Raw genomic sequence first — 248176 nt, 5'->3', positions numbered from 1 at the left:
TCTTTTTGAAGTGTAATTGTTTTAACGTTCACATAGTGATGGGCCACATTAATTCTTGTGAATGGTGTGGAAAGGGGTTAGAGCTCATGTATTTTCCATGTGTGTATCCAGTTAACCCAGCATCATTTATTGAGAAGACCATTTTCCCCACTGAATTGGGAAAGAGTCCCCATAATAAACAAGTGATATATATGTAAAGATCTGTTTTGGACTCTTCTATCCCACTATTTGTTTCTCTATCCTTGAACCAACACAGCCCAGTTCAAAGAACAGGATTGACCAACTTGCCCCAATTCACACCTATACAGCCAATAGAATACATGTTCTTTCCCTGTGCATATAGGATATTAACCAAAATAAACCAAATCCTAGGCTATAAAGTTGCAACAAATTTCAAAGGATTGAAATCATACAATTGTGTTCTCTCGGCATTAATTTAAAACTCAATAATAGTAAAACTACTAGAAAGCCTCCAAGTGCTTGGAAATTAAACATTATACTTGTAAATAATCAATGGGTCAAATAGTAAATCACAAGGGAAGTTGCAAAATATTTTGAAGTGAACGATAGTGAAAATGTGGGATGCAGGTAAAGTAATGCTTAAAGGAAAATTTATAGCTTTAGAAGAAAGACTAAAAATTAATGCTCTAAGTTCCAACTCAAGAAGCTAGAAAAAAAAATAACAAATTCAACCCAAAGGTGAAAAAAATAAGATCAGAAATTAAGAAAAGCAAAAATTAGAGAAAATATAACAAAGCTAAAAATTGTTATTTGAAGAGATCAATAGAAATGATAAACCCCTGGAAATGTTGGATAAGAACTCCCCCTCCCCAACACACACACACACAAATTCTAATATCAAGAATGAAAAAGAGGACATCACCACAGGTATTACAAACATTATAAACATAGCAAAAGGATAGTATGAGCAACTTGGACAGTAAATTTGAAATTTAAATGAAATGCAATTTATCAAACTGATATTAGAAGAAGCAGAAAGTCTGGATAGTCCCCTACTAATTAAACAAATTTAATCCATAATTTAAAATTTTCTTACAAAGAAAATTCTATCTAGGTTCAGATGGTTTCATTGACAAATTCTTCTAAACAGTTGAAGAAATATCACCAACTGTATACAATCTGTCCGAAGAATCGGAAACGATGAGCCTTTCCCAGCTTGTTTTGTAAGGCCAACCTAACATTGATCCCCAAACCTGTCACGAACATTAGAAGATATCAGGCCGAAACCGGTTTGGCTCAGTGGATAGAGCGTCGGCCTGTGGACTGAGGGGTCCCGGGTTCGATTCCGGTCAAGGGCATGTACCTTGGTTGCGGGCACATCCCCAGTAGGGGGTGTGCAGGAGGCAGCTGATCGATGTTTCTCTCTCATCGATGTTTCTAATTCTCTGTCCCTCTCCCTTCCTCTCTGTAAAAAATCAATAAAATATATTTTTTTTTTAAAAAAGAAGATATTAGGAAAGCTACCAAACCTCTATCTGCCTTGGTATCCCCCACCCATAGAACAGAAAATAACAACATCTATCTCCTATGGTTATTGAGAAGTCTGAATCAGTTAACATGTATAAAAAAATTGTCATATAGTTAAGTGCTCAGTAATTTTCAGCTGTTTTTGCAGAACAGCCACAGAACTCTAAAATACGAGCGTGCACTCTCCTGTTCTCCTTAATGCGTAGAGCACCAGGACAGAGTCTCCCTCTGGTGTTTCTGAAGAGCACTCAGGCTTGGGGGTCCTTGTGTTTTATAGATGGAAATATGGGACTTGCCCAAAGAATGGCTGCAGGACGGGGCATAGCCAGATTGTGAACTTGAGTCTGAGGTCAGGGCCCCTGGAAGGCACCTCTGGCAGGAGAAGAATATGCCTGTGGATGGATCCCTGATAACACCCCCCTCCCCGCCCACCACCCCACCTCATACGTGGGAAGTGAGGCCTCAGGGAACTTCCGGTCCCATTCACAGCCTCAGTTTCCTCCCAGACAAAATGAGATCTGGCTCTCTGTTTCCTTTGTCCCAGGGTGTGGATGGGTGTACAAAGACTTCTTGGGCTCTGACCTGCAAGTGACAAATCACTGGGAGTAACCCATAGTGACAGGGCCCCTTCAGTCCAGGAACTGTGGGCTTGAGACCAGCCATGCCTGAAACCAGTGGATGTCTTCCTGGACATTCCAGATCAGATAAAGCCGCGTCCCAGTATATTCAATACTGAATATTGACAGCAGTAAGGAACTGAACAGGGCTCAAGTATTTATCAAGAGGCAGGCAGTTAAACCCATCTGTAGTACCAGGACCACAGCCTTATACAGACCTTTAAAAGCTCAGGCCCTGATAGAATCAGTTGAGGTCTAACTGTCCCTTGAGGCTGGAGGAGGCTGGCCTGACCCACCCAGCCCAATCCCAGCCCCCAAGTCCCCCTAGGGTACTTGGACATTCTTCCAATTACCTTGGCCCTGATTTTCTGCCTCTTAGAATTCTTGCTCTCCACTCTTATCTTGCATCTGACCCTTCTGTCTGCTCTGGGGTTGACTCAGTGTAGATCTTGGTCCCTGGTTGGTGAGGAGCCTTTTAAGTGCTCGCAGCCCAAATTGACTTATGCATAAGGAGGTTTGTGGAATTGTGTGACTGAAATGTCCAGGGAGCCAAAACCGGTTTGGCTCAGTGGATAGAGCGTCGGCCTGCGGACTCAAGGGTCCCAGGTTCGATTCCGGTCAAGGGCATGTACCTTGGTTGCGGGCACATCCCCAGTAGGGGGCGTGCAAGAGGCAGCTGATCGATGTTTCTCTCTCATCGATGTTTCTAACTCTCTATCCCTCTCCCTTCCTCTCTTCCTCTCTGTAAAAAATCAATAAAATATATTTAAAAAAAAAAAGAAATGTCCAGGGAGAAGTGCCCTGGTTTCAGGCATGGCTGGATCCAGGAGTCTCTCTTTCCATCTGGGGGTCTGTCTGTGCTCCTTCCTGATGGCTTTGCTCTCAGGCAACTTGTCCCCAAGTGATTGCAGACTAATGCCTCTGGCTCCCTGTCTTCACGCCCCGCCCCGCCCCCCCCCCCCACACACACACACCACCACCACAGCTTTCAGCCTTTCCCAGTGGAAAAAAAAGCCACTCTTTCTAGGTAGCTCCTGAGGGTGCCCTGCAACCGACCGGAGCTTTGTCCTTTACCTATCACTGAATCAGCTGTAACTGGAAGCAGGATAGGTGCCCCATTGTCAGGCCTGGTCACAAACCTGGACCTGGAACAGGGACAGGGGCCCTTCAGTGCCCCCATCAGCACGGATGAGGGTGGGGCTACCGTGGGAGGTGACAGGAGAAGGATCCTGGCTTTCTGTAGAGACCTGCTCAAGGCTATTGTATGGCTCCCAATTTGGGAAGCAGGTCTATAACTCACTGATGCCAGATTTGTAAAGTGAGTGGCAATACCTACCTCAGATGTAGTCGGGATCCCTGCCTGGTCCCCCTACGGCCATTCAAGAGGACGGACACACGCAGGATGGTGTCCCCTGCCCCAGAGCAAACGCTCGGGCCCCCAGGACACCCTGTCTACACCACTGCTGCCTCTTCCTGGCCTGGCCCTAGAGGGAAATGAGTGGCCAGAGTTTGTAGAGGTGTGGACGAGAGTGAAGGGGTGCGGATAGGTGTGGACATGTGGGGTTCACGTGAGAAAGCTGAATGCAGGGCTTGCTGTGGGTGGAGGGGAAGGTTTGGGCCATATTCTTGGTGAGTATCTGGGTCTCTGGATCAGGTCCCAGCCTTTCAGGCTGTTATGCAGCCTGCTTGTGTAGGGCAAGTCCACATGCTTCATGGAGCACTTATGGGTCTCCGAGGACCCATAGCTGGGTGAGCCTTTACCATAGCATCTTCACTCTCCTTCAAAATCTATTCCGAGAGCTGCTAGCACCCGGTGCAGGCCACCACCCCTCTACTCTGGATGGCCTCCCTCTGCCCCCACCCCTCCAGTTCACCCTGTGTTCTTTCAAAACCAACCAGATACCTCAGTGCCCCGCCCCCCTGCACCTGGTTTCACCTTCCAAGGGAAACTGGAGCCACCCCACCTTGGGAGCCTCCTCTCCCCTCCCGACCCCTTGCTCTCAGGGCTCTAGCCAAGTACCTCAGAGGTGCCTCAGGGCCTTCGAACTTGCTGTTCCTTCTTCCCTCCCTTTGCTCAGAGAGGCCCCTCCTGCCCACTGCGGCCCCCACCTGCTAAAGTGTCCCACCCACACATCATCTCCAGGTAAAGCAGGTACCTACAGGGGGAGCACAGGACTAGATGGGCTAAGAGACAGGAGTTGGAGCCCCCAGGTCTGCCCTCGGGAGTTCAGACCTCACTGCTGCTGGACATTCTTAGTTCACATCGGTTTTCCCTTTCCTCTGGGCAGATGTCCACCTCGGGTCTCCTCTCTTTTCCTCGGTGTGTCCCCTGAACCCCAGAGCAGAGCCTGTGCTGAGCACCCCTGTGGGCTGAGCCCAGAGTGGGGGCTGTTGTGACTGTGGCCCCCACCCCTTTCAGTGGCCCCCCCCCCCAAGGTATCTACTTTATTCTAAACCCACGTCCTTCTTGCCCCTTTTCTCTTGAGGTCCTGGTCGTCCACCAGTACCGATCACAGCAGCAATGGGGTGCTTGGCCAGAAGTGACAGAAAACCAGCTCCCACATCCTCTCCCCTACCAGAGGGCCTTCCCGGCAGAGAACCCAGGGAGGGTGGCCTCACAGCACCAGCCTCTCCACAGCGAGGGAGATGGGGATTCTGACCTAAAATTTATGGTGTCCTTGCTCTCTGGAGACCATTAGAGTCCCAGAAACGAAGCTAATCAAGTGCTCAAGCGGACATTGATCTGCATCCCTGTGGCTCACTGACCTCAGATAAGGTCATTGCGCTACCTGGGCAGACTGCCCCAGGAGGGAACCTCAGAGGCTGCGGGGGAGCTGGCTCCCGGGTGTTGCCCCTTGGGTAACCCCCACCCACCCTGGGGACAAAGGGCAGAACTATGCATAGCCCACACAGGTCAGAGCTTCACCCCAATTTCCCACAGGGGCTACCGCAGGGACAGGGAACCCTCACTGCTCCCTCATGAGAGCTGTGTGGGGCAGAGGCTGAGGGACAGGGGCCCCTGGAGTGGTGGCTCTGCTCTTGAAGGTGGGTGTCCCCTCCCAGCTCTTCCTGCAGTAACAGGACATGATCAGGTGGGGTTGGGTGACATGGCAGCACCTGGAAGCTTTCTGGGGCTGAGGCCTGGGGGACTGTCAACCCCATTTGCCCAGACCGCGCCCTGGGCCAGCCCCTCCCGTGTATTTTTTGCCAGAAGCTCATTCTTCCTCAGGACGGATCCGAGCTCAGACCAGAAGGATTTTGTATAATCTTGGTTGAGTCCTTGGCAAGCTGGGAGCCCACAGACCCAGAGGGCAGTGCAGCAGGCAGGGGGACCCCCCCATGCATCTGGCCCACTCCCACTCACCCCATAGGCGTCTGGAAGGGTGGGCTCCTGCCAGGGAGGTCTCCCCATTGCTGTTGTTCCACAGTCTGGAGGAATCGGTCTTCATCTCATGAGTTTTCTCCTCATCTTTGGTCGTTTTGCTACTTGGTCTATTTACTGTGTTATTTTATTTCAGTTCACGTTTTAATGCCCACGTCTCTGCCTGGAGACACAGCGTTGCCTCTCTGAGACATGAGCCACACATTCCAGGCCTCCAGCTGGCCGCTCACCTGTGAGTTCCTCCTTCAGCTGGGCTGGTGTTTCCTGCTGATTAGGCGGTGTGCTAGCTGAACGACCACCCCAAAGTGCTCTTGTCCTATTCCCTGTGGATGTGCCACCTCATGTAGCAAAAGGGACTTTGCAGGTGTGACCCAATCACGGATCTCAGGATGAAGAGATCAACCTGGGCCTAAGGCCACAGAAGTAACAGGACGGAATGAGGGGTAGCTCAGAGAGAAGCAGGGTCAGAGATCCACCAGGCTGGCTGTGAAGACGGAGGAGGAGCCACAAATCAAGGGATGCAGGCAGCTTCTAGAAGCTGCAAAAGGCCAGGAAACAGACTCTCTCTGGAGGAACCATGTCAGCCTTCTGCCCTCCAGAACACTGGATAAGTGTGTGTTGTCTGCAGCCGTTCGGTGGTTGTCATCTGTGGCAGCAGCCACAGGAACTCACAGGCATGGCCCTCCTGTGTGAGTTCACCTGGGTTCAGGTTCCTCAGCCTGCTTGGAAGGCAGGGACAGTGTGCTGGGGTGCTTCAGGGGCTGGTCCTCTGGGCCCTCCGGTGGGACCTAGTCATGAAGTAATACATGCTTATGTGATAAATTCTGGAAAATATAGAAAAAAACATAAAGAATTTGCACAAAAGATTCATAATTGGGCTCACAGGCAACCATTGTAAATGGTTGATATATTTTTATCCACCCACAGGAGGGAAAAGATAAAGAGAAGGGGAGCTGGGCTGTAGCTGTTTTTGTTTTTCCCACTGTATTGTCGCCTGTGAGAACTTTCCCAGCTCATTACGATTCTGCACAAATGGTAGTCTGATGACTGCACTCTGCTGCTCTGTGGCTGTGTCACTCAGTTATTTATACCACTGGGTATGCTTAACTTGTTTGTACTTTTCCACTATTGAACTAAATCATGTGCCTCTGATAACTTTCTTAGCATTGCTGCCCAGAAGTGGTTTCCACGTTAGTGGGAAGGGGTGTTTAAAAAATATATCTATTTATTGATTTCAGAGAAGAAGGGAGAGGGAGAGATATATAGAAACATCAATGATGAGAGAGAATCATTGATCAGCTGACTCCTGCACGTCCCACACTAGAGATCAAGCCCACAACTCAGGCATGTACCCTGACTGGGAATCAAACCGTGACTTCCTGTTTCATAGGTTGACACGCAACCATTGAGCCATGCCGGCCAGCATGGGAAGGGGCATTTTCAAAACTCCGCATCATGATGTTTGGGCCCTGGTGGGGTAGCTCAGTTGGTTAGATGCAGCGGACGCCTACCTTTTGGACCTCACGGGCCACTGGTTGGTGACCGCTGCTCCAAAGGTTTCCTTAAGCCAGCGGTCACCAACCTTTCGGACCTCACGTATCACCGGTTGGCGACCACTGGGTTAGAGCATTGTCCCAATACACCAAGATTGCGGGTTCAATCTCCAATCAGGGCACATACAAGAAGCAACTAATGAATGCATGCATGAATGGGTGGATCGATAAATCGATGTTTCTCTCTCTCTCTCCCCCAAATTACTAAAGAAATTTTTAAGAAAGTGTTTGGGGGACAGCGTGGTCCCTGTGGAACCCCATTGCAAGGGTTTGAACACCAGAACAGGGCAAGGACTTTGAGCTCCATGGGGTGGGCATGCGGAGAAGCAAGGGAGATATTACTGGCAGCCTGTTGGGGGGCTGGGGCCGGGCGGCACCTGAAAGCACCCACTCTTCACTAACCTGGGTTTGAATGTTTCCAAAACTTATATTCAGTCGTAGAAGGTGAAGATTTGCTGTCTATGAGGATAGAGGAGAATGTGACCGAGGCCTTGAGGTGTGTGATGTATGACAGAGTGTGACGATGGAGTGGCTTACCTCTTGACCACCTGGATGTGGGTGGGTCTGCCTGGGGCCAGTGCTCCCCTGGTTCTGTGAAGGACACACGAGCGAATCCTTGAGCACACACTTGGCAAACACTGTGTCACCCAGCATGTGCTGCCCTCAATGTGCCAGAATGGCACCCCAGCCTGGGCTGTGAGGACCCTGGCTCGGCCATCCCCGTGGTAGGTGACCTCCCCATGCACCCAGGGAGGCCTAGGCAGCCACACTGTCCCCTTCCTTGGGTCATTCATTCATCTATTTGCTGAACGTTCATGAGGTGCCCACTCTGCAGGGCCTCACGGAACACTGGAGGCATGGTGGCCGGCACACTGGCAGGGGCACAGTGCCCTTGGGCGAGGCTAACACTTCTCCCAGGCTTACACAGCTCTCTAGGAAAGGGGCTGTGGGCTGCTGGGGGAAGGCAACAGAGCCTGGCTCTCCCGTGCAGGGCAGGGCCTGAGGCTCTGAGGACCCGAGGGTGGGCACTGGGCACCATCCCCCAAAGCTACCAGAGCAGCGCTGTCTCCTCAGCACCTGCGCTTAAGGCAGCAAAGTCTGTGCTGGAGGGAGACACTGAGGCTAGGATCAGAGAGGGGGGCAGGCAAGCAGGGAGGGGGGATTCGGGGAGCAGGAGGAGGAGACATGGGCAGCAGGTGGGCCGGGAATGCAGGGCCTGACCTGAGAGAGGGCAGCACTGACCCCTCTGGGGCTGGAGACCTCTGGGCACCCACCTGCCCTCCTGCACTGGCTGCAGTGTGGAAAGGCCCCTGGTCTTGGCCCCGCGACCTCAGGCTCCCCCTTTACAAGGCCCTAAAAACCCTATAGGATTTTCCTCTTGGCTGCAATCACAGATCCCAGTTAACCAGCTCTCTCCAGTCTGTCACAAGTACCCGAAGAGAGAGACACAGATTGGGGGCAGCTGTATATTCTGTGTCCCAAACCCACAAAGCAGTGGTTCCTGTAGTGGAAGCCTGACGATCCCCCTAAGGCTGAACTGGGGACCCAAGGCTCCCCTTCCCAGGGGGCCTGCAGCCTGCAGCCTGCATGTGTGTGAGGGACAGGAGCAGGCCCTGTTCAGACACCGGCAGGGACAATGGCCAGTGGGCCCTTTTCCTCCTGTCGGATGCTTGTTTTTCCCCTGACGAGCTCTTTTTCTGTTGCCTTTTCCCCCTTCCTGAGATCTGGAGGCCTTTCTGCACAAATATGTTGTTTTGAAACACTCTGTATTGTTCTGAGATTTCAAAGTCATGGCCAGCAGCCAAAGACAACATATTTTTGTGACTATAACAGTAAAACCTGGTCACTAAAGTATACTTGCAAAATCAGAAAAGCATATAAGAAGAAAAATTTTAAAGTCATAGTGCTGTGTAGAGATAAGGAATGTGAATATTTTGGCCTGTTTCCTCTCAGTTCAAAATAATGTACACACATTTATACAGAATTCCGGTGCAGCCCTGAAACCTGGTTTTTACCTAACACTGGGTCCTGGGCGTGTTTCCATGGCGCCCTGAAACTCTCAATGACTGTGCGGTGATCTGTCCCATAATGAGACCACACACCCCCATCCTTGTCCACAGACACACATGCATGGGATGCTCCTGACCTCCTGACACACCCCACGCACCCCTGCCTGGTTCAGGGTCTTAGGGTCCTGGTTCAGGGATGTCCCTTGGGGACCCACTCCCAGGGGGAAGGGGAAGTCCGAGGACTAGCCTGCCTCCTAGCCTGTCTCCCCCCACAGGTTGTGTTCCTGACTCCCAAGGTGAGACAGTTCAACCCCAGTGTTGGTGGGAAGAGCCTTCTTCTGGGCAGAAACTTCCAGGATGCCTCATCCCAACCGCAGACCCCAAACCGGGGTTCCCAGCAGAGTTCTGACTCCAGGGTCACTGAGCGATTGGGATCATTAAAAGCCACAGAGACCTGGAGGGAGTGGCAGGGAGAGAAAACACTGTTTTACCTGGGGCCATTGGGACTGGAGAGGCCCAGGAGAATCTGAACTCTGGTGGCAGAGAAGCCCTCCAAGGGGGTCAGCAGTAAGCCTCCACCTCCTGGCCCCTCCCCCACAAGCACGGCTCCCGCTCGGCTCCAGTGGTGGAGATGGGCCTGGGGGGTGCCCAGCCTCTGAAGTTCAGAAGGCGCCCCAGGTCCACCTCAGGCATCTTTTCTTTCCCACCCAGGTGTTGAGAACCTGGTACCCTTGGCTCTTCCCACCCCTCACCCTGCACCGAGGCGGCCTCCTCCAAGCTGCAGCCCCACCCCCAACCTGGGCCTGCTGCCAGCCCCTCATGAGGACCTGTGTCCCCCAACCCCTGGGTGCCACCTTGCCCGACTTTCTCCCCACCATTCTCTTCCCTGCAGGTGTTCCAGACTAAAGGGGCCTGTTACCCTGTGCACATCAAAGCCCAAGCAAGCAAGCACAGGAGTCTGTGGCCTAGGAAGTAAAGGTGCCACGCCCGGATCACGGGGGAGCTCATGCTCCAGGACTCGGCTCCCCCATGACTTCCAGGGGGAGGATATCATTAATCATGGTGACGAAGGGAGTTAGGGTCGTGGTCAGGATCGTGGTCTCCGTCTTCTGCACAACCGCAGGGCAGCGCCACTCAGCCATGGAGCCAGGCTCACCCTGGGCGCCTGCTGGGCAACCTCGCATACCCTGGTTTCCAGGACTTTCCAGGAAGACATGCTGCTGTGCCCCCACTTGGAGGTGTGTGAGCAGTCTGAGAAAGGTCACCTGGGCCCCCTCACGGAAACAATAGAGCCTCAAGTCTGACTGTGATGTCACAGGACAGGGGTCTGAGAGGTGAACTAGCGTGGGGAGGGGGGAGAGGGTTTGTGGTTGTGGGGGTCTATCTACAAAGTTCAGCCTGGGGTCCTCCACAGGACAGGGGAGGGATTTTTTAGCACCTAAATAGCAAGGGGAGAAAAGAAACAAGCCAACCAGTGGTGACACATGGACCTTATTGGGATCTTGACAATCATAGACATGAAATCATATGTCTATGTACAGGCACCCATGTATGAAAGTGGAACACTGACTCCATCTGTGATATGGAGGAATTATTTTAATTTTTGTTTTAAAAATACGTACTGTGAAATTGCCCCTTTTAGTGTTCAGTTCTGAGTTCAACATACAGATAGCTTGTGGGACCCAGGAAGCAGAGCAGTTCGGCCACCCGGAAAGCCCCTCATGCCACTCTGCTATAGGCTGCTCCTTAACCCCTGGGAACCACTGGTCAGTTCTCCCTCGCAGCTTTTGTCCTCTTGACAATGTCTCCTCTATGGAACCGCATACTGCGTGACCTTTCGGACTGGCCTCTTTCTCTCACACGTGTCTCTCAGGTTACCCGAAGTGGCTGCACCAGTGGCCGATTTCAGGTACGGAACCTCAGGTTGCCCACTTGTGGCTGAAGGACCTCGGGGAAGTCCCTCCTGGCTTGGGGCTCTGGGATAGACATGCTGTGGACATCTATGTACAGGCTTTTGTGTGAAGACCAGTTTTCTCTTCTCTGGGAATACCCAAGAGTGGGAACACTGGCTCATGTGTCAAGTATCTCGTCGATTTTTTAAAAAAATGCCAAGCTGGATATAAAAGGATCTCTTACCCTTTTCAATAGCATGGATGGACCTGGAGATTATTATTTTTTTTTTTTAAATATATTTTATTGATATTTTACAGAGAGGAAGGGAGAGGACAGAGAGCTAGAAACATCGATGAGAGAGAAACATCGATCAGCTGCCTCCTGCACACCTCCCACTGGAGATGTGCCCGCAACCAAGGTACATGCCCTTGACCGGAATCGAACCCGGGACCCCTCAGTCCGCAGGCCGACGCTCTATCCACTGAGCCAAACCGGTTTTGGCCGGAGATTATTATACAAAGCGAAATAAGCCAGAGAAAGACACATATCACGTGATCTCACTTATATGTGGAATCTTAATGAACAAAATAAACTGATGAACAAAATAGGTCCAGAGGGCATGGATGCGTGGAACCGACTGACAGATCTCAGGGGGGAGGACGGGAAGAGATTAACCAAAGAATGTATATTCATGTATGCATAACCCATGGACACAGACAATAATGTGGTGAAGGCCTGGGGTGGGATGGAGACTGGGTGAAGGGGGGCAAAGGGGAAAAATGGGGGACATCTGCAACGCTGTCAACAATAAATAAATAAAAACACAATAAATCCCCTGGAGTTTAGAGGGGCTGCACTACTTAGCATTTGCACAATTTACAATGCACGAGAGTCCTGGGCTCTGCCTCCTCACTGGAGTGACCTAGTGACCCACCACCTACTTAGCCCAGGACTGAGGCGGGTAGGGGGCTTCCTGGGATGTGGAACTTTCAGTGTTAAAATAGGAAACTCCTGGGAAAACTAGAATGATTGGTCACCCTATCCTTGTCAACACTTGCTAGTGTCAGTTTTTTTTTAAAAAAATGTGCTTTTATTGATTTTAGAGAGAGAGAGGAAGGGAGGAGAGAAACTTTGATGAGAGAGAAGCATTAATCGGCTGCCTCCCGCATGCCCCCCCTCCACCCCCGCCACCGCTGGGGATTGAGCCCACAGCCTGGGTATGTGCCCTGGTTCATGGGTCGATGCTCACCCACTGAGCCACACTACTGGGCATTATTATTTTATTTTTTTAATATATTTTATTGATATTTTACAGAGAGGAAGGGAGAGGGACAGAGAATTAGAAACATCGATGAGAGAGAAACATCGATCAGCTGCCTCCTGCACAACTCCCACTGGGGATTTGCCTGCAACCAAGGTACATGCCCTTGACCGGAATCGAACCTGGGACGTTTCAGTCCGCAGGCTGACGCTCTATCCACTGAGCCAAACCGGTTTTGGCTGGGCATTATTTTTTACTTTAGCTATTCTAATGTGTGTAGTTAGTATCTCATCATTTTAATTTGCATTTCCCTGAGAGTTGATGATGTTGAGCATCTGTTCATGCACTGTTTGCCATCCATATACTGGTATCCTCTTTGGTGAACTATCTCTTTAAATCTAGTCTCAACTTTTGCTTGTTGAATTGTCTTCTAACTGTTGAGTTTTGAGAGCTTTCTATATATCCTCTCTCTATATATAGTTGGATATGTGATTTCCACATTTTGTCTCCCAGTCTGTTGCTTGTGTTTTCATTCTGGTAACAATCGTTTTGAAAGCAAAAATTTTAAAATGTTGATGAAACTCCAGTTATCTTTGGTTTTCTTTATTTGTGGTAAAATTTATATAACATAAAGTTTACCATTTGAAACATTTTAAGTGTACAATTCAGTGGCATTATATATTCAGCGTTGTGTAACCATCACCATTATCTATATCCAGGGCTTTTTATCACCCAAACAGAAACTCTGCACCCACTAAGTAATAGCTCACCATTTCCCTCACCCCCAAGGCCCAGGAAACCTCTATTCTACTTTCTATCTCTTGAATGGGACTATTGTTGACACCTTATATGAGTGGAATCATACAGTATTTGTCTTGTTGTGACTGGCTTATTTCTCTTAGCAAAATGTTTTCAAGGTTCTTCCATGTTGTAGCATGTGTCCGAATTTAATTCCTTTAAAAATTTTTTTTGTTAATCCTCACCTGAGGATATTTTTCCCATTGATTTTTTTTTTCCTGAGAGAGAGGGAGGGAGGGAGGGAGAGATCATGTAAGAGAGACACTTCCTTTGGTTGCTTCCTCCACATGCCCTGAGGGGGCAGAGGATGGAACCAGCAACCTGGTATTGTGCCCTTGACCGTGCCCTTGACCCTTGATGGGGAATGGAAGCCCATGACCCTTCCCTGCGCGCAAGTGTGTGTGTGTGTGCGCGCGCACGTGCACACTGAGTACACTGGACAGGGCTTAAAATTTTTTAAAAAATTGTATTGATTTTTAGAGCGAGGAAGGAAGAGAGGGAGAGAGAGAAAGAGAGGGATGTGAGAGAGAAACATCCATTGGTTGCCTCCTGCACGAGGCCCAACCAGGGATTGAACCTGAAACCGGGGTATGTCCCCTGACGTGGATTGAACCCACCACCTTTTGGTGTGCACGACATTCCAACAAAGGAGCCAACACTCCAGAGCAGAATTTAATTCCTTTTTCAATCTCATTTAATTTATTTATAACTGTGGTAAAGTACACATAACCCTAAATTTACCATGTTAATAGTGTTCATTTATGTTTACCATGTTAATAGTGTTCATTTGTGTTAAGCACATTCACATGGTTGTGCAGCCATCACTACTATCCATCCCCATAACTCTTTGGATTTTGCAAAACTGACACTCTGTCCCCATTAAACACTAATTCTCCCCCTCTTCCCACCCCTGTTCCCCACCGTCTACTCCTTTGTCTTTGTGAACCTGACTCCTCCAGGAACCTCAGATCAGTGGAGTCACCCAGCATTTGTCCTTCCTTCTGGCTTATTTCACTGAGTGTCAGTCCTCAAGGTCCCTTCATGTCGGAGCAGGTGTCAGACTGTGCTTCCTTTTCAGGCCCAATTCGTCGGTCCTTTCATCATTCCATGGACAGTGGGTCTGTTGCCACTGCAGGGCCCACGGCCTCCAGGGTGGGGGGTGGGGGGTCGGGACGCGGTGGGGAGAATGAAAGAAGAGGAGGGGCCCTAACCGGTTTGGCTCAGTGGATAGAGCGTTGGCCTGCAACTGAAGGGTCCCAGGTTCGATTCCGGTCAAGGGCATGTACCTGGGTTGCGGGCACATCCCCAGTAGGGGGCGTGCAGGAGGCAGATGATGGATGTCTCTCTCTCATCGATGTTTCTAACTCTCTATCCCTCTCTCTTCCTCTCTGTAAAAAAATCAATAAAATATATTAAAAAAAAAAAAAAAAAGAAGAGGAGGGGAAGAAGAGAAGGAGGAGCGAGGGCGTGCCCTACCCCACCAGCCCCCGGCCTGGCCCCACCTCCAGGATCCGGCTCCGCCTCCAGAACCTGGCACCACCCCTGCCCCGCGGCCTGCCGGGAGACGTAGTTCAGAGCCTCTTAGGAAGCCGGACTCGGAGTCCCAGCGAGCCCCGCGGCGCGCCTGCGGGCCGCGACACCGTCCCGCCCCATGGCCTGCCGGGACTTGTAGTCCAACTCCGGCGGACGCCCGGGCCCGGAGCGAGCGGCGGGACTCGGTGTCCCAGAGAGCCCCGCGCTGGGCTACAATGCCGCGCTCCGCCCTCGCTGTCGCCGCCGCCGCCGGCCTTTCTTCGGCCGTCGCCGCCACTGCCGCTGCTTTGCGGGCTCGAGGGCCCGGCGTCCGGGGCGAGCGAAGGCAGCGGGTGGGAGCCTGCGCGGGCACTGCGGAACGGGCCGGGGGAGGCCGGGATGGAGCCCCCCGGAGGTGGGCGCGCTGCCGGGCGAGCCCGCGCCTGGGGCAGTTGGGGAGGGGGCCGAACGGTGCGGGGAGTGGGACTGGGGAGGAGGGCACCGGGGGCGGGGTCCGGTGCGGAGAAGCGGGCCTGAAGGCTACGCTGGGATCGGGAGCTGAGGTGGGAAGGGCCTCAGGGATGCCCAGGGTTGACAATGCCCGAGCTGCAGTGGGTTTTTTCCCCAGAGTCTCTCTTCCCTCCACCCCCTCTCCAGCTTGTTCCCAGATGGTCGGAGGGGGAGGCGGCCGCCTGGCCTGGGGGAGCCCGTGTGTCCTGAGTGGGATACTGAGCTGGCCTGCTCTCTCTCCAGTTGACTGAAGCGAGCGAGCCGGGTTCCAGAACCTCAGGCGGAATCCAGGGGCCTCCTGGGGCTGCCGCGGATGGTCTGAGGGCCGCGCAGACATGGCTCACCTCAGGGGATTTGCCAACCAGGTGAGGGTTGGTTTCTGGGTTGTGAGCGCGCGTTCGCTGGGTCCCCTGGGACAAGAGCACTGACTGCAGCGTCCGAGGTCCCGAAGGGACATCTTATTGCACCATTAAGTATCTCTCATACATCTGGGGTTTCAGAGGAGCCCTCCCCTCCAGCGCGTGTGGGATGAAAAGAGCAGCCTTCAAGGGGAACCTTGTGATGCACGTGTGTGGGCAGAGTGGGGAGCAGTCCTCAGGTGCTGCTCTGGGTGGGAACAGTGCTGACTCGGGGTGGAGGCAGAAGCCCACAGGCCTCTCACAGGGAACCACTTGAGGTCAGTGGCAGGTGTGCAGAGACCTGTCTCAGGAACAGGGCGGGGCAGGGCGGGAACCTGGATCTGCAGGGACAGCGAAGGTCAGAGTCCACACTGGAGGCTGGGCCTGGGCTGGGGTCATTCTGTCCATGTTGGGCTGGAGGAGGGGCTCTGGGGGATTCCTCCCTGATGGGCAATGAGAGAGGCTGTGAATGTGATTAAGCAGCTATTGTGTACCAGTTGGCATGTAGAGAAAGCGGAGGACACCTGTGTGAGCATTTTCATTGAGGGGAGGTGGAGAAGGCTGGTCTGCAGAACCTGATTTGCCCAGGCTAGGAGTGCTTACCTGGGCGATGCCTTCTATCTGCTGTCTTTCTTCTTTGGTTGATTGGTTCTTGTATTTTGTGGCACCAGCTGACTTTGAGGGACCCTCTGTAGTGTGCCCTGAGTTTGCCTCGAATGAGGACCTGCTGCTGGTGCCAGGAAGGGGCGTGCACATGGGGACTCGTGGTCTGTACCTCCTCCCTTTTTGTTATTTCAACACAAGTGTGATGTGATGCTGATTTGAAGTGGAGTGAACCACCTGGTGGCAGGTGTTCCTCTTGACGTGCTGGCTTGGGCTAATGCAGGCCAACCGCTGTAGTGTTGGGAGGACCTCTGAGAAAGAGAGTGGTTCTGCTTGCACCGTGTGGGAATCAATGGGAACAGCATGCAGGAGGAGCAGGAGGCGTGTGTCCATGTGCGGCCAGGAGGAGCAGGAGCCAGGGTTCAGCTCCAGACACAGGCTCCTTTGAGAAACCTGGAAGGCCACATGCAGCTGTTGGGCAGGGTATCTGGGTCCAGCAGTGGTTACAGATGGGAACCAGGGCTTGCTGACTGATGCTAACAGATTTTTCATTCATATCTGACATTGTGTATTCGGTAAATTACATGACTAATGCTGGGAGAAAAGTCTGCCTCCAGCTTATTTTTAAGAGCTATAGGAATAGCTCCTGTGGGTTCCAAATTGAGAAAGTGGAGCTGTGAGCTGCAACTGTACCCATGAGCTGATGGTACTTGGTGCTCAGCCTGGTGTCCAGTCAGATCCGGGAGGGAGGGCGGGTGCAGAGGAGCTGAGGAAGGGACCCCAAAGGAAGGAAGCCCCCTTTGTCCTTTCAGGGGCAGAGAGACTCAGCCTTTGTCAGTGGCAGGAAGCCTGACAAGACAGTGTTTTCTCTTGAGGTGGTTGTCACTGGCCCTGTGGGGAGGTCCCCCACAGCCTGTGCTCCTACCCTGCCATTTCTCTTCACCTAGCTAATGCCCACCTGCCTGCAGGGCCTGAATGGCTGCGGGTGGTTACTGGGGACAGCTTGGCTCCTCTTATTTTGTGGGGTGACACTAATGGCAGGCACACTGCCACATCGTGTACCCAGATCTGACAGCACCAGGGCTGACTCGGAGAACAAGGGTCTTGACCGCCAGTTGAGTGACCTGAGTGATTGTCCAGACCATGTACATTGCCTAGAAGGACAGCCTGGGCCCCAGATGGGGGAGCTGCTTGCCTTTCCTTCACCATGGAGTGGGAATGGTTGTCCCTGTGATTGCTTGTAGGGTCAGTACCATAGTCTGGACTATTCCTGTCACACCCTATCAGCTCAGTTGACTGACCTGTAGAGGTGGGGACCCAAAGAGTGTGAGAGTTGAGGGTTGGGGTCCCCCTTCCTTATTGAGCTGGAACCCTGGCTTAGGAGTGCTCTGAATTCTGCTCGAGGCTGCCTGGGGTTTCCTTTGGGTGGCTGCGTGGACCAGATTCAGCTCTGGCTGGGTGTGCAGAGTGACACTGTTCTCAGTGGAGCGGAGGGTGTGTTATCAGCAGAGGCCTGAGAGTGGTTTGGGGGGGGGGGGCTGAGAGCTAGAAGGGCAGTGGTGACGAGGGTGCTGCCAGGCCTCAGTCCCACCTCTGGGTCTTAGGCCACCTTAGAAGGAGAGGACTGTCCTTGCAGTGACAGAGGTCGCAAGGTCAGGGCACCAACTGGACTGCAATCACTGGGCAGCTGGGTGTCTTACAGGGCTGCCCCAACATGAGCTGGGGCTGGGGGCAAGCCTTCAGGACACCATTAAGCACTGTAGGAAGGCACTGTTTGGGTCAGTGGGGGAGGAGTGGGCAGAGAGGGCCCTTTCTGGACTACATTCCACACGTGGCCAAGGCTGAGCAGGGTGCATCGAGGTTCCCCACCCAGGTCGGAGCCAGCTTTTTCTCCAGCGGGAAGGTGTGTCATGGTGATTGTCAAGTGGTCAGCGGTGTGGGCAATGCATTGATGAGAGGCTGTTCTCTCCAGCTGGGGTTGGTTCTAATCTTGTGATCCATGACCCCATCTCCCACCCTGAAGATGGCTGAGCAGCTGTGATTTGAAGCCACACACCTGTTAGAACATGTGAAGCAGGAGAAAGAGGCTGGGGCAGCCTGGCGTGAGGGACCTGTGCTGCCCTCTGCTTTCACTGTCCTGCCCTTGACCTTGACTTTGGGGATTTCTGGCAGCAGTTGGCTGCACACATCTGCGGCTGTCTCTTCCTCCACATGCACTGGACCGCCATTTCCTGTGAGGGAGTGAGAAGGGCCTCTTTCCTTAACTGGCTGAGTCAAGGTGCCAGTGGACACCCATAGGCCTGCTTGAGGCACCTGCCTGTGGCTGCATCCCATGGCTTTGTCTGGCCTGCCTTACTGGGGAGGGTTCTGAATTGAGACCCTGCTTCTGGCCCCAGCCTCTGCAGTGCCTGCTTACCCATCACCTGCAGCTCTCTTCTGGCTTGCCTGGTACCCAGAATCATCCAAGGTGTGGGCCTTCGTATTATGTCCCCTTCCTTCCTACTGGTTAGGAACCCCAGGAAGGCAAGTAACTGGTAGTTTCTGATTGACATGTGGTCTCAGTCTGGAGCAGGTTGGGCCAGGCTGAAGCTCTGCCTGGGGGTGAGCCCAGGGTGAGCATGGGCTCTGAGAGGAGCACTCCCTCCCTGGGCTGGTGTCAGCACCTAGTGCAGCAGTCTGATTTTTGTCACTTTACATTGGCCCTGGTGTAGGTGCTTTGGTGGGGTGGGGTGGCCTCTTCAGAGGGAGGTGTGCCCTGGGGGATTTGAGGTCTATGGGGCTTGGAAACCTTTCTGCCTCTGTCCAGACAAGGCCGCAAAAGGACATGTGGGTCCTGGGCACCTGGCTCCCTCGTCACTGGGTCTGCAGGGCTGACCCTGGCTTTCTTTTTTTTTTTTTTAAATATATTTTATTGATATTTCACAGAGAGGAAGGGAGAGGGATAGAGAGCTAGAAACATCGATGAGAGAGAAACATCGACCAGCTGCCTCCTGCACACCTCCCACTGGGGATGTGCCCGCAACCAAGGTACATGCCCTTGACCGGAATCGAACCCGGGACCTTTCAGTCCGCAGGCCGACGCTCTATCCACTGAGCCAAACCGGTTTCGGCTGACCCTGGCTTTCTGAGAACATGGTCTGTGGTGGTGAGTGGATTGTAATATTCTCAGGAGCCCAGGAAGCCACATGGGCAGGAGCTGGGGGATGCCCAGGGTGGTCCTGGCCAGCTCTCTGGTGTTGCTGTCCTCCACGCAGCCCCCACACTGAGCCCTCTGAGCCCCTCTGCCAACCCTGTCCTGGGCACCATCTGCACTAGCAGCTCTGTACCTTTCAGGCCTTGTTTGTGTTTAAATCCGAGGGCCATGTGGGGCAGTTTGCTGTGATACTTGAGTGTCCAGGGTCAAGCTCTGTGCTGGTGTGAGGGTGCAGCTTCCTGAGGACTGCGTGGGGGTGGTGAAGGGAAGCCCTTTCTAAGGGGGTGTGGCTGCCAGGTGAGTTCATGCACACTGGTGTTTTGTTTAAGAGAATTTTTTAGAGTAGTTTTAGGTTTACAGGAAAATGAGCAAGAGGTCTGGTTACTCCCCGGGTGTTAGTATATTATTAATATCTTGCATTTGTATGTTAACGTTTGTTAAAATTGATGAGTCAACAAGGATGCATTAACTATGCCATGGTTTTCATGTGGTATTGTATCCTCCAGGATGGTCTCACTGCCTAAAATCTTTATGCTCCACCTACTTTTAACCCATCACTGTACCTCACTTGGTCCTCCCCACCGTGGGGGTGGGCAGCGGGTGTGACCTTTGTGGCCCCTCCACCTGCTCCACACCTCCACCCCTTGGCTGGAGCCAGGCCTCTGTGCTCTCTGAGGATCTCCCTGTGGAGGGTGCATTTTGGTTTCCTGAAACAGAAGGGATGAAAGAGGAAACTCAAAAAGACCTTGGGTGAGCTCCTGTCTGCTGCTGGCACATGGGCTCCCCATGTCCCTGCAGGGCTGCCCTGCGCTGACGGGGCTGCCCGCCCTGTGTTCCTGCAGCACTCGCGTGTGGACCCCGAGGAGCTCTTTACCAAGCTGGACCGCATTGGCAAGGGCTCCTTCGGGGAGGTGTTCAAGGGCATCGACAACCGCACCAAGGAGGTGGTGGCCATCAAGATCATTGACCTGGAGGAGGCCGAGGACGAGATCGAGGACATCCAGCAGGAGATCACCGTGCTCAGCCAGTGTGACAGCCCCTACATCACCCGATACTTCGGCTCCTACCTGAAGGTGTCTGGGGGCGGGGCTCATGCTCAGGTGGATGCCCAGGGTTCCCTGGGGCCAGGGCTAAACCCAACAGTCTCTGCACCTGCCCCTATATTGGAACAATGGAGAGGAGAGGCATGGCCTGACAGTGAGGATGGACACAGCTTCACAGTTGAGCAGGCCCCCAAACAACAACCCAGAGGGCCAGGCAGGCATTCGGAGGCTCCTATCTCATCCTGAGGGGGAGCCCTGGGAGAGGCAGGGCTTAAGTGGAGTCTGCAGAGTCTGAATGGGTTGTATGACTCCCTGGCTGGGGTAGCCCCTATGGGATGTCATTTATGAGGCCCTGTAGCAGAGCCCAGTGCTAGCGCGGGGGCCTGCCCAGAGCACACAGTGTGTGGATACATCAAGGTCAAGTGCTAGCTGGGCAGCCGTCTTCCCAGCCTAGTTTTTGATGGGCTGTTTCAGTGTAGACTTGGCTACTTGTCTGAGCACATGTTCCATCTGCAAAGCTGCTGTCATAGGAGTGTGATGGGAGGGAGCCGGGTAAGGCTGCTGGATCCCTTTCTTGGAGGGTTCCCCACAGGCTGGAGCCCTGCCTAGGAGTGTGTCATGGGGCCTGGGGAACCCCCTGCTGACTACCATGTACTGACAGGCATTTCTCTGGTCCCAGAGCACAAAGCTGTGGATTATCATGGAGTACCTGGGCGGCGGCTCCGCGCTGGACCTGGTGAGGTGTAGGCCGAAACAGTGGGCAGCTTGCCAGGGGCAGGACCAGACCAAAGGGTGCTATGGGGTTGTCCCACCTGTGTCCCTAGACTCCTTTCTTATGCTATCTTGGTGTATTAAGTGTCAGTCAGGAGCCGACTAAGCCCAAATGAAGTGCTATTTTTAGACCCCACTGGTTGGTGCTGAGGGTCCTGGGCATCTTCTGGCCTGGGGAGGGGGCAGGAGGGTTAGTGTCCCCAGTCATACAGGCTTAGAGTGTGGCTGGGACCCCATTTTCATCTGTTACCTTTACAGTGAAGGTGAAGGTATTGTATGTTCTCTAAAAACAGCCTCTTGACCCACACCTGAAACTTTATTTTATTTCCAAAGTGGTTAATGGAGTAGGGAGCCCTACTATGCACAGGGTCACCCTCCCCTGGTGGTGAGGCGGTTGAGCCGGGGCCTTGGTGACTGTCTGGGGTGGTGTGGAAGGAAGGGCAGATTGGCCTTGGTGGAGGGAGTCTGAGGTCCTGCTGTCCGGTCTGTGCACAGTTGAAACCGGGCCCCCTGGAGGAGACCTACATCGCCACGATCCTGCGGGAGATTCTGAAGGGCCTGGACTACCTGCATTCAGAGCGCAAGATCCACAGAGACATCAAAGGTCCCTCAGGGCATGGCTCCTGCCTGGGCCCCTGAGCTCCGTGACCCTAGAAAGACCAGGGCATGAGGTGGCAGGTTGATATGGGCACATGGATGGTGGTGCTAGGCATATGGGATGTGGGGACTCTTGTAGCCCAGTGCCCACTGGAACCTGAGCACGGCCATCAGCTCAGTTGCCAGGAAACACAGCCAATAACTGGTAGAACTTAGCACCATATTTCTGTATGGCAAAAACACCTACTGTGTGCCTAGTGTAAGAAGGGACCCTATTTAAGCCAAAAGTGTACATTCTTTGTGTCAGGTGTGGGCTGTCCCTGCTAAGTGTCCCTAGGAGGGATGTGGCTGAGAGGCTGACTAGAGACACTGGTGGAGTGAGGGAATCTGCATGTTGGGTGGTGGAGTGAGGGGAAAGCTCTGCCTGTTGGGCGGTTTGGGAGAAAAGGGCAATTGCTGTGTTTTTGGAATCTGTCATAAAAGGCAAACTATGGCAGGGTCCTGGAGCTTGGGCTGGGGGCTGCACAGGGTGGGCCCCTGGCTTGCTGGCACTGCCTGTGACCTTGGGTCTGAGGGTGGACAGATCTGGCCCCATCTCTAGCCTGCTGGATGGAGGAGAGACAAGATGAGGTCCCAGGGACAGCTCTGCTGGTGTCCCAGGAGGCCAAGTGGCTGCCAGCAGGCACGACTTTTGCAGCTGCACATAGGGTGGGGGGTCCGTGTGGCTCAAAGGGTGACGCCCTGCCGTCCTGTGTTGAGCAGCTGCCAACGTGCTGCTCTCAGAGCAAGGTGATGTGAAGCTGGCAGACTTCGGGGTGGCGGGGCAGCTCACGGACACCCAGATCAAGAGGAACACATTTGTGGGCACCCCCTTCTGGATGGCACCCGAAGTCATCAAGCAGTCAGCCTATGACTTCAAGGTGGGCACGGCAGGCATGAGGGTGGCTGCAGCAGGGCTCAGGGTGCCTCTGGTGGCAACTGTTCTTTGTGGCTCTGTCCAGGCCGACATTTGGTCGCTGGGGATCACAGCCATCGAGCTGGCCAAGGGTGAGCCTCCGAACTCTGACCTCCACCCCATGCGTGTCCTGTTCCTGATCCCCAAGAACAGCCCGCCCACGCTGGAGGGCCACCACAGCAAGCCTTTCAAGGAGTTTGTGGAGGCCTGCCTTAACAAGGATCCCCGCTTCGTAAGCCTTCAGGCCCCTGGCTACGTGGGGTGGGCTAGGACAGTTCCAGTCCTCTGGGAAGGTCTGTGGTGGGAAATGGGAGGTGACAGGGCCCTAGGCCCCTCCTAGTTCAGGGTCTAGGGAAGCTCTTGGAGGGTTTTGGCCCCGGGGCAGATAGTGGAGCCCAGCCCCAGCTTCCTGGTTGCCCTCCCCCGGAACCCCTCACTGGGTCCTGTCAGAGAGCTTGATGGCCAGGCCCATTCCCAGCCTGGCTGTCTGGAGTCTAAGCTCCAGGAGTTTGAAGGACGAGCCCAGCCATCCCTCACCCAGTGATACCTGCCCCTTCCCCTGCAGCGGCCCACTGCCAAAGAGCTCCTGAAGCACAAGTTCATCACACGATATACCAGGAAGACCTCCTTCCTGACCGAGCTCATTGACCGCTACAAGCGCTGGAAGTCCGAGGGGCACGGCGAGGAGTCCAGCTCTGAGGACTCGGACATGTAGGTCTGCTTGTCGTGCAGGGCTTCTGCTCTGGGCTGTGACATGCAAGGGGTCCCTGCTTCAGGGCAGGAACTTGGGTGCTGGTTTCTGAGGACCTTTGTGGTCACCTGGCTCCTGCAGCCTGAGCAAGTGCCCTACCCAGCATTTAGGGCCGTGAGGATGTCTCAGAAAGTAGTGGGGTGGGGGTGCTTGGGATCCCCAAATCCTGGCCCTCAGGGCCCTCCTGACTCTTCATTCTCCTCTGCAGCGATGGAGATGCTGAGGATGGAGAACAGGGCCCCATCTGGACGTTCCCTCCAACCATCCGGCCGAGCCCACACAGCAAGCTGCACAAGGGGACGGCCCTGCATGGCCCCCAGAAGGTGCGGGCCCCCAGGCCCCGGAACTGCATGTGCTGGGAGGGTACCTTGTGCTTCTCACATTCTGCGACTCTCAAAGAGGCTAGAAATGGGGCCAGGGTGGAGCACACCTGCCCTGGGCACCCACTTGCCTCTCCGCCCTATTCACCTTGCTGTGGCCTTGCTTTTGCAGTCTGTGGAGCCTGTCAAGAGGCAGCCGCGGTCCCAGTGCCTGTCCACGCTGGTCCGGCCTGTCTTTGGAGAGGTGAGGGCTAGGCTGGGGGTTGTGTGGGGCTTGGGGCTGCAGTGCCCAATATATAGGGTTCCAGGTCCCTTGGAGTTCACAGTGGTTTAACTGTTGGCCAGGCTTTGTAGCAGCAGGACTAGGAACAGCTGAGACTGACTGCCCTAACATGGTCCTCTCAAGTTCCCTCGCCTGCCCTTGTCCTGCCTGGGGCCCCAGAATGGCTTTGAACTGCAAACACACGGGATGACCAGAAGCATCCTGAGGTCTAGTTCTTGGTTCATGGCAATTGACCCTGTATCTGTGTCACCTGCTGATGGGAGTACGATGCAGCCAAGAGCCCCCAGAGTGACCACTTTCTACCCCAGAGTGAAGGCAGCACCTGGAATCCAGGGAGGGGGACAGGATACAGGAGAGTCTTCCTGAGGAAGGTGGGGGCGTCTGGGCAGGGCAGGCACGCTTTAGCCCCCGAAGCCTGGAATTCGAGGGAAGGAGGTTGGATGGAGCTGGTTGTCATGGACCCTGTGGGAAATTATGAGCTCAGCTTAAATACTTGGATTAGAGGCTGGGCCCCACGTGGGGCAGGGCCTGGGGAGTTGACAGGTGTTGGAGAGGAGGGCAGGACTACCATATCCCAAGCTGCTTGGAGCACGTGTGTATGTTTGTTTATGGGCGGAGCGGTGGGGGGGGGGATCTGTAGGCTGCTGCAGCCTCCACAGTGAGCCCAGTGGAGAGGCAGAGCCCCACCCAGGCTGGCAGGAGCATCCCTTAGGGGTCCTGATCCTGTAAGCTGGGCCTGAGGTCTGGGCTGCCTGGTGGGATGAACTGGGAGACATGCAGGCTCTTCCTTATTTATGTCAGGTGTCAGGGTGTGGCAGGGAGGGCCATGCTGACCTGTCCCTAACTGCTCCTGCCAGGTCAGTGGTTCCCACAGCTTGGGGCAGCGTGGAGGCTGAGGGGGGTCAGAGCAGGCGGTCTGGCTGTGCAGTGCACTCTGGGAGTTAGTTCCTGGGCTGTTTTCTCAAGTCTGTTGGACCTGAGCCCTGAGCTGTCACTTAAAATTGGAAGGTAGTCCTGTGGTTAGCTGGGCCTACCACAGCATGGGAGGCTGGCAGAGACACCCCTGTTGAGAACCAAGATCTGAGACTCTGAGGGGGCAACCCCTGGTTGGACCCAGCCATCCTGGCTTTATGGTGGAAGAACCATGAGTGGGGCCCCCAAATGCAAGTCACAGGAGAGGGCCTGAGAAGCCTTCAGCATGAGCCTCTGACCAGGCGCATGGTGGTCTGTCCACAGCTCAAAGAGAAGCACAGGCAGAGCGGCGGGGGTGTGGGGGCTCTGGAGGAGCTGGAGAACGCCTTCAGCCTGGCCGAGGAGTCCTGCCCTGGCATCTCTGACAAGCTGATGGCTCACCTGGTGGAGCGGGTGCAGAGGTGAGGGGGAGCTGGGGTGGGACCCCAGGATGGGCTATAGGGGTCACTCTGGAAGAGGCTCTCTGCCTCTCCTCCTTTCTGTTTTGTAGCTTCAGGGCTGGAGAGAGGAGGGTGGCCTTTCCTGCCAATAGTGGGCTACAATGGGAGGTGCCCCCATCCCCTCCCAGCCTGCTCTGTGTTGCTGACCTCAGCCCACGCCACCTGGTGGCTTCCTCTGGGCCTGCACTGGAGCCTGGGGTAGTGACAGGGCCTCTCTCCTCTAGGTTTTCACACAACAGAAACCACCTGCCGTCCACCCGCTAAAGCTGCTGTTTGTGCAGAGGGGAGAGAAGGGTCTTGTTTTGAGCTCTGTACAGACTGCTGACTTGGAACCTCTTGTGGGACAAGGCCCCCCCCACCCTGTGCTGAGGGCTGTCCGCTTCCATTTCCTCCCGGCCTGGCTGAGGTTACCTGGCAGCAAAGACTCATGGAGAACTGTGCAGCCCTGGAGGCGGCAGGTGCAGCCTCCTCAGCTCCCCTTGGCATAGCCATCCCCTCCTTGGGCTCACAGGATGGTAGCCACTGGAACTGAGGTGGGGAAGCTGTTGGGCAGATCAGCCTTCAGCCTTCTCCCCCACTCACCCAGGCCCCCCACCCCCACCCAGGGCCCACGTTGGCCCACAGTGGTTGTAGATTTGCCTTGTGGTGTTGGATCGGGTACTGTGTCTTCTCAAAGTACGAGTGTCAGCCAGGATGTTTCTTCTGTTTAAGAAAACCGAACTTCCTTGTTTCCCCTTACACTCTGAGGTTAAGGTGTTAGTTTTCATAGGACATTGAGAGGCTTCTGCCACTTTCAATAAAGACCTTAAATGAAGACCGACTGGTGGTGGGTGGGGATCCAGGCCAGGCAGGGTCTCGACAGCCCTGTCTCCCCCTTGGAGTGACCCGAGACTGAGCAGGCAGGTGCAGAAAGATGCCTTTTATTTTCAGCCACACACACAAGCAGGGGTACGTCTACTTCCACTTGTTAAGAAATACTGGGTACTAATAAATTAGAGGCCCTCGCCCTACCAGGGCCGTACGGAACTTTGGTTTCCCCTTCTCCAGAGGTATGTGGGGTGGGCACCAGAGTGGCTTATGCTGGACTTTTGTGCAGCTGTGACCTGAGGCCTGTGCCTCACCCCTGGTTGACCCAGACTGAAGGACAGGGCAGCCAGGCCTGTGTACAGCAGTGGGTGATTTGGGGCCACCCTAGTTCCTGCTCAAAGCCATTTCTCAGCAGGGCCCTGTTCTAGAAGAGGAGAGGGCAGGTGAGCACCAGCTTGGTTGCCACCCTGGAGTTGGGCCTGCATTTCCACTTTGGTGTTCTTGCCAGGGCCCCTCAGGGCCAAGGGACTGCACTGGGTCTTCAAGGGGACAGTGTCCTTCCCAGATGTCACGGTGAGGCCCACCCATACAGCTGGTCCATTGTTGGGAAGACTCAGGATGAGCAGTCGTGGGGCCTGCGCTGACGGTGCTTTGCTTCCTGGGCTCTGTCCTCAACTAGGCAGAATGGGCTTCATGCCTCAGGGCCCCCAGCCTTCCCGGGCGAGCTGCTGGCTCTCTCAATCACCTCCATCCACCTGCAGAAGGGGTTGTCCCATCAGAAAGCCCAGGATGCCCGCTTGGGAAGCAGGGCACTTTTTGGCCATCTGACAGTGGGCTTGTGCTCAAATACCTTCCCAAGATGTGGAGTTAATGGGACAAGACAAGGGCCAGTGAAAACCCAGGAAGCCGTGTGCAGCCCTTTCTTCCCAGCACCAGGAACTTGCCTCCAGCCCCCAGTGGGAGCAGGAGAACCAGGCAGTCCACCGCAGTTACCTCCCAAACGTGTACTTGCTCTCGGCCCGGAAGAAGTAAACGTGAGATTTGAACTGCAGCTTGAAGACATGCTCCTTGTGGATGCCATCAGCCTCCCTGGGGACACTCACACTGTAGCCCAGCAGCGGGAGGCTGGCCAGGGGATAGTCATCCTAGAAGGCAGCATGGTTCCATGGGCATTCCCCAGCCACCTCTCCTCTCCACCCACCTCCCCTCCTGTGGCAGTAGGCTCACACAGACCCACAGGCCGAGAGGCCCTGGGGGAGGGTAAGGAGATTCTGAAGTGAGAGACAAGGGCATGGTGGGCCCTCCTCTAGCACCATGGGCAGGCTACCCTGGGCCCTGGTAAGCACCCTTACCTGATGTGTTTTGTAGAAGAACAAGCAGAAATTGGTGAAGACCACCCAGAGCTTCTGCCAGCCATTACTGTTTTTGAACTTTCTTAGCAGATACCCTGAAAGCTGGTTCTAAAAGGAAAAAGCAAAAGTGCTTTAGTTAAGGTCCCAAGACCACAGCCCATCAGAGCAATCACCCTCCTGGCTCCATCCTCTTGGGATCTCCTGGGAGCAGGTGTGCTCCCCAAGAATACAGCCAGTTCCCCCCCACACACACACACCTACAATCCTCACAAATGCCCTGGCACCAAGGGAGGATGCTGTAATAGACCATGTGCAGCCAAGTCTAGAAGGTTCTTTCACATGCTGGGTGAGGGCAGGGATGTAACCCTAGCCCAAGCAGGTGTCCACTGGGCAGCTTTAGGACTGAGCCGCTCTTGTGCTGAGATAAGTTGGGAGCCCTGGCCTAGGGCAGACCCCTCTCTGCAGTGCCCCCTCCTTTTGCACCTCCCACCCTCCTGCTGGTACCACACTTCTTTCCTGTAACCTCACCATGAGGGACACAGGTTCTGAGCACATCTGTGGCCTTTACCACCCAAGCAGGCACCCACAGGATAGCACAGATGGCTGAGCTGCTCAAGCTCAGGGGACACTTCTGTTCACAGGTGCCCCTTGAGAGGTGTGTGTGTGGGGGTGCTCCTGATGGAGGTGGAAGCAGCGACTCCTAGTGACAGGCCCTTTTGAGAGCACTCTGGAGACACCAGTTTCCCTGTTCTTCCCAGCACACGGGGCTCTGAGTTTTTTCCTCACTGGGTTGGTCAAGTCCTGAGGATGACTCTGAGGGTGACTGTCACTCCACAGCTCTGGCAAAAACCCTGGGCTGCTGTGCCTGAGGGGACTTTTCCAAGCCAATTTCTTGCCCAAAGAGAGAGCAGGAGGCAGCTCACCATGGCCTGGCCCAGTCCTGCCGCCTGGGATCCCCAGGGTCCCTTACCCCCAGCAAGCACAAGCTGAGAGGGTGCTTGTGCCAGTTATACCTCATACCTCAACGGCTGCGCTGTGGTCGGCTCTGGAGACACTGGTGTTCCGGTACCAGCACACGTGCACCGTGGTGTTGGCCCGGTGCTGGCCCTGCCCCTCCGAGGAGCTGTGGGTACCATGTGCATCATCTTCTGACTCCTGCTCCAGAGAGGCTTCATCGGAGGGTCCTGGGGGAGAAATCGGCATCTGCTCAGAGGGGATAGGACCACCCTGGCGAATGGAGCCCTGAGAGCAAGGGAGCTATCCCTTTGTGCCCAGGCCAAGAGCAAAGCCCACCCTTCTACCTGGAACTTGAGCACGTGGGCTTAGTGGGCAGAACATGAACGAGGAAACAATTTATAGGAAAGCTTCCTCCGTGAGGGGTTCTCAGAACTCACTGCGGGGAGGAATGCACACTGCGCTGCCCGGCAGAGCCAGGGTCGTGTTGCCACTGCTCTTTGCCGCTTCAATGGCATTGTTCAGGTCATGCATCCACTTCTCCTTTTCCAGCCGAGTGCTGTGGGGAGAGGGAGGAGCGGGAGGGAGGGCTGAGGCTCAGAGCCGGCCCTCAGGGCCTGCACAATCTCTCAGAGGGGACAGGAGGTCGGGATGCCTGTGTCAAGGGTTCAAAGGATGGTCGGGAATGCTGCTGGTGGCCTAGCCTGCATCCCTCTGTGGGCTGCCAGGGGCAGGAGGAGGGAGGGCAGCACCTTTGTGTGGACTGGAGTTCTCTACAGTGTAGTTTGTTCCTAAAATAAGCTTTTTAAAGTCTCAGATACAAGATTGGTTGCTTCCTGGATCATTTCCTGGTGGGAGCTAGTGGATGCCTGCCCGAGAGAAGGATAAACTGTCAGGAGTCACTTGGCTCCTCCATGGGAGGGACAGCACAGCTTGGTGTTGACAGAGGTCCGGCTGCCCCTCCTTTGTTGATCTGATGTGGAATAGGGGAAAGTGGCCCATCAGCCTCGCTGCACAGCTAGGGGCTAGGATGCAGGTGAGGAGGGGCCCCAGCCTGGCCGCCCTGTCCTCCCACTAACCCGCTGGCACTGTGCTTTAACTTTAGTGTGCCAAAGAGCTTGTGCCCCTGGAGACCGATAGTCTTCGCAGGCCTATTCTTGTCAAGGGCTATGAACCTGAGGTGCGGGAAGCAGCTTGGCAGTGCCATGGCCAGTCTGTGGGGATGTTCTCTGGCTCCCCACCACTGGATAAGCAGTGCTCAAGGGGCACACATCACTCCTAACCGTGGGAATGACTGTCATCACTCATGGCAGGAAAGCCCCTACTCCTGGGATCTCAGGGCCCACTGGGATACAGATGTGAAAGGCTCTTACCTGGCTGCCACCACGATTGTTTTTTGAGCTGCATAAATAGTAAAACAGTGTGGAACAGACCACTCACTCTTGCTTTCTTCTACCTGTGGGTGGGAGAAGGGGTAGAAGTCTGGGCCAGGAGCAGGGCTGGCTGACACAAGCTTGAAGCATAACACAGGCGATGTGAAAATTCTGTGCTGTCCAAGTCTACGCTGACTCTACAAGGGGCTATGGGAGGCATAAGGGGTCCCCACACCATGGCACCTGCCACCCAGGTGGGTAAGCTGTGGGCCACAGGGCACCCAACTACTCACCGGTGGGTCCAGTACTATTAGCTGAAAATCAAGCACAGGAGAAAGTGTTGAGCATTATCATTATTAAATAGGGAGTTGGACAATTCATTTTATAAACTTGGTACCAAAACCTAACAAAGTTAGATTAAAAAAACCTATACAGAGTAATCTCAGTTATAAATGACTAAATGAAATAACTTAAAAATAAAATATTCCTAGTCAAGCCTAAAAGCAGACAAATTATCCTGTGGCCAAGTAAGGTTGTTCTAGGAATGCAAGGATGGTTTGGCATTAGGAGGTGATAATAGCAATAACTTTGTCACAACATCAAAGGGAAAATAGTGATCATTTCTCTAAATGCTCAAAAGAACTTTGCTAAAGTCCATCATGTTATTTCTGATATTTCTTAGAATCAGAAAGAAACTTAACATGATAAAGGTTCTCTTTCTCAAGCCAAGAGTTATCATCCTTCCCTAGGTTCAGCCAAGTTACAGATCACCCCATAGAACAGACAGCTTCCCTGTGCAGGGCCTCAGGATGCCAACCACGGAGCCTTACATTGGACATAAAAAAATCTAAAATTAACATGAGCAATGACCAGTAGCAGAAGGTTGTCAAGATGTTAGTATTCCCCCAAATTAATATGTAATTTTAAAGTTAATTGCCATATATCACTTCCATCAACAACAGACCGTATATATGACAGTGGTCCTATGAGATTATAATAGAACTGAAAAATTCTTATCACCTAGCGGTTATAATGTCCTAGCACAGTGGTTGGCAAACTCATTAGTCAACAGAGTGGCAAACTGCGGCTCACGAGCTGCATGTGGCTCGTGAGCCGCAGTTTGCCGACCACTGTCCTAGCACAACACATTACTCATGAGTTTGTGGTGATACTGGTGTAAACAAACCTGCCACCAGTCATATAAAAGTATAGTAATATAGTTATGTATAGTATGTAATACTTAATAAACTACTATGTCACTGGTTTATGTATTTAATATACCATAATTTTCATCATTGTTTTACAGTGTACTCTATGATTAAAAAGCAGTTTATTATAAAACAGCTGTGTTACATCGGCGGCACTCTCTTATATCTTGTGTTTACCGTGTCTCTTGATGTCATCATTTTCTCTTGTGCTTGATTTAAAATCGTGTTTTATAAATTGAGGGTAGCCTCAGTGTACAGGGTTTATAAAGTCTACTGTTGTGTGCAGTGATGTCCCAGACCCTCACGTTCACTCACTACCCACTGACTCCCCCAGAGCAACTTGCAGTCCTATAATCTCCATTCATGGTAAGTGCTCTATTCAGGTATACCATTTTTTATATTTTTTTCCACTTTTATTTTTTATACCATATTTTTATAGTATCTTTTCTATGTTTAGATACACAAATAACATGGTGTTACAGTTGCCTACAGTATTCAATACAGTAACATGCTGTGTAGGCTATAGCCCAAGAGCAATAGCCGTATCACACAGCCGACATGTGTAGTGGGCTGTACCACTTAAGTTTGTGCAGGTGTGCTCTGATATTCACATGACAAAATCACAGCATGACACATTTCCGAAACATATATCCCCATCATTATGTGGCATATGACGGCAAAACAATTTCAAGAGAAATCTCAATGGTGTTTTTTGAATGAATCTGTCTAAATTATTAAAAAATTTACTGGAAGAATTAAATATGTAAGAATAGCAAAAAATTTTTTTAAAAAGGAGGACAAATGAGGGATGAAGACAGTAACTGTAACATATAACACCACAAATTAGAAGAGTGTGGACTGATGAGAAACACACAAAATGCCCAGAAAGAGCCCAAGTGTGAAAACAAGGGCTGTTTATATGGTCAAGGCAGCCTTTGAAATCAGAATATGAAGGGTCCAATGAGTAAGGGGAAAACTGATTATATGGGCAGAAAATGAGTCCCAATCTAATAACAGCCAATGAAATATTTTAGGAAGATTAATTGAATGAGAAAAATGAAACCATAAATGTACCAGGAAACAAGAGGTCCCCACACCATGGCACAAGGTGCCAATATAATCTTGGCATGGGAGGGACTTTTTGAGCCCACACCAAGGACAGAAACCCTAAAGGAAAAGATGGCAGATCTGACTACAGAGTCTTAAGTTCACTCCCTCAGCAAGAATGTGCCACAGACTGTTCTAGGAATAAGACAAACACAATCCCTGTCCAGATGGCTTTCAATTCTACAAGGTAAAACCAAACTGCAGGCAAAATAAAAAGGAGTTACTAGCTGGGGAAAGCTTTTCTGACGTGAGGGTTGGCTGGCCTCTTTATAACTGTCACAAAAGTGCATGAGAAGCTAACATCATGGAGACCAGAGTGATAGACATGAATGCCTCCTAACGGGAGTGCCAGGAGACAAGGACCCAGCCAGCCTCGCTGACGTCTCAGGGCTGCTCCACTCACCAAACGGGAAAAGATGAGGGTGAACCCCCAGTGCTCCCCAGGGCCGTGCAGATGGTGAAGCCTCAGATGTGCTCAGCGGGATGGTCCACGGGTGCAAGTGCTCCGACAGCCACGGAGCAGCAACACTCACACTGGAAATGGCACACGGCGTCCAAACCACGCCTTTTGGGATTTATCTCAAGGATGTGGTTGAGGTGTAGAGAGGCACACAATGGTGCTATTTCTAATTCTGAAATGCTAGATGTAGCTGGAATGTGCAGTATAGCTAATCAGTCAAGTCAACAGGCCGGCTCCCCACTGTGCATTCATCTCTCATCTCCACTTGACGAGGTGGTGGAAGCAGAGAGGACACAAGAGCACGTTCATGATGCATTGCTAAGCAAAACCAGTGCAGGCCACAAAACAGCTTGTAAAAGTGAGTCCACTGTGGCAGCAAAATGCCTCGATCTACATGTGAAGCTGGAAGGGCCTTTTGCAAAAGGCCAACTTCTTTTTTTTTTTTTTATTTTATTTTATTTTTTTTATTTTTATTTTTTCAAATTTTTATTAAGGTATTATATGTGTACATATCTTACCATTGCCCCCCACCCCCACCCCACTCCCATACATGCCCTCACCCCCCAATGTTTTGCATCCGTTGGTTACTCTTATATACATGCATATAAGTCCTTCAGTTGATCTCTTATTTCCCCCACCTCTCCCTAACCTTACCACTGTAATTTGACAGTCTGTTTGATGCTTTACTGCCTCTGTAACTATCTTTTTGTTCATCAGTTTATAATGTTTTTCATTATCCCCAAATGAGTGGGATCATGTGGTATTTTTCTTTCATTGACTGGCTTATTTCACTTAGCATAATGTTCTCTAATTCCATCCAAGTGCCTACAAATGGTAGTAATTCCTTCTTTTTTACGGCAGCATAGTATTCCATTGTGTAGATGTACCATAGTTTTCTGATCCAGTCATCTGCTGATGGGCACCTAGGCTGTTTCCAAATCTTAGCTATTGTAAATTGTGCTGCTATGAACATAGGGGTGCATATATCCTTTCTGATTGGTGTTTCTGGTTTCTTAGGATATATTCCTAGGAGTGGGATTACTGGGTCAAATGGGAGTTCCATTTTCAGTTTTTTGAGGAAACTCCATACTGTTCTCCACAGTGGCTGCACCAGTCTGCATTCCCACCAGCAGTGCACGAGGGTTCCTTTTTCTCCGCATCCTCGCCAACACTTGTCGTTTGTTGATTTGTTGATGATAGCCATTCTGACAGGTGTGAGATGGTATCGCATTGTTGTTTTGATTTGCATCTCTCGGATAATTAGTGACTTTGAGCATGTTTTCATGTGTCTCTTGGCCTTCCTTCTGTCTTCTTTCGAAAAGCTTCTATTTAGGTCCGTTGCCCATTTTTTTATTGGATCATTTATCTTCCTTTTATTAAGTTGTATAAGCTGCCTGTAGATGTTGGAAATTAAACCTTTATCAGTGATACCATTTGCAAATATGTTCTCCCATACAGTGGGGTTTCTTGTTGTTTTGTTGATGGTTTCTTTTGCTGTGCAAAAGCTTTTTATTTTGATGTAGTCCCATTTGTTTATTTTCTGTTTGGCTTCCATTGCCCTAGGGGCAGTATCACTGAAAAAGTTCTTTTGGCAAATGTCTGAGATTTTGCTGCCTGTGGATTCCTCTAGTATTTTTATGGTTTCCCGTCTTATATTTAAGTCCTGTACCCATTTTGAGTTTATTTTTGTGTATGGTGTAAGTTGGTGATCTAGTTTCATTTTTTTGCATGTATCTGTCCAATTTTCCCAACACCATTTATTAAAGAGACTGTCTTGACTCCATTGTATGCTCATGCCTCCTTTGTCAAATATTAAGTGCGCATATTGGTTTGGGTCGATATCTGGATTCTCTATTCTGTTCCATTGATCTATATGTCTGTTCTTGTGCCAGTACCAGGCTGTTTTGATGACAGTGGCTTTGTAATACAGCTTGAAATCTGGTATTGAGATCCCTCCTACTTTATTCTTCTTTCTCAGGATTGCTGTGGCTATTCGGGGTCTTTTTTTATTCCAGATGAATTTTTGGAGAGTTCTTTCTAGGTCTGTGAAATACGCCGTTGGTATTTTAATGGGGAGTGCATTGAATCTATAGATTGCTTTGGGTAGTATGGACATTTTAATGATGTTGATTCTCCCAATCCATGAACATGGTATGTTCTTCCATCTGTTTACATCTTCCTCTATCTCTTTTTTCAGTGTCCTGTAGTTTTCCGCATATAGGTCTTTTACCTCCTTGGTTAGGTTTATTCCTAAGTATCTTAATTTTTTTGGTGCGATGGAAAATGGGATTGCTTTTTTAGTCTCTCTTTCTGTAAGTTCATTGTTGGTGTATAGAAATGCCATAGATTTCTTGGTGTTAATTTTGTATCCTGCTACATTGCCGAATTCATTTATTAAGTCTGTTAGTTTTTTGATGGAGTCTTTCGGGTTTTTTATGTACAATATCATGTCATCTGCAAATAAGGACAGCTTTACTTCTTCTTTTCCAATTTGGATGCCTTTTATTTCTTCTTCTTGTCTAATTGCAGTGGCTAATACTTCCAGTACTATGTCAAACAGGAGTGGTGAGAGTGGGCATCCCTGTCTTGTTCCTGTTCTTAGGGGAAATGGTTTTAGTTTTTGCCCATTGAGTATGATGTTAGCTGTGGGTTTATCATATATAGCTTTTATGATGTTGAGGTATGATCCTTCTATTCCCACCTTGTTGAGAGTTTTTATCAAGAAAGGGTGTTGGGCCAAAACCGGTTTGGCTCAGTGGATAGAGCGTCAGCCTGCGGACTGAAGGGTCCCGGGTTCGATTCCGGTCAAGGGCATGTAACTTGGTTGCGGGCACATCCCCAGTGGGAGGTGTGCAAGAGGCAGCTGATCGATGTTTCTCTCTCATCGATGTTTCTGACTATCTATCCCTCTTCCTTCCTCTCTGTAAAAAACCAATAAAATATATTTAAAAAAAAAAAAAAAAAAAAAAAAAAAAAAAAAAAAGAAAGGGTGTTGGATTTTGTCAAATGCTTTTTCTGCATCAATTGATATGACTATGTGATTTTTATCTCTCAATTTGTTTATGTGATGTATCACATTTATTGATTTGCGGATATTGAACCATCCTTGCATTCCTGGGATAAACCCTACTTGGTCATGGTGTATGATCTTTCTGATGTACTGCTGGATCCTATTTGCTAGATTAGACTTGCCAAATTGCAATAGCCTCTGTGCTCAGCTTGGATGGGGTGGAGTCTCAGTCTTGGCTTCCCATCAGCCTTGCCCTTGCTAGCACGTGTGTGCCTTCAGTCCTCTGCCTTCCCGGCTCCCGATTCTCCGCCCGAGAGTCCAGACTCCCCCCACAAGAGCGTGGGTCTCCAGGGGCTCGCCTGGAACTGGGGTTCACTGCAGTCAGAACTGGGGCTCACTTCAGTCAGAACTGGTGTTCGGTGCCGTCAGGAGCCTCTCACTCCCTTCCGCTAGGGAAAGCCTGTGGCAGCCCCCGCAGCCTTTGTGCGCACTGGCGCGAGCGGACTTTCAGTCTTCCGCCTTCCCCGGCTCCCGAGTCTCCGCCCGAGAGTCCAGACTCCCCCCACAAGAGCGTGGGTCTCCAGGGGCTCGCCTGGAACTGGGGTTCACTGCAGTCAGAACTGGGGCTCACTTCAGTCAGAACTGGTGTTCGGTGCCGTCAGGAGCCTCTCACTCCCTTCCGCTAGGGAAAGCCTGTGGCAGCCCCCGCAGCCTTTGTGCGCACTGGCGCGAGCGGACTTTCAGTCTTCCGCCTTCCCCGGCTCCCGAGTCTCCGCCCGAGAGTCCAGACTCCCCCCACAAGAGCGTGGGTCCCCGGGGGCTCGCCTGGAACTGGGGTTCACTGCAGTCAGAACTGGGGCTCACTTCAGTCAGAACTGGGGTTTTGTGCCGTCAGGAGCCTCTCACTCCCTTCCGCTAGGGAAAGCCTGCGGCAGCCCCTGCAGCCTTTGTGCGCACTGGCGCGAGCGGACTTTCAGTCTTCCGCCTTCCCCGGCTCCCGAGTCTCCGCCCAAGAGTCCAGACTCCCCCCACAAGAGCGTGGGTCCCCGGGGGCTCGCCTGGAACTGGGGTTCACTGCAGTCAGAACTGGGGTTCAATGCGGTCGGGGGGCTCTCTTCCCCCTTCCGCCAGAGAAAGCCAGCCAGGCACTCTGCCGCCCTTCCTCTCTGTGCGCACAAAGACCCTTTGCCGTACCTCCAATTCTCTGTGAGCTTTTCTCCTTCCTTCTAGTTGTAGAATTTTCACTCAGTCAGCTTTCCTGCGGTTCTGGATGGTGTCCGTTCTGTCTTTTAGTTGTAGTTTTGAAATTGTTGTGCGAGGCAGCAGTTTAGGTGTTTACCTATGCCGCCATCTTGGTTTCTCCCAAAAGGCCAACTTCTTATTGCTGGGTGGGAAAATTGTGACTGATTTTCATTTTATATTTTCAGTTATTTTTTTCTATAATGAAAGTATAATTATGAAAACAGAGGGGGTCTGCTTCCAGTAATGGCAGGTGAGCGCTTTCAAACTGATCCTCCTTGCTGAGAGTGGAGAAGCTTGGAGGACCCTGAGGGCCGGGAAAGGCAAGACACCCTAGAAGAAGACGGGGTGCGTGCAGGACTGCTCTGAGCTGCAGAAATCGAGACAGCAGGCCAGGCACGACAGAGCAAGGCATGATCGGATCCACCCACGGACACCTGGAGGGGAGGCCTGGCTGGGGGGCCTCAGGGAGAGATACTCGCTGTAGTCAGATGCTCTGGATCCATGGCACCTCTGAATGTGGCCTCCTATCTTTACCATTCCTAAACGTGGGTTCCAGGCTGAGTGCACACTTACACGGAGGGCAAATGAAGGTCTCTCATCAGGCCATAGAAAGCACTGACCACAAAGGAGGCGGCTAACAACTGGATTACATTAAAATGAAGAATTTCTGTTCATCAGAATTACAAGTGTCATGTTGCAGCTGTGACAGTGGGGATGGGGACATGCTGGACAGAGTGCTCCCAGACCAGCAGGATCCCTAACAAAAGAGTGGAAACAGAGGTGAAAGGGCAAAGGGCAAGCTGGATGCCACACAAGAGACTACTGCAGGGACCTCACACGGGACTCAGAGGAAAGAAGCCAGGCGCCAGCTCACTGGGAGCTTCTCCAGCCCATAGCTTCCCCATCAGTGGTAGCGTGTTTTTTATTTTTAACTAGAGGCCCGGTGCACTGGGTGGGTGGGGGGGGCGTGTCCCTCAGCCTGGCCTGCATTCTCTCCAATCAGGGACATCCCTCTCACAATCCGGGACCTCTGGCTCCTAACTGCTCGCCTGCCTGCCGGCCTGGCTGCCCCCCAACTGCTCCCGTGCTGGCCTGGTTGCCCCCTAACTGTCCGGAAGGAAGTCAGACATCCAGAAGATATCCAGTCATCCAGTCACCCAGTCTAATTAGCATATTACCATTTTATTAGTATAGATCAGTGGTCGGCAAACTGCGGCTCGGGAGCCACATGCGGCTTGCGAGCCGTGGTTTGCCGCTCTGTTGACTAATGAGTTTGCCGACCACTGGTATAGATAATCCTCACCCAAGGATACCAAGGATATATTTTAGAGAGAGGAAGAGGTGTGTGGGGGAGAGAGATACATCAACTGGTTGCCTCCTATACACACCCTGATCGGGGATTGAACGCGCAACCTAGGTATGTGTCCTGACTGAGAATTGAACCCACAACCTTCTGGTGTATGGGACAACGCTCCAACCAACTGAGCCACCTGGCCAGGGCATATATGACTGTATTAAAGCAGTGTGTGTGTGTGTGAGAGAGAGAGAGAGAGAGAGAGAGAGAGAGAGAGAGAGAGAGAGGTAACTAATGATGCCATGCAGGACCAAAATTGTCAATATAAAAGAGATACAAATCGAAAAAGTAGAAACGCTACAGTCTTAAGATGTGGTGGTTTGGTTTTGTCTTTCAAAACCTATGTCAGCTCCCACCCCTCTAGCAGCAAAGTGGCCCCAGCGTCTGCCTGGGGTCTTTCATTGCACCTCCCACTCTGGGGGTGGCAGGTGGACAAGGTGAGTTGGGGGCTTGTCCTGCAGGTGCTGGTGGTGGTCCCAGGGTTGAGTCTGGAGGGGCTGCAGGGGCAGCTGTTTGAGCACCAAAAACAATAACCACAACAGATAGAAACAGACCAACAGGTGCTTTAAGGTAGCCAGTTGAATCCCAAATACCACAACCGGTTCCTCAGCACTCACCAGCATGCCATGAAGCGGAAGGAGGCCCCGGATCCGGAAGTGGCTGCTTCCCGAGACACCTCTGCTTGTGTACAGCAACATATCTGAGAACTGAGCCAGGCAGCTTTAGATAAATCATTTAAAAAACAAGTAACAGGGTTTTAACTGTCATATAAACTTCAACTCTAAGAGCTCTGTGGTGTTATTAAGTCTATTCAGCTTGCTGGAGATTTCTGGTGCAAAAGCGATTTTTATTTCATTCATACAATTGTTTTTGACTAGAAGTAACTAGTAACCACACAAACCAGCAGACGTCCTTGGCCCAGTCACCCCTCATACAGGATGCTGAGGTCTGGATCTAACTGGATGTGAGGAAGAAGCGGATGACAGGAAAGCTGGTGGCAGCAGGGACTGGCTGGGAGGGCCTCAGCTCCCAGAGTCAAAGCCGGAGAGCAAGACCCTGCGAGCTGGCAGCTCAGCAGGACAGACACCCCTGCAGCCACAGGCATGTGAATTTTCTATGCGCTGGCTTTGCTCATCCACAGAATCAGGACGGCAGCTGGCCTGGAGTATATTCTGTGACCCTCACTTGGCTCCCGACTTTGAGGCTGCCCATCTGGCCCAACGCACTGGCATAGTCCCCTAACACAACTGCTGCCCATCCACCTACCAGAAAGAACATTCTCTGCTGCAGGCCCTTCCTGGTGAGCTTGTGAAGGCAGCCCTCACGGATGAACTCCTGAAAGACAGCAATGAGGTCTGCATTGTGTGGGCCCACAGCTGCCTCAGCAGACAGCACGCTGGCGGGGCCGGGGCCTGGCTGATGTCACCATGTGTGCTTCTCTGAGCCCTTGGATGAGTCCCTCACAGCCCCATCTAGCCCTTCACCGGTGCCCTCCTGCCCAGATGTTCAAGGACCTTCCGCACCTTTCTGCCTTCCTCCTTCCTCTCTGCTCCTCATGGTCACCCGGGGCCTGTCTGGGTGCCAATTAACTCAGTCTCCAAACCACCTTACAGCAGGCTGGCTACACTAGGCTGTCATATAAAGCAAAGAGTATTGCTCTTATTAAGAACTGGAAAGTTCAGCCACAGAGATGAAGCCATGAGTTCCACATTGAGGAAAACTGAGTTGCACACGTTGAAAGGGTGAATTCTGTGGTATGTGAATTATATCTCAACCAAAACAATGAAGTAACCAACTCAAAAACCTTTTTGAGTCACTGACCCTGCCTGGAGCGATGAGGTTCTCTATGCCAACCAAGTCCCGCTGCAGCTCTGTCAGCTTCTGGAGGTTCTCCAGTCGGACGAGGCTGTGTTGTAGTATGGAGGTCACTTCCGTGATGACATTGAGGGCATCTGTGTGAAGAGACCCCTCAATACAGGCACCCAGGCAGGTGGGCCAGGGGTGGCACAGACACCCTGTTCCCCCGCTAACACCACTTTGTGACAGGAACTGGAATTTTATTTTTTTAAATCCTCACCCAAGGACATGCTTCTATCAATTTCAGATGAGAGAGGAAGGGAGAAGGAGAGAAACACGGATGTGAGAGTGAAACATCCATCAATTGCTCCCATACTTACCCTGACTGGGGATTGAACTTGAAACCTGGGTATGTACCCTGACTGGTAATCAAACCAGTGACCTTTTGGTGTATGGGAAGATGCTCCAACCAGCTGAGATACAGTGGCCAGGGTAGAACTAGCATTTTATTTATTTTTTATTAAAAATATTTTTATTGATTTCAGAGAGGAAGGAAAGAGAGAGAGAGATAGAAACATCAATGCTGAGAGAGAATCATTGGTCAGCTTCTTTCTACACGCCCCCTACTAGGGATCGAGCTTGCAACCCAGACATGTGCCCTGACCAGAATCGAACTGCAACCTCCTGGTCATAGGTCAACGCTCAACCACTGAGCCATGCCAGCTGGGCCAGAACTGGCATTTTAAAAAGCAGTTTTAATTCAAGGAACATTCTACTCAAACTCCACCCATAGCCAAGGCATAAGTGCACGTCCCTGCAGATGAATCAAAACTTGAATTTGTTCAGCCCAAACTACTGACTAGCCAACACTCAGATGTGGTCAAGAGAAAGAACAGTCTTTCCTTGTAAATAACTAATGTTATAGGCAAAGCAGTATTTGTTCTTTAGGGAAAATCATTTACTGTAGTTTAAAGTCTAAATAATTTGTACCTTCAAAGTATTTGTAATTTTCTCCTTGAAGGGAGGTGCAGATGCTAATCTTATAGTTTAAGCCAAGTTATGAAAATTTAGAATCAGGAAGGAAAACATATTCAGACGAAACGCAAACTCAGATACTGAGAGTGGTCTTAAGAGACCTGACCAGGACACACTGGGAGCAGCTGCTTGGCCAGACTGGCCCCACCCCCCACATGCAGGGACCACATCTTCCTTGACTCCTTGTTTCAACCACTGATGGGGGCCTGCTATCTTCTCATGAGGACCCCGCTGACTGCCTGCCCACTGCCCCTCGAGGTCCCAAGAAGCACAGGTGACATCCACCCCAAACAACTCTGCGCCTTCTCAGCTCCAGCTCCATGAGTCTTGTAAGTGGAGGTCTGTGAGTGCTGGCTCCCCAATACCTGCCCCAAAGCTTTAGGAGGATGAAGTCAGATAAGGAAGCACCTGGGGAGATGAATTACTCATTCATAAATGAGCCATTTTCAGAGCCCTGGTGATGCTAACACAGGGCGGACACCTGAAGTTGCTCTGTGCAGACTCCTGAGCTCTGGCCCCTCTCTTACCTCGCAGGCCCCCGGGGCCCAGCTCAGGTCTGAGTGACACACTGTTGGCAGAGACTCTTCCCTCTGCTTGTTCACTGCAGGCTGCCTGGCCCCACGTGTCTGCCCTGGACGGCACCCAGTGCCACCTTGCCCTTGGACACTGTGTGTGCATGGAGTGTAGGGCTGGAAGGTTTGACTGCCATGTGGGCGCCACATTGCCCTTGGGCTGGAACTAGAAGCTGCCAGATGCTGGGGATGTGCTTCGGACACAGTACCATTCCGTGCCTGGGTCTCCACGGAACCAGCGCGATGTTGACAAACCATCAATACACACTTAGCACCTGGTCAGTCCAGGCACAGCCCTTGGGAAACCCTTATTGAATGAAGGATAAAATTAAGATGCAAGGCCATCTTCTCTGAGCCCCAACCTAGAGGTACCTCCTTTTGTCCAACAGGCTCAAGCTCAACTCTCGGGAAGACCAAAAGGTAACATCTACACCCCAGGGGGCCTTCTTCCTTGGCCCTGTGGGTGGGTCGTGGTGGGAAGGGACTCCATCAGCTGAGCCCTCCAGAGACGGCTGAAACAAACCCATCCAGGTGCCAGGTGTTGGCACCATGTTGGGTCAACAATTTACAAAGCACTTCCAGAAGTGCAGCCTCATTTAGCTTTTGTATCAGCCCACGAGATGGTTTTACCGATGAGGAACCTGAGTAGTGAGGGCGCCCAGCCCTCTCCATGGGCATGGCCTCCCCGATGACTGGAGAGGGGCCCCCCTCTCCTCCCACCCCCGCTGCAGGAAAAGGCTGGCAGAGGCCAGCATGGCAGCATTTTAAATGTGCTGCACGTTTTATTTCCCTGAAAATATTTTTGACAATTTTGTCTTTTCCTTTGTAGCAAACACGAAACACTGGCTTTTAGAATGAAGAAGAGAGTAGATCCATTTTGTTTCTCATTCATCAGAAAGCATCTTATTTATACCCATTTATGACTACGGGAGACCAGCTAGAAGTAGTGCTAGTATTTTATCTTACTTGTAATGATGATGGTGAATTTATTTGTAAAAACCTTCCTATAGAGAGTAACTTCCTGCACTAAATTTATCCTGCAACTAGAGGTGATATTGTAGGTTAAAAAGGTCAGGGTTTATCCTTTTGTTCCTTTAACACACAAAAATGATAAAGTCTGTCTATGACAGAAACTTCTAATAGGCCACCCTGGACCAAATGTTTGAGTTTTATTTTTTTAAAAATATATTTTATTGATTTTTTACAGAGAGGAAGGGAGAGAGGGATAGAGAGCTAGAAACATCGATGAGAGAGAAACATCGATCAGCTGCCTCCTGCACACTCCCCACTGGGTATGTGCCCGCAACCAAGGTACATGCCCTTGACCAGAATCAAACCCGGGACCCCTGAGTTCGCAGGCCGACGCTCTATCCACTGAGCCAAACCAGTCAGGGCCAAATGTTTGAGTTTTAGCATCAAGGCTTGCAGAACAGAAATACCTCCAGGTAGCTGGTCCCTCTGGGGGTCATTCCACCCCCATTGCACTCGTGGGGGCTCCTCCCGGACAATCGGAGCCCTTCACTCGTGGTTCCGATCTGGAGCAGGGAAAGGCAGTGGGCCTGGAGGGCAGCACTGGCCTGTGCAGACCCAGGGCCTGCTGGCCTCCGTCAGCTGGGGAGGAGGGTGGGCAGTGCCAGCTCTGCCCCTGCAGACTTGGCCCTCCTGGGGGGACCGCACACCCTGAGCTTCCCAAATAAGGGAGTCGAAGCCTGCAGGTTTGCCAATGCGGCTCCTCCCTCAGCACGGCAGCCCCACTCACCACAGCAGTCGGCGTAGTCGCGGTGCCCAGGCGCGTAGTGCCCGCACAGCCGCCGCAGCAGCAGGCGGTAGTGCACCAGTCGCTGGATGGGCTTCAGCAAGAACGTGTTGAGAGGCAAGTAGCAGACTTTCTGGAGCTCGAACTCTTTGTACACGGTCTCCAGCTTCCTGGAGCGTTTGGTGGCCTTTTCCAGTTCTGTCAGCACCTCGTCGTGCCTGTGGAAGTAGCCGGTGAACTGCTGTGGAGGCACAACAGGGCTCGTTAGGTCAGGGCCCTGGAGAGGGCGCCCAGCTGGGAGTGGCCTGTCTGGATGGCTCTCCAGTGTGGACATCACACACTGGCTGGGAACCCCACTGGGGCAGAACAGAGGACAATGGCCAGGGCATGTCAGCTGGGTTTCCAGTCTCCCTGGGGTTCCTCCGGCCCCATCAGAGACTCCACCCCAACCCGGCCTCACGCCAGCAGGAGGGCAGCAGCTTGTCCACAGCGAAACCACCCCCTCGCTGCTGACTGCCCTCAAACCTCAAGTGGGGGGAGGACCACCGATGAAGCGCTGAGGCTGAGAGGGCTGTACCCGCCTCAGGTGACAGCAGGGAGCTCCCCGCCTAGGAGAGGCTGTGCCAGCCACACTCCAGAGCGGGCAAAGCGTGTTCAACCCACTTACCAGAGAGGGAGGGTCGCTCCTGACACTGTCACAGCACCAAGTGCATACATGTACGGGCTGGCAGTGTTTCAGTCATATTAAACTCAACTAGTCCCTACCTTCTAGAAGTTTCTAATATTCAATCAGTTTATTTTAATGAACATTACATGTGACTTGTGTGGTATAAGCTCAATCAAACAGATTTATATATATTTTGATTTAACATTTTTGTAAGGGCTTTTGGGATAGGTGGTAACGTTTATTCATGAGCCTGGCTCAGAAAACCAAAAATGTGTGGGGTACAAAAGGGGGCTCTGGGCAGAATGGAGCTGTTCACGCAGGGCTCTCTGAAGACAGCGTAAGCGATCCTGTGGCCTCTCAGGTGTCTAGGAGCGGAACGGGTGGAAGGACCTCAGGAGTCTGGGCGGACTGGGTGGAGGTGGTACAGGCCTGGGACGGAGGTGCCGCCTCCCAGTGAATGTGCACGACAGAGAAGTCTCGGGGACTTGGAGTGATGCGAGCGGGTAGGAGACGGCGGTGGGAGGGACCCCAGTCTCAGGCTGGATGCGAGAGCTCCAGGACAGATGTGTGGGTGGGAGTGGCCCATCCCAGACTGTTCAGCAAGAGCAGGACCCTGTGCAGTGAAAGCACAGCCGCTGGGTCCAACGCCTGTGGTAGCCGGCCCTCCCGAGAGGGATTCCCGCTTCCGCCGCGCTGCTGACCAGGTTACCTACAGCCAATCCGTCCGGGCTTTCCTTGGCACATTTCCTTCACGAACCTCTAATGCCTCTGAAGAAAAACCCCTGAACTCTGAGCCCAGAAGGAGAGTGGACACAAACCCTAACAACCCCTGGACAGGCTCTGCGCGCCCTGTCTGGCGGGAGCTCAGCAAGCTCAGCAATAACAGCACCTGGGCCGGGCCTCATGTCCCGGGTGAATCCAGTGCAGCCGGGAGGCAGCTCCCAGCACACGTCCCCTGAGGCTGCTCTGAGGTGAGAGGGTTTCTGAGGGGTCTGGTTCCCAGAGGAAGGACCTCTGAATGGAGCTGTCCTGACGGAGTGCTGCTCGGAGGGAAGGGCTGCCTGGAGGGAAGGCTGGGCACCTGCAATGATGATGCTCCCAGGAGACGGTTGCTCCGAGGGAATTCCATCCTGACTTGATGGAAGAGGGGGCGCTGCAGTGAAGGGGTGTTGTTGGGGGAGGACACTGTCCTTAGGGGAAGCAGCTCTGAGGTGAGTGCTACTCCCAGGGTATGCAGTCCTGAGGGTACACTGTGCTGCACGGCAGGTGCTCGCCCGGAGTCACTACCTTTAACTGGTGCATGTTCCGGAGCAGGACGTCCCCGATTCGCTGATGGCTGCCTGGGGCCTGGGCACCAGAAGGTCCTTCCCTGGAGCAGAGATGGACAAATACAATCAAACCTCAGGACAGCTTGTGAGATCCACGCGGATCGATCTCGTGGGCCCGCTGTCGCATCACGGCCAGGACAGCAGTGAGCTCCTTCAAGGTGGAAGGCCTGTGCTTGACAGAAGCGATCTTTACTTGTGGGCCATTCTCTAAAAGACAGTAATTAGGAAAAAAATAGAATCATCTACTTTTAACCAACTTTGTTCATTCTTCTGAAGTAGGATGAATAAAAGTGATTACTGTCTACTCCTCCGCACACGTTTTAAAAACAGACTTCAATGAAGTAATGACTCTGGTGAATTAGTGTCTGAAGCTGCGACGTTCCCGAAAGCAGTGGTGGTGATGAGGGGCGGCCGTGTGTGCGGGGTGGGGGCGGCCGCGTGTGCGGGGTGGGGGCGGCCGCGTGTGCGGGAGGGGGTGGCCGCGTGTGCGGGGTGGGGGCGGGCGTTACCAGAGTGCCAGCCTCTGCTCCACCTCACACAGGAAGCCCCTGTGGAACTCGTAGATGGGGTCGATGTTGGAGAAGAGCAGCGTCATCAGGTCTGCAGGCATGGCGTCCTCCTTGACCACGGCGCTGCGGAACCACTGCGGGAAGAGCGGAGCGCGGGTGCCTGAGGGATCACCCTGGGGCCTGTGGCCATGGGACAGCTGTGCTGACCCAGAGTGCCCCTGAGGACAGCTCACATGCCATGGCGGTCCTCTTGACTGGCCACCAAATTTCCCCAATATTACAAGAGAACCATTCTGGATGAAAAGCTTCAAGTGGCTACAATCCCGGTTTTATAAAAAAAATGGACCCAATATTCTGACCCGACTTAGACATTCTTTAGATGTATTTCACAGAACATGTACATGTAGATCTCATGATGGCTGAGAAGTATTTCTTAGGAGGGCTCTTCTGTCTCTGGTTTAGAATTAAGAAATATTAAGAAAATCAAAGGAATAAAAGACTTAGTTTTCATACCACAGTGATAACTTCTAAATCCTTCAGGTATGTGCGCTCTGTAGCGAGAATCTCCTTCGCTATGAAGTAGGCCTCGTCGGCACCTGTGCCCTGCAAGAGGCGCAGACGGTGAACATGTGGCCGTCAGACATGCCACATGCGCAACGCTCGCTTTCTTCTGCTCAGATTAATGTTCCCACACAGTTTTTGTCCACAATTCCTGAAGACATTCCCTTCTGAGTAAAAATATAAGCCCGGTTGTTTCTCCTTCACATGTTTTTCTCATGGTATGTTATTCTTTTTGAGAAAATAATTGCTGTTCAAACATCAACATATTGAAGCTAATTATTGGTTTTGCGATAAAATTATTGTTCAGATACCACTGCCAGGAGTGTAGCTGCTTAACACACAGACATGAGAGTGTGTATATGTATATATGTAATTATAACGATTAAGCCTAACTCACAAAAAAGTCATTAATATTGCCAACGGTATACATCCTAACGGTGCCCTGTGTGAGAGCACCAGGCGGCCAGCACATATTGAGTGCAGGGCCCGAGATGGCCCAGCGCTGGAGCTCTAAACCCCATTAGGGCCTCTGCCCGACGTGCAGGTGTTGGCAGGCCTGTCAGCAATGATGGGACCCTCAGGAGCGGAAAGGGTGGCACTGCCCCCCTGGGAACCTAGGCCCCCCATGCCTGGCTTGCGGCAAAGCATAGGCCTCACGCTTGGGCTCAATGACCCCTTCTCCATCCTTCCTGGCTGGACGACACCTGGTCCCGCTCTAACCCTGCACCCTTGTGCTGTCCTCCACCAGGCTGAGATCTTTAAGAGGCCAACTGTCCCCATGTCTGCCATGCAAGCACATGCCAGCCCCAAAGAGGCACCTGAGACGGGCCCAGGAACAGAGTGGACAGCATCTCAGCAGGAAAGAGACAAGCAGCCTGGCCCTGGCTAGTGGGGAAATTCCCAGCACAGGAGAGAAGTCCTCTGGACCCAAAGCAGAGCAGGAGGTGAGGCAGCCTCAGCCTCCAGGGAGAGGGTGGGGCTGGCAGCTGGGTGTGGGAGACAGGTCAGAGGTCAAGGGGGAGAGGGAAGAGGTACAGCAAGCTGGTTACTGGCAGGGAAAGCAGGGAGGGATTTTGGGGTGGTGCAGGCTGGGAGGGGTTGGGGCTCTTCAGGAGGCCTATTCCCACCCTGGGAAGGGGAAGGGCAAGAGGAGGGGTGGGACCCTGGATACACTGAGGGTCCAGTTCTGGTGTGGGTGGAGGTGTGAAGGACAAAGGAGGCAAGGGTGACTGTAGTTTTGGGCCTAAGCCAAAGGAAAAAGCCTCTGAACCATGCAGGTGACAGGTTTGAGGAGGAAGGTCAGGGGTCAGGTTGGCCCCCATTTCCATTGCTGACCCCCATTTCTAGGGCAAAGAAACATCTCAGGAAACCCTCAGTGGAGAGAAGGTAAAGCAGCCACCCACACCTCTGCCGCACGCTGGGTGTTGGGAGGGGATGCCCGGGAGGGGATGTGCTTTCTGCCACGCTCTGCCACCTGCCCCGCAGAAAGCAGCGAGATCCCGAGCGTGGTGCTGTGGCCACTTCTCTCAGCCCCACACAATCCCCTGTAAGAGGCACCAGCAACCTTCAGCTTTCGTACCTTTCGAATATTGTTGGTCCTCACCAATTTCTATTAGAAAGGAGGAGAAACAGTGCGTTAAGTGGGAGACGCTGGTGAGAACAAGCCACACGGATGCTCCTGAGGGACAGGTGGTCCTGAGGGAGGCTCACAGCCTCTGCCTCTCTGCACAGCCAGACGTGAACGCCCTGGCCACGCCCAGATTCCCAACCCCTGCATTTGTGTGGTTGTGAAGCTGAGGAACCCAAGACTGCCCAGGTCCCACTGGGGAGTCATCAGTGAACCTGGGGGCCGGGGCCTTGTTGGGGACGCTGGTTCACAAAACCAGCACAGGACACAGCTAGTCACTCCCTGGGGTGGCCCAGGGGGCAGAGGTGAAGAAAGTGCTGTCCTGCCACCCCGGGAACCCCCTGTGCTTGATGCTGCTTTTACATGTAGCCTGGGACACACAGCATCCCGTGGCCACATGGCCAGGAATTAGGAGGCAGTGTGAGGGGAGAGAATGGTCCCACTGTGTGAGGTGGCTGCACTGTGACCTCCATGTCCCTTCTCTCAGAGGCCTGCTTAGATAACGATGGCCATAGACACCTGTTAGCCCAATTAACCTCAAGTGTCAGGTGTCAGAGGTCATCACCCTACAGATCACCACCTCAAGATCAACTATTTTATTAATACAGAAAGTGACAAATTAAAATTTACTTTTTAAAACAGCTTTCCTCCAAGCCATTTTTGTTACCGGCCAAAACAACATGGCCAAGATGGAGGCCTGAGGGCTGGGGGCTGGCTGCGAAGCCCCAACCACCAGAGGGGGCGTCCTAGGCTGGAAGCCAACTGGCACCCACACCTCATACAACAGCAAGCCTTCCCTTCCAGGGCTGCTGTCACTGAAGAGGGCCCGGGGACCTGGCACAAGGACAGATGTCTGCAGAGGCCTCCCCATCCCTGGAAGAGTTGCAGCCCCCCCTGCTGAGGAATCTCATGGGTCCAGCTCAGGTGGCTCTGGATGTCACATGCTTTTTTGGCCAATTTAGGAGGAAATACACGGAGTGCTAAGGTGTTCTCGATGACAGCTGCGCACATGACAGGCACCTGTGAGGCAGGGTCCCACCACTTGGGGACCAGTTCAACACGGCTTCCTTTAGGTGTGCACCTTGGGGGCCTCCACTCGGTGCAGGGGAACAGATAGATGGTTTCTGGCTTCTCCCTCTCCATGGCCCCCAGGGCCCACACAATCCACAGCCCATTATTTTAACCACTCTCTTCCCCAAATGTCAAATTCCCTGGACCCTTTGCCCTTCCTCATGTGCTCACACGCAGAGCCACCTTGCCATGACTGCCTTGACCAGGACATGGCCCACGCTGCAGGCCAGGGCCACAAGAGTGGAAGTGGCCATGAGGCCAGGGGTGCCAATGCCTCTGGCCATCGCCTTGTCCTTGAACCATGAGCTCTCTACCCTATCTTTCCGCACCTGCCCCACTCCTATCCCTGGGGATCACCTCCACTTTCTACCCTAAATCCACCCTATCCCTTCCCTCCCCTTGCAATGACACTCCAGGACCCACTCATACATCAGCCCGACTCCCTTGATCCTAGACAAGACTGGTCCCCAGCAAACCCTTCCTGTGCATTAGACCTCCTCCCCGTTACTGGGCTGAGGGCTCCTCCAGGGCCTGCCCCTTTCTGCCACATCCCCAGGACCCAGCCCAACACTCGGAGCCCATAGGTGCCAGGTACTGTTACAAAGGTCCCAAGAGAGTCCCCAAAAGTGACAGGAGGACCTCAAGACGAGATTTCTCTAGGGAAGCCAGCTCACCATCGTTCCCTCAGCAGGCCTGGGGTGGGAGGGCTGTGTGGGCATAGAGGCCAGTCCTGCTCCGCCCACAGGCTTCCCAGCCCAGAGAGAAGTTTGCAAACCCAGGCCCACCAGCACCCAGCCCTCTGCTTGGGGCGGTGCCCACCTTGTGTTTTGGCTCCTCCTCATCGTCCATCCTGGTTCCGCCAGCGTCGCTAAGGACAGGGCTCAGGAGTGGGGACGAGCCCCGCTCAGCTGGGCCCAGCGTCACCTGAAACACAGGGCTCAGGCTCAGTGGGCTCTTCCGGGCGGAGGGAGAAGGCTGAGGACTGTCCTTGGTAAGGCCTGGAATTGAACAGGGCGGGGGATGGAGTGAGAAATGAGAAAGGGCCAGGATGCGGCCAGACACCACATTTCTTACCAGGCGTTAGCCGACACTAGCCTTACACTGCTGCTCGGCACTTACTGGAAACTGGGTAAGTAAAGACGCTACCACAAGTAGTTCTCAACATGACATAAAGTGAACATGAGAAAAGATTGATGGCTGACCAATCCGATTTCACAGACACCAACCACAGGCGCCGGCACCCCTGGAGCCGTGTAGCTCCAGGGCTTTCTCTTTGCTCTAAAGATAAAATCAGCAGCACAAGCATGTGAAGCAGGACAGACAGGGAGGAGCAGCTTCTGTGTACATTAGAGACATATCAAACTGATGCTAGCATATCTGAAGAAAATGTCTATTTTACGGCCAAACTCATTAATCATTCATTTAAAAAACTGATCATATAAAATTACAACTCATTATATTGTTTTCTACTTAATTGAATTTTCCATTAACAAATATTTTATTTTGGTTTTCTAGAATTATACCACAAAAGTAATTAATAAATTTCCCCCCTTTTTAAAACAATGTTTGCTTTTGACTAGACAGAAACCAAAATTTTGGCCTAGTTCTAAAAAGTCTAATGATAAGGTATATTCTATCCTACATTTTGTAATAAAGACATTCTCTTATCCATTATTTTTTAAGAATTCTTAAAGGTTTATTTCTAATGATTTTTTCCCCCTGTGAAAAAACAATTACTATTAAATGCCGAATTTTAAAGATACCATTAAAGCAGAGTTTTAATAAAAAATGTAACTGCTGTTTAAAAGCTCCTTAAGATAGACATTTACTTTAAGTTTCCAAAAGTATAGAGTTTTAACACTCAAACTACCATTATTTCTAACTATGATTAAGTCCGCTTACAAAATGCTGGGGTAGAAATAACTCAGTTCGAGCCCGTGGTGGCTGCTCACTCCCTATACAATGGCTTAAAGCAAGATCCTCCAACACTGAAGACTTCGGATGCAGTCACCTACAGTGACCAGCTTATAAAACCAAAGCTTGGTTTATTTATCTCAAAGCATGGAAGTGTGTAGGCAGGTGTAGAGGAGTTTTGTGAACACCCGACACACCTGTTTCCTGTTCCCTGGACAGTCATAAGCAACTGAACTAGAGTTAGTTAGCCGTCCCAGGCAGCTGAGGGCTGGCCAGGGCCCTATTTTCACATTGACAAATCTGGAGCTTGGATGCCACCGAGGAGCTTCCAGAGATGAATTACTAAAGCCAAGACGGCAGTTACCTCTGGAATTTCTCACAACTGACAGAGTTAAAACACGACGAAACACTCATTCACATTAGAAAACCTGGACAAAATAAGATATGTAATTAAGAACCAGTTTATTAGAATTTGCTTTTATTACACATTTAAAATATGCTAAGCCACCTTAAAATAACATAAAATTCCTATACCCCTTCTCCCACACCAGGCCGGGTAGACTCTGTAAGTTCTGAAGGGCCCAAACCGGAATGGATGGCTCCCGGCTAGTCCCCAGCACGGTTACTTTTCACACGAAGAGGCATGTGTCCAAAGATGAGCTACTTAGGATTTGCACTCCAAAATCCTTTTGTCCCTAATAAGCCCAAAGTTGCATTATGAGATACCTTCACACATTGAACTTTTAGAAGAAGTCTAGAAGTGACTAATAACTGATCTATTTATTCTTCACAATTGTGTTGTTCAAGGTGTGAGAGCCAAGATGTTTTATGCTCACTGGCTGTGAAAGGAAGTACAAGGTCATTGTTTACTCTCCTGTCTACCAGCACCGCACACGGCACCTCCCTTGGAGATGGGCAGTCCCATAGCAAATTACTAGTTGGCAATTCACCAAAAAGTTGCTGCAAAACTTGACTTCATTTTTCAATAGCAGGAGAAAGCTGAGGAGATGGGGTGACCAGCTCTCTGCTCTGTTGGCCAGTGTGGGCTAGTAAAGCTGTCAGATTAGAGAATGCAGCCCAGTAAACAGCCCCTCTGTGAAGAACTCGTAAAAGAGAGGGAACCCTTTCAGGACGGACTGCTCATTTGGAAGGTTAAAAGTCATCATTTGATGTTAGCATTGTAGATACTTATTATTTCACCAAAATTGTCAACTCACAATTTAGTGAACAGATTAAAAAGTATCACAAACTGCCATTAAATACTTGTTTTTATTAAATCTGTCAGCTACAGCACAATGTGATAAGTCATACCTCCTTCCAATTACGTAAACACAGATCCTACAAGATAAAGTCAACAAATCTGTGGGAAGATATCTTTCAAGCAAATGACTCATCTACACCCAGGTTGTCTGAGTGTACACATGCCCTATCCTATGTGGCCAATCTTTCTACTGTGTGTGTTGCTAACACACACTCCACACCAAGAAACAAGCGTGGACCGTGGCTTGGCAGGCGTCTCTCCAGAAGTGATGTTGGGATGATGTGAGGGATGTAAGAGGAGCACTCCCTTGCCTCGGAATATCCTGCCCATGTTCACTATGCACATTAGAGCGCCTGGATAAGAGGCAGATGCCTTCAGAATTTTAGGTGTCACAGAATATGTTTAGCCTTAACTGACATGGTGAAGAATTAACCTGAGATTTTTGTAAAAACAGACCTGTGTCCAAGATCCTCTGCTGAACAACAGGCAGGAAGAGTGGATGTTGTTCTGCGTTACAAAAGTCCCTACGATAGCATCCACTTAGACACAGAGCGTGCTTCCAGACCACTAGGGTATCAAGGAATGGTAGACAAAGAATTTTTGGAAATTCTTCAATTTTCAAAATCTGGTTACTTGAAAGTGACAGACACAAGCGGTAGTTGTCTCACTGAACTTTGAGTTTCTGCTGGAGTGGATCAGACTGTCTACTGTGTTCACAGACAGGCTCCGTTCTCAAGGCTGCAAGTTACAAAAAATGCTTAAATTTAAAACTATTTCAAACTCGGCAGTGAGTACGTCTGGCAGTTCGTTTTCTTTGCTTTGTGGCATTCGTTATTTCCAAAAATTTCAAAATATTTATCTTATAATTTTTGAAATGTCACTTTAAAAAGCACAGTATTATACGTTGTGCTTACCTTCATTTTATTCATCTAACTAGGTGATGAAAGACAAATATCACATTTAGAGGAAAGTTAACATTACTTTTATTTCATACCTTTAAATCCTCTTCATCAAATCTCTGTAATAAATAATCTTGAACATTTTTGCCTAATAGTGGAGAAAGAATCAGCTCCAGTTTGGAAGACTCAAGGTTAAGTTTGAAGGTTAACGTGACAGTAGGAGGCATAAGATCTAGAAATTCCTTCTTTAGCTTGAACAATGGCTCAGTAATCCCATGAGAGTAGGGAAGGCTGACTTGTCCAAAGAATCCAGGTGAATGTGAGCTTGCTGCTGAGTTAGCAGAATACTATCTCTGGCTCCCATTTTTGGACCAGAATGTCATGAGTCACTTTACACAAAATTTGGCTTAAAAAAAGTAAGTGGGCAGTAGAAAAATGGCCCAATTATCAGTTCATCTTATACCGTGTTCCCGCAAAGGTCACCTCCCTGCTCTTCTTCTTCATCTACAAAACAGCAGGTGAGAACCTGACACATGGTATGTCCTCTCCATGGGGCCGAGAAGCCTACACAAGGAAGGTTGGAGTGGGTGCCTGGCCCACGACCCACGTGGTGACCTGAAGTTCAGAGGGTGACATCAACACGTGCAGTGCTCCCAAGAAGCATTTTTTAGTTTTTTTCTTTTGTTTGTTCTAAATAATCAAGACTCTTTCCTTGTTGAGAAAAACAGGCGCATTAACCGGTAACATAGTGACACTGTGGGTCATTTGCCCGGCTTGGTGCCTGCTGGGCGTGGGGTCTCCACTGTGCGTGCACACATATGGGTGTCCCAGGGAGCTCTGTCTTTGTTCTAATAAACGACACCTTTTGTCTCAGACTTTGAGAAGTTGTGATGACAGATCCTCTAAACTATTGGATCAATGACAGCAAGGTCCCCAAAGCAAACTATTCAATAAATGAAAATGTCTGTAGGTGACTTTCATTAGAAAAGAAATGTAATCTGAAATAACACACTTCAAATATAAAGGCCATAGAGTGGTACTCTCCTAACAGGCAACCTACAGAGCCAATAGAGAAATGCTTTTGAGCAGTTTCTTAAAATATGGATTTGTCACAGAGGTGTCTCTCTGAGGATCCACTCGCTTCCATCACCACTTCATTCCCAAACTGGGGCACTGGGCAGTGGTGGCCTCGGTCAGAGAGCAGGGTCGGCCTGACGTGGGAGGGAACTGACGCTCGCTTGGTGACCCACCACCCTCTTCTCTCAGTGGGGAGTGACTGCCCATTCAGGGTCTTAGGGAGTTTGTGCAGACAGGGTCTTTTCTAGAAGGCCACTGGCATGTGCCAGACACCTTAAAAGCCAGGGAGGAGACCACCCCCCCACTCCCCGGCAGCACAGAACAGAGCTGCCCAGGAGGCGGGAGGTAGGGTATCATCAATCCCATGACCCAAGTGTGGCCGGAGCGCAGGGACGGCTCTGGGGAGGCAGCAGAAAGCATGTTAGCCGAGTGGGAAACAAGTTCAGAGCTGGAGTAAAGACTGTCCAGAATCTGAGCTGAGGCTACACCATGGGCCAGGGATTTTATAGGGTGGGTTCTAGCCAACTGGGTGGGAAAGGCAATAATGTTCTCTTTTTCAGAATTAAGAAGCCAACAGCACGTGCTCTGTGCACAGGACCAGCCCAGGGACCACATGGTTCAACCCAAGGCTGCACACAGTGCTGCCCTCAGCCAGAGCCTCAAGCTTAGAGCAGGCGACTGCCATCCACCTGTGCACCCGACCACGCAGCTTTCTGGCCGACAGAAAGCACTGAAAGTTGGCTAAGGCTGAGAAAAGCAAGCCCTCTCCTTGCCCCCACTGGCCTTCAGGGGATGTTGTCCACATCTGAAACAGACAATGGCTGTTTGCTGCTCAGAAGCCTATAAAGTGAAGAGCTGTTTCAGGGATTCATTTAACATGAGAAATAATCTTTAATTATGTAAATCAAAACTATAACCAAGTAGAGGGAAAGAAAGCTAAAAAGCCCATTTAAAAATTCATAGTAAATATGTCCTTATTTTATTGAATAAACAATTAAAAAATTCTGAATTAGTACATATCTGCACATTTATAAATGGCAATTTCAATGGAAAACAAGCTTTATAAGTACCACAAACCAGGCAACATAATGTTTCTTTAAAGAATGAACAAGTTCAAATGCATAATGAAACGCCAGTTCCTTCTCTCTCCATTTTCTAGAGGAATGTAGATGCTTTCATGCAAAAAAACAGCACCTGGGAACACTGAAGGCACAGCTACTGTGTGACTAGAGGGGCCAACAGTGGCCACCACAGCGAGCTGTGACAAGGGCCAAGCAAAACCCCGGCAAAATAAGACTCCACGGCTTTGGGAACAGATACTAAAGTCCTCAATTTTAAGTGCCTGAGAAAACACTAACATTTCGTCTATGAAGTAATTGTTCTAGTAGCAATTTAAGTTCCATGAACGAGGCGGGAATAACCGTACCGTGAAGACATAGGACTTGGCATCACATGTCACCTACACATAACACATAGGGGAATGGTTCATGTGCTGTGTGTGTACAGCAAAGGTTGTCACCGTGGCACGGGACATTTCCAGTCACCTGCTGGGCAGCAGGAGCCGCGAGCCTGCACTGGGAGCAGAATGTTCCTGCACACCAAAGCCATTCAAAAGGCCTTTGCAAGATGACAATGACGGGCGTGACATAACAGGCTTAAACGTCTTTCATAGCAAACTTCTTTGGTGTGCTCTTTTTACTGCCCATCTCTCTGTCATTACTATTTTTTAAATGTGTGTTCAGTGGAAAAGGGAACCCTAAGCTGATTCGTACTTAGAGAGGAAAAAGAGGTGCTCCCACCGCACATCATACTCCCATGCATCACTCCTCCTAACATGAAGCTATGCTGCTGTTAGACTTTAACATTCATAGATTGGTAGAATACCTGGATTTGGAAGCTTGAATACAAAAATAGATTTGGTAACTAATAAAAATAAATATTCTACCTAAAGCAGGGTGCATTAGAGGTGGACTCCGTAGGGACAACAGGCACAGCCTGCTGGGGGCCTGGCAGTGTGGGGACAGCACAGGCCTGCGGTCAGCTGGCCATACCAGCACACAAGGCCGTCCTGTCAGGTGTAAGGCGCTGGGTCGAGTAAAGGATATCAACAGATGAAAAGGGAAAACTGAACAATTATCCTGTCATTCAGGTAAATGGGTCCACCCTCCCCAGGTGGTGTCACTGCATAACACAAGGGCTTCTCATGATCAGTAGCCATCAGCAGGCTTGGCCTCGTGGCCCTCACTCTGGGCTGTTCTGGATGTCTTGAGTATTTGCTAAAATCACCTCTCACTAAGGTCAAATACAACAAGGTCACTGCTTACACGACCTGCCTTGAGTGGAAAGCTACAATGTGAGCAGGAAATGTGGTCCTTTCTAAAGAAGTTCCTCTGGGTCGGGGGTGGGGGGATGTTTACAAACCCTCAAAAATGAAAGGAGGAGCTATGAGCAATAACCAAAGAAAGCCACAAGTTATTTTAAAGTAAATCATTTCATTATAAAGGAAAAGCTGTGAACTCAAAAATATTATGAACACGCTGGAAAGTAAAATTTAGTAATTTCTGCCAAAAATCTAAACTTGGACCTGAAAATGACGCCTTCACCAGCAATGTCCACAAAGCATCTTTCCTGTGTTGTGGGCCCCCCAGGCCGGTGGGAGGGAGGGTAATGGTCGATGAGCTCCAGATCCAGCCCAAGGTGAGTAGCCCCAGGGGCGGGGGGCGGGGCAGCTGTGGGCATGAGGAAGGACCACTTCTTCCACAAGCCACTGGCACAAAAGTGGGGTCTTCTACTGACAGGGGAGCTAAGAGCTACCAGCCACATGTGGCAAGCACTTGAACAAATCAAATAGCAACAAGTGCTTTAGACCAGTGGGCAAACCTAGCCTGTGCGCAGTATTAGATGATGCCGAGGGCTCTCTGGTCTGTATGACTGTGTGGTGTGCGTAAGACGGCATCCTTATGTCTCAGACATGTGCAGAAATTCAGAGGGAAGTTGCCAGCATGCAAGGGACCCACTTCAAGTACTGCAGCCTTGAAAGAGGAGAAAAGGGGGGTGTGGTCAAACTTTAGGAACACTGAGTGGTGGGGGACAAGGGTTCATTCGTTCCTTATACTACCGTTCTTGTTTCTGTAAATTTTGAAAACTTCATAAACAAAGAGTTAAAAAATAATCTCTAGAAAATAAAGTTTCATTGAAGAAACCAAACCAAATCCTTTTATGGGAAGGCCTGGGCAGAGGTCTACACAACGTGTCTTTAGAATCTCAAGAGCGTGACCCACCACCTGCAGCCTGGCTGCACTCAGGAGTGGCCACCAGGCCTGCCGTAGGGCTGGCTCAAACCCATGTCTGACCTGCTACTCAGACACCAGTGTGGGTGCCCTAAAAAAAAAAAAAAAAAAGGAAACATTGATCAGCTGCCTCCCGCATGCACACCGGCCAGTGATCGAACCTAAAACCCAGGTTGACATGTCTAAACAAGGGCTCTACCAGGAGCTCAAAGATGCGATGATCTTCCCTGGTTAAGCTTCTAGAAAGGATAGGGAACTACTTAACAAACGGCTGAACCTACAGGATATGGGACCTTGGGTGAAGTTGACTAAGAAATAGACCAACCATACCTTTACTGCTTACTCCAACATGTTGAATGCTGAGTTACAAAGAAGGGAACATCTGAGCTGATCTCCTTGGCTCAGATAGGTGACATAAGGGGGCACATCTGGCCTCTGCACCTCACTTAGTGACTTTAGGCTTAGCAAGAGGAGCTGGTGGCTATCAGCTAAGCAAGGTGGGAGCTATCGGGCACCCGCTTCCAGCTCGGGTAAGGCTGTGTGACTGACGCCATTTGCAGATGGAACATCTGGAGCAAATGATACCTACTGTGTACAGGGCCTGCTATTCTCTAGAGACTGCCAACTGGAGGAACCACCAGGAGACTCAAGTACCAGTCTGATGCCTTCTACAGAGAGAGGCATTCTCAGCAGGACACCTATGCTGGATCGGTACAGCCCATCTAAGGCACATGCTGGAAGGGCAGAGTGCCTGTGCTGCTGGCCTATGGGCCACAGTGGTAGGGAAGGCACACACAACGCTGGGCAGCCCAGAACAACCTGGATGATTCCCCAGCTCTCATGGAATTCCTACAGCTCACACAGGAGGAGGGTGCCGGCCACTTAGAGACCTACCAGGAAAAGGTGTTAGATCTCTTGAACCCTGTCTCTGGAGACCTGGTGATCCGAGAAGACTGTTGAGGAAACATACTTATTTTGGGCCTCATACTGAAGCTCATCACTAGTTTTGCTGATTTTGAGCAGTACTTCCTGCCAGCGCTCCTCCCATAGTCATGTTGTGTTTCTGGTTAAGGTGGATCAGCGAGAATGCTTGGCCCCATTTCACCACTGGGAGGGGAAACTACCTGATTGAATTGCTGGCTCAGAGGACAACCAGTGCAGAGGCAACAAGGGCCTGAGGTTGAAGGAGAGCAGAACCATCAACTCCTCCCTCTCTGTACTGGGCAAGATGGTGGATATGCTGAACCAGGGCCTCCCTCTTGTGCCTTACCAGGACAGCAAGCTCGCTCTCTTATGGCATCCTCATTGCCAACACTGCCCCCGAGAGATGCTTCTACCTAGACATAGCCTCTGCACTCAACTCTGCTGTCAGGTCCAAGGAGGTGATCAACTGACCTTTTACCATTGAGAGCCTACTTCCTGTCTTGGCACCTGTTACACTGTTTCAGAAAGAACTGGTAGACCCTTCAGAGGCAAAGAGAGCCCAAGGCCCTGAGGAAGGAGCGATTGGGAATCCTGAGCCCCCGGTATATCCAGCCTCTGTTTCCCAGAAATTCAGCCCCTACAGAAGCTAAGTAGCATGGATTGGCTATGCTGTAGTGCCTCCTGAGCTTGGGGCGTCTGCTGGGCTGCCAGGGGACCCAGGGGACCCTGCTGCTGAGCACCCCAAAGCGAGAGCGAATGGTGATCACGGAGACAGTGGAGAAGGATTTGGCAGCCCTAGCTGGTTTGGTTCAGTGGATAGAGTGTCGGCCTGTAGACTGAAGGGTCCCAGGTTTGATTACGGTCAAGGGCACATGCCTGGGTTGTGGGCTCCATCCTCAGTAAGGGGCATGCAAGAAGCAGCTGCTCAATGATTCTCTCTCATCATTGATGTTTCTCTCTCTCCCTTCCTCTCTGAAATCAATAAAAATACATTAATTAAAAAAAGAGAAGGATTTGGCAATTGAAAGGCTTAATTAAGATGAAAACAAAAAACAAAAGTGGAAGCCAAGGTGCGGGCCCAGGAAACGGTGGACCCGAAAGAGAATTGCTCTCCCACAATGCTCTGACCCCTTTGCCCGCTGCACGGTCGGCAGAGGCTAAGCCTCTCAAAGGCTGTGATGATTCCCCTACAACAGATTCAGGAGCAGGCAGCATCCCCAAATGCCAATGTCCATATCCTGAAGAAGAAAAGCCACAAGAAAAAGTTGTAGTGCCTGGATGCCAGAAAGAAAAGGCTGAGGACCCTGGGAGCTACAGATCAGCCCGGAACTACTAGCCCATGGGTACAAAAAAATACTGGATATGCTGAATGAAGGCCAGCCTGGGATCTGCACTGCCTGCAATGCATTGGCCAAAAGAAGGCCCAGCTCATCGTGGTCTGGAGGGAGCTCCATGGCCCCTTAAGCCAGATGGAGGACTTGGAATGTGTGAAGGTCATGTCAGGCAAACAGCTGGAGTCTTTCCTGAAGGTGAATATTTTGGGTCTTGCTGGCCCCTCCTGACTGCCAGCTCTTCTTTCCCCTTGGCCTTTCCCCACCCTTTTCAGTCCTTGTATAACCACTTCTTGTATAAATAGTTTAACTCCATTAAAAAAAAGAAAAATAGGGCAACTTGCTAGTTGAAAGCATAATTGGGCAATCGCAGGTGGAGGACTGGGCAGCCCTCATAGGACCGAGACCCAGGAAAAGCATTCTAGAGGTATATGCTCATTGTCTTCACCATACAAGTCCAAGCTTTGCTTTCTGCGTGACACAAAGAGAAAAAATGTTCTGAATAGGCTACTCTAATGAGCAATTCTGACATCGCCTTTCTCATCAGAGTCATACAGTCTCTTCTCAGAGGTTAGCCAGCCCCCTCGGAATAGACCCTGTGCCCTGAGGTGGGTCTGGAGCTGAAGGGAATGGGCAGAAGCCGCACACCCGAGACACCAGTCCAGAGACCTGGACGAGAGTTAGACTGCAGCTATAAAAACCAGGAAATTTCTCAATACATTGAGCTAAAAACCCACCAGTATTGGACCAGCACTGATGAGAAGAGAAAGAGTGAGCCTCACAAGAGGCCCAGGGCAGCTCTGAGTCCCTGAGAGCACGTGCTGTCACACAGCAAACTCACCCAGGCACAGAGTTACAGACTCATACAGGAGTAGAGGCCGTAGGCTTAAGGTCACCACAGGACTTGGAAGCAAATAAACCTTTAGACATGGTATTGCTCTTCTAGGTAAGAGCAGGAAGGATAAACAACAAAAACCAAAGCCTAATCTGTGGACTTGACAAATTGAACAGTATGTGCCCAGGGCTGGCGTGCAGTCACCTGAGGTACTGGCTGCACTGCAGGGGTTTCCTCCTGACATCCACAGAGGATGCGTACAGTGCGGGCCGTGAGCATCTGCCCAGCTTCCACAGTGGTGTAGATGGGGCACTGTAGGGGCCTGTACGGCCACCTCAACCTGCCTTTCCCACTGCCTGGGGACAAGCCCATTTCCACTATGGGGGCTATGAGAGACGGCTAGTGACTGTGTATTATACAGCCCTGGCCAAGAAGAAACAACACTCCTAAGGAAAGCGGGAGCCCCTCGATGTTCAGGAGGTCCTGGGATGTTTGTTTGTTTTAGCGAATAACTCACTCTATTAGTCCAAAGGAAATAGTTCTTGGATGCGAGCTTACACTACAACTCTCAAGCCGACCGGTGTGTCTGGTTCTGTTTTTCTGCAACCAAATACCTGTTATACCCCCAATTAAGCTAAACAGAAAGAGTTCAATTGCATTTTAAACCAATGCCTCTCCAAGCCAACTATCTAAACATAGCCCTCTTTCTGGGTCTCAAGTCATTAATGGGACAATGCCTTTGGCACTGAGACACCAGGATTTGGCTCACTCAGGACTTTGTGCAGTGGCTGGACAAATCAGGCAAAGCCTCCATCCCAATGACCAATCTTACAAAGCAACCTCAAAAGGCAGACTACACACATTCTATTAAAGATCAACATGAGTCAGACTGTGTGACATTGAAAGTGGACAGCATCAGCTTTCAGCTGAATCAAAAAACAGCCAGAACAGCTGCAAGACTAATTCACTAGCTCCCAGGGAGACTAGCTGCAAACACTTTAACTATTTTAAACTTGATGCATAGTTTTAAACATCACTCCAAGTGAAAGTTTTAATTCTGTGACATTCAAAACAGAATACTGGACCAGAGAATTGGGAGAAGAAAGAATCCCTAGCCATGGATAAAAGCCAACAGTCTGAGCAGGTGCAGGGCAGCCTGTGAAGGCTGGAGTGTCAACATGGGCTTTGATTTACCTGTTCTCCTGGACTCACATTCTTTAAATTATTCTGCAAATCGAAAATGACTCTCTCTCCACTCGTCTGTGCAAAAGAGTTGCCAAAAAAAAGGCTCACGTCCAGGGGGGACTCGGCCTCGGAGCCCCAGGAGTCTGTGTCTGTGCTGCTAGAGTCCTCAGCCGTCGTGGGCGGGTAACTGAGCTGCTCTAACTGGTCGAGGATGTCGGAGAACTGAAAGGCCGAGCTGGTCTCAGAGCGCACAGAGCAGGCGGGGAAGTTGGCCATAGAGCTGGCCTCGGACTGGTTGGTGGAGCTAGGTGTGTGCACGGACAGGCCGAGCAGCGGGAGGTGGCTGAGGGAGCTGCTCTGGGAGGGGCTCAGCAGGCTCTGCATCAGGCTGGCCTGGGCCTTCACCTCCAACAGCTCCGATGTGTCTGAGGGGTGCACGCTGCCAAAACCACTCTCTCCCCCAAACTCAAAGCCATGCTCTACGCTCATGGGCGCTGCCTCAGTGGAGTACCTGTCTGGGCTGAACTGGGAAGAGTCTGGGTGACCACACAAAGGGGTCTGCAGGGCCAAACTGCCATATGGGCAAGAAAATGCCTCAGAGCCTCCAGCAAAGAAAGAAATGTCTGCTGGGTCATCATCTATGAACTCCTCGGACACCTGCAGCTGGGTGTTTGTCAATGTGAAAACAGGGCTCCCCCCAATGCCCTGCTGACCACATGGGTACTCCCCCAAGGAGGGGAATGAACCCATGGTCAAGTCTCCCTTGCTGTGGTCATTTTTACCAGCAGCTCTGCACTCCCTGCTGCCCCCCCCGGAACCCAGGGCTAAGGCACTGTGACTCTGCCCCCCAGGACTGCTGGGGCTGCAACTCCTCACAACACGACAAACCCCAACACCTTGACAAGGCTGGAGCGCAGAGGGCCCTGGGGGCTGGGCCTGTCTCATGTCGGGTCCTTCCATGGCTTCGCAGCCCCTCTCTGCAGCCGGCCTCTTGGTGTGGGGAGCCTGGGGCTCCATCAGGGAGATGATGCTGTCCTTGATATTGGGCCGGCCAGGAAGGGCAACTGGGGAGGTAGGGACTGAATAGAAGGAGGCATGTGTTGATGGGGATGCAGGAGTCCTCATGCCTTCAGTGAAGGAGATGCTCTGGGGATCAAAATTAAGAAAAGAAAAATAGGAACATAATTTTATAAATCACCATTAGAAAGTTGCAAAACAAACTGGGCCCAAATTAGTAAGTCCACACATTTCTATCACAACTTCCACAAAGAAGGGCAGTGGGTCAGACTTTCCTTTTGATCAAAGACTTGTCATGCAGACAGGTGTTCAAAAGGACCAGAATCATCTGTGTACACCCTTTAATCCTGCCATTTTTTCCTCTATGGAAGTAAATGTTCACAACACAGAAAATTCCCATCCCTGAAAATAAAGACTGCCGAGAGAACTGAAAAAATTGGCCTCGGAATCCTATCACTTGGAGATGACACACAGATGATATGGTGAGGTTTGCTCCCCAGCCTTTTGTCTCCATGCATCTAATTGTCTTTTTTAATCAAATGAGGGTCATGTGACATGGGCTTCTTTGTGATTTGCTAGTTTTATTTAGTGACATGTTTTGAATGTGTCCCTGGTCACACTATTCTTCTAGAACAAGACTTTTAATGGTTCCTGAGTAGTGCATCAAAGGGACACAAGTAACACTGTGACACCTGTCTCCACGAACGAAGCCTTCTCTTCACTTAGGACTCCTTTCTGCAGACAGAGTCCCAGGACTGGAATTGCTGTGTAAACGATACAACTAGTTTTAAGACTCTTGTTACAACATTGCCAGATTATTTCCCAAAAGAGTGCAGGGGATTGACATGGTGTCCATTTTAACCAGAAGGACTCACCTGCTTTGGCAATTCTGTAGTCAGAGCGCGGCCCGACATCCGCGTCCTGCTGTGTCTTCTGCAAAGAGAGAACAAGCTGTGAGCTGCCCTCTGGATTCCTGTTTGTGCTTTGCCCACAAGGAAGAGCTCACACAGAAATGTGGCTAAGACTCTGATTATATGCCAAAAGACATCTAACTAGAAATGGGCAGGAAAACAGAAAACAAGAACAGGAAATAAAAAATAGATGTCTCAGAGAGGCAAAACTGTCCTCCCACACTGAAGGAACAAGGTGAATGTTCAGATTCAAAGTTTATTATACTATGTAAAAACATATGTAAGCTAAGCTATGCAGACTAGAAACTAAAAGTAATATCTGTATCTGTATATAATAACTGTATATAGATATTACAAATAAACAACTCAAGTTTCAAAATACATGTTTATGTATTTGAAGTGACTTTTATTCAAATAAAGGTTAAAACTTAAAATAATATTAATTTTAAAAGCATACACTTAACATTCTCAAGACCACAGAGCTTACCTTTCATATGAAGTTCTCGTCATCACACCGTCTTTGACATAATCTACTAGTTGTTTCTGAGTTCTTCCACTGTGAACAAAGGTTCAGACATTAAAGAAAAGAATCAATGGTAATTTGCAGCATTCATTTTTTCACAAAGGCAAGACTTGCCCATCCTTCCTCATAAATCTATATACACATTTTAAAGTTGTGCTGTGTAATAAGCATCACCAATTTTCTAAACAAAGTTTTTATTACATCTACTTTTTCCACTATCTTATTTGATATTAGAGGTCTGGTGCATGACATTCATACACTGGGGCGGGGAGGGGGGGCAGGGGTAGTCCCTCAGTCTGGCCTGCACCCTATCACAGTCTGGGACCTCGGGGGATGTCCATCTGCAGCAGAGGTGAGAGAGGCTCCTGCCACCGCTGCTGCGCTCGCCAGCCGTGAGCCCAGCGGCAGCTTCTCCTGCCTCCGAGGCAGCGCTAAGGAGCAGCGAGCCTGCATTGAGCATCTGCCCCCTGGTGGTCAGTGCACGTCATAGTGACTGGTCTTCCGCCATTTGGTCAATTTGCATATTAGCCTTTTATTATATAGGAGGATGCTTTCTCCAGTGTGACAGTAGCTGCCTTCTGTATGTAATTCTCTGAAACGTCTTATGACATTTTCCTGAACTAGGGATATTTATGTTCTCAGCTCTACAAAGCAGCCCAGTCCCGCCTGGCCTGTGCTGCCCCCACCTGTATCTGAAGGAGGAGCCCCTGCTGAAGAGGACGGCCTTAGCCTTTGGCTTCGGTTGATCAAAGAGTCTAAAGAAGGTGTGATACTCCACACAGATCTTCCAGAAGTTCTTACATTCATCTCTGCTACCCAACAAGAACTCCAGTGTGTCCTGGTAAGGTCCCTAGAAACAAATACAAAGGTTCAAGTAACTAATTCAACCAGGGAGCAGTTCAGATAACAGGCTATTTCCAAGTTAAAAATTAGGAAAATGTTTTTCTGAAAATTGTACATAAAGATTTTTGGTTCCCTTTACATTTAAGAGAAGAAAAACACAATACACACACACACACACACACACACACACACACACACACACACACACTCTCTCTCTCTCTCTCTCACTGTTTAACTATCAGAACATGTAGCCACCCATAATCACCCCACTGTGAATATCCTGGAGTGTGTCCTTGTCAGATTTCCCAGAGGGATGAGGGCACTTCCTGTGCTGGTAGACATGCTTGTCTGTTATGACTGAACCATTTTCAGTGGGGCCCTGGGGGATGATGTCCGGGCTCACAAACATCGCCATGAAGAAACTACTGCTTTACCTCTCAGGGTTATTCCTGGAAATGTTATACTGAGCTCACAGAGAATGCAGTTTTAACCTTCTGATATATATTATTAAACTACATTCCAGAAAGACTCTAATACTTTGATTCCTAGAGTTACTCTTAGGCAAGCATGAGGGCCGCGTGCAGCCCACGATGAATATTTTTGCAGCCCAGCCAATGTAACGGTATGTAAGAAACATTTTAATAAAAATTTTGTAACTTTATTGACAATATCCTGTTATACATAATTATTAATAACAAACTACAACGTTCACTAATGACTACTATAATCGCGTTGCATTCATTTCCCTTACGTGCAGGCGCACCATTTCTCTCCACTAATACTAACAGTGAATATTTTAGCAGCCAATTGCCACGTCATTAGTCTTATACTAACTTGTTTGGGGTGCGCAACAGGAAATATTTCGCTTTCAAAGAACAAGAAAAATAGATTTATTTGCATTATGCTTATTAATTTGTGCAGTTATTCAGTATCTGGTAAGTTAATGTTCAAGAAAAAATATTAATTTTTATTAAAATGTTCTATTATTTTATGTTAACGATTACTCATTTATTTCAGCCCTTGGTATTCAGCATGTCTCTATTAAAATAAACTTACGTTTCTATGAAAATTGAAGCTTTTGTTTTTTTGCGGCCCACATAAACTTAAATGTTGTTTATTTGGCATGTGTTAGCCTTTGAGTTTGACATGCTTGCTCTTAGGAATCTAAGTGCTTGGGGACGAAAAAGGCAACTTTACCAAGTGCAGCAACAGAAACGGTTCTGAACTTTGATTATGCTATTCTAATTAATAGCTGCTGTGCTATCTTGAGCCATAATTCTCTTCTTTCCCTGTCTTTTCAGAGTAACTGTTGGAAACATTTTTTTAACCTACAGAGAAAACAAGCAGTCTTTTGCTTGCGTTTTGTCTGTTTTTGGCATTCCTTGTATTTCCTTTCAACCAAGGAAGAGAGATCTGAATAATAAACAATTAGGCACCCTCTCACAGACAGCCTGTGGCTTTACCTTGACAAAAGCCCTTGATAATGAAGTGCCTGTGAATTCTCAGGGCAGCCCCTCCTCTGGACCAGCCCAGGCTCTGAATCCCCACCACCAAAGCTGTGTAAACCCTCCCGGACTCTTAAGCTTCCACCCAGCAGGTGGCTCAGCTAATCTTTCATCCTCTAACTTCCTTTTACATTGTTAATGTAACAAGTTGAACATATTTGAAGAGTTTGAAGTACTGGATTTTTGCTATCAGATTGTATATACACTTTTTCCATTTTTATGCCTTTCTGTAAATTCCTAGGCAATTATTACTTTACTGATTAATAATCTCAATAGAAAGGAGTATTTATTTTCTGAAAAATCAAGCTCCTTAATTTAGAGTTATTAAAAGGGTCAATTTCTGAGCCACAGATACATGAGAAAGTCGGGAACGCCCCTCAATTAACTCAGAACATTACTCGGTTTTGTTATAGGGCTCCGATCATAGCTCACACTTTGTATCTCAACTCTATTACTTTGAGCACAAAAGGCTGTAACATCCAGTAGTCTCAGCAGCCTCGGGTATAGTCAGACAGGCACATTCTCAGGGTCACCCAGTCCTGCAGAACCTGCTCCTCCCTCCCCCACCCCATGTCACACTTTCACCAGAGAACTGCTGGGCAGACCAAGGGGAGCCCCACCAGACCCCAACCCGAACACTGTCCTTAAATTCCAGTGTGCATTATGCTGAAATGATTTATGGAGCAACTAATAACTCGCTATTCTAGCAGAATACATTCTCTGACAATTTAACAACTGCTCAAAATATAATCCTTACATGGACCTCTGGGTGGAGTTTGATAAGGAATCTTTTCCTCTTGAAGCTGAGTTTCCGGACCCGGGACCAGTTGAAGGTGTTGATTTTGGTGGTGCACTGAAACCCAAGAGCGGACACTTAGCAATATGGATACAGACTCAGGAACTAGAGAATGTGTAAATGACATCCTTGCCAGACAGCACAGCAACGCACATGGTCTTTAACAATCACATTGGGAATGACTCTGAATTAAAATATCAATACTACCTACTAATTTATCTGTTTTAGAAAAATAACTTGATTTCTTGGATAAGTCTTTATTATAACAAGTTCTTTTTTATTACTGTTAATATTAAGCATTTAAAAAATTTATTTTTATTGATTTCAGAGAGGAAGGGAGAGGGAGAGCAATAGAAACCTGAATGATGAGAGAGAGTCATTGATTGGCTGCCTCCTGCATACCCCCTATTGAGGATCGAGCCCGCAACCCGGGCATGTGCCCTGACTGGGAATTGAACCATGACCTCCTGGTTCATAGGTCAATGCTCAACCACTGAGCCACGCTGGCTGGGCAATATTAAGCATTTTCAAAGCTCACCCTGCAAGAAGGCGTGACGGTCAGGAAAGGGGAAGGGGTAACAGTGGAGGTCGGGCAGGGCTGCTTTTTCAGAGCCACGTTTCTCAGAAGGAAAGGGAGATCAGAGTGGGTCCTGGGTGCTGAACTGAAACTAATGACATGAGCTCTTGACATTCAGCTCACCTAGTGCATGTACCTGGGTTTCTAGCTACTCTCTACTAAGAAGAGCAGGGTTCTATCATCTTCCAGGGTGAAGCAGGCAAAGTAGAAAATGAACCTAGAATAGTTTGTTGTGTAAGAAAGTGAACAAGTGCTCAAAAAATGATAGGGACCTAACACAAGGACACAGGAACCAGCTCGAAGGGCCAAATGTGGGACATTTTAAAAATCACAACAATGATAAAAACATAGTAAAATATCAGATTATAACCCAGGTCATTACAATTTGAACTTAATGCAATTATAATACAAATCCATAAATCCACAGTAACATAAAGAAACTAAACAAATGTGGAGAAAACCCTTGTAGGAGCACAAAAAAGGGAATTTCCAGAGTTGTCATTCAGCAACCATCATAATAATCCAACTAGGAGGTAGTGGGATGAGGTCTCAAAGTATCTCCACAAAATACTTATTAATTACAAAGGATGAATATTAACTTTCAGTAGAGAAGCCTGGGGACACCATCTGACCAAGCGATCTATGTTGATTACCACCAGCAATGGGAGAGGTGGGCTATATCACAGACTGTACTAGGTATATCCTCATGTCTGTGATTTCCTGCCCAAGAAGATGAGCCTCGAGCTAATCACTAGCAAGTACTGGACGAGCTCATATTATGGTCATTCTACAGCCTATAATCTTCCAAAACCTCAAGGTCAAGAGGAAGGAAGTTCGTCACTGAAGAGACTATGGAGACATAATGACTGAACAATGTTGGATCTTAGATGGGATCTTTTGCAATGAACAAGATTGGGGCAACTGTTGAAATCTGGATGGGTGAGGGTCGTGTCGGATGAAGGAGGTCTTGTATTGCGTTTATAACTTTTTTGTAAGCTTGAAATTGTTTCAAAATAAAAAATCTAAATGTATGAATACTTTTCTGGCATTTGCTACTCTTGATCATCATGACCATTTACTCTTTACTGCAAACTTGAGATGGGGGACAGCAAGATAAAGAATGTTTTCCCTTTAGAGAGACTAAAAAAAATCTCCGCCATAAAAGGGAGGCGGCCCTGATACGTGGCACAATGTGGACCGACTGTGAGAACAAGGGGAGAGGCCAGGCAAGGCCAAACACTGAATGATCCCATTTCTGTGAACTGTCCAGAAGGAAATGCAGACAGAAAGCAGATTAGAGGTGGTCAGGGGCTGCTGCCAATGACTTGTGTGGGGTGATAAATGCTCTGGAATTAGGTAGTGGGGATGGTTGCACAATGATGTGCAACTGTTTACACTAAAAGAACTGAATGTACACTTTAAAGTGGTGAATTTTATGGCATGTGAATTATATCATAATGAAAAAGATTCCTGATTTATGAGATGTCCTCAAAGCCAAGACATACATGTCTGGGTCCAAATGAGACAGGAAGCTTCCTAGCCCCCCAACTATGGCCCAAATATTAAATTACCCTCATTTCTACTCCAGGTAAAATATTGGAGGATTTTCGAAGATGTTCTAAAAAAAAAAACACCATCACAGCCAACAAAACAGCCCAGACACAAAGCAGCAGCAGTAGAGAACTGTTCCAGCTGCTTGCCTGCCTTCCCAGCTCCCTCCTGCTGAAATTAGAAAGCTGCAAAAGCACTTTCAGTCTGGAAGTTCCTGCCTCAGGTTCTGCGTGTTTTCTCTGGTAGCCACGACTTCCTCAGCCTCTAGGATTCCTGGGTGCTGGACCTGGGTTCCTGCTGGAATCTCCTTCACCTCTCCCATCTGTCATCCTTTAGCTTTTATTCTGCTGTGTGGAGATTCCCTCAACTTTGTTTTTCCAACTGTCTGGCTCTGCTAATGCTGTCACTTCTGCTCTCACATGTGGAAATCTGCAGGCCATCTGTCCTCCCTGAGCCTGCATCCCACTCCTGTTTCAGAGATACAAGGTTTCTCTGACTTCTGTGAGGATTTCTGGAAAATGTAATACAGTAAGTACATTAACAAGGTTCAAATCCCAAAGGTACTGAAAGTGAGTCCATCATGAAGTATGCCTCTCATCCCTTTCCAAAGTCTGCCACCTGCCACACATCGCTAGAGGCGACCAGTGCCACCTGCTTATTCTGTGTGGAATAAATATAGAGTGTGTGGATAATTTCCTTTTCCCCCACAAGCAACCTGCAGTTTTGAGTCTTTTCTCCATGTAACGATCCATCTCGAAGTCTGTCTCCTGTGTCAGGACAGAGAGCTTCCGCATCTTTGTACAGCTGCCCACATTCCAATACTTCACTAATGCAAACAAGGCCAGAACAAAAAATTACAAAATGAGAATTTTACACGTGTGATAAAGGAGTGATCCGGGTCCTCACGAGGTGACACAATGTGGAGCCTTCTGTTTTGCTGATCTGACAGGTGATATGCAATCATGTCCTATGAGGACGGTGCAGGGTTTTTTTTCTTTCTTCCATCATTGGCGCTGCTTCTGTTTTTTCTGAGTTTCTTTGTCCCAACAATTTGGTTCTGGTTCTTCAAGAGAGAGGCCATGTGGGTTATCCATCTATGTTTGGAAGGGAGACCGAGGAGGGCTGGAGTTGTGAGTGTGTGGAGAATATAGGTTGGCATCACCCTGTATGCTGGTCTGGGGAAGTGGACAAGGGACAGGACACCCCAATGGTTCCAAACGTCTCATGGCAGATTGCTTATTAGAGAAAAACTAGTAACTACACAATGGAAAAACCAGAAAGCACTGGGAGCAGGGTTCACACATTAGCAAGGCTAGACGGTGTCTCAGGTGTGGCCCCTGAGAAAGATATAAGGTGAATAGTGGTCGAGCTGGGAACATGTCACCTGAATTTGATCACAGAAAAACAGCTAACAAACCAAATATGACGAACAGTCTTTTAAAAATAAAATGGGACTGCCCTGGTTGGTGTGGCTCAATTGATTGGGCATCATCCTATACACTGAAAGGTGGTGGTTTGCTTCCAGTCAGGGCACATGCCTAGATTGCAGGCTCAATCCCTGGTAGGGGGTTTGCAGGAGGCAGTTGATCCATGTTTCTCTTGCATCATTTCTTTTTTTTGTTATTTTTTAAAATTTAATAAATCTTTATTGTTCAGATTATTACAATTGTTTCTCCTTTTCCCCCCCATAGCTCCCCTCCACCCGGTTTCCACCCCACCCTCTGCCCTTACCTCCCCTGCACTGTCCTCATCCATAGGTGTATGATTTTTGTCCAGTCTCTTCCTGCACCCCTCATACCCCTTTCCCCTGAGAATTATCAGTCCACTCCCTTTCTATGCCCCTGATTCTATTATATTCACCAGTTTATTCTGTTCCTCAGATTTTTAATTCACTTGATTTTTAGGTTTTGTTGATAGATATGTATTTGTTGTTCATAATTTTTATCTTTACTTTTTTCTTCTTCCTCTTCTTAAAGAATACCTTTCAGCATTTTATATAATACTGGTTTGGTGGTGATGAACTCCTTTAGCTTTTTCTTATCTGTGAAGCTCTTTATCTGACCTTAAATTCTGAATGATAATTTTGCTTGGTAGAGTAGTCTTGGTTGTAGGTTCTTGCTATTCATCACTTTGAATATTTCTTGCCACTCCCGTCTGGCCTGCATAGTTTCTGTTGAGAAATCAGCTGACAATTGTATGGGTGGTCCCTTGTAGGTAACTTTTTCTCTTGCTGCTTTTAATATTCTCTCTTTGTCTTTTGCTCTTGGCATTTTAATTATGATGTGTCTTGGTGTGGTCCTCTTTGGATTACTTTTGTTTGGGGTTCTGTGCGCTTCCTGGACTTGTAAGTCTATTTCTTTCACCAGGTGGGGGAAGTTTTCAGTCATTATTTTTTCAAATAGGTTTTCAGTATCTTGCTCTCTCTCTTCTTCTGGCACCTCCATAATTCGGATGTTGGTATGCTTGAAGTTGTCCCAGAGGGTTCTTACACTATCTTCAACTTTTTGGATTCTTTTTTCTTTTTGCTTTTCCGGTTGAGTGTTTTTTTGCTTCTTTGTATTTCAAATCTTTGACTTGATTCTTGCGATTCTCTAGTCTGCTGCTGGGTCTCTGTATAATATTTTTTATTTCAGTCAGTGTATGTTTAATTTCTAGTTGGTCCTTTTTCATACCTTTGAGGGTCTCGCTAAATTTATCGGCCTTTTCTAGGATATTCTTTTTTTTTTTTTTTTTTAAATATATTTTATTGATATTTTACAGAGAGGAAGGGAGAGGGATAGAGAGCCAGAAACATCGATGAGAGAGAAACATCGATCAGCTGCCTCCTGCACACCTCCCACCGGGGATGTGCCCGCAACCAATGCACGTGCCCCTGACCGGAATCGAACCTGGGACCCCTGAGTCCGCAGGCCGACGCTCTATCCACTGAGCCAAACCGGTTTTGGCTCTAGGATATTCTTGAAGAGCCTTATACCCGTGGTTTTGAATTCTATATCCAGTCGTTTGTTTTCCTCCATTTCTTTCGTTTGTGATCTGTTTCTTTCTTGCCGCATTTTCACTGCTTCCCTGAGTTGGTAGGGTAGCTTTGTGTGCTAGGTTTCCTCTATGGCCCAGTTGGTCGGCCTCCCCAGTTAACCTGAGGTGGACACTCTTGGTGCACCCCTTTTTGGACTGTGTGTACAGCCTTGTTGTAGTTAAGTCTTGATAGTTGTTGGTATCACTGGGAGGAATTGACCTCCAGGCCAGTTGGCTGTGAGGATCAGCTGTGTCTATGCTGGGAGAAGTTTGGTGCTGGAGACAGCCTTATATAGGATTAGACTTGCAAAATTGCAAAAGCCTCTGTGCTCAGCTTGGATGGGGTGGAGTCTCAGGGCAGAGCAGACAGTCTTGGCTTCCTGTCAGCCCTGCCCTTGCGCGTGCGCCTCCAGACCTCTGCCTTCCACAGCTCCGAGTTTCCACCTGACAGTCCAGATTTCCCCCCGTAAGAGCGTGGGTCTCCAGGGGCTTGCCCGGAACAGGGGTTCAATGCAGTTGGAACTAGGATTCAGTGCAGTCAGGAGCTTCCGACTCCCTTCCGCTAGGGAATGCCTGCAGCAACCTCCGCATTCAGTCTTCTCTGTGAGCACTCGCACGCGCGCCTCCAGACCCTTGCCCGCCGCGGCTCCCCGAGTCTCCGTGTGCCTTTCTCTCTACCTGACAGTCCAGACTCCCCCTGTATGAGCCTAGGTCCATGGGGTTTCACCCGGAACTGGGGTTCAGTGCAGTCGGGGGCTTCCTTACCCCTCCCGCCAGAGAAAGTCAGCCAGGCACTCAGCCGCCCTTCCTCTCTGCGCGCGTGTCTCCGTACCTCAGCCCTTTGCCGCTCCTCTGATTCTCTGTGAGCTTTTCTCTTTCCTTCTAGTTGTAGAATTTCCACTCAGCCAGCCTTCCTGTGGTTCTGGATGATGTCCGTTCTGTCTTTTAGTTGTAGTTTTGAAATTGTTGTGCGAGGCAGCAGTTTAGGTGCTAACCTATGCCGCCATCTTGGTTTCTCCTTCTCTCTCGCATCATTTTTACCTCTCTTTCTCCCTCTCCTTTTCCCTCTCTCTAAAAATCAAAAAACATATTCTTAAAAACACACACACACACACACACACACAAAAACACCCCACATGTGGTATGTCAATATAGAGGCTGCATAACAGTATACAACTCTCTGTCACCAGCTATAGCAGTAGTTTAATGACTAGACTTAAAAAGCAGTGATTTAAGCATTTTACATCTTAACATGATAGTTACATATGTGCATTTTACTATTTCATTTATATTTTAATAATTTGGTTTGGGTACCTGCAGTCACTTTTAATATGAAACATTTATTTTTTGACATACCACGTTTTTTAAAAAATATGTTTTTATTGATTTTTAGAGAGAGGGAAAAGGAGAGGAAGAGAGATGTAGAAATGATGTGGGAGGAACATCGACTGGTTGCCTCCTGCACAGTCCCTACTAGAGATGGAGTCTGCAACTCGGGTATGTACTCTGACTGGAATCAACTGGTGACCTCTTGGTGCATGGGTTGATGATGAATCCACTGAGCCACACTGGCTGGGCAATACTGCGTGTGTGTGTGTGTGTGTGTACATATAATTTTTAAAAAATATATATTTTTATTTATTTCCGAGAGGAAGGGAGAGGGAGAGAGAGAGATAGAAACAGCAATGATGAGAGCGAATAGTTGATCAGCTGCCTCCTGTATGCCCCACACTGGGAATCAAGCCCACAACCCAGGCATGTGCCCTGTTTGGGAATCGAACAGTGACCTCCTGGTTCATAGGTTGACATTCAACCACTGAGCCATGCTGGCCAGGCAATACCGCATGTTTATGTGACACTGTTGTTCCACTAATTGTGTCTGGAATACAATTAATAGTATTTCCACACATGGTTTTGCTATAAATTCTGTATTTTAGGGATATAAATATACATTTTTCCTATATAAAATAAATAAAAATTAAGGGGGACTACAAGCCTGGCAACTACACGCTCTGTCTGGTCTTAGGCCAGATCCTGTCCTGGAGGAAACGAAGCTCTGAGCACACTCCTGGCCAGTTGACGAGCCTGGCTAATAAATGGTGTATTAAGATGTATTTGAGGCCTCCATGGTAACTGCATTGTGATTTTGTAAGGGAAAATTCTATTAGGAAATACACACTACAGTTCTTAGGGGTAAAGATCCATGATAAATATCAAATGCTTCAGAAATAATTGTGTTCAGGTGTGCATGGGAGTGTGTGCACATTTGTGTGTAAGGCGGGAAGAACATGCCTGTAACAGCTGGATATGGGTAAAGGGTACATGGGATCTGAGCTATTCTAATTCTTACAGCTTTTCTGCCAGTTTGAAAGTGTTACCAAATAAAAGTCTTTTTAAGAGTAGGCTCTAAAATGTGGGCGCAGGCCACATTTGTGGAATATCCCAGGGTCAACACCTGTGGGGCTCCTGCAAGGCTGGTCGGACTTTCTGGAGAGCAGAGTGTCCTTCCTCCAAGTGTGTGCCCGGCCACACTGCAGAGGGGCTGAGATGGGAGGCCTGCAGCCTGATGCACTTAGAGCACAGGCTCCCCCACCTTATGCGACTCGGTATCTCTACCTCTGAGCTGCACATGGAGAGGGACAGGCTGTTCTGGCTTGGATCTGAGGCTGCAAGTCTCCTCGCAGACGATGAACAGATGAAACCAAGTTTCCGTTTCCAGCCCCAGGCTCCCCCTGGCTGTCAAGGGGTGCCCTTGTCCACTCCTGGACACAGTGGTCTGCTCACAGCTTTCCCTCTGCAGGCCATCGAATTCCAGTCTTTTCCACCCATCTGATCATTTCCCAACTTCCAAAATTTTGCTGATACCCCTCATCTTCTGGGTTCCCTTGTTCTCACTGATTTAAATTTAAAAAGAAAAAAAAAATTCCTTCACTCTCATTCTGTGGGGTTTACGGGAACAGAAGTAAATTCAATCTAGAAGTCTCTACTTTCTGCTTTTCCAACTTCCTCTGGTTATAAATGGTGAAAAGTGACAACAGCTGGATTTGGATGGACATGCGATTAGAATCTGTGTGGTGTAGGGACGACCAGAGTGAGCAGGTTTGGGGCCTGGAACCACCTACTCAAAGGGGCGTGGCGGCTAAAGTCTCTACCTAGAATTTTATTGTTCCTGTCACATCTAGTGCGTGATATAACACAATTAACATTCTAAATTCAAAATTACTTTTTTTTCTTCTGAGAAAACACTGAAATTTGATGGCTAGGTAAAGAAAAAGAAAGCAAGCCTGAGCAGGGAGCCTGAACAAACCAGCCACTGCAGGTGATCACAGGCTAAAAGGCCTACAGAGAAAAGAGCTGCCAGTCAGGTTCCAGAAACGAGTGCCAACTGCCACCATGTGCCTTGAAGTCACTGTATCAACCAGAGGTGCACAGCTGTGTAAGGCCCAGTGACAAGAGAGCTCCTGATAGGGGTCAGAGCCGATGGTGGGCAGGACTGGGGAACCCACCCACAGTTTTCGACACTCGAAGGCCTGCGTATACAGTTGTCAGACCCATGACACCACAGACCCTAGGGCACATATACTTAACTACAAATAAAACTCAGTAGTCATTTATGTAACTATCCAAACACAAATGATAAAAAAATGCCATAAGGCCCTACTGTTACTCCATGTGGCACCTTCTGGTATTTTCTAGTGTGTTCTACCTCATTAATCTAAATGATGACTGCATCCACTCAGAGACCCACACCTGGAGGACCGAATGGAGCCATGGAGACTGCTCCAGGGAAGGGCCAGAGTCTCAGTACAAGGTCCTAAGGGGCAAACTTTCCTTCAATATTAGAAGGAACAGCGGGAATGTGATTGGATGCCCTGAGGGGCAATGGGCTCTGTGACAGTGAGGACAAAGACTAGATAACAATTTCTCTACTGGGTGAGAGGCCAGATCAGATGACATGCAAAGCTCTCCTCCAAGTCCAAGATCTTATTCATCGGAGCAAAGATTTACTAATGTATGTAAACCCTCCTCCCCATCACATTGAGAAGTTCCCACCCCCTACCTGGAACACGAGGACGCCCATGTGGGACACAGCCAGGTTAATCTTGGCTCCCTCCCTGTCGGAAGCCTTGTGAAACCTGATGCCATACATTTCCAACTTCCGGGCGACCTCGAGCACCTGGAAATCTGACTCAGCTGGCGTCTGGCCCCTGTGATAAAAGATAGCAGGATCACAGCACTAAAAACAACCAGGTTCTAAGAGAGCCTAGCACCTCTCAGAAGTGATCAGGTCAGCAGAGTAAAACAAATCAGCACAGGAAGCTTTGTATCACGGTCATCTTCACCTCACACACAGTGACTGCTCTGGCTCTGCCTTCTCCTGCTCATCCCACATCGCTCTTCAGTCCCTACTGCTCCAGTATGCTCCCTCCAGGCATCCTTCACTACAGTCCAGAAAACTTGCCAGGGGCCAGTGTGGAGAACCCAGAACCTCAGGACTGGGCCGAGCTCACTGCAGGGCCGTCTCTACCTGCAATGGATAAGAAAGCCCACGCCGGCCACCCAGGGCTCCTGTCCTCACTCCTCCCTGGCCCTGATGTCTCTTCCAGCCTTTTCTAAAGCAGTAGGCTGTGTCCCCAGAGAGCCGTGGTCAGCTGTGGCTTTAGTCCAAGCCTTAATGCAGGCTTCCTGATGCACTAGCCACGACCGACCATAGTGACAGCAGTCCAGTGGCTGATTCTCACTGACTTACGTGTGCTTCCGATGGAATTCTAGTATCTTCTCTAGAGAACACTCCTGATGGGGCAGGTACTTGTTGACTTTGAGGTGCTCGCGATCCAGGGTTTCATCATAATCTCCTATTTCCGCTGAGATGAGATAATAATAGTCAGTAATTTTAATTTTTAAATAAAGAAAAATATAAACTTGCCCAGCCAGTGTGGCTCAGAGGTTGAGTGTTGACCCATGAACCAGGAGGTCCTGGTTTGATTCCAGGTCAGGGCATATGCCTGGATTGTGGGTTTGAGCCCCCTTAGGGGGCATGTGTGGCAGCTGATCGATGATTCTCTCTCATCATTCATGTTTCTATTTCTCTCTTCCTCTCCTTTCCTGTCTGAAATAAATAAAAAACATTAAAAAAAAAAAAAAGAAAAATATAAACTCGTATTATTTTACTACAGACTTAGGATAATTTTTTTCTACTTTTAGTTTATGCATTTGGTGTACAATGCCTTCTCCGGCCCATACTAAAAGTAGAAAAAATTATCCTAAATATGTAGTATGGGGGGAGCAGGGGCAGGCTGGAGGGGGTAAATGGAGAATAAAGGGATTATCTGTAATACTTTCAACAGTAAAGATAAATTTAAAAAAAGAGTAATATAAACAAGAGTTTCTATTTGTATTCCAAATATTTTATGCTATGAAGGCAAATATAAAAACAGGTGAAGAGAATTTCTTCTGTGTTTTGAAGAACTAAGACACAGGTGAGTGGCTCCAGGGAGGCAAATGCTGGGCTTGCAAGCTTGATGTGTTTGTTAAGTTTTACACCACACTTTATCCCAAAGTTGTTTCAAGACTACTGTGACCAGGATAAGATATTTTACTTGTTTCAAGATAATGTATTTTAAATCATTTTTTTCCTTCAGGGCCTCTCAAATTCTTTAGGAACAATGTTTCTAATTTCATGTACTTCCAGGCGACACAAATGTTTTAAAAATAGTAAAGCCCAATAATTTTAAGCAATATACTTCTTGTTTTGTCTTAAGACCATTTCAAATCCACAGTAAAGTTACATGCATAGAATCACACTTTAGAATGGGTTTTCTATAAACCAGGCGTTCTCGCTCACAACCACAGTACCGCACCCACAGCAGTATGGGACCAGGACCTGCTGTGACACTGAGCCTCAGCCCCTATTCATATTTTACCAGCTACCCAACTGTGTCCTTTACAGTTAAAGCCCAGTTCAGAATCATGCACTGAATGTGGCTGTCAAATCGCTTTAGTGGCCTTCAATCTCAGCAGCACACTTCTAAGGTGGACAAGTTATTACGACATCTCTAAGCTGTACACAGAGCCCTCCAGCAAGTGGCCAAATGAGTTTACAGTGAAAAGCCGTCTGCCTGAGAAGACTTCAGGTCAAATAAAAAACAACTAAGTCACTTTGAAAACGTATGTTAATGAGAATCAACAAGTACTATCCCGCAGGAGAAAAACCATAGATAAAATGTGCTATTTGGCCTCGGCGGGTGGCTCAGTTGGTTGGAGTGTTGTCCCATACACAGAAAGGGTTCAATTCCGGTAAGGGCACAACCCCCGGTCCGGATGCATACAGGAGGCAACCGATGTTTCTCTCTCACAGAGATGTTTCTCTCTCTCTCCCTTCTTCTCGCTCTAAAAAATCAATAAAAACATATCCTCAGGTAAGGATTAAGAAAAAATGCTATTTGGAGGTGTGCCAGGGAAAGAACCAAGTAAATGATAAACTAACCCACATACGTATTAGTAAAATTTCTGAAACTTTCTACAGCATGCTTCTTGCTTTCCAGCTTTCAGAAGCACTAGTTTACTACCACAAAGATGTGCCTCCACCTCTAGTCCAGAAGCAACGTGGGTATTTCCTTCCTTCTGTCCCACCAGCTGGGGGCTTGGAAAAGCCCTGGCAAAGACCACTCCGGCTTGCCAGAACTTCTTCTTACATTTCTCCTAGTTCAGTGGTCGGCAAACTGTGGCTCGCAAGCCACATGTGGCTTGCGAGCCGCAGTTTGCCGCTCTGTTGACTAATGAGTTTGCCGACCACTGCTGTAAGGCATTACCCTTACCCAGAAGTTCTGACTTCAGGTTAAAGACATTAGTACATTATTAAAATGTTTTTTAAGTGTTTTTCCCTAAGGCAGTGGTTGACAAACTCATTAGTCAACAGAGCGGCAAACCGTGGATTGCGAGCAGCGGTTTGCCGACCACTGTCCCAGTTTGTTTTTGAAGTAACTACAGTTCTTCACATACTGCTGAACCTTCTCTTGTGCGAGATACTGAGAAAATATTTTTTTTTTCCTTCAGGGTTTAATGCCTAACCCATCACCAGGGGAGCTGTGACATTCACCTCAAGGAGACCTGTTTCTGGGGGTGCCATGTCAGGGTTACTGTCTGGCTTTTAGAATGAAGAGGTTTTTGGTAAAATGTGTGAAGGCACAAATGAGGGACAATCTGAAAGAATGTGTGTGGGACTGACTTTGGCCTTGAGCCTTTGTTTCTTAGCCGTGGGCTGTTTGCCTTATGGAATTCCACTTTGTAGAAGTTAGTCTTCAGTTTATTACAAAATGTGCAAACTGAAAGGCCCATTCTTTGTCACGTTCAGGAGCCCTACGACACCTGCTGTCGCCACACTGGCAGATACTAACACTGCAGAAGATGGGACGTGAGGAGGGCCGCTGTGGTGTCTGTGCAGGTCAGACGCTCTTCCAACAGGTCTCTCTTAAGTTGCAAGGCAAACAAGTATCTACAAAGGAATTCAAAACATCAGAGAGATCAGCTCCAAGTGTTCTAGAACACACTCCCCATGTCTCCATTGCAGGAGAACACAGCCATTGATGCCATCAGAGCAAAGTCACGAGTGACCTTTCATATCCCACAGCACCGCACACTTCAAGGAGCTCACAAATTTCTCTTACGTCTGTTACACACCAACAGTACCCATGATTTTGAGTGAAAAAGGAGAAATATCCAATTAAGATACAGCTTAAAACGTGGCTATGAAACCTGTAAGCAGATTGATATTTCTTGCCTGGAATTTGAAGAACAGGGACTCCTAATACCACTGGTGAGAATGTAACCAGAAAAAGCGATTTGGAAATATTTATGTATTTATTTATTCCATCAACTAGAGGCCCAGTGCACAACATTTGTTTAAAATTTACATGTGTGTACCCCCTGCGGTGGGGGGAGGTGGAGGAGGGTATAGGGGGGATAAATGGTGATGGAAGGAGTTTTGATTGGGGGTGATGAACACACAATACAGTGTATAGATGATCTGTTGTGGAATCATGTACCTGAAACCTATATGATTTCATTAACTTGTGTCACCCCAATACAGTCAATAAAAAGGAAAAAAAATGTGTATACCCCTTAACCCAACAATTCCAACGGAAATATTTCCAAAGTTCACAAAGATATGTGGAGAAGGATGTTTATTTGTAGCATTATAAGAGAGAAAAATTGGAAATAACCTAAATATGAACTAATATATAAGAATGGTTACATAAATTAGATAGCAGCCATATATATACAGTATATACTAATAGGGAAAGATGTCCATGCAGGGTATGGATGTGCAGGTAACAATATCCACCCGAGTTTCATATGCACAGACTGCCACTGCCCCAGGTGGCTGTGTATTGCTGGAACATGCTGGGGTCAGAGCTTTTGGGCAGAATGTGGTGCAAGGAGTGAGGGGCTACTTTCACTCTACATAGCTTCATTTCAATGTTTTTCTTCTCTTGTCCCAAGTGAGTACTTTTTTTTTATGAATAAATCAAGGACCTTCTGCATAAACATGGCTTGGACCCATGATGCTGAATTAGGTAACACTTTCTGTTATTCACCATTTTCAAGGTCTAAATATATTTAGAAGCTATTACCTTAAAAGGGATTTTTTTTGTGTGTGTCAGGTATTTAATATGTCATTGAGATACATTCTGTACCATAAAAACTCTTTGCCATCCTTGGGGTCATTTCCTCACTTATATAGCAAGAGGTGAACAAATGTGATCTTGGACATTTCCTCACACTGACAGTCTACTTTTCTGATGGTAAATTACCTGTGAAAACTGCAGAGAGAGGTTCCTAAGACATCTGGGACAAGTCCATGTTTTGTCTGAGGGCTAAACAGTTGTCCTATTCAGCTCACACCTGACCTTGGGCTGTGAGTTGTTTTAGGTTGTTGCTTTATTCTCATTACAAAATTGGTACATAAAACATAAGGAAAAAATCTTCCATAATCCTATTGCCCAGATAAAACAACTTTTAATGTTTTCTTTCAATTATTTCTGCAAAGACTAGAGCATGAATCCAGGAGTTGCAAAAAAGAAGTCACCAGAAGTGTCTGCCCTACCTATTCATGAGGTCTCACATATACTAGGTACTTCTCCTAATTAAGTGTATTTTATTGTTAAAGAAGTTCTAGTAAATATATGGGCAAAATTCCCAAGAACTTTATGCACATGTATAAATTTATGCCCATTTGAGTTTGTGCAAGGGTTAACTTCCAGAATGCTTCTTTTCACTACTACGTATGGATCACAGTTTTTATGTGTATACTGGGATCATTCATTCTTTGAATAAATATGCCCTGAACATCTGATAAGCCAGGTGCTGTGGGAAACACAGGTGAATTCGAGGCCCTGCTGACAGTGGCCTCAGTTCAGAACAGGCTCTTTACCGTGTGTATTCCTCCTGCAACTGACCCGGATCGGGTGGAAAAAATTTTACTGCTAGGCGAAGCATTGCGTTCTTTGGCCCTATAAAAAAAAAAATTTAAACGTCACATATAAGGCCATCTCTCTGTATTGTAGTTGCTATCTTTCCATGTATTATGATATAGTTGAGCTAGTACTTTCAAATGGACTGTTAAAGCAAATCTTTCCAAATGAGATGATATTAAGAAATTTCCTATGCATGAAATTATGAGTCCTAAGTACCAGTCATATATAGTAAAGAAAAAATTTAAAACTCTTGTGTTAAATGGAGATTACACAAGAAAACTTGAAGAAATTGCACATTAAAAAATTTAAATATATTTTTAATGTTAAAAAGTTAAGGTGTTTACACAATTTAGTAATAATAAAAAATTATTTTTGAATTCCTTATATACTTTACTGAAAGAAAAATGTTATCACTCACTATACTGAATTGGAACAACCTGATTATTGTTTAGCTCATCTAAGATCTCAGCTTTATTGAAATGTTATAATAACATAACCATGTAATTTTCACCAAAAAAAGAGGAACTGTTTGTTAAAATGTTATGGCAACCAAAATGGCCTTAGCTCATCCATCAGTGAATAACAAAGTTACTCCTCACGTCCTTTCTTCCTCAGTTTAGTACTAAGGAAGTTTAAAAAACTTAATTAAGAGACTAACAAAAATAATCATGTTTACAATTAAAATTATGTTTATACTTATATAACAGTATTAACTATTTTATTAAAATGCCAATTAAAGGAAGAACCTCAGTGTCATTTCATAACTTAAAGAGAAACTGCATACCTATTTTTGCATATTGCTTCCAAATGCGAGGCAAGCAACCTAGAACCAGAGTGAAAGCACTGCCCCTTGCCCCCGCATTAAACAGCACCTTGACCTCCAGGTCCATCTGCTGCTGGAGCACCCCTCATGGTTATCCAGAATGGTGACAGGGAACATCTCATCATGCCTCAGATTTGAACAGTCAAGAACAAAAACAAAGCACTTTGAGTGAACAGAATTTTAAGGAGTTAAAAAAAAAAGGGACTTACTTCGTACTTGCCTACTGATGGGTTTCATAGGTTCAAGCCAAATCTAAAGAGGATTTAAAAAGAGAGCAAATCCATGAAATAACTTCTCTATTTAGTAAGTATGCTACAAACAAGAAAATAACTATAGTCATACTCAAAGGCTCTCAGTGACCCGTGGATGTGGGGAGGGGCCTACAACACACCCAGAGCTATTTCCAAACGAATGAGAAGCACCTACCCAGTAGGATGGGATGTTTTGAAACTCCAACCCGAAGTAGTCACATTCTATCAGATTCAAACGCCTCCACACTTGTGTCAGTAAAACCTGGCCGTCACATTTAGGCTGTGGTGCAACAGGTGAGAAAAAGCATGTAGAGGATTATATGACTTTAAACAACAAAGACTTTAAACACGGTGTAGCATAAGGCTATTTCCTGCACACGAACTTTATTACAGTTAATTTCTTGTTTCACGGTTCTTCTAGGAGGGCTTCAGAACTGTCACAGAGTAGCCCTAACCGGTTTGGTTCAGTGGCTAGAGCATTGGCCTGAAGGATCTCAGGTTGGATTGCAATGAAGGGCACATGCCTGGGTTGCAAGTTGGATCCCTGGTCCTGGGTTCCTGGTTGGGACGCATGTAGGAGGCAACCAAATGATGTGTCTCTCTCACATGGATGTTTCTCTCTCTGTGCCTGTCTTTCCCTCTCCATTCCACTCTAAAAAATCAATGGAAAAAAAATAACCTCAGGTGGAGATTAACAAAAAAATAAAAAGTAAAATAAAATAAGAACTGTCACAAAGCAAATAAAATGAGTCTTGGGCTCTTTGTGCTCAGAAACTGACACCATTTAAATAAAGCTAAAAAATTCCTTCAATTTTACATTCTCAGTGTCTTTAGTCATAGGGGTCTTTAGTCACTTAGGGCTACAGAAACCATTTTTAGTCTTGGTAAATATTTTATCAAATTATGATATTTACTAAAAAGGCAGATCTCAGAGTCCATGTTTGCATAAAATCCCAGTGAATAAGTTATTTGGCAGCATTTCATGCTTATGAGAAGAGCATGGGCCATTCTCAAATGAGGTGGGGCAATCAGCTCTAAATTCCAGTGGACTGAAGATTAGAACAAAACTAAGAGGGATATTTCTATAATCTTGGGGTAAATAAAGTCTTCCTAAGATTAGCACAAAGGAAAGAATGACAAATTTGATTTGCTCTGTGAATAGAAAGACATTCTAGAACCAAACTGAAAAAAACAACCATTTATCTCATATTGCTTTTATGAATCGAGTGAGAAAATACAAAGGGCACTCAAGCCCTCTAATAACTAATGAAGTAAAACAGCAGGAACACAGCCATGTCCACACCCACTGCCGGGACCACCATTCACATGACCTTCTGGGCTCGTTTGAAAACACCTCAAAATTTAAAGTGTATAAAGTATATTTGCCTCAGCAATTCTACTTTTAGAACTTTCGCCTACAGATATTCTTTTGTTTTGTTTTGTTAATCTTCACCCAAGAATAGTTTTTCCATTGATTTTTAGAGAGTGGAAGGGATGGGGAGAGACAGAGAGAAAAATCGGTATCAGAGACACACATTGATTGGTTGCCTCCTGCATGGGTCCCGACCGGGGCTGGGATTGAGCCTGCAACTGAGGTATGTGCCCTTGACCAGAATCAAATCTGTGACTCTTCAGTCCATGGGCCAATGCTCTATCTACTGAGCAATCAGCCAGGGCTCTCCTATAGATATTCTCACTCAAATATACAGAGCTAAATATCAGGACAAACTCAGTAATGAACTGGTAAACTAAACAATGGTACAACCATAATTGAAAATTGTGCAACCCTTAAAAAGAACACAGAACCCTGCATATACCATCATGGAATGAAGTCCAGGGCTACAGTTTAGTCAAGAAAAAATGTTTCCATGTCTATACAGTGTAGGAAATATGATTCCATTTCCCAGAACCCACACACCCTGTTTCTTACAATAGAAACAAGTCTGGAAGGCTGGACCGGGCATCTTTACAGGTAGCCACAGTTAAAGGACTGAACGGAGATGGGGAATGGTCAAGGGCTTTTACTTTTACCTTATTTATGAACTTCTGTAATGTCTGCATTTTTTTCAATAGACATGTCATTTCTGTGATTAAAAAATACTATATGCAAGGGTGTGTGTATTGTTTCAAAGGACACTCTGTTTCTTTAGGCTTAACCACCATATTTTCTAACTGTGTACCCAAGAATTGCTTACTCTCCTAAAATGAGAATTCTTATTTGAAAGAATAAAACCTGCATCTGTTGTAACAAAGAAGCACAGAGAGACACAGGACAGTGAGCATCTCAGCAGAATGAGAAGTGAGCTGCAAGGTGGTCTCATATGGAAAATACAACATAAAGACCAAAGAGCAAATCACCTGGGCTCAGGATCCTCTAACATCACCTCTTACAAGTGTCAGGTAGGAGCCCCTGTGACATGCTGGGGGATGGGAAGAGGTGAGCCCACGCTCCACATAGGCTCCATGTCACTGGGATAACCATGCAGTCCCTCTCTATTCTCCCTGCTGACAGAGCTGAGCAAGTCGCTGTAGGACTAGAGTTGGGGACACGGGGGACTCCACAAGGAACACCCCAAGTCCCTCAGTTTGAGTGCACAGCCCCACACTATGAGGCATCACCCACCAGGGGTGACCTGCAAACCCAGGCTATTCCTGCACAGGAAAATTCCCTCACTTTCTTTCTGCTGGCCTCCAGCATGTCCTCTGAGAACCTGGCAAGTCACTCATCTTTCAAGTCCCTGTAATTTCAGTCAGTTCCACCTAACTACCACATCACCTGGTACTGACCTCCAGTATTGCACTTCTGGCATTGCTGTTTATACCTCCATGGGTACATTTCTCCCACTAGATGATAAATTTGAAGGACAGAGACTATGTCTCATTCACCTTGAATCTCCAGGCCCAGCACATGGGAGATGTGCCATCAACAACCTAATACCCTAACCAGCTGCCACTGCTCCACTAGCTTCAGCTCATCCCTCTCCTTAAGCTTCCTGGCCACCCTTGTCTGCTGCTGGGGTTAACAGCCCTACCCAAGCCCTCCACTCCTGGTGAGGATAGCTGGGCTTGCTCCAGGAAACCTGCCGACTGGGCTAAGGGACGCCAATGCACATTACGTGTGCAGACACACACAGGCAAATTCATGATGCATCCTTACCCTGCAATGTCCAACACCCAGGATAAGTCTGGGTATAAAAATACATTTAATGACACATGCATTTGTATTTATACACACACACACGCACACACACACAATACATACATGGGCACGTATACATACATGTATAACACACACATATGTATAACACACAACACACACATGCAAACACTCGCACGCATACGTATGACACATACACACAAACACACATATGTATATCACACACAAATGTATAATATATGCATGTGAACACAAATATGAATACATATGTATAATACACACATATGCACAACATGGATGGATACACATATGGACATATGTATGTTATGTAGGTGGGTTTAACCTCCTGAATTGGAGTAAATTTTATTAAACTAAAAAAGTTTTCGCAAGTCAATTAGCCTATGTTCAGGTAAGAAAAGGAATTTTGAATTCTCTGTGTCACCTGAAATATATATTCAACTCCTACAAAACCATCAGAATCTGGTGTTTTTACAAACCCATATAGAAACAGACAGCCCAATGTTATTTAAATTGATCCAAGCAGTGGGGAATCCTTTATAAATATTTTTTTTCTGAAAAAGAACCCCCAATCTCCAAACAAATCCACACACACACCCTACCTATAGAAACATCTCCATTTATGGGTATCAATAAAAATATCCCCACTAAAATATCAACAAACATAATCCAGCAATAACTAAAAGAGTAATAAGCCATAACCAAGTAAAATTATTCAAAAGATAGAGGCTAATTTAACATATAGTATTAGAAGATTTATTACTACATCATATTAATAGACCTGTAGGAAAAAAAACAATTCTATGATGAGCCCCAGTGTCTGAGATGCTGAGAAGGCATCTGATAAAATTCCATTTCCACTCTTGGTATAAATTCTTAATAAAATAGGAAAGAGATGTGATTGTTTACCATCTAACAAGACGGGTCACTCCAAAGCACACTCCACCACTACTGAATTACCACTGACATCAACACAGAGAAGAAATGAGGGGTAAAAATTAGAAAAGGGGAAGCAAGACCATCATTTGCAGATACAATAATTAACTTTGAAAATCCAAGAACATTAACTAGAAAACTGCCATGGAAAAGAAGGAATTCCATTAGGTAGAGAGAAAAACTTATACAGATATCAACAGCCTTCACATATACAATTAACCACCATTTTCAGGACAGAAAGGAAGAAATAACCACATTGTAACAACAACAAAAAGTTGAAGTACCTTGGAATAAATTTAACACTAAAGGACAGCTTTATGGAGATAATTTACAAATCACTATTCTGAGAGAGAAAAGGGGGACAGCGAAGAGGCATGAAGAAGTGGAGGGCATGCCATGTTCTCGGGTAGAAACTTCCCACAGAGACGTTGGGTCTTCTTGAATAATCTGCTGTCCTAATAAGAGTATCAACAGGATTCTGAGGTACCTGATAGGCTGATTCTACAGTTGACATCTACTTTTTAAATGCAAAAATGGCCAAGAAAACTCTGAAAAAAGAAAAATAGGGGAGGACTAGCCTTACAGATATTCAAAATGTTGAAAACCATAATTGAAATGTTTGGTACTGTTACACATCTACAAAGACAAATCAACAGAAGAGAATAGAAGGTGAAGAAATATATCAAAATATATAAGAAACTGGAGTGTCTGATAAAAGTGACATTTTAAATCAATCAGTGGGAGAAAAAGATTTTTTTTCAATGAATACTATTGCATATCCATCTGGAAAAAATAAGGATGTTATCATAATTTCAAATCATATCATAATTTCAAGATGAGTAAAACATTTAAACACAAACATGTCTATTCATCAAAGGGCTGCAATGAGATAATTTTGTTTTATACTGTGGGTGGGGAGAAGGCCATTCTCAGTACACTCCAGAAGCTAAAAGCCGTAATAGGAGGTTTGAGAGGCTGAAAACATGAAGATCAAAAACATCTCCCAAGAAAGAAGCACTGTAAACTCAAAAGACTTTTTCAAAGACAAATAGGGAAAAACATTTACTGCTCCTATCACAAAGGGCTAATTTTCTTAAAACACAGCAAACTGCACAAATCAGCAACAAGATTAGAACTGAATTTAAAAAAGGGCAAAAGAACAGGCTGTTCACAAAACAGAAAACTAAATGATGTTTAAACACACACAACCACACTATGAGATATCCTATGTAATAAAAGCCTAATATGCAAATTTCCCCTTGGGCGGACGTTCGACCAGGACTTCAACCAAGAGACCGGGAATTTTGACCACTCGCTATGACGTGCGCTGACCACTGGGGTGGCGCAGAACATGGTGGGTGTGAGCAGGAGCCTGATCGCCCACCGACTGCCCTGAAGACAGCGACCAGTGGCAGTGGTGAGGGGTGGGGCCACCACCGGGCTCCTAGACGCTGAGGGAGCTGGGCAGGGGGCCTGGCACCAACCCATCACCCCGCAGGTGGTATGGTGGAGCAGGTGAGGGGAGGGCACCAGGCCAAGGCAGGGTGCCAGGCGGGGCTGTGAGGCTGGGGGCGCAAGCTGGGGCCCGATTTCCACAGGACACCCCGAGGGAATCCACCTGTGTACGAATTTGTGCACCGGGCCTCTAATAAGAAAATAAAAATGAAGCTGAAATTCCATGTTTTGTCTATCAGGTTGGCAGAACTCAAAGTCTGAATGCATGAGTTGGGGAGTGTGGCAAAGGCATTTATTTGCCCACAAGGCTAGCTGGAGCAAACCCTGTGGAGGCCAGGAACTACCTATTAAATGTCCATTTCCACACCATTCTCTTAGAATCCCCACTTCTAACAAGTATTTCACAGGTGCAAAAACATGCAGATAAATAAGACCTGTTCCAATAATGCCTCCAAGAGCAAGTGATTAAACATACCCTAAGTCTGCCAGCACAGGACAGGTAATGAACTGTGTGGCACACCCAATGCCACGAAGGGCAGTTAGACCAAGGATACTCCCTATGACTAATGTAGAAAAAGAGCACGGTGCAGAGCAGTGCCCATGATGTATACCTAATCCTAGCCATCACCTTATCACTAAACCTAACCCTAACTTTAACCCTAGAGTGGGGGATATAAACACAGAATAGATATGTTGATGTGCATGTGAGGAAGTGCAGAGATTCTTGGGAGGGAGCACAGGAACAACAATGCTGGCGATTCAGAAAAATGAACCGTGTGTCTGCATATCCTTCTTTATTTTTTTTTTATTTTATTTATTTTTTTCAAATTTTTATTAAGGTATTATATGTGTACATATCTTACCATTGCCCCCCACCCCCACCCCACTCCCATACATGCCCTCACCCCCCAATGTTTTGCATCCGTTGGTTACTCTTATATGCATGCATACAAGTCCTTCAGTTGATCTCTTATTTCCCCCACCTCTCCCTAACCTTACCGCTGTAATTTGACAGTCTGTTTGATGCTTTACTGCCTCTGTAACTATCTTTTTGTTCATCAGTTTATAATGTTTTTCATTATCCCCAAATGAGTGGGATCATGTGGTATTTTTCTTTCATTGACTGGCTTATTTCACTTAGCATAATGTTCTCTAATTCCATCCAGGTGCCTACAAATGGTAGTAATTCCTTCTTTTTTATGGCAGCATAGTATTCCATTGTGTAGATGTACCATAGTTTTCTGATCCAGTCATCTGCTGATGGGCACCTAGGCTGTTTCCAAATCTTAGCTATTGTAAATTGTGCTGCTATGAACATAGGGGTGCATATATCCTTTCTGATTGGTGTTTCTGGTTTCTTAGGATATATTCCTAGGAGTGGGATTACTGGGTCAAATGGGAGTTCCATTTTCAGTTTTTTGAGGAAACTCCATACTGTTCTCCACAGTGGCTGCACCAGTCTGCATTCCCACCAGCAGTGCACGAGGGTTCCTTTTTCTCCACATCCTCGCCAACACTTGTTGTTTGTTGATGATAGCCATTCTGACAGGTGTGAGATGGTATCGCATTGTCGTTTTGATTTGCATCTCACGGATAATTAGTGACTTTGAGCATGTTTTCATGTGTCTCTTGGCCTTCCTTCTGTCTTCTTTCGAAAAGATTCTATTTAGGTCCGTTGCCCATTTTTTTATTGGATCCTTTATCTTCCTTTTATTAAGTTGTATAAGCTGCCTGTAGATGTTGGAAATTAAACCTTTATCAGTGATACCATTTGCAAATATGTTCTCCCATACAGTGGGGTTTCTTGTTGTTTTGTTGATGGTTTCTTTTGCTGTGCAAAAGCTTTTTATTTTGATGTAGTCCCATTTGTTTATTTTCTCTTTGGCTTCCATTGCCCTAGGGGCAGTATCAGTGAAAAAGTTCTTTTGGCATATGTCTGAGATTTTGCTGCCTGTGGATTCCTCTAGTATTTTTATGGTTTCCCGTCTTATATTTAAGTCCTGTATCCATTTTGAGTTTATTTTTGTGTATGGTGTAAGTTGGTGATCTAGTTTCATTTTTTTGCATGTATCTGTCCAATTTTCCCAACACCATTTATTGAAGAGACTGTCTTGACTCCATTGTATGCTCATGCCTCCTTTGTCAAATATTAATTGCGCATATTGGTTTGGGTCGATATCTGGATTCTCTATTCTATTCCATTGATCTATATGTCTGTTCTTGTGCCAGTACCAGGCTGTTTTGAGGACAGTGGCTTTGTAATACAGCTTGAAATCTGGTATTGAGATCCCTCCTACTTTATTCTTCTTTCTCAGGATTGCTGTGGCTATTCGGGGTCTTTTTTTATTCCAGATGAATTTTTGGAGAGTTCTTTCTAGGTCTGTGAAATATGCTGTTGGTATTTTAATGGGGAGTGCATTGAATCTACAGATTGCTTTGAGTAGTATGGACATTTTGATGATGTTGATTCTACCAATCCATGAACATGGTATGTTCTTCCATCTGTTTACATCTTTCCTTCTTTATTTTATATCATGAGCATGTACTAACCTGTTTTTTTAAGTCTACACATCTTTTTATTTTTAAAATATGAGAGGGAGAGTTAGAAACAGCAATGATGAGAATCACTGATCGGCTGCCTTCTGCAGACCCCCAGTGGTGATCCAGCTCGCAGCCCAGGCATGTGCCCTTGACTGGAATAGAAATGGGACCTTTCATTCCGCAGGCCAACGCTCTATCCACTGAGCCAAACCAGCTAGAACTACACATCTTTTTAAAAAAAACCAAAAAAATAGCCCTGGCCGGTGTGGCTCAGTTGGTTGGAGCATTGTCAGGTACACCAAAAGGTTGCCAGTTCGATTCCTGGTCAGGGCACATACCCAGGTTGTGGGTTCGATCCCTGATTGGGGTGGGTGCGGGAGGGAGCTGACTGATGTTTCTCTCTCACATTGATGTTTCTCTCTCTCTTCCTTCTTCTCTAAAAACAATAAAAACATTTAAAAAGTAGGCTGAGTATGGGTGTAGGGGACTGTGTACACAGGACCAAGTGCAGAATGTGGGAACCCAGGTGGAGTCAGGGCTTTCCCTAGTGAGGGGGTGGGTGGGAGTGGGGGGAAGGCAATAGAGACAAGCAGCACAGAATGGGACAGATACAAGACAGCAAGAGCGTATGTGTACATGGGAGGGTGGCTTGGAAGAAGAGGGACACAGCCCCCACCTGTCCACGAAGAGGTCCTGGGTCAGCAGGACTTGGAGAGGAAGAAGTGTACCCACCTCACACCTGCCACTTTCCTTAGAGGATGGGCTGATGCTAGATCTGGAGCAGGAAGATGAACCAGAGCGTTTTGCACAACAAAATAAGGCGATACTCACAGATCAATGGAGACGTGTCAAAAAGACACGGACCAATTCCCACTGGTCAAATCTGGACAAACGGAGCCTCAGAGGAAAGAGTGACACAGTGGAGAGAATCCACTGATGGACAGAAACCACAAGTCCACACTGATATACAGCAATGAATGAACTGAATCTGAGGAGCAATGAAATGGTCAAGTGATTTCTAAGAACCTCCTCACAAAGTGCTAATTACAGAGGGAAGAAGAGTAATTTCACTGTGGAGAAAACTGGCAGGCACCACCTCAACCAAGTGGTCAAAGTGAACATCACCAGAAACGGGGCAAATTGAAACTGTATGCCACATGACTGGATGCAGTGAGAACCCAGCATTCTTTCTGTGCCAGCTCTGAGTCTTGGTCTGTCGGGCTGTTATACCACAGACCTATGAACAATAGAAATTTATTTCTCACAGCTTTCAAAGCTGAAAGTCCAAGATCAAGGTCCATACAGATTCCATGTCTGGTGAGGTCCCACTTCCTGGGTCCTACGTAGGCAGCACCTTCTCCCTGTGTCCTCCATGATGGAAGGGGCAGGGACCTCTCTGGGGTCCCTTTAAAGGGCACTAACCCCATTCACAAGGGCTGCACCACATGACCTAATCACCTACCTAAGGTCTCACCTCCTAAAACCATCACACTGGGGGGGGAGGGGAGTTATGTTTCAACATATGAATTTTGGGGACACAAACATTCTGTCCATAACACCAAAATCCAATCATGAGAAAACAGTGAAGTCATCTACAAGGTAACTGCTGTGATCTTCAGAAATGTCAAGGTCATGAAAGTCACAGGCTGGACACTAGAGACAGTGGATTGGGTCCTATGTTATGAAGGACACTAGTTGGACCCACAGGGGACCTGACAGCAGGAATGGATCTGTGCTACAGTCCTGACTGACGTTGATGAAGAACCTCCTGGTTTGTAGGAAACACACCAGCAGGATTACGATGTTGGAGCAGAGTGTTGGCAGCTCGTTGTCAAATCTTCAGAAAAAAATTATTTGTACTATTTTTGCTTTCCCCCCAAGTTGAGATTTCTTCAAAATAGAAAGTTAAATGAAGTTAAAAATACAGAATTTTAGCATCTGAAAACAGAAGAATCCACATATAAACTAAGGAAGTTAAAAATGAATTTAGCAAGGTAACATGATATAAAGTTATTACACAAAAAGCAATTCCATTTCTATAAACTAAAATAAACAACTAGAAAGTGAAATCTAAAAATTGCCATTTATAGTGGCAAAAAAAAATAAAATAAAATAAAATACCTCAGACTACAAGGAAAGATCTGTAAGTCTGTTATTCGGGAAAGTATGAAACAAATGTTGAGAGAAGCTAAAGCCTAAATCAGTGGTCGGCAAACTGCGGGTCGCGAGCCACAAGCGGCTCTTTGGCCCCTTGAGTGTGGCTCTTCCACAAAATACCATGGCCTGGGCGAGTCTATTTTGAAGAAGTGGCATTAGAAGAAGTTTAAGTTTAAAAAATTTGGCTCTCGCCCCGATCCGTTTGGCTCAGTGGATAGAGCGTCGGCCTTTAGACTCAAGGGTCCCGGGTTCGATTCCGGTCAAGGGCATGTACCATGGTTGCGGGCACATCCCCAGTGGGGGGTGTGCAGGAGGCAGCTGATTGATGTTTCTCTCTCATTAATGTTTCTAACTCTCCCTCTCCCTTCCTCTCTATAAAAAATCAATAAAATATATTAAAAAAATTTGGCTCTCAAAAGAAATTTCAATCGTTGTACTGTTGATATTTGGCTCTGTTGATTAATGAGTTTGCCGACCACTGGCCTAAATAAAGGAGAGACATAGTCAATGTCTTCCAGTCTATGAACACAGCACATCCTCCATATGAGACGCTGATTTACCAAGTGAATTAATAAAGAAGACCTGACATAAGGTGTTAACAACAGGCAGCAATGCATACAAGTCTCACATACACTCTGATGACATTTATATAAAACTCAAGGTCTGGCAAAACCATTCTGTGGTAGCAGAGAGAGGGGTATCATAACTAACTGGTTGGCAGGGAGCCTATGCACCCTAACCAGGGCAGTGGTACCAGTGTGGGGCACACTTGCAATACCCACCCGGGTGCTCGGGGAAGGTGTACATTTTACTGTGGAAACTACACCTTGATAAGTAGTTACCAGGAAAGTAAGGTAAAAAGCCCTTGGGGTTCATGAAAACTGACCTCTACCTTTCACATTAATCTCTGAGATGTCACTGACCCGAGACTTGAAAAGCACACAGCTCATTCATCACAGAGCAGCTGGTCCTCTCACTGATGGTTCTGCTTGACAAAAACACTTGCCTTTGGCCCAGAGGTCTCTCTAACCTCCACCTGCCCAAATCCCACCTGGTCTGTCTCTGCCACAGCCTGTCAAGATTTCTTTAAAACGATTACCCAAAACAGAACACCCAAAAACACAAGTCTGGTCCAGTGCCTACACAGTGGCATTGAGTTGCTGGCTGTGGGTCACTGCACAGAAATTCAGTTTTCCAGAGAATAGAGCGCTGCTATCCACGACCCCACAACACTAAACACTCATCTGTCCAGTTTACTTTATAAAAAAAATCATTTTACAAAAGATTGAATGCAAAAAAAAAAAAAAAAAGGAGAGAATTTCTTAGACCATGTTTTGGGACAGCAGGAACCATACTTTGAATTTTGTCCAATAGTTAACAAATCTCCACACATGTAGAGACTTTCAACAAGTTTTCCTTGAGGATAAAATGCTACACGGTTCTTGACACTTCAACTCTAATTATAAAAAAAGGACAGAGTTATTTACATGGTAGGCGTTCAGATTAATGAATGAACAAGTCACTTAATAACTGGGACAAAACCTCTGGTTATGACTATAAATAATTAAGTCCAATCTGATGTAATTTATAAAAGATGGGCAATTCATCAAGAACAGTTGTGACAGGCTGATGAGGTATGATTCTGGCTGCAGGCCAAGAAAGGTTCTCCAAACAGGCCCTCTGTCCTGGCAGTGACATAAGTACAGTTTCCAAGTATGTAAAGAATTTGAGGAAGATGTTCACCAGTTATTTCTAAACCTCAAGAAGACTAAATTAGAAGAGACAGTTTAATTTTTAATTTTAAATATATGTGTGTGTGTGTGTGTGTGTGTGTGTGTGTGTGTGTGTGTATGTGTATACACTTGAAAAATAAATACCGTTCTTACCTGGAAGGGTTGATGGGGATGTAATGAAATAATGCTCTGCATGATGCCTGGCCAGGCTAGTTTCCCAGGTCGATACCAGGTGTCCTGTCTGCATCCCAGAGCAGATCTCTGGCTGAGAGAGCTGACACCCTCCCAAATCCCTTCATCCAGGACTCTGAGCCCAGCCAGTGTATACAATGGGAAGGAAGCAGATGAGACAGAGCCCCTGCTTTCCATGATGGGGCATGTCCCTCAAAATGGCAAGTGATAACTAATTTCTCCTGCCAAAAAGTATGAAAACTCACTATCTTTTCTATAATGCAAGTTAAAGATACCAAACTTTAAAAGTTCTTTTTGGTTTGTTAAATCCTTATCTGAGGACATTTTCCCATTTATTTTTAGGGAGAGTGGAAATGATGGGTAAAGACAAAGAGAGAAACATCCATGTGAAAGAGACACATCAAGTGGTTGCCTCCTGCACACACCCCAGGGCTGGGGATTGAGCTTGCAACTGAGGTAAGTGACCTTGACCAGATTCGAACCCGGAATCCTTCTTCAGTCCGAGGGCTAATGCTCTAACCACTGAGAAAAATCAGCTAGGGCAAGAGTATTTTTCAACATTACTTGCCAAAATAATTTCTCACAGGTTCATTCCTCTTAATTTCTACAGGGGCATTGTGACTGAAACTAATTAAGTGTTGCAGCCAGTTCTGTTCTCAATGTCCTTTGTTCTGTCACATGTCCACTTATACCCACTCATATCTGTACTTAATATTTACCTTCTCTTCCTAAAAGTGCAGAAATTCATCATCAATTGGACTGCACTACCCACTGTATATTTCCAAAGTAGGAAATGGTTGGATGACATGAGACTGTCCCTGAATGGGGATGGCAAGTCCTCACAGATACCAGAGGCACTAGTGTCATCAACAGATCCCACAAACTAAGACAAACTTCCCCCACAGCCATCTCCCACTGAAGCCAGCAGCCGCCAAGTCAGCACTGTGCTTCGAGGGCTGGCTGCAGGACCAAGAACATAATGTACAAAATATAGCTTAAAAACCAAGATTTTTTTGTTCAGTGTTTCCATTTCCCCAGTTGGTCAGCTTAGACATAAAGCATATTGTTAAAAGTTTATATCCACAAAAATACCATTAAAGATTGTGTCTGGATGGGAATGGGCTACAAAAGCTTAGCTAACAAAGTACTTCTTTATTCTTTGTCTTCAGCAGTGTGGGAAAATCCTTCTTGAAAATGCTTGATTTCTTCCTTCAACTTGTTTGTTTCATGTGTCCATTTACTTTATTTGCCAAATTATAACATCTCCATCTAGATGCCTCCTGTTATAAAATGCATATCTCTACAGTTAGTTTCACTGCTTAAGATTTTTCTTGTCTAATAATTAAATCAGCCCAAATTTCCTTTTATAATATTCCATTGTGGAAGGAAACTAAGCATGAGAGCTTGTAGGAAACTGTAGCTACATTCATTCTAGATTCTTTGAAAGGTCACCAACATTTTTGATGGGCGTCTCATTCTCTCTGGCACACTTTCAACTCTTAGGTTCGCCCATATTCCTGAAATGCTGCAGCCACAGAGACTGTGTTGAATTTGGGAGCACAGCTGTGAATGCTGCTTCTGCTTGTTGGGGGTTCTGTATCTGGGTAGGAGGGATGTACCCCACGCAGCCCTCAGACTGCAGATCCACTCGCATACAGATCACCTCCACCGAAGATGTGGGCCTAAGACGAACTTCTCATCACTGGGTCCGTGGGCACTCGGCTCTTCCACGGTGGTTTCTCTTCAATAACATAAGGAAACAGGACAATGCAAATACCTACACTTGAACCCGTGAATGTGGGGAAGACCGTGTTCTAGGTGTTGCAGCTTCTCCAAGCCCACCACTCCAAGCCTTGCTTTGTGAGACTGAGGTCCACAAAAATAAGCCTTTCCATTTCTGCGGCTCTGGACACAGATGCCAGCAGGTCACCAACTGAATGCAGGAAACCCAGTGCCTCCCACCCCTGGGATTTTCCCTGAACTCCAGTCCTGTCAGTGGGCAGTGACCATCTCCACCTCCCTGGTCAGAACTGGCCCTGGATTCCTCAGTGCTTTCCCTCCTCAGCCATTCATTCCATTCATTTTCCAGTTCACATAACTGGTGTATTTATCTCCTGACCAGTCTCCTGACAGGTGCCCATGATCTGTGAGCCCCAACAGCTTTACCCCAGAAAGAAGAATCCTGAAACTGGGGCATTTTCCTAATCTCCAGCGGCCAGTCTGCCATATTAGCTCAGGCAGTCAGCACCCGGAATGGTAAAAAAGCTCAGCATGACCCAGTGAGGTATGAGAGTGGAAGATGTCCATGTGGGCACCTGTCCTGCTAGCTCCCTTCTGAAGTCCCCAAGTTCATCGAGCAGCTCTCACAAGTGGGGGGATAGAATTGGTAATGAGATTCCTAAATCAAGTGTGTACAGAGAAGATGGGGACATGAGTGCAGAAAGGGAACACATGAAATCCGCTCTGGTCATGCAGAAGGACCAGCAAGACCTCCTGGCACCATGGCAAGGGCAAGGGCACATGGAACAGGACACATGAGTGAACAGGCCCAGTTCCCCACCACAGGCGTACATGGGACATGTCAGATACCAGCACTAAACATGCAACCTGCTATTTCTTTTTTTTGCTAATCATCACCCAAGGATGTTTTTCCCATTGATTTTTTTAGAGAATGGAAGTGAGGGGGACAGACAGAGAAAGAAAAACACTGATGTGAGAGAGACACATCGATTGGCCACCTCCCGCAGGCACCCCGACTGGGGCCAGGGACCAAGCCTACAACCGAGGTACCGAGGTGTGTGCCCTGGACCGGGAGTGAACTAGCGACCCTTCAGTCTATGGGCTGACACACTAACCAATGAACCAAACTGGCACAATCTGGTATTTCTGATAAGTTTTAGGAGTTGGGAGAGAACCTATTTTTTATTCCTTGTCTTTTTGTTGTTGTTATTAATCCTTACCTGAGGATTATTAGAAAGAGTGGAAGAGAAGGGAAAGACAGAGAGAAACATTGATGCAAGAGAGACACATCGATTGGCTGGCCTCCTCCATGCACCCCGATGGGCTGGGGGTTGAGCTTGCAACCTAACCACTGAGCCAAACTAGCTAGAGCTGTTCCTTGTCTTTTATTTTAGTTTTCATTTTCTAATCCTCACTCAAGGATATCTTTCCCATTGATTTCTAGAGTATTCCTTGTCTTTAATCGAGCCTCATGGACAAAGGGAAACAGAAGATGTCTCAGCTCAGCCGTCAGCCTCCTGGGCAATTCCTTGCTTGCTTCCTTCCTTCCTCATCAACCAAGGGCTTCTGGTCGGTCTGCTTGTCCTTGCTTGTGAAAACACACCCAACAGAAAGGAAACCTGTCTGTCAGCATGCCCTACCCACTCAACCAGCCTGGGCCCTGCGGCCAAGGCAGTTGTCACTTTCACAAGGGAAGCCTGCCTGGGAAAATCACACTTATTTTTTAATCCTCTCCTGAGGATATTTTTTCCATTGATTTTTAGAGAGAGTGGAAGAAAGGGAAGAAGAGGGGGAGAGAGAAAAACATCAGTGTGGGAGTGACAAATGGATTGGTTGCCTCCCGCATACACCCTGACCGGGGTCTGGGATGGACCTATAACCCAGGTATGTGCCCTTGACCGGGAATCGAACCTACAACCCTTTGGTGTGCTGGCCATTGCTTTACCACTGACCCACATCAGCCAGGGCAAAAATCACACTTTTAAAACGGTCAATGACCACTTCTTGGCCTCTTGGCTAAGATAAAGTGTTTACATCTGTTCTTATCAGTTTAAAAAAAACGGTCAGTAAAACCAGTACTGGTCAGTCTGAAACCTCATTCCTAAAATACACAGACAACCCAGAACAACCACATACTGAAAACCAAACTCCTGACACAAAGACAGCAACCAAAATGCAGAAAAATGATCTTCCAGTGAACAGTGTGAATGGGCTATACCAGTGGTCGGCAAACTCATTAGTCAACAGAGCCAAATATCAACAGTACAACGACTGAAATTTCTTTTGAGAGCCAAATTTTTTAAACTTAAACTTCTTTTAACGCCACTTCTTCAAAATAGACTCGCCCAGGCTGTGGTATTTTGTGGAAGAGCCACACTCAAGGGACCAAGAACCACATGCGGCTCGAAAACTCAATTTAATACATTAAGATTCTTGAAAAGATCAATGTAATAATAAAATGTGGGGACTTTGGGTGGAACTAAAAAATAAAAAGATAACTGCAGCCTGGCTGGTGTGACTCAGTGGTTGAGTGTCAACCTATGAACCAGCAGGTCATGGTCAGAGCACATGCCCGAGTTGTGGGCTCGATTCCCAGTGTGGGGTATGCAGGAGGCAGCCGATCAATGATTCTCTCTCATCACTGATGTTTCTATTTCTCTCTATGTTTTTTTTTTTTTTTTTTTTAAAAGATAACTGCTGAAATTAAACCTCACTAGGAGGCCTGAATACCAGATTAAGAGGTGATGAGTGGTCCCTGGCCAGTGTGGTTCAGTTGGTTGGAGCATCGTCCTGCATTCTGAAAGGTCATGGGTTCCATAAATTATCATTCCTCAATCTCTTGTGGAATTATTAAAAATAACAACAAAAACACACCAAAAAACAAAATAAGAATCAAAATGTGAATATCAGTTAAAAAAACAAAACAAAAAGGGAACTCCATTTTCAGCAAAACTAGGACATGGTTACATCCTAAATCACAAATATGGTGGGAGGCGTGCCAACAGCAACAGAACCAGAGTGCACAGTGCCAGGGCACAATTTCAGCAGGAGCCACCAAGAGCCATGGCCAATGGCATAACCTGCGAAGTTAAACCTAAATCCTGTCTGCTAAACTGAGGGAAGAAGCTCAGGTAGCAGAGTCCCAGCTTGGATAAGCCTGGCTTGGTATAGTAGCACAGGAGGCAGGACCACAGGAAGACACAACAGGCAGATATACCTGTGTGGGACAGTGAGAAACCGCAAGGCAGAAACCCCGCTGAGGGACCTTCCATTGGCTGAGAAAAAATAAAAGCCAAACTAACTCACATATAAGCCTGGAGTCATTAGCTACATTTCAAGTTTCAACTGGTCTATAATCAGCCACCCACACAAAACCTTCTTTAAAATAGCCAAACCATGAACAACTTAATTCAAAAATGGGTGATCAAATAGAACCATCACTGCAAATATTCAAAGACATTCAAGATAAAAGGAGGAAAGAAACAGAAAAAAAAAAAACAAATGTCAGATGAACACTCAGTAGAAATATGTTGCCTCTTTAGCAGATGAAACTGACAAAAATTTCATCATGAAATTAAAAAATAGTAAATAAGGCTGCCTCTGTAATACAAGAGCACAAAGCAGAGATATAAGAATTCTAGAAAGAGAAGAAAAGGTAGCACCCATTAGAAGGATCACTGTGTGAGAGCTCCTCTGCCCTGTTTTCTAGCCAGGTGACCTTGGGTAATACCTGAAACTGGGTTTCTTGTCTTTATATTATTGTCTGTTGTTTTAAAAAAACATTCTAGATATAAATTCCTTATCAGATATATAACTTGCTCTCATTTTCTTCACTTTCTTAATAGTATTATTTCTAGCACAAATGTTTTTTATTTTAATGAAGTCCAATTGATTTATTTTTTTCTTTTGTCATGTGTGATTTTTACTTCATATCTAAGAAAGCACTCTTTAACCTGAGGTCATGAAAATTTATTCCTAGGTCTTCTTCTAAGGGTTTTCTAGTTTTTACTCTAACATATAGGTTGTTGATCCTTTTTGAGTCAGTTTTTGTGTACAATGTGAGGCAGGGGTCCCACCTTATGCTTTGTATGAAGATCCAATTGTGCCAGAACCATATCCCCACTGAATCAGCTTGGCACTTTTTTCATTGTATTTTCATGAACTGATCATAAACGTAATGATTTCTGGACTCTCAACTCTATTCCATTGATCTGTGTGGCCATCCTGATGTCAGTACCACACTGCCTTGATTACTGTAGCATCAAGTTTTGATATGAGAAAGTGTGAGTCCTTCAAGTTGCTTCTTTTTCAAGATTGTTTTAGGTTATTTATTCTAGATCCCTTGCATTTCCATGTAAATTTTAACATCAGCTTGTTGATTTCTGAAAACAAAACAAACAAACAAAAAACACACAAAACAAAACAAAAAAAACAGAAAACAAAAAAACTTGGATTTTGACAGGGATCACATTTAGTTGGAAAGTACCATCATCTTAATAATAGTAAGACTTCTGATCCATAATCATGGGATGTCTTTGTACTTATTTAGATCTTCTTTAATTTCTTTCAACAGTTTTATCGTTTTATCAGTGCACAGTGTATTTCAAATTTTTATTTATTTATGTATTAGAGGAACAGTGCATGAAATTTGGCATGGGTAGGGTCCCTAGGCCTGGCCGGCGATCAGGGCCAATCAGGGCCTTCTGGCTGCCAGCCAGGGCCTTCCTTTGTTCTGTGCCACCCCCTGGTGGTCAGCACAAGTCATAGCAAGCGATCAAACTCCCGGTATCCGGTCGAACTCCCAAGGGGACACTTTTATATATATATATATATATAGAAGATAGTTTCACTGGATCTCATGCCACTTCTGTGTGGAATTTAGCCTCACTGCCCCTGGTGATTGTAGAAGCTGGGCTATCCTCAAGAAGGAGCAGGTGGAGGGATGAAATGCAAACCAAACTCCTGGGCTTTCACAGCCAAGATCTATGCTCCATTTTACTGCCTTTCCTAGAAACACTGGGAACACTTGCTAAGTATTTTTGATAAACACTACCCTAAAATGAAAGTGAGTATATATGTTCTCTGAGCCAAAACTTTTCCTTCAGTCTTTAGGTATTTATTGAAGGGGGGAAAAAGTCTCAATTCCTTCTGATACTTGGTTCTGACATTTATATATTTTCTTTAGCCCTAGATGGTGTGGCTCAGGTTGGAGCCTCACCCCATACAATGAAAGATCTTGGGTTCGATTCTCAGTGAGGGCACATACCTAGGTTTTAGGCTCCATCCCCAGTGGAGGTAAGTGCAGGAGGCGGCTGATTGATGTTTCTCTCTCTCCCTTCCTCTGTCTCTCAAATAAATAAAAACATATTGAAAAAAAGATGAACAATGCAAAGGGAGGATAATTTGATCCTATAAATAAACATATCAGTGGATTGTATTTTACCTAGAATTTTTTTAATTATTATTATTTTAGGGAAAATTGATCTTTATTAACATAAAAGAGCAGCTTTGAAATTACATTTTGATGACTATGGAGATTTAGACACTTGCCATCTCTAATTACAGGCAGTGTGAATAAGTGGAAACAGCCAAGAACTGGAGCGAGGAGAAAAGTTTAGCCCAATTTTTCCAGCTGTTTCTTTGTGACTCAGGTGTTAACCATGTGCCCATGTCTCAGTTTCCTTTTTCATACAACAGGAAAACCTGCTGTTACTTTTTCTTTTTCTTCTTTATTGATTAAGGTATTACATATGTGTCCTTATCCCCCCATTGCCCCCCGACCCCCCCCTCCCTCGTGCCATCACCCCCCTAGTGTCTGTGTTCACTGGTTATGCTTATAGGCATGCATACAAGTTCTTTGGTTGATCTCTCTCTCTTCCCCCCACCCTCCCCTGCCTTCCCTCTAAATTTTATTGTGTTTGGAAATTTGCAATTATTTTTATAATTATACTGGGAAGGAGGGAAGATCTCTCTGGATTATTTCCTTTGGAATTTTTTTCCTATAAATAGTTTAATTAAAAACCTACAGTTGACTAATAGGCTATTTGAAACTCTCTTTTTAGGATTTATTACTACAGATTTCCCCTTAAAAAAGAAGTAGTTGACTACCAGGGAGTATACAATTTTGAGATGGGGAGGGAGAGAAGGGGGGAGAGAGAAAACGAGAGAAAGAAACATCAATTTGTTATTCCACTTATGCATTCATTGGTTGATTCTTATATGTGCCCTGACCAGAGATCGAACCCAAAATCTTGGCATACTGGGATGACACTCTAAGCAACTGAGCCCGACTAGGGCTGTATTCATTTTATAATTTGAAAAATATATTACAAACACTTTTTAGGGTGGAAAATACAAAAAGGCCCAAGACAGTTATTTTATAAATCTAGTAGATTTGAATAATTAAAAGTAACAGCATTAATTTCTAAACTGCAGAAAATTTACAGCAACAACAAAAAAATTTTTTAGAACTGTATAGCAACAATTTTCCAGAACAAGTCTGCCCTCCTGTAGTGCTCTTAGTTCTCTTCAAATTGGGTTCCACCAAGTAAGAAACAACTGAAGACCCACTGTCAAAGCCTATGTTCTTAGCAAGAGTGTATCAGACTCTCTCAAGATGTCTGTTTGTATTCTTTTAAAAAAAATTATTATTATTTTTTAATTTTCACCTGCAGATATTTTTTCCATTGATTTTTTTAGAGAGAGTGGAGGGGAAGGAGAAGGGGAAGAGAGAGAAACATGGATGTGAGAAGACACACCGACTGGTTACCTCTGGCACTCACCCTGACTGGGGCGGGGGATTGAGCCTGCAACCAAGGTATGTACCTTTGCCTGGGAAATGAACTCGAGATCTTTGGTACACGGGCTGGATGCTCTGAGCCCCCCAGCCAGGGTTGTGGTCCTTTTTTTTTTTTTTAACTTTTATTATTTATTTATTAAATTGATTGGGGTGACATTGGTCAACATGAACATATAGGTTTCAGGTGTGGGTTTATATGGTGTTTGTATTCTTTATGTTAACATAATAACAAGTTATATGATGTTAGTACTTATTTATAATTCAGCATTTCATTTCATAATAAAATTTGCCTTAGCCACATTTAGGGTATATTTTTATTATTTTGTATGGTTTTAAAAGATGTAAGATTTGATATAAGTTAAAGCCAGAAGCAAACAGCTATAGAGCTAACTATCCTTGATTTAACGTAAGTTTGATTTAAAAGAGCTCACTTAGTATTTTTAACATGAATGTTCCAACATATTTTCCAGAAGAATAGCAATGTCTAAAGCCTTAAAGTCACGCTGAGTTGTCTTAACCGAAAATTATTTTAATAGGGAAAAAATGGCTTTTCTTCTACTACAAAACTCTGACTTTTCCAGTTTCAAATATCAACACATGCAAAAGGGCACATGGGCACATATTAGGAAGGACCAAACAACAAAGTTATAATTATGATGAAACATTATGAATATCTGAAAACAGAACACTAAGAAAAAAATGTATTTTCATAGTCAAACATTAGACTTATTTTAGAAAAAGATATTTTAGATTTGTCAATGAAATATGCTGGAGACTAAACTGAAGCTTTTGAGGAGGCTGTCAGTTCCAGACAGGAGTATAAGCTGGGCTTAGGGCACTTCTCTGATTTCCACGGTCGGCAGAGAAAGCCCTGGAGAAGAAAGGGCTGGGATCCTCTGCCACTGTGGTGAATGTGATCTATAAAATTAGACACAAAAATGCACAACACGTGTGCACAGACCATTCCAGTAACAACAGTTTGGAAGTACCTACAGATGTTTTTCATGTTTCTCTTTAACTAGGCAAAATCTCTAAAAATAAAAGCCCACAATGACTGCAGCCCAGGAGTCAGGGGCTGAGGAGTTCTACTGCCTCCTTGGCCAGCAATGCAGCATCTGACCCTGGGTGCAACACCAACTTGTGTGAATGTGAGGACAGCATCACAGAGGGACAACACTGGCACCTCTGGGAGGTCACGGTAGTGGCCACCTGCCCTTGTGCATGAGAGCCCAGACCCCCGAGGAGACGGCAAGGCCCCTCCATGTGTCCACACTGCCCTGATCTTGCTCCCATTGGTGACTCAGGCCTAGCCTGAATCATCTTGGTGTTTCTAAGCCCATGTCTCCTCTACCTGAGAACCCTGCAACGGCAGCTTCCAAACACTTTCAGGACCACACTGATTCTCACCGCCTCCTGTCACTCCTGTCCACACCACGTTCTGGGCCAGGCCCTGGATGGGCTTGGTTCAGAGTCATCGTGTCCTCAGTGCTTTTCTGTCCATGAACACTTTTCCTGAGAAGAGGCCCACCCCTTCTGAGCACGAAGAGAAAACACACAGAGAGGGGCCTTGGGTAGGAAGTCCCCTTTTTCCTCGAGCTCCCACTGCAGAATAAGAAGGCTGGGCTCAGAGTCCATCCCGCTGACCTCTGTACCCCCAGTTTCTAAATCAACCTGGTGCCATCCCCAGCCAGGAGACCCAACTGGCAAGTTTCATTTCCATGCCCCTCTGCTGAGATCCTGAAATGACTTCTCTGCTACACAGCTGTGGTGGTGGGACTGTTATTGGCATGGAGATCAATAGGATCTCGTTGCTAGCAGAATTTCCTCGTCACTGTGTCACCCAACATATATTGTGTACACCAACCTTATGGGTGTGCCTGAGTGCATGTGTGAGTGGGGGGTGGGGTGGGGAGGGGAGTTGGCACTGGGAGCCTCGGTACCACAACCAAGTAAGTAAGAATAACAATATCCACATCTCTGCCTTGTGCCACATTCCTGGGCATCAGGGGCAAAGGAACAGATAAACTGCCCAAGACAAAATGACAGGTTTCAAAGGCCAGGGCAGAGTCACATAATAGCTATGTGCACTAGAAACACACAGAACTCCTGTGGAAAGCCTATATTATCCTGGAGTTTCAGATGCTGAATTACTAACTTCTTCTCCTGAGATCAGACCAAAATAAGTTCTGAGGCAGTTTATTGCCATATTTAGGATGTTCATGTAGGAGCAATGACAAACATCTGGCTATGATGCTTGTTGGAATTTTGACTATTTTTTCCTGGTCAGAAAGAAAACATTAGGTTTTTACTGAAATAGCAACGTAGTCTTCTAGCATGGAACTCCACAACTGAGAATCTGTCCTCCTATGTGCCACATGCTCAAGCAAAAGCTTTTGCAATTCTTAAAAAGAAGGAAAGCCCACTCTAAAAATGTTGAGTATTTTAAGCAAAGGCATGGGTGAGGTCTCACACACCCAAACTAGGTCCCAGACTGTTCTTTTAACCACCAAACAGCACTTTTCCACAGTACTAACTTCCAGATAAGATAACAGAAATGCTACAACTTGCATCAATTTCTAACCCTAATAATTACAAATGGTCTAAACACCTTGCTCTCTAAGCCGAGGAGAGGATCCCCCTCCTCTGCACCAGGGTTGACTTCAGACACCTCACACCCGACAGTCTGGAGCTGAGAGTGTTTCTGCTCCACAACTGCATACGGGCCAGGGCAGGTGACACATGGCTTCCATGTGAGTTCTTTTTTGCTCAGAAAAAAAAACTTTCCAGAGCTGAGGCCAGATTTCTTCCCCGCCTCCCCCCAGATATACATATTCAAAGCCACAGAATTCATATATCAACTGAAAACAAATCAAGATTTTACTAGATCAAAAAGATGGCCACTGCCTGGCCAGTGTGGTTCAGTGGTTGAATGGCGACCCATGAACCAGGAGGTAACGGTTTGATTCCCAGTCAATGCACATGACCAGGTTGCAGGCTCGATCCCCAGTAGGGGGTGTGCAGGAGGCAGCAAATGATGTTTCTATTTCTCCTTCTCTCCCTCCCTCTCTCTGAAATGAATAAAAACATATGAAATATATTTTTTAAAAAGCTGGCCACTGACTAACCTTTGGTAACTTAAAATCCCACCAATAAGTGTCAAACATCACACAATGAAGCCCACACCATGGGCTCCACTCTGGATTCACAGATTTTTCTCCCTTTCTCTGTACTACAGCACATGACCTTCCACATAGATTACTATATCCAGCAAGACTATCATTCAAAATAGACAGTCAAATAAAAAGCTTCCCAGACAAAAAGGCTAAAGGAGTACATCACCATCAAGCCAACATTACAAGAAATGCTAAAGGGATTGCTGAGAAGAAGAAACAGAGAGAGAAACCTAGCTATACAGAATTAAAATGGCTATAAGTACCTCTCAATAATAACCCTAAATGTAAATGGACTAAATGCTCCAATCAAAACGTGTAGGGTAGCTGAATAGATACAAAAACATGACCCAACTATATACTGTCCACAAGAGACCCACCTCAAAACAAAAGACACACACAGGATGAAAGTAGAGGGATGGAAAAAAGTTGTCCATGCAAATGGAAAAGAAAAAAAACTGGAGTAGCAATACTCATATCTGACAAAATAGGCTTTAAAAGCATCATGCTAAGTGAAATAAGCAAGTCGGAGAAAGATAAATATACAATCTCACTCATTTGTGGAATATAATGAACAACATAAACTGATGAACAAAAATAGAGCCAGAGGGGGAAAATATTCTAGAATATAACAGAAGTAATCCTGTTATTTTCAGATTTTTAATATTTCCTACAACTTTTGTGATATCATACTATGTTAGTACAGTTTTGGTAATATTATTATACTTAAAATCCTTTTATTCTTGAAATATTAATGTTTACTGCATGTAATATTATTATATGCAAGATCATTTTTCTTTTTAAAAAAAATATATTTTATTGATTTTTTGCAGAGAGGGAGGGAGGATAGAGAGACAGAAACATTGATGAGAGAGAAACATCAATCAGCTACCTCCTACACACCTCCTACTGGGGATGTGCCCGCAACCAAGGTACATGCCCTTGACCGGAATCAAACCTGGGACCTTTCAGTCTGCAGGCCGACACTATCCACTGAGCCAAACCAGTTAGGGCAAGACCATTTTTCTTGAATAATTAGTGTTTACTGCACGTAACATTATATTTAAAACTAGAGGCCCAGTGCACAAAATTTGTGCACAAGTGTGTGTGTGTGTGTGTGTGTGTGTGTGTGTGTGTGTGTGTCCCTCAGCCCAGCCTGCACCCTCTCCAATCTGGGATCCCTCTCATAATCCAGGACTGCTGGCTCCCAACCGCTCACCTGCCTGCCTGCCTGATTGTCCCTAACCGCTCTGCCTGCCAGCCTGATCACCCCCTAACCACTCCACTGCCAGCCTGATCAATGCCTAACTGCTCCCCTGCTGGCCCAATTGCCCCTAACTGCCCTTCCCTGCCAACCTGCTCGCCCTTAACTGTCCTCCCCTGCAGGCCTGGTCACCCAAACTGCTCTCCCCTGCTGGCCCGGTAACCCCTAACTGCCCTCCCTTGCCAGCCTGGTTGCCCCTAACTGCCCTCCCGTGCAGGCCTGGTCTCCCCCAACTGCAGGTGTGGATCCCCCCAACTGCCCTCCCCTGCAGACCTGGTTGCCCTCAACTGCCCTCCCCTGCAGGCCTGGTCCCCCCCAACTGCCCTCCCCTGCCAGCCCCATCACCCTTAACTGCCCTCCCCTGGCAGCCTGGTTGCCCCTAACTGCTCTGCCCTGCCGACCTGGTCCCCCACAACTGTCGTCCCTGCAGTCCTGGTTGTCCCCAACTGCCCTCCTCTGCTGGCCCGGTCACCCCTAACTGCCCTCCCCTGCATGCCTGATCACCCCCAACCGCCCTCCCTTGCAGGCCTGGTCCCTCTCAACTGCCCTCCCCTGCTGGCCCAGTAACCACCATCTGCCCTCTTCTGCAGGCCTGGTCACCCCCAATTGCCCTCCCCTGCAGGCCTGGTCACCCCCCAACTGCCCTCCCCTGCAGGCCTGGTTCCCCCCAACTGTCCTCCCGTGCAGGCCTGTTTCCCCCCAACTTCCCTCCCCTGCAGGCCTGGTTCCCCCCAACTGCCCTCCCCTGCAGGCCTGGGTCCCCCCCAACTCCCCTCCCTTTCAGGCCTGGTCCTTCCCTGCTGGCCTGATTGCCCACAACTGCCCTCCCCTGCTGGCCATCTTGTGTCCACATGGGGGTGGCCATCTTTGACCACATGGGGGCAGCCATCTTGTGTGTTGGAGTGACAGTTAATTTGCATATTACTCTTTTATTAGATAGGATAATTTTTCTTGAGATAGTTTATTGCATGTAACATTATTATATTTAAGATAATTTTTCTTGAAATATTAAGGTTTATTGCATGTAACATTATATTTAAAATCATTTTTCTTGAAGTAAAAAAAAAACCTGACAAAAATAAAACAGAGCCAGAGGGGGGGAAAATATACTAGAATATAATAGAAATAATCCTGTTATTTGCAGATTTTTAATATTTCCTACAACTTTTGTGATACCATACTATGTTAGTGCAGTTTTGGTAATCCTATATAATAAAGAGCTAATATGCAAATGGTTGTCACGCACTCGTGCCCTCGCACCAGGGCCGGGGGACCTGAGGCTGGGCCCGGGGACCTGAGGCCGCGCTCCCCGCCCTGGTGCCGAGCTAGAGTACCTGAGGCTGGACCTGAGGCTGCGCCCCACCCCCTTCCCCCCCGGCAGGTCTTGACGGGGGACCTAAGGCTTCGTCCCCCGCTCTGCGGGGCTTGACGGGGGTGTGGCCGGCCGGGTCTGGGTCTTGTGTGATTTCGAGGTGTGCGCAGGTGGGCAGGGACTTGATTCTGGGTCCCATGGCACACCCCAGACTCTTACAGGAGGGAGATTTTCATATACATTTTACTAATTTTCTTTCATCTCTGACACTTCTATTATAGAGAAAGGGCAAACAGCAATATTAAAATATTTCCTCTAATTAATTGCCTTTTAATGTGCACAAATTTTGTGTACCAGGCCACTAGTCCTAATAATAAAAAGGCAATATGCAAATTGACCCTAACGGTGGAACGACCAGAATGACCACTCAACCAGTCACTATGAGGCGCACTGACTACCTCTTGGTCCCTTTCCCAAGCTGGCAGGCTCCCATTGCCCAATTTCGAATGGGGAACTGGGGGTGGGTGGTGGGAGATGCGGGCGGTGCCAGGCCAAGGCCCCCACTCTGCCAGTTGCCCCACACACAGAGGGCGACCCACGGTGGGGGTGGGGCCAGTGAGCAGGTGGGAATAGCTGACCTCTTGGTCTCTCCCTTGAGCTGGCAGGCTCCAATCACCCAATGGCAAATGGGGAACCAGGGGTGGGTGGCGGTGGGTGCTGGGGCCGGCTGCCAGTAGCTGGGGAAGATGGCCCTGATTGCAGGCCAGGCCTAGGGACCGTATCTGTGCACGAATTTCTTTCACTGAGCCTCTAGTATTATTATACTTAAAATCCTTTTACTCTTGAAATATTAATGTTTATTGCATGTAATATTATTATATGTAAGATCATTTTTCTTGAATAATTGGTGTTTATTGCATGTAACATTATCATATTTTAAATCGTTAAAAAAAATAAAAAGGCTTCCTGCCTGGCCAGCGTGGCACTGTGGTTGAGCATTGACCTATGAACCAGGAGGTCATGGTTGGATTCCTGGTCACATGCCCGGGTTGTGGGCTCAATCCCTGGGAGGGGGTGTGTAGGAGGCAGTTGATCAATGATACTCTCTTATCATTGATGTTTCTATCTTTCTCTTCTTCTCCCTTCCTCTCTGAAATCAATAAAAATATATTTTAAAAAATTCTTAAAAGAAAACTTTTAAAATCCCACCTCAAGCCACACTGAGATACCACTTCATACCCACTAGGAGGGCTAGAATCTAAGATAGATACGTGTGGATGTGAAGGTGAGAATGTGGAGAAAGGGGAGCCCTTGTAACACTGCTGGGGGATGTAAATGGTGCAGCCACTTTGGAAAAGTCTGTCAGTTCCTCAAACAACTAAGCAGAGTCATCGCATGACCCAGCATTTCCAGTCCTAGGTATACAGCTAAACAAAAACGTGTACATGAATGTTTATAACATTATTCACAACTGCCAAAAGGAGGAATGTCCATCAGCTGATGATGGATAGATAGTGTGGTCCACTGCACAGTGGAATATTTTTTGGCCACGGAAAGGAATGAGGCCCTGACATATGTACTTAGACCACCTTCTGAAACATGGTGCACTGTGAAGAGGCCAGTCAAAAGACCATTTGTGGATAATCCCACTGACATGAAATGTCCAGAACAGTGACATTCACACACAGAAAATGGATGTTTTTTGCTTAGAGATGAGGGAGAGTGGGTAGAGGACAGGGAGATGAAAAAATGGATGTTTTTTGCTTAGAGATGAGGGAGAGTGGGTAGAGGACAGGGAGGTGAAAGCCAGTGATGTGGGGTTTCTTTCTTTCTTAAATGCAAATATATTTTAAAATACTAGAGGCTCCTCCTCGCAGGGAGCGGGCCTAAGTTGGCTGTCGTACATCCTTAGCTAAGTCGGCTCCCGCCATTCCTGCTGTGCTCAACAGCCGTGAGCCCAACTTCTGGCTGAGTGGCGCTCCCCCTGTGGGAGCGCAATGACCACCAGGGGGCAGCTCCTGCATTGAGCATCTGCCCCCTGGTGGTCAGTGAGCGTCACAGCAACCAGTTGTTCCGCTGTTCAGTTGATTTGGATATTAGCCTTTTATTATATAGGATTATATAGGATACTTTTATTGATTTCAAAGAGGAAGGAAGAGGGAGAGAGAGATAGAAATATCAATGATGAGAGAGAATCGTTGATCGGCTGTCTCTTGCAGGACCTCCACTGGAGATTGAGCTTAAAACCCAGGCATGTGCCTGACTGGGAATCAAACTGTGACCTTCTGGTTCATAGGTTGACACTCAACCACTGAGCTACACCAGCTGTGCTGTGGGGTTTCTTTCTAACGTGATGAAAGTACCCTAAAATTGACTGTGGTGGCGGTTGCACATATCTGTGAGTATACTAAAAGAATACTGAATTGTATACTTTAAATGAGTGAATTGCATGGTAGGTGAATTATATCTCAATAAAGCTATGAAACATTTTCAGCTTTATTGTCTCTAACTTCTGGCTTCAAGCCATCTTCACCTCCAACAGCAAGAATTTAACAAAGCATGTGTTCTCTGGATCTAGACAGGAAGCTGGGGCAAGCATACTCATGCTCCCCTAACGACGGGATGAGGCAATTCCGTGGTTGTATGAACATCACTTCTTTTTTTTTTGGTTTCTTTTTTTTTTTTTTTAAATAAATCTTTATTGTTCAGGTTATTACAGGTGTTCCTCTTTTTTTCCCCCATAGCTCCCCTCCACCTGATTCCCCACCCCACCCCATGCCCTTACCCCCCGCCACTGTCTTCATCCATAGGTGTAAGCTTTTTGTCCAGTCTCTTCCTGCACCCCTCACACCCCCTCCCCCCTGAGAATTGTCAGTCCACTCCCTTTCTATGTCCCTGATTCTATTATATTCACCAGTCCATTATGTTCTTCAGATTTTTTATTCACTTGATTTTTAGATTCACTTGTTGGTAGGTATGTATTTGATGTCATTTTGTTGTTCATAATTTTTATCTTTACCTTTTTCTTCTTCTTCCTCTTCTTAAAGAACACCCTTCAGCATTTCATGTAATCCTGGTTTGGTGGTGGTGAACTCCTTTAGCTTTTTCTTGTCTGTGAAGCTCTTTATCTGACCTTCAAATCTGAATGATAGCTTTGCTGGGTAGAGTAATCTTGGTTGTAGGTTCTTGCTGTTCATCACTTTGAATATTTCTTGCCACTCCCTTCTGGCCTGCATAGTTTCTGCCGAGAAATCAGCTGACAGTCGTATGGGTGCTCCCTTGTAGGTAACTAACCGTTTTTCTCTTGCTGCTTTCAAGATTCTCTCTTTGTCTTTTGCCCTTGGCATTTTAATTATGATGTGTCTTGGTGTGGTCCTCTTTGGATTCCTCTTGTATGGGGTTCTGTGTGCTTCCTGAACTTGTAAGTCTATTTCTTTCACCAGGTAGGGAAAGTTTTCTGTCATTATTTCTTCTAATAGGTTTTCAATATTTTGCTCTTTCTCTTCTTCTGGCACCCCAAAAATTCGGATGTTGGTACGCTTAAAGTTGTCCCAGAGGCTCCTTACACAATCTTCATATTTTTGGATTTTTTCTTTTTGTTTTTCTGGTTGGGTGTTTTTTGTTTCCTCATATTTCAGATCTTTGGTTTGATTCTTGGGGTACGTTGATCTACAGTTGAGTTTCTGTATATTCTTTATTTCAGACAGTGTATGCTTAATTTCTGACTGGTCCTTTTCCATTTTTTTAGCATTCTCATTAAGGTCCTTGAAGGTCTCACTAAGCTCCTCGGAGGTCTCATCAAGTTTCTCGGCGGTTTTTAGAAGATTCTTGAGTAACCTTATAAATGTGGTTCTGAACTCTATGTCGTCCATTAGTTTGCTTTCCTCCATTTCTCTCATTCGTGACATGTTTCTTTGTCTCCCCATTTTGCTGCTTTCTTGTGTTGATGGAGTGGCTTTGTGTGGTAGGTGACCTATAGGGGCCAGTAGCTCAGCCTCCCCAATCACCTGAGGTGGACGCCTTTGGTACACCCCTTTGTGGGCTGAGTGCAAAGTCTTGGTGTAGTTAAGCCTTGATTGCTGTTGGTACACTGGGAGGAATTGACCTCCAGGCCAATTGGCTGTGAGGACCCGCTGTGTCTATAATGGAAGAACTGCTGCGCTGGAGACACGCTTATGGTGCAGGACTTGTTTCAGTGGGGCTTTGGTGCTCACTGAGTCTGCCTCTTGAATGTATCACTTATGGATGTGAGGAGTTGAAATCTGGTGTCTCACACTGACCACTAGGTACACTGGCTTCTGGATCTCCAATGGGGTGCAGGTCAGCTACTGTCTGAGGCCACCCAGCAGGAGCTACAGCAAGAACTACAGTTTTCTCCTCTTTGCTTGGGGTTTGGAGGTTTTGGAGCTGTCTGACCCAGGCTGCAAGTTTGCTAGGTTAAGCTGCGATAGGGCAGGCCATTCATATGCTAAAGCCGCTGCTTGGAGCTTGGGTGGGTTCGTAGATTGTGCAGGGCGGGGTCTCAGGGCGTGACTAGGCTAGGGCGTGGCAAACAGCGATGGCTGCCAGTAAGCCGGCTCTGCAGCTCTTCGGCTCTGCGTCTCCCACCGTGTCCCGGCGTCCTGCGCCCCAGCACAATAAACAATCGTTCCTGCGTGCAGCCCTGCAAGCAAGCCTCCCTCACTTTCCGACCCCACAGCAGACAGTCCAGCTTCTCCCCGTAGGAGTTTGGGTCCCCCGCGTCTCCCCAGAAACGAGTTCGGAGTAATCGGGAGCTTATCTCCCTTCGGGTTGAAAACAGCAGCACTCCCAGTCACCCGTCGCCAGCCCGATTCCGTGTCTCTCCGTACCTCAGCTTTTCAGCGCTTGTGCACCCCTCAATGCTGTTTCCTCTTTCCTTCTAGTTGTAGAACTTCCACTCAGCCAGCTTTCCCGTGGTTCTGGGTGATAGACGTTTTGTCTTTTAGTTGTAGTTTTGAAATTGTGCGAGGCAGCAGTTTAGGTGTTTACCTACGCCGCCATCTTGGATCTGAACATCACTTCTGAGAAAGTATAATGACCTGTCTCTCCTCTAGGTGACAGCAGTGTGGCTCTACACCAATCTGCCACTACTGTGGCAGTCAGCACAGATAGCAAACAAAGTTCATTTGCACACATGGGGAGACGGAAGGTATAATTAAAACTGGGTCTTGCAAGCCCACCTCTCTGAAGCAAGTGTGATGAAGCAGCAGGGCTGCCTCACTTGTTGAGGACAAACATGAAACAACTAGTGACCTGGTGCATGAAATTTGTGCACATTAAAAGGGAATTAATTAGAGGAAATAATTTAATATTGCTATTTGCCCTTTCTCTATAATAGAAGTGTCAGAGATGAAAGAAAATTAGTAAAATGTATATGAAAATGTTCCTCCTGTCAGAGTCTGGGGCTCACCACGGGACCCAGAGTCAAGTCCTCGCCCACCCACATGCACCTCAAAATCACGTGAGACCCAGACCTGGCCACCCCGCATTAGGCTAAATCCAGACCCAACCAGTCCCACCCTTGTCAAGCCCTGCCGGGCAGGGGACATAGCCTCAGGTCCCCTGGCCCGGCGCCAGGACAGGGGGCATGGCCTGAGGTCCCCCAGCCCAGACCAGGGCGGGGAGCATGCCTTGAGGTCCTCCGTCAAGCCCTGCCAGGTGGGGGACACAGCCCGAGATCCCCTGTCAAGCCCTGCTGGGTGGGGGGCATGGCCTGAGGTCCCCCATCAAGCCCCACCAGGTGGGGGGGCACAGCCTCAGGTCCCCCGGCCCAGCACCAGGAGGGGGGGCGCAGCCTCAGGTCCCCTTTCAAGCCCTGCTGGGCGGGGGCGCGGCCTGAGTTCCCCTGACCCAGCACTGGGGGTGCACCTTGAGGTCCCTTGTCAAGGCGGGGGAGGGCATAGCCTCAGGTCCCTGCTGATTGCTTGTTAAGGCTCCTTATAGGAACTTGGCCTCAGCTGTGGGTGCAGCCATCTTTGTGATGGAGTGATGGTCAATTAGCATATTCCCTCTTTATTAGATAGGATTAGCCACAGACTCTGCGTAGAAAGACAGACATGACCACAGGGAGGCCTTCAGGCCAAGTTACTCTATATTTTCAGTGAAGCAAAATATAGGCATTTCAAAAATAACTAAATGTCAAATTCTTCCCTAAGTTAAAAAGGTCCCTTAAGTATAAACCTCTGACATCAAGTAGAGAATTCTACTCAGCCTCACTCAAGGCCAGTGTTTTGTCACCACCTGTGCATGTTAGCCAGGACTCTGCAAGGTGTCATCAGCATGTCTGCCCTGCCAGTTCACAAACTCTGCAAATTCACAGACTCTACAAGTTCACAGACTTTGCTGCTTAAGACTTAAGTGAAAAATAAACCAAGCAAGTAGGCACGAGATGGGTGCAGATGGCCAAAAACTCAGAACAAACAAAAAAGGAAATGCTTGGATCTGAGGTCAAAAAGATTGCTGCAGAGAGAACTCAAGCACTTAAATAAAGCATGTTAATCCAATCTAAGTTCTGATTTTGTTCATCCAACCATATTTACAGAGCAAGGCCTTGTCCAAACGCTGACGATACAGCAGTAGCTAGAACAAAGCCTTGCCTTCCAGGATGAGAGACAGCAGGCCAATTCTGGGACAGGGAGTGTCCTCACTGTGGCCAAAAGACCCACCCAGCCAGGGACTTCACTGCTCTGTATGCCCACACCCTGCACTATAAGCTTGCATCATCCCACTGATCTAATAGCAAATGTGTCTCTCTGTTCAAATATAAAGAATATAAAGGAGGGGGGTCCCCATTTCTCTCTCTCTCTCTCTCTCTCTCTCTCTCTCAAAAATTCAATTAAAAAGCAACAACAAACCAACCCTGGCTGGGTGACTGGGTTGGAGCATTGTCCCGTACACCAAAAGGTGGTGGGTTTGATTCCCGGTCAAGGCACATACCTAGTTTGGGGGTTAAATATCCGGTCAGGGTGTGTATGGGAGGCAACCAATTGATGTCCCTCTTTCTTTGTCTCTCTGAAAGAAAATCAAATATAAAGGAGGGGGCAGTGGGGACACAGGTGACCAGTGAAGAGTGACAGTGGAGCAGGGACAAAAGGCCCAGAGCGGCAACCAGCCTTGACCTCTGGATCTTAGGAGCTGCAACACACAAGAGACCTGGAGGCAGAAAGTAGCAGGGCATACCTGCCTTCTCAGGCTAGCCGCTTCCGGAGGAATTTAGGGGAAGCACTTATGGGACAGGGCAACGAAGTGTGTCTATCATTTAGCAAACCAGCCCAGCCCACTGACACAGGCACTGAGCTTCACAGATGGTCTTCTTTCCAGGGCTGCGTTCCTAATCCACTGGCAACAGCTGCTGCGGTAGCAGCAAAAGGCCACAGCTTCCTTGGCACGCCCTACCCATCACGGTAGCTCTGCCTCTCCACCCTGTGAATCCTGGTTGGCCTGGGAGTTTGCTTTGATCAGTAAAACCTGGCAGAAGCTACAATGGATCAGTAAAACCTGGCAGAAGCTACAATGCACAAATTCCAAATCTAGACCTCACGGACTTTACAGTTTTCCACTCATCCCTAAGCAAGCAAGGCCATGTTTTCACTGGAGGGAGAGAGTCTGCAAGGAGGAAGATTCTAGTTGAGGCTGTGGAAATGTAAGGCCATCATAGACCACGCAGCCCTTTAAAGCCAGCCAGACCAGACGAACCTCCAAGCCAACACTCAGACACACAGGCAAGAGTAAATGTTTGTTTTAAGCTACTAAGTTTTGTTATTTACCAAAGCTAACTGGTACAAATTTGAATTTTAACTCCTCCTAAAAGGTATGCATCAGTAGGTAACCACAACTTAAAAAGTACCCTATCCACCTCAGGATATGAAACAGCAATTTGATTCTTTAATTTCTGGTAACTCTCCAGGTCTATACAAATACCAAATATGATAGTTGTATTTGACTAATATAAACAACAATCTCAATTTATTAAAACTTTTACATGCTCTAAATATTTTGAAACCTTTACAAAATATCATCTCTAACTTCCTAATGTATAAAATGACACAGATACTCAGTAAAAGTAAATTTCTCAGAGAAGGACTACAACCTATTTATGACTCAACAATAAGTGTGTATTTTTTTCTTTTCTGGGGCCTAGTTTTAGTTGATAAAGACCATGATGCAGAATAACAAAAAAGATGCTCTAAAGTAAACTTAGTACAATTCTTTTCTTTTCTTTCTCCCCCTTTCCACCTTTTAAAAATTTTGATCCTGTTATAAGCCCAGACCACAGTGAATGTGTTTAGCATAGGATGGCTACATGGTGGAAATTCTTCCAAACATTTGCCTGGAAAAGTTTTGGGAGCCCACTTAATGCCCAGACCTTTACCTATTTCCTACAGGTGATTTATGGAAGGGTGTCTTGGTGAGCCAGGAAATGCGGTCATGGAACCAGTAGCCACCCATTAGCTGCTCAGGGACAAAGGTTGCCTGTGCCAGACTACCTTCCCTACAGAGGCTGCCTCTTGCAACATAGTGACTTGGGAAGCTGAACAGACAGGTACTGCCAGTTTCAGTTACCACTGCCCTGATGAAGTGATATTTGATGTCCTCCTCAAATAAGACCTTAAAAGAATTATTCAGGGTCCCGAGTTCAGACACTACGAATCTGGGCACTCAAGGGAGAGAATGGTGTGCCCTAGGCTCTAAGCAAGAGGCCAGCTTCCCTTCTGGCAGCCCTGCTGACCCCTTTCTAGCCTCACTGTGCTCATCTCCTCCTCTCCCTCCCCTTTTTCATGAAATACACTCTATAATTAGGCACTGCCAGAGGCTAAAGGAGGTTTCCTTCAGGCCCCTTCACAGCCTGGCTCACAGCTCAATAACTGTTTTATTTTCTGTGTAGCATCTTGATTTCTTGACAGAAAAACCCAAGCATAAATTAATCTGCTAAAGTTTAAGTTCATTTTCTTGTCCTTACTTTTGACATTAGATCAGGGAAAGCTTCTAAAAATACTACTGTGCCCAGTGGTTGAGCCTCGACCCATGAACCAGGAGGTCACAGTTCGATTCCCAGTCATGGCACATGCCCAGGTTGTGGGATCAGTCTCCAGGAGGGGTTGTGCAGGAGGCAGCTGATCAATGATTCTCTCTCATCATTGATGTTTCCAACTCTCTCTCCCTTTCCCTTCCTCTCTGAAATCAATAAAAAATATATTAAAAAAAAAACCAAACAGATACTACTGTAAGTCAATATGAAATATTTTAAAAAGATAATATATTTATGCATTACATTTGAAAATAAATAACTTAAAAATATTCATTCTAATGTCATTTAGAAAAATCAGAAAGATATTTTCTAATGTATTATGTTGGTCTAAAATTGTCCTTTAAAAATACATACGTATATACATAGATACATACATATACATAATTGTTTTTGCCAACATTATCAGTTCAATCTAATATTAGGAAATTTAAAAAATACAAATGTTATTATGGCTGACCTAGAAAAACCAGTTCTATGCTAAGACTGCAACACTTTCCATCCAGGCTCTTTGCATGATGAGAGCTCAGTCCCACCCAGCCACCCTGAGCTTGGGGACTGTGTTGCCCCCACATTTCAGACGAGGAAGCTGACATGTAATGAGGCAAATGAACACCCACCCCACTCAGGTAGCCAGTGGCTGAGCCAGGAGAACCTGGGTGATACCCCATGGTTCCAGTCTGCACTCTATAGCACCAGGCAGCTTCTCAAAAGAGAAAAGTGCAGAGACAACATGATCAGAATTTTAAAGGACAGAGAGGAGGATCCCATTTTCCAAACTGAAAGGAGAAATGCAATATCACCATTTGCAAGGATTTTACTGGGTGTACCAAAGCCACCCTTAGTCAACTTCATAAAAAAGCAGCCTAACCAGCAAAATGTAATTTGGGGCATAATATTCAACTTTCACGCCCTAGCCGGTTTGGTTCAGTGGATAGAGCATCGGCCTGTGGACCGAAGGGTCCTGGGTTCGATTCCGGTCAAGGGCACTCATGGCAGTTGTAGGCTTCTACCCTGTCTGGGCCCTGGTCAGGACGCGTGCAGAAGGCAACCAAATGAAGTGTTTATCTCTCATTGTTGTTTCTCTTTGTCTTTCCCTCTCTCTTCCACCCTCTCTAAAAAAAAATCAATGAAAAAATATCCTCGGGTGAGGATTAAAAAAAAAAAAAAGAAGAAAATACAAGAAACTATGCCTCCAAAAATCACTTCTTACCTCAATGTCAAACATTTCCACAGAGTTGTCCAGCAGCTTTACTCGGAGAGGAAAGTGCTTCTCCTGCATTCTAGATGCTATCCGCGTCATCCCTGCCGAGGGAGCCTGCCCGGGCTCCAGGGTGCTCACTCCTGCGAGGGGCTGGGCGCCAAGGCGTGCCCCTGGGGTCTGCAGGGCTCGGTATATTCCTTCTATCTCCCCCATTCTTCATCAGGTAAGAGTGAGGAATATGCTACAAAAAAATAAAACCCAAAGAATCACACCAGCTATTTAGACATTAAAATAATGTAAAAAATGACCAGGTACACAGGAATTCTCTGCATGATTTTACAACTCCAATGAGTCTTAAATTACATAAAAATACACAGGGGCCCTGGGTGGGTGGCTCAGTTGATTGAAGCGGTGTCCTATACACCAAAAGGTTGTAGATTCGATTTCCAGTTAGGGCACATACCTAGGTTGTGGGTTAGATCCCTGGTTGGGTGCGTATGGGAGGCAACCGATCCATGTTTCTCTCCCCCTTCCACTCTCTAAAGAAAAATCAATAAAAACATATCCTTGAGTGGATTTAAAGAAAAAAACCCAAACTATCTTCTACTCATACTTGGTTGGTGGAACAGAAAATATAACAAGCACCTCCAATAACAATATTTCCCAGGGGGTTCTGCTGGTTGGGTGGCATCTGAGCACACCGACCCCACAGAAGCTCTTGTGAGAGCCGCCTCACCATCAATCGGTGGGCAGAGGGCAAGAGGCTGGCAGGGCTAGTCCTTCTCAGGCTCTGCTAACCAGCTACACACCCACTGTGCTGTCTGGGCCTTCGGCACAAGTAACGGGTCCCACGTGGCACAGCACCAGTACGCTCAGCAGGCTCCTCATTTCTGCTGACGGGTGGGGAAAATTCCAAGGACAGTAGCTCAAGACAACCACCCCTGTCTCTGCCAACTTTGCATTCCTTGGTTTTTCTAGGTCGTGTCTCACCAGGCTGGAGTGGGTGCCACCGGTGGTGAGGGAAATACTTTCAGGCACGGTACAGAGGAGAGCCTAGGTGAGTGTCACGAGGACCACACACCTGAGGTTGGAAGGCACCCTCCCTATCCTGTCCTCACAATGACCACCTACCACCCACCTGATAACAATACTGAGGGTCCAACAGAGCTAATTAGATGGGGCAGCACTGGGTGCCCTTTTCAATCCTCCTTGTGCCCTGGAGAAAGTCTCTGCTTTTTAAGCTATTGAGTTGAGCAGGGCAAGTCATTTCAGAGTTTTTTAACAAAGAAAGAACAGGATAAGTATCAGCCAGAATCTAATAAGACTGGCTTGCTTTGAATTGTATTTATTAATATAGTTACCTTCTATTTATGGCAAATTTCCTTCTTAAATGTAAGTATTTATGTTTGAAAGTCAACTTAAAGAAACATATTTAACAGTAAAACACAATATGGCAAAAACGAATGCCAGATGTATAATCAAGAAAGAATGCAGCTGCTGCTAAGTGTTTTGTTTCACGTAATCATCTTCAAAAAGTCTTATACGTGTTTGCAGTAAATGTTTTAGAGGATTAATCTCACTACATTCCTGGTCTAGTCCCTTGCTTGCAAACTGCATGGCTGGCTGAGTCCTTTGTCCCTTTCCTCTTTGTCATGCTTATTTTGTTATCAAGACAAACTCATGAATAAAAGCTTCTTAATGACCAGGTGCCAGGCATCCCACTCTGTCCACTTAAACCCTACCTGGGCGAGAACGTCCATGCACATCTGGTTTATCAGACAGTAAGTGCAAAGCAAGGTAGTGAAACCCCCAGGAAAGTGGAAGGTGAACAGCACGGCACAGGATGAGGTCGTGTGTCATTCTGCCAAGCACATGTCCTGTCTCAGTTCCTACCCACTGAAAGGATGGATCGCCTCCCTTTGTTTGTTACCTGGGCCCCACGTCTGGGTTGGGTTAGCAGTTACCTATCATCTTCAGAATTCTCTCCAGGTTGTATGCCCCTGAGAGCAAGAACTAAATGCTACTGTAAATATCTGCTATGTGTTTACTTAAAGTCATTGGCATCAAAGAACCCAAACTGCCTCATGATGCAATGCATTGTGTAGAGTTCAGAAACAAAGACAGGGCTCCCTCACAAACAGAACGACACTTTAGGAAATCACAGTTTTCATGCCATTAATAGTAAACCCGAGATATACAGGTTCTGAGAATCATAAATACGAGCTTTTTCATTTCAATTTCACAAACTTGAATAGTTAGTACAAAAGTAAGGGGATGTCAACAAGGACCCCACCTTGAAGGTGTCTCCTGTGTGAAACATGATTAAGTTCTTGGTCAGCTCACATTTAGCGAACCCGGAACCATCAAGAGTAGGTTCTTCTAAAACAAGCTGGGGGGTGTTTTATTTTGGGCACCAAAGCTACCAGTCCACTTTTAAGCCAAGCTATAATTCTGAAAACATATGTAAACCATAATACATTTTTAGAAGTCACTACCCTTATTTATTCCATTGTATAATTCTCATTTATATTTGTTCTTAATAATTTTATATGGAAAAAACTTCTTCAGGCTCTTTCTCTTCTATTCATTATAAGAAAGTCATGTCTACACACATACTTCTAAAAAAAGGCAAGAAAGACCAACCCATAGTGTCCAGAGGGCACATTCAGGTGAGAAAACTCTAAGGAAAATATGCAAAGAGGTTATTACTAGAAAAGTCAGGGCAGTGGTCCCTCCTTCATGGTGGGAGGGGTCTGTCATTGGAGGGTAAGAGGGCTCAGTTCTATTACTTGACCAGGACAGCATTCACTTTATAATTAAGCTACAGAATTGATTAATGTGGTTTTTCTATGTCTGTGTTTATTTTATAATAAAAATATATTTAAAACAGCATACTTTTAATTTAACGCTGTTTCATCTGTCAGAAGAATGAAAGACATATTACACATAAAAGACTTTTCTTAGTTCAAGGAATACTAAAACATGGCTCCCTAGAGGAAACTCCTTCCTCACAGCAAACTTAGATCCACTCTACTGTAAACATTGGCACGGTTGACGCTGAAACTCAGGGTCATCTGAGGAAGACAGATTCACTCTAGTCAATGCTCCAGGAGGGACCCTGTTGTGACATTCCAAAGAAAAATCTATTTGCTATGACATAATAGTAATGTGGCATAAACTACCCATTTAATAAGCATTCAGCTTTAAGTTTAAGAAAGCCTTGAAAGTAGCAAACTCGAGTGCTGTGAATGTCAGCTAACCTTGTTCTCAAAGTCTATCCATTTATTTCAGAACAAGCAGCATAATTGGATACTTCCTGTATAAAGTGAGGCTGATCATTCAAGTCACTTTCTACAGCCCGATGATTTCCGCCAGCCTGACTCCGGGAAAAATGTCAGCATTGATCCGTTTTTACAAATTATGACCTACAGAAGTTACTTTGTACTGTTCTGTGTGCTTATAAACTAACATTACAAAGGCAAGGATATGCAAGCCAGACTAGAAATAAACACAGCAAGGTCACTACTAGTCCCTGACACACCCAGTGTTCTGCAGCCCCTGCTCACGTCTCTGCTGTTGCCAGAGAACCTTTCCAGAAATCCCGAGAGAAGTGACCTCCAAGGGACTGCAGCCCATTTTCCCATCTTCCTTCCACCAGACTGAAATGCTTTGTGGTCTTCATTTCTAAAAATACTGCTGGTCGCTGGATAGTTTCCACTACTGACATTTAGTGCTACCTACGACAAACTCAGCTCCTATGCGTACATGCTCATTTAATAAAAAACTTAAAAAACCACCTTGAGACATATTCTACCTTGTAGTTGGAAGAATTTGGTTCAAAAGTCTGCCAAGGCTTTGACTAACGATGTGTCAATGCATATTTGTATCAAATGTTGCCTGGGGAGGGAGGGTGTTGATATCCAGGGAGGCTGTGCCAGGGATGGGGCAGGGGTCATATGGGAATTCTCTATAACTTCACTCACTTTAGCTGTGAACTAAAAACTGCTCTAAAAAAAAATAAGAAAAAAAAGAAAAAAGTCTAGTAAAAACAAAAGTCTGCCACAGAACACATAACTCAGAAGTGACAGAGTCAGGACTCAAGCCCAGCCTGGACTTGGCCACCATGTTCCCGGTCTCTGCTGGAAAACCAGCTCACAGCTCCCCAGACACAGCAGCCCGTAATCACACTAAGGGAGCTTGCTCAAATTTCTCTGTGCCAAAAAAATCCACCTTCCATGAAATATTTTTGGTTGCTTCTTTTAGGAGGACCAAAAAACACACAACAGGTTCTCAATGTCTGTTCAATGTCATTTCCTTACAACACTGATGAGGAAAGAAGTCCATTCCCAGTGGGACCACTGTCTGTGTGGAGTGTGCACGGTCTCCCATGTCCATATGGGTTTCCTCCGGGAACTCCGGGCTCCTCCCAAATCCCAGGGATGTCACGTAAGGAGAATGCCCTTTGTACATGTACAGTGTCCCTATCTTTGTACGCATGGGTGGCCCTAAGATGGAAGGGCACATGTGGGGGTGGGGGGACACCCCCACCTTGCGTCCTGAGCTGCTGGGAGAGGCTCCAGCCATCCATGACCCTGAACTGAAACCGGCAGTTAGAAAATTGTTACCTTACTTGTTTTTAGTATTAATGTTTCTCAAATGTATGTATAGCTGACGTTTATTTCAATGTCTAATATTAGAAGTGTTTGGTGTCTTTATGTAGAAGTTTGGTGATGTTTTTGTGACCAGAAATATGTGGAACTTAACTCTGATTCATATCATTAGCTGCTGGTAAAACTGGTTTACTTTAGGTTGTTTCTCTTAATGTCACCATTTCCAAGAACCTGTCGACGACTAAGTGAGGACTTGTTGTACTTCTACAGTGACCAACGAAGGATGCAGAAGATGGCACTCATTCCCCTGCACGTTTTAATATCCTAAACCCCATTGCAGTGCTGGGAATGAACTTTTGGCGCTGATGGCATTTAAATGGAATTGTCAACCCTGGTTCTCAACCCTGGCTTGCATTACCTCTTTAACACAATGCAGCAAGAGAGGGACCCTTTTTATTCCCTTTCTACTAATCATGGCTGATAGGTTTTGGAATAAACAACTGAGTAATTCAATCAATGTAAGGAATTGGAGGAAAACTGTCAGAACCTGCATTGCTAGGCAAGGCTTCATAGAGCTGACAAGGAATAAATGGCTGACCAGTGGAGGGTGGGTGGGCATCCCACCCAGGGAACAGGGCCAGCTTCATAACACCCCCTCTCCAGGATACAGCCCATCTGCTGAAAGCCACAGAAAACACATCTGGTGCTGAAAACCTGGGGAGAAGGGCGCTTCGGAACTCACCTGTACACCTGCTCCAGCAGGTGCTTCAGGATCAATACCACATATGTAAAGCCTAAGGACTGACAAGAACCTGCATCCTGGGCAATGCTGGCCCTCAAGTACCAGGAAGGGCAGTCACAGTCACCAACCTCAAAAACCTCTGGTGTTGAAGGCAGCTCACAAAAACAGAAAGGTGTCCCCAGGCTGTGATAAAAGAGGCCAAATAATCAGATGGACACTCAGGCACTCATGGGAAACGAGGAAGGAAGGACACAGAGTAGCCTGGGGGCAGGGGGTGGAGGTCTGGAGGCAGTGCACCTGGGATCTAAGTCTAACTTGGCCATGGATGAGTGGTCATTTCACCACGCCCAGCCGCACTGTTAGGATTTTAGGTAACCAGTATTTGCAAACCTTACAATTCTTATACTCCCTAGGTTTTTAAAAGAATTGCCTGAACACTAAACAGATGTCAGTAATTTTGACCTTCTACCATCAGGTATTCTGACTTTACATGAAACAAAATTCTATTAACTGAAAAATAAAGTTAAAAATTGTTTTTATTTATTGATTTTAGAGAGAGAGAGGAGGGGGAAGGAGAGAGAAACATACATTGATTTGTTGTTCCACTTATTTATGCATTCATTGGTTGACCCTGAACCGTACTCACAACCTTGGAGTATAGGTTCGGTGCTCTAACCAACCAAGTACCTAGCCAGGGCGTGAACAATAAAGTTTTAAGAGCTGAAATGAATTTGGATAGCTCACTGATTCTCAACACTTTTTTAAAAAAATATGAAGTCGCCCAATTCACCATTAAATCTTCACAAAGTCAGAAGGATGTCTATACCAGTACACTGCTTTGATGTGAAAGCAGGTGTTTGGCACACTAATTTCTGTCAGAGGAGGAGGAATATAAACACAAGCATTTGCTTATATTCAAACAAGACTGAAGGATAAACCAGAAACTAATGAGACAGGTAGGCATTGGGCAGGGGACCAGGGGGCGGCGAGTGAGTGTGGGGGAGCGTTGGGAAGGCATCGTGGAAGCCACTTCTGATATACTATGTTTAGTCATTTTGACTTGGGAACCTTGTAAATGTTCTTATATGATTAGAAAGCAAAATTAAATCAGTGTTTTAGAAAAGCCAGCCCTAAAATTTCAAACAAAATGAGACAGATGATCCTCACTGTACATTAAAACAGTGGCTAAACTACAAAGAGAATTAGTTCAAGTGACTTTAAAACTTAGTAACTTCGACAGAATTTCTCCCAGCGTAGACACAGCTGATCCTCACAGCCAATTGGCCTGGAGGTCAATTCCTCCCAGTGAGACCAACAACAATCAAGGCTTAACTACAACAAGACTTAATTACAACAATCAAGGCTTAACTACAACAGCCCACAAAGGGGTGCACCAAGAGTGTCCACCTCGGGTAACTGGGGAGGCTAAGCCACTGGGCCCTATAGGACACATAGCACACAAGCCACTCTATCAACTCAGGGAAGCAGCCAAAATGCGGAGACAAAGAAACAGATGACAAATGAAAGAAATGGAGGAAAGCAAACGAATGGATATAGAGTTCAAAACCACGGTTATAAGGTTTTTCAAGAATTTTCTAGAAAAGGCTGATAAATTTAGCGAGATCCTCAAAGATATGAAAAAGGACCAACTAGAAATTAAGCATACACTGACTGAAATAAAAAACATTATACAGAAATCTAACAGCAGACTAGAGAATCGCAAGAATCAAGTCAAAGATATGAAATACAAAGAAGCAAAAAACACTCAACCGGAAAAGCAAAAAGAAAAAATCCAAAAATATGAAGACAGTGTAAGGAGCCTCTGGGACAACTTCAAGTGTACCAACATCAGAATTATGGGGGTGCTAGAAGGAGAGAGCAAGATACTGAAAACCTATTTGAAGAAATAATGACTGAAAACTTCCCCCACCTGGTGAAAGAAATAGACTTACAAGTCCAGGAAGCACAGAGAACCCCAAACAAAAGGAATCCAAAGAGGACCCCAAACAAAAGGAATCCAAAGAGGACCACACCAAGACACATCATAATTAAAATGGCAAGAGCAAAAGACAAAGAGAAAATATTAAAAGCAGCAAGAGAAAAACAGTTAGTTACCTACAAGGGAGCACCCATATGACTGTCAGCTGATTTCTCAACAGAAACTATGCAGGCCAGATGGGAGTGGCAAGAAATATTCAAAGTGATGAATAGCAAGAATCTACAACCAAGATTACTCTACCCAGCAAAATTAGCATTTAGAATTGAAGGTCAGATAAAGAGCTTCACAGATAAGAAAAAGCTAAAGGAGTTCATCACCGCCAAACCAGTATTATATGAAGTGCTGAAAGGTATTCTTTAAGAAGAGGAAGTTGAAAAAAGTAAAGATAAAAATTATGAACAACCAATACATATCTATCAACAAGTGAATCTAAAAATCAAGTGAATAAAAAAATCTGATGAACAGAATAAACTGGTGAATATAATAGAATCAGGGGCATAGAAAGGGAGTGGACGGACAATCCTCAGGGGGAAAGGGGTGTGGGGGTGCAGGAAGAGACTGGACAAAAATTGTACACCTATGGATGAGGACAGTGCGGGGGTTGGGGGTAAGGGCAGAGGGTGGGGTTGGAACCAGGTGGAGGGGAGCTATGGGGGGAAAAAGAGGAACAATTGTAATAATCTGAACAATAAAGATTAAATTTAAAAAAAATAAAACTTAGTAACTTCGTTATACTTCACTAATAAAATGTATCCTAATGATTAGGACTACAAGTGAAACCAGAATGTGGCATATTCCATGAAAAAAATGACCTCATTTCTTCAATAAATGGCAAAGAAAGTGGGGAGGAAATAAACTATTAAAAGACTAGAGGCCAAGTGCATGAAATTTGTGCACTGGTAGGGTCCCTAGTGGCTGCCAGCCAGGTACTCCCTCCCTTCCCCCAGCTGCCTGCTGCTGCTGCTGCCAGTGGCCAGCCCACCCCCTGGTCAAACTCCTGAAAGAACACTGGTTGAGGGGACAATTTGCATACTACACTTTTATTATATAGGACTAGAGGCCTGGTGCATGAAAATTCATGCACTGGAGGGGGGGGTCCCTCAGCCCAGCCTGACCCCTCAGGGGTTGCCTCACCTCTGCTGCTGCCACTGCCCACAGTGCAAGCCTTGGCCGGTCCTGGTTACCTGAGCCTCAGGCAGCCCTGGGAGGCTAGGCAGCTGCCATCTGAGGCTTGCCTGCACCTCGGGCCAGCCCTGGGTGGCTGTGCAGCCACAATCCAAGGCTTGCTTGTGCCTCGGGCTGGCCCTGGGCAGCTGCAGGGCTGAGGGGACTGGGGGACTCCGGAGGCAGGCGTGCAGAGCGGTGGACCCGCCTGGGGGCGGGCCTGGCTGTGCTGCACGCCTGCTGCCCTGGCAGGGCTGAGGAGACTGGGTGCCACCATCTTTGAGGGCATGGCAGTCAATTAGCATATTCCCTTCTTATTGGCTGTGGGTGCCACCATCTTTGTGAGGATGTGATGGTCAATTAGCATATTACCTCTTTATTAGAAGGGATGTTACCTGTCAGATGTGGACCTTATTTGAATCCTGAATCAAATATTTATGGAACAATCAGGGAAATGTGAATAGTAACTGGATATTATATATTATAAAGTACTGTTAATTTTCTTAATGGTATTGTGTATATATAACAGATAAAATGCAATAATGTCTAGGATTTACTTTAATATAGTAAGATGGAAGGGACTATATAGATCAAACAAACAAACAAAAACCCCAATCTACTTGCCCATATGTTGACTACTGAAGCTGGGTTTGATATATTTATCCCCACTTTTGTAAATGTTTGGAATTTTCCATAAGTTAAAAACAAACAGGTCTAGCAACAAGTTTCAATGTATATAAGGATTTAAGGATCCCCTGGAATAGTGCACAGCTGATAGGGCGTGTGTGAGGTTCCTACACAATGAAATGCTGGCTCAGGCCCTCCCTATCCACCAGAAACCAGTGCCAGAGAATGAAGACTCTTGCTGAAGGCCATAGATCCAATCAATGGCGAGGAGAGACCAGCAGCCAGTATCCTGGCTCCCAGGCCAAGGTAACATAAGGCAAATTCTTCAAGATTAAAAAACAACAACAAAAAAATTTGACGTAAAAAAATACAGCATGCATTATAAATTCACTGTTTCCTTTGTCACCTCCATTTTATTTCAGTTATTGTATTTTTCAGTTCTAAAATTCCAACTTGTTTTTCTTTATAGCTTTCTTTCTTTTTTTTTTTTTGGCTAAAACTTTCTATCTTTCCACTTGTTTCAAGAGTACCCTTACTTCTTGGAACATTTCAATAATAGCTGCTTTAAAGTGTGTTTTAGTTTTTTTTTTATTGCAACCATAACAACTTACCACAAACTTAGCCTCTTAAAATAACAGCCTTTTATTATTTCAGTTTCTGTGGGTTGGCAGTCTGGATGTGTATGGACCAGCAGGGTTCTCTGCCTAAGGTCCCATAAGGTCTAAGTCAGGGTGTCAACCGGCTTAGGGTCTTATGTGGCTGCTCTGGGAAGAAGGTACTTCTGGGCTTGTTCAGTTCTGCTTGGATACAGGACTGAGGCCCCCAGTCCATGCTTCTGGAGCTGCCTGTACCCCATGGCTTCCTCAATCTTCAGCGGCAGCATGCTGAATGCTTCTCAGGCTTCCACTCTCTCGGCCATCCCTTCTGCTGCAGGTGGGGAATGAGATCTGCTTTTAAAGACTTGTGGAAATAGATGAGGCCCTGCTGGATGATCCAGGACACCTCTCTTTTAAGATTAGCTGATTGGGACCCTAAATTACATCTGTAAAGAGCTTTTGCAGCATAACTTAACATGTCCCAGAAGTGATACTAGTGGATGAAGGTCTTGAAGGCCCAATTTTTGCCTATTCCAAGTCTTCATCAAGTAATTCCAACACCTGCAGTATTTCAGCTTTCGTTTGACTTTTCTCTTGTGAGGTGGCATTTTCCTGGTTCTGCATATGCTGGGTAATTTTGAATTGTATCCTGGACATTTAAAAAAATGTGTTATGAGACCTTGGGTCTTGTTTAAATTCAATGCAGAATGCTGGTACTTTTGCTTTGGCAGGCACTGGCCTGGCTGGGTGCAGGCTGCAAGTCCCGACCAGCCATCTCCAGGCTGTAGTTGGCTTCAGCTCATCTGCAGAGGCTCTGTCCTCCCGTGTACCACAACTGATTGGCTAGCATTGTTTCCATTATTTGAGTTGCCAAAGTCTCTGGCAAGTTGGTCAGGGTCAGACCCATGTCAGCACAGCTCAGTGTTCAGCCCCAAAGTTCATAAACCACTTGGGTCACTTTTCCGAGCTCCTCCCTCTCCAAAATCTCCCTTGTGTACTTTCCAGTTGCCTGGAGCTCTCCTCAATCCTCCAGCCAGAAACCTGGGGCTTTAGTCATTTCCTGTGACCATATCCATGTCTGGGACCAAGCTGCAGGAGGTGAGGGAGACACTCTCTGTGAGATTCAAGTGTCTGTAGGCTCCTGCTGCCACAGGACTGAGTGGAGGACAAGGAGGGAAAGGACAAGAATGGCTTTCTTCACCCTCTCTCTTCTCCTGCAGCTCTCCTTGCTCCCACCTGTGCCCATCTCTAGGTTTCAGATATCTGAAGACCTGGCTGGGGATGCTGAGAGAAAAACAGGAACCTCCCTGTTGGTGCAGTGTACTTTAAATTCTGGCCTTTGTCCCCAATCCGCCTGTCACCATTTACTTATCAGAGTCCCCAAATAGCTCCATGCAGCTGTCCAGGCTCTCTAGCTACAGTCAGTGGGAGAGTCAGCGTGGAGTGTGCACATTCTGCCTTCTTGGAACCAGACCTTGACATCCGTGCACACTAAACCATGTCTACAGTGGTTATCTCTGGGAGAGGGAAGAGAGTTGATTTCTATTTCCTTTCTTCCAATAATCTGTACTTTTCAAATTGCCATTACTATTGAAATCAGATGGCTTTTCTGCAGACTACTGGTTAATTACAACCTGCTTTAGAAGTCTTCACTCGTAGGGTTACTTATAGTGTGTTCACCTGCCAAGAGAAAGCAGGAAGAAGTATTCCATCTTTCTTCTAGTTGTGCTTGCTCTTCTTTCTAAAATAGTTCATTTAACCCTGGTTGTTGCGGCTCAGTTGGTTAGAGCATTGTCCCCTACACTGAAAGGTGGCAGGTTCAATTCTCGGTTAGGACACATACCCAGGTTGTGGGTTTGACCCCAGTCGGGGTGCATATGGAAGGCAACCGGTCGATGTTCCTCTCTCACACTGTTGTTTCTTGTTCTTTCTCTCGCTCCCTTCCTCTCTCTAAAATCCATTTAAAAATTAAATAAATTAGTTCACTTAAATAAAAATTAATATTTTCGAACACCAGAATAGATTTCTTGTTCAGGTACAGTCATGTGCTGTTAATGACTGGGATACAGTCTAAGAAATGCATCATTAGCTGATTTGGTGGTGCAAAAATCATAGAAGCACATACACAAACCTATATGGGACAGTCTATTGTTCCCAGTTTACTAGCCTGGACAGCATGTTACTGGGCAAAACACCATGAGATTAAATCATGCACAAGAGAAAATGATGCTATCAAGAGACAATAAACACAGATGTATGAGGCTGCGGTCAGTGTAACACAGCTGCTGCTTTATAGCAAACATTTTTTTTTTATAAGTAGGAAGAGTACACTCTAAAACAGGGATGGGGAACGTCCAGCCCATGGGCCATATAAGATCGGCGAAATCATTTGGTCTAGCCCTGCCAAAGTATTAGGGGTGAGTTAATTATATGTTTGACCAGACATAGTAGGCTAATTTATTTTTATTGATTTCAGAGAAGAAAGGAGAGGGAAGGAGAGAGAGACATCACTGATGAGAGAGAATCATTGATCCGCTGCCTCCTTCATGCCCCCTACTGGGGATTGAGCCTGCAACAGGGGCATGTGCCCTGACTGGAAATCGACCTCCTGGTTCACAGGTCGACACTCAACCACTGAGCCACCGCGGTGGGGCAGCAGGCTAATTTTTAAGCTGATAATTTTGTATGGCCTGCGAGTGATGTTATAAATATACAAATGGCCCTTGGCAGAAAAAGTTCCCCACCCCTGCTCTAAAAAAATGATAAAAAGAACAGTACAGTAAATACATAAACCTGTAACATGGCCATTTATTACCATTTTCAAGTATTATGTACTGTACATAATTGCATGTGCTGTACTTTTATACGCCCGGCAGGTTTTTTTACACTAGCATCACCACAAACATGTAATGTGTTGCACTATGACAGTGGTCAGCAAACTCATTAGTCAACAGAGCCAAATATCAACAGTACAATTGAAATTTCTTTTGAGAGCCAAATTTTTTAAACTTAAACTTCTTCTAACGCTGCTACTTCAGAATAGACTCGCTCAGGCTGTGGTATTTTGTGGAAGAGCCACACTCGAGGGGCCAAAGAGCCGCATGTGGCTCGCGAGCCGCAGTTTGCCAACCACTGCACTATGATGTTGTGATGGCTGCAACATCACTGGGTGACAGGAAATTTCTGGGAGACTGTTGTATATGAAGTCCCTTATTGGGTCGTTATGCAGCCATGGCTGTAGAGACATGTTCCCCCAACATTCACCTGGTTAACTACCACCAATACCACTGGGGTTTGAATCGTGAAGGAGTCAGGCATTAATGAAGCCTAGCAATTTAAACAGTTTGTGAAATTGCCTAGTGTGCTTTCTCCTTCCCAAATACATTCTCATTGGCGGCTGGAGGATGCTCAGAGCTCCCTCGCCCCATGAGCTTACTGTATCATCTGGCATCAAGCAAAGGGCCAGAAACTACCCCTGCAAAAGCAGCTATTCTATCTCAGATTTTTGGCCCCTCACTTGCACTTGCCTCTCCCAAGGTCCTATGCAAACTGTGCCTTTCATTAGAGCCTTTAGTAAAATTTGCAAAAAATATTCTAATTGCAATGGACTAAGACTGTTGCCTCTTTGCACTCTCTCCCTTTCCCTTTTGTATCAGGTTGCTTAGAAGGGGCATCTTAGATCCCGCTAAGGGCGCAATGAGTTGGAGACATTTATTTTAGGTTTAATGGGATTCATTTATATTTTTTGCAGTTACTTCTGTGTATACTTAAGTTATGACCAGCCATCTCAGTGCCAAGTGTGGCTTCCAGGAATACTGTTATAGCACTGTACCTACTCACCAGGGGCTGAGACAAAGGGCCAGGTGGGGGCTGCAGCACCAGACTGAGTACATCAGGGCTAGCATTGGAAGTGTGTGGGCAGTGGGCAGAAACAAGGGTTGAAAACCTGTGGCGCTCCTGTCAGAAAAATTGATAATGTAGTAATATAATTATAAATGTACCATAGACTTTTCTACTTTTTTGAATGGAATTGTGCAAAATAGAATTTAAAAGAACTCATACTTTTCCAAGACACCCAGCTGTAGCTGTACTAGAAACAGCAAATATGTCTATACGTGAAATCATGTTTTCTGTGTCTATCAATAATAAAATTTTTTTTATCAACTATGCTAAAGGAATCACTAAATTCTTTTCATTCTCTGTCATATGAAGAGGCAATTAAAAAGTGCACAAAGAAAAAGTATTATAGCATGTATCAGGTAATTAACAAATGTGCTATTTTCTGGGATTTAGTGATTTGTGTTCCTGGTCAGATTCTTCAAATCTGTAACTTATTTGTTTTTTATCATTCTTATTAATTATTCACTTTCAGAATTAATTTTTATTTGTAACATTGTATTCTTGTCTTAAAGCGGCCCTCCTTCGCCCAACTGTGTAAGTTTCAGGCCCCATAACATTTGGCATCTGCCCTTGCCCCAAATGAAATCTAATTAATTTTATTGAGTGCCCAGTGTATATCAAGCAAGTCTAAGTGCTTAAGGATATGGGACTTTACAAGAGAGAGAAAATCCCTTCCATTATAGTGGAAGAATATAAAGAAGAGAATGTGCTAAATGGTGGTAAGTCCATGGCAAATTTTGCAAAAAATTTGCACTTATCCTTAAGCAGATGGGATTTGACAGGTGGAGAGGGAGTGGGAAGGCCTCAATGAGAAGACAGCACCTGCATCAGGCCTAAAGAAGGTCCTGGTGCATATTCCAAGAGCCACCACATCCTGAGTGACCGTCATTGCTAGGAGCCCATGCCACACCCTCCTCCATGTCATCGCATTTGACCCTCAGGATCCCATTTACAGACCAAGGAACCCAGGTGCAGAAAGATTAGTGACTTGCTTGTGGTCACTCAGCTCTGCAAGTGACCCCACCCTGATTCCATGGTGTACTGTCTCCTCTCTGCTTTGAAGGACCCCGGATGGCAAGCACAGGGACACAAAGATCTAGAAGGGGAGACAACCATGTAAGTGGCCAGGAGCACCTTCCCACTGCAGTACCAGAGAACAGAAAGTACAAGGTAACATCGAGGAAGGGAGTGCTGCTACCCTGACCCAGAGAGGCTTCCCAGGCCTGAAGTTGGAGCTGGGCCTTGCAGGTGACAGGAGACCAGCAGTGTGCACAGGCATGTGACTGCTGGGTAAGAATGGAAGGCTGTGTGTGGCTGGGGTCCCAAGGATGCCCATGGCGGGCTGGGCAGTGAGGGTGGCGGGCTGGGCAGTGAGGGTGTCATGGCCCAACCTAAGAGGTCTGGATGCAATTTCACACCTACTTCTGGTCTATAGCTGAGAAAACAATGAGGAGAATGAGCTGGGAGAGATGGGCTAAAGAAAGAGTCATCACTGCATCCTACTACCTACAACATTGCAGTAACATTTTGCATTTGAATTTTAAAATGGCTATAAACCAAATACCAGTTTAGGGGTAAAACAATCCTACGACTCTAAATAAAACTACTTATATCATTCTAATTTCACTTTTGATCCTTGTCCACGTCCTCACATATTTTTACAACATATAATTGCTGTGTACACAATTTCGCCTTTTTTGGTTAAGCCATGTTTTTTAAACACATTTCAAATGTTTTGGGGGGGAAGGACAAGAATGGGGTTGCCAGAACATGCTTATTGGCTGTGGAGTGCTATTCTATGCATATTGGAATTTGTTTTAAAAACTGGAATTCCAAAATCACAGTCATTATCACATACTGCCAGTTGCTCTCCAAAAAGATTAGCTCAATTTACAGAATCACCATCAATGTAACTGCTCCCTAGAAACTCACCAAACACTGGGATTTTTTCATATTAAGTTTTGTGGAACCCTCACCTTTTTTAGTCTGCTGCCAAGGTAAAACCTGGAGTGACTGCGGTTTTCCTGCATACCTAACACTATTCTGTGTGCAGTAAGCTCATGACCCATTGGTAAGCTGATAAGAAAGCGGGTAAAGGAAAAATGCAAACAAACCTGAAAGGGGAAGCAGCAATAAGAAAAACCTCTTACTGTCTGAGTATAGAGGTGTTGATGTGACTATGGTAGGAGTGTTTAGAAAGGAAGACAGAATTCCTTGTGTCTATATGGGTTTAAAGAACTTGCATAGAATTATTCCTGCATCAGTCTTTGCTTTGTCAATTCAGTGTTATATTCTGGTGGACCCTCCATGCAGGATAACTGCTTAAATCCCGTCCACTTCTCGCTGTCTACTCAGACTAATCTTTCACCTGAGACAGAATGGCTAACATTTATTAAGCACTGACTATGTACCAAGCATCTTGCTAGCAGCTATCCTATCAGTCCTCACAACAACCCTCTGAGGTAAATTTAACCCCATTTTATCAACAAGGAACCTTGTTGAGGCAGCAATAAACTAATACCATATAAACTTCTTTGGGAAAGGAATTAGTACACAAAGAACTTGGAAGTCCACTACGAAAAGATGTTCACGTGTGTAAATGAGCCCGAACTTGTGCAGTTCAGAGGATGCACATCCGTGCAAACTGGGCCATGAATGTGCAGTAAATGGGGCAGGGCCCATACCAATTACTCCATTGCCTCTCCTTTAAAATGGTGCCATGCAAACTGGCCACATCTCTGCAGATTTTGAAAGAACCAAACAAAACAACCAGCATGACACGATTCACAACTCAACACAGAATTATGTCTTCTGGTGTCCAGGAACTCAGAAAAATGTTTCAAAAAATAGCAGTTACAGAAAATTAAAATTATATTTGGTCTACAAGTAAAGGTCACTCCATGGTGCTACCTCAAATGTCTTCTCCCATCTCGCTGGCATCGAGAAAATCTGTGTCCTCTGTTGCAACACAGTCTACACTCTAACCCAGGGCCACCTGATGGTTATCAAACATTTCCATAGTGGTCCAGCCAAAGCTACCTCATGGAAACAAACAAAACTAAGGTAGAAAGAAAAACTACTCTCTAAAGATTTAGCCCTGGGTCGTAAGTCTTCCCATTTTTTCCTTACATTATGTTTTGACGTTATTTCCATCAACATGCCTGTTTTGTTTTTTCACAGGCATTACTGACTAGGACCAGGGTAAATGAAAAAGATGTTTGTGTGATGGAAATATCCTGGACCATATCCTGGTCCCACCCTTCATGGTTTTCCTTTAGAAGGCTCCCCACTGCCTTAGGAGTACAATATTTCCAGACCTCAGTGGAGTAAAAACTTTAATACCTAACACCGAATTCTACCTTTAAGATACAATATAAGGAAAGGCCAAGAAGGGCCTGGTCCACGCCAACCAGGGGCAGCTGCCACCTGTGGCTCTGCGCAGGCCTCCACAGTGCACATCTGGGCCTCCGCGCGGGGCACTCTCCGTCCCACCCGCTCCCGCGCCTCCACGCGGGGCACACCGGAGACTCCACGTTGGGCACTACCATCACACCACGGGTCACTCTGCGCCCCGCCCACCCACGGGCTCCACGCGGGGCCCTTCCGGGGCACCACAGGCCTCAGGCGGTGTGCTCCCCACACATGGCCCTCCTCTCACGGGGCCCGCCATCCTAGAAGGCCTCGCGAGCGCGGGCGTGGACTCCTCTGGTGGACCGCTGTATGAGGCGCCCGGGACGCCGCGGTACAAACGCACGCCCTGCCCAGACACTCGGCCTCGGCTTCCGCCACCCGCCCCCGCGTCCTTGCAGCCCCGAGTCCTCACCCGCCAGACCGCCCGTGCAGTCTCCAGCAGCGTCCTCCGGTCCTCCGCCGGCTCCGCCCGCTCCCGACTGCCCGCGGGCCGCGCCGCGCCCCCGCCCCAGCCCGGAGCCCCACCCCCTCCCCCGCGGACACGCCGCCGATTGGCTTGTCTGGAAGCGCGGCATTGAATTCTGATTGGTGAACGGACCTGGAGTGGGCGGGGAGGCGGAGGGGCCTCTGTGGATTCTAATGCAAATCATCAGAAACTCGGCTCTCTAAGTCGGACTCTGTCCTGGGCGTGGCTTCGACTAGGGAGCAGGGCCTCGGGCTCGCTGGGCTGAACCCGGACTCGGTCCTGGGCGGGGCCTGGACTTGGGTCTGGGCGGGGCTTTGCCTCTGAGGGCCCGGCGCGGTTCCCCTCCTAGAGGCTCCCTCCGCTACCGGCGGTGTCATCCTTCTTAAATTCCACCCATTGCACTCCTAGGGCTACCGAGACCGTAGCCTAAGGGCACCGAGTGTAACAGGAGGATGTGATGCGGCAGAGATTCATTCCTCTTGGAGGAGAACCGCGGCCTTTCAGCCTTTGAGGACCACTCCTGCTTCCCCAACCCCGACCCAAGTATGGAAATGTTACACTACCGCCCCCTCCCGGCTCGCAGGAGCTCATACTACTTCTCGTAGAGGCTCGGTGAATGAACTGCGCACGCTTAAAGGCCACACCCAAAGTGCCCTCCGAGGTGGGTGTGGTCCTGGCACCGCGGCTTTACCCGCTAAGGCTGTAGAGGGGATTACTCCAAAACCGACTGGGGTCACCTTTGAGGCGACTTCTACAGTGCTCCCCACTCTTGAGCCATGCCCAACACCTCGTTTCCGAAAAGCCGAGATGGGAGTAAGTGTCGCTCCGAGTAGGGGAGGCTCAGGTCCCAGGCGAGGCAGAGACCCTCCTTCCTCCTGACCCCCCAAGCCCTCCACAGCTCCCTCTGGGACTTCCCTCTTAACGGGCCCCAGTGACGCCACCGCCAGCCCCCACGTCAGTACCCCCAGCGGCTGCACTCACTGCCCCTAGGGTGGTACAAAGCCCCACTAACCCCACCCCACAACAGGTGCATAGCGCCATGGGGGACTGCAAACTGGAGAGCCTGGTTATAGGGCGGGTGACCCTGTGGAGGCTGCAGCTTGCATACTGCCTACCATAGGGGGCCGAGAGAAGGAACTAGAGACAGCGGGAGCTTCACTACCCAGTGGGCAGCCTTATAGTCCAGGTTTTAAAAATGTTTAATTGTAGAGGAACTTTCCTTACTGATCTTAGTAATATTCAGAATAGATATGGTTTCTATTTGTTATTCATTGTACTTCCAGGTATTTAGTAGCCGCTGCCACAGTGAATGAGATTTTTATCACTAAAATTTTTTGTAAAATTTTTATTGATTTTAGAGAAACATCAATTTGCATGCCCACTTATTGATGCATTCATTGGTTGATTTTTGTATGTACCCTGAGGATTGAGCCTGCAACTTGGTGTACCATGAGGATGCTCTAACCAACGGAGATAGCTATCTGGCCAGAGCCCTAAGTAAAATTTATTAGTGAGTAGACATCATTGAACTCTTACTAGTGCTAAGTTTTATCAGACCTTCTTTCACTTTATGTAGGAGATTAGATCATTCTATCTAATAAGAGTATTATGCAAATTAACCATTACTCCACCACACCCACAAGCCATGCCCACCAGCCAATCAGGAGCGAGTATGCAAATTAACCCAACCAAGATGGCTGTGGCCATGGAGCGAGCAGGAGGCTTGTGTTTCCCTGACAATGGAGGAAGCCAAGCTTTCCACACAGCACACCCTGGTGGGCCCAGGCTTCCACTCAAGGCTACAACGTTTCAATTATAGAAGATAAATAAATCCCAACAAAAATGGCGGCAGCCAGGGAGCTGGAGAGAGCAGGAGGCTGGGTTGCCCCTGGCGATGGAGGAAGCCAAGCTCCTGCAGCTCTGGCCTGCCCTGGCCTCAGCTACAAAGTTTCAATTATAGAAGATAAATAAATCCCAACAAAAATGGCTGCAGCCACAGAGCAAGCAGGAAGCTTGGCTCCGCTCAAGGCTACAAATTTTCAATTATGGAAGATAAATAAATCCCAGATACCAGGGCTTCCGCTTGGGTTGCGGAGGGGCGTGGCCAGCCTGCAAACCACCACAGGCCCCTCGACCAGGCTGCCCCATGCCCCAAGGGAACCCCCACCCTGATCCAAGGACACCCTTCAGGGCAAACCATCTGGCCCCCACCCCCACCGGTGCACCAGGCCTGTAGCCTATCTAATAAAAGAGTGATATGCAAATTGACCATCACTCCAACACACAAGATGGCTGCCCCCATGTGGACACAAGATGACCACCACAAGATGGCCAGCAGGGGAGGGCAGTTGGGAGGGACCAGGCCTGCAAGGGAGGACAGTTGTGGGGGATCAGGCCAGCAGGGGAGGGCAGTTAGGGGTGACTAGACCGGCAGAGGAGGGAAGTTGAGGGTGACCAGGCCTGCAGGGCAGGCCTGCAGGGAAGGGCAGTTGGGGGGGGGGCCCAGGCCTGCAGGGGAAGAGCAGTTGGGGGGGACCAGGCCTGCAGGGGAGGGCATATAGGGGTGACTAGGCCTGCAGGGGAGGGCAGTTAGGGGCAAACAGGCTGGCAGGGAAGCAGTTAGGCATCAATCAGGCTGGCAGGGGAGTGTTAAGGGGTGATCAGGCTGGCAGGCAGAAGCTGTTAGGGGCAATCAGGAAGGCAGGCAGGTGAGCAGTTGGGAGCCAGCAGTCCTGGATTGTGAGAGGGATGTCCAACTGCCCTTTTAGGCCCTACTGGGATCGGGCCTAAACGGGCAGTTGGACATCCCTCGAGGGGTCCCAGATTGGAGAGGGTGTAGGCTGGGCTGAGGGACAACCCCCCGCCGTGCAAGAATTTCGTGCACTGGGCCTCTAGTCTGTAAATAATTCCTTTTCCAGTCTTTATGGCTTTCCTTTGGAACTGGATTGCCAATACAAAATTGTTGAATGCTGATGCTATTGATGCAAGTAATTTACCTGACTTTAGACACACATTTGAAGGGCTTTGAACCTTTCCCAGAAGACCTTACACCTTTCCCCGGGAAAGAACCAATAAATGAGGAATACTACTTTAACCTCTAAACAATAGTGCTTTATTGATGAAAGGTTAGTTTCAATGGATATAAAATGGCTGTATAAAATTTTTTCAAAATACAATTCTATAGGTAAGGAGTATGGCTTAGTAAAATAACAGTTATCTAGTAGCAAAACTATTTCAGTTTGAGCAATGGAAAAAAAAAAGATTTAAAATTATAAAGGTGTAGGTCCACCCATCCTGCATAACCATTACTAGGTGCAGTCAGCCCCAAATAGTTTTACTCAAACACACACAAGGCTTACACAGATCACTTGCAAATGTCCCCCTGCCTCCCTTTAAACAGCTTTTATTAGCAGTTAATAAGTGCCAAGATAACCCAAGTAATTGACCTTGATGGTACTCTCAAGTCATGGAACACTTTTCTTGTTGAAAACTTTGCAAAATATGCCTAAACCTAAAGCTTTTGACCCTTCACAACTGTTAACAGTGAGGGGCCAAGTTAGCAAGAACACATTATTTTCTGCAGTACACTTTTGTAACTAACATATTTTGACCTCTTGTTATTTTTTGACCAAAACCAAAAACCCCTCCTCATTCGCAGATTAAGCATTTTCTCTATTTTAACCCCTCCTGTTACAGCAAAATGAAAATAGTGAACCAGCACCTGCTCCCTCCAGGTTTCCTTTCATCTGTCACTTTCTTTTTCAACTTCAGTAGAAATGTTTAATAAAAGCAGGCCTTGGAGCATCAGCATCCTAGGAATGCAGAATGTGAGTGCTACAGTGAAGGATGAAGACATGACAGGAGGGAACGGAAGGGCCAAGGCCACAGAGCACAAAGAACCCACCAGGAATGGCTTTGACTGGCAGCACCTGCAAACAGTCCATTGTGTAGTTTTGAAGTGTTTTTCATTCTTACATGATACATGGAGAAATTTGTATTACACATAACAAAGGAAATGATGTAAAAATAGGCAACACAGTCGACACATTAAAAAAAAAAAAAAAGACTACTGCGATTTGTCTCTCTTCAGAAAACCATTCAAAAAAGAATAAAAGAAAAGCCGAATCTGGGTTTGGCACCCACCTACCCAGCAAAGGACCCCAATTTTCACTCCTGAGGCAGATCATCTACACCTTTAGTTACAGAAATATATTAAAATGCAGCATAAAAATACAAAAGGTCAATTTCTGAACAGATCAACTGCTAATTTTCCTTAAAAAGTTATTTTTTTAACTTAGTGGAGTAAAAATAGTTTATTGACTCTCATTGTGTTGATAAGAGTCTTAGCTGCAATATGAACTGGAGCTCATGGATACTCTGACTTTTTCCATAGCAGAATATAGCCAGTATTAGTGGAAAACACTACAAAAAGTGGCTGTAACAAGTTCTCCCTGCCCAGTGGTTTAAAAAATGACCTAGTATAAGAATGCAGAAATTTCTAAAATTTATCCCTAAAAGCAAGCTACGTAAGTATAAGCATATATCTCATTTGATAATTATTTTTCATTTGGTAAATAGATGAATGTGCAGATGAATTAACGGTATTGTATTGTAGCAGCAAAACTGGTCTTGGGTGTTGTGATCAAAAGAAAGGAAGGCAGGGAAGAATTCCCACACGGTGCTCCAGGTAAGTAAATGGCAGGGTACCTTCTATGTCATTAGATCCATATCTCTACCACTCAGAACATTTGGGGTAAATAACGAATCAGGAGTGCTCCTCCATGACTAGTTGGTTAGGCCAGTCAAATCATTTTAACGTACATGCCGACTGATCCCTGGAAATGAATTCTAACATTAGTGGTTAGTTAAGGTGGAAGAAAATGAAAAAGCGAAGTTCACTCACAAAATATAAAGTCTACCCTCTAGTAATGAATATAAATGTTAAAAGTATTTCATACAAAAGAACACATCAAAAATTTTTTAAAAAATTAAATTCTTGGGCCACAGGCACTGTAAAGTGTAGATGCTCACTTCTCCAACAATTTCTTGAAACACAGAGCTGTATTTCTCATTTGGAATGCTTTCTTTATCTTGCAAAATGTTTTCTGAAAAAAGAAAACAACACGTTTAAATGGGAGGGATGCAATGCCTGCCTGCTGCTTTGACCATTAACAGCATGCTTTTTCTGTTAACAGTGTGCAGAAAGTGATTGGGCTCATTTTTGCTAATGACAGAGTTAGCAAAATCAAAATATCATTTATGAGGCTCCAGGAAATCAGGATTGCAAAACTGAAAAGTATACAAAAATATAAATCAATTTTATGTACCTAAAGTAGAATTTCCCTAATTCCATAATTAAAGTTTTAAAAAGAGCAGCAGTAAGGTCAGAGGATCCCAGCAAACATCTGGTGTCCCCTCCCACCTCAATAGAGCCTCCCGGAGTCCTTGCTCTTTCCACTTTACCCTCAAGTAGCCAGTGGGTGCCAACTTGCACATGCAGAATCAGCTTCTGAAGTCACTAGTTATATGACTGAATGCAAATAATTTTAAATGCTCACACAGCGGCAATGTCCTTATTGGCAAAGTGTGAACTCAGCATATACCCTGGAACTGTGCTAAGGTTTCGACCAACTCTGACCCAGGTGGGGTTACATGGTCGGTCCCAGGACAGTAACTACTTATATTAGACAATTGTACTTGTGCTTTTTGGTGAATATACTTCATAACTAAAACTCTTCCCAATAAAACACATGAGGGCAGGAGCTTTGTTTGGTGACCAATGCCCTGGTTATGCTCTAGGTCCTTCCTTTATCACCAGTCTGTCTGTCATGGAGGACTCCTTGCCTTTTATTTCTTCAATTCTGCCATGTGTCAGCTAAGCCCAAGTCATTCCTGTCGTTACATCCCTACCTGTTTTCATCAACACCCTCATGCTTCTACAGTGAGGTCCCTAATGTGCAGTGCAGATGCTCTCCCTGCCGTCAAGCTTCTCCTCAGACCTGAGCCAGCTCAGACTCTGTCCAGTGCCAGTCAAATTTCTTCTGAGGACAGGGATTGCCTCTACCTAACTCTATGTGACTGCTTCCTCCTTTCTCTTGAGGTGATGCAACAGCCACTAAACAGCTCTGAAATGCCCACCTATCCCGAGGACACAGGTCTGGGTCCCCAGTCTGTAGAGTCCCTTTAAGCGGGGAGGCCAGATACCTACTGAATCACTCACTATTACCATGGGTTGGAGCAGAGCTGTGGTGAGGAACAGGGAGGTCAGCAACCTCTATCAGGGTAACCCTGCCCACCAGGAATAATTCACCTGCTTTACCAGCTTTGCTTTTGGTCTGCATAAGCTATTTAACACTTAAAATTCTCTTTGAAGAGATATTTCCAGCTTTAATTAACTACTAACCCTAACTAATAAAAGTTACTTTAATATAGTTTTTCTTGTATTGTTAATCATATTTATAAGCTTGGAAAATATGAAAAATCTTTCCGAGACAGGAATGGAAGAGAAGCTTCTTTTTTTAGGAGCAACTCTTTCCCTTTGAATACAGAGCTTCCAAATGTCAACTCTTAGTAAAACCTAAGGAGGCAGCGGCACCTGCTCTTATGTTCAGGCTGAGTCAGTAACAAAGCTGCTCCTGAGCTCATTACCTCACACGTGGTGCCCGTGAACTGCGCCGTCACCATCTCCGCCCTGCATCTGCAGCTGCATCTGCGCCTGCATCCTGGCGATCATCTCCTGCATGCGGCGGAGCTGTGGGCACAAGATAGGGACACATCACTGTGTGTAGGGTCTGCTAGCCCTTATTCTTTATGAGTGTTCTGGGAGGCCTAATATTAACTTCTATGCTTACCCAACACAAAAGAATTAACAAACCAGTAGAATGAGCAACAACTCAATAGAAAACTGAGTAAATGGTAAGAATATGCAATTCAAGAATAAAAAAGAAATGAATAAACAAAATAAAGACAATGAGAGATTTTTTAAACCTAAAAGGTGGGAAAGAGACTGGGGCTACCCAGTGGAGAATGTGAGCCCAGGCCATGGGACAGCCCTGTCACTCTCCTGGAGAATGGGCATCCTCCGCTATCCCTATCCATTCTACCACTGTGGTTTCTACATGTTTAAAATACCTCAAGGTTTGGAAGGATTATAAATTATTTACCTAAATTTTCTTCAGGTAACTTTTTAGTTCTGTTTTTTAAATAATATTTTAATTGATTTTTTAGAGAGGAAGGAAGAGGGAGAGAAAGAAACAATGTGAGAGTGAAGCATCGATTGGCTGCCTCATGCACACTCCCTACTGGGGAATGGAGCCACAACCTGGGCATGTGCCCTGATGGAGAATTGAACAGGCAACCTTCCCGTGAGCAGGATGCCACCCAACCAATTGAGCCACACCGGCCAGGGCTTGGTTATGTTTTTAACATTTAAATATTTTCTCTATATTGAATTTATATGGCCAAAGAAGTGAGTCTTATTTTTGTTTCCAAAAGGCTGCCCTGTTCTGGGATTACTCACTAAGTATGTCTTGATCCCACAATTCAACAGATCTCAAAGCCAGCTTTGTCAGAGCACATTTCCATCCTTCTGACCTAGTTCCTGACAGGTACTGAATCAGCCTCCCACAACTGGACCAACTTCTCAGGGTGACCACTGTTCTCTGACTTCTCTGTAACCACCAAAGCCAACCTCTTCTCATTAGTCTATTTCCAACAGCGTCCTGTGTTTCCCCTGCGTAGTCTTCAAAAGAAACATTACAATTATCTTATCAACCTCTTCCCTCAAAGTAAAAACCAGACAAGCACACACAAATCTGCTTGGGAATGCATTAAATTTAGAGAAAACTGTGATCTTTGTATTAAGCATCCTAAAAAGTTGGGTCTTTATTAAAATTTTGAAAATTGTCAGTAGTTTTCTAGTTTCTTTCCCCATGTAAGTCCTACATATTTCTTCATAAATTTGTTAATGATTGTGAATAGCAGTTTCTCATTATATTTTCTAATCAGTTATTGCCTATGTATAGGAAAGCTGATTTATGAACATATTACAAAATCAGTCATGTTACTAAATTCTCACTGGTTCCAAGCCTTTTCACTAAATTACGGTTGGAGATTAAATGAGATAATACATGTAAAACAATAGGCATATTATTATATATAGATGTGTATATGAAGTATATTAGCTACATGAAATATATTCCTTCTTAAAAATCAGGGAAGCTATAAGAAGCTAATTATAAATAGGATTCTTGATATAAACAGCTTTAGATTTAAAAGTAATACTTTTCTACTTACCTCAGCTTCTTTTTCCAGCAAGATCTGATCTTTATTCATGTCCTCATTTTCCACCTTTCTAAGAGTTGAAAAAAATTATAACACAGCAACAAATATAAGTTGGTTATTTCTGATGACAGATAACCAAAGTAACATTTCACTTTACATTTCTCAGACATGTATCTACTTAAAATTACATACATTTATCATTTTTCTAATTAATGACCTGAATAAATGAGGATGAAAAAAGAACAACATGAAATGGAAAATACAAGAGATACTCTAAGCTGGGATGATGACACTTCCATCGTTATCTACTCAAAATACAGCAGCTACTTTCTGAAGAATACTTTTTTGAGTTATTCTTTATGAACACAGACTATGTCCATCACACTAAAAATAAGGAACAGGCTCTGAGGTCTAAGCAGAGAGGGCCATTACAGAGGCCCCAGCTCATGAAGACACAGCTTCTAACATGCCGAGGCTGGCCTGGGCCATTGCCTGGTTGTCTGCTCCTCAATGGGACCTCCTTGTTGCTTCTACCTTTCTTAATGTCTAATCCTCACATTAATAAAACAATAAAGTAGACTTTAATGTACACTTTGTATATATGCACATACCCATCAAATTTTAAAAATGTGAATATTTTAGTGAACTACAATACAGAAAATTATTTTAATGAATGCTGTACATATTTATTAAGCTCTATGCATAGATGTGGTTTTATCAGACATGAATCAGGTCTCATTAAAAAACCCATGAGGATAGTAAACAGCTGAGTGAGGGCGGCCATGTACGCTACTGAGGAGTAGACCTGCTGCTCCCACCTTAATCCTTGGGGTGCTGCACTTTCTTAATGTGAGTCTGTCCTCATTTACAGGCAGACTGACACTTTTGAGAAAGCACCCATCACATGTATATGGCCTTTCCATTTAAAGCTGTACTGTCTGTGCAGATGATTAAAGCTGCCTTGAACAGGCTAAAAAGGGCACAATTTGATTAAATTAGCAACAAGTTGCTTATAATAGCTCTTGAGTAGAAAACCAAACCTTGTTGCTTTGAGGTCAAGGAAGAAGAACTGGACACATACAGGATAGTGTGACTTGGGGTGACAAATATGGACAGAGAGGGACAGTCTCACCTGCCACCTCTTTTGAGCCTCTCGGAACGGAAGTTCTCATAGTGAAGGTCCTGGGTCACCTCCTGGAGGTCCTGCATGTGAGTGCTGAAAGAGAAAAGAATGCACCAAGCTAGGCTCCATGCATGTGCCATTTGCATGAAGAAAACAACGAATCATGGACACAAAAGAACCCCCGAACTAAAACTCCACTTATTACCTGGCAAATTGTACACAAAGTTGATGGAACTTGGGGATAAGGCTATGGAAATCTCTACAGAGGTGTATCCTTTCTTGCTACCACAGTAAATGAACAACACACCCACCCGCAGGGCCAGGTTAAGAATCACTCCATGGGGCCTCTGCCACAGGTCCAGCCAAATTCTGCATGAGACTATCATCCCTGGACAGGGTCAGATGCACAGACATTAGGAGATTTTTTTAGGTAAACTGTGTCTGAAACAGAACACACTTTCTGAAAGTACTTATAGAAAACATGCAATTCAAATATTCATGACTTCATAAGCTTAAAATGTGTATCAGAGAGAGAGTTAATTAGCTTAAGCTATGGAGAACACAAAATGAAGTATTAACATTCTGGATAAAATAGAAACAGCACTTTGAACCTTCTAATGACTGTATAGAACATTCCTGGGTTTCTGGCTGAGTTTTTTCCAATATGTAAGAACTCAAAGAGTAGAGAGATTATATTCCTGTTACTCAGGATCCAGGGAATGGACCGAGTAATGGCAAAGGGGTGGCCCATTTTCCCTCTTTCTGAAAAACACACAACTGACACCAAAGTTCCCTCTTCAGCCCTCCACACCCTCCACCTCTGACAGGATCACAACAGCTGAAAACCCATCCCTGAAGGGGCCGGGTGCACTTTAAATGACTGAAGTACGCTTAATAGAGCTTGAATGGTAAATTTAATGGTGTTTTTTTTTTCAGTGATTTTAATTCACTAAAACTGCTAACCCAAGTGAGACATATGTGGCATGTAGAGCAGTTTTCATTAGTTAAAGTTTTCTAGATCAGCCATTGTTTGAACTCTTCTGATTAAAGAGGTATTAGATTTTGGCAATACTCTTTCTTTCAGCCTCTTCACTCAAGAGCAACAGCATTACATGTATGTTGCTAAATGTGGAATCTATTTTTAGAGGAAACAGTCTGTTTTTGTAGTCAGGGCTGTCCTAGTTGCTAGAACTCAATAGAGGACTAGAATGGGGGTGACCCTGAGACTGACCACCAGTGGCAGCATACCCCAGCTGGCCCCTAAGGCAGATCCAAACATGTCTTCCCTGGAGCAGGAGGTGACCCTTGCTGGGTATGGCCACCCCACACATTAGTCTACTTTTAGCCTCAAAAGAAACCCTAGCAATCAATGAGAAAGGAGTACTGAGCTACAGGTCACAGGTGGAAGGGCTAGTTCAGATCATTCCAGAGAGCCTGCAGGTGGGGGCCTTCTGTACCATGCTGTGGCAGGCCCACTGCAGGCACAATGGAAGTCCCATGTACATCCCATACTCTCTGTGCTGGGCTCTGCCAACTGTAGCGCATGACTGTCTTACATGAGCATTGTCCTCAGCTTCAGAAAGTCATTGTGTTCTGGGTTCTCCACCTCCACGACACCCCACGGATAGAGGCGGCCTCGGACCTTCTTGCCTTTGGCTTCTATCAGCTGATTGGATCCAACCACAGAGAATGGGATACTGGCCTAGAAAGAGACACACAGGGTTGACAGGCTCCACACAGGGACTGCCACATTCACCGCAAACACGGGAGCATCAACACAGAGGGGGCACTTGGCTACTACCACAGGATTACTTGGAAAGCTTATGGTGCACACTTTACTTGGAAGTGACAGGCATCTTCCACACAGGACGAACTGCAGGAACAAATTAAACCTGCAATTAAGATTCCTAAGCCTTACAGCGACAGTTAGGTCACAATACCCAGACAACTTCTCTAAGTCAAGCTCCAGAATCTGGTTCTCCGCCAACTCCTCCCATTTTGAATGTGGACAGCAGGAAACAGGAGTTAGTCACGCTGTGCACCTGGAATTCTTACCTTGAGAAGTCTGGTCTGCTCTTTAAAATCTTCATCTTCATCTGATTCTGCATCAGGTAAGTGATAGATTTTGATGTTATGTTCTTCAATTTCATCCAGAATCTGAAAGAATGACAAAATCAAAAGTAATTTTAACAAACTGCACAAATTTTAGTCAAGCCTAACTCATCGTATTGAGTTAATTGTATAATTCTAATACATCAGAATTACCCAAACTTCAATAAAAAAATCAAATGGATTACGACAATTATTTTCAAAGATTTCATGAACTGCTAAAACGGTATTTAAGTATTTGGAGGGACCTCTGTCCATAGTAACACAATATACCACCAATGTCCATGTACAACCTCCCCCCACATCCCAGAGTGGCCAGAACAACAAGTGCCTCAGGAGAGATACAGACAGATGCTGCCAGTAGAGAAGAGCCACAGATGTCCCCTAAAGGGTTCCTGAAGAACACACAGGAGTCTCATAAAGAGGGGGAGAGGCATCTGGGGAAAATCTGTCAAAATCACGAGGGGAGAACACAGGAAGTCCGTTTTGGTAATCACAAGAAATCTAGGATGGTGGAACACAGGACATGGAATTGGGTAAGTCAGAAGAACCACTGGGGTGACCAAGGGGCGAATCCCTAGAATGCCAGGCCAGGGTCTGAGATCTGGGATCCAGACTTTTACTCAACAGGCAAAAAGTGGCCTCCAGTGAAACCTCAAACTCTACACCAGTGGTTCTCAACCTTTCTAATGCCGCGACCCTTTAATACAGTTCCTCATGTTGTGGTGACCCCCAACCATAAAATTATTTTCGTTGCTACTTCGTAACTGTAATTTTGCTACTGTTGATGAATCGTAATGTAAATATCTGTGTTTTCCGATGGTCTTAGGCGACCCTGCTAGCGACCCACAGGTTGAGAACCGCTGCTGTAGAGCCTAAGACCATCGGAAAACAGAGATATTTACATTACGATTCATTAGCAGTAGCAAAATTACAGTTACGAAGTAGCAACGAAAATACTTTAATGGTTGGGGGTCACCACAACATGAGGAACTGTATTAAAGGGTCGCGGCATTAGAAAGGTTGAGAACCACTGCTCTACACTGTCAACCAGGGAGCAGACCACTAAGAGGGGAGGGAAAACAAGGCTGGAGTTGGGGTAAGCAGTCATTCATCAGTCCCAGCCGTGGGCAAACTACGGCCCGCGGGCCGGATCCGGCCCGCGGAGCCGAAAGAGCGGAGGGTTCTCTTGCTCTCCCCTCCGCTCCTTTACTTTGAATTTATATTAGTTCACACAAACACTCCATCCATGCTTTTGTTCCGGCCCTCCGGTCCGGTTTAAGAACCCATTGTGGCCCTCGAGTCAAAAAGTTTGCCCACCCCTGATATGCTGGGCACTCCATCAGGTACGAGGAAGGCTGGAGCTCTGCTTACTCTCACACCAAGACTTGGGCATTGTAGACGGAAAAAGGGGTTCTATGGAAAGTAAGTTCACAGGGTGATCTAGTCATAAATTCCTAACTGGGCAAGTAATGGTGGATAGTCACACGCCAGGCATACAACTTCCTTAGTAAAAGGTTTATCTTCAATTTAAGCTAGCTCTGTCCATTGTTCCTAGGTGAACACACCTTTGAAATGCCCCCCTTCAGACCTGTCCTTCTAAAGTATGTCCTGTAATCTGATCACTGCCTTGCTCTTGCCCACCCTCATGTAATCTTGTGTTCCCTCCTTAATTCCAAATACACAAGAGAAGCTGCAAAACTGTTATTTTCTGGAGCACTTGAGAATTTGCTCCCTGCCATGTCATCAGTTTGGCTAAAGGAAAATAAACTCATAAAAATTCTCTACAGTTTGGATGTTTCTTATGTTCGACAGCACAAGGGAAAAGAGAACATAAGCCAAGCCAGCAGGGAACACCCATCTCAAACCCTGCTCCCAGATTTGTTCTTCCTTTTTTTTGTTAATCCTCACCCGAGGATATTTTTTCCATTGATTTTTAGAGAGAGTGGGAGGGAGGGAGGGGGAGAGAGAGAAAAACAGCAATGTGAGAGAGACAAATCTATTGGTTGCCTCCCATAGGCACCCAGACAGGTGGGATTTGTTCTTCTTAATGTAGACCTTCCATTGAACACACTGTTTGCAACTGGACAGGTGAGGCCCAAGTTAAAGGGATTAAGGAGAGGGTAGATCAGTGGTTCTCAACCTTTCTAATGCCGCGACCCTTTAATACAGTTCCTCATGTTGTGGTGACCCCCAACCATAAAAGTATTTTCGTTGCTACTTCATAACTGTAATTTTGCTACTGTTGATGAATCGTAATGTAAATATCTGTGTTTTCCGATGGTCTTAGGCGACCCTGCTAGCGACCCACAGGTTGAGAACCGCTGCTGTAGAGCCTAAGACCATCGGAAAACAGAGATATTTACATTACGATTCATCAACAATAGCAAAATTACAGTTATGAAGTAGCAACGAAAATACTTTTATGGTTGGGGGTCACCACAACATGAGGAACTGTATTAAAGGATCACGGCATTAGAAAGGTTGAGAACCACTGGGATAGACGAACACCAGGGCATAAAACAAAGGAGGGTGGGAGAGGTTTGAGAGGTTCCTTTAGATCAGGGAGGAGTAAAGAAACCAGACAAAGAGAAGGGGTTAAAAAGGACCAAGATAAAAGAGATTAGTGCACCAAGTATTTCAATTCATTTCAGAGTTTGAAATCAAGCCCTAAGTGTTTTGAGTATAAGATGAGATGGGCATTAAGCATGCTACCCTAGGTACCTCTTTCCCTTACCTCTCTGAAATGGAATGTTAACACCCTACAGAAGATGAAGTTCCCTTAAATGGAAATTGCTAAAATACTGACTATAACATATAAAAATGCCTAAGTTTTCAGGGGTTCCTCCAAGGGTCTGAATATTTCCTAAAATATTGGCAGCCACCTGAAACAGTAAAGGATACAGTTGAGAAATATGAGTACATACAATTTAGAAACTCTGCTATGGAAAAGATAGCCAGAAAAATGTGAACATACAAAACTCAGACTCTGACATAATAATCTAAAAACAAGAGGATCTGTAACTCAATGAAAAGAGAGGCAAGTCTCTAAAACCTAAGAGAATGCCAAGGGCATTGAGCACCAGCAACCCGGAGGAAACACATGACAAAAGCTGGTGACACATCAGGAGTGTCAGGGAGAGAGGAGCGTGCTTGAATGCTGCTTTGGGAACAAGCTTATTTTGAGGGCAATTTAGCCATCTTTCAAGTATTTAAATATGCATTAATTTCCTTTTCAAGAATTTGTCTGACTTTACAACTGTGAGATGACAGATGTGGACCACTGTTCAACACATAAACATATCTGAGTGTCTAACACGTGCCAAGTCCTATTCCAAACTTTTGGAATACACAAGCAAGCAAAGATCCCAATGTCAGGGACTGGGGGGTGGGTGGGAAGACCCAGAAACACACTGAAGAACAGTGGCAGAATCATAGGTATGACATAATCCTATTCTGTAAAAACAAAAACATAAAGAGACCATGTTCTAGAAGGATAGATACCTGTTAACAGTGGTTATTTTTGAGGATAATTAAAGGAACTCTTATTTGTAGAATATAGCATATGAGCTTGGACTTCTCCATAATCATACAAACAAGTATGTAATTTAAAATAGGTAACTGAAGCTTTATGGGAGAACAGACACCACAGCCAGCTCAGGAGCTGGAGGACCGCTATGCAACCTCCACAGCTACTAGGTGTACCAGTTAATAATTCGGATTTTGTAATCAAAGAAAACACGATAATTTCAAGAGAAACATCAAAAGTGCTTTATTCAAAGTAATGTCCACCGCTAGCTACACATTTCCCACATCTTTCAGGTAATTTGCGGATACCTTCCCAATAGAAATTTTCTTGTTTTGAGGCAAACCATTCAGAGACCCAATTTTCCACTTCTTCATATGTTTTGAAGTGCTGCTCAGAAAGTGGGTGTGCCATCGATCGGAACAAGTGGTAATCTGAAGGAGCAAGGTCTGGTGAATATGGCGGGTGGGTTCATACTTCCCAGGCAAGATCTTTTAACGTGTCTTTAGCTGGTTTTGAAGTGTGTGATGGTGCATTATCATGAAGCAAAATTACTTTGCCATGTCTTCTGGCCCATTTTGGTTGTTTTACAATCAAAGCATGGTTCAAATTGATTATTTGTTGTCGGTAGTGATCAGTATTAAAGGTTTCACCTGGTTTTAGAAGCTCATAATACACCACACCTTCCTGATCCCACCAAAAACAGAGCATTGTCTTCTTTCCAAAGCGATTTGGCCTTGCAGTTGATGTTGATGGTTGACCTGGATCAACCCATGATTTTGTGCATGTGGGATTCTCAAAATAAATCCACTTTTCATCGACAGTCACAATTCGATGCAAAAAAGACTTTTTTCGTGCCGCTGAAGCAACATTTTACTGATGATTTTTCGGTTTTCCATTTGTCTTTTGTTCAGTTGATGTGGCACCCATTTTCCTTCCTTTAAAATCTTTCCCATTGCTTGTAAACGATCGGAAATTGTTTGCTGAGCAATGTTTAATCTTTCTGCAAGTTGTTTTTGAGTTTGACACACATCTTCATCCAATAATGCTTGTAATTGTTGGTCTTCAAACTTTTTCAGTTGACCTGGACGTTTTTTGTCTTTCACATCGAAATCATCACTTTTAAAGCATTTAAACCAGCATTCAGAAGTATCTTGAGATGGAGCATGTTCACCATAAGCTTCTCGAAGTATACGATAACTTTCAGCAGCACTTTTCTTCAAAATAAAGTAATGGATTAAAACTTTCCGCAAATGCTCTTTTTTTGGCACGAAATTCGACATTTTTAAAAAATATATATTTTATTGATTTTTTACAGAGAGGAAGGGAGAGGGATAGAGAGTTAGAAACATCGATGAGAGAGAAATATCAATCAGCTGCCTCCTGCACACCCCCTACTGGGGATGTGCCCGCAACCAAGGTACATGCCCTTGACTGGAATCGAACCTGGAACCCTTGAGTCCGCAGTCCAACGCTCTATCCACTGAGCCAAACGGGTTAGGGCGAAATTTGACATTTTTAAGCGTAAAAATATCTATGATGTTAACACCTTCAGAAAATTTGACATATGAAGTTCTGAAGCTTGTTGTCAATATAACAAAATAGCATACATATCAAATCGCATATATATCAACATATGTGTAACTCCATCCATTGAAAAAAATCTGCATTATTAACTGGTACACCTAGTAAATGCAGGCCTCTCAGCCTTCTGACACCAGACTATCATCATTAGTACACGTCCCCAGAAAAATGTGAGGGTTAGAGTGTTTAGATGGAACAGAGAGCATCAGGGAGAGCCTCCAACCCCAATTCACATTATTACTGTCCATGAAACGTGGCTGCACATTAGCCATCTTCTTGGCACTGAGGGGAAGTTAACCTAAGGTGAATTATAAGGAACAGTAGTAATTCGATACCTTTGTGAAGGAAAAATACTAAAAAATTAGAAGTATTAGGTGCTGGTTAAAACAGTCACTCACCCTTTTCTTCAAACGCTCCCGTTCCTTTAGAGTGAGGGTATCAGCTTTCGCAATGACAGGCACAATATTGACCTTGTTGTGTATCGCCTTCATAAACGCGACATCTAAGGGCTTAAGTCCGTGTCCAAAGGGTGAGATGAAATAGAAGCAGCAGTGTACCCTGTTGTCCACGATGTGCCTTCGGTTGAGGCCACTCTCGTCATGTAGGTACCGTTCGAACTGCTCGTCGATGTAGGAGATGATGGTCTTGAAGCTGAGACACACATACAATGAGGATCAAGGGTACAAAAGGCAGACAGGCAGGCCCTAATTTCAGAAACAAAGCAAGTTTTCCTGTTCCCTGTGCCCTACCTACCAAATATAACTGTAACTCATCTGTAAGATGGAAACGAAAACTGACTCCTCCATTTGGCAAGATGGATATATCTGGAAACTGTGCCAAGCGCTAAGGGCCGGGGGTCAAAAAGTCAGAATGGGAGAGGTCACAAGAGCCTGTAATGACTGAGTGAAGAGCCTGGGCTGCCAATGCTTTTAAGGGGTGTGGTGGCAGCAGCAGAACACGGCAAGAGCAGGCAGTGGAGATGTGGAGATGTGGAGACAGTAAGCAGTGCAGACACAATGCCAAGGCTCACCTGCAGGAGGAGCAGTTCCCAATGAAGGGGAGAGGCCTCCCAGTCCTCCCTTTTCTACCTAGAAAATGCTTTATGCTCCTGGGAAGGACCAGGGAGCCCCCTACATGAAATGGGATTCTCAGCAGGATCCTGGGAAGGCTGCTCTCATTTTCTACTTGTGCATTTCCCAACTGGTGCAAATGTCAGTGAGCAGCCATTTCCAGGCACTGGGTCTTGAGTGACTGTGAGAGTTCCAGAGGAACACTGGACCCCAATATCGTGTCCACTGGTTACAGCTCCAATCAGGACAGAGGGTTGACTCTATAATCTCAGATCTCACTAGAATGTTCTTAAGAGGAAAAAACACTCATTCTTTGTGAAATTCCTTTTTTAAAATGTCCTACTTAACGTGCCTTAAATTGTCCTATTAATTCCCTGGCCAGTGTTTCTCAGTGGTTAGAGTGTCAGGCACGCACCAAAGGGTCAAGGGTTCAATCCAAGTCAAGGGCATGTACCTTGGTTGCAGCTTTGATGGAGGCCCCCAGTGAATATATCTCTTTCACACACTGATTTCCCTCCCTGCCTCCCTCCCTAAAAATCAATGGAAAAAATGTCCTCAGGTGAGGATTAACCAAAAAAATAAAAATTGTCGCATTATTTTATCATATCCAGTTACTCCACACCCAATAATCACTCAGCACTATACATTTAAATATAGCAAAACAAACGAAAGTGGAGAAGTAACCACTGACACCACAGAAATACAAAGGATTATAAGAAAATACTATAAATAAGCTGGACAAAGTGGATGAAATAGACAAACTCCTAGAAAAACACAATCTCCTAAAACTGAATCAGGAGGAATCAGAAAACCTATATAGGCCAATAACAACAAAAAATTCCCAGCAAACAAAAGCCCAGGTCCGGATGGCTTCACAGGGGAGTTTTACCAAACATTCAAAGAAGAACTAACACCTATACTCCTCAAACTATTTCAGAAAATCCAAGAGGAAGGAACACTTCCAAACTCTTTTTATGAGGCCAGCATTATCATAATTCCAAAACCAGATAAAGATACTATAAAGAAAGAGAATTACAGGCCACTATCCCTGGTGAACATAGATGCTAAAATCCTCAACAAAATATTAGCAAACTGCAATATATTAAAAAGATCATACACAACAACCAAGTGGGATTTATTCCAGAGATGCAAGGCTGGTACAATATTCGCAAATCAATAAACGTGATACATCACATAAACAAATTGAAAGACAAAAATCATAGCAAAAGAAACCATCACCAAAACGAAAAGAGAGCCCACTGCAAGGAAGAACATATTTGGCAATGATACACATAATAAAGGGTTAATATCCAAAATATATAAGGAACTTACACAACTTACAAGACAAATGATCCAATTAAAAAATGGGCAAAGGACCTAAACAGACACTTCTCCAAAGAGGACATACAGATGGCCAAGAGACATATGAAAAAATGCTCAAAGTCACTAATCATCCGAGAGATGCAAATCAAAATGATAGTGAAGTACCATCTCACACCTGTTAGAATGGCTACCATCAACAAATCAACAAATGACAAGTGCTGGCAAGGGTGTGGAGAAAAGGGAACCCTAGCACACAGCTGGTGGGAATGCAGACTGGTGCAATCATGGAAAACAGTATGGAGTTTCCTCAAAAAATTAAATATGGATCTGCCATTTGACCCAGTGATCCCACTTCTAGGAGTATATCCTAAGAAACCCGAAACACCAATCAGAAAGAATGTATGCACCCCTATGTTCAAAGCAGCACAATTTACAATAGCTAAGATCTGGAAACAGCCCAAGTGCTCATCAGTAGATGAGTGGATAAAAAAGCTGTGGTACATTTATACCATGGAATACTATGCAGCAGTAAAAACGAAGACTCTCTTATCCTTTGAAAAAGCATGGAAGGACCTGGAGAGTATCATGCTAAGTGAAATAAGTCAGAGAAAGACAAGTATCACATGATCGCACTCATATGTGAGTCTAAGTAACAAAATAAACGGATGAACGGAGTGGATCCAGAGACATGGAAGCATGGAACAGAGAGTGGAATCTCAGAGGAAGGTGGGGGAGGGTGGGTGGGTGGGAGGTAATCAAGCAAAGACCTTGTATGCATATATGCATAACCCATGGACAGACAATAGAGTGCTGAAGGCTTGGGGCGGGGGAGGGGGGAGAAACCAGTCCCCTCCCTGCTTCCTGTTTTAGAGGGGGTCAATGGAGGAAAAAAGGAACACATGTAATACTTTCAACAATAAAGAATTATTAAAAAAAATAAAATAAATATAGCAAAACAGGTGTGAATACATGCACAGCCCTCAACACTTCCGGTTTGCCCATCCTTGTGGGGTGCGTACCAATCCCTGCAGTTGATGGCATCACCATAGCCGGGTGTGTCCACCACTGTTAAGCGCAGCTTGACCCCTCGCTCTTCAATCTCAACAGTCGAAGCCTCAATTTGGACTGTTCTTTCAATTTTCTCTAGAAAAGAAACAAACTTAGTAAGAGAATGTGCCTTAACATTGAGCCAGTTTGCAAAGAGAAGAAATTATCTATTAGTTACTTATTATCAAATGACCTGAAAGCAACAACCTCTCTTTGAGGAAGGTTTTCAGAAGGTAATGTGAGGATTGTGTAAAAATGATTCCAGTGTAAGCAAGGGAAGTGTTGAAGCTAAGGTTAAAGGACTGCCTGGGAAGGTAAAAATGCCAATATTGAAAATTTTAATTTCTTTTCCTGGGACAAAGAAAACAATTTATGAATTCCTTTAAAATTGAATTCAATGACAGGGCTGTATGTCTCCATTGTGGTAGCTCAGGTCCTAGGATCTATCTGTGCTTAATCCATTCGCTTAATCAGCGTTCACAGACACCAGTGTCCTGCACTGGCAACACTCAGAACCCCCTACCCCCACAGTAGTCTACTAGTTACACAGCTTTTTTCATGAGAGGTAACACTGTCACTTGATCTTCCCATCATACAGAGAACATAGGCAAGAACTATTTAGGACACTTTATAGACTTTATAGACAACAAACTTGGAGAGGATGGATCCATGGATATGCTGTCAGTCTACAACCTGAATCAAAGGACACAGGTGCAGCACACTCTTTCCTACCTAAATGACATTTTCCTTGTGTTTACAGCCAAACAAAAGCAAAAATGCAAGGCTCAGGCATCAAATATTAATTATGCCCTCTTAAACAACTTTCATGGCAAATTACACTTAGGAGTGTATGAATTTTTGTACCTGCAGCTCCAGGTATGATTCTTTCTGGGTAAAGATCCGTCAAGAACAGGCTGTTTATAAGAGTCGATTTTCCTAGTCCCGATTCACCTTTAAACAAAAAGGAGGACATCATCATATTATCAGGATGACCATCTGAGAGTTTATGCTAGGCCTGGCACTGGGCTAAATGCTCTACAAACATCATTTTCTGGACTCCGTACAACTATGAATTTGGTACAACTCTCCCAATTTACTGATGGGGAGATGGATGCTCACAGATCAGACACCCACCTAGAGCAGGGCCTAGATTTGAATCCAGTGTGTGGGGCTCCAGAATTCATACATTATAAGATTAGAAATGTGATCTCACCTCTGAACAAATGTGTGGAATGAACTCTAGAGGGGGTCTTTATATTTTAATAGAATGCAAAGTAGGTTTTCAAACATGAGTTTGCCAATTGTTTAATGTGTCACATTTTCAGAAAACTGAACATATCTCCCCATCAATGCCTACAGCACTCTCCTCCTAAGCTGTTGGTACGGGACAGAAAGAGAGACCCCTGTGTACTCTGACTTGCTGCAATCCCTCCACCCCTCCACAAGGAGGGAGCTCTGCTTCCTGTTTTAAACACTTCCATGTCCCCAAACTGGCAATTGCCTATGTCAAGGTAACTTCCACACACACACTGTTGAATGTAATATGACCAAGATGGGCGATATGTATTCATTCTAGCATTTAAGGAGTTAAGAATCCCTCTTCAATTACGTATTCTAAGTGTTTTAAATTTAACTTCAAAGATATGCAAAATACCAAACATTAAATCTTATATTTGAAGGAAGCATGAACAGATTCCATCACTTTATGATTAGGTTATCATCTACAGCTTAATTTTGTACGGAGAAGTACTTCTGAACTCGGTGCCTGACTGTCTCTCAGGCATCAGGGTTTAAACCTCCTCCTACTAAGTCCCATAGGACATGTGGAAGGAGCACATATGTTTTAAAAATCATTGTTGTTGAGAAAATCAAGAACACAAGAGTGAAGGTGAAATGTGCAAAGATAGAAATTAGGACTAAACTTCAATTAGACTTTAATTTTCACAGATGAAAAGGAACATCAAAAGGACAAAACTAGAATTACAAGTTGAACATGTCCCAATATAGGAGCATAAAAAATATGACTAAACGCATACTATCCCATCAAGTTATCCTTTTAATAAACTTTCCAGCAATCCCCTATATCTTCACCATGCTCGAAAGGGGTCTGACCAATATCCTTTCTGAGTCCCTAGCACAGGTCTGGGTGCTGGGACACAACAGAAACAAGGGCAAACAAATCCCTGCTTCATGGAGCTTTGCAATCCAGGGGGCAGATGACAAAGTTATTCTCTATCACCAGATGACTCGCGACAGCTGAAAGGGTCTATCATGCAGAAGACATCTGAGCACAAGTGTCGGAGTAGAAGCAGCCTCTTTTAAAAAGCAGTACTAAAATCCTGGTGGCTGATTCTAAATCTTAACTTTAAGGGTATAAGTGATTATTTCACTTAGGATAGCTTTAGGGTAACATATGCAAATAATCTGCTAACTCAGAACATGATGTTGTCCTTGAGCTAAATTCTGAGAGTGCCCAGCCCTGCTCTGCTCCACTGCCATTGATCTCTTTCCCGCAGTGGGTAGTTTCTCCCTTTAAATGGGGGAAACACACACAAGAGATCTGGACCAGTGTAAATGCTTCACCATCCAAAAATTTTACATAAAGATACTGGGTCCACAATCTTAATTAAATTAACCTGTACAAGTAGCGACAACAAAGACTGGTTGGAATGGTGGTATTTAGTTTACAAAATGGCTTGTTTGCACCTTTTAGAATATGCAGCATCAGGCACAAGGTGGCGCCACAACATGAGAGAAAAGTGGCACATGCTTTTACAATTCCACTGAGATCCCATCAGGCAAACTGTCAGAGGCTTCAGATTTTAATCTGAGGGTTTTGGTTTTTTAATCCTCAACTAAGGATGTTTTTATTAATTTTAGAGAGAGGAAAGGGAGGGGGATAAAGAAACTGATCAGTTGTCTCCTGTACATGCCCTGACCAAGGATCGAACCTGCAACCTTCTGGAGTATAGGACGACGCTCCAACCGTGAGCCACCCTGCCAGGGCTGAGGTTTTATTTTTTAAACTCAGGCTAAAAAACCCCCCCAAAAAACAAAAAACTTAGGCCAAGCCAGGAATGGCAGGAAATAACATTTAAAAAAAAAATATATATATCTTTTTATTGATTTCAGAGAGGAAGGGAGAGGGAGTGAGAGATAGAAACATTAATGATGAGAGAGAATCATTGATTGGCTGCCTCCTGCACACGCCCTACTGGGAATCGAGCCCACAGCCCTTGGCCAGAATCGAACCTGGGACACTTCAGTCCGCAGGCCGACGCTCTATCCACTGAGCCAAACTGGCTAGAGTAGGAAATAACATTCTTAACCTAGGGAAGTTTTTATTCACATTTACTTTTGACTTTAACCAACACAAGACACTGCTTCCTCAGTGTGTAACAAGGGCCTTTCCCGAAGGCCTCTCAAGGGCAGCATTCCAAGTGGCTAGGTTTTTTGCCCTTTCAAACAACTCCTGTCACATGCAGAAATCCTGAACTTACAATTAGGTTAGCATATTTTTGCTTAAGCCAGGTTTCATTTTCTCAGTGCTCACTCTAACACTCTTGTAAATTTGATCACATTAAGCATACTATTGACTTTCTATAAGGTAACATATTTGGCAATAGCCTTTATAATTTTAATCTTGCTTTTCTTATAAATTGAGCCACCATCCCACAAAATTGTGGAAGACTAACAACTTGATATAAGTTATCACCAGCAGTCACCACTTAAGGAGACTCTTCAGCAGCATGGTCATCATGTTCTCTCATGGATGATCTTGGTATCTATAAACAACTTGTGAGTTCAAATTCCTTGCAGATTGCTGCCCAAACATTTGTGTCTTTTGTTTCCATATGCTCTGTCATTTTGTGAAGTTTCTAATTTCTTTAGAAATCTGCCATAATTTTAAAAAACTACACCTTTCCTCTCCAATAGTCTCTGACTTACAAATTGGGTGTATTGCGATTTTCCTGATACACCATTTTCTTGGGTTGCTAATAGTTAACGTTTAAAAATTTGCGGTTAACCTTCTAGATGTTTTTCACTACCCATCTCACCCTTAATGGCCCAACTTCACTGATTATGTATCACTTAAATATACATCAATTAAACATACAATGGGCATTCACTCAAACTCCATTCAAGAATACCTTTATAACACTAAGGAGTTACTCTCCCTACCCCGCCCCCCCCCCCCCCCCATGCATACATCAATCTGCTTTCTGTAACTACCCATTGGTTTCCATTATTCTAGAACTTCACATACTCAGGCTCATTCACGCCTGCTTCTATCTGGCTGCTTTTGCTCAGCATAATTAGCTTGGAGATTATTCTGTACTGTTGACCTATCAGCAGTCTGAATCTGTTTCCTGAGCAATGTTCCACCCTCTGGGTCCACAATTTGTTGACTTACTGCTGCTGTCCTTCCTTTTTCTTTGTCGTGTGCACTGACATATAATTATTAACATGGTTGTGTTCAAGTGTCATTTTGCCACATTTTTTCTATTTGTATCACCTATTCTTTTTTGTTGCTAATCCTCATCTGAAGATATTTTTTCCATTGACTGTTTTTAGAGAGTGTAAGGAGGGAGGAGAAAGAGAAACATCTCTATGAGAGAGATACATCAATTAGTTGCCTCCCACACATGCCCCAACCAGGGCCAGGGGTGGAACCTGCAACCCAGGTTGATGCCCTTGATTGAGAATGGAACCCACAATCCTTTGGTGTGCAGGCTGATGCTCTAACCACTGAACACACTGGCCAGAGCTGTCTCACCTATTATTTTTTCTTCTTTCTTTGGGATTGAGCACTTTTTTTAAAAATTGATTTCAGAGAGGAAGGGAGAGAGAGATAGAAACATCAATGATGAGAGAGAATCATTGATTGGCTGCCTCCTGCACGCCTCCTACTGGGGATTGAGCCCACAACCCAGGCATATGCCCTTGACTGGAATCGAACCTGCGATCCTTCAGTCTGCAGGCCGACACTCTATCCACTGAGCCATGCTGGCTAGGGTGGATTGAGCACTTTTTAATACTGTATTTTATTGAAGCTATTAGCTTTTAGCCAAATCTTTTTCTTTGGCCACTCTGCAGTTTGCAAAAATGTACTTTAACTTTGGTCTTCCTTTAAGAAGTATGCTGTCACTTCACATATATCATGAGACGTTTACCCCAGCACCCGTCTAGTCACCCTCCTGTCTTTGCACTATTCATATCCCTATTATTTCCATGTGGTATACAATATTTTTGTTTTAAAGTCAGTTATCTTTAAAACAGGTCTTTTATACTTACAACACATTCGCCATTTCCAGTGCTCCCCCTGTCAACCTGCAGAACCTCATTTAAAGTTTCCTATGGTGCAAGGTCTGATAGTCAAGTCTCTCAGCTTATTTATCTGAAAATGTCTCTTTCATCTTTTTTTTTTCCTTTCATTTTAAAGGTTATTTTAGGTGAACACTTTTAGGCTGGCCGTTTTGCTCCTTTAGTATTTTAAGCTATTAGGCCACATGGCTTACATTATTCCTGAGAAGTCGGTTATCTTCTTACCTTTGATCCTCTGTATGCAACATTTTCCTTTTTCCCTCCTGGCTACTTTTAAGATGATTTCCCACCCTGGCTGGATTTGCTCAGTGGTTCGAGCGTCAGCCTGCGGACTGGTGTTGTGGGTTCGATTCCTAGTCAAGGGCATGCACATACCTTGGCTGCAGGTTCTCCAGCCCCAGAAGGGGCTGTGCGTGAGGCAGCCAATCAATGTATCTCTCTCAAGGTGATGTTTCTCTCTTTCCTCTCTAGAAATCAATGGAAAAATATCCTTGGGTGAAGATAAAAAAAAAGATGTTTTCCTGCTTTTGAGGGGTCTTCACCTGTCTGCTGTTCTTGGTATTTATTCTGCACAGTGTTGATTTTAGTATGGATGCTTTTGACTGCCCTATTAAAAAATTTTTTTTAAAAATATATTTTTATTGATTTCAGAGAGTGAGGAGAAGAGAGAAAAATAGAAACATCAATGATGAGAGGGAATCATTAATCAAGCCTACAATCCAGGCATGTGCCCTGACTGGGAATTGAAACGTGACTCCTGGTTCATAGGACAATGCTCAACCACTGAGCCATGCCAGCTGAGCTCGACTGCCCTTTTTTTTATTCTGTAGTCTATGATTTACTGTTGGCCCATCAGAAATTTTTCATCTGAGATACTGTAGGTTTTTTTACTCTAGAAGTTCCATTTGGTTAATGGCCAAGTGCACATGCCTGGGTTGTGGGCTGGATCCCTGACAGGGGGTGTAGGGTGTAGGAGGCAGCCGATCAATGATTCTCTATCATCATTGATGTTTCTGTCTCTCTCTTCCTCTCCCTTCCTCTCCAAAATCAATAAAAATATATTAAAAAATAAAAATGAATAAAAACACTTAAGTTCTTGTCTGCCCACTTTAGCATTTCTGTCATTTCCCGATCTATTTCTCTTGCCTGATTTCTCTCATTATGTGCCACATTTTCTTGCTTCTTTGCATATCCAATTATTTTCTAGTGGATGCTAGATATTGTGAATTTTACATTGAAATGACTGAATTTTGATGTCCTTCTCTAGTGAGTGAGTCTTATCCCAGAAAGTAGTTAATTGGTTCTTTCAAGTCTTGTTAAAAGCTTTGTTAGGGAGTGTTTAAAACAGCTTTTCTGTCTGGTTTAACCCAACTCCCAAGTACTTTCTAGAATTTCTACGAATGCCCTAGATGTTTAGTGATGTCCCCTCTGGTTGGCTGAAATTCCAATGTCTCCCGACCCCATTTTGGCTTTCCAACTCCATGCGGTCTCCAGTTCAGCTCACTCCCTTTGTGGTTACATTTTGCCCAGCCTTGTGGAATTTCAGTGTCAGCCAGTGTCCAAGGGTACCCCATGAAGATTTCTGGAGGCCTGGCTCTTTGGAACTCTGCTGTGCTAACTCAGGATCCAAGTACTCAGGTTCACTTAATGGTGATCAGTCCTTCAGCTCTGAGACTCTTGTGCTCTGACCAACTTAGCCCTCACCAGGTACATGGCAGAAAGCTGGAATGACTTTACACTTTATGTAATTTGTTTTCCTTCTCTCAAAGACTGAAGTCCTACACTGCCTGTTGCAGAATGTCTTAGAGAAGCTGTATTTTGACCAGCCTTTGGCTATTCATGCCATGACTAGTCTGGTAGCAGTTATTTCAGGAAGCAGCAAATGATGAACCTCAGTGCAAATCTAGCCTGCTACTTGTAAGTAAAGCTTCAGTGTAACACAGCAGAATTGAAAGGCTTTATGGTTCACAAAGCCTTAAATATTCACTATCTGGCCCTGTGAATTATTTTATCATGGCCAGAAACAAAGTTATTGCCTGTTTTAGAATGCTTTAAAATGAAGCAACTGCATGACAGATTACACTGAATTTCTCTCTTCTACCAGGAGCTCGAATCTGCATTATTTTTATCATGTAATTGTGATCCTAAAACACATCATCATTCCCTTCTCTGGACCAAGGGTTCCACAATTTTTCTCATTACATTTATGAACTATACACCCTAAGAAACAATAATTTGTCCTACTCATTATCAAACTACCTCCTCATTTTGGGAGAATTTTAGTTATCAAGAATGAAATGTGATATGGTAAACAGAATTAATAGTTCATCAGTATAGTTAAACTTGTAATGGTCATGCTGAAACACAGTATATGCTATAACCCATGAAAAAATATATGTGATAACAGAAAATAATTCCAGTAAGCATTCAATTTCAAAGGACTTTAATAATTTAAAAAATGTATCTAGTAAGATTTGTTACTTGTTTAAAATACATCCACCACAAAAATGTAAGAAGCTGTCTTTTTGAGTATTAAAGAAACACACTTCTAATTAAATATGTGTATTTGTTACCTATTAATATGTAAAACTCTTAGGCCTAAACCAATAATTAACATTTATTATTATTTCATGGAGTTTTTGGTTAGGAATTCTATGGAGGGAGGCAGGGGGTATCTCTCATACAGAAACAGTGAATATCAGCCAGGATGGCTGTAACCACAGGCTGAGTTGGAGCTAGAGGATATTTCTAAGATAGGTCACTACATGGCTACTGGCAGGCCTCAGTTCCTTGCTTTGTGGGACTTCGCTATAAGGTTGCTCAAGCGTCTTCCCAACATGGTGGCTGGCTGCCCTCAGAGTGAGCCAAGGGAAGGAAAGATACAAGCACAATGTCTTTTGTGACCCAGTCTCGAAATAACACACTTTCCTTTCTGCAATGTCCTATTGGCTACACAGGTAAGCCCTATTCAGTATGGGAAGGGACTAGAGAGCTGCATGAATACCAGGAGGCAAGGATCACTGATTAACATTTTGGAGGATGGCTGCCACAATGAGTAAAAACTATCACTACACCTAAAGAAATGACAGAAAAGTTGTAATTTTACTCTGATGCAAAATTTTCTAAAAAATTCTCGTCCCTCTCCGCCTCTGCCAAATTCCCAAGTTACTTGATTCTGCCAACAAAGAAATTTTTTCTTTATAGGTCATGCTATTATTACACTCCACAGGTTGGGAAGGCACATAGCTACATCCTATATAATAAAACCCTATTATGCTAAGTGTCCAGTCGGCCGTTCAACCAATCAAAGAGTAATATGCTAATGATATGCTAAGGTCACCCAACGACTAGCTATGACATGCACTGAACACCAGGGGACAGATGCTCCGATCAGTAGGTTAGCCTGCTGCTAGGGTCCGGCTGCTAGGGACTGAGAGAGACAGGCCAGACACGCCCTGGAGCCCTCCTGTGGTCCCTCCCTGGCTGGCCAACAGCCTGCGTCCCTCCCCGGCCCCAATTGTGCACCGGTGGGGTCCCTCGGCCTGGCCTGCACCATCTCACAATCCGGGACCCCTCGGGGGATGTCGGAGTGCCAGTTTCAGCCCAATCCGTAGGCCAGGCCGAGGGACCCCACTGTTGCACGAATTTGTGCACTGGGCCTCTAGTATTTAATAAGCTAAAAAATAAAAGCTAATTTCTTACCGACCACCATTAGTGTGAACTCAAAACCTTTTTTCACTGATTTTCGGTGAACTTGATTAGGAAGATTTGCAAATCCAACATAGCCAGGAGTTTCTGGATTTATAAACTGAGTTGGTTGTTGCTAAAATAAAATTTTACAGAAAAAAGAAAAGGGGGAGAAAATATCTTATCAATTGCTTATAAGACATAACGAAACTGTGACAAACCTAAGTATCATTAGTTCTCATGAGTTAATATATATACAGTACATAAATAACACTTCCAAAAAGTTACTTCTATCAGAAAATTAATGGTATTCACTTAAGAACATTTATTAAAAAGAAGAAAAACCAATCCAGTATTATTCCGTACCCATATATTGACCTAAAATTACAGTTCCGTTAAGCAATTAAGCAACACATAAAAGAAAAATGTATCAAGTGTGATGCATTTGTGAAAAGTATCCAGGAAAAAGTCTTCTCTCTTGCTATAGTCCTAGCTCTTTGGAACGAGCCTCACCAAGGGTGAGGCAGGCAACCTGGGGGTAGGATTTTGAGTATCTACCTTCAAAGACCAAGACAGAGAAGACTGAGAATAAGGGACATAGCTGACAATGCTAAGTGTCAATATTCCCTGGCAGATGGACACCCGATGAGAAATGACAGATGGACATGGAACAAAGTAAGTGAAGCTGTAGAACTGGGCAGTGGCACACTATAAATGGGAGATCAAGATACATCAATTAGTTTACTTTCTAAATGTATATTCACGACTAATAAGAATATTCATAAGAAGCTATCAGTGGTTATTTCTGGGTAAGAGAATTAATGGTTAACTTATACATTCGTCCATTTAACCAATTAAAGCGTAATATGCTAATGATATGCTAAGACTGCTCACTATGAGGTGCACTGACCACCAGGGGCCAGTTGACCAGTGGCTATGATGTGCACTGACCACCAGGGGGCAGATGCTCTGGCTCCGACCAGTAGGTTAGCTTGCTGCTGGGGTCTGGCCAATCGGGACTGAGTGAGACGGGCCGGACATGCCCTGGAGCCATCCTGCGCTCCCTCCCCGGCTGGCCAACCTCCCACGCCCCTCCCCAGCCCCAATCGTGCACCGGTGGGGGTCTCTCAGCCTGGCCTGCGCCCTCTCGCAATTTGGGACCCCTCAGGGGATGTCAGAGAGCCGAATTCAGCCCGATCCCGCAGGCCAGGCTGAGGGACCCCACCGGGTCTCTAGTATATCTATATATATATATAAAACCCTAATATGCAAATAGACTGAACTGCAGAACAACCAAATAACCAGTCACTATGACGTGTGCTGACCACCAGGAACATGGCAGCTGTCAGCGGCAGTGGGATGGTGGAGCAGGTGAGTGGGGGCGCCAGACCAAGGCGGGGCGCCGGTCGCTGTCATCAGGGCGAGCCTCTGGTGGTTACTGAAAATTCTTTGCTCCCGTGCGTCACGGTCCCACCTGGCACTTGCACCCGCTGCTGGTGCCTGGCACCAGCCCCAATCGCTGGGTGCCGTCAGCAGGTGCGAGTGGCGACTGCCGACCACGACTGCCCCTCGGGGCTTCTCTACCTCCCCCTGTTCCTGAGGGGCAATCGGGGCCAGCAGCTGTCTCTTGCACCTGCTGGCCCCGATAGCGCCTGAGGGCTTCTCCATCCCCCTGCCCGCTCCTGAGGGGCAATCAGGGCAACAGCTGCCGCTCGCACCCCCTGCTGGCGCTGGCCCCAATCGCTATGTGCCATCAGCGGGTGTGAGCGGGGCTGGTGCCATTAGTGCATGGGAGCGGCAGTGGCGAGAGTGAGACTGCTGGCAGACAGGGGACCAGGGGCTGCCGTGGGAGGGGCCGAGTGGGGGTACAGAGGATGAGCCGAGACCCGCCCCTGTGCCCACTGCAGCCTTGTGGCCTACATTTCCTTTCAAGGTGCACAAATTCATGCACTGGGCCCCTAGTAGATATATAAAAGGCGAATATGCAAAGTATCCCCTCGGGAGTTCAACCGGGATAATGGGTATTTGATCGCTCACTATGACGTGAGCTGACTACCAGGGGGTGGCGCGAAACATGGCGGGGGACCAGCGGCAGGGCACCGAGGGAGTGAGGGAAGGAGGAGGTGGGGAGGCGGGGAACCTGATTGGCCCTGATCACTGGCCAGGCCTAGGGGCTCTATCCGTGCACGTATTTCGTGCACAGGGCCTCTAGTACTTGTATAAAAAACAAAAACTAGCATGATGCTTATGTATCAGATACTAATACCCAAAAATTCAAAAATGAAAGGCAAAAACAATATAATCTAGTAATTTTAACCACAAATTCTGCTTTCCTCCACATGTCTTTTAGAACTAATTTATTCCAGGGCTCTGGGCTAATCTGCAAAAGATAATATAAGCCAATTTATCAAGTTGAAGAGCCCCATCAATTTTATCATGTTAAATTATTAGAATTTTAAATTATTATTTGATTAGTCTGATGGGAATGACCTATGGAGGCTAAATGGGTTGTTCCTGATGTATTTAGAAACAATTGAAAATCTGAAAGGAAAAAAAGCTCAAAGCTTTTTAGGACAATTAAATTAGAACTTTGTCTTAATGAACCAAATAGACCAGCTATATTAAAAATAATGAATCAGCTAAAACATAGTTAGATCAGCTGTATTAAGCATAATGCCCGGCTGGTGTGGTTTAGTGGTTGAGTATGAACCCATGAACCAGGAGGTGCCCAGGTTGCGGGCTCAATCCACAGTAGGGAGTGTGCAGGAGGCAGCTGATTAATGGTTCTCTATAATCACTGATGTTTTTTTCTCTCTCTCCCTCTCCCATCCTCTCTGAAATCAATAAAAACATACTTAAATAAAAATAGTAACGAATCATAAATTTTGACTATAAACAGTTTGAGAACATAAAGCCATTTCTGCTCACACTGTAGATACAGGAAGTGTAAGTTCTTACCTTAGACATCTTCAGTGAAGTTCCGTCAATCTGTAAAAACACAAGCATATATCCATAATGCATACACGTATTTAACTTAGCATGAATTGACATGAAAAACACACATAAGGCATCAATAGCTTGTTCACTCAGCTCCTCAATTAAATCAAATACTTCCCCAGAAATGATAAAATTATTTCATTATAAAGACAAATTAGATATGAATTAGTTCATGAAAGCAATCATACATATCTATGTATACACATATACATCATTCCATATTTTCAAGAATATTGACTTTCTTTAATAATGAGAATATGTTAGATACTGCAATCACAGGTTATACCAGGGGAAGACAAGTTTCTATGACTTCTGGAACTGGGTCTTCTCCTCTCTTTGAACCTTTTCAACAAGAAAGGGGTGCCTGGCTCAGCTGGTTGAGCACTGGCCTGTGCACGGAAAGGTTGCCAGTTCAATTCCTGGTCAGGGCACATGCACAGGAGGCAATAGATTGATGTTTCTCTGTTTCTCTCTCTCTCTCTCACCATGTAAGGATTAAAAAAAGAAGAAAGGGCCCTAACTGGTTTGGCTCGGTGGATAGAGCGTCGGCCTGCGGACTGAAAGGTCCCAGGTTCGATTCCGGTCAAGGGCATGTACCTTGGTTGCAGGCACATCCCCAGTAGGAGGTGTGCAGGAGGCAGCTGATCGATGTTTCTCTCTCATCGATGTTTCTAACTCTCTATCCCTCTCCCTTCCTCTCTGTAAAAAAACAATAAAATATATTAAAAAAAAAAAAAAAAAAAAGAAGGGGTGTTTGAAGAGCACTGTGCTACCTAGTTGTCAAAGATTCCTAGAGCGCCTGAGAATTAGCTTTTGGCAGTGGGGCATACAGAGCAATATGAACTACATTTATAAGCAAAGGAAAAAGGACTTAAGGCACTTGAGTGTTTGAGAAATGTGACAGTTTTAGAGTTATCTGGAATTTTAATGCAAATTTTAGAAGCCTTGAAACTTTGGGAAATGTGTGGGATCTGTTGGCTGACCTTTGGTAACAAAGTCAAGAGATCTGAATGCAGTCAAATTTTATTCTCTCTGAAGCTTAGAAACTTTATTAGAAAGCTTCTTTCGATTTTCTGCCCCCCCTTCCCCCAAATCTTTTCATGAATACTGCACACTCTTAAGTTTCCCTTCCAAATGGAAATGTTTCCAACCACCTCTGACGAAATCAGGCCCCTGCACCCCAGTGTATGGCTTGGTTAACCAAGGTTAAGATAGGATTTCTAAGGAATTTGTTTCAAAGAACCAGCTTCTAGATTTTATTTAACCTTCTATTGTGATACTGTTCATCATTTCTTTCTTTTTTTTTAAAGAGAAACATCTATGTGAGAGTGAAATATCCATCTGCTGCTTCCTGCACACCCCTTACTGAGGATCAAGCTTGCAACCCAAGCCATGTGCCCTGACTGGGAATCAAACTGGAAATCTTTTGGTGCACAGAATGGCACCCTACTAACTGACCTACACTGGCCAGGGCCATTTTATTTAAATTTATTGATTTTAGAGAGAGGGAGAGAAAGAGACATTGATTTGTTGTTCCACTTATTTATGCATTCACTGGTTGTTTCTTGTATGTGCCCCGAAATCTTGTCGTATCTGAACAATGCTCTAACCAACTGAGCCACCTGGCCAGGGTTCCACCTCCCCAGTTTTAACGGAGCATAATTTATAAACAGCTACTATAAAAATCTCTTTTCAAAGTTGCTTAAATTTTCTTCACAGCAGTTGCATAATTTTTAAAAATTTCAATTGTTTTAAAACATATTCTTTTTAAGTTGTAGAGAGAGGAAGGGAGAGGGAAAGAAACATTGATGAGAAACATCATCAATCAGCTGCCTCCTGCACACCCCCTACTGGGGATCTAGCCCAAAACCAGGGCATGTGCTCTAACCAGGAATTGACCCATTGACCTCTTAGTTCATGGGTCCAGGCTCAACTGCTGACTCACACCAGTATAGCATAAATTGCTTTTCTTTATGCACCTGGTTTTCAGTGAGAAAGTCTTGATCTAGCAACACAGAATGCCAAGCACTGTAATTTAATCTTGGGTGCAGACCAATTGAATCCCCCAAACCTCAGAAATGTGGTCAAATGAAAATTTTATTCTTTCAGGTTGTGCTCATTCTAGTGTTCTAGATGCTAGATCTTCTTTAAAAGTTTTTTCACCTTGACCCATGGCTTTCTTCTTCCACACAGCAATACTCCCATGCCAATTCACATTTTCCAAAACAAAAGATGAATAATGATGGATAAAACTGGATTCTTGGCAATATCAATATATTCTGCTGGTGGCATTTATATTAATGGACTACCCATAACTATCATTTATTGGCATGTTGCTCTTGTATTTTATATACATTATCCCAATTCCACAAAATGACCCTGCAGTGTAGGACCTAGAAGGTTCATAATCCCTTATCTAAAGCCCTTGGAATGTTCTGTCATTCAGATTATTTGGATCTGAAGAAAGTACATGTACAGTATACACCATAACACCCTCAATGGTATCTTGGGCAGCAGTCCACATCCAAATGTATTTTTATGTAGTGACATGTATGACAATTAGCAAAAAGTGGGATACATATGGACTATATACACGGACTCAACCCAATTCTGCTGCCAAATGAGTTTTGGTGTCCTCTCTCTGGAAAAAGAACAAAAACTTCCTTTTTTAGCAGTTTGTCTTTAGTGATGGATATAAAAAGGGACGTGAATCACATTTATGAATGATAGAGGTTCCACTCATCCCCTGCTCATTTCCCTTGGTCACCCTGCTAATCTGACCTAATGGAAAAGCCCTTGTTCTTTACCCTGGGCTGCTGTGAAGGGTGAGAGATCAAGATGGACAGTGGAAAGAAATATCAGGATAGCCTTTCTAGCCAAGATCACTGCCAAGATTCGACAGAGCAGCACACAGTGAGTTAGGAAGTTGGGTGGTGCAAAGAAAGCCTGTGTCGGAACTACCAAAAATGGACATCGTGAACCTCCAACTACAAACACCAGGAAGCAGCTTTCATGACCCCTTACAATGTATCTCTCCTCATGACAGTAAGTCTGTTTTGGAACATACTTATTTTGAGGTATTATAACAGTAAGTCGTTCAATAAATATTTGGGAACTTACTATGTGAGCGTCACTGTGCTAGGCAATGGGTAAGGTGACTAAGTTCACACATCCCTGCCCCTCACAGGACAACTACCATACAGTATGACAAAGGCTAACATCAGGCCAACATCTATGCCAGCTGTAGGAAATCTAATCTGGACCAAGTCCTGAATAGCAGAGCTGGGACTAGGCAAGCACAAGGCAGAAAAGATGGGGAGGTAGCTGGGTTCTAGACAAAAGAAAGGGTTTGGGCCAGAGCCAAAAGGAAGACCACAGCAGTTTGAGCAGTTCAGTGTGGTTGGGTCACGTGTCTATGGGGGAGGGCAGGCAAGGTAAGGGTGGTACTGGTAAAAAATTAGGCGGAAAAGTAAATGGTGGCCAGGTCTTGTGGGTCCTGTGGACCACGTGAGAGTTGGGGCTTAACAGAAAGCAAGGGTAGCCGCAGATCTGCCTCCTCACCTCAGGCCTTCAGGGGAATGGTGGGGCCTCTCCCCTACAGCCAGACAGCCAAGGAGGCAAGGACTTCTGGAGGCTTCCCTTCTGCCAGGGGCTAGCGGGAGAAAATGGCCCATGTCAAAGCGACAAAAGGATGGCCGCACGACAAAAGCACTCTCCCTCCCGGACCACGACCGCCAACTGCGCGTCCGGCACCCCAGGCCAACTACTGAAACAGTTGCACAGAATTATCACACTGAGTGAGCGAGAGGTCACTTGGGTTCGCCCGGGACACACCCCGTCGTTTCCGCCAGAGACAGGGCTCCCGGGGGGCGGGGCCCGGGGAGGGCCCGGAAGGCTGGGGAGAGGGGAGAGGAGGGCCCGGGAAAGGACGGGGGAGGATAGAGAACCTGGGAGGGCGGGGAGGACCAATGACCGCAGGCTGACAGCCCCTCCCCCACACTGTGCGGTCACCACCGCCAGTGCGCCCCCCGGTACGGCTAACCGACATCCAGAGCGGGTCCCCTACCCCTTCTGTGCCGGCCCACAGCTCGCATCCCGGCAGCAGCGGCGGGGACCCACGACGAGACACTCACCGCGGAGGAGCCGAAGAAGAGCCGACCGACCGCGCCGCGTACCCACCCAGCGCCTGCCGTCTGCTCCCGCTCCGCTCCGCCCCGCGGGCAGGCGGATTTCGTCATCACGTCGCCCCTCCCTTTTGCCAACGCATTCCTCTTCTCTGCGCGACCTGTCCTGCCTCCCCTCCCCCATGCGCCGGTTTCTGAGTGCGCAGGCGCAGGCTCGTCCGCGTTTTCCGCCTCTGCGCAGGCGCCGTGCCCCTCCCACGGCGGTTGGCCATATAGACGCTGGGGGGTGGGGGGGAGGTCAAGCGTAGCCTCTTCTCCTTTACCAAGATGGCGGCTTGTCCCTGTTTCGCCACAGTTCCCAGCTTGTGAGCCTGATCTCCTTACGCTGGTAAGACTGGAACAGGTAATGTGATTCTTCTCTTGTGGGTAACTAGAGTAGGGGGAAGGAAGTCTCTTTAGAAGGAGCTAAGTGACTGGTGAGGAGAACAGAGGCGTTCGAGGAAGGGCAGGTGGCGGTAAGAGTGCGGAGCGACCGCAGGGACGGGCGCCTTCGCCTCTGGCCCTCTCCTCCAGGAAGATGGCGGCAGCACCGAGCTGGAAGCGCTGGAGCGGGGCCGGAGTGGGGATGGCAAGCGGTCGAGCGGGCCGCTCCAGCCCTGGGCCACCGTCGTCTCGATGGTCGGGGGACCTCGCCACGATTGGCTGCCGCACGTCACGTGGGCCGGCGGGTCTGTGCGCAGACCTTAGAGTCGGCACGGGTCCCCGGGGACGTGGCCTTCGAGCGCCTGGGGCTGGGGCCTGTGCCCCAGGGGGAGGGCGGTGCCGCGGGCTCCCCTCCCTCTTTCTCCTTGGGGTCCGGGTCGCGAGGTGAGACCTGGGGGGCACTCCCAAACCCACTGGGATCGCGTGGCTCGGGGACTCGGGGGCGGGAGGGCAGCATGCCGGGGCGGGACGGGAGAAGCGCTGCCCCCTGCCCTAGCTGGGGTGTCCTTCCTCCCTCCCGGTGGCCTGTAGGCCCAGCAGCCGTCCCACACTCTTGAAGGTTGTGCGCGGATGCTCTCGCACAGGAAGCCTTTGTAGATTGCTCCCGACTGAAAATAAACACATTCTAGAGTCCCTGACATGCGACAGCTTCGTGTTGGGAACCTGAAGCTGTATCTGACACTAGCGGGTACAGAGGGCAATTTTTGGAAAGTGGTCATGTACTCAGGGCCAGCTGCCAAATATCCTCTCCCATCCGACTTAGAAAATGGGAGGGTCAGACTTTGCATGGAGTTTGGATACCACGTAAAACCAAAGGAAATACATATATGCTATCTAATAAGCAACGCTTCTGGTCAGATGAAGCATCTTCAGGAATGGATGACTGGCCCGTCAGTTTTGGGTTTTGTTATGGGTCCTCCGTTTCATGGCTATCTTCAGCCCTCAGGCAATGACTTTACCAGTGTTTGGTATCTGCAAGTAGGGGTGTTAATAGTCAGGATTTTGTCTGAGGCAGTTGATTGATGTCCACATATGGAAGCAAACCTGGAATGATGGAACATGGGAAGAAACCTAGTGCTCCAGTTTATATTTGACCATTTTGAACTGGTCAAATACCCCCAAGCTAAACTCATTAAGTACGTTTAATTTTAGGATGCTTGGAAGCAGTGTTTAAAGTAGTTGGGAAGGTGTTTCAAAGCCTTGAGGAACAACATTTAAAAGCCAGTTAATTTATAATGAAGATTGGACTTCCCTGTAACTGCCATTAATTCAATTATGTGCCATGCATCTTTTGTTAATCAGGTTAACATCACCTGGGTACATGAGCAGTGAGCGTAAGGAGAGCACTCCTAGGATCATTGGGCCATATTCCGAAGCACCTCCAGGCCCTATCCAGTGGGCCAAGCTGACATCTCAGCTGCTTGATGGGAGAATTTCTTGAATCATTAAGTACTAGCAGCCTGGTGCAAATCCGTGCACTGGTGGGGTCCCTCGGCCTGACATGCGTCTTCTCGCATTCTGGGAACCTTCGGGGGATGTCGGACTGCAGGTTTCTGCCGGGCCAGGCCAGGCCAGGCCAGGCAAGGCCAGGCCGAGGGATCCCACCGCCTCTAGTAGGCATATAAGATCTTTGGTTAATCTCTTCCCGCCCTCCCCCGTCGCCTCTCCCCTCTGGTGGTCAGTACACTTCATAACTACGGGTTAGGCTTTTACACACACACGTGTATATATCTTTTTCCTTTGGTTTTGCTGTTTGGGGCTTCTTGTCTGACTTCAGCCTCATAACTTCAACAGTTCAAGAAACATTTATTGGGAATTGCCTTGTGCCAGACACTGTTAAAGAGTCTGTGGATGCAAAGGTAAAGAGGGTATAGACTTTTTTTCACTAAAGCAGTTTATGGTCTAGTATAGGGGATTTACTGGTAAAAGGATAATTAGATTACACTGATGTAAGTACAGTAATGGAGATAGGTCCAACTTATTTGGGTAGAGGAAGAAGGCAGATTAGAAAATAACCCGTTGGGAAGTCTTCAGAAAGAGTGTAGTTATTGAAGTGGGGTTTAGAGAATGAATAAGAGATTTTCTATGTGGAGTTGGCAGGATGGGGTGTTCTAGGCAGGAAGACTAGCTAATGCAAAGGGGATGTGTGACAGCTATAGCTGGGCATATATGGACAAGAGCTTGAGAACTTGGTATACTGCCAACCTCTGAAAGGGTGGAGGGCTTGCTGAGATCCTGTTGTGAAGGACTTCATGCCCTTTAGTTAGTCCTATCTAAGACACTGTTTGGGACAGGGTTTCAGGTGATCACACTGTCCACCAGGATGACTTGTGACCTTCAGTCACAAATGGATCAGGTAGATTCTCCATTAATGCTTTCCATCTGAAACATTCATTTACCAAAAGGGCTTGAGCAGAGAACAACACACTTTGAACTACCGAGTGGTGTTTATACTGGTATCACTCCTTCAGTACACATTCCTCCCACAGGGCTAGTGATCATACATAGAAAGGCATTTTCCTTTTCTATTAAGAAATAACCAAGCTCCTGGAAGAATCAGCACACAGCTGAGTTCTCAATTGCTGAGTTATGGCTGCAAAAAGTCCAAAATTCATGTTATAAAAGTTTTGACCTAGTAGAAAAGCAGCCAGAGAACATGCCTTTCCCTTAGAAGCACCACACATTCAACATTGAAAACCAAGAAGAGAGACTCTTTCATGTGTATTACACTTTAAAAATTGATAATACAAGTTATTTTGGGCTAAGCAAGATTTTCTTTCTTAAATCAGAGACATTTTGTAAGTGACATCCCTACTAGGCTGTTATTTTCCGAGCACGCTGAAGTTCCTCGAATACCGTTAAATGCAAGCCAGACATGTTGTTCCAGGCATGTCTGGGCATCCTGTGGAGTTAGTCATCTTGATGCTTGCTGTTAATTTGGTAAAATACATTGACTGCATACTCACCCTAATACTTGTTATTTGGATTCATATGAATTTTAAAATAAAAATTTAATTTTATTTCAAACCAAGGTTGTATCTTCATGTTTTTAAGAGGTCAAATAAATATAGAAAGGCTTGTAAAGAAAAACTATGACTAGCCTTCCCCAGGTCATGTTTCTTCTGCAGAGCATTCACACTTGCTCTTGGGTCATTCCTTTGGTCTTTAAAGCGTATGTGCTGACTTGCTTATTTATGGCTCTTCCTCCATTTCATACATTCTCTTCACTTGACTCTGGAATAGATGTGAAGTTTCTGGTTTTCTTTTACCCTTTGCTGTTGCTGTGCAGATAAATACATGGCAATCAGAGCAGGCGCATCTTTAATTTGGACAGATCAGAATTTAGTGTTTATATTATGACTGCATAGTCTCAAAGCTAGGCCAGATAGTGTGATGGGTCACTTTATCTTTCCTAAATAAATTTTTGTTTTCCATAAAATTTTTATGAGTCTTGTTTGTTCGCTTAATTTTCTGTATATATGTCACTAAAACTCAATGCCAAACCCACCTTTTTATCTTATAAAATTGTGTTTTTTATTAACCTCATAGTGTATAAATCTGTCCTAGGCCTCCACCCCCATCTTCCATTGTTATTGCTGAAGCCTTTATGTGTGACTGTTGTGTTTGTTTGTGTGGGTTTTTTTTTCAGCTTAAAGGATTTTTTTTTTATTTTTTATTGATTTTTTACAGAGAGGAAGGGAGAGGGATAGAGAGTTAGAAACATCGATGAGAGAGAAACTTCGATCAGCTGCCTCCTGCACACCCCCTACTGGAGATGTGCCTGCAACCAAGGTACATGCCCTTGACCGGAATCGAACCTGGGACGTTTCAGTCTGCTGGCTGACGCTCTATCCACTGAGCCAAACCGGTTAGGGCTTAAAGGATTTTTTCACTATGAAATTCAAAGAACACCAAGTGTGATGATGTCCCTTGGAACACTTTGGACCCTTTTATTTGGAAACTCCTGTCCTTCAATGCTGGGCATTTTTCCTGATTTATTACTTTGATTTTTTCCCCATTCACTTTCTCTTTCTATGTTTTTGTCTTTTAATTGATTTTTCTTTTCCAGAGCAAGGAAGGGAGAAGGAGAGAGAAAAACTTTGATCGGCTACCTCCTGCACTCCCTCTACTAGGGATTGAGCCCACAATCTGGGCATGTGCCCTGACCAGGAATTTAACCTGTGATCTCTTGGTGCATGGGTCTTCGAGCAACCAACTGAGCTATACTGGCCAGGGCCACTTTCTCTTTCTAGAATGAAACTCTTAGAGCTTCTGTATGGACACTGATTTTCTTAGGTGTTCTATTTTCTTTTTGGAAGACATTCTCAACTTTATCTTCTAGCCTTCCCATTGAGTTTTTCTCATTCTATTTCAAAGAGCTTTCTCTTGTTCTCTCTATTCCTATTTTGTAACCTGTTTTTGTTTCATGGATGTGGTATCTCCTCTTATCTGAAGACATTAGCGAGTTTTAAAGTTTTCTTTTCCCTGAAGTCATTGTTTCCTTCAGGATGCTTTTTGTTTGTTTGGGGATTTTGCCTTTCATCATAGCCTTTTCTGGGATATCTGGAATGTTCCCCTGCCTGCATATTTTTCAGAGAGCCCCTGAGCCTGTTCCTAGAAGCACCTGGCAGGGCCATTAAAACATCCTGTCAGCTTCTTTGGGTCTCTTCGGATTATCCAGAAAAAAACCTTCTGCCTTTTGCTTGGCTGCCTGTATTCTGGGGGCCAAGAGAGGGAGAAAGCTACAAACTCAGCAGTAACTATGGAAGAACTTACTCCCTCTGTCTTCAGAAAGGCTTCCCACCCTCCATTGTAGCAGGTGTCCCTAGGTGAAAGATTCTATTTCCCTTTCCTGAGAAAAACCTCCATAGCCTTTGACCAGGGCATGAAAGGCAAAACATACCTCTTTTTTTTTTAAATATATTTTATTGATTTTTTACAGAGAGGAAGGGAGAGGGATAGAGAGCTAGAAACATCGATGAGAGAGAAACATCAATCAGCTGCCTCCTTCCCCCCCCCCCTTACTGGAGATGCGCCCGCAACCAAGGCACATGCCCCTGACCGGAATCGAACCTGGGACCCTTCAGTCTGCAGGCCGACGCTCTATCCACTGAGCCAAACCGGTTTCGGCAAACATACCTCTTTTGATAATATTTTCTTATCACTTTTGCCTGGGTGCCCTTTAGCGATGTTCTTTTGAGCTTACAACTTGAGTTTCACTGAAATTTATAGTTCTTTCTTTGCTTTTCTCCTTAGTTGCATAGCCATGGATTTTGCTTCATCTAATGTGTGCTGAAATACCCTGGCAGAAAAGTGGACAGAGGTTGTGAATAGGTTCGTCTTCTCGGTTAAGAAAATCAGATGGCCAGTAAGCAAAGCAAGATTTTACTTTCACTGACGATCAAAGAATTTGACATTAAGATCCTATTTCCCTACAGATTGGGAAAATAAGCATGAATGTGTTAGTTATCAAAGGTGAGGTGTCAGGTTAATGCAGATGTTGTGGAGTGTGAATAGTGTAGCTTGTAGGGGGTTCATCTGCTTTGACAGTGCCCATTCATGTACCCCTCATGATCATGTAACTGTATTTCTAAAACTTTGTCCTGTGGAGGTACAGGCTCAGGTGGGCAGAGGGTATTCTCTTCAGCATTTGTAATCATTAAAAAGGGTGGTGGTGGCGGGGGGGGGGGGGGGGGTCGGGGGGTGTGTGGAGCAGCATCAGCAGGGGATTTGTGTTCATCCTATTCATGCAATTGCTAATAGGTCAATTTGTATGTAAAACTTGGAAAGACAGCATGATGCATTAAAAAAAATGTTTTTATTGACCTTAGAGAGAGATGAAGGGGGAGAGAGAGAAACAGATCAGTTGCCTCCCTTTCGCACCATGACTGGGTATTGAACCTGAAACCTGGGCATTTCCCCTGATTGGGAATCCAAACTGGCAACCTTTGGGTACACAGGACAACTCTCAACCAACCGAGCCACACCAGCCAGGGCATGATGCATTTTTTAATGGAAGTAAGTGCGGCAAGTGGCGAAACGGTGCATTAATGTGATCCTGTTTTGATTTAAACCATGTATTAATATATTCAAGAAAAATCTTAGATAAAGCCATAATTTTGGAGATAGTTTTTATGGAAGAATCATGAAGGATTGCCTTCTTTTTGTTTGTTTTTTGTTTTGTTATTCCTCACCTGAGGATATTTTTCCATTGATTTTTAGAGAGAGTGGAAGGGCGGGGGAGAGACAGAAAGAAACATCATTGTGAGAGAGACACATCTATTGGTTGCCTCCCACATGCACCCCAACCAGGGCCAGGGATCGAGCCCACAACCGAGGTACCTGCCCTTGACCGGAATTGAACCTGGAATCCTTCCGTCCACAGGCTGATGCTTTATCCACTGAGCCAAACTGGCTAGGGCAGCATTGCCGATTTTGGCAGTTTTGTTGTGGTGGTATTTTACAATATTTTTATGGTAAATCACATTCCTTGGTCGACCAGCAGCCAGCTTGCTATAGTATTATTAGTGTATTAATGTAGTCCCCACAATCCTGCTCATCGTGTGGCAACTATGCTATGGGTGAAGAGCCTTGTCAGGAGGCTTAGCTGTGCCCAATCCCCCACCACTGGGACAGCAGGTCCTATCTGGATGAGGAGAGGCAGGAAGTTGGTGATGCAGAAAACCCTGGTTAGCAAGTGCCATTGAGCAGTCGGTATGAATTCTTTTCAAATAAGTGTTTTCTGAAAACCCTCTTAGGTTTGCCTTTTATTTGTATGAATTGATAGTCTCAGATGTTCCTGGAGGTGGACCTTGTAAGATGTACAGCAGTGCTTGTGTGTTAGGTGTAGATTGCTGGCCATTAGTGCTTTTTCCAGGCAGGACAGAGGGTTGAGTATTTACTGGACTGAGTCAGGAGACCTTATTTCAGTTTGGACCTACTTACTCTTCATCAGCCCTGGGACTTTGGGTGTTTCCTAGTCTGTAGAACTTTAGCTCCTTCCTTTTAAAGTTAAGGAGCTGAGCTCTAGCCAGTTTGACTCAGTGGATAGAGCGTCAGCCCACAGACTGAAGGGTCGCGGGTTGATTCCGGTCAGGGGCACGTACCTTGGTTGCGGACCAAATCCCCAGCCCTAGTCAGTGCAGTAGGTGCTGGAGGCAACCAATCGATGTATCTATCTCACATCAATGCTTCTCTCTGTCTCTCCCCCTCCCTTCCACCCTCTCTAAAAATCAATGGAAGAATATCCTATGAGGATTAACATAAAAGTAAAGATAAGAAGCTGAATCTTTGTGGTCTCACCCCCCACCTTTGATAGCTCTGAACCCTTGGTCAAGCAGTTTATCAGTAACTTAGTTTGGAAGAATGATACTTGGAGCAGATAGTCACTCATACAGCATCCCACTTTGTGATCTGTTTCAAGGGTGCACAAGTGGTACAAAAAGCTTTGCCTGTTAAAGCTTTTATTTGCTTTCCTTCCCACATACCAAGCATCATGCCCCTTGTTTCTAGCAATGGTTTAGTCCAGTGGTCGGCAAACTGCGAGCCGCGGTTTGCCGCTCTGTTGACTTATGAGTTTGCTGACCACTGGTTTAGTCAAGACGATTTTGTCCCCAGAGAACATATGGCAATGTCTGGGGACCTTTTGGTTGTCATGACTCAGATGTGCTACTGGCATTCACTGGGTAGAGGACAGCCCCACAGCAAAGAATTGTCTCATGCAAAAGGTCCGGGGCACTGAGGCTGAGCAGCCCTGCTTTCCAGGGTCAGTTCTTGAAAGGGCTCTAGGATGTAGCTCCATTTTTTCAGACTGGCAGGTGAAGCTGCTTGCAGGAGTGGCTGAGTTGAGGCTGTGTCACATGCACTGTTGGAGTCCTCAACGTCACAGATATTGACAAGGGTAATGGTAATAGAAAATAATTACTGAACTTTTTGTCTTTAGAATTTTGAACATCTCATTTATTCAGTCATCAAGCAGGTATTTTTCACCAAGTACATATTCATTAGTGGATCCAGGTAAGGAAGTGAACAAATCAAAGTCCAGAACTAGTGTATTCAGGGCCAATTTCCACGGTAACCTGTAGGTGACTGCTATCAGTACATGTGTGGCCACCTTCAGGGGTTGGCTTTCTACTCTAGGCTCTTGCGGGACTATTGTGTTCATCATCCTGTAGTAGCAGCCCAGACAGGACAGAGGGTTGGGTGTTTACAGGAATGCTCCACTGGACTGGGAGTCAGGAGACCTTATTTCAGTTTGGACCTAGTTGTATATCTCTGGCTGCCTGAGCCAGGTCTCTTGGTCTTACCTGCCCCCACCCCCAGTTGGATCACAGGCTAAGTCATCTATGTATCTTTACTTGTTTTGGGCCCCCTTGTCGTAGCAGGTGACCTGGTCATGGCAGGTGCCCTGTGCTTGTTTTGAGGGGGTGAACTGATAGGACTGTTCGATAAAAAGGGAATATTCTGAATACTTGTTGTTTTCTGACCTAAGTTGAATTATAATGAGCTTCTGCCTCCTAGGCTCTGAGGGAGATGCTGGATGTTGAAACAAGTCTATTCAAAGGCCAGGCCCCAAAGTGTTGCTTTTGTGTGTTTCAGCTGCCATTGGGTTTATGGCTTCAGCAGCCACCTTTGCAGAGCAGCTTTCTCTGGAGGTTTGGATGTGGTTGGACTGACAGACTGCTGAGAAGCAGAGGTGTGCTGACCATGTGCCTACTGGAGAGCCGCTGCTGCTGAGTACGCTCAGAGCTCGATGTTCCTACAGACATACTTTAACTATTATCAGCATGATCCCTTTGTCTAACGGGCTACCATCTCTTTTGGGGAGTGTGAGCTGGGGACCAAATTTCTGAAGTGGAACAGTAATTCTTCTTGCTCTACTAAGTGAGAAAGCATCCTGCTTAGTGTCCCCTCTGCTCAGGTCTCTCATTGACTGACTGCTCATGAGCAGGATACACTCTTATTGGCCATGGGGTCAGTGACCGCACTTAAAACTTCTAGACACAGCACAGCTGGACCAATGGGTTTTTTCCTGGTGGGAGAATAACTTCAGCCTCAGTTGGGTGCCTTAGTATATATTGTTACTCTCTGGCAGAAACTGATGTGCCCTTCTGGAAAGTTTTGTGCTGTGAACTTGGTGTTGGTGCCTCGCGTGAGGAGCCTTGAGTTAGGCCCCTGAATCACCTGGCCTGGGCAGCTGCAGTTACATGAATGGGGGTGGGAGGGAGGGCACTGGAAGTCGAAATCTCTTTGAGTCTGCCCGGGTTAGGCACAGAAGGGCCTGGTGGCTGAGCTCTCCCCTACTCCCTGGCTCTAAGTCATCTTTCAGAGCTCTGGGGGTGTGGTTCCCCAGAGAGGAAAAGCAGTATTCTTTCAGGTGCCTTGTTAGCAACTACCTGCATGGCAACCGTTTCTCACCTGTTAGGAGAGTTATATCTGGAGGCTCTGGAGAGAGCTGTTCCTCTCAAGAGGTTGCCACAACAGATAGCCTTAGGGAGCATGGCCAACCTAGAGAAACTGCCCTTATCCCAAAAGGACCAGACCCCTTGGAACAAATAGGTCAGAGGGAAAGAGGAAACCAAAAAAGTATAGAGTTAAAAGAAATAATTTTTGAAAGAGGGCATGTATTTGGCACTTTTTGACATTGGGGTTGCAGTGAGTGACGTGATTCTGCCCTCAGGGCTTCCTCCTCAATATAAAATGTTTGGTGTCTGATTCCATGTTATGTAGGGCTGAAAACTTGTTGCCCTTTCTAAAACTCTTTTTCTTTAGAAATTAGAAATGAAAGAGGAAAGGATGGCCTTACACAATCTTTTTTGTCTTTCTGCTGTATTGTCCTGATAGTGGGGAGCATGTTCCTGGATGTTGTCCCTCATTTGGTGTTCTTTATGCTGGAGATGGTGCCTTGGCTCCTGGACCTACTAGGTGATGACTAGAGCAAACTCCCACCATTGCTGCCTGGGGGGAATAAAATCAAATATGTTGTATTATCCTGACAGGTTTTACTTTGTAATTAATGTGTGTTGCTCTTCGTTTCACTGTTACATATTATGTTTCTAATTTTATTAATACTTAGCTCATTTATAAATATCTTCCAAATGGGATTATTGGATTGTATTTACTGTTTAGACTTTGATAAGTAGAAGATGAGTTAGGTGGTCCTGTAGCACTGGTTTAAATCAGTGTGTGTGAGATTAATTGGGAGAATACATTTGTTTTTTTTTGAGACAAGGCTTCTATTTTGCTACATTTGCCTGTGCTTGGAGTTGACTGCAGGCCCCTGAGACCAGAGTTCTATTGCCTTTGTGCCTGCTCCGTGATGAGCTCTGCCGCCTGGCTGCCTGTACACAGGGGCCCGTTGGCTCCCAGGCGTGGCCCTGTGGTCTCTGGAACGTCCAGACAAGAGCCAGCTGTAGTCAGGGCAACCTGTCCAACTTTGTGCTCTGGGGATCCCTCCTTAGTTTAGTAGTATACAGGTGCTGGAGATTACTCCCATGTCCACTTGAGATTGGTAAGTGCAGCTCTTGTCTGCAAGATTAGGCAAACAGAAAAAGATGGTGTTACTGGGGCAAAGTCAGCTTTTCTTTGAGCTGTGAAAGAGCCTTTGCCTTTGGAGCACTGTGGCATGTCAGCCTCTCCTTCTTGTCCTTGGTTGCTTGGGGCTTCTGGATGGATGCTTAACCACCGAAGATGCTGGGAGTTGGGGAGTGTGTGTGTGAAATCCAGCCCTTGATTTCTTCCAAGAGAGGCCCTTTTGGTTTCTGGCTGTGCTGGCAGTTTCAGGACTAAATCTTCAAGTAGGAAATGGTTTGCAAAGGACTCAGTGCCAATCTGTGGGTCTTCACATCCCTCAGATCTCACTGCACTTGACTTGTAGGGTAAGTAGGTTTTTGCTATCAGCAGGGGTATGGCTTTACTGAAGGCTACTTTCCTCTTAGCTGATTCAGAACTTACTTGGGAGGCATTAGGGAGCTTCTTACAAGAATATTTTAATTCCAAAATGTACTTTCGCTCATCTTCTCATCTCCTCACACCAGTCAGGTATCTTTAGTCCCCTTCGCACTGGGGCATTTACTCCATCTTCCCTTGTTGTCCCTTGTTGTTCCTGACCTCAATGCCTGCATTGGTTATAGGCTTTTATGTTGCAGACTGTCCCTCAGTGTGGGTTTGGTGTTTTCCTTTCCTTTTTTTAAAAATCAAATTTATTAGGGTGACATTGGTTAATAGGATTATGTAGGTTTTAAATGTACAATTCTATGAGACATCATCTGTATGTTGCATCGTGCACCCAGGTGTTTCCTTTTGATTGGATTCAGGTTTTGCCTCTTTGGCTGGACTAGCACAGGAGGGAAGCTGAGTTCTTCGCTTTTGTTTGATGGCACACGATTTTAGTTTGTCCCACTATGTTTGCTTTGATCCCTTGATTTGCAAGGTGGTTTCTGCCAGGATTCTCCAGTGTGCGGTCTTTGTAACTAGTAAGTATACTGTGGGAAGGTACCTTTAAAACTAAATATCTGTTACTATCAAACTTTCAGTTTATTCATTTATTTATGTCAGTACAGGCTGACAGTTTTCCTTTTTATTGCGTTGGTTATTATCCTTTATTATCATTATTTATTTTGATTCTCATATTGTCCAGTTTTGTCCACTGGGAGCCCCATAAGACCAGCTTGTGTTCTTCTGATATGTTCCCGTATTCATTTAGCTCTTGATGCTTTCTGGTACCACATGATATGCTGGGCTCTTCATGGACTTTCCTGTCCAGACCTGGAATCAGCCTTCTCTTCAAGGAAACCCCGTTCCTTTCTACAACAGTTGGTACTCAGAGAGCAGAGTCTGGGCACCAGGTAGGTGGTTGTTGGGGTGTCAGTGCATGCAGGCCCTCAGTGGTCAGAGCTCCAGAGTGTGTGTTGTACACTTATATATACATATATACACAAATTCTTGTGTTTGTATAATATTCATGTCTATTTTAACATCTATCTATATATATAAAAGCCAAGCGACCAGAACGACAGGAAGACAGGAATGACCGGAAGGACCGGTCACTATGATGTGCACTGCAGTGGCCAACCAGTCCCCCAACCTCCTGTGGCCCCTCCCCCTGGCTGGCCTGGTCCCCAATCACCCCACCCTGATTAGGGCGGGGCCGGCAGCCAACCTCCCGTGGACCCCCGGCTGTGCATGAATTCGTGCACCGGGCCTCTAGTGTGTGTGTGTGTGTGTGTGTGTGTGTGTGTGTGTATAGTACAACAATATGTATTCCTATAGCTGTGATTTTAATCAATATCACAGGGTTTGTCCCAGTTTTGCCCTTTCTAAATCAGTAACTCACTTTTCCAACAGTGACAGTTCTAGATGCTGGTGTTCCTACTATATTTATTTGACTAGTCATTCTATGTATTAGTCTCACGCTGCTGTCCCCTCTCTTGTACAGATGCCCTGTGCCCTCTTCATCTCTGTAAGCCTTAATACCCCAGCTGTGTGGACAGCCTTTTATGTGGAAGCCCATGTCCCAGTTGTCAAAAACCAAGTCCTGTCCACTGTCTTTCCCTCTCCAGGCTATTACCTGAGCCAGTGCTTTATTGCTGGTAAGCGTACACTTATCATGTGGTTTTGATGTGACACTGTGTAGTTCCCACTTCCTCACTGATGCACAGTTGTGTTCTTCCCAGTTCTTTGCCTGTGGACAGTGCAGCTGTGAGTCTTCCTGTGTGTACTAGACCGTGCCTCTGCCATCTTCTGCAGGTACTTCAGGAGAGCAGCTTCCTCGCAGTGTGATGGCTGAACTGGATTGTACATATATACATCTATCGTTATGTGTCTTTAAATGCCTTCTAATTTTACACTTCCTCAGTGGTCGAGAAGCATATTTTTCTTCACCATTTCACAAACTGCATCACTTTTGTTCATCTTCATTGATCTCAGAGTAAGGGCTAAATGAGAATGAATGTGTATTTGTGTGTTTATGTGCAGTGTGTGAAATGTGTGTTGATATGTCTTAGCCTATTCAGATGTTTTTCAAATAGAGAAAAACAGAATTTGTATCCTAACTTCTCTACTACATAGTCTTTGCTTCGTAAAATTCTTAGGCATTTGGGGTCAAATGAGTCAATACCTTCCTTGATGGTGACTGCAATCCGTGTTATCATTAGGCTCTTGCATCCCCTGGTTGCAGTTTTTCCTCCTCAGTCGTCTAGCTCCTCAAGGTGAAACTGTTCACCTTCACATCTCCAATCTAGCTGAAATTTATGTTGGACTATGGTGTGAGGTAGGGATCACCCTTTATATTTTTTTAAAATGGCTACCAAATTGGCCTAATTCTCTTTATTGCCTAGTCCAGTGGTCGGCAAACTCATTAGTCAACAGAGCCAAATATCAACAGTACAACGATTGAAATTTCTTTTGAGAGCCAAATTTTTTAAACTTAAACTTCTTCTAACGCCACTTCTTCAAAACAGACTCGCCCAGGCCGTGGTATTTTGTGGAAGAGCCACACTCAAAGGGGCCAAAGAGCCACATGTGGCTCGCGAGCCACGGTTTGCCGACCGCTAGCCTAGTCCATCCTTCCTGCTGACTTGAAATAGCACTTGTATCAAAAGATAAACTCATAGATGCACATGAGTTCTGTTTAAAACAATAGAAATCAATTCTCGCACGTTTCTGGGGGCTACAAATCTAAAATCTGGCAAGGTCACACTCTCTCTGCGGGCTCTTGGAGAGAAACTGTTCTTTGCCTCTTCTAGCTTCTGGTAGCCACCCTCATTCCTTGGCTTGTGGCTGCATCACTTCAATCTTTGCCTCAGTCTTCTTAATAGCTTTTTCTTCTGCATTATGTTTCTTGGCTCTTATTTTTAAATATAATATTTTTTGGTATTGATTCAAAAGAGAGGAAGCGAGAGAGAGAGCGACATCAATCAGTTTCCTCCCATACAAGCCCCAACTGGGGATTGAACACAACTGGGTATGTGCCCTGGCTGGGAATCGAACCCACCCCCTTTTGGTTTATGGGATGACACTTCAACCAACTGAGCCACCCAGCCAGGGCTCTTTGGCTCTCTTTTATAAGGACGTTTGAGGGGCCTTGTAGGACCCATTCAGACAATTCAGGGCAATCTCCTTGAGATCTTTAAGTTAATCATATCTAGAAGGACTTTTTTTTTTTTTTTCCCTAAGTAAGGTAACATTTACATTCCAGGTAATCAGGACTTGATATCTTTGGGTGGCCATTATTCAGCCTACCACAGAGATTTGACATTTCCTTGGGGGTGTAGCTGAACTTGGAGAGAACAGACATCTTTGTGATAAATCTCCTGGGCTGTGATTTGGCATCTCCATGATTTGGGCCTTGTGTGTGTGTGTGTCTGTGTGTATGTTTTGCTGACTTACTGAACTTCAGTTATCCTAGTTTTTCATTATAGTAGAGGTGTCTCCTAAGATACTCGTCTGCAAACGGTCTCTTTGCTTAATTATGTATTCTAGGTAGCATGAGTGACAATCTGACAACAGTAGACATCTTTGCCGTTTTGTTACTTGTTTCAATAGGATAATTTTAGCTTTAAATATATTTTACTTTGGGGCAATATTTTAAATTTTATTTTATTTATGGTTAATCCTCACTCTAGGATATTTTTCCCATTGGTTTTTAGAGAGTGGAAAGAGGGAGGGAGGGGGGGAGAGAGAGAGAGAGAGAGAGGGAGGGAGGGAGGGAGGGAGAGAGAGAGAGATAATATCAATGTGAGAGGGACAAATTGATTGGTTGCCTCCTGGGTGTGCCCTGACTGGGACCAGGATTGAATCTGCAACCCAGGTAGATGCCCTTGACTTGCAATTGAACTCGAGACCCTTTGGTGTGCAGGGTTGATACTAACCACTGAGCACACCAGCCAGACCTGGGCAATATTATTTTTATAGCTATTTCTGTCTATTCCTGATATTAAATTTCATAAGAAGCAAGGAATAGATGCTGAATTGCATCAGTCTTTTGGCCATTTTTTAAATGGCCATTTATCAGTCATGCATATTTGTTCAATTATTCTCCTTTGAGCTATAAATGTGAGATGTATACACTTCCTAATATTGAATCTTGCCCTGGCCAGGTAGCTTGGTTGATTAGAGTGTTGTCCCAATATGCCAAGGTTGTGAGTTCAATCCCCAGGTAGGACACATACAGGAATCAACCAATGAATGCATAAGTAAATGGAACAACAAATCAATGTTTCTCTCCTTGCCTCCCTCCCTTTCCCTTCCTCTCTCTGTCAAATCAGTAAATTAAAAAAAAAAAATTTTAAACCCTTACTGAATCCCTAGAACAGACCCTACTTAGTTGTGAGGGCTTATTTTCTAAATTTAGTATGGATTTATTTGGCTGGTGTTCTATTTAAAATTCTACATGTTTGTAAACTACATGGTAGTTGGTAATCTCTTCTCTTTGCAGATGTACTCATTGTTTTGGGGAGGGAAACAGTGCCATAATCTTCCTCTGGGAGCCACCCTTTTCCACCACCATGTGCAAGCCATATGTTTTTGATGAAATGGTCCAGCTGCATGGGTAGACCCTGTTTGGCTGTGTCTGTCATATTTCATCCCTTGTCCCCATGACTACAGTTATTGGTCTCTTAATGGTCTTAGAACCCAATTAATGCTAGTGAGATGTAAAAATAATTTATGGGCCCTCTTGGGGCAAAGAAACTCTGACTTCCTTGAGATCTACCCAGAGATATAATTACTGCCATTTGTAGCACAGTTCTTATTTCAGTACTGGATGAGAATAATCATTGTGAGCTTGGATTCGGTGTGTTCTTTCCTTTTCTTTGTCAGACTGGAAAGAGCTAATTGCTTTTTAAAAAATCGATTTTAGGGAGAGGGTAGGGGGGAGAGAGAGCGAGAGAGAGAAACATCGATCAGTTGCCTCCTGAATCCACCCTGACTGGGGATCAAACTTGCAACCTGGGTATGTGCCCTGACTGGGAACCAAACCCACCATCTGATGCCTGGGAGGACACTCCAACCAACTGAGCCTCACGGACCAGGGAAGCACTAATTGCTTTTTAATTGAGTTTTTCCAGAGAAACTGATTCTGGTTTTGATTGACCAACCCAGCTGTTTTTTGTTTGTTTCAGTTTTGTATTTTGCCAGTTCTTTTATTTATTTCTTATATTTTTTCCCTCTATGTTGACTTAAATGCTTAGCGCATTTATCTTAATTCTTCCTTATAATGAAATTTACAAGTTTGATTCATCCTCTAAGTGTGGTTTTGGCAGCATCCTGTAGCTGTTGAAAGTAGTACTCTTTGATTTTAAGGACACCTATGATTACATTTAGGTCCCACCTATAACTTAATTTGTTGGTAACATTCATGGGCTTCAGGACAAAGGACGTGGTTGTCTGTGGGGACCATCAGTTAGCCCACAATTGGCAAATGCAAAGTAGAGATTTTTCTAATTCTATTTCTACATTTATTAATTGGCATTATTACACAGGCACACTTTGTTTTACTGTGCTTCTCTTTATTGCGTGTCACAGATCTTGGGTTTTTTTACAAATTGAAGGCAAGATTCTACCAGCAAAAAGATTACATCTCATTTTATTGCAGTACTTGCTTTGTTGCGGTGGTCTGGACCCGAACCTGCGGTATCTCTGAGGTCAAACTGTGTAAAGAAGACTTCCCTTGCCCTAACCGGTTTGGCTCAGTGGATAGAGCATCAGCCTGCGGACTGAAGGGTCCCAGGTTTGATTCCGGTCAAGGGCATGTACATTGATTGTGGGCACATCCCCAGTAGGGAGTGTGCAGGAGGCAGCTGATTGATATTTCTCTCTCATCAACGTTTCTAACTCTCTATCCCTCTCCCTCTCTCTTCCTCTCTGTAAAAAAAATAAATAAAATATATTTTAAAAAAAAGAAAGACTTACCTTATCATCAATTCTGGTTACCCTGTAATACAGTTCCTATTGGAGAGGAAGGAGAAATGAAGATTTCGTTCCTTAATGTTTAGGATGTATTGGGACTAGCAGCTTCCAAAGTGACAATGCCTTTTTGTGGCTTTTCCCCCCTGGTACTATAAACTTGTATATAAATATATAATTGTGTTTCAACCCACTAAAGTCATATTTTGATGCTCCTATTATTCCCCAAGTTGGCTTCTCTTCTTTGGACGTGGCCCCATTAGTCTTTGACTGCTTCTTTGCTTTCTGCCTCAGCAAGATGTCACGTCTTGTCCATATTCTGCCCCAGACCTAGCTGTTTTCTAAGGTGCCCTGGTTTCATTTAGCGGGGAGTGGTGTTTGAATGCCATAGTGGATATTAACTTGATTACCTAGTCACCTTATCTTTCAACATATAATATTTTTAGAATAAAATACTCATATTATTAGGATATATCTCACTTGGAATATACTGTCAAATTATTGTGTTTTAAAGTTACATTTTCTCTGAAGGCTATACCACCAATGTGATGTTGTAAGATACATTTCCATTTTTTTTTTTTTTTTTTTTAGTAAACTATTGAAGTGCAGTGAACGTATAGAGAACTGTGCAGAATTAATAGTATGTGACTCAGTGACTATCTGCTGACTGAACTCACCCTGTGATCAGCCTCAAGATAGGGAGCGGGGCATTTTTAGTTTTGGAGTTTGTTTTCTAATTTATGTGATTCTCAAAGCAAAGCTGTAAAAATCATGGTATATTCAGAAACATTTGGCTTCCATCCCTATCCCCCTCCTTTCTTTCCTTCTCCCGTTGTTTCTTTTGCAACTATAAACAGACATACAAATATGTGTTTCTGGACTCACTTTGCATGACCTTCTCCCTTTGTTGTTATCCATGTGCCCTAGGGACCACTTATGGTCCTGTGTGCAGCTTTCCCACCCTCTTATGCTGCATGTTGTTTCATTGTGTGGACGTAGCATGATATTCATTCAGTCGCCTCCATGTGGAAGTTATTTCCAGACTTTGCTAGTGTTTTATTCTCATTGTTTCTGTGGTTGCCTTCTACAGTCCCTTCTTCACAGAGCAGCCAGAGTTCATCCCAAGTGGCGCTTCATGTTGCCTTGGAGCTGGCCTCAGCGGCTTTCACTAGTTCTCAGTGCTGTCCCTCTCCTGTCCTTGGCCCCCTGTGGAGCCACAGACAGGTCATCTTTCTCTTAGGTCCCTCTTTATTTGGGGCTGGTTTTCTAATAGTGGGGTTAACAGTTTGTTCTTGCCCTGCTGTCTCTCGGCAAGTGGAGCATCTTCGTCCCTGCTCCTAGATGCTCGTATAGCATGGCAGCCTGCTTGAGGCCAGGCTCGTGTTGTCTGCCTCAGGTGGAGTAGAAAACGTATGTGCTGTGCACACTGTGCTTATGGTAGGGTGCCCTAATGTGGAGGTCATTCTTGGGGGACAGCTGTATCATTAAGAATTTCCGAAAGTCTTTAAATCCAAAAGTGAGATTCATTCTATAGAGTAGCCTCAGAAATATGATACTGGAAGAGAGAGTGGTGTCCCACGTCCTCATCTGACAAACAAAGAGGAAACAGGCCAAGTGAAGAGGTGTGATGTGGCCAGTGTCAACAAGCAGAGTAACCACAGTGATTTACCCTCTAAGGAGGAGAGAATCTAAGACTGAATTTTCTGATACTTGTTTCTTCCTTTGTTGTAGAAAAGCATTACATTTGTAGGACTGGTTCTGATTCCTATGTATTTCACCCATGGCTTTAGATAGCTTTGTATCCATTGCAAAGTTTTTATAAACATGAGCTAAGCTCATTCTGGCTCATGGAACTTTTCTATGTAAATTGTAGGAAGAAAAATATCTTCAAGTAGAAACTGTTGCCCTAGGTCAAACTTGGAATTATTTTGTTTCTTATGGTTTAATGGGATTTGTAGTTGAAGATTGAAAGTATATTTTCATTGTAGGACTGGGGGTGAGTCTGCCAGATTCCTTTTCTCTAGCCATTTCATCCCTGGCTGGCCTTAGTGCCCTTCTTTTCCCAGAAGCACCATACATTGCAGCAGGGACTGGCTGTGGTGAGGAACCTGTGTATGTCACCATGGAGGTCAGACATCGAGTGACCCCAGGGTCACTTGGATGCATCTCCACCTGGGAGCACTGGTTGCCCAGTGTTTGCAGGATGCAAGTCCATTGAAGTGTGCTCACTGTCAGATATGTTCTTGTTTTGAGGTGAACTGTGTCTGCAGCCCTGCGCTCCACCTCATTCTTTTTTTTTTTTTTATATTTTATTGATTTTTTTACAGAGAGGAAGGAAGAGGGATAGAGAGTTAGAAACATCGATGAGAGAGAAACATCGATCAGCTGCCTCTTGCACACCTCCTACTGGGGATGTGCCCGCAACCAAGTTACGTGCCCTTGACCGGAATCGAACCTGGGACCTTTCAGTCCGCAGGCTGACGCTCTATCCACTGAGCCAAACCGGTTTTGGCTCCACCTCATTCTTAATGTGCGTGCGGCGGCCCACAGGCTTGGCCCTTCTCTGCTGCTGTCCTGGTGTTTGCAGATGGCAAGTTTCCTCTCTGCAATCAGCAGCCCCTCACAAGCAAATTAATAGCTGAGAAGTCTTCAGACATCATACAATTCTATGACTACCATTCACTGATTCGTAATAGCTAATGCTACTTTAGTACCTGTTTTCCCTCTCCAGAGGGGAGCATCATATACCACAGAGATTTCCCCTCCTGTAGTTAGTTAACTGGCTTGAACACTTACCATATGTCCATTCATAATTTCTGTACCTGTTAAAACACACTTTTTTTTTTTTTTTTTTTAGTAAGTGGTAGATTAAATAAATACTGTTTTTCCATGTGCTCATCTCCCAGCTTCACAGTCTACAACTTAACAGTACAGTTGCTTCCTTTTCAGGTCAGTAAGTGATGGATGCCCCCCTCCTTTACCCAGTTGCTAATGCATGTGATTGTCAGTACCTGGCTCTGCCCTTCTGCTCTCAGTGGCTTGAGCAGCCTTCTAGAGACGCTGATGCATATACAAAAACGGCTCTATGACACAACCGGCTACATATGAAAAAGTACAGACTTGACACAAGCACTGGGTATGTGGTTGAGGGGATGATGTTCATTTGGCCACCGGTCATTTCATATGGGGCTGAGAGTCTGTTTGAGGGTCTGCTGACCAGATGCTGTAGTCTTTTCTTACATAAACTCTACTTGTCCTCTAGGACATTCAGAATCAGTTTCTTTTTTAAGTGGATGAAGAATTTAAGACACAAAGTAGTGGGAATGTGGGATTTCTTGAGATTTTAAACATTTTTTTTGTACCTAACTGCATAATTTTTTAAAAGCAACTTTCCCTTGTTGAGAAATTCCAGTGTGCTAGATTTAGTATTCACAGAATTATTTCTTTTGCTCTTATTTTCTTCTTTTTTATTATTTTTAAATTATGTAATTGCATTACCAAGCAGTGCTGGCATGAGCAGGTTCGGGAGCAAGCAATGACTGTCTTGGGGGAGCTAGAGTTCAGGGCTCCTCAGGGCACACTGGAGTGCAGGGTGGTGTTCTTACCTGTGCTGAAGAGTGAAGCTTGCTTCTAGGCAGGTCATCAGGAGGCTGGTTAACGGGGTATGTGTTTGCTCAGTGCATTTCTCTTTGGACACATACCTGTATATGTGGGAGAAATTCTTAGAAGTAGGACTTGCTGGGTCAAAGAACATTTCTAGGTTGTTTTTTTTAATACGTTGTTTTGTTGATTTTAGAGAGAGACGTTGATTGGTTCCCTCCCATATGCCCCCGACCCAGGCCTGAACCCAGAACCTGGGCTTGTGCCCTTACTGGGAATTAAACCAGTGACCTTTCAGTGCACAGGTTGATGCTCAACCAACTGAGCCACACTGGCTAGGGCAAAGAACATTTGTATTTTAAATTACAACCTGTAATTAAATTGCTTTCCAAAGAGATCACATCAGTAATTATTCCTCCAGCCACACCAGTTTTCCCACACCTTTTCTGACAGCCATCAAACTTTATTTTTGCCAAACTAAGAGGTGAAATGTAGAGTCTCATGCTACTGTCAATTTGGGTTTTCTTTTGTACAAATTAAATAGACATTTCTTGCATTTCTGTGAAAGATGTTTGTATCTCCTCCTCCTCCCACCCCCCAACCCCACTTTTTAAATGAGAGAGTCCTTGGAAGAAATACTGTAAATAAACTTGGTTGCTTCTTTCCTTGAAGTCTTTGATACTGTCTGTACCCTGCTCCTCACACCCCTGCGTGCTTGTGGTAAAGGAAGTATTTTTATGACTGAGACAAGTACCCATTTTGTATTTTCCCCCCAATCTAAATGTATTCATTATAAACAAGAGATTTATAATAAATTGATTTATATTTTCCTCTAAGACTGCTTATTGAGTTTATTAATAAGAAAACCTTTTTGTCAGATTACATTTTTGCTTTGGTTTAGGAAACCAAACCCTATAGCACTGCTGTTCAAATAACTAGCTACATACAGTGGTATAATTTAAAATTTACTAATGTCTGACTTAAACATATAAAAAGAGCCCAGTCAGTATTGCTTAGTGGTTGAGCATTGACTTATGAACCCATCAGGGCATATGCCCAGGTTGTGGGCTCAATCCCCAAGGTGGGTGTGCAGGAGTCATCCCATTGATGATTCTCTCTCATTGATGTTTCTGTCTCTCCCTCTCCTTTCCTCTCTGAAATCAATTAAAAAATAAATATATGTAAAAATAAATAAATAAATATATGTAAACAAACAGGCAAAGTTAAGTTTGATAATATATTTTGTTTAACCCAATCGAATATTTCAACATGAAATCAATATAAAATTATTGATAAGATGTTTTACATTGAGTTTTTTTTTTTGTCTAAGTCCTCAAAATCCAGTATGTATTTTAGACTAACAGCCTATGTCAGTGTGAGCTAGCCCCATCACAAGAGTCAACAGATACATATGTCACTAGTATACATTGGCCAGCATGGCTCTGAAGAGTAGTGTTTCATTCATTTCTATGGGAATTGATTAACTTACTCTTTTGAACCTAACATTTGTCCATTCTGTTTTTTAAAAACATTATAAGTTGTATTAATCTGACACATGTTCTTGAATTAGGCTTTAAATATTATTCTTTACTTATCTTTATAAAGACATGCTAATTATTTCAATATTCTATAAATTGATGTATAGAGTACTTCATTAAATGTATTCGTTTAGTCAGATTAAATGCTGATGTCCCCAGTGAGATACCTACTTTAGAGCAGATGCTCTTTCTTTTTAACAATTTGCAAAGGCTCCAAAAGTTCACAAATGGAAAACATGAGTTAAGAGCTTAAATACCTAGCCAAGGTAACCCAGACAGTATCTGAGCAAGATTGTGAACTTTTGTGTCCTGACAACAAGTTTGGTGTTCTCTATACAGTCTCTTCTCTGTATTTTCAAATTACAGAGAAATAAGTGAACCTAATAAGAGGAACAGTGTCATTGAGGAAACTTCTAAGTTACCATTCCTGTAAATAAGTGAAATTGACAGAATTAGTGGAGGAAGAACAAAGCCATGTGAGGGAAACCATGGGCCACAGCGGTTGTATCTCATCTAAACTTGTACTGTTTTATTTTAGAGAACAAGCTGTTGAGTTGAATGTACATACGGTAATAAATGTACATTCACTCAGATAAGTGTACAATGAGTCAAAGAAGGAGCCTGTGTTTGATATGTTCAGTGTTAGGACAAGTCAACTTGGGTTGATACTACAGTTTATAATTTTAGCCAAGTATAAGCTTAATCATAAAAAGAGTTTATTGGCATATTTCAGTTATTAAGGGGACTGAAAACATACTGTTCTTTCCCTTGACCTGTCCTGTGCATTCAGGATGGGAGCCCCACTTGAACACCCTCCCTTAGCACCATTCCTGTGGACACAGGGCTGCCAGTAAGTGTCCAACCTCTGGTCTGGTCTACTTTTCTGACATGTGATTAGGTAAAGCTGTGAGGACAAGTAGCATAAATTATGCACCTCCGTTTTTCTATATATCATCATCCATTGGCAGGTTGTTAAAGTTATGGCTAATGGTGCTATGATTACCATTCTTGTGTATGTCTCCTTTCACTGTATTTTCCCGTGTATAAGACACTATTTTTTTCTAAAATCATTAGACTGAAAATCGAGGGGCGGCTTATACACGGAAGTCGGAAGTCAGCTGAGGAGGGAACCGTGTGGGTGCATAGCTGCCTATACCTTGTCAAACAGGCTTCCTCCAATCACTGAGCCTTATTATTACTGACGTCAGCTGATGCCGTAATTGGAGGTGGAGGCGGAGGTGGAGAGTGCACAGATGCATCAGGGACCTGAGCGTTCTGAGCCCATAAAGCTGTCAAAAAATAAAAAGATATATTGGTAAGCGATTGTCTTACTCTGCAAAATTCAAACTGAATGTAATGAGCTATGCAAAAGAGCATGGAAATAAAGCTGCAGAGAGACAATTTGGACCTCCTCCCACTGAGTTATGATCAGACAGTGGAGAAAACAGGAGGAACAACTCCTTAAGATGCCAAAAAAGAAGGCCTTAAGAGGAAAACCACCAAAATGTTTAAAATATTGATTTCCTTAATTTTGGATTGGAAAAGTGGGGGCGTTTTCTACATGGGGGCATATTATACACGGAAAAAGATGGTACTCATATGGGAGAGCTTCTTCCTAAGGTCTCTGTCTAGAAGTGGGCTTGTTCTCTCATGGTATTTGCATATTAAGCCTTAATGGGCCTTGTGAGTGGTGTGAAGGACAGAGGTTTTTTTCCTGATTTGAATAATCACTTTTCCCAGAGACATTAATTGTATAGTTGATCCACAAGGCCACCTCTGATGAAAATGATATCTCTCTATTATGATGTCCCTGCCGGGGGCCCTCTCATCTTGTGTGCCTGTCTCTGCACCAGCACACTGCCTGAATTATTATAGCTGAAAATCTTGATGTTGGGGAGGGCAAGTCCTCCTCCCCATCTTGTTTTCCTCAAGAGTTGTATTGGCTGTTAATGGTCCTTGATTTTTTGTATAAAATTTGTTGTATAAATAAGTTGTATATGTAAATATTCTAAAAACTTGGTATTTATATATATTTTACAATGCGCTATTTTAAAAATGTATATAGAAATAAGGTTTTAAAAATAAAAATTGTATAAAATCTGATTGTAAAATTCCATACACACATGAACGGGCACAACCCTTTTGGAATTTAAGCTGTATTTGCTGTGCAATTCTAATCTAATTGGGGAGAATTGCAATCTATGATTGTCTTCTGTGTAGGTGAACATGGCATTTTTCCATTATTTAGGTCTTTTATGCATTTTACAAAGTTTTTTTTTTAAAATATATTTTATTGATTTTTTACAGAGAGAGGAAGGGACAGGGATAGAGAGTCAGAAACATCGAGGAGAGAGAAACATTGATCAGCTGGCCTCCTGCACACTCCCCAATTTAGATTAGAATTGCACAGCAAATGCAGCTTAAATTCCAAAAGGGTTGTGCCAGTTCATGTGTGGGGATGTGCCCGCAACCAAAGTACATGCCCTTGACCGGAATTGAACCTGGGACCCTTCAGTCTGCAGGCCGGCGTTCTATCCACTGAGCCAAACCGGTCAGGGCCAAAGTTTTTTTTATAATGTTCTTCAATAAAGCCTATTTTTTATTTAGTTTATTTCTAATAGTTTGTTTGATGGTGTTTGGGACATAATTTTGTGTACCGGTGTTGTTGGTCTCTAGTTCTAGTGGTGTGTTGACAGATTCCCTGGATCTTGTGCAGTTGTTCAGATAGTTGTGTTGTCTAAACAATGGCCATTTTGCTCTTTCCAAGTGTCATACCTTTTTCTTGCCTTACTGCCCTGGTTAGAATCTCTAGTATAGGTTTGAGTAGATACAATACTTGGTCTCTCATTGCAACCTGTCTTCTTCATGGCCCTGATGTGAATTCTGCTAATGAGGGAAGTGGCCCTGTATTCCTGGTTTTTATTAGGAATGAGTAAATCATATCAAATTTTTTTTATTTGAATGTTTTGAGATGATCAAATCTTCTTGCTCCAGTGCTAATAGTATGTTGAATTACTTTATTTTTCTAATAGTGTACCCCTTTGCATTATTATAATGAACTTGACTTTATCATGATAACTTTTTTACATTTCTGAATCAGTTGGCTAGATTATGTTATGCTTTTGCTTTTAAGCTCCTAGGTGAAATTCAAATATTCTTTTCTCTTGTTATCTTGGTCTGGAAGGTATTAGAGTTTCATGGGTTTGTAGGTAAGGTAGGAAGGTAATCTCTTGGTTATATTTTTACAAAAGCATCTGGGCCTGCCTTTCTGTTATGATTTTTATATTTGTTTCTTCAACGATTGGAGTGGCTTGTTTAAAATTTACATTTCTAAACAGACTCAATTTAGGGAACTTATTTTTCTAGAAATTGTCTATTTCATCTGTTTCCAAGTTTTTTATAATATGTACTTTTCTCAATAGAATTCTTATAAGATTTCTCAAAGTCTCTATTGTAGCTGTAGTTTTTATCCCCTTTAAATTCTTAATATTGCCTATTTACACATATTCTCTTTTTTTTCATTCATCATTTTTGCCAGAGATCTAGCTAGTTTTTTTTATGACTTAGATGTAGGGTTGCATTTATTCTCTCTAGTATGTATTTTATTTTAATAATTTCATATCTTTATTTCTGTTTTCTTTGGGTTTATTCTGTGGTTTTTCTACTTTTAGGAGAAAATGATCAGCCAATTAATTTATTTTTGCTTTTCACTAATATGGTAGCTTAAGGTTATAAACTTGCCTCTATGTAACTAACACTCTGGCCTTATTCCACAAGTTTGGATATAAACTGCTTTATTCTAAATATTTTCTGGATTCTAAATATTTTCAGATTTTTTTCTTTGACCCATGAGCTAAAATAGGAGCAAGTTTTAAAATTTACAGGCTTCTTAAAATTTTAACTTGGCTTGTAATTAATTGTATTGTGGTCAGAGAATGTTGTGATATTAATTTTTTTTGCCATTTGTTGTTTTTTCCCCCTCAGCTCCTGGTAAAAGTTCCATGTATGCTTGAAAAGAATATGTCACTATTAATCATTAGGCAAAGAAGTACATAAATCCAATAGAGTAAGTTTAGTAATTACATTGTTTTAATTTTCTGTATCATTTTAATCTTTGTAATCTGTTACCAAGAGTTGAGTCAGTCTTCCCCTGTAACTTGGATATATCAATTTCTAGTAAATGTCAGTTTTTAATTTCTGTTTTTAAAGCTATACTATCAGATACACACAAAATCAGAGTTGATTGAATCTTTTATTCTTGACCTTCTTTGTTCTTAATAATGATTTTTACTCTACTCTGTTTTATCTGAAAGTAATACAGCTAAGCCCAACTTTCTTTGGTTAGTATCTGCTTGGAGTCCGTCTTCCATCCCTTTACTTTTAGCCTCTGTGTCTTAATGTTTTAGGATTCTTAAATAGCTTATAGCTGGATTTTGTAACAGGCCAGGTTTAGTGTGTTAACATTAGATTATTACCACATTTGGATTAATCTCTTCTATAATTTTTGTTTTAAATTGGCTTTTAAATGGCTTCTCTTTTACTTCTTATTTTGTTTTCTTTTTTCCCCTCTCTTTAATAATTAACAATACAGAATATCATAACTGCTAAGTTATAACATTTATTGTATGAATACCTCTGAACGTAATAGCTAATCTAAGATAGAACATTGCCAACAACTTCATTTGAATGAGTATGGTTTTTAGTTTGAAAGTTAAAAACTGTTTTTACTAGATTATCTTTAAATTTTAAAAAACCTATTTGTATTTATTTTAGAGAGAAGGAGAGGGAGAGAGAGATAGAAACACCAATGAGGAGAGAATCATTGATCATCCACCTCCTGCAAACCACATACTGGGGATCGAGCCCACAACACGGGCATATGCCCTGACAGGGAATCGAACTGTGACCTCCTGGTTCATAGGTCGACGCTCAAGCACTGAGCCATGCTGGCCGGGCTATCTTTAAATTTTTATCATTCATTTAACAAAGAGCTAAAATTAATATTTTTAACTTCTCAAATAATATAATGATCTTAAAATATTAATAAATTCAATTTTCCCCTCCTGCCTTATTTTATTGTTGCCTAGAATCTTAATTCTATCTTATATTTTAACTCTGTTTTTTGTTGTTGTTGTTAGTATATGGTCACTACTTGTTTCACTTTACCTAGGTTACTGGTTTCTTTATCAATATTCTTCTTGCAAGTCTTTGGCTTTCACTTTCTTCTTGCTGAAATATATCCTTTTATTTATTTACTAGAGGCCTGGTGCATGAAATTCGTGCACTGGGGGCGGGGGGGTAGGGGTGTCCCTCAGCCCAGCCTGCACCCTCTCCAATCTGGGACCCCTTGGGAGATGTCCAACTGCCGGTTTGGACATCTCTCTCACAATCCGGAACTGCTGGCTCCCAGCTGCTCGCCTGCCTGCCTGCCTGATTGCCCCTAACCGCTTCTGCCTGCCAGCCTGATCACCCCCTAACCATTCCTCTGCCAGCCTAACTGCTCCCCTGCCGGCCCAATTGCCCCCAACTGCCTTCCTCTGCTGGCCCGATCACCCCCACTGACCTCCCCTGCCAGCCCGGTCATCCCCAACTGCCCTCCCCTGCCAGCCCGGTCATCCCCAACTGCCCTCCCCTGCCGGTCTGGTCGCCCCCAACTTCCCCCCCCTGCTGGCCTGATCGCCCACAACTGCCCTCCCCTGTCAGCCATCTTGTGACCACATGGGGTGGCCATCTTGTGCGAGGGCATGACGGTCAATTTGCATATTACCTCTTTGTTATATAGGGCTAGAGGCCCAGTGCATGAAATTTGTGCACACATAGGGTCCCTAGTGGCTGCTGGCTGCCGGGCCGGGGCCTTCCTTTATTCCGTGCTGCCTCCTGGTGGTCAGCACACATCATAGTGAGCCATCGAACACCTGGTCAGTAGAACTCCGGAGGGGACACTTTGAATATTAGGCTTTTATATATATAGATTTTATTTTGTTAATCCTCACCCAAGGATATTTTTCAATTGATTTTTAGAGACAGTGGAAGGGAGGGGGAGAGCCAGAGAGGGAAACATCGATCTGAGAAAGACACATCGATTGGTTGCCTCCTGCATCAGGGCCAGGGATCAAGCCTGAACCTAGGTACATGCCCTTGATCAGGAATTGAACCCAGGACTCTTCAATCTGCACGCCAGTGCTCTATCCACTAAGCCGAACCAGCTAGGGCAGTGGTCGGCAAACCGCGGCTCGTGAGCCGCGGTTTGCCGCTCTGTTGACTAATGAGTTTGCTGACCACTGACCTAGACTCTCGATTCCAATAATTACAGGCTGTTGTTGTTCCTTGTGATTAAGCCCCTATTCCAGTGGTCAGCAAACTCATTAGTCAACAGAGTGGCAAACCGCGGCTCACGAGCCGCATGTGGCTCGCGAGCTGCAGTTTGCCGACCACTGGGCTAGGGCATGAAATATATCCTTTAATAGTTATCTCAGCAGTTATCTACTGATAGTAATAGGTCTACTCTTTTGGCATTCTGAGGTTTCACTCTAGTGTGCTTTGGTGTGGGTTCATTTAAATGATGCTGCTAGCCACCTGTTCTGTCTCTTTTAGGGGAGAGGAGTGAATGTTGTGTCTTTACATTTAGGATTTCTTTAGTCTTTTTCCTGTTCTTTGTATTTCCTTCTTTTGGAATTACTGTTAGACTTATGTGGAATATCCTCTTGTCTATGCTTCTTAACCTCTTCATTTGTCCCACCTTTAGATTTATTAATGTTGCCTTTATGTCTTATGTCTCCAATCACTAACATTTCTCTATAGTCTCAGTCTGATAGTTCTGTCCTCTGAAGTTTTCGAGTCTAATCCTATTTCAATCTGATTTTTTGAATTTTGGGCTTTTAGCCTCTCTGCAGTGTAGGTATCCTTTGCAGCCTGGTGTGAGGTTTATTCCCTCCTGAGCAGGATTGCTTTCTGTCTTATTTTCTACACTTAACCTAGGTGTTCTTGGACAGGTAGGATTGTAGGAATTTGAGCCCTGAATTTTATTGACTAGTCCATGGTTGCTAGTGATCAAAGGTGCTCCCACCTCCTAGCGTAGGCTGGTCAGAAAGCATCCTGTAATACCTCTGTGCTTGGAGGGGTTTTATTTTGTGTGTGTTTTTTTAAGGGAGTTTATTTTTTATTATTATTTTTTTATTGATTTCAGAGAGTAAGGGAGAGGAGGGAGAGAGAGAGAGATAGAAACATCAATGATGATTGAGCCCGAAACCTGGGCATGTGCCCTTGACTGGAATTGAACCCAGGACCCTTCAGTCTGTAGGCTGACACTCTATCCACTGAGCCAAACCAGCTAGGATTGTGTTTGTAGATTTTTCTTGTTTTCTAGCACCTGTCTTCTGTTGAGGGTTAGTCTTTTTGTAGATCATGGCTTTAAGTGGGGGTAGGGGTGGTGGCCTATTCTAATCTTTTACCTTGAGCAGGCCCAAAGCGTCTTGCCTGTTGAGGGCTGAAACCCAAATTCATAGACCAATGTTTGTATTTTGAGCAAATGTAAGTGGTTTGCACATTACCTAGTGTGAGTGTTGCAGGATCCAGACATCTCAGAATTTGCCTCTACAAACTATTTCACTGCACTAAACCTTGCTGGGAAGAAAAGCTGGTAATAATTGTCAGCACCAAAGCACCTGGGATGGTTTGTGGCACCAATTTAACATTAGATTTTATTATTTGTCAGTAAGTTTCTTAACCAACTCTTTTAAGGCCTCCTGTGCACTAGGTACTGTGAGAGCTTCTGCCTGTGGCAACTTCCTAGCTTCATTGGAAGTTCTTTGACAGTGAACCTGATGACTGTTCCAGAATCCCTCCCTTCTTCCTCCTTCCTCCTCCCTCAGTCAGTGCTGAACCCTCAAAATAAACAGTAACAAAACACACTTGTCTAAGTTGCTGGTTGGGTAATCCCTGTGGAAGACTACCTACAAACAGCAGTAATAACACAGGAAGGGGTGCTGAAGAGTTCCTTGGAGCTTAAAGAGGAAGTGCCCCTGCCCAGGTACCTTCCTAGTGACTTAGGGCACCTCTTTGATGATGATGTCCTTGGTTTGGAGTGGCGGATTTTTCTGTCTTCCATCTCCCACGGTGATGTTATGAGGGGCCATGGCATTTTTGCTCACTGTGCTGGGCTTCTTCCTTGGTCTTCAGCTTGCACATACAGTTGCCTACTTGACATTCATAAATTGCCATCGAGTGGGACATCTCACATGTTAAATCATGAAGTCCTGATTTTTTACATCACACTCCCCCTTTTCCCTGAGGGCAGCTATAGAACTCTTATGCCATTCTTGACTTTTAAATCATGTCCACATCCAGGAAAGAAAGCTTGGTGCTGCCTTCCAAATCTGGCCATTTAGTTCAGCTACCATTGCCAATCATAATGGAAAGCCAGTCATCTTTAGACTGAACAACTGCAGTAGCCTCCTGCCCACCTGCTTCTCTGTGTACTTTGACAGTGTTCCACTAAAAAGTACATTTGGTCAATGCCTCTGCTGTTTGCTGGAAGCTCCCCACCAGCTTCCTATCATCCTGAGCAACCTCCCTATGGTGACCATAGGCTGTGCTGACCAAGTCCTGAGCTGACTGTTCCCACCTGACCTCTCTGTTCCCACAAAGCCCATATGCCCCTGTGTCTCACCCCATGTGGGATGGTCCTGTGCTCAAGTATACATGGTGCACTCCCATAATTCATGCAGGGATACCTCTCTTCCCTGTGGGTGAGGGAATGAAAATTTGTGCTCCAAACTTTGGAGGCATGGCTTGTGTTCCCAGGGGAGTGTTAAGCTAAAGCCAGCTTGTCATCAGCTACTGAAAGTTGGAACTGGTTGGGGTAGCATTTACTTTGCTTTGTGTTGTCCCTCAAGGCTGCTCGTTTCTTTTGGGTGGGGGGCAGAGCGGCAGCTCTTTTTGCCCCTTCTCTGGTTGGCCCTGCAAGTCTCTGTGGTCTGGAGTTGGGCAGGACTCAGGCGCCCTGACCTGTGCGCCGAGCGGGGGCGGGTCCCGGCGCGAGGCGGGGCGGGGCGCCACTGTCTGACGTGTCTCTGTGGGATTGGAGCCGCCGCCCTATATAGCAGCCGGGGCCCGTGCGCCGGCCTCGGAGCGGAGCGGAGCACTGGCATTCTTGGAGCGGGCGGGCGGCGAGCGCACCGCACAGCGAGTGAGCGAGCGGGAGAGTGGCAGGACGGGCGGAGGGCGCGGGCCCAGAGCAGCGGGCGGCCCAGGCTGCGTGGGGAAGTTGGGCACCGGGGGCGGGGCCGGGTGTCCCGGGCTGGCTGCCGACGTGGAGCGCCGGGGCGGGCAAGCGGGGGAGGGGCCGGGGTCGCCTTCCGTCTCCCCTACCCTGGCCCCTCAGTCGGTACCCCTTCTTCCCCTCCCATCCACGGGCGCCCTCTCCTCTCTGGCCGGCTGGCCAGGCGAGGGGGGGGGGGCGGCTACGTGTCACCACTGCGCATGGGCCGCGGCGTTGGCTAGGGAAGAGTAAGAAACTTTCCCGAGTCCAGCGTCCGCCGGCCTCGCCCGCGCAGTGGTGAGAGCGCCCCTCCCAGCCCTCTACCCCCAATCAGGTTCGTATTCCCTCTGCACTACTCACCCCCACAGCTCGGGTGCAGGGTGAGGTGCGGCCGACCTGGGCCCAGGTCGGTGACGTGGGCGACTGGGCCGTGCCCCTTATCCCCCCAAGAGGAGCGCTCCTCCTCCAAGTGGGGGGTGGGGGTCACAGATGTCTGTCCCGCAGGGTAGCCGGTGCCTGGGACGGCGGGAGGGGCCTGGTAGTCCAGTTGCACCTTCACCTGCCGCCAGCCCACCCGCCTGCGTGGTCGGGGCTGAGCCTGCGCCCTCCTCGGGCTGGAGTGCAACTTGGATGTGCCCCAGGGTCCCGAACGAAAAATACATTACGGAAAAATACCGAATTTGGATGGAAGACGAGGAGGCCGAGCATGCTCCTGCCCCTTTAAGCCTGTCCCCGCCCGCGGGCTCGCGTGGCCTGTGGGAGGGCCGTGCTGAGGTGGCATCTGCGAAAGTTCCTCCTGCGGGATGGTGCAGACTTCCATAACTTGGCGGAACGCACGCATGCCCGCCTCTGCTCCTTGCTCCGGCTGATCTGAAACAGGCTTGCTGATTTTTTCGGCCCGAGGGGGTATTATGTTTATCAAGTTTGGTTTATGGGTCCTGAGAAGTACTTTAAAAACTTCCCTTGCAAGTTTGCTGTGGGATGAAAGTAAATAATTTTGGAAGAAGAGGGGAGAAGCCCTGGGTTTCAGCTGTAGGTTTTGATACTCTCCATACTCAGTCCTATCTCTATGTAAAGTTCGAGATTATCATTAGTTGGAGGTAACATTCTTTCTGGGCTGTTACTGTGAGTTCTCTTTGCAAAGATTTATCCTTTTGAATATGTAATTGGCAAAACATCACAAGGAATCAACTTAGGCTTTGTTTTTAAAAGCAAAAGAGTACATTTCTTCACTTAAAGATTTTCCTGTTGTGTGTGCTTTTTAAAAACAAGTTTCAGGTGTAATCTACACATTGCTCCCACATGGGGGGCGGATCAAGAGCGCTTGATGTTCCCTGTGGGGAAGAGAAGAGTCTGGGCTTCACCCACCCTCCTTTTCTAGTTCTATTTGCTGCATACTTACAATTTGAGATGTGGCTTTTTTTGCTCTGGACATTTACACTGAGAAACAACACTCGAAGTCCAGGTTGAGAATAGTTTGAGATTTGTATGGGTGGACCTGAATGCTTAGTGCCACCACAGTGATGAAGGGATTGGGACCATCTTGGGAATAACAAGTAGGAGCACAGACAGCCTCACACATCGAGTGTGGTAGGGAAGAGTGGGCTTGTTCTCTGGCCAGAAGGGGAAGAGAAGTAGGTTTAGCACAACATAAGGCAGACTGTTCTGACAGCTACACAGTGGAACAGAAGTGGAGTGTGGCTCCCTTGGAAGGCCATGTGGTTCCTGTCTCTGGTGGTGTTCAAAGACTGCAGTAGAGTAATGTCTAAAGTCCCTTTCAATCCTGATTTGAGCAACATTAGTAGATCAACTGAGAAATTGTGATAGTAGATGTCTGGTCTCTGTTCTTTGGGCCTGTCTAAGGTCTCCTGGGAACTTAAGATAGCAAGTGAAGGAGCTAGAGTGGAGACCACCCGCAGCCGTGATCACACTTGTGAGGTGGAAGAGACCTGTGAGCAGGAGTAAGTCTGTCGGAGGTTGTCTGTGAAGGCGCAGCTGGAGCCAGTGGGTAAGGTTGGTACTGGCCTTTTGTAAGGCTTACCTCAGAGCCTCAGGTGGGGCTGAGATCTAATTTACACGGGGTCATCAGATGCATACTTAAAGTGGAATCTTTAAAGGTGGGAGTTTTGAGAAATTTAGAAGAAAAATGATAGCCTTATTTGATGATATCAGAACCTTAGGTGTTAAATCTATTGCTTAATTTAATCCATTCACATAATATGTTCAGCTGTGACATTTCAGATTCAAACTGCCAGTTAAAATCTGAAGATGGGAGACCTAGTGTGTCCTGTCAGACCAGTCTGGAGTTTTCTGGAGGTCCACTCTGTTCTCAGCTGCCTGAAGGCCTGTGCACATGTGGGGGCATTAGAGACTGCGGCATATTGGGATCGGTTGCAGCAGTGCCTCTTTCTTGAGTCCAATAGAAGGGCTAGCTGGAGTTGACTTTTGAAAGGTGTGTGAGTAATATCAGAAGAGATCCTCAGGAATTTGTCCCATTTTGTGTGTGACACCAAGTGCAGAACTGGGGATTGGCTGGTCACAGATCTGTGGTTGGAGTGGACATGGTTAGTGACTGAGCTCCACAGGCTTGTTGTGTGCCTGTCACTGGGACATGAAGACTTGCCTTGTCCAGGAAAGATGGAAGACTAGTCAGTGGGAGCGCAGAGAAGAGGGAGTGGCTATTGTTATGGTTATGTGTGTGAACCTGGCTTGTTCAGAGATGGATGTTGCCCACCCGATGTGGCTCAGTGGTTGAGCATCAACCCAGGAACCAAGAGGTCACTCACTGTTCAATTTCCGGTCGGGCACGTGCCCAGGTTGCAAACTTGATTCCCAGTAGGGAGTGTACAGGAGGCAGCCAATCAAAGAGGTTTCTCTCTCATCGATGTTTCTATCTCTATCCCTCTCCCTCCCTCCCTCTCTAAAAATCAACAAAAACATACTTTTTAAAAAAGAAGTGGATGTGTGTAGATTTTAAGAATTTATGTCGGTGCCTGGGACAACCCCAAGTGGGATGTTGTTCAGGTGGGAGGTCACCTGGCAAGAGTGTGTGCAGCTGCAGTGGGAATTCTGAGAAAGGAGGGGTCAGTTAGACACCAGGGTCCTGGCTTTACTGTCAGTGTTTGGACCTGGAACACCTCCATCTTACTTTTGGACTGGCTACGTGTACACTGGCTAGACCCTGGGAATCCCACAGAGTGCTTGCCCTTCCTACCTGTCCGACCTGCTGGGTGGATGTGCTGCTCTGATACTGTGACTTAATGGAAAGGCTTTCTTTATTCCTCACCTTAATCTTTAAAACTTGCAGATTAGAATTAGTTGGAGACAAATTCCTAAGTAAATAGTCTTAGTCAGTTTGTCTCCACTTTCTTCCTTGGTTTCAAGGTGCATCTGTGTGTAGGGTGGGACTGGGGCCCCACAGAGGCTCTGGCCTGTGGGTCATAGCACTTTCCCCATGTGGTTGCCCAAGACCTGCATTCAGGGATTTCTAAAATCCTGAAGTGCCACTGGTCCGTAACCCATTTGGGACAATGAGACCCTTTTAAATCTAGTCCGCTGCATTTGAGATTGCCATTAGCTGTCTTCCTAGCTCCTGAGCGGTGCATATTGATGGGGGCATTATTCTTCAATTAGGTTACTGTTGTTGATTCTCCCACTAATGACCTGTGCCTGACCTTTGTTATTTAATCTAGCTTATCGAACCTTATCCATCATATGTGGTATTTTGCCTAAAGTGGCAGTAACTGACCTGGCAGCCTCACTATCCCAAAGTCCTCCAAGGCAGGGTGACCCATACCCTCTTAATTCATAGAGTAGTTATTGACTCTCCCCAGACGGCCTTGCAAAGTTCCGTCCAACCCTGCTGTTTCCTGGCCTGGTTCCTAAAACCCTGTGGATTAGAAGGGAGTAAAGGACTTTTAAAGACAGTAACTCTCAGTTACCCTTAAGCTCAGGAGGCCTCAAGATCCACATTCTATGTCATAGCATAGTATCAGAACCTTTTTTTCATCTGGCTCAGTAGTCAGAGATTAGAAAAGGGGTATAGGGGAAAGGGTACATAACCATGCAGGAGAACAATCAATTTTGTGAGGATTTTACTTCAAAATGGTTATACTTTAAAAAAAGTTCTGGTTCTTAAGGGATCATTCCCTCAAGGCTCCTGGAAAACTTGTCCTCTAATACAGTGGTCGCCAACTGGTGGTCTGCGGACTACTAGTGGTCTGTGAGGTCCGAAAGGTAGGCGACCGCTGCTCTAAAAGATGTTTCAGGTTTTACTGCAATATAATGGTCTAAGAGCAGAGCTTCCATTTTTTTTCCCAAGAAAATTGCCTAAATGTTGGGAAAGTTAAAATACTATTTTGACTTTTTTTTTGGTTGGGAGGTAAAAGGATCTGGTTTGCACAATGCAGATAAATAACTTTTCTCTGGTTTTCTCCTGTTCCCTCTTCCTTCCTGTCCCACACCAGCAAAAGCTGGCAGGCTGACAGAGGTGGCCTCAGGACGGACTTTCTGGCTACTGACCGTTTTGCTGGTAAGTTTGACTATCCTGTCTGAATGTTTCCTGTCCTTGGGCTGTGTGTGTACTTTCTTCCAGTACATTTCATCCTTAAGTTTCTAGTGGTTCTTGAGAGAGAATCAGGTTCTGCCTGAGCAGTGTGTGCACGTGTGCCCTTCAGATGTGTATCATCTGGCATCCATCTATTTTCATCTTTTTTCTTAAATGTGAATTATGTTTGCTCAGGATTATCTGAGTTTGCATATTGCTTCTCTTTAATGCTGAGTTTAATTTTCTTGAACTTGGGGAGAGGTCTAAATTATTAAAATTATGTAAAAACTCACTCTTCTACTAATTAAATTACTTGGCCTTCTTATACTTTTTTGCCAAGGTGGTATAAGACACTTGGTACATAATTGTGTGAAGAGGGGGGTTCTTATTATATTAGCTTGGGGCTCACCTAGAGTTGGGAGAAGAAGCTAACACCCCTGGCCTTGGTGTCTTATAAGCCCTGTTTTCCAAATAAAGGAGCTGTGGCTTTGAGAGCTGAGGTCCCATGGAATCCCACTGAGTACTGAGGCTTGAGGGTGGGGTCTGGTTCCTGCCCCTTGTACCAGGTTCCACCTGCTGCAAGTCCCCTCCCACACCTGGGTGATAGGATGTTGGAGAATAACCAGTCAGCATATGTCAGAGGCACTTAGCCCATCTGGGCTGTCCTGGCTGCCTTTTGCTACTACATTGTTGCCACAGAGTGTTGTAAGGCTGCTCTTCCCGTCCCTCTCCCCCCTCCCCCCTGCCAGCCCCCTCAGCAGTGCTATTCAGGTGACTGAGCCCTGGATGAGAGCTTTGCCTCTGCTGCTTGATTGGCTTTTTGGTAGCTGTCATGTGGTACATTGTATATAAGCATCAGGAGGTAACTTGGTGAACAGATGGACAAAATAACTGAGACCGCTGTTCGGAGAACCTTCCAGATGTTGATCTGTGTTGCTGGGTCACAGTGTGGTGGGTTCTAGTTGGCCCCACTCGTTGGGGTGCAGATTTTCTCTGCAGGCCCTGGCATCCTGGTGTTGATCCCTCTCAGCCAGAGCCTCCATCTGCTCAACTACAGGGCAACTTTTGAGGAGACAGTTGTTCAAGGACCCTCTTTTATTTGCATTTTTCTTTTCTTCACTTGGTGAGAGTTTGGCTATCACCTTACTTACATTAGAGGTTGTAAGTGAGGAAAATAAGGTATAATTTGCTAGTAAAGGATAATTAAATCTTGGCTGAAAGCTTTACAGTCTCGTGGATAGCAGAGAGCTGGCTGTGCCTGACTTTCTTCTCTCTTCATTCCCCACTCCAGTGCCTCACCCGGACCGTGTGTGGGCACCCCATCAACCATGAGCTCTGTTGCAGTTTTGACCCAAGAGAGCTTTGCTGAACACCGAAGTGGGCTGGTTCCGCAACAGATCAAAGGTGACAGCCTTGTACACAGTCTTCTTAACTTTTCAGATAGTGTTCCCTCCAAGCCTTTTTGAGGTCTGTAGAAGTGCGTTTGACACTAGTTGTGGGGTGGGGCCAGGGCCCACTCATCTTGTCACTTGGTTTTGCACTACCCTTGTGTGCAAGGTGGAACTAGCCAGGAGTAATAGGTGAATCTGGACTCAGTGAGATTTAAAATGTGGACAACTTTCTGGAAAGCTGATGAACTTGACCATTGTTAATGAATATGATTCTTTTTTCAAAATTGCTGTTCCCAGTTGTGTTGAACTAAATCTGGGCTGTGGAGAACCCCAGAGCACTGTCAGGAGCCCACCACGGCGGGTGAAGGCTGGGCCCTCGCTGGCTTCTCAGTTCCCTAAAGCAGTTGACCATGACTGAGAACACTCATCCAGATGAATATGTCTAAAACATTGTCATTTCAACATCTCTTTAATGTAGAAAGAAAAAAAATGATACTTGACGTTATTTTCTTCAGAATCTGGTCTCCATTTACAACATCAGGACAGCTTTATTTGCATACCAAATGTTTATCTAAAACCCTTCATCTGTATTTGATTCTATAAAATTTTCATTTGAAAGAATAGGTTATTCTATTCCAAGTTGTTTTAAACGTTCTTAAGTTTTCTATAAATGCATTGGATATTGGTTCTTAACTTTAATTAAAATTAAAAATTCACTTTGTCAGTCACTTGTGCCACCTTTCAAGTGATCATCTCTGGGTTGTGGAGACCTGGACACTTGCTTGCTTTGATTCTGAGTGCCTGTAGTGCTGGGTCTTTCTAAATGACCCAGCAACCCTATGGAGTACACATCATATCCCTTTCTAGATGAGTGACAAATGCAAGGTGGTGACAGAACCCAAGCACTGTGTCTTTATTGGAGTTTGGGTATAGCTCAGCCACATGGACAGAAGTGGTGAACCCACAGTTGGATGTAGGTCTGTGTGAACCTAAAGGTCATCTCACTGCTCTGTGTGCACACCCGTCCACAGCGGGTTTTATCAGGCCCTGCCATTGCCAGACACTGTGCTTGGCCCTGCATATAGGTTGATTCCAAACAGTCACACTCCCACTTTCATGGAGCTGTGGCTATTGGGACAGGAGTGTGAATGGTGAGGATGGAAGTGGGTAATGATGAGGGGCCCTGATTTCCAGGGCTTGCTGTTCCCTGAGAAGGATGAGGAGTCACTACTGGAGTTCTTGTCAATGTTGTACATGACAGAGGCCATGCCTAGCAGCAGCATTACTTTATTCTGCAAATTTTAGGGCCAGCTCCATGCCAGGCATTGCCCTAATTATGATTTTTTTTAAAAAAAAAATACAGGATTAGAAGACTCTGTGAGGGCAAGGCCTGCCTTCAAGGGGAAGTGGGGGGCGCCCAGTGTCTGAGCTGATCCTTTACAGGGAAGCTGCCAGGGCAGGGGTCTTGCCATCAGGTTCACATCAACTTGGCCCCTATGGTTCATATGTTGGACCTGGGGGTGCTGGGCCTGGCAACCTCCTAGGGCCCTTTCCCATCACTGAATGAGACAGGTCACTGTCGAGCACTTAGTGTTCTCTTTTTGACATTAAAACCTCTTGAGTGTTTTTTCATCTGATACTGAAAACAATGTGCTTCCTCTTAATCTTTGTTGGCTGGTCCAGTTGCCACTTTAAATTCAGAAGAAGAGAGTGACCCTCCAACCTACAAGGATGCCTTCCCCCCACTCCCTGAGAAAGCAGCTTGCTTGGAAAGCGCCCAGGAACCTGCAGGCGCCTGGGGTAACAAGATCCGGCCCATCAAGGCTTCTGTCATCACTCAGGTAGGAATGCCACTCTTTCTTCACCTGCCCTTCCCAGGAGGAAGCAGGAGTATCTGGTGGAGAGTGCTTGGGGAGGTGCAGAGGGAATAGGCCTTCAGGTTTAGCCCATCCCCACCCCAGGGCTGCTCCATGGAGTACACTGCCCTTATGCTCACCTGTGTCCCCAGCACCCAGAAGGAATGGGTCTCCTTCTGTGTTTCAGCCTACTGCAATTCTGTCTCTGCTCCCAACTCCTGAAACTGCCCCTGCCTTTCACCCTTCCCCATCAGTACATCCAACAAGACCTGTCTATCTTGTCTACTTTGTGTCCCATTGTCTTGAGGCAGTCATCTCCTCTGCCTTCTGTCTGTGAACTCATGTGGGGTCACAGTTGTTAATTGCCACCTCTCCATCTCTGTGCTGAGAGGGTACCTCTCCAAACCCGGCTGCATCTGATCATCTTTCAATACGCTTCTCCCAATCTTTTTAATTTTTTTAATCTTTTTGTAGTTAGTCATTATTCTTTTTATTTATTTACTTATTTATTTTAATCCTCACCCAAGGATATTTTTCCATTTTTATTTTATTATTTTTTTTAAGAGAGAGGGAAAGACAGAGAAATATCAATGTGAGAGAAACACATCGATTGGTTGCCTCCTGCATGAGCCTCAACCAGGGCCCAGGCCGGGAAGGAGCCTGCAACCGAGGTACATGCCCTTTGACCAGAATCAAACCCGGGACCCTTCAGTCCGCAGGCCAACGCTCTATGCACTGAGCCAAACCAGCTAGGGCTCTCCCAATCTTTATAACGTGCAGGTTAGTGTGCCATGTTCAGTCCCGCTCCACAGAGCAACTGGGGGACCCGAGTTGGCAGTCAGATGTCTCCTTCTGCTGAAACTGTCTCAATGCAAGCTGGCCTGAGGGGTCTGGCCCCTTCCTTTCTGCTTCTCAGATGAACCCCGCATGCTCAGATTGCTCTCACACTGACTTTGTTAAGCCTTTGCTCTCTCTCTTCCACTCGTCCTTACCTCCCAGCATGGGCCATCTGTGTCTTACTCTTAGGAAGGTCCTTCCTGGACATCCTCAGAACCTCTCTTACCTCTGCCCCACCCAGCCACTCAGCTCCGTCTGTTTCCTTCACTGCACGCACTGTGTTGGGGGTGGTTGCTTCTTCATTAGAAGGTCAGCCTCATGACCTTAGGCACCTTCTGCTTATCTCTTCACTGCTCTCTGGGCTTTCCCTCAGTGGGTAGAGGGGTGGCATTTAGTGGACAAACAGACTCCAATATTCTGGGCCTAGACACTTAAATACCCTTGCTTCCCTTCTTGCTGTCTCAACCTCCCCTTTGGTCCTTTTCTGAGCAGGTGTTCCATGTACCCCTGGAGGAGAGAAAATACAAGGACATGAACCAGTTTGGAGAAGGTGAACAAGCAAAAATATGCCTTGAGATCATGCAGAGGACAGGAGCTCACCTGGAGCTGTCTCTCGCCAAAGACCAGGGCCTCTCCATTATGGTCTCTGGGAAGCTGGACGCTGTCATGAAAGCCCGGAAGGATATTGTTGCTAGGCTGCAGACCCAGGTGAGTGTCCCCTGCCGTGGTCCTTCTGAGTGGGCACTCTCGAACTTCTTTAGGCTCTCCCACAAGTGGAGCAGGTTCATAATTCGGAGGTGGGACAGCAACATTTGGAGCCTCCTGGCATTTTTAGTGAAACACCACTAATTCAGTAATAGAAACGGGGGTAAATGAACTGAAAGTTCAAGGCTTTCCCAGAGTTTGAGACATTTACAAGAAGCTGATGGCGTAGCAGGGGCATGGTGTAGATGGGCAGTTCCAATTCTAAAAAGGCACAGGATCAGTAATTACATTGTTGTAAGCACACATTTTCAGGCCCAGACTTGAGAGGTTACAAGTTTGAAGTTTGTTTGTTTTAAACCAGTTTCATAGTTCTGAGCAGTCTAATATCAGAATGAGGACTTATTTGGAAACAATTGTAATAAATAAGTAACCTGTGGTGCATTTCTCCCCAAGGGGAGTCACTGAAAAACCAAGACTCTGTGTGGAGAATTGTCATTCTCTTGACAGGTAGAGCCTTTGTAGGTTTATTTAGAACTGGAGACCTTCCCACCTGCTGCTGAGCCATGAGCTCACAGGGGAGCCCATTCTAGAATACGTGGTGAGGAGATGGGAGTCTGATGCAGGAGGGGCCATGGGGCAGAGGCCAGGGGCTTAGCTTATTAGCAGGAGGAGGAGCATTGACTTGGCCACATGGAGCCTTGGGACAGTCCCTAACCCCACTAGATTGAGGGTGTTAAATCATTAAGTGCAGGAAGTAGGAAATGTTGTGTGTAAATTGCTTCCCATTGTGGCTGGTGAAGAGTATCCTCTCAGATTTTTGCTTTTATCTACTAGTTGGTGAATATTTGAGTATTTTTAATTGAATACTGGGTGGGAGAGGGTACACTGGAAACCTTTTGTCCCTGGCCCATTTCATTACCTCCTGCCCTCCCCCCAATTAAATAATACAATGTGGTGCCCCTCAATCTTTTGTGCGTGTTTTTTATATAATCACTTTGCTTTTAACTCACTTATTAATGATAATTTCTTAATATACCCATATTCCACCCCATCTGCATATATGGACTCCCCTCATTGTGTTCAAGTAACTGTCCACTCACGGCCCACTGTGTGCTTGTCAGGCCTTGAGTCCTTTCATTCTTCAGCAGTGGGTCTCCCTCCTTTTCTTAATGCCCTTGGGTTTTTGAGGGGACAAGCGGGTGTCTGGTTTGTTCCACTATCCATCATTATTTTCTGTACACTCGTGGTTAGGTCTTGGGGCATGGTTACTTTCATATTTAACTTGTTTCTTTGGCAAGAAAACTTGTGGGTGGTGCTGTGTACTTGGTGTTAATACCAAGATTGATCCGTAGACTGAGGTGTCTTCAGCTGAACTGATCCATTATAAAGTTCCTGATCCATCTGTGCTGTCCTTGCCTCATGCATTGCTGGGCTGCCTGGCTCCATCAGGGAGATGGCTTTCTCATCCCGTCCCCACCCACCTCCACGCCACATCTGCAGGCACTCTGTGAAGAGCTTTTCTTCTCTGCCATTGGAGTGGGAAGGGCAGGTCCTTTTCCTTCCCCTTAATTTTTAGACTGAATTGGCCCTCTCACATCTTCACTGGTGATCATTAATTCTTTTTAAGTGTCATTAGGATTTTTTAAAGAATTTTTAAATTGATTTTAGAGAGGGAGGAGGGAAAGAGAAAGAAACATTAAAGTGAAAGGGAAACATTGATAGGCTCCCACCTGCACGACCCCTACTGGGGTTTGAGCCCACAACCCAGGCATGTGCCCTAACCTAGAATCAAACCTGCAACTTTTTTGGTGCACAGGAGGACACACTCAACCGAGTCACACAGACCAGGGCAGGACTTTTGATGTGTTTATTAGTTGTTCTTTAGGCTGAAGTTGCCTCATCTTCGGCCAGTGGTTGGACTCCTCCCTGTTGGCTTCTTGCGGTTTTCTGGCAGGACCACCCACCTTCGTTCACTTCCAGATTTCTAACAGAGATGTGTGGACTGACCTTAACCATGTCTTTCCACAGACCCAAAATCTGCTGTTTGTCCAAGAATTCTTGACGTTTGTAGTGGGAAGTTTCTTGAATTACTGATCCTTCTAAATAAGGTGAAGGGTTGAGGATTTTGCAATCACTTGAAGTAATTTTTCTCTCTCTTTAGGTTAGGCTATCATTCTGATTAAGTAGTTGGGTTCATTTGTTTTGATTTATTTTCCATGTTTAAAAGTTACTTAGCCCTGGCCGGTGTGGCTCAGTTGGTTCAGCATCATCTCATGCACTGAAAGGTCACCAGGTCAGGGCACATACCCAGGTTATGGGTTCAATGCCCATTCAGGGTGTGTGTGGGAGGCAACTGATCCATGTCTCTCTCTCTCTCTCTCCTCTTCTCCCTCTCCCTCCCTCTCTCTAAAATAAGTAAAAACAATTTTTTAAAAAGTGAGTTAAACATTTGATGATTGCACAATCAAAGTTGTGTGATCAGGTAGGTACATGCAGAGCCAGACTCTTCGCCCTTCTCCCATCCTCCCTGCTAGGTGGCTTTTATTTTTATTTTTTTATTTTAGAGAAGGGAGGGAGAGAGAGAAACATCACTGATGAGAGAGAATCTTTGATCAGCTGCCTCCTGCATGCCCCCTACTGGGGATCAAGCCCACAACCCAGGCATGTGCCCAGACCGGGAATTGAACCAGTGACCTCCTGGTTCATAGGTCAATGCTCAACCACTGAGCCACACCCACCGGGCCTGGGTGACATTCTTAGTCTTTGGTGTATCCTTCCTGTTTGGGTTGGAGAATAGGAGCAAAAGGTAGCTGGCCATAGACTCTGTCCTGCATCCTGTTTTTCCTGCATATTTTTTGGAGGTGTCTGCATATTAGCACATAGCGGCTTTCCTCGCTTCTTCATACAACCAAGGGATGTGGTGCCCAGGGAATTATTCGGGCATTCCCATTGATGGGCATTTGAGTAGCTTCCCAATTTCTGTTGTTATGAGTCATGTCACAGGAAAGCCTTGTGCACATGCCATTTTCTAGTTTACCTAGTGTATCTCAAGGTCAGTTTCCAAGAAGGTGACGGTTCAGCAGTAACGGCCGGTGTGATTTTGCCATAACAGCCAGGTCCCCTTCCTCCGGGCTGTACCTTTGCACTCCATTCCTTCCCCATGACGAAGCCAGACCCAGCAAGTATTTGAATGTTTCAGGCTGAAAGGCAGTAGAGTAAACTTTTTTGTTGTTGTCAGTCTTCACCCAAGGATATTTTTTCCATTGATTTTTAGAGAGAGATAAAGGGATGGGTAGAGACAGAGAGAAACATCAGTGTGAGAGACATATCAGCTGGTTGCCTCCTGCATATGTCCACACTGGTGCCAGGGATCGAGCCTTTAACAGAGGTACGTGCCCTTGACCAAAATCGAACCAGGACCCTTCAGTCCTCAGGGCGATGCTCTATCCACTGAGCCAAACTTGTTAGGGCTGAGTAAACGTATTTGCATTGTTCTGATGAGCAAGATTAGGCCTTTTGCTTTTCTCTGTGCACTGTTCTTTCGTCCTTTTCTATCAAATTAAAGTTATGCATCTTGCTCAGTGTGTTAGGGCTCCTAAAAACCCTTCTCAGTCATATGTTACAAATAATATTTCCCAGTTCGCCAATTGTGTTTGATCTTGTGTTCTGCTTTGTGAAAGTTTATTAATGTGTAGTGAAATTCATTGAACAGTTTGTTATTTTGAGTCATTGTTAGGAAAGTTTTTTTCACACAGGTATTGTAAGAATGTTTATTGTCTTCCTCTGGTGCATTTAAGGGTGTTCTTATATTCCAATTCCTGTTCTGTGTGGAATTTGTTATGAATGGTGTGGGGTACACATCCAGTTTCACACTTTCCCATTTGGCTCTCTCATCATCAATATATTTTTAAAAATATACCATTTTTAAAGGAATTCTCCCCCACTGATTTTGAGTGGCTGTTTGTTCTAAATGTTCATACTAACTTGGGTATGTTCCTGGGTTTTCACTTCTGACCTTTTGGGATCTCTGTGTGTTAGTGTTCTCCTGATTTAATATTGATGGTTTTATACTTTCATGTGTATACAGTACAGTGTTTCCCATCTCTCCCGTACTGTTCTTTTTTGGGGGTTTCCTGTCTTTTGTATTCTTTTTTGTTTACATGCAAACTTTATAATCAGACTTTTGCTCACAATTGCATTAGACCTTCTAAGGGAGGTTTTCTGATTACTAATGCCACATTCCACCTCTTCTGCTGGCTTAGAGTCCAACTACTTTATTGTCTTTTTCCCTTTTTTTGCCTATTGGAAAGGATGGTCTTTTTTATACATCTTCTAACCCGGTTGTTTTAGCTAAGATAAGGCTGTTGGCTTCTGGCCCTGGCTGGTGTGGCTCAGTTGGTTGGAGTGTCCTCCCGTACACCAAAAGGTGGCAGGTTCAGTTCCTGGTCAGGGCACATATGTGGGTTGGGTTAGGGTTTGATCCCCAGTCGGGGTCCATGTGGGAGGCAATTGATCGATGTCCTCTCTCCCTTCCTCTTTCACCCTTCCTCTCTCTAAACTCAATTAAAAAATAAAAGTGAGTTGTTATAAAAAACAAAGGCTGTTGACTTCGGTATTCTAATTTTGCCTTCCTGTTATGGACAGTAAGAAAAATGTAATAAAGCAGCAGTTTCCCAGGGTTTGAGGCTGTGTGGGCAGGTGCTCTTCCTGTCCAGCCTGTGCCCCTCTTGTGGGGACCTGCTCCAGTGGAGGTAAAGTCGTGGTGCGGGCAGTGCATGGCCTAAACAAGCGCTTTCCCATTAAGTAAAACTTTGGGGCTGAGGTGTATGTGTTTTGTCATGTTAAAAAATATAGTGAAAATCCACATATAAGTGGACCTGTGCAGTTCACACCTGTATGCAAGGGGGTCAACTGAATATCCATTGATTTCTATTTTCTTGTAAATTTTTATCATGGATGGATTTAAATTTTTTAGACATGATCATTTGATTATTTTTCTTCATATATCTAACAATGTGCTGAATTATATAAATAGATTTCCTAATATTGAATCATTTTTGGACTAAATCTTATTTGATCACAATGTAGAAGCCAGTGGTCTTAGTTTCTATGCTAGTTGTGAAGTGAGGACCTTTTCTATTGCCTCTGTGATACAATTTAACGGTTTCTGTTGTAAATGTTGAATATTCTGTGTAAAACTGTACCCCTTGGGGGAGAAGGAAAGCTGGCTGATCTTTGTCTTTTTGCTGGGGCAGTGTTGGGAACCTTAACGGTTTGCTTCTTTTTAAGTTGCTGGCTGTTCTCTGTGCAGAGTTAGAAAGACTAGAAACTACCATCTTCCTCCCAGGTTTCTCTGTGACCTCAGGAAGTTGGTTGATTTCTGACAGTTTGACTTAAGAAATGAAGGGTTTGGATTGTTTCCATTTTCTTTACTCAGATGAGTTGTCTGTTTTAATTGCTTGTAAAAGAGATAGGGAGACAAGTTTATTAACAGACATAGGGCTTATGTCTGAAAAAGGTAGCCCAGTACTCCAGAAACAGAAATGAATCTGGTCTGTCAGTACGTCCTTGCCTCCTACCATGTCCCAGCATGGTGTTAGGAGTCACCAATGTGGAAAACAGGACAGCTGCACTTGAATATCCCTGTCTTAGTGGTGACTTGTAGCTGGGCCAAAAAGATGTTGAACAAAGAATTATCCTATATAATAAAAGGGTAATATGCAAATTAACCCTAATGGCAGACTGGAATGACCGGTTGCTATGTCATGCATTGACCATCAGGGGGCAGACACTCAACGCAGGAGCTGCCCCCTGGTGGTCAGTGCGCTTCCACAGGGGGAGCACCACTCAGCCAGAAGCCGGCTCATGGCTGGCCAGCACAGTGGCGGTGGCAGGAGCCTCACCCACCTCCGCAGCAGCTCTAAGGATGTCTTGACTAATGGCTTAGGAGAGCTCCCGGGCTGCCAGAGAGATACCTGACTGCCAGCTTAGGCCTGATCCCCCAGGGAGCTGGCCTAAGCCGGCAGGTGGACATTTATCCCCCAAGGGGTCCTGGACTGTGAGAGGACACAGGCCGGGCTGAGGGACCACCCCCAAGTACACGAATTTTCATGCACCAGGCCTCTAGTCTCTAAACAATTGTGATAGCTGAAAGTGTGACCCAGGGCCATACCACACTTGAACTTACCCTAGTCAGGGGTCCTGGAAAAGCAGTCCCAAGAAGGTGGTGTTTAACCTGAGACTATTCTAAAGGATGATGGGGGTTGGCTAGGCAAAATCAGATGAGAATTGTATTCTAACCAGAGAGAATATCATGGAAAAACATGCTTTTTCATAACCTACAAGTACTTTTTTCCCCCCTTTGTTTCTCTACCTATTGTAGGCCTCAGCAACTGTTGCCATTCCCAAAGAACATCATCGCTTTGTTATTGGTAAAAATGGAGAGAAACTACAAGATTTGGAGCTAAAAACTGCAACCAAAATTCAGATCCCACGCCCAGATGACGCAAGTAACCAGATCAGAATCACCGGCACCAAAGAGGGCATTGAGAAAGCTCGCCACGAAGTCCTGCTCATCTCTGCCGAGCAGGTGAGGCCAACTGTGGACTGGTATTCATGTGGCAGCCTCGACCCCGACAGGCCCTGTCTGTCTTCAGATTGTGCCCAGACCTGTGCTCACCTGTGTCCTTTCATTTCCAGGATAAACGTGCTGTAGAGAGGCTAGAAGTGGAGAAGGCGTTCCACCCCTTCATCGCTGGGCCTTATAATCGGCTCGTCAGTGAGATCATGCAAGAGACAGGGACACGCATCAACATCCCCCCACCCAGCGTCAACCGGACAGAAATCGTCTTCACTGGGGAGAAGGAGCAGCTGGCTCAGGCTGTGGCTCGGATCAAGAAGATTTATGAAGAAAAGGTAGCGGTGGGAGGAGGGAAATCCCCACGGGCAGGAATGGAGAGTGGACTGAGCTCATGCTGAAGGCTTTCCCTGCTATCTGCCAACCTCACTTCGCCTCCCTCACTCTCCCACCCTGGGCTAGACACACAGCTAACAAGTGGCCACATCTTGAGTAAGCTGTTAGCTCCATTTGGTGACTTTGAAGTCTGAAACCTGTTCCTTAATTTGGGGAGAAGATTTGATTTGGTATCACTGCTCTTCTAAACTGATCACTGCTTTTCCAAGTTGCAGTAATCAGTTTGGGCTTGACAAATTATCAGGTGATTCTTCTGAGGAGAAAACCCAACCCTTGATGAGTAGGGTTTCTGGGATTGGCTGGTCATTGTTTCCCCTTCCTGGGACTCAGCAGCTGTAGTCTAGGCCCCGTGTCCTGATCCCTGCCTTTTTGGTGACAGTATTCTGTCTTCGCCTGCCTCTCCTGTGCCCTTCCCTCTGACATCTTTATGGCACTGTTACTTAGAAAAAGAAGACCACAACCATCGCAGTGGAAGTGAAGAAATCCCAGCACAAGTATGTCATTGGGCCCAAGGGCAATTCCTTGCAGGAGATTCTGGAAAGAACTGGAGTTTCTGTGGAGATCCCGCCCTCCGACAGTATCTCTGAGACTGTGATACTTCGAGGGGAGCCTGAAAAGCTAGGGCAGGCACTGACTGAAGTCTATGCCAAGGTAACTGCCTCCCAGCGGATCCAGGGCCCGGGCTGTGTTGGGTCAGGGTGCTCGTCTATCCCTAAGTCCAACTGAGCATCCTGGAGCTTACATAGCCTGAACGTTGGTTGGTTTGCTTGTTTTCCTAGGCCAACAGTTTTACAGTCTCCTCTGTCTCTGCTCCTTCCTGGCTTCACCGTTTCATCATTGGCAAGAAGGGGCAGAACCTGGCCAAGATCACTCAGCAGATGCCAAAGGTGAGGGAACATGTTGACCTGCTGCACTGGGTTGGCCTTACATTCTGTCGTCCTTTTGCTGACTAACTTTTGTTTTGGTGTTGCCATTTATCCCCTTGGGTGCCTTTGAAGACTGGCACATTTTTTAAAAAAATTAGAATAATTTTTTTTAATATCTCTTTTTTAAAATGTCTTTTGGTCTTTTTAACCAGAGAGAATGCTAGGTTTGGTGAATATCTTAAGAAATACCTCACTTAGTTACTATGGCATAATAACTTCCTAATAGTTATGTCTGCAAATTCTGAAGAGCAAAATTTGTCTCCAAACTGTGTGAAGTGTGGAGCTCGTAGACTTGTCCTCTGTACCTCTGTCCTGGAGGCCTCAGTTTTCCCCAGGAAACACCAAAGGACACACTATTGTGTTGGATTCCTGTTATGTGTGGGTGTCCTGTCCCATTTACCCTGTAGCCACTTTATTTCTAAGATCAAAGTCCTGTTCACACTTAATGTGATGACTTCGTGAGGCCAGTCTCCTATGAAGTCACCGCCTTATCTGGTGTGTTATAAACAGGAGTGAGGTGACCCTCAGGCAGCTATACCGGGGTTAAAATTCTGTCCCCTGTTAGCTGTCTCATTCTTTATGCAATCAGATGGGAGTAGGGGTTCTACAGTGAGAGCGATATAGGAAGGTGTGCTAAGGTATTTCATGCTTTAAGGTATTGGTGGCAAGCACAGTGTGAAGGATTTCACACTTCCTGTTTTTGGTAAAGGAAAGATGATTAGACCACATTAAGTAGCAAAATAATGGTTGTCCCTCAGGCCCATTTGCACTTTTTCATGGTATTGGTGGACGTGCATTATCGTGAAGCAGTTTGTAATCAGTCGCTGCCGCTCTGCCATCCTGTGTTCACTGTCCCTTATTTTGGTGTGGTAGGTTCACATCGAGTTTACAGAAGGCGAGGACAAGATCACCCTGGAAGGCCCCACGGAGGATGTAAATGTGGCCCAGGAACAGATCGAAGCCATGGTGAAAGACTTGGTAAGATGCCCCTGTTAGTGTTTCAAGTGCTTTGAACTGGGGATGGGGCTGTCATTGTGTCGTGTGGCAGTCAGGCTTCCTGGGTAGGCAAAGAGACACAAGGGCGGCCCAGTCGGAGAGTGGTGCGTTCTGAGAGTTAGAAACTGGCCAGAGGCATGGAGAGAGAAGACCTTATTTTGAGGAAGGGTCTTTCAAGGGGGCCAGAGGGATGAGCTTGCAATAGTCCTGATGGCCGAGTGGTCAGAAAAGGCAGCAGCTTTCGGCTCTCTCCTGTGGTTCTGGCCGCCCAGCCGGCATGTCTCCTGGATGTGCTCTGTGTCCCTGCAGATTCACCGCATGGACTATGTGGAGATCAGCATTGACCACAAGTTTCACAGACACCTCATCGGGAAGAGCGGAGCCAACAGTGAGTGAAGTGGATGCCGTGAGGGCAGGCTGGGAGAAAAGCCACCAGCTATTTGACTGGGTGCCCTCACCCAGTTGTTTGGCCTAGAGATGAATGTGATCAACTGGGTCAGTTCCCTGAGTCACCCACAAGGGCCATGGCAAAGGGACTCCCCCGCGTGTCATCCTGCATGTTTCAGCCAGAGCTGCTGGGTGAAGTCCACCAGTGTTGTCCTCCTCACCTAACCCCTGACCTGGAGTTCACCAAGGAGTCAGACGTTTCTAGACTCATGTCCAAGTCAGACAACTCAGGGAGGGATTCTTTTGGATAAACAGTAATATGTGAGCCCAGGTTCAGTGTTGGATTACCTGTGTCAGGTAGGTAGCACAAGGTGGGGCAGCATTGGAAATGTGTTAGGTGAGTTCTACTTGAATTCCAGGATGTGTTTTAAAATCTGCTCCTTTGCTTAGTTTAACTGCATGGCCATCATGCACATCACAGTGCTTACTAGTTCTGGAGAGAGCCCTGTGTTTCACCTTCAGTGGGAGGTGAGGACTAACACTTAACCTGGTCGTGGGTCCTTCCCTAGGTTGCAAGGACCTCACCTCAATAAGCATGATGTCTTTGTGAGTGCGCCCTCTTTGGATTTTGCCCTGTGCACTCCATTCCCCCCCCCCCCCCCCCGCCCCCCAGAGTACATGTAAACTTGTCACCTGCTTTATTTGGTGCCAGTCTTGTGTTCTGGGAGCATTTTAAACAATAGACATTGCACGCACTCAGAGCAGCTCCGGTCACTGCTCACCTGCACACACCATAAACTTGCTTTTGTTCTCTTCGTTTATTTTGGTTAACTGTAGAGTTTCCTTAAAAACGTAAGGAAATGCAATGCTAATATTAACCTCTGGTTTCTGCTCCCTAGGAAGTGTGAAACCACTCATTGTGATTCAGAGAATTGTGTCTGTTCTGTTTCTTCTGGTTCATTTCCTAACCCTTGTTTTCTTTCATAATCTAAAACCTGCCGCCAGCTTCTGTGTGCTTGTCTGTTGTCCTGCATGGTTCCACCCTGGAACGTGCCACTTTTGGCCCATGTCCTAGCACATGGGCTCATGGCTATCTCTGTGCTCTGAACCCTCCCTGTGACCCTTTAAGGAGTTTGGCTTCCCTTATTAAACAGTGGACCAAATGCTGACCCTGTTTCTGGTGATAAGGCTTCTCCAGGGTGTGGGGCCAGATATCTAACTGTGGGCACTAGGTTCTAGAGAAGGTGCTGGAGAGGAGGGTTTTCAACTCCACCTGTTTTGCAAAGACAGTGAAGAGCTCAGTTTGCACCTGAGCTGACAATGGAGTGTAAGGCAACAGCATGGCTGCCATGGGCTGAGGTGTTGATGGGGGTGCTCTTGTTGTCAGTTAATGTAAGGGCTTCTGGTTTATAACTTTTATTTATTTATTTTGAGAGAGTAACTTCATTTACTTATTTATTTTCAGAAAGGAAGGGAGAGGGGGAAAGAGATAGAAACATCAATGATTAGAGAGAATCATTAATCGGCTGCCTCCTCACAACCCCCACTGGGGATCAAGCCCAAAACCAGAGCATGTGCCCTGACCAGGAATCGAACCGTGACCTCTTGATTCATGGGTCAACATTCAACCACTGAGCCATACTGGCCAGACTCCTACGACATTTCTGGTCACAAAAACATCACCAAATTTTAAATGAAAATCCAAAACACTTACAATATTAAACATGCAATGTGAGCTACACATACATTTGAGAAAAATTAATGAAACAAAATAATTCTCTCTTCACCCACTAATGCCAATTTAGGGTCACGTGTGGCTGGAGCCTCTCCTGGCAGCTCAGGGTACAAGGTGGGACCCACCCTGGACAGGTGCCCTTCCATCGAAGGGGTACCCACACTCACAAAGACGGGACAGTGTAGACAGAGCAGTTCCCTCACATGCACATCCTTGCGATGTGGAAGGAACTTGGAGTCCTCAGAGGAAACTTCACACAGTCCACTGGGTGTCGACTCTTTTTCTCATCAACATAACGAAAGCATGTTGAACAAAATGTGAGGACCTGCTGTATTCTGAGCCTTGGACACACTCTGGCTCAGGCTCTGAGCAGTTGTTCAGCATCGTCAGGTCATTGCTCCATGTGGTCAGTCCCGTGGAGATTGTGCCCAGCTCCTGCTACAATAGGGGCAGTCTTGTTCTGGGGGGCCTCATCATCCTTTCTGCTTTGGGGTGACTGGTTAGGTTATTTGGGACTTTAACCATGTTAATCATTGGTGGACTGTAGTACAGTCTGAGTCCAAAATGTTTCCTTTTGTTCTTAAGTCAACAGAATCAAAGATCAGTACAAGGTGTCTGTACGCATCCCTCCTGACAGCGAGAAGAGCAACCTGATCCGCATCGAGGGGGACCCGCAGGGTGTGCAGCAGGCCAAGCGGGAGCTGCTGGAGCTTGCCTCCCGCATGGTGAGCCCTGTGGCGGGTCCTGCGGGAGCATTGTTGGCATGTCCGAGAGAATGGAATTGCCAAGTGTCCCGTTGGGCTACTGCTATGCCAGGGGGGCTCTGGAGATCTGCAGTGGAGAACTCAGCCTTGGTCAAACCCTGGCTTCTATGACGCCTCAGAACCAACTCCAGGGATTGTGAGGGACTTTTCTGGATTTTCAAAGGCGAACAGATGACTTGTGTGTGTCTAAGATTGAGAGTCACTGGTATGACATTATCTGCAAACAGAAAGGGGGCACAGTGGGCCTTGTTCCCTATGTCCAGATTAAAGTACTACGCTGTCCTTGGCCTGCTACCAGCACCCAACTGAGTCAAATACACATAACCACACAACAGTCTCCACCTGGGCTGCACATGATTCACTGGGGTGCCTTTGGCTCCAGATGAGTCCAGTAGTATATGAGTGCTCAGAGCTTAGCATGTACAGACTCAGGAAAGCCCAAGGCAATGTAGGACTTCTACCTCGTCAGGGTAGGAGCAAGTCCCAGGGTCAGCTTCCTTCACCCTGGCATTCTTGTAGATCAAGCATGTCAAACTCAAAGGCTAACATGGGCCAAAAAACAAGGTTTAAGTTTATGTGGGCTGCAAAAAAAACCTCAAAAGCTTCAGTTTTCTTAGAAACTTGGGTTTATTTCGATAAAGACATGCTGAATACAAAGGGCTAAAATAAATAAGTAATCGTTAACATAAAATAATAGAACGTTTTAATAAAATTAATATTTTTTCTTGGACATTAACTTCACCAGACACTGAATAACTGCACAAATTAATAAGTGTAATACAAATAAACCTATTTTTCTTGTTCTCTGAAAGCAAAACATTTCCTGTTGCACACACCAAACAAGTCAGTACAAGACTAATGATGTGGCAATCGGCTGCTAAAATATTCGCTGCTAGTATTAGCGGAGAGAAATGGTGCACCTGCACTTAAGGCACGTAGGGAAATTAATGCGACATGATTATAGTAATCAGTCATTAGCAAACGTAGTTCGTTATTAATAACTAGAAGCCCAGTGCACGGATTCATGCACTGCTGGGGTCCCTCAGCCTGGCCTGCAGGGATCAGCCGAAATTGGCTCTCCCACATCCCCTGAGGGGTCCCACATTGCAAGAGGGTGCAGACCAGGCCAAGGGACCCCACCGGTGCAGGATCCGGACCAGGGAGGGACTGCAGGAGGGCTCTAGGGCATGTCCAGCCCTGTCTTGCCCAGTCCCTATCAGCCAGACCCCAGCAGCAAGCTAACCTACCGGTCAGAGCGTCTACCCCCTGGTGGTCAGTGTGCGTCATAGTGACTGGTCGAACAGTTGCTTAGGCTTTTATATATATAGATTGTAAGTTATGAAATTTTTATTAAAATGTTTCTTGCATACCGTTATATTGGCTGAGCCACAAAAATATTTGTTGTGGGCTGCATGTGGCCTGAGGGCTACGAGTTTGACATGCTTGTAGATGTTTTCACTACCCATGCCAGGAGCCCCAAATTGGAGGCCAGTTTTATGTAGTGACTTTGTGGCCTCAGCTATAGTCCAGGGCTTGGCATGGCCTTCTGCCACTCTCTGGCTATCCCTGAGCTCACTCCTCAACCTGGGAGTGTCCTCGGCTCTCCCCTGCATCAGCCAGCTCTGCATCCTGACCATCATGGTCCCTTGCTCTGGAGTCTAGTTACTAGAGTTCTGAACACTCGTTTCTCTGTCACCCTGATGCTCCAGAATCTCCCAGATAGGTAGTGTTTTTCCCTGCTTTTCACCCCTGCTTATATATCTTCTGACGTAACGGGCCCTCTGGAGCAGCGGTCCCATGCCAAGTGACCTTGTCAACCGGTTGGCAACTGCTGCTCTGGAGGACAGTGAGGACCATGTTGAGTGATTCTTTAAAAAAAAAATATATATATATATATATATATGTATGTATGTATATATATATATATATATATATATATATATGTATGTATGTATGTGTGTGTATATATATATATATATATATTTTTTTTTTATTGATATCAGAGAGGAAGGGAGAGGGAGAGAGAAATAGAAACATCAGTGATGAGAGAATCATTGATTGGCTGCCTCCTGCACACCCCCTACTGGGGATTGAGCCCACAACCTGGGCATGTGCCCTTGACTGGAATCGAACCCAGGACCCTTGAGTCAACAGGCCAACGCTCTATCCACTGAGCCAAATCAGCTAGGGCGAGTGATTCTTTCTTAATGCACACGGGCAGTCGTCCCAACCTCCTGGTGGTGAGTAGTGATCACTCCCTGCTGTGCAGTGTCAGGCCTCAGTTCTTGTTAAAACTCAGCACTGAGTAGAATGGCTCTTGTAAATATGGCACCTGCGGTAGCACTTTTAGTTGGAGGGGTCTGCACTCAGTTCTTTCATTACACTTTGTTCAGGAGAACAATGCACCCACGGCAGCACACAGTGTGGCAGATGGAGAGGGCAGGTATCTAGTGTGTGCTGTCCACTGGCCAGTGTGCCTGGCACTACCTCCCTGGGCTCCCAGGTGCCTCCTACTGTGAGGGAGGTTGTTCATCTTGCTTATGATAAGTGCATTTATTTCCTGTCCATGTATTTTCAGGAAAACGAGCGTACCAAGGATCTAATCATTGAGCAGAGATTTCATCGCACAATCATTGGGCAGAAGGGTGAACGGATTCGTGAAATTCGGGACAAATTCCCAGAGGTAGTTTCCCAGCAGCCTTATTTTGCTAACCCTCAGGCAGTGGTCTGATTGGCACTTGGGAGTATTCAGTTTTTTAGTGTTCTCACCAATAATCAAACTTGGTCTCCTGGTGATTTATTCCAGGTTATCATCAACTTTCCAGACCCAGCACAAAAAAGTGATATTGTCCAACTTAGAGGGCCCAAGAATGAGGTGGAAAAATGTACAAAATACATGCAGAAGATGGTTGCTGATTTGGTAGGAGACGCTTTCCATCCTTTATTGTGTGGGAGGATGGGAGGGTGGGGGACGTGTGCCATCAGGACCCTGCTTCGGGGAGCACACTTGGGCATTAGGTGAGTCTGCCATCTCAGGGACTTGGGACAAAGTCGTGATGCTACCTTTCAACGCTTGATACTAGACTGGCAGAAATTGTCACAACTTGAGTGTTCCATGGAATTAAAATGGGGAGATCCTCTATGTCCCATGCCAAATGACCTTGTTTCCTTCATGGTCTTCAGACACCTAGGAAACTGTCCCATCCAGTGAGGAGAGAGACTTGTACAAGTAGTGTCATTTATGGATTATTCCTTTCCTCAGATCTAGAAAGGGAGGAGGCAGTTGATGGAGAGGCTGCAAGTGGCCCTGTGCTCCCTACGGTCACTTGTGGGCATGCACTTAGCTTGTGACACCCTGGGAGAGGGGCTGCATGGGCTCCTTAGCACTGGGCTCGTCCTGCTGCCCAGTAGAGCTGGGTGTTCTGAGCTTAATCCTCTTTTTGTCCATCCCCAGCCTGCTCTCCTGTAGTGGCACCCACTCCCTTTTACCCTAGAGGGCCAATTGAGGGCACCTGGGTAGGCTTGATTGCTTCTGGATTATGGAACACGCATCTGACAGGTTGTAGGGTCTGTGGCAGTCCGCTTTTTATAAATGGGGGCCGGCACCTGTCAACTGTACAGGCCAGGTGAGTTAGTTGTTGAATAGTTATCTTACCCATCCTTGTGACAGACTTCTGAAGGTCAGAAAGTAAGAGAGACGCAGGACAAAGTCTTCCATAACAGTCATCTCTTGTTTTTAAGGTGGAAAATAGCTATTCAATCTCTGTTCCGATCTTCAAGCAGTTTCACAAGAACATCATTGGGAAAGGAGGCGCAAACATTAAAAAGGTGACTTGCCGGCTTGTCCCCGGAATCGTGGCTCTTCTCACCCTGCCCCACCTGGTCCTGTGCCATTCTGGCTTTAAATTTGAAGGAGGGATCTTATTTCTAGCTCTGGGCTCCGGGTGTCTCAATGGTAGTTGCTTCTCACTGCGTCTCTCCTTTCATAGATTCGTGAAGAAAGCAATACCAAGATCGACCTTCCAGCAGAAAATAGCAACTCGGAGACTATCGTCATCACGGGCAAGCGGGCCAACTGCGAGGCTGCCCGGAGCCGCATCTTGTCCATCCAGAAAGACCTGGTAATGTGGAGCTGGCTGTAGGACAGGCTCTGGCCTGGGACCAGGAAGGGCCAGGAGGGCCAGAGCGATCTCTGGCAGTGCTTACTGATGGTCCTAAGCAGTAGTAGCATTTGACTTGGGTGCTGGAAAATTTTTATGTCCTGAAGGTGTTATGATATTTTTTCCCAATTTTTGAAAAATGAATATGTAAAAAAACAACATATTTAAAGTGTGCAGTTGGATACGTTTGCCATATGTATATATCCATGGAATCCCCTCCACAGTCAAGGTAATGCACTTACCCATCACCCCCAAAACTGCCTTGTGCCCCCACCCCCCCCCCCCTCTTTTTTAAAATATATTTTCAGCCCTAACCAGTTTGGCTCAGTGGATAGAGCATCGGCCTGCGGACTGAAAGGTCCCCGGTTTGATTCTGGTCAAGGGCATGTACCTTGGTTGCGGGCACATCCCCAGTGGGAGGTGTGCAGGAGGCAGCTGATCGATGTTTCTAACTCTCTATCCCTCTCCCTTTCCTCTCCGTAAGAAATCAATAAAATATATATTAAAAAATATATATGTATATATATATATATATATATATATATATATATATTTTTTTTTTTTTTCATTTCAGTGAGGGAGCGAGAGGGAGAGAGAGATACAAATATCAATATCATTGATGAGAGAGAATCACTGATAGGTTGCCTCCTGCACGCCCCCCACTGGGGATTGAGCCCGTAACCCAGGCATGTGCCCTTGACCAAGCATGGGACCCTTCAGTCTGCAGGTCAATGCTCTATCCACTGAGCCAAACCAGTTAGCACCTCTGCTCAGCTTCAGTCTCCCAGCTCCCCCACTGTGTCTGTCGAACCCCCAGTCCGCTTTGTTAAAGTAGATGAGCTTGAATTTTCATGTGATTGTCTAAGAGAGTCATAGTATCTATTCTTGAGTCTAGTTGCTTTCACTTTGCATAATTATTTTGAGATTCATCCATGTTATGTATATCAGTACTTCATTTTTTAATTGAGATGTAATTGACATACAACATTATCCTTAGCTTCACTCGTCTGCACAGACGAGTATTTCCTATGGCTATTTTTTTTATTGTATCAACAGCTTTGTAGTTTTCTTCATGTTTCTTTGCTTGGAGTTCATTGAACTTGGATATTTGAGGTTAGAGTTTTCATCAAATTTGGAAAAATTAGGGTCATTAATTAATAGTTTTTTCTGTCTACCCCTTCAGGGAGTCTAATACTGAGTGTTAGGCAGCACGATATCCTACCATTCACTGGCTCTCTGTTTATTTGGGTGGGGAGGGAGGGTGCTAAATTTTTCTTCATGAATTTCTTTCAATTCATAGTTTTCTGCAATGTCTAATCTGCCTGTGACCCCATTTAGTATATTTTTCATTTCAGATACTATTTTCACTTGTAGAAGTTCAATTTTAATTTTCTTGGTTTTATACCTGACACGTTTAGTCATTTCCTTTGGCTTATTGACTGTATGCTGTATAGTGAAAATACCTATTTTAGTGTCCTTGACCTACTGTTGCTAACTTTTGTGTTATTCCTGGGTTGTTTTCGATTGTTTTATCCTGGTTGTGGGATTTTTCCCTGTGTCTTTGCATATCCAGTATTTTTCTTATTATGCCAGACATTATGAAATTTACTTTGGTGGATGCTGGATACTTTTGTGGTTTCTGTAAATACCTTTATGCTTTGTTAAGTTATTTTGAAACAGTTGGCTCCTTTTTGGACTTGTTAGGTGGGGTCAGGGTGGTGGTGTAGGCCCAGTTGTTCCCTCTTGAGGTGACACCCTCCTGAGTACTGTGCCCAGAGTCCCATATTTGTGGACACTGACCAAGCTGCTGTCCCCGTGTGCTCGTTCTTCTGCTGGTTCTTTCCCTGGCCCAGGCAGTCTCCCTACATGTGTCAGTGTGGGAGTCTCTCTCCACATTCTCTCTTCTTGGGCTCTGACCCACCAGCTCCTAGCACCTTGATCTTCCTAGACTGTCAGCTCTGTGTCCGCAATGCAGGGGCTCAACCAGTGGGCAGTTATAGGGATCACCTCATTTGCTTTTGTCTCCAGGATCTTGAACACCATTGTTTCATGTGGCAGATAAATGCAGTTTCTGTTGTTTCATCTTGGTAGGAGGCAGAGTCCTTGCTCATAGAGTTTAATGGGAAAGGTTGATCCGTAAGCATCTCAAACCTGTCTTTACTGCTTGAACCAGAGAGGGCCTGAAGGAGCAGCGCTGTATATGATCTGACATCGCAACTTCCCTTCTGCACTGTGTGTGACACACACACACACACACACACACACTCACACACTCACACGCTCACACGCTCACACGCTTTGGGCTCCTGCACCAGGTCTGTTGAATACCCACCACACCGTCTATAGCTGACTCTCGCTCTCACCCTTCTTGCCACACAAAAACGTGGTTCCCTTGTGCCGTGTGTGATTTCAGGCCAACATAGCTGAGGTGGAGGTCTCCATCCCTGCCAAGCTGCACAACTCCCTCATTGGCACGAAAGGTCGCCTGATCCGCTCCATCATGGAGGAGTGCGGCGGGGTCCACATTCACTTCCCTGTGGAAGGCTCTGGAAGTGACACAGTTGTCATCAGGGGCCCTTCCTCGGATGTGGAGAAGGCCAAGAAACAGCTCCTGCACCTGGCAGAGGAGAAGGTGAGTGCCACCCCGGGAGGGGTCACTGTGTGCTGCTTGCTAGAAGTGTCCTCTCTTCAGGATAGAAACTCTAAAAACCCTTTCTTTGTGGCAGGTCAGAAAACTTCCTGTACCTTTATGTCTCTTTGATCTTGCCATTACTGAAGGGCCTTTCAAAGTCAGATGCCCACGTCTGTAAAGTAGGAAATCTATTGTTTACCTTAAAAAGTATTTTTATACAGTTAAATCCACCCTTGTTAATGTAGTGTTCACAAACAGTGTTTGTGTGACCACCTCTGCAATAACACGTTTTGCCCAACAGCCCCCCAAATTCTTCATTGAGTCATCTTTGCCCCTTTGTCAAACCTGTCTGCCAGTCTATGTGTGGGCACTGCTTCATTCCAGGGGACACCACAGGTTGGAGTGGCTGCCTTGACGGGACACCTGGTGGGTCCAGCAGCGTTTTGCATTTCAGATTGCTGTGGCTGTTACAGACCCTTTCCCTTTCCAAAAGCATTTGGAAAATTTCCAGGGGGGAAATTCCTGCTTGGATTTTTATTGGGATTATGTCAAAGCTAAAGATCAAATTGGGGCGAAATCTCAGCATTTCTGAATCTTTCAGTCTAGCTCGTCAATTTTTTAAGGCTTTGACTTTTCATTGACATTTTGTAGTCCTTAGCATGCAGGTCTTGTTCATGTTTTGCTCAATTTACATCTATTTTGCTTTTTAATGCTATCATAAATGGTACTTTTGTAATTCATAATGTGGCGCGTAGAAATATATATATTTGATTTTGTGTATTGGCCTTGTTTTGTGTATCTGGTGTAAAGCTTACTTAATAGTTCCAGTAGCTTTTTGTGTGGATTCCTATGAGTTTTTGTTTTGTTTTGTTTTTACTAGAGGCCCAGTGCATGGATTTGTGCACCAGTGGTGTCCCTCAGTCTGGCCTATGGGATCCAGCCAAAACCGGCTCTCCAACATCCCCCAAGAGGACCCAGATTGCAAGAGGGCACAGGCCAGGCCAAGGGACCCCACCGGTGCACAATCCGGACCGTGCACCGGGCCGGGGAAGGACCGTGGGAGAGCTCCAGTACGTGTCCAGCCCTTCTCGCCCAGTCCTGATTGGCCGGACCCCAGCAACTACCAGTTGGAGTGTCTGCCCCCTGGTGGTCAGTACACATCATAGTGACTGGTCAAATGGCCCGTTGCTTGGCGTATTAGACTTTTTTATATATATATATAGATATTTGTTAATCCTCACCCGAGGATATTTTTCCATTGATTTTTAGGAAGAGTGGAAGGGAGAGGGAGGAGAGACAGAGAGAAACATCAATGTAAGAGAGACACATTGATTGGTTGCCTCCTGCACACACCCTGACCAGGGCCAGGGAACCTGCAACCAAGGTATGTGCCCTTGACCAGAATTAAACCCGGGACCCTTCGGTCTGCGGGCTGACGCTCTGTCCACGAGCCTAACTGGCTAGGGCGATTCTTGTGAGTTTTATGTAAAACACATAATCTGTGAGTGGACAGTGCACTTCTGTTATGTACACCTGTGTATCTCATCTTGCTGCGTTGCTAGGGCTCCAATGTGTTGAGTAGCAGGAGTTGATTTTTTTTTTTAAATGTTTAACCAAACTTGTATTTTGGGGGAAGCCCCGCTTGGTTTTTTGTGTCATCCTTTACTGTATTGCTGGACTGGGCTTGCCTAACCTTTTAGCTTTCCATTGCTGCTGTTTGCAAGTATTTGTCTGAAGTTAGAGGCTCTCTGTGGTGTTCTGTGGAGTCAGCACTTGGAAGGTGGCAAAATATGGGTGTGCTGCTTAGCATCCGGCAGTCCTGCTTTGCTCTTCCTTGTGTTTCTTCTTCCTGCTTGTGGGCCAGAGTCAGCCTAGAGGAGCATGTCCCTCCAGGTGAATCAATCTGCCAAAGTAGCTAACGTTGCAGCAAGGTTCCTGTGGTGGGGCCTTTCCTGGGCCCAAATTTCTTTTTTCTTTTTTTTTTTTTTTTAATTGTTTTTATTGAATTTAGAGAGAGAGGAAGCGGGGAGAGAGAAAGAGATACATTGATGTGAGAAAAATCAATCGTTTGCCTCCTGCACAGGCCCCGACTGGGGATAAAACCTGCCACCTTTTGGTCTATGGGACGACACTCCAACCGAGTCACACTGGCCAGGGCTGAATCTAGTTTCTTGGTGTCAGATGGTGTTCTGGTTGGCTAGGGTCTCTGAGCTTTAGGTTTGGGCATTGCTGGCTGTGTGCAGGCTCATCCAGGGCACTGGCAAAGGGATACCTGGACAGAGAACACTCTACCTTTGTTGGGAGGAGGGGCTGATAGATCTGTGCAGATGCACCCCACACCATGTGGGCCTGACAGAGTTTGGTAATGGCTGATAAGTGCCAGGCATGGGACTCTGGGTCTGATATTCTGTCTTGGTATCTTCCACTGAGGCTAAGCAAAGTACAAGGGCAGTTGGTCTGCGTGGCCATACATTTCTTTGGGTGAGATTTGATTAGCCTCATTGAGAGGACGTTGGGACAGTGTGAGGTAAGTTCCACCTCACACTCTTGTCCTATCAGGCTTCTTGTTCATCTGCTCCTGGGGCCGGGCAGGTGGCATCAGGCCCAATGTATATGGGGTTGATTTCTGCAGCAAACCAAGAGTTTTACTGTTGACATCCGAGCCAAGCCAGAGTACCACAAGTTCCTCATCGGCAAAGGGGGTGGCAAGATCCGCAAGGTACGTGACACCACCGGAGCCCGCATCATATTCCCAACGGCAGAAGACAAGGACCAGGACCTGATCACCATCATCGGAAAAGAGGATGCTGTCAAGGAGGCCCAAAAGGAACTGGAGGCCTTGATTCAGAACCTGGTAAGGCCCGGTCTCCCTGGGGCCACCTGAGCATCAGGAATGGGGCCTTCACCGCTGGTCCTTTACTTTCTTTCTCTTGTCTCCATGCTGCAGGATAATGTGGTGGAAGAATACATGCTGGTAGACCCCAAGCACCACCGACATTTTGTTATTCGAAGAGGCCAAGTCTTGCGGGAAATCGCCGAGGAGTATGGTGGGGTGATGGTTAGCTTCCCACGGTCTGGCACACAGAGTGACAAAGTGACTCTCAAGGGTGCCAAGGAATGTGTGGAGGCGGCCAGAAAGCGCATCCAGGAGATCATTGAAGACCTGGTAAGCACCCAGAAGTTTGTAGGGTGCTAGGCCTGGCAGCCACTCAAAGCTGGGGAGTGGTCTTGCCCCCAACATATCCCTCAGTTTGCAGGCTCCCTCCCATCCTTGCCCTTCCTTTAGTGGGTAAAGGCTGCCTGTGAGAAGCAACTTAGCTGTCCATTTTGTGAAAGTGCCATGTGTACAGGAACCAGCTGCCTTTCCTCCTCCTCTACTCCAAAGGGAGGAAAGGAGGTTGACAGAGTGTTAGGGAGTCCACGGAGAGGTCACATAGACACACTGGGTTTTCTAAACCAGCCTGTAGAGAACTGGGCCCTCCTCTCTCCTGGCATTTCCCTGCCATGGCCTTAGAACTGGAGACACAGCCACAGCATCTTCAGGTCCCTATCACCTGGAACTTAACATGGCCACTTGCCTGCAGGATAGGGGCAGGGGCTCCCTGTATGGAGAGAAATCAGATGTTATATTCAAATTTTGGTTGGGAGCAAGCAACAGAGTAGTTTTGTGTGGATGAACCATTGATGCTTTCCTCCTTTGGGGAAACGTTTCAGAAGGCCTCCTTGTGACCCCTCCCACAACCCTCCTCCCTTCAACCCATTGTAAGATGAGCCCTGGATTCATTCACCTTGAAAAGGGGGTGTCTGCACTCCCAAAGTGGCTGCAGAGGAAGGTGGTGTAAACAGGAATCAACCATAAGTGGTTAACCTTAACCTTTGCCTTTGTTTTTCTTCTTGCTGTGCCCTCCTCCCCCCAGGAAGCCCAGGTGACCATAGAGTGTGCCATACCCCAGAAATTCCATCGCTCTGTCATGGGCCCCAAAGGTTCCAGAATCCAGCAGATCACTCGGGACTATAATGTTCAAATTAAATTCCCAGACAAAGAGGAGAACCCAGGTGGGTCCCCACGGGGAGCTCTATGCTAGGTGGGAGGTAGGAGTATGAATGGTCCTGGTCTGGGGAGAGGCGGGGACAGGTGGCTGTCATGTTTCCTGGTGAAGCTTCGTCCATCTTGGTGCTGGACATGTCAGGGGACCTGGGGCTTTCAGAGGCTCAGGCTCCCTGGTCCCCAGGTAATGGCCTCATCAGTTGCTTTAGGTAACGAGGTGCCCTTCAGATGTCCTAGAGGCTTGCAGCTGATGACCAGGCCAGAGGAGAGAAAGGACCTGCAGCCTCAATGGAGGGGAAGCCTGTGTTCAGTCCCCCTGCTCCTTACAGGCCCTCTGAGAGCTGTGGTGAGGCTGCATCTGATCTGCACAGCAGCCTCCCTCTCCGGACCCCTTCTGGGTCCTGTGCCCCCTGCTACAGAAGGGATAGAAGCCTCTGACCCATCCAAGGATGTCACTGGGTGACTGGCTGTCCTTCAGCTCCCAGTATCTTGCTTGTTATCTGGTTCTGCTTTGTGTCGCCAGGATAGGATGGGGTAGGAGGTGACCTATGAGCAGGATCTGGCTTTTGTCTCAGACCTAACTTTGTAAGTTCTGTGTGTTCCTTGTATTGTCACAAAGAATGCGCTCTCTCTGTGACTAGTCTCCCTGGACCCACCAGGTCAAGCTGGGATGAGCTGGGAGCCTGCAGCCTGCTGAGTGCACTGGTGTATTCTGACTTTGTCTGGTGCTGCAGCTTGTCTTGGCTACCGAAGTTCCTCTGCTTCTCTCGGAATATAGGCTAATTCGAGTTGAAAACTAGTTAGATCATCCATGCCACATTTATGTTTCACACTTGAATATTTTTTAAATTTTGATGTAATTTCACACTTCAGAAAAATTGCACAGAATAGAACAAAAATGTATTCTTTGTATTCACTATTCCAACCTTCCCCATCTTTCTCACCCACCCATACCTTTTCACGCACACACTGTGTTTTCAGACCTGCCCCTTTTCCTTAGTGGCTATTTCCTAAGAGTAAGGATGTTCTCTTACGTCAGTTGCAATAACCCTAGCACGTTCATCAGAATCTGTAGATCTGATTATGTGAGTTATTAATGACATTCAGAATTTCTGTTTTGAAGCATCCCCCAATTTTAATCCAGGATCGTGATGGCTCTAGGCGGTCAGGCCTGCTTACTTATTTATATCGTACAGACTACTGGATTCTGTTTCACACCAGGAGTATTATTTTGGTGTTAATTTGGGTACATACATGGTCCCCAGTGTGGCCCATAGGAGCCTCACCAGCTGCTGCTGTGTCCTGTTTTCAGGTTGCTTTATTCTTGTGGCTTGCTTTTTTTGTAGCAGAAGAAGCTGATGCAGCATCACCTTGTCCCTCCTAAATCTCTCAAGCCCCTCCCACTGCCTCCTCCCAGAACCAGGTCTCCTGGGCCGTGGGAACATCTCTCCTCCCCTCTCAAACATGGTGGGCACCTCTCACCTCTCCTGCCACCAGTTCCTGTGTCTCGAGTACTCAGGTCCATGTTGAAGGTGAGGCAGTATGACTGAGGCCTGTGTGACCTGCCCCTCTGCTCTTTCCCCAGTTCATAATGTGGAGCCAGCTGTTCAGGAGAATGGTGATGATGCTGGGGAGGGCAGAGAGGCTGACCCTGGCTCTCCAAGGAGATGTGACATCATCATCATCTCTGGCCGCAAAGAAAAGTGTGAAGCTGCCAAGGAAGCCCTCGAGGTGCGTGTGGCTCCTCCCCCTCCTTGGGGATGAGTGGTGACCTGAGGGATGCTTCCCTAGTGGCAGATTCATGGTCTATCTAGTCACGATTTTTATAAAGTTCTAAATCCGAGCACTGTGGCTTGTGTACTGCAGGCTGAGGCTTTTCCTTCCCCAGACCTGGCAGCAGCATGGGGCCAGCCTGGGCCTGAAAGCCTGGGGGCTTCAGAGAGCACAGTTGGAGGGTCTCTCTCTATGAAGTGGGGATGTTTGGACTTGTGAGGATGCGTCAGGTGTTGTTTTTTGTTTTGTTTTGTTTTTGTTTAAATGAATTGTACTGTTACAGATGGTTGTCTTTTTTTTTCCTTATTGATTTCAGAGAGGAAGGGAGAGGGAGAAAGAGAAACATCAATGATGAGAGAGAATCATCGATTGGCTGCCTCCTGCACACCTCTCACTGGGGAATTGGGGAATTGAGCCTGCAGCCCTGGCATGTGCCCTTGACCAGAATCAAACCTGGGACCTTTCGGTCCGCAGGCCTATGCTCTATCAAGTGAGCCAAACCGGCTAGGGTGAGGATGAGTCAGTTTTGCAGTGAGTACTTACTGAGCGTCACCTACATGTTGGGTGCTGTTCTAAATGCTGCACACACGGTGTACAGAGCCTCTGCATTGAGCCGAGAGACAGGTGAGAAACAGCTCTCCCATGTCTAGGGGTTGGTGCCATTGGTGGTGGTTAGGACTGGGGTGGTCATAGTCCATTTTTTACCTCTGTGAGGCTGGGAGTTGGGGCAGCCTCTGTGTCTAAGGGCTCTCCCCTGTCTCAAGTCCTGTTTTTCCTGGATTTTTGTTCCGTTGTTTTGCTTCAACAAGGGGCCTTCTGTATTTAGGAGCAGAGGCTTGGGGCCAGGGTCTGAAAGCTGCTCTGCCAGCATTAATACTGGACCCTTTCCCATGTTTTCTCTGGGGTTAGCAGTGGCCTACTCAGTCCATGGGGAACAGTGTGGAAGGTTCCGACATGCACTGTACTTCTCTCCATGAAGTCCTGTTGCTGAGCCCACAGAGTCACTGCTCACTACTCTGGGCCTGACAACCCTCTTCCCTGTAGGCTCTGGTTCCTGTCACTATTGAAGTGGAGGTGCCCTTTGACCTTCACCGGTACATCATCGGACAGAAGGGAAGCGGGATCCGCAAGATGATGGACGAGTTTGAGGTGAGCAGTTTGCAGGTTCTATCCCTGGAAACCAGGTGTAGGGAGTGAGCTGTCACACACCCAACCCAGGGAAGGTGCCCTCCTCCTGCTCTTGGTATCACGCTTCACACTACCCAACCTCCTTGTCCCCAGCTTGCGGGTGTATCTCCTGGCCAAATGTGACAGGCAGGTTGATCCAGGCTTCCAAGCTCACCACCGGAGGAGCCAGATAGACACATTCCTGTCCTGAGGGACCCCCACGTACATCAGGTCTGTTCCCGTGTCCACCAGGTGAATATACACGTCCCAGCACCTGAGCTGCAGTCTGATGTCATCGCCATCACAGGCCTCGCTGCAAATCTGGACCGGGCCAAGGCTGGGCTCCTGGAGCGTGTGCGGGAGCTGCAGGCAGAGCAGGAGGACCGGGTGAGCACCAGGTGGGGCTGTGGATGCTTCTTCTCTCAGTGTGGTCACACTTGAGGATCACCAGGGGCTTCTAAGAGACCCAGCACCCCAGCTACACTTCAACCAGTTAAATCAGGAGGCCGGAGGCAGACCCAGTCAACGTCCAGAGGTCTTGCTAAATAGGGAGTTTTTATCAGAACAGTGCTGAGGGACTCCTTCAATGTAGCTTGTTTATTAGCAAGTTCTTTCCAAGTACATCTGAGACATGATGGTGCCTTCAACTTTATAGGGAAGTTGTGGTTGAGAGGCCCTCTGAGAGCTTTTGAGAGCTGTTGCTGGAGAGACCCCAGGATATGCTGAGGCCCAGAGTGGATGCGGTGTCCCTGCTATTGATGAGGAGTGACAGCCCCGCCCGCCCATGGTGGAGCCGGGGGTCACCTGAGTGACGCACAGTGGGCAGGTCCTGGGCACTGTTAGTAGTTGCAGATTAAGCAGGGTACCAGCTCTTCACTGGGGGGCATGACTGAGCTCAGACATCCTGCAGTGTCAGTGTGGCACAGTTGTCTTGGGCACAGCACTGACTTTGGGGTCTGTCCTCTGACCAGGTTTCTGGCCACACACATTGGGGCTATGTCCCCTTACCACTTCAGTTCCCTCCTTTCTTTTTGGCCTCTTTAATGCTTGTTCGTCAGATCCCTGCTCCACAGCTTAGGAACACACAGCTCCACCTGTTACCATCCAGGCCTCTCCGGTCCTTTTCTGAAGGCCCTGTGGACCTGGTTGTGCAGGTCAAGGCTCTGGTTTTCATCACTAGCTGATGATGGAATGTGGCACAGACGCATGGAAAAGCCATGCCTTGTTCTTGTTGCTGTGGTAACAGAGGACACCTTCCAGGTTTAGGTTGGAGTGGATACATGTGATAGTGAAGTGAAGCTCAAGGCTCAAGTGTTCCACCCTTTGCCTCATTCTCACTTGTTTCATCCACAGGCTTTAAGGAGTTTTAAGCTAAACGTCACTGTTGACCCTAAATACCATCCCAAAATCATTGGGAGAAAGGGGGCAGTGATTACCCAAATCCGCTTGGAACATGATGTGAACATCCAATTTCCTGATAAGGATGATGGGAACCAGGTAAGAGACCTCTCGGGTCAGATAGCACGTTGGAGTACTTTGGGGGCAGATGGATTCTCATTGACGTTTGTCCTGACTTGGGAACAGTGACCAAACAGGAGGTGCTCAGCTGGGAGGTGAGAGAGCAGGATCCAGAGTGGCAGGTCTTTGAGGATTGAGTTTGGCTCTGAATTTGGGCCCCATGTTGGCATGTGCCAGCTGAGTGAGGTTTTCCCTGTCATGGATGTGTTGCCATGTGGACTTGTGCCTATCTGGAGGCTCTGGCAGGGTCCTCACACAGTTGTCCTCACAGGTGGAGCCCTGCAGAACTGCACGCCCTCTACCCTCTGCACTGCATGGGCCCTCCCTGGGCCCACCGCATCCAACACCCCTGCCTACCTCTAGGCCCTTCCTGGCCTTTAGGCTCACCCTTGGGGAGGTGGGGAGCCCAGTTTCTCCTTGAGTCTCCTGCAGTATTGGCTGCACAGCAGAGCACCCAGAAATGGTTCCCTGGAACCTTCTGGCCAGCAAATCCCAACAAGCCTTTGCAGACTGGCCTGGTCCCACCATACTATGTTTTTCCAACCTGTGTCTGAGCGTCACTGCGGGCCTCCTGCCTGCTTCTATCCCCAGCCTTCCCTTCCAGGGTCTTGGTCATTCAGAAAGTGAGGCAGGCCTGTAGGTGCTGACCCTGTATCCCTTTTCCTCTGTGCTCCCTGCCCTGATCCTGCCCAAGGTACAGCCGTTCACTGCCTTTTCTTCTGTTTTTCTCTTTTCCTAAGGATTATGTTTATATTGCTGTTCTTCCTTTATTTTTTACTTGATTTTTTAATTATCTTGATCTTGAGAATTTAGCTCTCTCCAACCCCTCACCTTTATTTCCCTCAAATTTCCCATATAATTATTGGTTTTATAAAGTCATTTTTTAGTGTTTAGACTGTTAACATCCCATGAGCTAAGTAGGGTCAGTCAGCCACATCTTTCATACACAGCTTTTTCCTGTGAGAATTATGCCAACTGTGTTCTGTGCTTGGCACTGCCCTGGGTGATGCCTTACTTGGGGGTGGGGGTTTCTAGGCATTGCTGGGTGGGGACCGGGTAGGGTCGTCTCCTCCTGTCCTACATCTGCTTCATCTAGACTCCTGGGGTTTCTCTGTCTCTCTCCCAGGTGGGTCTCTAAGTTCCTGTTCCTCTATTCCATTTTCAGGTTATTGTTCGTTTTGTTTTTATCCTCACTGGAGATATTTTTCCAGTTGATTTTAGTGAGAGTGGAGGGAAGGGAGAGGAGAGAGAGAGAGAGAAACATTGATGTTAGAGAGCCACATCAATTGGTTGCCTCCCACACACACCCCAACCAGGGCAGGGAACCTGCAATCCAGGTACGTGCCCTTGACCGGAATTGAACCCGTGACCCTTAAGTTCTCAGGCCAACACTAATCTCTGAGCCATGCTGGCCAGGGATCCAGATGTTTATTCTTGTTCTCTAGTTCTCTTACACTGTGTTCTGTTCTTCTTTTTTGCGTGTATAATATTCTTTTCTGTCCTTAACACATTGTGCCCAATCGTTTTATTGCTAGCTTTACCCAGTGGCCAGATAAGTTTCTATTAAACGAGTACAAAATACATTTTACAAAGTATCATACTTTAAAAAGATATTAGCTTGTAAGAACATGTAATAAATAACTTAAAAATGCATTGGGTATTTAAGGCGTGCCTTTAACATTTATGTAAAACACTGTAATATGAAAACACGACAATGCTCATGATCCACCCGCAATGTGTTAAGAATGTGGTCTGACGCCCTAACCGGTTTGCCTCAGTGGATAGAGCATCGGCCTGCGGACTGATGGTCCCAGGTTCGATTCTGGTCAAGGGCATGTACCTTGGTTGCGGGCACATCCACAGTAGGAGGTGTGCAGGAGGCAACTGACCGATGTTTCTAACTCTCTTTCCCTCTCCCTTCCTCTCTGTAAAAAATCAATAAAATATATTAAAAAAAAAAAAAAAAAAAAAAAGAATGTGGTCTGAGGCGATTCTTTTGTTTTCCCATTTCTTTCTCTGTGCCTTGAATTATCTGTTTGCTCTAATCACTCTTTACCAATCTGGTGTGCTCATCCGGACATTGGTATGATTGGAGACCCCGGGCAGGGCACTGCAGGTATGGAGTACTGGCTACACCATCTGGCACATTCTTCCAGGTCGGTCGTCTCCACTGAGACCCCTCCAGACGAGGGGCCCAGGAGGACCTCCCCTGACCCCTCACCTGCTAGTGTCCTGCCATGTCTTTGTGGGCAGGTGCTCTTTGTTTTCCTGTGTGTTACTGGGAGGGGGCAGGAGCTAAATAAATGGATATTGTTTCTTTCTACCTTCTTTCTCTTCTGAGTGGATCAGTCTTTCCCCTTGAACTGAAGCCTACCTCCTTCAATCCAGCTAACGCTCTCCCGTCCCTGTATGCCCCTCCCAGCCAGGAATCCTGGGACATGTCCTCTTCTGATGGATTCTCCTTTCTCAGCCGCAGGACCAAATCACCATCACAGGGTATGAAAAGAACACAGAAGCTGCCCGGGATGCCATACTGAAAATTGTGGGTGAACTTGAACAGATGGTTTCTGAGGATGTCCCACTAGACCACCGTGTCCACGCCCGCATCATTGGTGCCCGTGGCAAAGCCATTCGCAAAATCATGGATGAATTCAAGGTGTGTTTTCAGCCCACCGTGAAGGGTGTATGTTAGTCCTGGAAGCCCCATGGATGAGATCGGTGTACTTCCTGCTGTCAGAGCTTTCTTCCATGGGCTGGTGAGGGACACCAGGGCCTCAGTCTTCCTGCCGAGACTGCTGACCACACTCACTGGCCAGCAAAGGTCTGAAAGGGCAGACATCCAAGGCTCAGGTGCTTATCGCTAAGGCAGTGAGGTCAAGTGGGGTTACAGATGTGTAAGTTGATGCCGTTGGTCAGTGCCCTGTGCTGGCCCCCAAGTTTGGATGCCTGCCACCCCAGCCATTCCCTAGGAGGTATACGCATCTTGGAGTTGGGGCCTTTACACCAGGTGCTTCTGCAGTGCACTGGTCTCACATGTCGTGAAGAAGAGGGACCATGAACCAGGTCCTTAGGTTTCATGAACCCAAAGGGAAAACACTAGAAATGGACTGTTCCAGCCATACCTGATGGCCACTGTTTAGTCCAAAATTCTCTAATGGGCACTTGGAGCCACCTCAAGTTGCTGTGTGTGCTCCTTCCAGGTGGACATTCGCTTCCCACAGAGCGGGGCCCCGGACCCCAACTGTGTCACCGTGACGGGGCTCCCAGAGAACGTGGAGGAGGCCATCGACCACATCCTCAACCTGGAGGAAGAATATGTGAGTTCTGGGGTCATGTGAGGCCACATGCAGGTGTTTTCAGATGCCTGCCAGGTGCAGCGAGCCCCAGCACCTGAAAGCAGGGTGAGCACAGTAGATGCTCACGGGGAATCACTGCTGCCAGCTGACCCCACCTGTGCCCACAGCTAGCTGACGTGGTGGACAGCGAGGTCCTGCAGGTGTACATGAAGCCCCCGGCCCACGAGGAGTCCAAGGCACCTTCCAAGGGCTTTGTGGTTCGGGATGCTCCCTGGACCGCCAACAGCAGCGAGAAGGTCAGACGGTGCTCATCCTGGGTACCCTCTCTGTGCCCAGGAAGTGGGGACGCCTGCCACACTCACCCGCCAATGGGTGGGCCCAGGGTCAGAGGGTGGGTCCGTTTTGGAGCTGCCTGAGTGAAACTTGCTTAGTAAAGCTGTGCCCTCTCTGTCCCCACAGGCTCCGGATATGAGCAGCTCTGAAGAATTTCCCAGCTTTGGGGCTCAGGTGGCCCCCAAGACCCTCCCTTGGGGCCCCAAACGATAATGATCAGAAAACAAACCTCTCCAGCCTGCTGACCCAAACCCCACCACACAATGGTTTGTTTCAATCTGACTCAGCAGCTGGACCCTCCATAAATTGTTGACGCTTCCCCCTCCCCGAGGTCTCACAGTGAAGCCGGGCGCCTGGCACTGTGTGCAGCTGGTCCTCGGGCCTGGCCAATGCCCGACACATGCTCAGGATCTGCCCTTGACACCGGCTATGGGCTGGCTTTCCACGGTTCAAACACTAATAGAGGCAATTGGACATTTCACGACAAGCTTCCTGGTCCACCGGCATGTCAATAAGGCCCTGGCCCCACTAAGAGTGCTGCACAGCTGGGGGCTGAGCCCACTTCCTGTGTCGTGACCTCAGGAAATAAATTTCCTTGACTTTAGAAAAGCCAAACGTTTGCCCTCTTCCTTTCCCAGCTCTCTTTCTCATTCTGCCTGTAGTCTAGCCCTTTGTAGACTGCAGTCCGCCTCCTTCCCACTGCCAAAGCTCGCTCATCCCAGACCACAGGGTGGGAGGAAGGCCCATTGTGCACACTGGAGCACCTGGACCCAGAGGGGGTCCAGGTTCCAAGTGTCTGTGCCCCTGCACCACAGGCACCGGAGGCCCCGCATCTGTTGAGCAAGGCCTGTAAGTGAGGCATCTACCATCTGGGTTTGGTGTGAGCTTAGAAACACAGGGATGCGGAGAGAGGTGGCCCGCAGAGGAGAGGTGGAGACTCACTTCCCCTCCCAGCTGACCTGTCACATTGACTTTGGCTTTCCTGCCCCTCCCCAAATGCCTAGTCCAATCTCCTTTCTACCTCAGAGCCAGTGTGGTAGTGATCTCATGGTGAGGGTGGTGCCGCCCCAGGTGCTCAGCCTCTTGATTCCAACAGCTCTGGTCACGAGTGCCTGAGTCCACTGACTGTCACAGCTCTGGGTCACACCCTCACTTGCAAGTGGCCAGTGGGCAAGTCCAGAGTGGGGAGTGCGCACACCACCCTGCAGGCTGCCCTCGGACACATGGATGCTGTGTGCTGACCCTGGGAGCTGGCCTTCAGAGGCAACTTCCTGGTCCTGGGGTAGAGAGAGCCTGTCACTCAACCTGGACTGGAGGACCAGGTCCTACTAAGGGAGTCTGCTTTTCTCAGGTGTGGTGGGTCATTCCAGACCAGACAAGGTGCCCTGCCCCAGCCAGCATGGTGAAGGTGTGCTCGAGAGGAAAGGTGGCCAAGGTGTTGTGAGAGCCCCAGACGGGCCCTTGGTTTCCAAGTTGTCTGGTCTCCCATCCCCACCTCTACCCCTGTAGAGGTGACTGAGCCCCTCTCAAGTTTTCCATCCAGTTACTGGAGTTCCTAGAGAAGCCGAGTAGTACCCCTTGCCCAGCCCTTCCCTGTGGAAGGTCACTTCTTCCCTGACAACCCCTCCATGAAGTTTTCAATTCGGTTATTTCTCAGCTTGGCAATCTTTAGACTGAAATTCCTGAATAGACCAGAATTGCTTAACACAAGTCTGATATCAATTCTCTGTGAGTTCCCATTAGCTCAAGCAGCCTCAAATGTGCCCATATGTAGAAGTGATATATTGGGGTAGGAAAGAACATTTGCTTCAGCTGAATAGGCTGGGTGGGTGACCCCAGATTAGATGGAGTCAATTGAGAAAGGAAGTGAGAAGGGAAGGTGCTGTCTTGCCTTTCTCCAGGACCATCCCCTACCTCCCTGGTCCCTGGAGTTCCTTCTATCTGCATGAGTTTTTGGAGCCTTTCCTGTTGGCCAGTGTACTGCCCTCCCCTCCAAACCCCCCTGCCTTCTGGCTTCTGCCCAAACCTCCTCCTCTTGTTTCTGTGATATCTAACCCCTTCCCGCAGAGGTGGATTTTTAATTGTCCCAACAGGTGTTTGCACATCTGCACTTATTCCTAAATGTAGGTGCAGCCCCCTCTCCTACACTGCAGGTTCTCACTGTGTGGCTGTTAGGCTCATGAGGTGACTGTGCCTGGGGCTCTCCTGCTGCCTCTGGTGCTGCTGCAGGAGCCCTGGGCAGGGTGGGGTGTGAGTGTCCATTTCCTCTTGTTGACTGTCTTCCATATCATATGTGTCCACAGTTACAATCCATCCCTTGGCCTTAACTTTGGAGTTTGGAGATTATATGCAAACGTGTAAAGGCTCATGAATATGGATGACACTGGAATTTTATAAATTCTAAAATAAAACCCATAACCAGATGCAGTGTGCTGAGGCTTGTTTTATCACACCACATGTGTTCTCAGTCCATGGAACACTCGAGTGGTCACGGACATCCATACATAGTTCTCATCTTTGGTGCGATTCTCCCAGCTGGTATATTGTTCTCAACACCACATTAACCGACTGCCCTGCAGGGGCCGTGGTGGGAGGCAGCAGTGGTCACAGCTGGTTGGCTGCCTGTCCATGGGCTTCTGACCTGGCCTCACCTGCTGTGAAGCAGTACCTTGCTACTTCACTCAGTTCAGGATTCTGCCTGAATGATCTCCATCAGCAAACTTAGGTGACCCCAGGACTGGCTCTCAGCCTTCAGGCAGATGCGGTTG

The 248176-nt window shown here is 46.2% G+C and overlaps 4 protein-coding genes and 2 pseudogenes across 22 annotated transcripts; 4 read left to right on the top strand and 2 right to left on the bottom strand.

Annotated features, from left to right (window-relative positions):
- The first annotated feature begins 14726 nt into the window (after positions 1–14726).
- STK25 (serine/threonine kinase 25) lies at positions 14727–26259 on the top strand. Of its 2 annotated transcripts, none has more exons than XM_080669817.1 (12): positions 14727–14866; positions 15267–15388; positions 20060–20290; positions 20940–20996; positions 21527–21635; positions 22391–22548; positions 22630–22815; positions 23149–23294; positions 23543–23657; positions 23827–23898; positions 25174–25310; positions 25574–26259. In XM_080669817.1, the coding sequence occupies exons 2-12, from the start codon at positions 15359–15361 to the stop codon at positions 25611–25613; spliced, it is 1281 nt and encodes a 426-aa protein (XP_080525943.1). In that variant the 5' UTR covers positions 14727–14866; positions 15267–15358; the 3' UTR covers positions 25614–26259. The 2 variants fall into 2 exon arrangements, with proteins under 2 accessions (XP_080525943.1, XP_080525942.1); XM_080669816.1 differs by having other exon boundaries at positions 14727–14928.
- FARP2 (FERM, ARH/RhoGEF and pleckstrin domain protein 2) lies at positions 26255–137403 on the bottom strand. Of its 7 annotated transcripts, XM_080669809.1 has the most exons (29): positions 137329–137403; positions 119877–120108; positions 83319–83423; positions 83102–83144; positions 82027–82105; positions 79991–80088; positions 77344–77458; positions 76654–76801; positions 67412–67507; positions 64993–65156; positions 64271–64339; positions 63748–63805; positions 62752–63001; positions 49959–50137; positions 48021–48050; positions 46394–46483; positions 45881–46014; positions 45331–45412; positions 43380–43617; positions 40038–40168; positions 39483–39551; positions 38834–38923; positions 30129–30149; positions 29836–29918; positions 28903–29021; positions 28529–28692; positions 27509–27616; positions 27150–27301; positions 26255–26911 (listed from the first exon to the last, which is right to left on the bottom strand). In XM_080669809.1, exons 2-29 carry the CDS (start codon positions 120078–120080, stop codon positions 26848–26850), a joined length of 3183 nt encoding a protein of 1060 aa, XP_080525935.1. In that variant the 5' UTR covers positions 120081–120108; positions 137329–137403; the 3' UTR covers positions 26255–26847. The 7 variants fall into 7 exon arrangements, with proteins under 7 accessions (XP_080525935.1, XP_080525936.1, XP_080525937.1 ...); XM_080669810.1 differs by lacking the exon at positions 30129–30149 and having other exon boundaries at positions 38816–38923; XM_080669811.1 differs by lacking the exon at positions 30129–30149.
- On the top strand, positions 58366–59413 carry LOC308249092 (kinesin-like protein KIF22; annotated as a pseudogene). The gene has a single exon. The product of its transcript is annotated as a kinesin-like protein KIF22 (transcript).
- LOC308249516 (kinesin-like protein KIF22) lies at positions 59560–60066 on the top strand (annotated as a pseudogene). The gene has a single exon. The product of its transcript is annotated as a kinesin-like protein KIF22 (transcript).
- A 3071-nt stretch (positions 137404–140474) lies between the features above and the next one.
- SEPTIN2 (septin 2) lies at positions 140475–173776 on the bottom strand. Of its 5 annotated transcripts, none has more exons than XM_080670083.1 (13): positions 173590–173682; positions 173018–173108; positions 169418–169447; positions 166475–166595; positions 158312–158398; positions 157420–157543; positions 154406–154658; positions 148844–148945; positions 148345–148490; positions 146798–146881; positions 145678–145735; positions 144031–144133; positions 140475–142487 (listed from the first exon to the last, which is right to left on the bottom strand). In XM_080670083.1, exons 3-12 carry the CDS (start codon positions 169424–169426, stop codon positions 144032–144034), a joined length of 1086 nt encoding a protein of 361 aa, XP_080526209.1. In that variant the 5' UTR covers positions 169427–169447; positions 173018–173108; positions 173590–173682; the 3' UTR covers positions 140475–142487; position 144031. The 5 variants fall into 5 exon arrangements, with proteins under 5 accessions (XP_080526209.1, XP_080526210.1, XP_080526208.1 ...); XM_080670084.1 differs by having other exon boundaries at positions 173523–173672; XM_080670082.1 differs by lacking the exon at positions 173018–173108 and having other exon boundaries at positions 173590–173776.
- Positions 173777–173828: 52 nt separating this feature from the next.
- Positions 173829–247832, top strand: HDLBP (high density lipoprotein binding protein). Of its 6 annotated transcripts, XM_080669917.1 has the most exons (29): positions 174326–174447; positions 185768–185909; positions 209832–209896; positions 211203–211315; positions 212986–213143; positions 214488–214703; positions 221083–221289; positions 221400–221615; positions 222118–222324; positions 222453–222560; positions 223473–223577; positions 223905–223983; positions 226303–226442; positions 229060–229164; positions 229288–229401; positions 230223–230309; positions 230471–230602; positions 233055–233273; positions 235906–236127; positions 236221–236439; positions 237191–237329; positions 238907–239052; positions 240139–240243; positions 240514–240648; positions 241615–241758; positions 244250–244435; positions 244980–245096; positions 245243–245371; positions 245535–247832. In XM_080669917.1, the coding sequence occupies exons 4-29, from the start codon at positions 211240–211242 to the stop codon at positions 245619–245621; spliced, it is 3798 nt and encodes a 1265-aa protein (XP_080526043.1). In that variant the 5' UTR covers positions 174326–174447; positions 185768–185909; positions 209832–209896; positions 211203–211239; the 3' UTR covers positions 245622–247832. The 6 variants fall into 6 exon arrangements, with proteins under 6 accessions (XP_080526041.1, XP_080526040.1, XP_080526042.1 ...); XM_080669915.1 differs by lacking the exons at positions 174326–174447; positions 185768–185909 and adding an exon at positions 173829–173968; XM_080669914.1 differs by lacking the exons at positions 174326–174447; positions 185768–185909 and adding an exon at positions 173834–173983.
- Positions 247833–248176: the final 344 nt, after the last annotated feature.

The sequence above is a fragment of the Plecotus auritus genome (genome assembly GCF_963455305.1).
Source record: "Plecotus auritus genome assembly, chromosome: 5".
NCBI classification, from domain to species: Eukaryota; Metazoa; Chordata; class Mammalia; order Chiroptera; family Vespertilionidae; genus Plecotus; species Plecotus auritus.
Note: the sequence above shows the minus strand (reverse complement) of the source record. Positions and strands in the feature narration are given on the sequence as shown.

Coding starts and splice junctions, on each gene's coding strand:
- FARP2 (XM_080669809.1), bottom strand. CDS start 120,080: ATGGGGGAGATAGAAGGAATATACCGAGCCCTGCAGACCCCAGGGGCA. Junction 50,138..62,751: donor TGCGCTCCAGCCTTGTCAAG/GTGTTGGGGTTT, acceptor GTTCAATTCCAG/GCCTTACCAAGGACAGTCCT. Junction 45,413..45,880: donor GAGCAGAGGCTGGCACTCTG/GTAACGCCCGCC, acceptor TCTCTGCTCCAG/GGAAGGACCTTCTGGTGCCC.
- HDLBP (XM_080669915.1), top strand. CDS start 211,240: ATGAGCTCTGTTGCAGTTTTGACCCAAGAGAGCTTTGCTGAACACCGA. Junction 230,310..230,470: donor GAGGCGCAAACATTAAAAAG/GTGACTTGCCGG, acceptor CTCCTTTCATAG/ATTCGTGAAGAAAGCAATAC. Junction 237,330..238,906: donor AGACAAAGAGGAGAACCCAG/GTGGGTCCCCAC, acceptor CTCTTTCCCCAG/TTCATAATGTGGAGCCAGCT.
- STK25 (XM_080669817.1), top strand. CDS start 15,359: ATGGCTCACCTCAGGGGATTTGCCAACCAG. Junction 20,291..20,939: donor ACTTCGGCTCCTACCTGAAG/GTGTCTGGGGGC, acceptor CTCTGGTCCCAG/AGCACAAAGCTGTGGATTAT. Junction 22,816..23,148: donor TTAACAAGGATCCCCGCTTC/GTAAGCCTTCAG, acceptor CTTCCCCTGCAG/CGGCCCACTGCCAAAGAGCT.
- SEPTIN2 (XM_080670082.1), bottom strand. CDS start 173,694: ATGACGAAATCCGCCTGCCCGCGGGGCGGAGCGGAGCGGGAGCAGACG. Junction 158,399..166,474: donor GTTCACACTAATGGTGGTCG/GTAAGAAATTAG, acceptor TTTTGTTTAAAG/GTGAATCGGGACTAGGAAAA. Junction 157,544..158,311: donor AATCATACCTGGAGCTGCAG/GTACAAAAATTC, acceptor TTTCTTTTCTAG/AGAAAATTGAAAGAACAGTC.